The sequence below is a fragment of the Phocoena sinus genome, chromosome 6 (genome assembly GCF_008692025.1).
Source record: "Phocoena sinus isolate mPhoSin1 chromosome 6, mPhoSin1.pri, whole genome shotgun sequence".
NCBI classification, from domain to species: Eukaryota; Metazoa; Chordata; class Mammalia; order Artiodactyla; family Phocoenidae; genus Phocoena; species Phocoena sinus.
Window position 1 is genome coordinate 3,710,974 of NC_045768.1, and position 243,227 is coordinate 3,954,200.

At 50.3% G+C, this 243,227-nt stretch overlaps 4 protein-coding genes and 1 long non-coding RNA gene across 15 annotated transcripts; 2 read left to right on the plus strand and 3 right to left on the minus strand.

Annotated features, from left to right (window-relative positions):
* Positions 1-15,100: 15,100 nt before the first annotated feature.
* On the minus strand, positions 15,101-27,098 carry GFI1B (growth factor independent 1B transcriptional repressor). Of its 2 annotated transcripts, none has more exons than XM_032635085.1 (7): positions 26,925-27,098; positions 20,116-20,235; positions 19,140-19,280; positions 18,445-18,716; positions 17,718-17,855; positions 16,608-16,872; positions 15,101-15,897 (listed from the first exon to the last, which is right to left on the minus strand). In XM_032635085.1, the coding sequence occupies exons 2-7, from the start codon at positions 20,213-20,215 to the stop codon at positions 15,719-15,721; spliced, it is 1,095 nt and encodes a 364-aa protein (XP_032490976.1). In that variant the 5' UTR covers positions 20,216-20,235; positions 26,925-27,098; the 3' UTR covers positions 15,101-15,718. The 2 variants fall into 2 exon arrangements, with proteins under 2 accessions (XP_032490976.1, XP_032490977.1); XM_032635086.1 differs by having other exon boundaries at positions 16,608-16,773; positions 26,925-27,093.
* Positions 27,099-37,291: 10,193 nt separating this feature from the next.
* On the minus strand, positions 37,292-41,960 carry LOC116755512. Its single transcript, XR_004350390.1, has 2 exons — positions 41,299-41,960; positions 37,292-38,323 (listed from the first exon to the last, which is right to left on the minus strand). It is a non-coding gene; the product is annotated as an uncharacterized LOC116755512 (long non-coding RNA).
* Positions 41,961-42,346: 386 nt separating this feature from the next.
* TSC1 (TSC complex subunit 1) lies at positions 42,347-91,164 on the plus strand. Of its 5 annotated transcripts, none has more exons than XM_032635057.1 (23): positions 42,347-42,410; positions 51,545-51,607; positions 58,891-59,076; positions 60,524-60,627; positions 61,686-61,838; positions 63,779-63,923; positions 65,462-65,616; positions 66,005-66,078; positions 71,771-71,946; positions 72,563-72,678; positions 73,014-73,125; positions 73,464-73,582; positions 75,366-75,435; positions 75,847-75,951; positions 76,236-76,794; positions 77,869-77,912; positions 78,554-78,720; positions 79,519-79,701; positions 80,594-80,704; positions 81,821-81,943; positions 84,834-85,021; positions 85,104-85,265; positions 85,674-91,164. In XM_032635057.1, exons 3-23 carry the CDS (start codon positions 58,971-58,973, stop codon positions 86,212-86,214), a joined length of 3,513 nt encoding a protein of 1,170 aa, XP_032490948.1. In that variant the 5' UTR covers positions 42,347-42,410; positions 51,545-51,607; positions 58,891-58,970; the 3' UTR covers positions 86,215-91,164. The 5 variants fall into 5 exon arrangements, with proteins under 5 accessions (XP_032490948.1, XP_032490951.1, XP_032490952.1 ...); XM_032635060.1 differs by having other exon boundaries at positions 42,355-42,410; positions 75,850-75,951; positions 85,674-86,214; XM_032635058.1 differs by having other exon boundaries at positions 42,366-42,439; positions 85,674-86,214.
* A 445-nt stretch (positions 91,165-91,609) lies between these two features.
* On the minus strand, positions 91,610-94,327 carry SPACA9 (sperm acrosome associated 9). The gene is made up of 3 exons (XM_032635246.1): positions 94,184-94,327; positions 93,058-93,351; positions 91,610-92,188 (listed from the first exon to the last, which is right to left on the minus strand). The coding sequence occupies exons 1-3, from the start codon at positions 94,325-94,327 to the stop codon at positions 92,069-92,071; spliced, it is 558 nt and encodes a 185-aa protein (XP_032491137.1). The 3' UTR covers positions 91,610-92,068.
* Positions 94,328-99,648: 5,321 nt separating this feature from the next.
* Positions 99,649-226,100, plus strand: AK8 (adenylate kinase 8). Of its 6 annotated transcripts, none has more exons than XM_032635077.1 (13): positions 99,656-99,797; positions 102,464-102,548; positions 109,124-109,173; positions 111,394-111,507; positions 121,319-121,387; positions 141,768-141,849; positions 142,359-142,430; positions 142,923-143,123; positions 146,575-146,706; positions 153,810-153,899; positions 172,317-172,458; positions 224,048-224,128; positions 225,263-225,612. In XM_032635077.1, the coding sequence occupies exons 1-13, from the start codon at positions 99,657-99,659 to the stop codon at positions 225,537-225,539; spliced, it is 1,536 nt and encodes a 511-aa protein (XP_032490968.1). In that variant the 5' UTR covers position 99,656; the 3' UTR covers positions 225,540-225,612. The 6 variants fall into 6 exon arrangements, with proteins under 6 accessions (XP_032490974.1, XP_032490968.1, XP_032490971.1 ...); XM_032635080.1 differs by lacking the exon at positions 172,317-172,458 and adding an exon at positions 223,598-223,691 and having other exon boundaries at positions 99,669-99,797; positions 225,263-226,100; XM_032635083.1 differs by lacking the exon at positions 102,464-102,548 and having other exon boundaries at positions 99,649-99,797; positions 225,263-225,588.
* The last annotated feature ends 17,127 nt before the right edge of the window (positions 226,101-243,227 follow it).

Below are 243,227 nucleotides of genomic sequence, written 5' to 3' on the forward strand. Positions count from 1 at the left end.
GAGCACAGACTCTAGGCGCGCTGGCTTCAGTAGTTGTGGCGTGTGAGCTCAGTAGCTGTGGCTCGCGGGCTCTAGAGCGCAGGCTCAGTAGTTGTGGCGCACGGGCTTCGTTGCTCCGTGGCATGTGGGATCTTCCCGGACCAGGGATCGAACCCATGTCCCCTGCGTTGACAGGCAGATTCTTAACCACTGCATCACCAGGGAAGCCCCCAAGGGTTATTTAGAAGTGTATTGCTTGATATCCCCAAACTGGGGAATTTAAAAATTGTCTTTTCTGTTATTGACTTCTAGCTTAATTCCACCGTAGTCAGAGAACATATTTTGTATGATTTCAACCCTTTTGAAATGTTGGGGGACTTGCTTTATGTTAGGATTCTGTGCTTCCACTACAGGGGGCACGGGTTCGATCCCTGGGTCGGGAAACTAAGATCCCGCAAGCCATACAGTGTGGCCAAGAAAAAAAAAAAGTCAACTCTAAATGAATTGACGACAAATGATCGCTTACTATACACTCCTTCCATACCCGCCTTTTTCACGTGACGATACGTCATGGAAATTAGTCCGTATCAATTCACATGGCACTTCCTCATTTCTTTGAACAGATGCGCTGTGTTCCACTATATGGTTGGACCATGATTTATTTAACCAGCCCTCTTTGAGGGATACTTAGGTTGTTTCCAACCTTTTGCAAATACAAGGTAGCAATGAATCACTGTTGTGTGTCACTTAACACATGGGCAGATATCGGTAAGATACTGTTGGCTCAAAGGGCATGTACATCTGTGATTTTGTCAGAAGGCACCAAAGGTCCTCCCATTGGGGCCACAACCCTATAGGATCTCTCCTTCCCCACCCCCCACGAGGCCAGGCTGTGTGAGGGTCACAGGGACCTGTGGGGCCTCAGGCCATCCTCCAGCCCTGACCGCCTTGGGCACCTCCACCTCCCCATTTCCCCGGCTTCACCGCCTTTGCAGGGCTTGGTGCCTGCCTTGCCGCACCGCAGAAGCCAGGGGGCGCTCCTCGCTCAGTGAGTCTTGGTGCTCATTGCTGGGGTTGAGGGAGGCGGGGACCCCAAAACCTTTAACAGAGATTCTTGGGGTCCTGCTCCCCCAGACTCTCCAAACCACATCCATTTTGCCCCCTACCCCCCCCGCCCCCAATTCCTAACCCTGCGGCTCCAGGGGCCCCCCAGAGCCTCCGTGATTTTGCCCCCGCCCTCCCCTTCTTCTCAGGGCGACCTCTGAGAACAGGTGTCCGTCTCCCACTTTGGAGAGGCCCCTGTACACGGCACACGTGGTGCCCACTACCCCGAACCCCCCACCCCCGCCCGATTGCTTGTGGTTGGTGGGGTCTCTTTGGCCCGTTTCCCGGCGCCTTTCACAGACAGGCAGAGGGCGACTAATGAATGAGATCGTCAGGGAGCGAAAGCGGAACCACGCCGCGAGTCCCGCGCGCTCCCGCCCTGCGCCGCCCCCTGCGGGCGCGGCCACCAGGGGGCGCCGTGCCCTCCCGACTCCGCAAGGACCCCGCCCGGGTCCCCGCGGGAAAGGGATGAACGACCCTAATAATTCAGCATTTCCGGCCTCAGGACTAGCCAGGGCTACGGCCCCACCTGACGCTTGGAAGAGGGGGAGGGAGATGGGGAGGGAGAGGAGGTGGGCGAGAAAGGGGGGAAGGGGGGAGTGGGGAGGAGGAGGGGGAGAAGAGGGAGGGGAAGAGGGAGGGAAGGGGCGCTGCGGTCCTGGATGCTACCGCCAGCGTTCCGGGCTCGACCCCTCGCGGTCTGCCCAGCACAGGGATGCCACCTCGGTACCCAGGACTGGGGGTGTGGGTGTCGGGAGGAGAGCGGGCCACGGAGCCGGGACTGAATCCCCGATCCTTGGGGCAGGGCTTACTTTCGGATTAAAAAGCCTCTGGGCAGAGGTCCCTTAAAATTCAGCCAAGCTATGGACAAGCCTACGCCTTGGTTTCCACGGCTGTAAAACAGGGATACATAGCAGCAGCTATTTACACGGGAAGTCCTCCGTGCGCATGCAGGGTCCGCTTTGGGATGGGTCTTCCAAGACGATCGGATCACATTGAGGGCTGGTCCTCCCGATGGGTAGTGGGGCTCTCTCCCTGCGGCAGGGTCTCACATCCGTTCGCTAATGGCCGGGAAGTCCATGCAGCTCAGGTAGGACTGACCGGGGCTTCCTGACCCCAAGTCACAGCCCCCCACCCCAGTCCTGGGACCTCACCATGCACCAGCCCCTTGGGGTGTGTGGGGGGGGGACAGGCCCGTTATTTTGTTTGCCCATCCATCCACCCATCCATCCATTGAAAAATATTTACTTGCTAGATGCAGGGGAAGCAGGGGAGACCTTCACGGGTTGTGTTCAGACAATGGCACAAATGGTTATTTGATGACAATTATGATCAATGTCAGAGAGGAGAATCACTGAGGGCTGTGAGAGTCTGTCCCGCACGAAGCCAGGCCTTCTTGGAAGGTGCATGTGGGTTGAAACTAGAATGAAGAAGGAACGAGCCTGGTGAAGAATTGAGGGAACCACCTTTCAGGCAGAGGGAACAGCTTTCTGGGAGACCCTGAGGCCAGCAAATCCCCTCTGGGAGGAAGAGGAGGACACTGGGATTCTGGCGCAGCTGCATCGTGGGTGCTCACTTGCTTGGTCCTGGAGGGAAGCGGCCTCTCCCTGAGCTCTCCCGCAGCCCCCAGGTCCCTTCCTGCTCCATTCAGAGCGTGCCTGGCCTGGCTGGCCTCGGTGGTGGAGGACGTTGCTGCCCGTCTCGTCACCTGCACCACGAGCTGTTTGCTGCTGGGCTCTGGTTCCAAAGCCTTTGTTCAACAAACACTAAGACTACACTCTACCCACCGGCTTTTAAAAAAAATTTTTTTTATGGTGCTAAAATATACATGACATACCATTTTCCATTTTCACCATTTTTAGGTGCCCAGTTCAGTGTATTAATTCCATTTGCATTGTTGTGTAACCGTCACCACCATCGATCCCCACAGCTCTTTTCATCTTGTAAAACTGCAACTCTGTCCTCATTAAACCCTAACTCGCCCCCAGCCCCTGGCACCCACGATTCTACTTCCATTTCTATGAATTTGACCATTCTAGGTCCCTCATAGAAATGAGATTTGTCCCTTTGTGTCTGTCTTGTTTCACGTAGCATAAGGTCCGCACGGTTCATCCATGCTGCAGCGTGTGTCAGAACTTCCTTCCTTTTTAAGGCTGAAAGATACTCCATTGTATGGACAGATCACACTTTGTTTATCCACCGTCTCTCGATGGACACGGGCTGCTTGCGTTTTGGCTGCTGTGACCCCGCTGGCTTTCCTCGCTTCTTGTTCAGCACCTTGGGCCAAGCACACACCCCGTGAGCAGTTGATATTTTGCAAACTTGTGGCACGTAGGGATGGTAGACCCCTCGTGAACAGCTCTCTCCCTTTTGCATCTTGGGAAACTGAGGCCCAGAGGAAGAAGAGGACTCCCTCAAAGGCACAGCGAAGGCTTGAGGAGCTCCAAGTCGGCTCGGAGGACTTAAAGGGGCGTAAGGCCTTTGGACCCAAGCCTGTGCCTGGAGGTCCCCTCCAGTACCTGTTTCACTCCAGCCATCTCACCCTTTCCTGAGAAATGACCTCAGAAAGCTGCCAGGTAGTCGGACCCTTGGCCCTGTGTGGCTGCCGAGCACGGTGTGGGCATTTGTCCCCAAGCCAGATGCTGACCTCTACCCCCAGCCTCGGAGGCGGAGGTCAGAGCTGGGGGTTGCTCCTGTCTGGCATGTGCACCTTCACTCCCCAGGACAGCCCTGCCACGGGTTTTGTGATCGCTTTTACAGACGGGCAGTCGGGCCCGAAGTAGAGAAATGACTTGCCTAGGATGGCAGAGCCCCACACAAGCCCTAACTTCAAACCCGTCATCGGTCCATCTGTCCGACCTCACTGGTAGAGGAAGCCAGTGGCCTCGGTCCCCCGCCCCCTCCCATGTCCAGAGGCCTCCTGAGAGGGAGTCAGAGACCCAGGGTGGGGCTCCAGGTCTGGCCCGACTTTGGCCTGGAAGCCTGGACTCCCGCTGGAGAGGTCTCCGGGGCTGACGTGGCTGAGGTGACCTCGGCCTCCCCCCGCCCTCCTCGGAGGATGCTCCCAGCCCTGCAGTGGCCCGCCGCTCCCTCCACCGGGCCTGCAGAAGACGGGCACCCTCACCTCCTCACGTGGCTGGGCGTGCACGGAGCAGGGTCTGCAGGCCGAGCTGCAGAGGGCCCGCCGGGGTGGAGGGCGTCCGTGGGTATCCTCCAACTGAACTTTCTGTGAAGGTCCCCACCCTTCTCTTTCTCCCTCCCCGGTGTGGTGGGACGGCAGCACCAAGTCCAGCTGCTGCTGTGGCGGGGTGCTTCCTCTTTGCCTGGCTCGCTCTGCGGTGGCCCTGGGCCCTCTGGCCACCCGATGGCATGCCTCCGTGACTTCCTCGAGACCAGGCCTCCACATCCCACACCTGCAGCAGCCTTTGCTGCTTTAGAAGCTTTATCTGCCAGAGGGGCTTTGAGGGCGAGCGGGACCCTTATCTCCCCACCACGGGCCTGTCCTACAGTTGGGGCTTTGTAATCTGACATTGTGATTTTTTTTTACCCTTGTTTTTCCCCCCAGGGAGGGAAGATTTGCTGAGTCATCCAGGGGAGGTGGTTGGAGGGGGCCGTGGGGTGAAGCAGCTGGAGGGCAGTGATAACGGGCTGAGGGGCGGGAGCCGGACAGGGAGGAAACCCCGAGCTGCAACCGTTTCCAGCTAAGATTCTTAGCTTCTGCAGAGATGCCCTGGGGGCGCTCGCTCAGCTCAGGGGCCTGAACCTTCCTCCCAGAGGAGGGCCGGCCACAGGTGGGCATCCTTGAGCCAGCAGGGACTGGCTGGCTGGGACAGCGAGAGCCGACAGCAAGCTGTGGTGAATGTGACTGGGCGCCGAGAGTCCCAGGATGGCTCCTGTGACCCCTCTAGGTCACCCTCGCTCTACACTTTGGCCTCTGTGGCCCCAACAGGGCACTGGCTGGCACAATAGCCCCCAGCAGGTTGGGAATGGAGCTGGGAGCAGATGGAGGCCTTACGTTTCCCTAGGGCCTTTGCACCTGCCATTCCTTGGCTTGGGGCAACCCTCTCCACTTTTGACAGATCAAATTCTTTTCATCATGGGACTTCCCTGGCAGTCCAGTGGTTAAGACTCCTTGCTCCCAGTGCAGGGGGCAGGGGTTCGACCTCTGGCTGGGAAACTAAGATCCCACACGCCTTGTGGCCTAAAAAAAAAAAAAAAAATTCTTTTCATCTTTCAGATGTCTGCTTCCTCCAGGAAGACTTCCCCGACCCAGGGTTGGGCTTGGTGACCTCTCAGCCTCCTAGAGTCCCCTAGATGTCCCCTTTTTGGGTCTCGCTTCATCAGGGCCCAGCCCTGAGCGGATGCCCAGGTTGTTGTACAGAACCTTGAGGTTATCTCCTCGGAAACACTGAGAGGAGTTGCCTTCTCTTGGGACTAAAATCCTGGGGCCTGCAAGGTGGGAAGGAATCACCAGAGTGGGTGGGCTGGCCCCTGGGCCGCTCTCTGCTGCAGAGGGGGAGGTGGGCCCCACCTGGGCCCTGGATGCCACAGCCTCTGCCTCCTCGGCCCTCACTCTCCCTGCAGGCTGGCCTGACCTCTAGGAGCGGGTCTCCCAGCCTCTGCTAGAGTTGGTGATCTAGTGGAGACTGACGTCCCATCAGCTTTGCAGGGCAGGGCGTGGGCCACATACAGAGACAGGGTCGTGCTGGGTGCAGTGGGAGGCCCAGGGCAGAGGCTGGGCTGGACGAGCTGAAGGCTTCCCCAGAACGCTCTCTGCCCCCCTGATTTCTGATTCCCCCCGGAGTCCGGTGGGCAACCGCAGCCCCGGGGAAGAGGGGTGATTGACGCCCCTGAGTCAGTGGCCACATCCCCTGCTGCTCCCAAAAGGGGCTTCTGGGGCAGGAAGAGCTGGCCACGGTTGTCGCTTCTCTCCCTTCCTGCTGCCCGACTGAGCCCAGAGATAAGTCCTCGCTGGGCTGAGGGAGGCTCGGGGGGTGCAGTTCTTCCCCAGAAATCATGTCAGGGTTCCTCACGTGGAGGAAAGAGCCTGAGGACCACGATAACCCCTTTATTTTTAAGAGATCCGAGAGGAAGTCCCAAGTCACCCTTTGCAGAAATAGCTCTGAACTTCAGCCTGGCCCCAGCTGTCAGCAGGGACAGCCCACGAGTGTGGCCTGGGTCAGTTCATCACACGGTGGCCGGGAGGGTGCTGGACCCGGGGATCCAGCCCGGGGCCTGTGCTCCAAGGTCAGAGCCACCGGCTAAGACGATGACAACAGCCACGTTTATGTGTGCGTAATGTGGACAAAGGGCAGAGGCTCAGACTCAAGGTGTTACCAGGCGAGAGCAGCAGAGGTCTAAGCTGCAGGAAGGGGTATCAGTCACCCCTTTTCTATCTTCCCGAATTTCAAACCGTGCTCTGTGTCTGGATGCTGGCCTGAAGCCACATGTACTGCCGGCCCATGAATGCGCAAGCTCCAGTGTCTGTCTCCGACCGTTGTCACCTGCGCCCTCCATTCCCTTGTCCAAGAGTCCACGAGGGGAAGGGGGGAAGGGATAAATTAGGAGTATGGGATTAACAGATACACATTACTATGTATAAAATAGATAAACCACACAGACTTACCGCATCGCCCAGGGAACTACATTCAGTATCTTCTAATAACCTATAAAGGAAAAGAATCTGAAAAATCCTATGTATATACAGCCGAATCACTTTGCTGTACATCTTTGCGGCTCGTAGATGTGGAGACCGGGTTTTAACTTACTTTTCTTTCATAAAATACTTTGTTTTCCTAAAAAAAAAAAAAATTGTGTATACCTGAAACTAACACAATATTGTAAATCAACTATGCTTCAATAAGAGAGAGAGAGAGAGGAGATCTTAAAAGTTCTCATCACAAGAAAAAAAATTTTTTACTCTGTGTGGTGATGGATGTTAATTTGACTTATCGGGTCGACCATTTCACCATATATACAAACATCGAATCATTGTGGGCTACACGTACAACTTACAGAATGTTATATGTCAACTCGATCTCAATATTAATTAATCCATTAATTAAAATGCAAAAGACTGCAGAAAAAAGAAAAGAAAGAAAAGTCGACGAAAGGAAATCTTGAGACCTGGAGGGTGAGGGCCAAATCTTGAGATTTCTGAAGACCACGGGTTTCATCGTACAGATGAGAGAAACCGAAGACTAGAAGGAAGTGCCTGAAAGACTCCCGGCCAGGCAGGGACCACAGCGACATCCCAGCCTCCCGACACCCCGTCTGGGATCTCTTCTTCCCCACCTCCCACGAGGCCGGCTCCAGGGTGAGGCCGCCCCAGTACCGTGCGCTGCGATCCCCACGCCGACACCCTGCGCCTGTTCCTCCTGGCTTCGTCTGTTTTCCCTCTGTGTCCCCGCTCGGTGCCATGAGCACGGGCACTGTGAGCTTCTCCCACTGCCCTCTCCTCGGCCACTTAGAAAGGAGCCTCGCTCACGGCAGGTGCTCGGTAAATAGGAGCTGATGAATGAACGCTTTCCGACCCATTAGGGCAGCCTTTGCGCCTCTGGAAGGTCCTGGACCCGGGCTGTCATATGGGACTCTGGGGGACTCGGCTGTCGGCTCTGCGGACAGTGGCAGGCCTGGCCCTATGCCTGTGCCCCAGGATGGGCAGAGGCGTGGTGCTCCTGGGCTGGAAGGCCCAGCATTCCTGGCCCACCAGGGACCCTTGCCCTCTCTCCTTCTCTCCCTCGTAAAGTAAACAAATCACCTTTCTTCCCCCAGGCCCCCAACACTCCCTCATTCTTATGATAGAAATCATGGAAAAGTCAGGAAGAGTCTAGAAAAGGGAATTGTAAAAATCCACCGCGATGCTGCCCCCCAAGATAGCCCTGCAGACCTGGGGATCTGCCCCTCCCTCGGATGGCCATCGCCGAGGGCGGGGGCCTGGGGGCATGGGGCCAGCGCCACGTCTGCAAGCGGCTGCCCCTGCAGAGCACAGGCTCTCAGTGCGGGAGCTCCAGCCCCGGGGGGTGGGGGCAGGGTCCCAGGCCTCAGCCTCTCACCCCTCCTCCTTCTGTCTTCCCGCTCCTGGGTCCTCATCTACACTCACTCTGAGACTCAGTTTCCTCATTCGTAAGGCAGGGATGACCACGACCCGACTCCCTGAGGGGCTGGTCCCTAAGGTGAACGGAGACTGACTTTCACCCCGAGACCACAGGGGCTGCGAGAGGAAAGGCTGGAGTGGGAAAGAATGGTGGAGAGGTACCCTCCTGTTCCCTTGTGCCTTTCGGGGCATGGAACTTTCCAGAAAAGGGGACTTTTTCTTTAAGCCTTGCTGAAGAGCAGGGCCGCATCAGGCCCATTCTGTGGCCTGGAAGGCTATGCCCAGGGAGAAATGGAGGCTCCCACCCGTGCCTCCGTGGTACTGATTCCCAGCTGCCTCTGCCCGTGAGGCTGGGATGCCAAGGCCCCGCCAGGAGCCTCAGAGGCCTCGTTTCCCTGGCTCTTGTCATTTGGGCGAAGTGGTTGGAAGGCTCCCTCCCTCCCTCTCTCTCTCATTCTCTCTCTCTGCTTCTCCCTTTCTCCCGCTCTCTGGGCCACCAGGCCCCTGATAACACTTGGAAAGCACTATCGGCCCGGGAGCGCCCTCCCGCCGAAGCCCGCTGGCCTGCTCCGTGCTGACGGTTGGCAGGAGGCACCCTCTGATAGACTTATCAGGCCAAAAACCTGGGCATGGGCTCCTCAGCACAAGCCTCTGTCTCAGATTTCCCTCCTCCTGCCTTCCTGCGGCCCCCCCCCCCCCGGCCCCCGTCATTGGAACCCCAGGCCCTGCCCAATCCCAGCCGGACCCCAGGGAGGTGGGAGGGGACAGCCCTCCACCGAGACCAGGAGGAGGAGCTGGGGGTCCAGCGTCTGGCCCGCTGCTCCCAGGCCAGGGGCTCCACCTTAGGGGTCCCACCCCACCTGCCACGAAGGAGCCAGGGGCCCTGATGGGCTTACACATCCTTCTCAGAATTACTGGGGACCTCCTAGGTGCTGGGTCCTAAGCTGAGTGCTAGGACTGGACGCAGTGTCTGCCGGGAGATGGCTCTCGGGTTTGGGGGTTGGGTTCAAGAGAGCCAGCACTGATGAAGGAGAAAGGACACCGACCCAAGGAGCTGTGGAGGGCCAGCAGCTTGGAGGGAGGAGTGGGGAGGCAAACCTCAAAGCAGGGAAATAATATTTGAGCCGAAGGAGTCTTTTTGTAACGCCAGTGATAATGTTATCATGCGTGCCCATGACAGAAAAATACAGCATACACGCTGAGAAGGAAGAAGAAAATACACAGCCCCCTTTGTGCAGCCCCTGTTGATATGCTTCTCTTTATCCTTGCAACCTTCCGTGTGTGTAATTAACAAAATGGAATCATATGGTGTATACTGATTTTAAACCACTTTTTCACTTAAGATATCATGAACAGCTTCCTATGTTGATGCATTTATTCTGCAAAATCTATTTTCTGTTCAATTTTTTTTTTAGTAAAAGTACACACACACACACACACACACACACACAAATCCAAGTCTCTTTTTTTTTTTTTTTTTTTAATGCGTTACGCGGGCCTCTCACTGTTGTGGCCTCTCCCGTTGCGGAGGACAGGCTCCGGACGCGCAGGCTCAGCGGCCATGGCTCACGGGCCCAGCCGCTCCGCGGCATGTGGGATCCTCCCAGACCGGGGCACGAACCCGTGTCCCCTGCATCGGCAGGCGGACTCTCAACCACTGCGCCACCAGGGAAGCCCCTCCAAGTCTCTTTTATAGATAGCATTGAGGGTGAGATCAACCCTCTTTCCCAGCCCCCAGAAGCAACGGCTAGCCATGGTTTGATGGACCTTCTTCGGATTTGTTTCTCTAAGCGTCTACAAACGTACGTTGTGCTGTTTTTACAGAACCAGCACGCAATCGTGAAGCAAACGTTTCTCACTCCACACCAGCACCCAGGCTCCTTCTGGGTCAGTCCTTATAAAGCACACTGGATCCAGGGACTTCCCTGGTGGCACAGGGAAGCCGCATAGATGCACAGTGGTTAAGAATCCGCCTGCCAATGTAGGGGACACGGGTTCGAGCCCCGGTCTGGGAAGATCCCACGTGCCACGGAGCAACAAAGCCCATGTGCCACAACTACTGAGCCCGCGTGCTACAGCTACTGAAGCCCACGCGCCCAGAGCCCGTGTTCTGCAACAAGAGAAGCCACCGCAGCGAGAAGCCCACGCACCTCAACAAAGAGTAGCCCCTGCTCACTGCAACTAGAGAAAGCCTGAGCACAGCAACGAAGACCCAATGCAGGCAAAAAAATAAATAAATAAAAAACTAAAGCACACCAGCTCCTTTCAATGGCTGCTTGGATGACCATTGTCTGGGTGCACCATCGGTCACTCAGCCAATCTCCTCTCCTGGGAGGTTAGGACGGTTGCAATTTGTTTTTTCCATTTTCAACAGGCTTCAGAAGATGATCTTGTAGCTAATCTGTGGCCCATTCGTGACTACTTTTCTTTCACACAAATTCCTAGGAGTGGAATGGAGGGTCGGGGATGAGCAAGTGTTGAAAAATCTATGCACTTGTGGGACTTCCCTGGTGGTCCAGGGGTTAAGACTCCTTGCTTCCAATGCAGGGGGCGCGGGTTCAATCCCTGGTCGGGGAACTAAGATCGCGCATGCTTCGCGGCCAAGAAAAAAGAAAAGAAAAATCTGTGCAGTTGAGCTGCGTTTCAAGTGTTCAGGGGAGGGGAGAGGGGATTTTAGAGGAGGGAATACCGTGGGCAAAGGGTGGGAAATGGCATCGGGAATTCCCTAAAGGCCTTTGGGGGAATAACAGGAAAGACTTGGCTTCCTGTCCAGAATCCCAGGGAAGTGGGATGGTGCGGCCGCGACGGTCTCCTGTGCGTCCTCCCTCCATCCCAGGGGGCTCCCCTCTCTGACCAGCCTCAGCAGAGAGCCAGGAGGAGCTCAGGGCAGCTGGTGCCGCTATCATCCCCAATATACTGACTGAGAACCTGACTTGGAACCGCCTCCAGTCACCAGTGTTCCCGCTGGGCTCCCCAGACCACACCGTGTGTCCACCATGGATTGTCTTTCTGAAGTTCAGCTCCCTTGTCTCCTGGGCTCCTGCCTTGGTCCAAAACAATCAACGGCTCGGGTGCCTTGGGAAGATTCTTCTGGGTCCTGGGAAGATTCTTCTGGGTCTTGGGTCTCTCCTGCTGCCCCTGGCCTGTGCCAGGCTCTGCCCCAAGGTGTGTGGCCCTCCCAGCTTTGGACGCTTCTGGCCAGCCCAGCTTCTTCATCATTCTCTGGTCGTGTCTCTTCTATCCCCTGTCCTCCACCCTCACCCTTTTATTCGTCCTGCTCCTTCCCTCTGGAGTAGCCTGCGCCAGCCTCAGGGGGAGCCCATCCAGGGCTGGGAAGGTTAGGTCATGGCCAGGGGCTGGACTTGATTCTGCAGGTGATGGACGGAGGCACACTTGGTGAACTTTCAGAACAGGTCCTATTCTTCTAGATGATCCAGAACCCTACATCCTTCCACTCCCCCCACTGCCCCAGCGCCCAGGCTCTGCCACCTCCATTCCCGCATCCATCCACGCCTTCCGGGCCAGTGCAGTCAGCTCTGGGCGGTCACGCTTGGGGACAGGCTGGGGTCAGCTCAGCCACCCGTGTGAATGCCTGGGCTGACCCTGGGAGGTGCATTTCCATCCTTACCAGTGATTTCCTTGGAGGGCTGCCGGGCACCTCCCAGAATGTCCCTCAGGGGCTGGCAGGGGCCCAGAGATGTTGCCTGAAGCTGACACCACTGGCGGGACATTTCATCGGAAAATGAATTCCGGTGTTGGTTTCTGCGCCTTAAGGTGACTGCTTTGTTTTAATATTAAAATTCTGGTTTTGTTACTTACCGTGGAGAATATCGATCCTATGGGTTGAGTTTCTGGCGCCATCCTGAAGCCTCACTTGCTCCACCCACGCCCTCCCAGCCCTCAGCAGCGGCAGCCCCTCATCTCCCCGTGCAGCCTCAGAGGCCGCCACTGGCTCCGCGTTCCGTGAAAGCAGAGCCCCTTGGAGTTGTGCAGTCAACCCCACAGTTCTGGTGGAGAGGTCCCTGGGCTGGGCGGTCAGGAAACCTGGATTCTGTGTGACGTCGCTGCCGACCGCCCGTGTGACTGGGGCCACCGCTGCCCCCTCCCTGGGCCCGTGCCCTCATGCAGCAAAGGGAAGCCACGGGCAGTCTTCACGGGGCTGGACGGGGCCTCCCGGTTCACACGCTGTGACTCTGATGCTGGGAATCTCAGACGGGGGGTGGGGAGTGGAAGCGGAGCGAAGGCTGCGGACGGCTGGCGGCACTCCCTCCACTCACAGACGGCAGCCGGGGGCCCTGCCGCACCCACTGAGTTGGGCCCCCAACCCCGGCATGATGAGCGCAGCCCTCGCATCCCGCGGGAGACGGGACTTTGACGGGACCTCTGCTCCCACTGGCGGGAACATTGCCGGTGGCCTGTGGCTGGCACCAGCCAACCTGCAGGCCTTCTCCAGGGCCACAACTCTGCGTGAGCAGGGCAGCCCATCCTTCCTGTGACCGCCCTGCGGTTCCTGCAGCTGGCTGAGGGGTGGGCGTGGGGAAGGGACAGCAGCCTGGCTCTCCCCCTCCACGCGGTGCCGACTCTCCCGGGGAAGCAGGTTTTGCCGGCCCCCCCCATATCTGCCCACCCATTGGCCCCCTTTCTCTGCAATGTGTGTACAAATGGGGGTCCAGACCCCCTGCTCTGAGGTTGCAGGGCCCTCCCACCGTTGTGGGCACTCAGTGGAGGGGTCGATACACTAAATCCCCAGCTCCCGACCTCAGCAGGTGAAGAAAGACACACTGTTCGCCTGCTCTTCCTTGACCCGCCCTGCTGCAGAAGTTAGCAAACAAGGAACATGCAAAGTAGCTCCTCCGTGTGTGCGTGCGTGTGTGTGTGTGTGTGTGTGTGTGTGTGTGTGTCTCCGTCCTCTGGGAAGTTCAGGCTCACTCCGCGTTCAGAAGCCCAGGTGGGCCTGGCCCTGCTGTGTGGCTTTGGGCAAGTCCCTTCCCCTCTCTGGGCTACACGGTCCTCATGGGCAAGAGGAGGAGGGGGGAGCAGGTGTTCTCCAAGGCTCTGGGGGCTCTGGTGGGTTGGCTGCCAGAGGCTGTCTTCCTTTGACCTCAAGAGTGAGGCTTGCAGGACAGGATCTGAAAGCCTGCTGAGGAGACCAGACCACCCTCGTATGCAAATCCCGAACCTCCACCCCACCCTCTGCACACCTGACAGGTCTGTGTAGGGGAATTCTTGCTAAAGTAAACAGGAAGAGCCTTTGCAATGAACTACACCATGGGGTCCTGCCCAGCAATACCCAGAGCCTGGGAGTCAAGGGATTTACCATTCCTTAAGGAGCCTCAGAATCCTCTAGATTCACAGCGGAAGAGAGGAAACATCTGCAGGTGTCATTGGGAGGAAGGGTAGACAGAGACTCGAAGAAGAAGACTTGGATCAGATATCCTGATCCCAGCTCTGCACTTGCTTGCTGGGTGACCTTGGGCAAGAGGGCCAACCTCCCTGAGCCTCAGTTGCCTGCTCTGTAAAATGGGGTAATGACAGCTCCTTTGCTGAGGGCTATGTGGGTTAGAGACGATGTATGGAAACCCTGAGCCCAGCTTGTTACCCGGAAGGGACTCATTCAGAAGTGTTCATTGTGGTGGGCCAGGGACGGGCTTAGTGCTGAAAGCTAGAGCCCAGAGGGAATTCCTTCTAGCAGAGCGGAAACTTACCCACAGATAACAGCCAGTCCAGGTTCAGTGGGTCCTGAGCTGTAAGCAGAGAGCCCGAAGAGCTCAGTTTAGAAGCAAGAGAAGACCTCTGGCTGGAATGACCAAGGGAGGCTTCCTGGAGGAGGCGGCGTTTGAGCAGGCCTGTAGGATGGGCAGGATTTCAAGAGGGCATATTCATGGCCTACCAACACTAATCCTGTGTTAGGCCCTCCTCACTGCCGTATACTCGTGGCCTCAGGGGATCCTCCCAGCAACCCACAGGAAAGGATTGCTACGTTTACCATTTTATAGGGGAGGGGCCTCAGCCTGGAGTCACCCAGCTAGTGAGGGACAGCACCAGGCTTAACTTAATCACACCTGCAAAGTCCCTTCTGCCTTATAACATTCACAGGTTCCAGGGGTCAGGACGTGGATATCATCTTTGGGGGCCATGATTCTGCCTACCATGGTGATTCCATTAAGGACCTTGAGATGGGAAGGTTACCCTGGATGACCCAGATGGGCCTGATGTGATCACCAGGGTCCTTGCAAGAGGGGGGCAGAAGTTCAAAAGCAGAGGAAGGAGGTGGGCTGATGGGAGGTCCAGGTGACGCACTTTGAAGACGGAGGAAGGGGCCACAAGCTGAGGGATGCAGGCGGCCTCTAAAAGCTGGGCAAGATGAGGAAACAGAACCTCCCCTGGGGCCTCCAGAGGGAATCAGCCCTGCCGATACCTTGACTTTTAGCCCCGTGAGACTCATTTTGGATTTCTGACCTCCACAACTGTAAGAGAATACGTGTGTGTGTGTGTGTGTGTGTGTGTGTGTGTGTGTTTAATGTTCTGGCTGTGCCCCTTGGCATGTGGGATCCTAGTGCCCCGACCAGGGATCAAACCCACGCCCCTTGCGTTGGAAGCACGGAGTCTTAATAAGTGGACCACAGGGAAGTCCCCCTTTGTGTTGTTTGAAGCCACCAAGTTTGCGGTGATCTGTTAGAGCAGCCACAGGAAACTGATACAGCCCCAGCTGCGTCCACCTTGCCCCCGCCTGGGGTCTTGTCACACGGGTCTCTCATGCCTCTGTTTCAGCACTTTATCAGTTTGGTCCCCCAATGTGTCTGTGAGCGACTACGGAGATTTCTATGCTTTTCAAGCCTCCCCAGCATCCCTCCCCAGAGCCTCAGGCACTAGCTTGCACCCAGTATGCGTTTAAAAAATGGTGACGATATGTAAGTAAATCTGTGTCTTTTATTTACAGCTGTTGAGAGGAACAGGCTTTTGACAGCAGTAACTGCTGGTTTCCCCGTGGTCTGACCGCAGAACTAGAACCCCCGTGGCCTGAGTGCCGTCAGGAGTGGGGAACAGCCAGCACGTTGGCTGAAGCAGAGGGGTTCTAGGTCTCCCACTGGGGCAGGAGACAGCTCTGACCACCCATGACAGCCAGAAAGGGGCCTGCTGAAAACCGAGCTGACCAGATCCCCGTGAGCAGCAGGCAGGGGGAGGATTTCTCTGTGGGTCCCAGCTCTGGTCTGTTCTTGGCATCGCAGCGCACCTGGGGCTACTCTGGCCTCCTGGGCTCTGCCCAGGGGGCAAGGCACCGAGCCCTTAGACCTGTAGACAACATCAACTCAGAAAAGATCCAGCTGCCACACTTTGCAGCAGGAGAATTGTTGGTCCAGAGAGGGAAAGTGACTTGCCCGAGGTCACACAGCAATTTCGTGAGTCTCAAAACAAGCTTGACGAGTCCCGTCCAGTGCTGCCTCCAGGAGACTGGGGATCTGGGTGTGTGAGGCTGGCCTCCCTCCAGGTGACACGATCTTGGGGCAGGCCGGTCAGGAGCTGGGAGCGGGGACAGCCTCACTTGAGGTTGTGCTGGCTCTCGCGGTGCCGCCGCAGGTCCACTTTACGCTGGAAGCCTTTGGTGCACAGCTCACAGCTGAAGGGCTTGAAGCCCGTGTGCTTCCGGCTGTGAGTGATGAGGTTGGAGCTCTGGCTGAAAGCCTTCCCACACACCTGGCACTTGTGTGGCTTCTCACCTGCGGGGCGGCAAGGACAGGGTCAGGGCCGTTTGGACCAGACCTGCTGCCCCAATGCCCTGCAGTTGTTCCCTGGAACTTTATTATGTTTTATCGCACGTTCACTTTAGAAAATAATTAGAAAAGGGAGACAGGAAAAATACAACTCTGACCACCCAGCCCCTCGGCCAATTGTACCCCGGTTTTAAGGCAGGGACTGGGTCCACCTTGTTTATCAATGAAGCCCAGCACCTGGTACAGGACCCTGCACAAAAGAGGCACTGGCTAACAGCTGAGGAATGAATGAGCGAATGGAGGACCGAATGGGGAAAGAATGAATGTGGGCATGAAGGAATGAATGGCTGGAGGATCGAGTGAATGAAGGAATGATGAACGAAGGAGAAATTCACCTGCTGGTCTCACTTCTACACACAGATTATCAGTGTCGACATTCTGCTATTTCCTTCCAGTACTTTTTCTACGCAGTAAGTAACACAGCGTACCCCGCCCTCCTGTTGGAGCGGGGTGGCCTCCCCTGTGTAACCTGACAGCCCCATCCCTCCCCACCCGGGGCCTAAAGCCCGCACCTTTCAACAGTGAAAGGTTGGGTGCCCGCAGGCTCTGTCTGGGCCCTGGGGTGGGGGGCTTGGTGGGGGCGGGGTGGGGGGAGGGTCGGCGGACCCAGGCCGGGGAGGAGCTCTGCCGGGGCAGAGCGCGGGCCGCGGCCTCACCGGTGTGGATGTAGGTGTGCTTCTTCATGTCCGACTTCTGGTGGAAGCGTTTGCCGCAGAACTGGCAGGGGTAGGGCCGCGTGTCCGAGTGGATGAGCAGGTGGGTGGACAGGGTGGACGAGCGCTTGAAGGCCTTGCCACACATCCGGCACTCGAAGCTGCGCCCCTGCCGGAGGAAACGAGGCCCCGGGGGGTCAGGCACAGGTGGGGCCTCGCGACCCGGGACTGCCAGGCTGGTCGCGGGACTGGACCCGGCTGGGATCCCCTGAGGAACAGGACACTCCATTGGGGTGGCCTCGAGGATGGGGCCTGGAGGAGCAGGAACCAGGGACCCCCATTCCTGCCTCCTAGGAGGGGCCGAGGCCTGGCCCCTGAGTGGCCTCCTATTAGGGGATTTTCCCTTGTGGTTTGTTTAAGCGGCTGAATTATTGGGGCCCAATTCTGGCTTCTGCCTCTTACTCGCCACGTGACCTTTGGCAAGTCATTTAACCTCCCTGGGACTCAGTTTCCCCATCTGTACATTGGGTCATCATGGGTAGTGACCTCAAAGGAACGTTGGGAGGACTGGAGGTCGGGAACTGAGCTGGCAACTGGCACGTGGCACATTCTAACCATCTTTTCCTGCGTTTCCCACCTGAGCTTTTATATCTACCCAGGTGTTAGCAACTCAGGTCAGTGTCAGGTGCTTTCCCTGGAATGGGATTCTGAGGAAGGGATTTTGGCATCAGGTAGGGCTAAGTGGGATGAGATGAACATTTAAGCCCGATTTCAAGATTCTAAGAGTCGAGGGTCTCAGAGGTGAGAAACCTGTCCTGACCACCCAGGAGGTGGGGTCATTCCTCAGCATCACAGACATCTCGCTGCCCCCGAAATCCCACCTGAGCTCCTAGCCTCTTCCAACTGTACATGAAGCCAGCTTGGTCCATCAGGGACTCAAATATGTTAAGGGCGGGTGATGGAGACCCAGAGCAGGGCGGCAGATAACGAGGGCCCCCCGATCTGTCACCTTCGGGGGCACAGTGAGAGACCCACCGAAGCCCCCTAGGCTTCCTGGGGGGAGCACAGAGCAGGAGTGGGAAGTGAGGGTGCCGTGCTCAGCCGGCTGCCCACCTGGGAGTGGACGTGCGTGTGCTGCTCCAGGCTCACTGCATGGCCGAAGGTTTTGCCGCAGACGTTGCAGGCGAAGGGCCGGGTCCCACTGTGGGAGCGGCGGACGTGCACCTCGAGCCCATGTGGGGTGGAGAACACCTGCAGGAGGGGCAGAGCATGAGGCCCCGGGGGTGCAGAGAGGGAGAGGGCCGGGGTCCCACCTCTGCACCCAGCTAAGCCACAGGTGGGTGTACAGGAAAAGGAACACTGGATTGCCAATTCTGCTGCCATGTGCTGTGTGTCCTGGGAAGGTCCCTTTCCCTCTCTGCGGCTGGCTTTCCTGTCTACAGAATGGAGTCTGGGAGGGGGGATCTGGAAGGCCCCTCCTGGCCCTATCTGGAGGCTGAACGGCGGTTAAAAAGTGGGAGTTGGGCAGAGCCAGGTTTGAATGCTGGGTGTGATATCTACTTGCTGCGTGCTATCGGGCAAGTGGCTCAACGTCTCTGAACCTTAGCCCTTCGTCCACCTCCCGGGGCTCATGCGTGTCAAGTGCTTAGCACAGGGATGAGCACATGGTCAGGGCTCAATGAGTGGCGATGAGGGCGAATGCTGTGAGTCCTTGATCCCACCAGAGGACCCAAGAGTCACATCACAGGGGGCACCCAGCTCTGAACACTTGCAGCTGCCAGGGTGCTGGAGAGGCGATGCAAGCAGGACCCGAGAGCCCACCCGCATCCCGGCCACCCACCTTGCTGCACTTGATGCAGTGGTATGCGTCCAAGCCCGGGGAGTAGTGGAGGCTAAAGTCCAAGGGCGGCTCAGTGCTGGGCACCAGAGGGCTGCCATACAGGCTGACGGAGCGCTCCAGGAAGGCAGACTGCATGGTGGAGGGGGCCTGCTGGTAGCTGTGCCCGTAGGATGAAGCCAGGGCATCCCAGGAGAATCTGGGCTTGTAGAACGGGGGTGAGTCGGAGGATGGCGAGCCCTCATCCTGGGGTCGGGACGTCACAGCAGGCCCCTCTGTGGAGAGTGGGACATATACCTAGTGGTGACGTTAAATGCAGGGCACCCACTCCCCGCCACCCTCCACTGTGACCTCATTCTGAGGCTTTGGTGTGTAGCCCCAATTATTTACTGGGGGGTGGTCAGGGTCCTCACTGTGGCTCCTTGGCTTTTCAGTCCAGAAATGTCCCCCAACCCCTGCAGAGTGCCCACCTCACCCACTACGTGGGCCTGTCCAGCTGCTTCCTCTGCCCCACCACACAGAAGCTCTCATGTGGGAATGAACTCCCCGTCCTGGAGGGATTCAAGCAGAAGCCTGAGAGCCCGGACTGTCGATCCTCCCTGGCTCCACAACTCCGAGGGGCCCCACTTCCACAGGCCCATCCATCCTCCATTCCCCTTGCACCCGCTGGGGAGTGGCGGGGGTCCCCTGCTGGGTACCTGGGGCGGAGGCCATCCTGGTCATCAAGCTGTGGTCCAGCTCCAGCTCTGGCTCCCGTTTGAGGTCAGTCCAGTCCAGGCACTGGTTTGGGAACAGGGTGCTGAGGACAGGGTTGGTGCTCAGGACCTGGTCCCTGGCCACTGTGGGGAGACAAGACCGTCAGACTTCAGCTCTGGGAAGTCCGGAGGGACTGGGGGAAGGAGGGGCACCAGAGAGAGACCACTGCTGCCACCCCTGGCTCTTCCCAGGATGGTGGGAGCAGCGTGGAGGCCAGGAGGAGACCCCCCTCCCCTCCCCTCCCCTCCCTCCCCTCCCCTTCCTCCCCTCCCCTTCCTCCCCTCCCCTTCCTCCCCTCCCCTTCCCCTCCCCTCCCCTCCCCTTCACCTCCCCTCCCCTCCCCTTCACCTCCCCTCCCCTCCCCTCCCCTCCCCTCCCCTCCCTTCCCCCTCCCCTCCCCTCCCCTCCCCTCCCCTCCCTTCCCCCTCCCCTCCCCTCCCTTCCCCTCCCCTCCCCCTCCCCTCCCCTCCCCCTCCCCCTCCCCTCCCCCTCCCCTCCCCCTTCCCTCCCCTCCCCTCCCCTCCCTCCCCTCCCTTCCCCTCCCCTTCCCTCCCCTCCCTCCCCTTCCCTCCCCCTTCCCTTCCCTCCCCCCTCCCCCCTCCCCCCCTCCCCCCCACCGAGGAGAGCTCTCGGACCAGTCTCCTTTCTGAGCACCCACCCTCAGCCCTAGATCAGCCCTCTGATTACGAGTCACACGTCAGCTGCTGAGGACAGCACCAGTCAGGATGCTCTCATCACCCCCATGGGGTGAGAAGAGATAGGTGCATCTATTCATTCTTTCAACCCACATTTACTGAACTCCTCCTGTTTCCAGACTTGGAAGAGCGGCTACTTCCGGTGGGATGCTGCTGCACCCCCATCACACGGGCAGGGAGTCCTGGCGGGTACAGCAGAAGGCCAGCCCGGGCTATGACTCACCAGGACCAAGGGCAGGAGGCCAGAGGAGCCCATCCTCCTGGGCACGAGGCTGGTGGTAGGTGTGAGCCTTCTTACTCTTCACCAGGAAGGAGCGTGGCATCGTCACCGGGTGCCCCACACCTATAGGGGGAGAAGACGAGAAAGTTTAGGAAGGACGAGAGGACGATACTCCTCTATATTTTAGGACCTCCTCCTAAAATCAAAATCCACTGTCCTGGTTCGAATACTGTCCCCCAAAGTTCACGTCCACCCAGAATCTGTGAATGTGACCTTATTTGAAAATAGGGTCTTTGTAGATGTAATCAAGTTAAGGTGATGTCACACTAGGTGCAGAGAAACCCTAAATCCAATGTGACAAGTGTCTTTATAAGAAGAAGGAAACTTGGACACACAGACACAGACACGCGCAAGAAGAAGGGCCACGTGGAGATGGGGGCAGAGATTTGGAGGGATGCAGCTTCAAGACAAGGATTGCTGGCAAACCAGAAGCTAGGAGACAAGCCTGAAACAGATGCTCCCTCAGAAACTCCAGAGGAGCTGACTTTGCTGACACCTTGATTTTGGATTTCTAGACTCCAGAACCCTGAATGAATACATTCCTGTTGTGTTAAGCCACCCAGTTTATGGTATTTTGTTACAGCGGCTACAAAGCCTAGTGTCCCTCACTCTTCTCTTGCTGGAAAACCAACACACCCACTTCTAGAAAACCCCAGGTCAGCCTGCCCCTGCTGCATGCCCTGAGTTACACTGGGAGCAGAGAAGGAAGGGCAAGGGTACCTCCATTTGTGAAACACTCTGCACCCTGCACCCAGAAAACTGCATCCGCATCCCGGTGGGGTCTGCATTCAGAGGCCGTGGAAAGTTGTGGTCTGAGCACAGGTTTTGGAGTCAGATGCTCATGGGCTAGAATCCCAGCTCACCCGCTGTGCAATTTGGGGTAGACGCTTAACCTCTCTGGGCCTATTACCTTTTCTGTAAGATGGTAATCCAGGTTGATGGTGCTGGTGAGTGCATAGTACGTGCTCAGCGCCTATCAGAGAGGAACCTGGCAGGTGGGCTGCAACGAGGGGGGCCACCTCAATCGCAAATCCACGTCATTGTGCAAGTTGGGTGCTGACGTAGCCAGAGCGGGGCTGCACCTTGTCCACAGCTCCAGCCCAGAATCTGGCCCACAGAGAGGGAGGGGCTTTTCCTCTCTCCTCGTGGGTGGAGGGGATGGTTGAGGTTCTATGTGGAGCTCGAGGCCTGAGAGGACCCCACTGGAGGCCTGAGGTCAATTTGTGCACAGGCAGGAAGAGGCCAATGTCCACCAACTCTAGGGACTGAGCACGGGGCAGCCCAGCCCAGGCCCATCACTGAACCCACGGGTCAGCGGGTTGGGGAGTGCGGAGCTAGACCAGGCTGACCACCCGGTGCTCTTGGCTTCTGGTGCAGAGCCCTCTGGGGCAGAGAGTATCTCCTGCCCGCCGCCCCGACCCCCCAAATGTTTCACATCCCTGCGCCCAGCCATGAGGCTCTCCTGAGGGCTCCCAGGAGACAGAGCATCTCCTGGTGGTCCTCTGTCCCCGCCACCCCCAGGCCACCCCCAGGCAGAAGCTCAGAGGAAATATTCAGCCGACGCCGGTGCTGATGGCAGCTCAGCTGGGCCCACTCCCCAGGCCTCAGAGGAGGAGCCCCCCACTCCTGGGCCAGCCCAGGCACCAGGCACGGCTGCAGGCGTGATAGGGCTAAGCGCGGGGAAACAGATCGCGGGAAAAAGCTCTGAACAGCAGCGAGGGCCTGGCTGATAAGGCCGTGGCCAAGGAGCCGGCTGGGAGCAGGCAGATTAGAGAGGGAGCTTGGAGCTCTGCCTTGGGAGCGGCCCTGGGAGCCACCCCTTCCCCAAGGGGATGACCCAGAGCAGGCAGAAGAGGTACCCACACCCGTGCCCAGACCTGCCCGCTCCTCTGGGGGCAGCAGGAGTTTGGGCCATGCCGCTCTGCCAGGAGCCATTCCAGGCCCAGCCTTCCTGAATGGAGGCCTCAGTGTCCAGATCTGCTAAATGGCGATCTCAAACCAACTTCCTGGGACTGCTGGGGAGAGAAAGGAACTTTATTTATTACAAACAATTGTGTAAAGGGCCCAGTGTGGTGCCTGGGCTGCTGGGGGGATGGAGGTACTCAGCCCACAGAGGAGAGGCTTTGGGAGGGCAGGCACTGCTTGGGTCCTGTCTGGTCTGGTGGCATCCCCAGTGCCTGACCCAAAGCCGGCACGCTCTATGGATGGGGTCAAGCCCTGACCAGGAGCCGAGACACGCTCCAGGCCCCTCCCCCTGGGCCCTGAAATGAAGGCGTGGGACCTGATGGCCTCTGGGGTCCGGTCCAGCTGTCAGATTTTGACCACATGAGGCTTAGCCAGCCTGCTGTCCTCCCCAGGCTTGTGGGGCAGCTGTTATCTCCCAGGGACAGTGTTCTTCCTCATGCCTCCCCCTCTCCCCCCACCCAGGGCTCCACACACTGCCCCTTCCTGCCCCCTTCTAACTCTTGGCTTCAGGAGCCCCCTGAAGAGGCCGGAGCCTGGGCAGAGCGAGAGGAGACCCTCACGTTCTGGGGGAGGGCCGGGTGGCTGGGTTCCCCTCGCCTTTTATTCTGGGGGGACCGCCGTAGCCATGATTTTTTAAAAACATAGTATTTTATTAGTCAATCAACTAGAACCAAAAGTAGGTATTAAAGCGGCTGAGCTAGAACACCAGGAAATACTTCTTGCAGCCTGGATCTACAGAGCCTCAGCTCTGATAATCCTGGCTTGTGAGCTGAGTGGCTATTACTCCACTTTACAGAGGAGGAACTGAGGCTTAGAGACTGGCTCACAATCCCAGGGCAGAGTGAGGCGGAGCTGGACTTGGTCATCTGCCTCCCAGGCCTCCGTGCTCTTGGCTGTCAGACCACGGGGTGGGCTTTTGTTCAGGGCGGTGGCAACTGAGCTGACAAGCTAAGGAGGAAACCAGGACAGCGCGTGAAGCTCCCCAGCGTGCACTGCGTCACTGAATCTGACACCCACTGGGGCAAGGGAAACAGTGATTGTCTTCCCGGGTCACGGGGGGAACCTGAGGCTGAGAGAGGCAAGTGGCTTGTCCAGGGCCTCACAGCAGAGCCAGACCCAGAGCCCCTGCTTGCTAGGACTTGACTCCTGGCCCCAAGCTGCTCTGCCCATCTGCACCTGTGGTCCTTTCAACACCGGATGAAGACAGCCTGCCTGGAGCAGGGAGGAGAAGTCTCATTGGTGGGGCGAGATGGGGGACAAATCAAATTCCCCTGATCTTTGGACTCTTCCAGGATCCAGCAGGCCCCACCTAGGCTCGTGAGGAGTTTGGTGTGGAGAGGCAGGCGAGAGAACAGGCTTCTTTTAGGAAGCTTCAGTGATCCCTTGGGCTCAGAACCCAAGGAGACCCTAGAGGTCAGCTCATTGGAACCTGGCATGACAACACAATGGCTCTCTGGGGTTCAGAAGCAGGTACACAGGGGAGCAAGGGGGTCCCAGGAAGGTGATTCTCAGGGCCCACTCTAGTGATCCCCCCGGGGCCCCCAATCTCTTCCCCTTCCCTCCCTAGAACATTCTCTCCGCTAAGCCTGGCAAAGTGACGGTGGCGAAGCCATCAAGCTCACCGTGGAGGCCAAATGCACCCAGAGAACTTCCTTTTGACCCCTGTGAGCTGAGTTAAAAAAAGGAACCAATCACCTATACTGTAGTTAATTAACAACCACACGGCTTGATTCACACTAACCTGTCCTGAGAAAGAGCTACAAGCAGAGATTGTGTAAGAAGCCCAAGATTTCTTCATAACAGAGGCCTTGATGGTATCGGGCCTCCGGAAAGAGCCTCGCTGTTAACATCTCTTCAAAAACCCCCAATCCCAAGAGAGGGTTCCCCGACCCTGAGTCAGAATCTCGGCCAGTACTTCTGAAGAGGGGCAGCCCCGCACCCTGACTTCCAGACGGAGCCAGAGCAGCAGGCCTGTGATTTCCATGCAACGAGGCTCCTCCCGTGGGGCTGAATCGGATTCTGTGACCTTGAGCCTAACCGCGTCAGCCGCCAACCTGGGGCTTGGTTTTCCTATCTCTCAGAAGGGACAGTTGGACTAAGAGATTTCTAAACTTCCCTTTTGCTCTAAAATCCCATGCTGGGGTTCGTTGACTTTTAGCACGGGACTGACCTACCTTGACTAAGAAACTCATCACTCGGGTTCCCTTTTTGGGAGGATTGAGTAAGACACTCCGCTGTTTCTCAGAGTCTGCTACAGAGGACCCTTTGGACTTCCTTTATGCTTAAAGACGCGACTCAAGGGGAAACACAAACAAACAAACAAAAAAAGCACCCTTTCCATGTAGGAGTCAGGGGACGTGAGCCCAGGTCCTTTTTGGGGCCCCAGCAGAGGGTAGTCATTACTTTTATTCAAAATTCGGAAGGAGTTCTCAAATGTCTCTTCCTAAGTTCAGAGGATGCGACGTCAAAAAGAGGTGAATCCACCTCTGGGTATATAAAAGTATCGAAAGCAGGGACTTGAACAGATATTTGTACACCCAGTGTTATTCACAATAGCCAAAAGGTGGAAACAACCGATATGTCCATTAATGGAAGAGTGCATAAACAAAATATAGTATAGACATAACGATGGAATATCATTCACTCTTCAAAAGGAAAGTGATCCCGACACATGCTACAACATGGATGAACAATGAGGTCATTATGCCACTTGAAATTAAGCCAGACACCAAAGGATGAATACTGTAGGAGTCTACCTATGTGAGTTACCTAGAGTAGTCCAATTCAGAGACAGAAAGTAGGATGGTGGGGGCCAGGGGCTGGGGGGATGGGAGGACTGGGGAGTTATTGTTTACGGGGGACAGAGTTTCAGTTTTTTGCAAGATGAAAGAAGTTCTATAAATGGACGGTGGTGACGGTAGCAGAGCAATGTGGATGTGCTTAATGCCACTGAACTGGCCACTTAAAAAATGATTAAAATGGTCCATTTCATGTTATGTGTATTTTCCCTCAATAAAAACAAAAAGAAGTGTAGAGCAACTATACTCCGATAAAAATTAATCGAAAAAACAAGAAGGAGTTAACAAAACGTTTCCTGAGCATCTCTGAATTAGAGGTCAAAGCAGTTCCCATCGGTTTGAATTCCTGGAAACAAAGAAACAAAAACCACCCTCTAGACTGAGGAAGGGTAAAGCTTTCTGTTGTTTCTGAAAAGGGTTGAGAGGTTGTGTCACACTGAAGCATCACGTGTGATCAGGTTAGTTTTCCTGGGGGCGGGGCAGATTGGCCCCAAAGGCTTCGGGAGCCATTGTACTCTCCAGTAGGATACCACCACCCAGTCTCCTGAAAGCCTTGAGAAAATGCTCTGCACTGGTTTTGAGTGACTCCATCAATCAAACCTAACCCAAGTATAACTCCCTGGTGGTCCCCAAGAACTTTCCGCTGGGAAACTGACATACCAACCCACAAATCTTTTTTTTTTTTTTTTTTTTGGCCGAGTGGCTTGCAGAATCTTAGCTCCCCGACCAGGGATCGAACCCGTGCCCCCTGCGATGGAAGCATATAGCCCTAACCACTGGACCGCCAGGGGAGTCCCTCCGATCCCCAAATCTGAGTTGGAAGAAACCTCACACATCTTCTTATCCAAAAAATCCCTTCCGCACCACCTCTGAGGACAAGAAACTTGCCCCTTCTCTAAGACTGAAGTCTTCTACCCGTTGCCCACTAAGAAATGTGCAGAGGAGTGAGCCCGTGTGGGCAGGTGCAGCTCAGCTGGCTCCCACCAGATCCACGTCCAGAGACCAAAAATTACTTTGCACCTCCCACCATAGTATCTCATGAAAGCTGCGGACTTTCTTCCCAGCAAAACGTACACAGGCACATACTCACGGTGATTCAGTGGACTGCCCCCCTTAACAAGCCCTACGTTAGAGCAAGCACCTCTCCCCAGACGCCCAGACTCTAACTTGGCTTTTTCTTCAAAATTAGGTAGAAGAGGCTGAGGCACCACCTCCCCATCTCTTGTTCCTGGAGGCTGGGTGGGAGGGTGCTGTGGAGATGTCAGTCCCCTGCTCCCCTTAGGAGGCTCTGAATGTGAAGTGCCTCCCTCTCAAAGTGTCCCAGGAACTTTGGGGAAGGTCGCCTGGGACTGTGGGTGCTGAAGCTAAGACTTCCTTCAGAGTCCTCAATCCCACTCTCTTATTTCACAGCCAAAGAAAGGCTCAGAGTGCCCTGGGGACAGGGCCAGTCTGTCTCCGAAGACGGACACCAACTCAGGCACTTCCACCTGTGTCCTGCCTCGCCTGCCCAGGTCCCTGGGAGAGCTGGGGTGTGGGTATGACATCATGCAGGTAGGTGATCTCCGTCAGACTAAAATCAAATCTTCAAGGGGCATTCATGGGACCTCCCTGGCGGTCCAGTGGTTAAGACTCCGCGCTTCCACTGCAGGGGGCACGGGTTCCATCCCTGGTCAGGAAACTAAGATCCCGCATGCCATACGGCCAAAAAACAAAAGCAAAAATAACAACAATAACGGGTATACATGCACAATTGGCGGAAGGTAATTCCTCCACAGGTACACGGGGGGCTCGCAGCATCTCAGAGGAGACTGTCTCCTTGCCACCTCTTCTCTGGGTTCAAGGACTAAAAGCCACCTCTCATAAAAGAGATTTTCCAGCCCACCTTAGTCTTCCTAGGACTGCCAAAGGGACTAGGTAAACTGCTTGGAAACGATCTAAGTCGGATATGCAAATTTCAAAAGAAGAGGCAGGGGCGTTCTACTCACTCACCTGTCCCGGAGCTCCTCGTCCACGGTGGGAAGCTCGCTGCTCCCTCTGGGGATGGTGCCACCCAGTCAATTTGTGACTCTCTGCTCAAGTAGATACTTCTCCTTTTCCACCCCCTTCTCTGTGTGTGTGTGTGTGTGTGTGTGTGTGTGTGTGTGCGTGTGTGTGTGTGTGTGCGTGTGTTTCCTCTTCTGTTTCCCTACCTGATTTTCAATCTGATTATTTGTGTCAAAATCTGGCGGTGAAGGAACAGCCAATAGAGAGCGCGCCAGAGCTCTGGGCTGTATTTGCTTATCAAAGCTTTCCAGGAGCCAAGACTCTCCATTCTCTTCTCTAACCCGCCACTCCTGGAGCAGCACGCACTCTCCGGAAATTTTTAATAACATGTGGATTTAAAAAGTAATGGCTAAATTATTAAATTTTAAAAATTGAAGTTAAAATAAAACATTTACTTATAAACCTGATTTTGTGTAGAGAACTCATAAGTTAGTCTCTTTCTTCCTTCCTCCCTTCCTTCTTTTTCTTTCTTTCTTCTGTCTTCCTTATTTCTTTCTTCTTTCTTTCTTCCTTCTTTCTTCCTTCTTTCTTCCTTCTTTCTTTCTTTCTTTCTTCTTTCTTTCTTTCTTTCTTTCTTTTTTTCTTTCTCTCTTTCTTTCCCTCTTTCCTCTCTCCCTCCCTCCTTCCTTTCTCCCTTTCCTTCTTCTCCTTCCTTCCCTCCCTCACTCCACGAGCTCAGCACTCAGCATCCCCAGCCTGGAGCACTCCCCTACAAAGCCCTTGGCTTGCGCTGCTGCAAACTGCTTTTAGAGGGGCCCCTCTTGTCCTTGCAGAGGTCGCCGTTGAGAAAAAAGTCAAATCCACGCTTCCCCAGACTTGACCCTAGAGCGAGTGGGGAGCAGCAGGTGTGATATTGAACGTGGGTGATTCCCGCATGTGCGGGACCCTCAGCCGCTCAGGCCGGGCAGGCTGCTCTCGGGTCCCAAGGCCCGCGTGTGCTGCCATCTGGTGGCCGCTGTGGAGTACTGGGAGGGCCGGGCGATGGGGGCTGCCTCCAGATGTCCGTCACCAGCGGGAAGGCTGGGATGGCCAGTCTCGGACATTTCAGCCCACTGGGCACAGAAGCCACCTCCTTCTTCCTCCTCTGCCCCTCAAGCCTCCCCCAGCTTACGGGATGGCTGATTTATTTCAGGAGGTTTTGCATATGAGAACTCACAAAATAGAGCAGTGTTAGGCTGATTTGCATACGCACTGCAAGCCCAGAGCTGGAGAGATTATGTTTCCCTCCTAAAGAAAACAAGTTTGGCGACAGGAAGCCCCGACATAACTGAAGTCCAAGGTCCGACATGGAGAGAAAGGCGGGGTTTCGGGCAGGGTATCACTGCTGCTGGGCCAGGCCATCGAGGGAGCGCCAGCCTGGGGGTCACCCTGGTCTGTGCGGTGCTGGTACTCTCTGGACCACAGGCCAAACACAGGAGACGACTGGTTTCTCTTCTTGGTGGACAGAGAGATTAGTGGAAACTCCTGGAATATTCTTTGGATGCCGCAGTTTGCCCATAGTCAACTGGAACTCTTTGTCATTATGCAAAGAATTCAAGGACGTTCAGAAAAATAAAAAATAATTAGAAAAATGATTACAGTAGAAAGAAAAAGAAAAAGAAAAATTAATTCAAGGACTTGTCCCTTAATTCACTTTGGTATACACACATGTCCACAGTTTGCTATTGTCAACCAGCAGGTCTTTTTCTCTTTTCACTGAATGTTATTTTGTTTCTGGACCTCCTAAATTCTCTTGTGGCTTTCATTAACATGTTTAACGATTTCACGGTTTTTCATGGCTTACCTTTCGGGCATTTAGTTTGTGGGGTATTTTCTAGTGTAAAGCTGCTGTAACAGGCATGTACAGTTCAGCTGTTGTTCCAAGATGTAGTCCCACTTACGGTCCTTCTCTGCCCCCTTGAGTAACCAACTCAGGGACTCCTTTCCTAGACCAGGATCCCAGCCTGCAAGTAAAGGCAGGCCTTCCCTGGAGCCACCTGGGAGCCCCTCTATGGGAGAGCACTGGCCAGGCCCCAAGAGCACATCAGTTGAAGCCAGGAGGCCCCAGGCAGCCTCTCATAGGCTCTTGCAGACTGAGACCTCCCAGCCTCAGGATCCCTTCCAGGGCTGCCTGCAGAGCCAACACCACTCCTCTTGGTAGGCAGCCCTGGAAATGAAATGCCTTCATTTAGACTCTTCCAAGGGCTAGGTCACATCAGCCTCCTTGTGCCCATTCATTCATTCATTCGAGTTCTGTTGGTACCTTTCACGTGCCAGGTCTCTCCTTCTTCCCCCTTCCCTCCTCCCAGCTCGGGCTGCCAGAACAAGACACCACATACTGGGTGACTTAAACAGCATTTATTTCTCACAGAGGCTGGGAAGTCCAAGGTCAAGTTGCCAGTAGATTGAGTCTCTGGTGAGGACAAGCTTCCAGGCTTGTAGACAGCCGCCATCTTGCTGAGGCCTCACATGGCAGAGAGAGGACAAGCTCTGGTCTCTCTTCCCCCTCTTAAGAGGACACTAATCCCATCATGGGGGTCCCAACCTCATGACCTCATCTAAACCCATCTCCCATCCAAAGGCCCCACCTCCAAATACCATCACATTCATTCATCAACATATGAATTTTGGGGAGACACAGACATTTGGTCCATTACATTCCCTTAGCTAATACATGTCTACTGAGTACCTACTAGGTACCAGATGCTAGGGTTTCAAACAAGAACCAGACAGGAGCCCTAGTGAGCTTCTTCTTTGTCTAGCAGGTGGGACAGAATACCCAGACATTTACAATTTGGGCTAATAAGTGCTGTGATGTGAACATGGTTTGCATGTAAACAAGGAGCTTGGGGCATCGGGAAATGGACCCAGGAGAGTTAGTGAAGGAAGTGGCATCTAAGTTGATGCCAGGCTGAGTTGGTTGGGAGAAGGAAAGTAGGGAAGGATGTGCAAAGGACTGGAGGCCAGGACCTTCAGGGAAGTGATAGCAGCCAAGTTCAGTCTGAGTGGAGGGTGGCAACTGAAGGAAGGGGAGGGAAGGATAGGACACTCGAGAGATGAGCCTAGAGAGGAAAGAAGGAGCACAATCAGGAAGATTCCTCCCTGGCTTAGAACCTTTAATGAGGGGCTTCCTTGGTGGTGCAGTGGTTGGGAGTCCGCCTGCCGATGCAGGGCACGCGGGTTCGTGCCCCGGTCCGGGAAGATCCCACATGCTGCGGAGCGGCTGGGCCCGTGAGCCATGGCCGCTGAGCCTGCGCATCCAGAGCCTGTGCTCCACAACGAGAGAGGCCACAACAGTGAGAAGCCCGCGTACTGCAAAAAAAAAAAAAAAAAAAACCTTTAAGGAGTTCCCTTTGCCTACAGGACAGAAATCTCAGCTTCAGAGAATAGCGCTCAGTGTTTTCATGGTGTCAGAATTCTTTCAAATGATGGAACTTTTTCAGATGCAAGTTGCAGAAACCCGATTTAAACTTGTTTAAGAACAACAAGGGACTTCCCTGGTGGTCCAGTGGTTAAGAATCCGCCTTCCAGTGCAGGGGACGATCCCTGGTCAGGGAATTAAGATCCCACATGCCACGGGGCAATTAAGCCCACATGCCGCAACTACTGAGCCTGCGTGCTCTGGAGCCTGTGGGCCACAACTAGAGAGAAGTCCGTGTGCCGCAATGAAGAGCCTGTGTGCCTCGATGAAAGATCCCGCATGCCACAACTAAGACCCAATGCAGCCAAAAAATAAATAATAAATAAATATTTAAAAAGAAAATGGTTCCCTGTGGTCAGGGGCCACACAGTTGTCAAAAAAAAAGAACAACAACAAAACAATTACTTCATGTCACTGAAAAGAGTCTACTTCAGGTATGGCTGGATCCAGATGCTCACATGATATTGCCTGGATCTCATTCATTCCAGCCTCAGGACATTTGCATTCGTTGTCCCCTCTGCTGGATGGCCCAACCCCAGATCTTTCCATGGCTGACCCCTTGTCATCCAGGTCTCAGCTGAAATGTCACCGCTGTAGCAAGACCTCCTTTGCCATCAACTAAAGCCTGACTTTCCCACCCCAGACACTTTCTGTTTCATCAGCCTTACTCTTCTTAGCATTCATAATTAACTGAAAATATCTTGTGGATTTATTTCCTCTTTATTTATTTATTTTTGGGGCCTCACTGCCCACAAGGAATGTGGGCACTACAAGAGCAGGGGTCTCATTTCCCTGGCTCACAGCTGAATCTCAGTGTATGGTAGATACTGATGATGTGGTTACAGAATGAATGGATCAATCAATCAATGCATGAATATCTCACTTTCCATCTCTCAGCTTTGCTTTATCCTGCGGCTGAGATCCTCAGCATTACCAGTTTGAGTCCATAAGCTTAGAAACTCCAGTTTCTAAGCTGCTCTCTCAATAGTTTCAGTTAGAGGCCAGGGAGTGACTCTGATTGGCTCATCTCTGCACCATTCACCGTAGCGGGGAGAGGGATATGGGCTTCTCATTGGCCCGGGCTGGCCGACCTGCTAAAACCACGGGAGAGTGGGAAAAGGGTTTGGGCAAGGACACAGAATAAAGCCAGAAAAGTGTTCAGGGTTGTAGCTGCCACCTTCTAACCATCTTCTCATTGTCACCTGAATATGCTGTGTCCTTCCTGCTGGAGACTGTCGATTAAAAAAAAAAGCACAACCTGAAAGCTGAGAATTATATTTTATTTGAGGCATTACTGAGGACTTAAGCCCAGGAGACAGCCTCGCAGGTAGCTCTGAGGGACTGTTCTAAAGAGGTAAGGGGGGAGCCAGGATATACCAGGATATATGTTTTTGCAAAAACAAAACAGAACAAAAAAGCAGGTAGTCGAACATCAAAAGATTATTGCAAACTAAAGAAAAACCGGGGAACTTCCCTGGCGATCCAGTGGTTAAGACTCCGCGCTTCCACGGCAGAGGGCGTGGGTTTGACCCCTGGTCGGGGAAATAAGATCCCACATGCCGCACAGCACAGCCAAAAAACCCAGCACCTCCAGTTAATGAATTTAGGTCTTTTCTATGAATGGGAAAATGCAAGAGTCTGGGCTGAATGAAAGTATTCCTTTGATATGTGTCTTAGCTATCTAGGGTCAGTATCCTGTTTTTCTCCATCCTGAATCCCCTGGGGTGCACCCTTGTGTGTGGTTGCAGTGGCTAAGGGCTTGGTGGCCACAACATCCTTTGTTTACTGATATGGCAGGTGAGTTCTTTATCCACCAGACCAAATTCCAACTCCTGCCTTTGCCCTTCCTGTTCCCCCTGCCTGGAATGTCCTTTTTCTTCAGTCTACTCCTCCAGGAAGCCTTCCAGACTTCCCACAATCTCTGGGTCACCTGTAGTATAAAGGATTTGGCCCACCACGACAACCCTTGGATTCTTGTCTCTGTCCATTGTCATGGGCACTCAGCTGCTTCTTAATAAAACCAGCAGCTATCTGAGGGGAAGGATCCTGTGGAATCCTGTCTCAGCAGACGACAGGCACAGACTGACCCCAGTAAGGCTGGCCTGTGCTGTGCTGGGTGTGCTGCAGGGTTCAGCCTCTGGTCCCAGCATCAGCTGGCATCAGCTCTGTGACCTTGGGCACATTTATGGCCTTGGCTTAGAAGGGCCACAGAATGCAGCAAGCGGGAGCTGAGCTGAGCCCACCCGTCCTGGGGACGAGAGGACGGACCAGGTGGTCTTTGCCCTGGGGGTGAGGGCTCCCAGATGCTGCCCAACGGTGACCCTCCTACCACCACCACCAATCCTCCTCTGTCTCCTGGCGCCGGAAAGGCACCCATCGCGGTCCTGCTGCGACTCAGTCATTCAGGGAGACTGGGGAGCTCTGTCCAAGCCCAGGAGCTGCAGGCAGCTGAGGTGGAGGGAGCCCCGCCCTGCCTGCCCCTCGCGGACGGCACTCCGTGCGGGCCGACCCCACCTCCCAGGCGCCCGGGCTCCGCGGAAGGCAGCAATTCGCCACACGGTGGCGCTCCTGCCTACTTTTCCTTTAGCAAAAACCAGCCCGAAAACTCTATCCATCTATCTATCTATCTATACATCCATCCCATCCATCCATCATCCATCTATCTAATTACTGCTTAAATTACAAGAATGAAATATGATCAGAGCAGAAAGAAGAAAATAAAGTATGCACCTCCATCCTGACGTGTATCCTTTTAATTTCCCTCCCTCTCTCCCTGCCTCTTCCCCACTCCCTTTCTCTCCCTCTCCTTCCTCTCCCCCTCTCTTCAGTCTCCCTCTCCCCACACATACATATGTGTGTATAATGTTTTCGATTCAAACAAATCTTTATTGGCCCTTTGCTCTTGGGTACCACACAGGCATCATCTCCCTCGGTCTGTAAGCTCAACCCTCCCATCCTCTTGCCTCCAGGAATCTCGAGATGGGGACGGGCAGCTTCCTGGTGGAAGACCACGGCGTGAGGTTCTGGGGTGCCTTCACTTCACAAGATGGTTGGTTCGCCTAGAGGAGCACGACAGGAAAGAGGGGCTTCGAGAAATCAGGCAGGGAAGCAGGAGGTACAAGAGAGGACCCTTCAAGGGCCAGCGTTCCTGCTTGATGCCTCCCAGCATCCCCGGGAGGGGCGTCAGACAGAGCGCTGGGATCCTGTCAAGTAGCTCATCTGCTCCTTCTACCCCACAGCGACTTCATGAAACCCTCTGGCAGGAGGCTCGTGAGGACTGGAGAGGCTAACTCTTCTTGACAGCCCTTCATAATGGAGACTGGTGATTTATCGCCTCCCATCTAGGTGATTCATATATGTTTTGTTTTTTTGTTGTTGTTGCTGTTTTTGCGGTACGTGGGCCTCTCACTGTTGTGGCCTCTCACTGTTGTGGCCTCTCCGGTTACGGAGCACAGGCTCCGGACGCGCAGGCTCAGCGGCCATGGCTCACGGGCCCAGCCGCTCCGCGGCATGTGGGATCTTCCCGGACCGGGTCACGAACCCGTGTCCCCTGCATCGGCAGGCGGACTCTCAACCACTGCGCCACCAGGGAATCCCTCATATATGTTTTATAAAACATAAATCCCTGGTGGCAATTAACAGAGCGGATAACGTCGGATTCTCCAGAGTCACTTGGGGGCAATGGGTGCATCGTGCCTGTACTCAGACCTGGGCTTGCTCCTGGCCTTGACACACACCCGCTGCAGACCACAGGCAGACATTAGCCTCCCCGAGCCTCAGACTTGCCGTCTCTAAAACAGGGCTAAGATAAAGCTTCCCTTGGAGCTGTAGGTAGCAAATGAGATAATACATGCAAAACATTTTACAAATGCTAAAATGCTTTAAATGTGTAAGTTATCACATCTCATCAGGAATATTCAGCTGTGGAACTCTGCCCTCTCTTTCATGGGCTAGTCCAGAAGCCTTAGCTGCTGAGGGCAAACAAGCAAACAGGGCGTGTCAGCCTGATTCCTACCAGGTGGGTTGTGCTAATTTACATGGCAGGCTGGTTATTAATGAAACACACGGCATCTGGTTACTGCGCCATAAACTCCCGGTGACTTCCGCGCTTGTGTTCTCTGGATACTCCCAGGAAGCCCTCGCGAGGCTGCAGGCACAGAGGAAGGAATGGGAGTCTCGTGAACATTCACCCATGCCGGAGAGGGTGCAGGGCCTTCACAAGCCTCGCCTCTTTTAGTCCCAGGTAGCATTTTGTCACTTGGAAGTATTGACCAAATGACGGGGAACCAAGCACCAACCCCCAGGTGCAGCTGGCACCGCAGCCAAGTCCACACAGTGATAAGTGGGGGCGTCTGCCTGAGCAACCAGGGCAAGGACCCCACTTCCTATCCCCAGGGTTTCTCCAGCACCACGCCTGGCACATCCCAGGATCAGTAAGCTTGTGATGCATGGATGCTAGTTTGTATTCTTCCCAACAAGCACTGTGCGTGTGTGTGTGGGGGGGGGGGGGCGGTTCATTAGCCAGCCTGAGGAGGGTGAAAATCCCCCAGTGGGTCCTCACCTCCTCGGTCAAGCCCCATCAAGTAGCCCCAGGGAGTGGTGGCCTTGGTGCCTGCGTAGTTTCAGCCATCAGAGGAGTTTTCTGTGGCTGTTGAGCGGGGAGAGGCCCTCTCTCCCCCGACATCCTACGTGGGTCAGGGGGCTTTGGGCCTTGGGCATGGCTTCAGTCTCCAGACCGAGGAAGCAAAGCCTCAAAGGAACCCATAAAGAAGTGAGAGCCGAGGAAAGACATTCAGGACGACATACACCTCTCTGCAGAGAACTCGAAATACAAACCCATCGGGGAAAGAGCAGTCTATCTCAGGGCTGATCAGCATTAGAAGTGACCTGCAGGGGGCGCTGCCTTCCAGCTTCTAGGATTTGCACTCAATTTACATTTATTTTGCCTGTACCTTTAGAGGTTTTCAAATTACCATTTTATCATTGTCCCCTGAAGGGTGAGCATTTTTCTCTTCCGGTCGTTTCTTATCTACCCAAGAGCATGTAGGGAGGTCTCCTTCTCTGAAGAAAAGAATGTAGAAGCTGGGGAGAGGGTGAGGCCATAGCAGTCTTGTTGACTACAGTTTGGTACGTCCTTGAAAGGTGGTGTGGCCACGCATTTCTGCAAGACGAGTGGTTTGCAGTTTAAAAGGACACGTGTAATAAGCTCATTTGGAAAGCAGGAAAGGATCCTTTACGAATCACCCCGCCCAGATCCAGCCATTCCTCTCCTGGGTATGCACCTAAAGCATCAAAGTGGGGACTCAAAGCGATGCCCGTATGCCCGTCTTCCCGGCAGCGGTATTCACAACAGCCAAGCGGGGGAGGCTGCCCAGTGTCTATCGACAAATGATAAGTAAACAAAATAGAGTATATCTGTGCAACGGAATAGTCAGCCTTAAAAAGGAAGCGAATTCTGACACGTGCTACAACACAGATGAACCTTGAAGACATTCTGTTAAGTCCAATAAACCAATCACAGAAAGATAAATACTTTATTCCACTTACACGGGGTATCTGGAGAAGTCAACATCACAGAGACAGAAAGTAGAACAGTGGTCGCTAGAAGCTGTGGGTGAGGGATGAGTTATTTAATAGGTACGGCGTTTCTGTTTTGCAAGATGGAAACGTCCTGGAGATGGATGGGGGTGATGGCCGCACGGCGATGTGAACGTGCTCAATGCCCCTGAACTATGCACTTAAACATGGTTAAGATGGCAAATTTTATGTGATGCGTAGTTTACCAAAGTTAAAAACAAACGTCTGCCCAATCCTTCATTTTCACAGACACAGAGGATGAGAGTGAAGCCCGGAGTATCTCACCATCTCGAGATGAGGATCTCAGATTTCCCTTCGCTGTGCAGTCCAATTATTATTTTCTGATCTTCACGTATTTTTGCAAGCTTTTATTATGAAAAATTTCCAAAAAGAAAGCAAGTGAAACATGTCTAATGAACACCTATATATCCCTCACTGTTATTCAGCAAGTTATCATTTGCCAACTGTGCTTTATGTCTCTATATGCATATATATGTACATATAAATGTGTTTCGTTTTGATAAAACATTTTGAAGATGTATTGCAGACATCATGACACTTCACCCATAAATACTTGAGCATGTATCTCCTAAAAACAGATATTCTTATATCATCATGTAACTGTCATTATCACACCTAAGAAAACTGTCAATAATTTCCTAGTATCATTGCATATTCATTTCAGACTCACTTTTTTTTTTTTTTTTTTTTTGCAATCTCCCCCCATTTTCTTGTAGAGTGGCTCTTTTAGAATCAGGATCATGCCAACTTTCAAGCATTGCGTTTGCCTGTTTCTTTAGCCTCCTTTATGATAGAACAGCGCCCCCTACCCCTTTCTTTTGACATTGATCCCTCCCCCCCCCAACCCCCACCCCCTCAGAAGAGCTCAGGCCAGCCTGGTAGAAGGGTCTGCTTTCCGGATTTGTCTGATTGTTTCCTTGAGGTGCCGTCTAACCTGTTCCTCCATCCCATGTATACTGGACGTTAGGGCCAAGGCTTGATGCAGTTCAGCTGAGATGTCTCAGGCAAGGATATTTCTCAGGTGATGCTGTGTGCGCCACAGCACTGGCGGTACCTAATGTCAGGTTGTCCCACCTTAGTGATGCTAAGTTTGGTCACTGGGTTAAAGAGGTGACAGCCAGCTCTCTCCATCATAAAGGTGAGGTGAGAAGCAGTCTGTAGAGTAGGACTTTGTCGTCATGCAAGCATCCTGTTCCCCACAGCTTCTCCTAATGGGTTCAGCTTCCACCGCTGAGTCAACTGTTTCATTGACGGTTGCAAAATGGTGATCCTTCTAATTCCTTCACTCCTTCCACATTTATTAACTGTTTTTTGTTTTTTTTTTTCTGTAAAGATGAGCTTTCCCTCATTAACCGTGGATGAGCCAGAGTTCTTCCAAATATCAGGGTGTAAATGATTCATCTTTTCTTTTTAATTGCTGATTTCCATAATAAGGTGTTGGCATAATTGGATTTTTAAAATTTTCTCTCTCCTTTTCCCCTCTTAATTCTGAGTATCACTATGAACTCATGGATTTGTATTTTTTCAATGATTTACATTACATTCCAAAGATTCCTTTTTATGGTCAGTGTAAGCCAAGGACGCAGCTGCAAGCCAAGAACGCAGTTGCAAGCCAAGAACATCAAAGATGGCTGGCAACCCCCAGAAGGTAGGAGAGGGCACGGGACATTCCCCATCACAGACTCCAGAAGGGACCAGCCCGGCTGACCCTTTGATTGCAGATTTTTGGCGTCCAGAACTTAGAGAGAATGCACTTCTGTGGTTTAAAGCCACGCGGTTTGTGTACTTTGTCACAGCAGCCCGAGGACACTCATGCATCAGGGAACAGTAATGACGATATTCATAGGTGCCCACACTTTGGCATGCGCTCTGATAGGCATTTACATGAGTCTCTCACTGGACTGTCCCAGTGACCCTCTGAGTTGGGTATTTAAGGTATTGGTGGCATCCCCACGTCCAGGTATAGAAACTGAAGTTTGGTTACTCACCCAGGGCACACTGCCAAGTTGTAGAGCCAGGATCCCAACTCAGCCTTACTCCCTCTGTCCTCCCCAGATGGCCTGGTTCGCGCACTGCACACCTGTGGCCGCCATGCCAACTGTCCTTTAGGAGTAAGGGCTGGAAAAGGCATTCTTGAACAAAACCACAGAAACCCAAATTATAAGTCAAAAAAGGAGGAGTTGATTACTTCAAAATTCATGTGTCTTTTCCAGCAAAAGTTGGTTACTTCAAAATTAATGTCTCTTTTCCAGCAAAGTACAATATAGTTAATAGGAAGATAACAGGTGGGGGAAGACACTTGAAATATCTATAGTCAGCGAAGGACACGTTTCCGTGTGTTGCGATCCTGCAAAGCAACAAGGAAAAGATAGTAACTGAGAGAAAAATGGTCAAAAGATAAGAACTGACCATTTATGGAGGATGAAACCCACAAGACTGACAAGAATATTAAAAAATGCTCCATCTCATTAAGAGAGAGGGAAGTTAAAACAAGAATGGGTCACTGTAGCCCTATTATACTTTACAATTAAGAGTGTTGGCAGGGATGTGGGCATTTTTGTAGACTTCTAGTGAGACTGTAGCCTGGGGCAGCTGTCCTGGAGAACAGTTGGGTGGTGTTTCTTAAAAGTAAGTCTGTGTAAAAATTTTGGAGGTGATGGATATGTTTAGTCCCTTGGCTGCGGTGATGGTACCACAGGTGCATGCCATGTCCAAAGTCATCAAGATATAACATTAATCTTTTGTGTATCAATTATACCCCTGCAAAGCTAATTTTTTTTCTCTAAAAACAACAGAGTAAGTCCACGCATACTCTATGATCCACCAGTTTTAGTCCTAGTTACGTATCCCAAAGAAATTCTCAGCTGGACGCATACGGGAACAAGTAGTGAAGTTTATCACAGTGTTGTTTCTGGTGGCACTATGGGTGTCGTTCCCTGGGAGAATGGAGAGTAGATCAGGGTAGATCCACATCATTGAATAATCGTCAGCAGTTAGAAGCTACTGGCTGCACGTATACAGGGCAAGGTACATGAAGCTTCAAGACATAAAGTTGAGTGGGGAGAAAAGAAAGAAGCAGATCGCCATTTATGACATAATTCATTCAACTAAGTTAAAAATATATGCATATATTTATATACATATGTGTCCATTCGGACACAGTGCTGGACAGCAAGGGGACAATGACAGGACTGGAGAGGCCAGGGCTGCTGAGAGTCTCAGGGGCTACTGCCAGGAGCTTGGAGTCCACCCTCCAGTAAATGTGTGACCCCTGAAAGCAGGGGGCTGCCACACAGAAAGCTGAAGCAAGAGAACCACTCAAATGGATGAACTTACGACACTGAAAAGGACATATTTTTGACTAGTGGTGTCCTTCCAAAGGCCTTCGAATCTCATTGCATCTGGAAGGTCTTTTGTTTGTGAGGGACAGAAACCCAACTGAAACCAACATCAGTGGAAATAGTTTTTGCCTCATGGAACTCGGAGGACCAGGGTGAAGCTGGCATCAGGGACTCCGGAGTTTGAGGGGGTAGCAACCTACGTTTCTCTTTCCATCTCTGTCTCTGTCTCTGTTTCTCTGTGTCTTTTCCATCTTTTGGCTGGACTCCTCACAGCGTCTGGTATAGGTGAGGGAGAGGGGGAGGGTCACAGCTTTCTCATCCCAGTGTAGTGACCCCAGAGGAAAGACAACATCTCTTTCAGCCTCCACGTATAACGACTCAGGGAAGCACCCTGATTGGCCCAACTTGGGTCACATGTCCAACTGTACCAACCCCTTTGGCTGGAGGCCCAGGATCTTGGATTGGCTAGACCTGGTCCAGGTGCCTGTGGCCTGAGGGTGATGCTGTGGTTGTCCCCAGGAAGGGGAGGGGGAGATGCTGCACAGATGAATGCCTCACACCCATCAAGTGGGTGCCACCTGCCTCCAAGGGCTCACCCCTTCTGTTTTCTGTCACACTCAGACAGGCTGGACATGACGGTTGGAGAAAGCCCGGTCAGGAAGCCCCTGCCATGGGGAGGCTCCAGGGTGGTACGTGGAAGGTAGTGGTCTGATCAACGTCTATTTAGCCAGTGACAAAAATCAACCCCAGGAAAGCAGAAAATAGCAAGGCAGCCCCTGGGGAGTGGACGGAGACAGCGGCAGGGCTGCCTTTGCCTTTCTTCCCAGCTTCTTCTCACAGCCCCTGGGGGTCCATATTGAGAGAACAATTACCATTCTTCTTCCAGACACTGTATAAACAGGAACAGCGTGGTTATGGCCCCCTTGAGGTCCAGGAGCTGATGAGGATCCTGTGTCATTGCTCCCTTCCATGGAGGAGAGCATTCCAGCAGGATGAGATCACGGAGCCCAGGAAGACTGTGGGTAGGGAAGGGGGGGTTCCTGGGTTGGAGCTCTGGAGCAGTGCCCATCCCCCGACTCCATCCCTTAACCTAACTCTCCCAATCACTGGTGGTCTCAGAGTGTGCCTGAGTCCCTGCCATGGTGCTAACGCAAAGGCAGGGATCTGTTCCTGAACCCAGACCGCCCCGCCCCTTCTCCCCCAAACTTTCCATCTCGGGGCCCCGAGCCGACAATGTTGGGTAACTTACACGGAAGTCAGCACCGGGTGGCCTGACTCCAGGCAGCGACTGGATGCTGACTGTGGGTGCAGTTAATAAATTAACAAAACTAACATTTATCGACATAGGTTCTATGCTGGTTACATCTTAACCTCTCGTTGAATCCACCCCAAATCCCCATTAGGTGGGCGTTATTATTACCCCTACGCTCTAGATGAGGAAACTAAGGCTCACCCAGTCAGCCCGATGGCAGAAACCTGCCTTCACGCTCTCGTCTGTTTGAATCACGACCTCTTGGCTTCCCCCAGCTGCCTCCATGGTGTGTTAGGCTGGTGGAATTTCCAGGTCAACGCTCACCTCCCCCAGAAGCCAGTATGATTATAAAGGATGCGCACGGCTCAAGGGTCCCCAGGAGGAGTGTGGGTGCGGGTAGGTGGGTAGAGGCCAAAATACAGCCCGGGCTCTGCTCACGTGGGCTATGGGCCCAGAAGGAGTGCCTTTTTTTTTTAATTCTCACAAAGGCAACCCACGGGCAAACAGTAGCCGACCCCCCTGGGCCTCTTGGAATTCTGACAGCACCCACCGTGCCAGCCACTCACACAGCAGGCCCCTTAAGCCATATGCCGCCTTGCCTCGTGACCCAACTAGTTCCCATGCCCAAAGTTGTTATTTCCATAACTCCCCCAGCCCGATAGGCGCTTGCTTCTTCTTTAGTTCTTTTCTTCCCAAACGCCTCTCCCGTTCCTATTTCATGAAACCTACCTTTCTTTTAAAACCCGGCGGGATGCTCACTCTTTCAGAAAGCCTTTCAGACACCACGGCTGAACTGCGGCCTCTCTCAGGCTGCTTTGTATCAGTCACAGCGTCTACTATACCCTGCCTCTGATAAGGGCCATCAGCCTTCAAGCATTCACTCGGCGCGGGTCGCTGTGCTAAACACTCTGCACACTTTTTCTCCCTGAATCCTCACTTCACTCCTGTTATTATGCCCATTTCACAGAGGAAGAAACTGAGGCTCAAGGGACTTCAAGGCTTGCCCAGGTTTACACTGCTGGGAAGCAGCGGAGCAGGAACTGAACTGAGGGGTTCTGCTTTTAAAGCTGCCTGCTCTGATCAGGGTGGTTTTCCATACACGTCGCGACCAGGTCTGAAACGCCAGCAATCTGAGGCTGGAAGCCACTGTGGGTCTCCGTAGGCCCAGAGGTGGGCTTCTGTAAATACTCCGCGAAGGAAAGAAGGCTGCCCTGGTGCAGCTTTTCTCTTTCCGCAGATGAGCTGCCACTCCTCCGAGGCTCCACAGCAGACCCTTCGCCCACAGGGGCCCTACGGGCTCTTCGGGAAACATGGACGCAGCTCTGCGGCCGGGCACACGGAGACCCTGGAAGGGGCACCCGGGTCTGCGAGCGGAGGAGGAACCTCTGGAAGGCGTGAGGCACTCCAACCACACCCAGCCGGGCCAACTTGTTTACGCCTCTTGCCCGGCCCGGCCCGGCCCGCCGCCCCGCCCCTCGCTCTCTCGCGTAGCTCCTCCCGCCGCGCCGGCCCTTCTTTTTGCCTCCTTCGCAGTCACAAGACCTCTCCGCGGCTCCCTTTCGGAATCCTTCCGCCCGTCCCCGCCCCCCTACCTTACAAACTCTCCTTGTTTCTTTCTCGACTGGTTAGCATCATCAGTAATGAGCAGAACTTCCCCTTCCTTCCAAAGGTGCTGCCGACCGCGGTCATCTGTCGTCGGGTTCGACGGGGTGGGGGGGGGTGAGACCCCGCTGGGACTCTTTTTCGTGGCGGAGGCTGCACCGGCTGCGCACATTTCACGACGGGGGGGAGGTGCTGTACGTCCAAGATGGCGGCGCCCTGTAGGCTGGAGGAGCTGTGAGGTAAACAGCTGAGGGGGAGGAGACGGTGTGTGAGTATGAGGGTGTCGCCCCCTCCCTTTCATGGGGGCTTCTCAGGGCAGTCCTGGCACCATGGCCTCAGTCTGGGAGGCCCTGTGGGGCTGGGGCAAGGGGCTCTCTTGCCGGAGAAGGGGCTCCGGGAAGGGGGGTTCGGAGAGCTTTCCCCTCCCTCTTATTACGCTCTATCTCCGGCGGGGCCCGGCCAGGCTGGCGGGTCTCTGGGGAGGACAGGCGGCCCCGGCCGGCACGTCGCCCCTCTTCGGCGACGGAGGGGACGGCTGCACCCCCGCACCGCGGAGCCGAGGGCAGGGGTGAGGTGGGCCTGGTCGCCAGCCCCTCGCTGGGTGGGGTGACAGGTTCCCGCGGGGTGCGGAGAGCGGGGGAGAGACCCTCGGCTGGAGGGCGGGGCCGGGCGGTGGGGCTGGTCCCCGGGCTTGTTGAGAGGGGTCAGGGGTTGGGGGGGCGGGGGATGAATGGAGGCTGCCTGTGGGCATCAAGGACCCGCCTGGACTCGGTGTCTTCGCTGAAATTTGCATGACCGAGCGCGTCGCTCCGGGTGTGCTCGTGGGTATTTAATCGACGGTGAAAGACAGTTGCTTTCGAGTCAGCAGAGATGATTCTTAAGAGACAGCTATTTGCAGAGCCACTCCTAGACGCTCATTCATTCATTTGAGGAACTGGAGGGTGAAGAGCCCGCAGTCAGAGAGCCCTTTGAGAATGAATGCTGTTTCTTTGTGTTTCCTTTTCAAGAGTTTTGCTTCGTGTGCTTTGGATTTGGGGGTGTGGGGGGAGGCTTTGGAGGGGGCGCGGTCCTCTCGACAACAGCAGCTTGTTTATGGGGCACTCGCTGTGCAAGTGCTTTGCACTCATCCTCTCCTGTAGCCCTCGAGACAAAGGGGAAAGGCAGCCACTCTTAACGCCTCCATTTCTCAGATGAAGAAACTGAGGCCCCGAGAGATGAGGGTCCGTTGCCCAAGGTCACCCCTCTAGGATTATGTGAGCCAGGACTGGAACTGGGGTCTGACTGCCTCCCAGACTGTGCTCCTGTCTCTATTTGTACACCCATGACTCTCTCATTTATCTCTTATTTGATCAAAGCTGGCCCGTCATTCTAAGTAGGTGATTAGAATTAATCAGTTGGCTGAGGTCTGTGCATAAGTGCCTGTGTGTGTGTGTGTGTGTGTGTGTCTTTAATTTTGAGGAGGGACACCCTTGCTTATATACCTTAGCTTTTGTTGGGGGTGGCAGGGTTGTGCCTGTAAACATGTTAGTCTAAATCACGCCGGAAAGTATTTGATGTTTTCATAAAACTAACGTGTTTACTGCAGAAAGAAGTCGTGCTAAAATCCTTGCTGGTTTTTTTTATAGAAAGCATGGAAATAGCCCTTCATTTTACATAGCGTAAGCTGTAAAAGTACTAAAATAGAATAATACTCTTCTGAGATTCATCGGTTTATAATTTGGGGATCAACTTGGAGTCGTCTGAATTCACACGTGCCGGCAAAGTGGAGCTGTAAATTTCGAGAAGCGTCATAAAACCAACCCTTGTGGGAACCCTTGATTTACAGAGCAACCACCTGTGATTCTTAAGTTGCCCATTCCTGAGTAAACCTGGAACATGCACGTGTGAAATCTGATGTAGGGTCGAGTGGGGAAGTGCACCTTTAACAGTCACGCATCAGGCCAATGAGGTGCCTCAGAAACACTGACATATTCTTTGCTATTTCTCTGGGGAGTCACAGGTTCTCCCTCTAACCACCTGGTGTAAACTTAAGGGGTATTTATAGAGGGTGGCAATGGAAACTATCCTCTTACCAAACTATATATCTTACCCAGACGCTCTTACGTCACGTGCATGGAAGGGCGAACGACGTAAGCTTTCTTTGCTTCACGCATTTCCTGGTGTCATAAAGACTTTGGGATGTTCCTAATTGCCTAGCTAGACAGATTCCTAGGCAGCTACACGCATTCTTACTTGTTTTCATGAAATTGGAGTGTCTCAAATCCTGTGACTCAGTTGTACTCTTCCTCACTGGTTTCTTGAGAGCAAAGATGTCCCATGCTGCTGCTGTCCGGGTGTAATAAGATGCCTTCTGTGCATACCTGTTTTCATTTGTGAGGTGAAACTGAACAGTCTTACTAGGACAAATCAAATACATGCCTGTCTATGGGATGTTTATAGAGTAATGAAATTACCGGAAACGAGAGATCTCTAACAGCATCCATCAGAACCTTCATGCACAGGTATCTGGCCCCATAGTAGGTAGATTTGCATGTTTGGTCTTTAAGTGTATTTTGGAAGAAGTCATAGGTGATTCTGATGTGCACCAGGGGTTGCGGACCAGTGGCTAAAGTAGCCACTTTGGCTATTTTTCTTTTAATTTATAACTTATTGCAGAGGCATTTCTTAAAACAGCTTCTAACCTCTGGTGTATATAGTGGTGGGTAAGTTCGGGGCGCTGAATTACAGCTGACTTGATCTTACAGATCTGTCTTCTTTCAGAGTTTGTTAAGGTACAGGTATGGTTTTTTTCCGGGTTCTAGGGCCATGGTAGACTAAAGTTAACTTTTTCTGGAATTAACTGGATATTCTTGGCTGCCGATGAGCCAAATACAGCAATACATCAACCATTTCAAGCTTTTCTAAAAGTCAGATAGCTTTCGACTTCTAACAAGCCACTAAGTTCCCTGAGCTTCAGTTTATTCATTTGTGACATAAGAGAGTTGGATTGTAAATGAGTATTTCAAAGTCTAAATTTCTGAGATTTCAAGTCCTTCTGGGGCTTCAGTTAAAGATTCTACATTGATTGAATCAAAGTGTTAATGGCTTTATAATAACTGAGCAAATGGATGACCTTTAGTGCGACCTGTTTTTATCCTTTCCTTTATATCACATTTTTAGGAAGGTATTCCTTAAAAGTTCCTCATATTATAAATCTCTCTTCGAGAGATTAGTTTTATTTGTATTAGTTTTGTTTGTCATTTAAGTAGCTGCAAGCATGAAAGAAGAGTATACTCGATAGCATTTAAATCTCGAGCTTTTTGCTTTAAAAATACATATATATTTATAATTAGCATATGCTCAGAAACTGAATTTTCCCCCCTCAGTGTTTAGTTTGCATGAAATACTGATTTTTTCTATTGGTCTGAAAAAGGTTTTAGACCAATTAAATTGGTTTAAAATTACCATCAGCAATTTTAGAGTATCCTTTTTCTGATTTACTTATTAAGCGTGTAGTTCCTAGACATTAGTAATTTAATGTCTAGTGTCTATTATTGGGAGGGGGAGAATTAAAAAAAATATGTATATGTGAAACATATGTAATCCCAGGACCTTGCTAATTTCTTCTTGTCCATTCTCTTGTGCAGTACTAACTTTTGTTCTATACAGGGAAGTAGCAAAAGGTTATAGAACACTTTTTAAGGTTGAATGGATTCAGATTGTCATCTAGTGAGTAAAGTGCCCTAAAAACCTAGCTTTGATACAGAGCAAGACATGGTAGTTACTGGCCTAGAATTCACAGGTCACTTTCTAAAGTAAAGATAATGGCAATAGAAGCCAAGAAGTGTTTGAGTATCACCTTTGGTCGGTGATAGAGGACACAATGGGCCGTAGTAAGAAAAAACAGATGTGGTGACCGTAATGTCTGCAGTTGTTAAGACCTGTGCTGCTCTGAGTAGTTCCACAGAGCACACAAGTACAGCAACAAACATGAAGTGTATCCGTTTTAAGCTACAGAATGACTGTATCAATGTTTCAAGTATAAGTTATTAAATGTAGACTTCTAAGGCTTATGTACCCATTTTGTTTAGTAGTAATATTGTTATAATAAAGTTTATATTTATTGGCACAGTGCCAAACAATGTGCTATGTTTTTTACATGCGTGATCCTGTTAGCTCTTCCCGCAGCCTTAAGGGGCGGGAGAGAGAGAGGAGCACGCCGAGGCTTAAGGTCACTTATTTGGTGGCTGAGCTGGGATTTGAGCCCTGTTGGTTGACTCCAGAACACACACATTTAATCTTGCACTGTGATAAATTGTCTGAACTGCTGATCTCATAAACTAACTCAAAGATCAATTGTTCTTAAGTTTTGGGGGGGCCTCCGTTACCCTCTGAGGATCTGTGGGAAGCTGTGGACCAAATATCGTTTTCTGTCCCATCAGCACCAAGAACAAAATTCATACAGATATGAAATTCTGGATATGGCTTCAGGAACTTTACAGACCCAGCCTGAAGCCCAGCTGATCATTCTAGATAGACTACTGCTCTTAAAAATGGACTTGGGCTTTAAAAAAGAAACAAAACAGTAGATAGGAAAGGCCCACGTCTTTTAAAGATGGACTATGTACTGTTTGTATTATAAATCATTTTCTTAAACTTTTATATTGAAAGGTTCTTTACACTTCATTGGGAGATCAACCTTAGGTGCCACATTAAAAAAAAAATTATAAGTGGAGAACTCAAGTGTGTAACTTGCTAAATGCTTGTCAAGCTTGGCATTTGGTCTGTGTGTACCTTTAGCACCTGGCAGAATTCCATTCGGCTTTTTTCCCCAGGGTTTATGCACTGTTTTTTTCCTTTAGAACCTCAAAAGTGTATATAAAATATATATAAAATATATATTTTTAATATTTCTTGCCTTCATCCGTCTTCCTAGACTAGTGGTTCTCAACCTTTTGTGGGCATCAGAATCGCCAGGAAGACCCCACTCCCAGATTCAGAGGGTCTCTGACCACCAAGGCTCAAGGCCCAAGAATTTTCATTTCTAGCAAATCCCCAGGTGATGCTGATGTTGCTGGTGTGAGGACCACATTTGAGAACCACATGTGTTAGTCCTAGACTATCAAACCCTGTGCCTTTATTCCCTAGGATATTTCTGTTTTAGTCTTGTGAACTTGAAACCTAAAGAAATCTTAACAGTTTTCCTCAGATTTCTTTTTTTTTTTTTTTTTCGGTACGTGGGCCTCTCACTGTTGTGGCCTCTCCCGTTGCGGAGCACAGGCTCTGGACGTGCAGGCTCAGCGGCCGTGGCTCACGGGCCCAGCCACTCCGCGGCACATGAGATCTTCCCAGACCGGGGCACAAACCCGCGTCCCCTGCATTGGCAGGCGGACTCTCAACCACTGCGCCACCAGGGAAGCCCCTCTCAGATTTCTTTTAAGGGAAGCTCTGTTTTTGAAACATACATGATATTTGGTTTATTTTCTTGGTAAGTAATTTTGTTCATGCTAATAGAAAGTTAAAACATAAGAAACATTATTTATAGAAGAGCTACACCTTACCAAAATCAAGCTCTGTCCCTGCAGGCAAGTTACTAGAGGATTTACCTCTGAAATAGGGTAGGTTTCCGCTTCAGCAAATTGTCCTTCCAGGTCCCTCATGGCAAAAGTTCTGAGTGGAGAATCTGGAGCTCCCCTGCCCCTGTTTATATAACCTTGGGAGAGACCACAACTGCTGAGACCATGTAAATCACACGTGACTACACATTTTGGCAGGTTTTGCTACCAGCTGTTTTACTTTCACACACTGAGTGGTATTTCCTACCCCTTTCTTTCCTTCTGTGCATTGGTAGGAAGAGTGAATTGGAGCTTGTATCTTACCTTTTTTGGATGCATTTGTGCTGAAGGCAACTTTATCACTTGATAGAATATTACTCTTAAGAAATCACCTGAGCGTTGCTGAGCCAAACATAATTGTGTAGTAGTGTATTATTAATTTTAATAAATTTATTTATTTTTGGCTGTGTTGGGTCTTCGTTACTGTGCGTGGGCTTTCTCTAGTTGCTGTGAGCGGGGCTACTCTCCGTTGTGGTGCGTGGGCTTCTCATTGTGGTGGCTTCTCTTGTTGCAGAGCACGGGCTCTAGGTGTGTAGGCTTCAGTAGTTGTGGCACATCGGCTCAGCAGTTGTGGCACACAGGCTTAGTTGCTCCACGGCATGTGGGATCTTCCCAGACCAGGACTCGGACCCATGTCCCCTGCGTTGGAAGGTGGATTCTTAACCACTGTGCCACCAGGGAAGCCCAGTAGTGTGTTATTGACATATTATTATTATCTGTATTATCTGTGTAATGTTTCTGTTCTACTTATATTGTACTTGATAATGAAATAGTCTATCTATGCCTGAACCTGTATCTGAATTGTCTTTGAACTTTTTTAGATAAAAACCTCAGTACAGAAAACAAGTTACAGTGAAGAGACATCTGCTTTCGTTTATACCTGTAGTTGTGTTTTTACGTCATAGAAAAGTTGCACAAAATTATCTAGGCGATGTGATATGCAGTTACATATTTTATGTGATTTGGGGTTCTGAGGAGTCCTAGGGGATAGAAGGCCACACACAGCACTGATTTTCCAAAAGTCTGAATATTCAGCTGATATTTTCAGATAAAATACTTTGTGAAGGCATTTAGGTACCTGCCAGTAGTATTTCATGAAGGTATATTACGGCTCTCAGGTCTCTCATGCCTCGTAATGCATCTTGCCTAGGGCAGAGAGGTGTGAAAAAATGTGTACAAGTCCTGCTAATGACATCTCTACATGGCTGTTGAGCTGGAGTTTGTGTGTACCCCACATATACACACCATCGCTCTGTAAACACCTACAGAATGAAATGAAGGTGAAATGTGAAAACAAGTTGACCTATATTCCTTCTGCTTAATCTCAAAACACTAAAGCACAGAGCTGTCATCTTCCCCAAACCTACCCTTTATTTCTATTCAGAAGGACTCGTAGAAGTGCAATTACAGTGTTGCTTTCTGATGAGAATACAACTTTTGGGTCCAAGAGGAAGAGTCCAGATCTGAGGGCATGTTTCTTTTTTAATTTGGCTTTTGAAGATAAGAACGTGGATTGGCCCTGTTATGCTCTGACAGGTGTTTCCATCCATACCCCTCAAGGGTACACGTTTTTGAAGAGGGTCTTCTCCGCTCCTCACTTCTGATCAGGAAGTTCACAGGTAGCATGATTTTACCTAGGAGTACCTCCACAGGGCAGGATTTAAATATAAATGCGTAAGTAAACACTTAAAATAGAAATAATGCCAGGTAGCCCCTGACTGGCCAACATTTATCACCATAACCATTTTTTAGCATAGCAATAAAGAAGGTAAGAAGTCTTAATGTCGAGCATTGGACAAAAAACATTCTGATTTCCTATGCCAGTTCCTTTATATAGGACAGTGATCCTGGCTAGGCAGGCTATAAGATCTCATCTTGTATACATCCTAATTTTACCCTTGCCTTAGATATTCCTTTTCAGGTAAAAGATCCAACTGGGATTAATTGCAAGAGGAAGTCTACATGACTCAGTGGAGTAACAGCTGAAGCTAAGATTCTAAAGATTAGAGGCTCCAGTGTTTTAATTCTAGCTCTTTTGGTTGCGTGACTGTGGCTGGGCAAGCACCCGCTGTGTGAATGGTTTCGTTGGCCTTTTTGGAAAGCCAGCCCGCCTTCCAGCTCTGCACACACACTTGCAGTATGCCACTGAGGACCACAGTTAACGGCGTTAGTGCCTAGAATGTGTTCTACAGGGAAGTATAATTACCGCGTCATCTGGAGCAAGAGATTTTAATTGTTAGAGAGCTGCTCAAACCGCTAGTTCAGCTTTGACCAGGACCGTATGTGGAACATCTCGTTTCCCAGCTCTTCCGTGTTCAGTGTAATTAGGCATATATAGTGTATGAGGTTCAGCTTTTCATATCTGTATTCAACCCTGGAATGGCTACCAAAGAAGCTGATGAAATCTTTGTTGACTTGAACAGGGTATATTTGCCCCTTGTGTGCCAGATGCTGCAATAGGCCCTGGGTCCCTGTCCCCATGGAGCTTACAATCTAGTGATCAGGCTGTACCTAAACGTAGTTTGAAGGGCCCACATTTTAAAAGCAAAGTGGAATGTATTTACATATACTCATATTTAACAAGGATATTTAATATGAGGTAATTTAGGTAGAAAGCAGGGCAAAAAGGGAAAGAAAATAGGGAGAAGTGATAGCTGTTCTCAAATATTTTATGCTTGTCATGTAGAAGGATTAGATTAAGGTTGTGTGGTTTCAAAGGCAGAATTCAACTTTGTACATTTATTTAAGAAATATTTTAACTCCTAATCATTCAGTGAACAAGTCCCAGGCACTGTGGCAGCTGCAAGAGGCACAGTACTGGAGAGACCCCTGTCTCTCCCTGGCTGGAACTGCTGTTCTGGTGAGGGGGACATATTCAGTGACTAATTACACTTGCTTAGTCGGTTGTGGTCCGTGACCCCAAGAAATACAGGCTGCTGAGAGTATGTGATGGGGCCTGACCTGGTCTGGTCCTGAGTGGAGGGAAGTGAAAGCTTCTCTGATGAAGCGCATGTTTAAGCTGAGGTTTTCCAGGGTGAAGACTGAGCTTGGGAGGGGGCAGAGGTAGAGTCTCTCGGGCACAGGGACAACATGTATCTGGTCCTGAAGTGGGGACATGTGTGGCTTGGCTGAGAGACTGTGCGGCTAGTGGGGCAGGGCCGTGGGGAGGGAGAGGGCGTGGTGGGTTTGAAGTGATGCGGACCCACCAAGCGCTTCGTGTCTGGCGCTGCTCTTCCTCTCGGGCTCCTCGGGTGGTTTCTCTGTGCCACGTACTGTGCCGAGGGCTATGGGTGTTCCTCTCCTGGATTAGTGAGGCAGCCTTAGGAGGTAGATGCCACCGTTCTTCTCACTGTACAGTGACGTAATTTAAGGTTGGACATTAGAGACATAAGATAAATCACCCAAAGTTACACAGCTACTCAGTGGCAGAGCTTGGATTTCAACTCGGAGCTCTAATTCTGGAGCCCATCCTGCCCATGCATTTCCTGCCCATTCGTTTATAGCTCTAATAAAGACAGTTAACAAAAGGCAGAGTTTACAAGTTCAGCACAATATAAAGAATTTTCCAGCAACCAACTGTTCAGAAATGTAGACGGGGAGAGACATGTGCACCCAGTGATTATAAGTGTTCATTCCAGCGGAAACCAGATGGCCACCTGTCAGGGATGTGCAGTAGGAAAGAGGTGGAAGCCAGTGAATCCTGAACTTCCTCTGATTGCTTCTGAGATCTCACTTCATTGTGAGATTGATATTGACAGATGCGTGTTTCTTCTCTTCAGTGACCATGAAAGACACCAGGTTGACAGCACTGGAAACTGAAGTACCAGTTGTCCCCAGAACAGGTAAGGGGCAAACTCAATCCAGTGGTTGGGGGAAGGTGGAAGAGAATCATTTATCCTGTCTGTGGTTGTACTGGGGCAAAGATATTTCTTTGCATTCAGGATTAACTTTGATGGTTTTAGCTACTTGCCAGGAACTAGACCTTCTGTGTCGTGAAGTAATTAGTCAAATTACCGGTAATTTCTTGACTGCTTATTCAGTGCCAGGCATGGTGTTAAGTGCATTCTTTGGTTATTTATTTTGTTCTTCACAGCCACACTTTTGGTGTATCTCCGTTTTACAGATGAGGAGTTGGGCTCTGAAATGTTACGTAATTTTCCTAAGGTTGTATAGTTAGTACCTGGTGTACCTGCGACTCAAATCAGTTCAATCTAGCAGCAGAATTTGGTTCTAACGCCTAGATAAAATTGAAGCCTGTGTGTGTGAGCAAGTCATTTAACTAGCACAGAGGTTCTCAACCCTGGCTGTGCCTTAACAATCCGCACAGGCCTGTAAAACAAGCCAGAGGTCCTGTCTGGACCCCACCCCTTAACCTGCTCAGGATCGTGTGGGCTCTCCAGGTGATTCTAATGTACGTCCTGGGCTGAGGACCCCTGAGCTAAGGAATTAGCATTTACATTGTAACGTGGCTTTATTTATTAATTGTCTTAATTAGTTATTTGGGGATGAGTTGCATTCTATCGTGGTTTCTGGGAATTGGAGGATTCTCAGAGCCCTGGAATGTATCCTTCCTAAATATTGAGGCTTTGGCATTTCTGTGGATGCTAGTGTAGTCTGAGTGACCTGACTGATCCCTGAGCTCTAATTTTGAGTTTACTGGCAGGAGTGTGCAGTGCAACAGCTTTCCGTGTCTGCAGGAAGGGTGTAGGGGAGATAGGGAAGTGTTTGGTCTGCTGTCTTTATACACAGATGGCTAATGGGATTCATTTAATGCCTCGCTGGTTGCTATTTGCTGTGTTCTGTCACTGTCTTCCTCACCTTACCTCCTAGGAATTGTGAAATAAGGTGGAGATTTTTGCCTTAAAGATTGGTGTCTGTTCACAAACAGGGACTTAATACAGATTGTAGACTGTCTAACAAGAAGGTGGAAGTATTGTTCCCTCACGAGTAGGGGAAGCTTTCTAAGTTTAACTTTTTACTTTAAAATATTTTATGTGTACTTCACCCTGTCCTTTGTCGGAAATCCACTGCATATGAATTTGAACCCAATGTCAGATGGTCATGATCAAATCATTGAGACCCAAGCTGAACATCACACATCACAAATCTCAGATTTTTTTTTTTAATTTTTATTCATTTATTTATTTATTTTTTGGCTGCATTAGCTCTTCGTTGCTGCGCACAGGCTCTCTCTAGTTGCGGCAAGCGGAGGCTTCTTCATTGCGGCGTGCAGGCTTCTCACTGCGGTGGCCTCTCTTGTTGCAGAGCATGGGCTCTAGGCGCATGGGCTTCAGTAGTTGTGGCGCACGGGCTTAGTTGCTCCATGGCATGTGGGATCGTCCTGGACCAGGGATTGAACCCATGTCCCCTGCATTGGCAGGCGGATTCTTAACCACTGCACCACCAGGGAAGTCCCACAAATCTCAGATTTTATTAAACATTTTTCAGTATTGCATTTGTATTCCGTTTTAGTAGTCAGATTGTTAAAATTTGAAATTTTAGCAAATTGGTCAGCTGTGTCAGCCGCTAGATTGCTCCTGGGTTAACACGTGTTTGATACCGGAGGGACATTTGTCTTCAGCTGCCACGTTTAGTCCCATCACTAACCTTTTTAGACAAAGCAGAATGTAATTCGGGAGAGTTTCTGGTAAATTGTTTTCTGGAAGGAACCTGTACCTGGGATTCATAGCTTGGGCAAGCCTCAAGGATCCTTCATCTTCAGCTACTAAAAATTGTTGACAATCTATACCAATCTTTTTTTTGGCAGTGCACGGGACTCTCACTGTTGTGGCCTCTCCTGTTGCGGAGCACAGGCTCCGGACGCGCAGGCCCAGCGGCCATGGCTCACGGACCCAGCCGCTCTGCGGCATGTGGGATCTTCCCGGACCGGGCCACGAACCCATGTCCCCTGCATCGGCAGGCGGACACTTAACCACTGCGCCACCAGGGAAGCCCTATACCAATCATTTTGAAAAGCTTTTTGATTAAATTTTTAGCCTCCATATACACACAACTACAAGAAATTGTCTTCTTAAAACAGTTTTGTAAAGTCTGTTTTGAAATTTTATTAGTAGGTACAGAATGTGTTTGAGTATTTCATTTTTTCTTAACATTGTTTTCTTCATACTCTATATATTCTTTTGTTTTGTTTTTTTTTTTTTTGCGGTACGCGGGCCTCTCCCGTTGCGGAGCACAGGCTCCGGACGTGCAGGCTCAGCGGCCATGGCTCACGGGCCCAGCTGCTCCACGGCATGTGGGACCTTCCCGGACCGGGGCACGAACCCGTGTCCCCTGCATCGGCAGGCAGACTCTCAACCACTGCGCCACCTGGGAAGCCCCTCTGTATATTCTTTATGTTTGGCTTGAAGATGATTTATCATGGATATTGTTGACTGTGATTTTGGGTTTTTTTCATGTCATAAAATTGAGGTGACAGGTTGGCATTTTATTTTTAATTCACCCTCACAAGATGTGAGGTATTCCCAAATATGACTTTTTCTTGAAAGACTACAAATCAGGACTACAAATTAGGTGAAGTTCTTAAAGATTATTCTGTTTGTAATAAATGTTATAAAACAATTCTATAAAAGTTAGAATTAAAATATAGTTTAATTTCTGTTATTTAGCCATGTGTTACTAAAATTTTTATAAACATTTGGCTCAAAGAATAATTACTGTTATTTGTAAAGCTATCTAGCGAACCTACCTGCTTAATACTCATAATATTAGTTAATATATTTAACTGTTTGAAAGTTCTTAATTGTTTTTGAACATAAAAATCACATCGTTAACTGAAGCTTTTATTTTTGTAATAATAAATGTATAAATAAGTATTGTAGTGACAGAATTTCAACTTAATAAAACACAAAACTTAGATGTTACATCTAGAATGTTTTTACCTTTATTCAGATATTAATAGTACTTCTGTACGCATGCCTTGTCCGCATTACTGACATCATGTGGATTCGGTATGATGGTAACATTAACATATAGTTGTTGGTCACACATACGCAGTCAGAGATGCCAGAAATGCTGCAGAAGTGGGCGATTGTTCAGCTTTCAGTCCTAAAGACCAAGGCTGCAGCCAGATTTTGGCCAAGTATAGAGACTAAAATCGAACTTTGGTAAATCTCTATTTTCCAACCATAAATCTCAAATCTGGTTACCAGTGTAGAGTTTCAGTTTGGTTTATTCAAAGGTAGTGACTAAGAACCCCGCCGTTGCTTTAGATTGGGTGGTCGGGGAGGCCTCTCAGAGATGGTGTGACATTTTGAGCAGAGACTTGAAACAGCCACACGAGGATCTGGGAGAAGAGCAACAGCAAGTGCAGAGGCCTGAGCAAGAAGCTGTTTTCCTGAGTTTCAGGAGCCTGAGACTAGAGCAGAGAGACGAGGGGGTGGAGTGCTGTGAAACGGGGGCAGAGGGAGTGGGGACTTCACAACTGGCCCAGTCTGGGGGAGCCTTGCAGGCCCCTTGGGAGCTGGCGCTTATTAGCTCTGTGGGAAGCCACTGGATGATTTTAAACAGGGGAGTGAAAGATTCGGATTTCCCTATTTCAGAGTCTTTTGTGGTTGTTTGGTGGCAGATAAGTTGTAGGCGAGGGTAGTGAGGGAGCCTGCTGCTCCCTTGTCTCCAAGAGGGGATGCTGGGGGCTTGGGCTGGGGTGACAACAAAAGGGATAAGTCAGTGGGTTTGCCAGCGGATTAGATGTGAGGGTACGAGTGGTGGAAGAGCACGGATGTCACCTAGACATTTGCTAGAGACTGACGACCACGCCTTTTACTGAGGTCCAGGAGACTATCAGAGTGACAGGTCTTGGGGTGGGGGTGGGGCGGGCGTTGGAAGTCATGGCTCCCTAATGTAACTAGCATCATCGATAGCGCGGTACTGTGGCTTGTGGGCGCCAAAGATAATTTTTTTTTTTTTTTTTGCGGTACGCGGGCCTCTCACTGTTGTGGCCTCTCCCGTTGCGGAGCACAGGCTCCGGACGCACAGGCTCAGCGACCATGGCTCACGGGCCCAGCCGCGCCGCGGCTCGTGGGATCTTCCCGGACCGGGGCATGAACCCGTGTCCCCTGCATCGGCAGGCGGACTCCCAACCACTGCGCCACCAGGGAAGCTCCAAAGATAATATTAAACTAAATGGAATGTTGCTTTGGTGTGTAGGGTACAGAAATGTATTAACTAAATATTGACTTCTGGCTTCTCCTGTCTATTTTCTATACTTGGTTACCTCCAAGATGGAAGAGAGACTTTCATGGCTGAAGTGGATGCTTCATGTGCCTGTGGTGCTACCCTCTCAGGGACTTTCCCCTTATCTTCTCTAGGCTGTAAAGTGTGTTTAACATGTGTACAACTCACCCATTCCCACCCCATCCAGGTGAAGCTGGTCCCTTCCCTCCTTTGTGTACTCACTAAATCATGTCCATTTCCTGCTCGTGTACATATAGTTCTTCATTGCACTTGCTAAGTCTGTCTTCCCTACTTAGCATCCTGCACTCAGTCCCTCAAGAAATATTTGAATAAGTTTAAAAGGGGAGATATTCCAATCATGGAGCTAATTCCAAAAGCTTATGATTGAACTCCCGTGAGGGCTTTTTAGAATGTCAAAAATCCTTGAACTTGAGGCACTTAAATGAAGAATCCCACACAACGCCCATGATTTATATTTTTTCTGAGGTTTAAAAAATACGGTTAAAAGGTAGAATTTTAGAACTGGAGAGAAGAGCAATAAAAGCTTGTTGCCAAAAATAGATACTAATGTATGTTAGAATAAAACCTTATTTTTGCTTTCTATAAAGCATTTGGAAAGAGTAGGCTCCATAAATCAGACTTTTATACCTAAATTGCATTTACAATCTGAAAAACAAGCTAGGTGACCCATGACGGTCAGCCCTGAGTATCGCCAAGGTGACTGGATGGGCGCCATCTTTGTTTAGATTTGAGCTCATGGCACTCTGCTCTGGGCTGCCTGCATTTGGAGGAACAGCTCTGACATTACTGTCTTCTGAATATACAAAAGACAAACGCGGAGTCTCACTAGCCTGAGACTGGGTAAGTAGCAGTTTTATTGGAACAAAACGAAACTTAGGGACAAATTACTTTTAAGCCTGAGAATCATTTGTGATTTACCTGAAGTAAAAATGAATGCGGAGGCCAGCTAGATAAATGTGCTATTCCAGTCATCTTGAAAGTGGTGGCCCAAAGATTTTTACCAGTATTCTTTCTGATAATATGTGAGTACTACTCAGTGAGTGTCTATCTGTGCCGGGTGCTGTGCTAACTGTGTGATACACGTTATGTCATTTAATCCTCTTGGTGAACAATAAACCCTGACAGGTTGGTATTATCTTCACTTGTAAATTTAATTTAATCCATCTCACAATAAGGTGAAATTTTATTGTTTTCAGCTTTGAACTTTTACAATAAAATCTTACCAGTTATGGTCTCACATTTCTGAGTCCTTTGAAATTGACTTCCTTTATGATTTACCTGTAAGATTTATATTTATGTAAATATAAATTTGTATTATATTCCTACATCATACTTTCTACATCAGGATTTTCTATCAAAAATACATTTATACATTTTAATTGATTTTTCTGGCTAATGAATTTCTGATTCACCAAGAGCAAAATCAGTGAATATCACCAGGTTGTAATTAAACCAGAGCATAGATGATAGTAAGTTAATACTCGCCAGTTTCAGGGGTCATTGCTAATTTAAATTTGGCATCCTTGTAGGAGCTTAACTCTTTAGCGGAGTTTTTCCTTAGCGTGGTGTTTCTCAAATGCGGCTGATTTATCACCCATATAAGAATTATTCTGGGGTGCTTATTAAAATGCATATTCCTAAGCCCACAGTTCAGTTCTGGAATGGGCCCAGGAAGTTAGATCCGAGGTGGTTTTGATACACACTGAAGCCTGAGAACTGCTACTTTAGCTTACCCAAAGACAAGCAAATAGAAAATAAGAATATATTTTGATGTGACTGCAAGTGATGTATACAATTGTTGGCCTGGGAGCTGAGGCATCTAAGTTCTGCTTTACTGTGTGACCTTGGCAAAATTATTTATCCTTTTTGAGTATCCATATTCTCATTTGTAAAATAAGGATAATATCTGCTTACCTCACAGTTGCTGTGAGGATCAAAACCACAAGTTAGTTTAATGTCACATGTATGGGCTCAGTGCTTTGAGTGAAGCAGATTTCGGCTCAAATTTCAGTTCTCCCTGGCTTTGCCTCCTGCTAGCTTTTTGACCGTAAGCAAATGGGGTTGATCTTTGTTCCTCTCCCTGTAAAATGGGGACAAAAGAGCCAGTCATACTGTAGTTACATAAGGAGTGTATTTGATGATGTTTGTGAAAGGTGTGCAGTGCCTGTCTAATAAATGGTAGCTGTCTTTACTTGGTTTTGAAAATATAGCTTTAGGGACCATAGTGGGGAGAAATGAATAATTGTAAATGTGTATAGTGACACTGGAGAATGAGCTGCTTTTTCTCTATAAAGATAAGGTGACTGCTCCACTGCCATAAAGGACTGAGTTTTTGAAGGTGCAGGCTTCCCCCGTTCATGCCTACTTCCCTGTAACTAGCAGCATTTGAGTGTGTGGTAGATGTCTGGGGTGAGGCGCGTACACTAAAAATAGAGGAACCATCTCTGGTTCAAATGAGGTTTATGCACTTGTGACCTAACTGGCCATACTAACTTCTAGACTCTGATGGGGTTGTCAAGAAGAAGATAGCATGCTTTCAGTTCTTTTTCTGAAAATAGTTCATCTACTCTTTAGATCACTGATTTGAAACATAAACATAGGCTTAGCCAAAACCCAAGGTAGACTTAGAGTAGGAATAAAACTTAGATTTAGTCCCATTATTAAGTTGCTGTGATGATTCCAACTGGTATTGGTTTTTTTTTTTTTAGGTTTCTCTCTGTTGCATTCCCTAGAACTCCTCTTCATAAATTTGTCAAGGACAGAATTATTTACACACCCTAGCTTCTTTTATCAGCAAAGTTCTGGACAAACTTTTCACTGCTTCGAATATATGCTCAGTTTGTCTGGCAGGTAGTTTTTCGTGGGGAAAAATGGGGCCATTTTGTTACACCATTCCTCTTCTTCTTTTCAGTCTGGTAGTGGCACCAATGAAGAGCCTTCAAAGTCTTTAACACACATCCTGGACCCAGCACAGCGCATTCGTGTAAGATAATGGCCCAACAAGCAAATATTGGGGAGCTCCTCTCCATGTTGGATTCCCCCATGCTGAGTGTGCGTGATGATGTAACAGCTGTCTTTAAAGAGAACCTCAATTCTGGTAAGCAGAATCGTACCCTGGTTAGCTTATCTGCTAATCAGACGGGATTGACCTAGAGGTGACTAGAATCCCACTGATAAATTTTGGTTTTCATCTTCTAAAGAGAGTCTTTAAAACCACCAAGGAAAAGCATGCATCGGTGGATTCATTCTGCATTCTACATGTGTTTCAAGCTTTTAGTTGTGCAAATACTCAAATATACACACAAACATAGAAGTAAGAGTCACATAATGAACTCCATATACCCAGCCTCTCCTGTTTCATCTTACCTCCCTGACTTCCCCCCACCCAGGTATTTTAAAGCAAATCCCAGGTATATCATTTCATCTGTAAATCACGTGTAATTTTTAATATGAAACATGCTTAACCTCTCTTTTTATCAGAGAAATATAAATTTAAACAGTATCCTTTCCTCCTTACCGGGTTGGCAGGAATCAAATATTGGTCATAGAAATGGGCACTGTTAGCAGGCGAATACATGGGTGCTCTGCCCTTTTGGAGTATCTGTCATCAACTTAAAAGCATGTGCCATTTGGCTTACAGACTTACAAGAATCTGTATTTCATTATAGCCTTGAATGAAATGTAGTGGAAACTTGGGAAAACCTAAGTATCCTTCAGCAGGTGAATGGTTAAATTAATTACGTAGAGCCATACAGTGGAGAACAAGGAGCTCAGTAAAGAGAATGAAGTAGGTCATAGATGCTGTCATGGAAAGGTGTCTACAACACCTTGCTGAGTGGAAAAAACACACATACACAGACCATGGGTATATGGACATGGGGCCTAGGTGTGTGTGATTGTACAAGTGTGAAAAGTTTTGAAAGGACACGAACCAAACCCAAGGGTGTTTGTCTCTGGAGAGTGGGTTGGGAGGCAGGTGGTGAGGAAGATGTTCACTTGCATGTTATGTACTTTCATATAACTTGAATTGTTAACAATAGACATGACTTATTTTTGTAATTAAAAAAGCAAGAAAAAAAGAAGATAGGGGACTTCCCTGGTGGTCCAGTGGTTAAGGATCCACCTTCCAGTGCAGGGGACGCGGGTTCGATCCCTGGTTGGGGAACTAAGATCCCACATGCCTCGGGGCAACTAAGCCTGTGCTCCGTAACTACTGAGCCTGCGCGCCACAACTAGAGAGCCCGTGCGCCACAATGAAAGGTCCCACATGCCACAACTAAGACCCGATGCAGACAAATACATAAATAAGTTAATATAAAAAAAAGAGAAGATAGTATTTCATGTGCTCTTACGGCTATTTAGGCAAATAAACTTGGTATTATCCTATTGTTAAACCTAAATTCATTTAAGGAAGCAGAAATACAACACTTCATATAACTTTGGGTAGCACACAGACGTTTTCTGGATTTTGTGACAGGCAAGTATTTGAGGTAAGTTTAGAACGTTAAAGGAAATTATTATAAACTGCCCTTTTCCTTCTTTAGACCGTGGTCCGGTGCTTGTGAACACCTTGGTGGATTATTACCTGGAAACCAATTCTCAGCCTGTATTGCACATCCTGACTACCTTGCAAGAGCCACATGATAAGGTAACTGCTGGAACTAATGGTAGAGATTTGATACATTTTCTGTGAGTGGTGTGGCAGTGTCACTCCTTCAGCTTATGCGTGCCATTGATGATACTGCTCCCAGATTATAACTACATATAAAAACAATTGTCAGGACCTATGTTTCCTGAAAAGTTTTCAAAATACAACATATTCAAGAGGCTTTTAAGGCTCTTTCTGCTTAAAGAAATCCTGTAGTCCTAAACTATAATTGTGCAGTGACAGTTTGATCCATAAGGCACCCATCTTTAAACCCATGCTCTGAGTAGGATTTTCAGACTTTTAATCAATATGGCAGAATCTGTAAGTGTGGGCAACTAATGGGGCTAATTGACTGGTGCTGTTTCACAGCACCAGGCACTTGGAAGACTCCTTCATGTTTTGTTTTTATTTTTGTTGATGGTAAATAGCTAACAAAGCATTGCAATTACAGATTTTGGTACGTCTTGAGTTCGTATGTGTTAGTGATTTACTTTGCTGGGATTTGAAGGCCTTGCCATTGTCTGCCTTTTACAGTACATCTTGGGTTTTGTAACCTAAGTAGAACTCTGGGCTGAATTTTAACTTCTACTACGACCTGATTTATATCTGGGGCCAAATCCACGTAGGCTGGGCTATGGGAGCAATAAGTAACTGCTTCCAGCAGGATTCCGTGAAGCTTCAACAACCTACCACAGGCTTATTATAACATTGGTTATTATAAGAAGTGGCCTATATGTATTACAGAAAGAGGGCCTATGAAGGAGTCTCCCCCCGGCTTATAGACCTGTATTGTGGGATCCTCTTTCAGAAGTTGCAAACTGGCTTCCCTCTCTCAGGCCAAATACAACAGTGTGTTGTTTGCTAGCATGGTTTTAAAAAATCTTGAATTTGATCTCTACCTGCATGATCCTTTCTTTACATCAAAGGGAAGACTTGAGAGACTGGGCTGTATCACTGCTGCCTCTCCTTGTGTGAACTTCATACATTCATATGTGCGTTTCCCTTGATTTTTCCCAGCTTTATTGAGATATATTTCTCTTGTTCTTGTGCATTTTCAGCACCTCTTGGACAAAATGAATGAATACGTGGGCAAAGCCGCCTCTCGGTTATCCACCCTCTCGTTACTGGGCCACGTTGTGAGGCTGCAGCCATCTTGGAAGCATAAGCTCTCTCAAGCACCTCTTTTGCCTTCTTTACTAAAATGTCTCAAGGTACAGTGTTTGTAAGGATTTGAATGAAATAGCTTTGTGAATATAATTTCTGAAATTCTGGGTACCTTAAAGCAAGCAAGCTAGATTTTAACTTTGAGAGCTTGAAAACTTCCGGACATTTGGTTTTTCTCGAATGTAACGTAGTCCAAGATTGGTGCTTAGTAAGCTCTCAGTGCATCACTGTGACTATTGCAATATGTTTGGCCCAAGCAAATGTGGTAACATTTCGGTCAGATTGGTTGACATTACGCCGTTCCAGCCCTTTTTGATTTCATCGTTGTCTAGCCTTTCCTCCGTTGAAAACATACTGGTTTGTCTTGGGGGAACCCCCATTTCTAAGTTCTCTCTTGGCTAATAGAAAGATGGCTGAGAGGCTCTTTCAGCTATTGAGGAGCATGTTCTGGTTGCAGCTGAGTTGCATTCTACGTTTTTGCACTAACCGTAGTGTGTTTTTCTACAGAGGGAGTCAAAACCTAAGTAGAACTTTGTGCTTTTAGTTTTGACCGTGGTTTGCTGAAATACTCAGCGTTATTTGCTTAGTCTGTTTTAGTTCCTGGACTGGTTTCCTATCTATAAAATAAGGAAACGTGGTTAATATGAACTACCTGTACCTCACAGAGATATGACATGAAAATATCCAGTAGTGTTTGTGCCAGAATGGCAGTGCCTTTGGAGTCATCTGACACAGCACCGTGCAAATTGATTTTTGTCTCTGCCAACAAGGGTAACTGTTTTAATCTCCCTAGAGGTGGATCTCAAGGAGTCACATTGGTAGGGTATCATAAGAATGTGCATTTAATGTTAAGGAAAAGCAGGAACAATTTTAACAATTTTTTTAAGTGAATGGATCGACGAGAATATAATCCCATTTTGAGGCACGCTGTTTAGTTCAGATTGCAAAATACTTATCTTTTCCAAAAAGATAAGCCTTGAAAATTACTTACGGACTGTTATTCAAACCTTCAGTAAGAATGTTTTGTTAACCAAAATTAGGGTTAGTCCTTTTTACCCAAACTCATTATAGATTCTTGATTCTCCTACGAGTATTGTACGTTCTTCCTACTAGATATCCGCCACAACAAATGGCTTGGTGCTTGCTGTAAAAGCTAAATATATTTAAAACTTTATTTCCAGACTCATAGATTCCTTTTTTAGTAGGAATAATGAATGTCTTAGCCTGCATGGTAGTCTTTTGATTAATATCTTGTTTCTTCAATCTGAATTCCAGTTACTTGGCAAACATTCATAATTTAATTATGGATCATGTGAGCTGCTGTAGCTAGTCTGAGTTGATTCATTATTCATTGGTTATTAAGTGTCTTCAATTAGTCTAAATTTATATGACTTGATATTTAAACTGTAGACATGGTCAGAGGTCACCATATCTTCTTTTATTTGCTGGTCTCTAAATATTGCTGTGAAGGTGAGCCATTAAGTAGACTTGTTAGTGCTATACTAATTTCTTATTAAATTATACTTCTGTTGTAATCCTTTGAAAATAGTGAATGACTTGTCAATGTATAAGGTTCTTTTTAATTGACTTTTAAAAAGTAAGTATCTTATGATTTGGTTGAATGAACAAGAATAGCAGTGTTCTTTTGTTCTGTTAAAAAGCAGCTTCTTGTGCTTCCCTCCAGGGGCTATAAATAGCACATCCTAAGTCTCTGGGTTTGGGTGTCCCCACACGCCCCGCTCAGGCCCCTACCCCAGATGAGTTTGGTGCGTCAGCGTGGTCCCTGCAGACTTAGCATGGCCGGGCTGGTCCCCAGTGGCTTTTGGTGGCGTCTGTTTCAGTGTTGTGCCCCCACCCTTAGGGGTAGGAGGATGAGTCTGTGCTGGGCGTCTAACCTGTGACCCCTTGGTGTTAGAACCTCCAAGCGTGCGGATTCTAATGCTGCACCTGACAGGTGTTTCCTCTTTCTTGACCGTCCCTCCTGCAGGTGGACACGGACGCCATTGTCCTCACAACAGGGGCCTTAGTGTTGGTAACCGTGCTACCGATGATTCCACAGTCGGGGAAGCAGCACCTTCGTGATTTCTTTGATATTTTTGGCCGTCTTTCGTCATGGTGCCTGAAGAAACCAGGTAAAGATCTTCTTCTATACCTGTCATGCCCCACCAAGTGAGTGCTTTCATGATTGATTAACAGGTCATGTGCTGGAAGGGAAGGACTTGTAGCATTCTAGAGCTGAAATGGCTGGTTGTCACCAGCCAGATGAGGAAATACCTCAGGTACGTCCACCAGAGGCACAAATAAGAAGCATGACTGTTGGGACTTGACTGGTGGTCCAGTGGTTAAGACTCCATGCTTCCAGTGCAAGGGGTGCAGGTTCGATCCCTGGTCAGGGAACAAGGAACAAAGATCCCGCATGCCATGTGGCACAGCCAACAAATTAAAAAAAAAAAAAAAGAAGCAGCACGACTGTTGAGATACCTTCCTTATATTGTTGGCTTAGAAGGATTAGTTGTCAGAGAAACTGAGTGGTAGGTACAACTTCCTGATTTTCAATAAACTGAAAAATAACTTCAATCTGTGTCATAGCAGTATAGGACTAAGCTTGTGGTACATCTTTGTCTTCCTCTGCTGGTCTGTAGTGACAGAACACAAGCTGCAGGTTCAGAGAACTTGTCCATCGTGAATGTGGAAGGAGCAGAGAGAATGCAACTCGTCCTAATTAGTGTTCTAGTTTCCAGTACAGTGGGGTTTTGTTTCCATATCGACAGGTAGTACAGCTCTATCAAAATGATTCAGAAGCTATATAAACACGCAAAATTTGGAATCCTTTGGTCATCCCAGCATGAGATATTCATGTTGAGAGAATGAAATGTGTCAGCCCTGGGAAGTGGGATACTCTGGCTTCCTGTGCAGGATTAAGTGGCAAGCCTGAGGCGCATATGCTGCCGGCTTGTCTCGTAGGCTTTTCCTGGGGATGTCCATTAATTTAGAGGAGCTTTATGTACACTGTGGACTTGGGGTTTTCCATAGGGGCTAGGTAACGCTAGGTGAATTAAATTTTCTAATTTTCCCACTCTTAGCTCTTTAAGCTAATTTCTGGGTGGTAGTTTTTCACTCTATAGTTACAAATCTGCAGAGCTAAGACTACAAACTGATTTTAGAACATTCTCACACATTCGTTCCACAAATATATGAACGCCTCTCACGCATCAAGCCCAGTGCGAGGCACTAAGGGTACAGAGGTGAGTGAGTCAGTGCTGTTCTCAAGAGACGTGTACTGAGTAGGGCCGTGGAGAAGTATGATTACAGATTTCAGCGAGTACCGTTGTAAAGGCGGTTCAGTATTATGAGAATGTCTGGGGTCCTATTTTAGGGGTGACTGGAGAGGAGCGCAGAGATTAGATCAGTGTGAGCCTTTATGGGTCACTCTAAGTAGATGGGAGTTTATCCAGAGGCCATGGGGAGCCACTGATGGGTTTCAAACAGGGGTGTCCCGTGTGTTCAGATTTGGATTTTAGAAAACCGCTCTTACTTACTTAACTGTCTTTGGAGCAGGGTAGGAGCACACGTACGCAGAGTCACGCTGGCAGCCCTGTGCTCGTGTCTGTTTCACACACATCAGTCTTGTGTTCAGCTCGGTGACTCCTTTCAATGTTTTCTTTTTCAGGCCACGTAACGGAAATCTATCTCGTCCACCTCCACGCCAGCGTTTACGCTCTCTTCCATCGCCTGTATGGGATGTACCCTTGCAACTTTGTCTCCTTCCTACGTTCTCACTACAGTATGAAGGAGAACCTGGAGACTTTTGAAGAGGTGGTCAAGGTAAGTAGCAAAAACTCATTTATTTGCTACATAGCAACTGTGTAGATAGGCTGCATTTATAACTTTTGTATTAAATGATAGACAGGGAAATTTGAAAAGAAATTCAGCCTTCTCCCTGTGCTGCCCACCGCCCCCAGCCCTGGTAACCACTGATCTGTTTTTTGCCTTTATAGGACTTGCCTGTCCTGAACATTTCATTTATATGGAATGATATAATATGTGGTCTTTTGTTAATGGCTTCTTTCACTTAACATAATGTTTCGGGATTCATCCATGTTGTGGCATGTATCAGTACTTCATTCCTTTTTATTGTCAAATAATATTTCATTGTGTAGAAATACCATAGAAAGTTAAGCCTTTTATAACTTGTCAACCCAAACTCTTCTAGCCAATGATGGAGCATGTGCGAATTCACCCAGAATTAGTGACTGGATCCAAGGACCATGAACTGGACCCTCGAAGGTATAGAAACTGAACTAGTGACACAGAATTTTACAGGCTCACTTAAGAAATTGAAAATGTGACCTCGGAGATGTCCCTTCTGAGGTGTTGTTGGGGAAGCATGTTCTTCTGTTTATGGAATCATTCCATAGAAGTCCATATGGACTTTTACAGTAAAATAACTTTGTATGCGTGAGTCTATAAAGCGTATTCCCCACAGACAGGATGGAGGAGGTTGCAGTGCAGGTGCCCATGCCACAGAACCCCAGAAAGGCTCGCAGCCCAGTGTGATTGTGCAAGGCGGGCGCTGAGGTGTGTGGTTGGAACCAAGTGCACTGTGGAGAGTCTGGACGTCGAGTGGCCGGGCTCCCCGGGTCCCTTTCTCTGTCCTGCTTAGCCAAGCGACTGCCATCCTCCACGGGGCTTGGCAGAAGTGCCCAGGTTCCTTCTCTGGGGAAGTGGAGCCTGCAAGGCTCCTGATTTGAGGACGCCAAGCATGATGGAGGGTGGAGCTGAGTCATGACTGGAAAGGGGGGACCAGGGTGAAATCCTACACACTGAGCTGTGAGAGGCTCAGCCCCTCCCCGCCGCTTCTCTCTGGCTGGCTGCCAGCCTCATGCTCCCCAGGCTGGGGATTGAAGCCTTCTGGGGGACAAGGGGTCCACGGGTATTGACATTGGAGGATCTCCCACTGGGAAAGGTGGCTCACTGCATGATCCCCCTTCAGCAAATTTCACTTCTCTACGAGCCCTCCTTCTGCCACACGAACCTCAGGTTAAAGCAACTTGCTGTGAGATATATGTAGAGAAACATAGCAAATGTGTAAGAAAAGTTTAGTAATAACACATGGATACTTGTGTAGCTACCACTTGGCTGAAAAAAATGGGACATTAACCTCCGCAATTGCAGCCATCTTTCTCCCTGTTCCATGTCTCACCTCAGAGGCACCTACTATTCTTGCTTTTATTTTAATCATTCTCTTTCTTTTCTTTATAGTTTGACCACAGGTATTGTTTCATTTTGAAAAGCTAATTAGGAAGCAAAGTCTGGCCTTGGAAAAGGCCATCTTGTCATCATGAGGTGAAGGTTCCCAGGAGGCGAGAGGAGGAACTGAGTGTCTGAGTCTTGGTTGGGTGTCCCCTTCCTTGAGAGTTTACAGGAGTCCCTTCCAGGGAAGTCGGTGGGCAAAGTCATGAACAAGTCCTGGGAAACATAAGGCTTCCCCAATCAGGGCATCTGGCGAGGCCAGATAGTGAGGGCCAGGGGCTGGACGTGCTGCCGAAATATGGCAGAGGGAGGGGACTGCTCTGTTTGTGCTCCTGAACTCACTGTGGCTGCTTCCAGGAATAGGTCAGAGCAGAATCATTCTGTGGGATGAAATGAATGTCCTCAGCTGATCCTGGCAGAGAAGGGAGAGTAGGAACTTCATTAGTGCATAACAAGACAAGCTCAGTACCAACAAGTTATTGTCACCTAGACACTCTGTCCCTCAGTTACAAAGAGGGTATGGTGGCAGCAGAAACCTTAGAGATGGCCTGCAACACGCTTGTCTCTTGGCATGTCTGTTCTGATCTGACCAGGTTGTCTTCTGTGCCTCGTACACAGCTGTCATCTTGTTCTCCTGGGGCTTCTCTGTGCCTCTCTCCTGTGCAGGTTCTCCCATTTCCTGTATCTCATGCCTTCTTTTTTGGGTCACTCTTACGTTCATGGAATATATCTTCTAGTAGCTTTTAGAGAAAGGATGTCATTTTCTATGTGGGTATAGATTTCTAGATTGGGAGTCATTCTCATTCAGCAATTTGAAGGCATTATTCCATTGCTGCCTTGCCTCCAATGCTGCCATTGAAATCAAAAGACATTTTGATTTCTGATCATCTGTGTTTACTGTCTTCTGGTTGTTCTTGTAATATTCTGAAATTTCCTAGTGATGTCCCTTGATATGAATGTGTTCTCATTGTCCAATCTGGAAGTTCCTATCTTTAAATTCTAGGAAATTTTCTTTAATTATTTGTGCTTGATTTCTTTTCCTTGACTGTCTCTGTCTTTCTTTCTGGAACTCTTAGTATTCTGCTTGGGACTTCTGGAGCAGTTCTCTGCTTTTCTTTGCTCTCCTCTTCTCTTTAGGAAATATTCCTAAAGATTTCCTTGTCTTTAGCTCTTAATCTTTCTATTATAGTTTCATTTCTGCCACGTTTTCAGTACCTAAGAGCTCTTTTTAGTTCTCTGAATGCTCCTTTTTTATAGTAGCCTGTTTTTATTTCATGGATGCAGTCTCTCATGTCTTTGATAAGATTGATAGGTGTTTTTTTAAGGTTTTCTTTTCCCTACATAATCTGTTTCCTTTAAACTGCTCTTTTGTTATTCTTTTTAAAAATTTGAGGCTTTCTGCAGAGATTGGTTTATATCTGGGTGAGGAGACTAAAAAGCTTTGCTCACAGGGATGGGGCTTGTTCACTTGTAGGTCGATCTGAGCATCTGTTGGAGATGCTGATGTCAGTATTGGTTTCCATTTGAGCTGGTCGGACTTTTTCAGGAAAGGGTCTTCTGATGTCTAATCTGGCCAGGATTTGGCTACTCCTAGAGGGAAGAGGCTGCTTGGTGGGGAGAGGTTAGTGGTCTTGGCATTCAGAATGTACATGCTCACTTAATCCTCTTGTTTGAATAGTACTTGTGCCCTCAACCATTTCTGGAGTACCTCAGTCCCGATACTCTCTGTTTAACCTCCTCAGAGAATAATCTGGATTTCTGGTGAGAAAAGTGGGAGTGTAGAGTCAGAGTGTCAGGGCTCTAACTGCTCCTCGGTAGATTTTACCCTGTCTTACTGATTTTAGCTGCCCTCACCTACCTGTCACTCATCTCCAGAAGTACAGGTATACAGAAGTACTCGACGTATACAAATTCTTTAGCTTTTTAAGGGTTCCTCAGTATAAATCAGGTTGACTTTTAGCTTTGAAACATTGGCAGCTTAGGATTCTGCTTTCCTGGATTCACTGAGTCAGTCACCACTTGCCTATCTGCTTTCTAGTTTCAAAAACATGTGGTGCTGTTCTCTGTTTTCTCATTCTTCTCTTTCTTGTGGGTTTATATTTAAAAGGAAACAAAGGAATCTTTACTCTAGGCTTGGTGGGGTTTGGGGAGAGTCTACAATTGGATGTGTATGTCCAATCTGTGTTAACTCGGAAGCCTCCTGGATCAACCTACAGAGCCTCCTTCACCTTGGATAGATGGGTCATCTGGCCTTTGAAGGAAATTCTAACACCAAAGATAAGAGACCAATGTAAAGAGAAGAAAAAGGAGCTAGAAACAATGATAATACAGAGAGCAGAAGAAAACATCTACAGTAGCTACAGAGAGGAAGCATTTGTGCACAGATAAAGGTCACGATGCCACAGAAGGGCACAGTCAGAGACTAAAGAAAGCACTGTTGAAAATGAAAAATGATAGCCAAAATAAACATTGCAGTAAAAGAATTGAAAGGTACAGTTGAGAATATCTCAGAAAGCAGAATCAAAGGCTAGAGATGAGTAAAATGAAAGAAGAAATTTAAAATAATCAGTCCAGGAAGTCTAGTAAAGAAGTCTTTAAAGGGGAGGAGAAAACTTTGGTGGGGGAAGAAATTGTGAAAGAAATAACAGAAGAAAATTTCCAATACAAGTACAAATGATACAAGAAAATACAAGAATTGAAGGACGTGAGTTTCCAGATTGAAGGTGCTTATCTAGCTCCCAGCACAGTCAATGAAAAAGAATCCTACTAAGCCTCAATACTGTGAAATTTCAGTACACCAGGGATAAATCTTTCAGAGAGAAAAAACCAAAACTATAAAGATCAGAAATCAGAATGAGGTTAGCTTCTGAAACACCTTCAAAATTGAGAGAAAAAAGGTTATCAGCTTAGAATTCTATACCCAACCAAACTGCCTATCAAGTATGAGACATTTTTAGACATGCAAGGACTCAAATTTACCTCACATGTACCCTTCCTCAGTGAACCACTGGAGCATGTCTTCCACCAAAACGAGAGTAGAATCGAGGAAGACACAGAGTTCACGAAATGGGGGACCTGACTTAGGGTCTTGGTCAAGGGAAGTCTTGGTATAACACAGCAGTGCTGAGAACAACCAGTGGGAGAGGGAGGGCTCCAGCAGGGAGCTCTTTAGGAGAGGGTGAATAATCCTGGTAGACTATTTGCATTTCATTATGAACAAATTATATTAGGCATTATTTCAGAACTGCTAGAGCCACATTAGGAAGGATTAGTAATAGACACATTAGAAGACTGAGGAAAAGGAGCAACAACATTCAAACTCCAGGAGAAACTAGATTGAGCAGCAGAGGAAATACTGCAGTATATTCTTTGGCTCAGCCATGAGTGGTGCTTATCTAGTCATTATAATGAATTGTTCAAAATCAATTTTGAAACAACAAAACAATGATACACTGTTTTGAGAGCACTGGGGAGAAGGGAAAAGGATATACAGAAGTGACCTAAATCCTCTCCTACCATAAGGACCTTAATAGTTGATGTCTTGGGACATCCCTAGTGGTGCAGTGGTTAAGAATCCACCTCCCAACACTAGGGGACACGGGTTCGAGCCCTGGTCCAGAAAGATCCCACATGCTGCGGAGCAGCTAAGCCTGTGTGCCACAACTACTGAGCCTGCACTCTAGAGCCCGCGAGCCACAGCTGCTGAGCCCGCGTGCCACAACTACTGAAGCCTGCATGCCTAGAGCCCATGCTCCGCAACGAGAAGCCACCGCAACGAGCAGCCCTTGCACCGCAACGAAGAGTAACCCCAGCTCGCCGCAACTAGAGAAAGCCTGCGTGCAGCAAGGAAGACCCAACACAGCCAGAAAATAAATTAATTAATTTTAAAAAATAGTTGATGTCTAAAAATTCAGACATCAGGAAATTTGAAGCATAGAAATATGGAGGTAGGGTAACAATTCAGCTGGAAGCAGCTAAAATTGGAAGCTGCCCAGAAAGTTCCTTCATGCCCTTTGAGGGGTGTTCAGTCTCCTCTCTCACTCCTGGCAACCATTGATCTGCTGAAAGCATGCTTTTTCACGGTGGTGTAATAATTTTTCTTCTGTAGAATCTTCCTCTTTGGCTGGACCTTTCTTCTTTCTATTACAAGCTACGCAGAGTGTTGTCCATCTTGATGTGTGTCTATTTCCATAGGCTAAATTCTTAGAAGTGGAACTCTGGATCACATAACAGGACTCTTTAGACAATTCTTCAGATATCCTCATGGGCTTTCTCTCAGTTTGAGACTGGCTGCATTGTATTTCTGGTCTAGGGATGGATTAGAGTCCTGGGGCTTTGATAGGAGACCTTAAGTCAGCCTCAGCTACCTGGCAGTTTCCAGGTCTCCCTCTTGTTTGATTACCTTTGTGCCAAAGGAGAGTTGCCCCTGGTGGCTGCTCTGCATAGTTTGTGTTCTCTTCTGAGGCTATGCCTGGTCTTTGGTTGATGGAATTTTTGTTCGGACTAGTTTCTGATACCGTGATATAACCATTTTAAATAGGGAGGGTATAGGTTTGTAAAACGAATGGCTAGTTCTTTATATCATAGTGCTGATTAGTACGTGGGCTGGCACGGTTCTGCCTGTTCTTTGCTAGCCATAGTTCAGTGGCTGGCACTGAGTTAGCACTCTTCAGTGTTTGATGGTTTGAATAGATGGATTATAACATGCACTTCTTGACTTTCACAGGTGGAAGAGATTAGAAACACATGATGTTGTCATAGAATGTGCCAAAATCTCTCTGGACCCTACAGAAGCCTCATATGAAGATGGCTATTCTGTGTCTCACCAAATCTCAGCCCGTTTTCCTCATCGTTCAGCCGATGTCACCGCCAGCTCTTATGTTGACACACAGAATAGCTATGGTAAAAAGTGACTTTGGTACTTATCTGCTTTACAACTTCGTCTCTAGAAAGCATTGTTTATTTTTGTTGAGTTTTTTTCCCTTTCCTAGAATAAGATTTAGGTCAGCTCCTAGGAACTGTTTCCCAAATATTTAAAATTTGAATTTGCCTCCATTTTCCCCTAAGTTTAATTTACAGTCCCATGTCCTTGATCTCCTTCTTGATAGTATGTCAACAGACTTGGGGTGTGTCAACACTTAACAAAGAAAATGGATTAAAGGATTTGGCTTCTAGGCTCCAGCTCATAAAGGAATCTTAGATTTTTTCAGACACTTTTAGTGAGGCCCTCTGGGCTGTCACATTGACACAGTTTTGAATGAACCTGGACAGTTCAGAACTGGATTCATGTAAAAGTCTAGGCTTATCTATAGGTAGCACCCAGCGAAGTTGTCATACAGGTTGTGCTTTTTCAAGTTATCCTAAAGCTTAACTAGACATCAAACCGTACTAAACTTTATTTCCAAAGGGTATTTAAAGAGGCTTTTAAATGATCAAATGGTCTCGAGGACCGTAATTCTTTATCAGAATAATCTGAAGCCACACACTGACCCGCTGTGTTCTTTCCCTTCCGTTGTAGGCAATGCTACTTCTACCCCTCACTCCACTTCTCGGCTGATGTTGTTAAACACGCCAGGGCAGCTACCTCAGACTCTGAGTTCCCTGTCGACACGGCTGTTAACTGAGCCGCCACAAGTATGGTGTCAAATAGTGTGCCTGCTTTCTTCTCTGCTTGCTGGTGAAGCTGACCATTTGGGTCAGGATTTAGCCTATGGTTGGGAAAATCTCTCACTGCTCATTTCAGGAGTTAGTTTTTAAGGATGCATGACATTTGCAAGAAAAGTTACTGTTGCCACTTGGGTTTCTCTTGGAGTCTAGACTTACAAAATGTAATGTGTCTCTTGATAAGGCTTTAATAAGATGCCTTATTCCAGTTGAAAGGCTAAGTTTAAGATCATTGATCATGGACTTAAACCTTGGGAAGCATAGCTATTCGTTCCTCATCGCTGACCTGCCTTATTAACTTCTAGGCTACTCTTTGGAGCCCATCTGTGGTTTGTGGGATGACCACTCCTCCAACTTCTCCTGGAAATGTCCCACCTGATTTGTCACACCCTTACAGTAAAGTCTTTGGTACAGCGGGTATGTATGTATGTCTTAGGTTAGATTTGACTGGTTGGTTGGGGCCGGCCTTTTATGATAAGGAACTATCTCTTAGATCTAATAGTGAGTTTGAGAGCCATTTGTAGTAGTAAACCTATTTTTGACAATACAAACCCCTGGAGCTTTCAGAACACATAAAGTGAACCTAAAAAAAAAAAGACTGAAAAAAAATTTAAAAAAAAGACTGATCTAGATCCCCAGAAAGTTAACTCTAGCAGCTTTCTTTGCAGTAATAGTTAAGCGGAAAAAAATTTGGCAATTTTCCTAATTGTTTTACTTCCTCAAAGTGTGTATATTCTGCTCTTGTCTCTGAGCAGGTAGAAAAGGAACTCCTCTGGGAACCCCTGCAACCTCTCCTCCTCCAGCCCCACCCTGCCATTCGGACGACTACGTGCACATTTCACTCCCGCAGGCCATGGCCACAGCCCCCAAGAAGGTTTGCCTGGGCTCCTCTGCTGCCCTCCCCACCCCCCCGCCCAAGCACGGTGACGTGCTTCCAGCCTCACTTTGTGAAGCCTGTTATGCCAGATAGAAGTTTGACCTAAAATGTAATGGGTTTGAATCAGATCAATTCAGAATAGACTAACCCTATATGGCCTTTATTATGTTGAGGTAGAAAAATTAGACTAACCAGCAGCTCTCAGAGTGTGATCTGCGCACTGCAGGGGTCTCAAAACGCTTTAAGGGCATCTGCCAGGTCAGAACTACTTTCTTAGTAATACTAAGTGGTTATTCGCCCTTTTTACCACATTGGCACTTATACTCATGGCACAGAAACAATGGTGGGTAAAAGGGCTGGCCCCTTAGTATAAATCGTACTCTCCTAGTGAGCGTTGCATTCTTCTTCCTCGATGTGTTCTTTCAGTTTAACAGAAGAAAAGAAACAACAACAAAACAAACCTTGAGTATTCCATAGAAAGAACGCATATGTTTAATATTGTTTGTGATGAAGTAGGAAATGGACATCAAGCACCTGAGTGCGTACCAGTGTGTGATGGCCACCACAAGCACTTGTGCCATTATTTGAGTTAAGAGCTGGACTAGTTGCTTTTTTTTCATGGAGCAGCAGTTTTGTTTGAAAGAACAACTGGTGACAAACTATGGTTATTCATACCTGAGTGTCTGGCAGGCAGTTAGCTTCTTAGATGACAAACTGGGTCTGTCACTTCAAGATAAACAACTGACGGTATTTGTTGCCAGTGATAAAAAGGTGAAACTAGAATATTAAAAAACTGATATCTGGCACCAAGAGCTTAATAGTTTCCCCAAGTCTTTTATGATGAGATTGAAAAGTCTTGGGAAGCTTGGTTAATAATTTGAGTTTTTGATATTGTATAATGAAATGTTGCCACACTCAGAAGATCTGCATAACTTGGTGACCCAGTATTCTACACGCCCAGTGTATATGTTACAGAATCACACGTAGGTAAAAGATGCATTTGGGGGACAAGGCAGACCAGTGGATCTTGACACGGTGTGAAGAGTGAATTGCCATGGTTTCAGATTCTGCACTGTAGCTAACCTTGAAGAAACACCCCTTGTCAAGTTTTAGTGTAGTATCAAAGATGGCTATCCACAGTTATCTAAACAGTCTGCTTACTTATTATAACTACTTATCTGTGGGCCCTAGAGTTTTCTTCATACACTTGAGCCAGAATAGCCTAGCAGCAGAGCAGAGGCAGACATAAGAACCCAGCTTTCTTCCCCTAAGCCAGATATGAAAGGGATTGCAAAAATGTGAAACAGCTTGACGCTTCTCACTAAACTTATTTTTATTTATCATAAAAATGTTATTTATGTTTACATGTATTGGGTCGTTTTTTTTTCGGCCGTGCCGCACGTCTTGCGGGATCTTAGTTCCCTGACCAGGGATTGAACCCGCGCCCTCAGCAGTGAAAGCCAGAGTCCTAACCACTGGACCTTCAGGGAATTCCTGGGTTTGTTAATTTTACGTGAATTAATAATTTTAAAATTCTGTTTTAGTTTGTAACATGATAACTATCAATAGGTATAACCACATAAACAAAGTCCTTGAGATTCTCAATAATTACTAAGAATAGGAAGGCATCCTGAGACCGAACAGTTTGAGAACCGTGGGGCTGAACTTTAAACTCCTCTACAATATGCTAAAATTGTAGGTGTTTAGGATGTTTCTCTAACGTTAGAGAACATGTACACAGATTTCTGCCTTGTGATGTAAATGGTACCTGTCTTTTCAGGAAGAGAGAACAGATTCTGCAAGGCCCTGTCTACATAGACAACACCATCTTCCGAATGACAGAGGATTAGGTAAAATCTCTGGGTAACAGTAGACCTTGCTTGATTCTTGATGGGTTATATGTGGAAACAGGGAAATTCTGGAACACCACAAATCACTGAAGCCCAGAGATAATGAAACATATAATTAATTCGAAAAGCCAGCCTCATAACAACAGCCCCCAAAGCTTTTAAGTGCCTGTGTTTTGAGCTGGTCGAACTGTGGTTTTATCTGTTCTCTGAGATGTTAGGAACGGAGAGTTATATTTTCTGTGGGATTATTTTTTGGTACCTTTAGTTAGATTATTGTAATATTTTGGCTTTCTGTGGTAGCTTTCTGTCTTCAGCAGAAGGAACCATAGTACGCCTATTCTGTTACAGTGGAAGCAGTTTTCACAGTGACGGGGGTGGCCAGTGTGTTTCATTGTCTTTGTTTCTCTTCAGAAGAGCTGCCTGGGAGCAAAGGGTCTGTCGCTCTCAGTGACCTGCCAGGGTTTTTAGGTGGCCTGGCTTCTGAAGAAGATAGCATTGAAAAGGATAAAGAAGAAGGTAACACGTGCGGGATTCTGGGCTCGTGTGGGATTGCTGCGAGTTGATAAAGCCCTCGTTCTGCCCTAGTACCGGGACTTAGCATCAACACACGCAGGCTTGCTTGGTTTCTCTTCTCTTGGGGGAGGAGATGGGAGTTGTATTCTGAGTCCTGTGCCCAGTAAAGGGAGGCCACTGTTTATCTGTCCCTCTGCGGGGCCCAGGGCAGCATGCAACCCCACACTGCCTGGCCTTACCCAGGTTGGCCTGTTGACTGTGCTGTCTCTTCTCTCCCTCCCTCGCAGCGGCAATATCTAAAGAACTCTCCGAGATCACAACAGCCGACGCCGAGCCCCTAGCTCCTCGCGGAGGCTTTGACTCTCCCTTCTACCGGGACAGTCTCCCGGGCTGCCCGCGGAAGACCCACTCAGCTGTCTCCAGTGCCCAGGGCACCGGTGCGAACCCTGAGCCTCTGAACTCCGCCCTGGACAGGCTGGGGCCTGACACCCCAAAGCAAGCCTTTACCCCCATAGACCTGCCCTGCGGAGGCGCCGAGGAGAGCCCTGCCGGGGACAGAGAGCACCAGGCCTCTCTGGAGAGCAGCATCCTCACTCCCAGCCCTTTTAAAATCCCACCTCAGAGGGGAGTGGGGTTTGGCGGTGGGCAGCCTCCCCCATACGATCATCTTTTTGAGGTGGCACTGCCAAAGACTGCCCGTCATTTTGTCAGCAAGAAGACGGAGGGACTGCTAAAGAAAGCAAAAGGGAACACGGAGGAGGACTTCATGCCCTCTGCCTCCCCCATGGAAGTGCTGGACAGACTGATACAGCAAGGGGCAGACGCGCACAGCAAGGAGCTCAACAGGTGAGGCGCGGCAGCGCTGTTCTCTTTTCCTTTAAACGTTCCGTTTGATTATAAACTACAAGAAGCTGGTGGTTGGAAACAGGAATTATTCTTGTGCTCACCAGAGGCAGTTGGTTTGCTGTTTTGTCAGGCGTCCTTCTAGCCTGTTGCCTTTGATGTACATGAATGTGTGTATCCTCCACACAGGCGCGTTAAACTCAGGTAATTCCTTAGGTTACAGGCCATTTAAAAATGAATCTTTTATATTTGGGCTGTTCTGTGCCACTGTGCTGTGAAGAAGCTCAAACGCTTTCATCTTTGCTCTCTGAAAATTTGAGGATGAGGTATGGTGTTCAAATAATATAGAAATAGTGGTCACCAAGTCTCCTTCTCCAGCTGCAGATTTGTTGTTTTGGTAACATAGTCCATTAGATGGAAGATAAAAACCGTCAGCATTTCAATGCAAGTTCATGGCGGCCTGCCCCTGCTCACATGGGTTAAGAACCTGCCGGAGAGCACTGTTTTCACCCCTTCTTTATTACACTTTTAAAGGTGATCTAGAGAAAGAATAAGGGAATCACTAGTCCATGGTGATGCCATTTCTAAATAGGCTCTTAGGGAATGCTAGTTTTAATTTTTCTTCTGTAGGATAACCTAAGGTGGAATTTGACAGATAGCTGTAGTGTTTATGGTCCCTTTTTGAATGAAGTTTAGTGTAATAGACTCAGGTAAATTACCTGCTTTTTCCTTAACCTTGGGTGACAGTAGCTTCTCAACAGAGAGGGTTGAAAACAGCTCTCAGTGTGTTTGATCACTCAGTTGCCTTGGAGAGCTGACCAAAATTCAGAGGCTACAGTATGAGCTCCGAGTTAGGGCCTTTCCACTCTGGAAACTTGGTGGTGCTTAATGGGGGCCCGTTCCATCAGCTATAAGGCCCCTCCTCTTACCCCAGGTGGGCTTTGTGTTTGAAACTTTCTCATGCCTGTGCACTTGTGACCACAAGGAAGTGACTTAATGTTGCTGCAATTAAAAGTCCAGTTAAGTTTTTCTAGGTAAGATCTGTAACTTTGTCACTCAAAAACTTTTTTTTCCTAGGTTGTCTTTACCCAGCAAGTCTGTCGACTGGACCCACTTCGGAGGTAAAGTTGTTACTTTAGCTCCAAAGCCAGCCCATAGAGATCCTGCTTTGTTGCCTTTTCTGTCCTTGAAGGAGGTGCCCTATAGGAAACATCTCCCCTTCCCTACTGCTCCAGCTGGGTTATTTGCTTGGGTACAGAGTCTCTCACATGTTGCAAAGTCAGCATTTCCTATTTTTGAAAAGTGGCAAGTACCACGTGCTTGAGAACAGAAGTGCAAAGAGGCAGGCCTCATGCCAGCCTTCCCTAGAAAAGATCCAAGTGAAGTGAGTGGTGCTGGGACAGTTCTTGAGCGATAGCCTACCAAGAAGCAAGAAATGGAGTCATAGATAGATAGATAGATAGATAGATAGATAGATAGATAGATAGATAGCAGATTTGTGGGGAAAAACACTTGGAGCTCTCAAAGAGCCATCCTACATTGTACCCCTGTGCGTTCCTTTAAAAGGAAGACGGGTAGTAGGTACTGCCCCTCCCCCTTCCCCATTGAGTGACTGTGGCTGGAAACCAGGTGGTCATTTGCAAAGTGAGTGACTTTGTTCCTTCAAGAATCGTGTTTCTTAAGCTAACAAACCACTGGCTGGGGCTTGACTGAACGCTATGTAAAAGGCACCTCTGCCACCCTCCCTCTGCTTTACAATCAGGCTCCGCTCCCTCAGATGAGACCCGCGCCCTCCGTAACCAGTTGCTTTTACTGCACGACCAGTTACTCTATGAGCGTTTTAAGAGGCAGCAGCACGCACTTCGGAACAGGCGGCTCCTGCGCAAGGTGACCAGGGCAGCCGCTCTGGAGGAGCACAACGCTGCCATGGTGAGCGCCTCGGGGCCCGGGCGGGGGTCGAGGCCGCAGCTCTCCATCCCGGCTCTGCCCGCTGGTGTGGCTTGGGGCAGGTCACTTAGTCTCTGAGGCTAATACGTGAACGGCCACATCCCTGAATTCCCTTGCAGCTCTTATAACCCGTGGGGACAAGTGATTTTTTGTGTGTCTGTTGGTCTGTAATTGGCTATGATGATAACAGAGGCAAAAGGTGATTTTGTTTCTCCAAGTGTAAAACCAGCTCTCCTGAAGCAGTTTTATGGCAGAAACTTGGAGGGCAGTTAAGCCAGTCAGACCTGGAGAGTGACCTTGGCTCTAACACTCATTACCTTAGGAAAGTCATTTAGCCTCTGGAGGCCTCTGTTACCCATTCTGTAAAATGAGAATAATAATAGCAGCATCTACTTTCTAACTGTGGTGGTTAAAAAAACCGCGTCAGTAAGCATTTGCGCATTGCTGGTGCAAGGTAAGCTTTCAGTCAGTGTTGCTCACTTTAGCGACCTTGGCCGGTACCAGCACGCACTTCATTGCTGGTGCTTAGGACTTCTGAAAGTATCAGGAGCAAGGTGATCGCTGAGAAAAGTCCTTTAAGCAACTTTTGATCCATTGGCTAATGTGGAATTTGGAAACCCTCGCCCAAAAGCCAAGTTAGACAGCAGTGAGCTGTCAGATTCTGGGCCTGTGCTTAGCTCGTGCCTGTTCAGACGAAGTGTCTGCAGCATGCATTGAACTTGAGGGTCGCTGCCCATGCTGGAAGGCAGCTAAGATGATGGCCTCTTTGGTCTCTGCTAGAAAGACCAGTTGAAGTTACAAGAGAAAGACATCCAGATATGGAAGGTTAGTCTGCAGAAGGAACAAGCCAGATACAGTCAGCTTCAGGAGCAGCGAGACACGGTGGTCACCCAGCTCCACAGCCAGATCAGACAGCTTCAGCATGACCGGGAGGAGTTCTACAACCAGAGCCAGGAGTTACAGGTACGCGCTGCGGCGCCCGGCAGAGGCCGCCAGGAAAGGGCGGGAAGGCACCTGCTTCATCTCTGAAATCGTGGCACGTAGATTTCACGTCAGGTACCTTTTATTTAGGGCAGAGGGTCCCCAGCTTTCTGGGTTCACGGTTCTGTCGGCATTTCATTAATTTTTTCCTGGTACTCCACAGCCAAAAGAAACATCTAACAGTTCTGCCTAGTACGTAGATCCAGACAACTTAGGATTTAGGTCCTAACGACTTAGTAGCTGTTAGAAAATAATACACATACTTTTTTTTCAATTTTCAATCTCATTTTTGAGTGACCATGGTCACTTACAAATGCGGTGTGTGTACCTGTTGGGCACTGCCGAGTCTCAGACCTTGGAATCAGATGAGACACTGACGCCCTCAATTCCTGTTTCACATTGGTTTTCTCATGGTGATGTTTATCACAGCAACCACCTACAAGCCCAGCTTTGCAAAGATGATACGTGTTCCACGGGCACGTAGAGCACCTGATAACTGAAACGCTGAGCTCCCTCTAGCTAGTAGTTCACATCATGACCAGTAGATGTCGCTGTGTTTCCCTCGAAATTTAAAACTAGCCCCACAGCGCCTCTGTGAGCCTGCTGTGTAGCCCTAGGGCTCTTTGGTGCACAGTTTGGGAACTGCAGATTTAAGCGCTTTTTTGTTTTTCCTTTTGATAATCAGTCAGAAACTCAGAAATTAACTATAACTTACTTTTTAAAGCTAAGAAGTTAGTTTTAAGCCTGATGGCCCAAGAATAGTAGAGCAACAGAGGCACGAGGCTTTCCCGGTTCTCTGTGGGCCGATGGCCAGGTGCACCCGTGGCCTGGCCTGCTGGCACCCTGTAACTTCCTGGCACGTCTCCTTGGGCAGACGAAGCTGGAGGACTGCAGGAACATGATCGCGGAGCTGCGCATAGAACTGAAGAAGGCCAACAGCAAGGTGTGCCACACCGAGCTGCTGCTCAGCCAGGTGTCTCAGAAGGTAAGAGGCGGGCAAGCTGGGCCATGCTCACACCACTGCTGATGTCCTTCCTCCAGACAGGACACGTGTATTACTCGTGTGTCTGTGTCAGGGCTTCCCAACAGGGAGTGATTCTGCTCCCTTCCCCCCAGGGGACATTGGGCAATATCTGGAGACATTTTTGGCTGACGTTTTTTGTTTTGTTTTGTTTTTTATTTATTTTTAGCTGCATTAGGTCTTCATTGCTGTGCGTGGGCCCCCTTTAGCTGCAGTGAGCTGGGGCTACTCTTCGCTGTGGTGCGCGGGCTTCTCATTGCGGTGGCTTCTCTTGTGGCAGAGCATGGGCTCTAGGCATGCGGGCTTCAGTAGTTGTGGCACGTGGACTCAGTAGTTGTGGCTCACAGGCCCTAGAGCGCAGGCTCAGTAGTTGTGGCGCATGGGCTTAGTTGCTCTGCGGCATGTGGGATCTTCCTGGACCAGGGCTCAAACCCACGTCCCCTTCATTGGCCAGCGGATTCTTAACCACTGCACCACCACTGGTTGACGTTTTTGATGCTACTGACATTGAGTGGGAGGGGCCGAGGTGCTCCTAAACATCAGACAGTGCATGGATGGCCCTGCAGCAGGGAACTACCTAGCCTGAGCCCTGGTCTATGTGTATCCTGGGAACTTGTTCTTAATACTTCGTTTACATAAATGTGAAGAGTTCGTTCAGGCTTTTGAGCTATGATCTTTACCTCTTTGGAAGTCATTGCACTCATATGTAAATCACTTACTCAAGAACCTGTGGGTTTACCCCAGGGCTTTATCCCACTGGACCTAACGTCCCTGCTGTGGTGGTTGTGTACATACCCATCTCCTCGAGGTGCCCTGTGGGTGGCCAGTTTTGACGTGGAGCATTTGCGCCTCTTCCCCTTTGCATAGGGACAATTTTGAAGTACGTTTCTGTCCATTTTTGTTGCCCTTGTATCCCTTCCTCCCCACCAGCCGTTTTGGTGTGGCCTTTGAAACCATGGGGGTTGTTTACACTGACTCAGCCCGAGATAGTGTGCTCCTAGCTGATTCCCTGTTTAATGTCCATTTGCTAGCTTTGTGTCGTCAGATCTTTCACTTTGCTTGTTTCTGTGTTTTTGTTAGCTCTCAAATAGTGAGTCGGTCCAACAGCAGATGGAGTTCTTGAACAGGCAGCTGTTGGTTCTCGGGGAAGTCAACGAGCTGTATTTGGAACAACTGCAGAACAAGCATTCAGACACCACAAAGGTATGTGGGCTTGAGGAGCCAGACCCTACCTGGGACGCTGTTAGGACCCGGGCAATATGTCTGTGGCACAGCACGGAGAATGGCTTATGAACTGTTTCCTGAAAGATGGCGTGGCAGACCTAGTGTCATTTCCACTTCTCCCTGGTCTGGCAACACAGGCACTTTTCAGCTGTCACACAAACTTGTCTCCCTTAGTTGGGTTGCTTTGAAACTAAATCAGTTATATGTGAAAGCACATAATGATAATTGGTACAGACTAGGTGATAAAAGTGTTTTTCTTCTTCTTTTTTTTTTTTTGTCGGCCACACCGCGTGCCATGCGGGATCTTAGTTCCCTGTCCAGGAATCAGACCTGTGCCCCCTGCAGTGGAAGCGTGGAGTCTTAACCACTGGACCACCAGGGAAGTCCCAAAAGTGTTTTCCTTCTCTTACCCATGCCCCCGTCTTTAAAGAGAGAGAGACAGGCTAACAGATAAAGAAAAAGGATGGGGAGCCAATTCTGTTTAGCATATAACTCTCTGGGCTGTGGGTTTATACTGCTAGAAATATTTTTCTTCTTCGTAATGTTGAATTTGATTTCAGCAGTTGGTGGCTCAGTCCTAGCGACAAGGCCAGTGTCGGGATGATCTTACATGAATTAGTGCCTTACCAGTGGTGTCGAGGCAGAAGTTTTATGTCACTTTATAAGTAGCCTTGGATAATGTTGGTGAATGAGTTGGGAATGGAATTTTAAGAAGAAATGCTTAGATGCTTCCTGTCACTAACTTCTTCATCAAACACAGGCTTTCTTTTTAGGATTTCTTGGGCTTTTGCTTTGTAAAGCTTTGTTTTCTTTTCCCTTGGCCAAATGTAGAGAGTAGTCTTAGAATCAGAGAGATTGAATTTTCATAATAGTTATTCTTATTTCTCAGCTTCTCTCAACTCTCAGATTCAGACTCCCTTTAGAAGGATGTTAAATGTGGAACTTTCTCTAGAAACCAGCTCTCGTTCATTTTGGAAGTATAATGGCCTCAGAAAAAGAAAGAAGGGAAAAGAGACCTGAGGGACTAGAGAACCTCTGAAAAAGCTTACTTAAACACACTCCTAACTCTCCCGAGAGAAATGTGGATGCGTGCCACGGTGCCGTCTTTTGGTTAGAACACTTACCCCCTTGGGACCTCAAGCAAGCCACCTGACCTCTTTGGGCCTGGCTTCACCGTTCATAAAATGCGCATGGTGATACTGACTTGCAGCCTTCAGCTGTAGGCAGCAACAGAAAAAGACTTCACCGGCTTAGCCATAAAGAGTTTCATTGTATCTCTTGACAAGAAGTCCCGAGGCAGGTGAATTCCAGGTTGGTCAAGTCAGCAGCTGAGGGACAGCAGCAAGGAGCCTCGTTCTTTCCCCTCTTCTGCACCACTCGACCTATCCTCTCAACCTTGTCTTTGGGCGGTCTGTGCTCCTGGTTGCAAAGTGTGTGCCACAGTTAACACTGTCACAGGTAGATGTCATGATGTCCCCTGGAGGAGGAGAGCATCGCCTCCTGCAGGTCTCTCTCATTAAGGAAACCTTTCCCAGGAACTCTCCACCAGACCTCCCACCCTTGTTATTGGCCACGATTATGTCATGTGTCCATCCCTAGCTAGCCATGGCTTTGAACCTGTGTTTGGACCTGGAGCTGGGCTTCCTCTTGTTCAGTCAAGTAGGGGACGAGAAATGGGTATCTGAGCGTCAGGTGGGGAATGGCTGGTAGGTACTGGGTGTAGCGCCTCTTACATGGCTGTGAAAGTTAGTGATAGTGCATAGATGTTCCTAGTTCAATGCTTTGTTTGATTCTCCATAAGTACTTACTGTCGTTTCCGACAAGAGTTCAGTTTGTTTACCTAACCTATGCCGAAGCCTGGAGCCCTCAGGCATAGCTGGAGCGGCCGCATTATCTGGTCCCAGTCCTGAGCTTAACTCGATCCCGTTCTGACCGAGGAAGCGTTGGGCTTGCTGGTCATCTTCGAGGTGGGGTGCATTCAGGGAAGCTCATCTCCTTGCTCCGTGTGGTTTATTATCTCTTTTAAAAAGACACATGTATGGTAATTTTAAGTTTATGCATATTTTACCACAATAAAAAAGCCACACAACACAAACGTTGCATATACTTGTTAGAAAAGCATCCTTTCCACCTCTCTTCTGAGCATAGCGCACACTTGCTGTTTCCATCGGTCAGCAGGCAGGTTGTCTTCCTGGCGTGATTGACAAACCTTGTCAGGGTACCTGGTCTGCAGATGTTCATTCCTGTTGCGTCTCTAGCTTTTTCTTAGTTGGTATTAGGGGAGGGAGAAGAGTAGAAAAGAAAACAAACGACCCGTACTGCCACTGCGCCAGCCTCCACCGCCACCACTCCGAACTGCACGCCACTGTGCCGGCCCACGCCTCCACCGTGTTGAAATCATAACTGAATATTGGCGTGTTTTCAGAATGTGTGTGTTAACATAGTTGATCACACTATTCACGTGGCTTTATAATCTGCTTTTTTATCCTTTACTGATACACATAATTTTAAAAATCTTATTAAATAGAAGATGTACTTTAATTTACTTACTTTCTTGACGCTAGACTTCATAGTTTCTAGTTTTTTGCTCTTCTGAATATGCTGTGCTGATTATTTTTGTGCCCAAATGTCTATTCATGTTTCAAATGATTTCCTAAGGGATAGATTTCAGGGAAGGATTAGTAGGTACTTACCGCCAGCCTACTTTCCAGAAAGTTGTACTAGTTTCTATTTCCACTAGCAATATACTAGTAAAGTACCTTCTCAGTGTTTGTTACATTGATTTTTCAAAGTGGATACGGCATGTTCATTTTTTAGAAGTACTCCAATTCCTTTTTTGTTTGTTTGTTTTGTTTTGTTTTGTTTTCAGGAAGTAGAAATGATGAAAACTGCATATCGGAAAGAACTAGAAAAAAACAGAAGCCATGTTCTCCAGCAGAATCAGAGGCTGGATACTGCTCAAAAACGGATTTTGGAACTGGAATCTCATCTAGCCAAGAAAGACCACCTTCTTTTGGAACAGAAAAAATATTTAGAGGATGTCAAACTCCAGGCAAGGTAACTTTTCAGGGGGAAAGGTTTTTGCTCTGATGTATTTAAGTAGAACTTCCCACATTCTGGGGTGGTCTGTATCTTTCAGAGGACAGCTGCAGGCCGCAGAGAGCAGGTATGAAGCTCAGAAGAGGATCACCCAAGTGTTTGAATTGGAGATCTTAGATTTATACGGCAGGTTGGAGAAGGATGGCCTCCTGAAAAAACTTGAAGAAGAAAAAACAGAAGCAGCCGAAGCAGCGGAAGAAAGGTAGGAGCAAAGAGTCGGCAGCCATGGCCTCATCGTGAGGCTGCCGCTGACAGAGCAGGGAGGCATCGCGTGGTGTTAGCAGCGGTCCCAGACTGACAGGCGAGCCTGCAGCTCTCAGCTGCATCCCTCAGAGCACCCAGCCATCCTTCTGAGTTCCTTGTCCTGGGGCCCGAGGCACTTGATAATGGTCCTGGGAAGCGTTCCTATTTAAGATCGCCATCTGATATCCCTGGTTGTGGCTTAGGTTTCTCTTCATGAGCTCTCAACACGGGAGTCCTCTCTTCTAGAACATAGAGCGGGCCGGCAGAGTTCAGCGTCGGTGCGAGCGCGCGTCCGGGTAATTCCATGCTTCCCAAACACGGGCACTGCAACCACCGGCTCCCTTTCTCGTCCTCGGATTTCTTACAGGCTCGACTGTTGTCGTGACGGCTGCTCAGATTCTGTGACAGGGCACAACAATGAAGAGGCATCTGGCCCTAACGGGGAGACCAAGCCCCCCAGGCCCGGCGGCGCCCGGGGCGGTAGCGGAAGTAGAGGAGGCGGAGGCGGCAGCAGCAGCAGCAGCAGCGGCGGCGGCAGTGAGCTTTCTACCCCAGAGAAACCCCCAAACCCGAGGGTGGGCCCATGCAGCAGTCGGTGGGAGACTGCCGTGGGAGAGCCCACTGCGGGCATCCCTATGACTGTCGGCTCACTTCCTAGTTCAAAAAGCTTCCTGGGCATGAAGGCTCGAGAGCTATTTCGTAATAAGAGTGAGAGCCAGTGCGATGAGGACAGCCTGACCAGCAGTAGCCTTTCTGAGACCCTAAAGACAGAGCTGGGCAAAGACTCGGGTGTGGAAGCCAAGCCACCCCTGAACCTAGACGGCCCGCAGCCACCTCCCCCAAAGCCAGACAGCGTGGGACAGCTCCGCATCATGGACTACAACGAGGCACAGCACGAGCACAGCTAGGGACGGTGTCGATCAGTGTTAACTTGTGTGTCGCCGGCCTGGAACGGGAGGCGCGAGTGCCCGTCTCAGAGCTTTCCTGTTTCCAGGCGTTGAGGGGCTGTAGCTCCCGCAGAGGAAATGGGATGGGGGTCCTTTGACGGTTGATTGAACGCAGAACGGTTTTTGCATCTGGCATTGAAATGCCTCTTTGGTTTCCCTTCGGCCACCCTCTCTTTCATTTACCTGGCAGCGTGTACTAACCCGAGGGCCAGGGTGCGTTCCTCACTAGCTTTATTTTCTTCCTTTTCCCCCCAAATTGTTGTGTCCTTTGAACCTGTGCAATACGAGGCCAAATTTCATCCTGGAGTCTAACCCACCACACCACCCGCTCCTTTCCTGAAGCCCAGTTAGCTGGGCGGGCTCTCCGTGAGCCCAGGTCATTGCTGGCATCACAGGTAAGTCTGGTTTTGTCCCTTTCCAGGAGGATGTGACATGCAAAGTCGATCATCTTCCCGTGAGAGCTTTTACGTGAGATGTTGTCACTGCTTTTGGTTCTAACATCCATCATCTAAAGCCGCAGATCCAGAAAAACGATGGTTTATTCTCTTGAGTTCTTTTGGCCGTTCTGACAAGCTTCCTAGAAAGTTCCATGTGAACAAAGGTCTGTTGTTGGAAAAGTCTGGAGCTGGCACTGTGGAGACCATGCTCCCCTTCGGGAACGCTCTGTCCCCCCGCCCCACTACCTCTTGCCTATGTGGCGTTTGCTTGAAAGCTGGTACTGCTCTGATTACGGGCTGGGGTGTGGGTGGTCAGGCGTGCTCTCTGCAGGAGGGAGGATGGTGGCTGGAGCAGCCTCCTGAAAAGGACAGTGCTGGGGATGAGGACCTGCCCCTGCAGGCGGGGCGGTGCTAGCTGTTTGCCTCTCTTCCCTGTCCCGTGTGCCTCCTGTTTACGTCAGCTTCTCTGGGATGCTGCAGCAGAAAGGCTCTGGAGGTCCAAAGAGTTTCTTCAAAGTTTTACGACCATCGTGTCTCAGGCTGTGAGCGTTGCCTCGCTATAGTAGATTCTAGGCCACGAAAAAGGTAACAGCTTTTTCACCCCAATGCTGACTTTCAGGGGCCGACCCTGCAGGGGGCTTGATGCTGCTCCCCTTGCACGTGTTGGTCATGGCAGAGCATTAAAGCAGAGTCCTGGAGAGGGTTGACAGAGCTGACTGCCTGGACCCAGTGGGCTGCCTGCACGTGCTCGGGAGAGGTGACGCAAGTCAGAACATGGGTCGTGGCAGAGAATCTGAACTCAGCAGGTGCTCCTGAAATGAATGCTAGAAGCCTAAGAATTGTTGCCTGGTGATCCAGCCGAGGCTGAGGCAGGGGGAGACTGGTAGGAAAGAGCCAGTGAACTTGGCTTTTTTCTTTCTCATCTTTCAGTTAAAAGTGTAGAAGGGTTCATCCATGAAGAGGGAAACGGCAAACTGAAATGGTACGAAACTTTAGTGCGTATGGAAGCTTCCAGCACATGAGGGTTAAAGTCTGTTTTTCAAAGTGTGGCAATAAATATTCTAGCCTCCTAAATAACCAAAGGGAGCTAGAGAATGAGACTCGACGTCACCATGGCTGTACTGGCAGGCCACCTCCTTGGGACGGGATTTCTGGGTGTGACTGATGGATCCCAGCTTGAGGAAGGGTGTGTGCCCGACTGCTCCAGCCCAGCGTGGGGCCAGCAGTTGCCCCTGGATGCCTGATGTGGAGTATTAATGACACCATGGATGTTTAATTCAGCTTTTTCCAAAGGAAAGCTTAAAATCCAGTACGTTCTGGTTTCTTATTAAGTTTTATTTAGAAAAGGAAAACGTGAACAAATCCAGGAAAAGAAAAGTTACAAGGTAACTATTAAAACTGTTTCTAAATGCTTATCCCCTCCCCAAGCCCAGGAGATCTGTGCCACAGAACAAAGATACCAGGCGCTTAAATCAAAGCCTTTACCCTAACTGCAAAAGCAAGGAGGCCAATGTAAAGAAAGGAAAAAAATTTTTTAATGGACAGGTTGTAAAAATACAGGGAAGGAGGAGGCAGCGTGGTAAAGTGGACCGGGGCCCCGGGCCGGAGGCCCTTGGCATACTCCTCCAGCCGGGGCATCCGTTTGCTCAGCTTTATAACCATGGCTGACCCCAGCAGCTGCACTCGGCTTCCTTTGGGCTCTAGGAGGCCATGGATTTTACTCAGCCAAGGCTCGGGGATGGAGGCCTGGAGTCATGCTGAAGTTACCCGGCCTGAAAATTTAGGCTTTTATATTGCAGAGGACTTGAGTCGATAGTAAAGTTTGGTTTGGTTTTGAAAATGGTAGACTTGCCAAGAGTCAGCGGGTCACTCGATTGTGCGGCAGTGAGTATTTTTAAGGATGGAAAGGTGACGGTGGTAGAGGAGCTCCCGAGAGAGAATTCAGGCCTGGGAACAGGCGGGGCAAAGGCAGTAGAACCGTCACATTCGAGGCAGAGCCTGTATTCACAGACGTTAGGGTTAACCTCCACCGGAGTCGCTTGGAGCAGGCTTGCCTCTGCTTCAGAGCTGTTTGGCCAAAAGTGTCCATGACCTGTTCCACTCAGCACCTGACACTAGCCAGGGTCAGCGTAGACCCCGAGAGAAGATTGGAGTCTGCTTCTTGGGAGTCTCGGGAGCGTGAACCCTTGTTTTAAAAGGGAGCACTGCAGCATCGTTGCGGAGGGCGGGAGGGGAGATGATAGCATGGTCTCCATAGAGAGAATGGGCTCCTGAATCTACTACAGGTAGGTAAGTACACGAATCTCTATCAGACAGAGCTTTCACGGATTTTAAAAGCTTTTGACAAGGTTCTGTCACAAGTCTATGAAATCTGTCACTGTGGAATTGGAAGAAATACCTGGTCATGAATAAGAAAACTAACTGAAATCCAAAGGTAGGGGATGAAGACCATTTCTTGGGTCAGAGGTTTCCTTGGAGATGAGTGCTGGGACCAACCATATAAGGTGGATGGGTAGATGTGACCTCCCTAGGTTTGTCAGCAGGGTTTTTCAGGAGGGAAAACTGCCCAACCTTTGGGAATAAGCTGCTGAAGGTTCCTATTAGGCTCTGTGAGTGGAGAGAGAAGTGACAGATAAGCTGCTTTGTGAGCCAGAATATATGTGATGTGTTTAGGTGGAAATAGTCCAAACTCTTCTTAAAAGGTAAACTGTTACAATCCAGGGAAGTGTCCTGGAAGCCACTGACAGTTGGAAAGATTAGCCCACCGTGCCACCATGGCCACAGAGGCCGGCTTCCCACTGGGCAAAACCGGGACAGTGGGAAACAAAACTCCAGACCTGGGCCGTCCCCGTTTGCAACAGCACATGTAGTTTCCAGTGTTTTTGTTGAGAAAGATAAAACTCTAGTAGTTTTGTAAAGAGGATAAATAAGATGACCGTGATGATGAGAGAGGGTCCGTGGAGACCACAGATGTTCAGACTCACGGTTAAGAGTAAAAAATTGGGTGTTTCTGTGTAGAGAATATAACAAAAGTGCTATGACCAGTCAATGTGAATTTTCACCAAATACCAGAACATACCACTTGAAGCCAGAAAGAAATAACTGAAGAACAAGTGAGAGAGACAGTACTACGTGGAGATGCGGTTTTTCTAACCAAAAGCAGTAAGAGGTGTTAGAAAGTGTGGAGAGGTCTAAGGAGGGTTTGGGCAGAGTGAAGACTCAGTCCGGAGCTGCTCTCGAGGTGGAGTGCCACCCACCTTGTGCGGATGCTCTGAGAGGCCGCCGTCTCCTCAGAGTGGCTCCGGGAGCAGCCCGAGCCCACCCGGAAGTGTGTGTCTCGCGCGGGGAAGAAAGCTGTCTTTCGTGGAATGACCCAAATCGGCACGTCTCACTCTGGGCATTTTCACTGTTCGAGGTACGTGCGTTAAAATTGACCGGCCACGAGTATGCGAAGATGTTTGCGTATCTGTTTACGTCCAGAGTTCTCTGACATGTGCCCTTGCCCTCCCCCAGACCACAACAGAGGAGTTGATTGCACTTGATTAAAATTTTCTTTATAGATGAAAGAACACATTGAGGTTGGGGCCTGGCCCCCGGGCTGCTGCTGTGACCCTTGTCCCCACGTGGCTCATTTCCCCGTCCGTGACTCTGATGTGCCCGGGGGAGCGGTGTTTCCGTCTTCTCCACTCCGTCCTGCAGTCTGTATGTGCCGCCCTGAGAGAAGATGGCTGTAGCTGCAAGGGGAGCCTGCCTGCGATAGTCGAGCACCTGGGCCCACGACGGCTTCTGGCCTTGAAACGAGTTAACGAAGGCAGAGGAGCTTTCTCTCCCCCTTCCCGTCCCGGTGCCACAAAATTGTCCATCCTCGGGGATAAGTAGACTAGTGGAACCATTGGAGTAGACCTTTTAGAGGAGACCCTTCCCCCCCCAGGCCAACCCCTCCTCCCTCTCCCCACCGTGATACAGTGTTTGGACAGGAGGGTACGGCGCTGCCCTTGGCGGCAGATACTTCGGCTTATTGAAGAGGCAGCCAGGCATTTTGCACTAGGAAGAATCAGTGATCACTTTTCAGAAGACGTCTATGGACCATACATATATTATGGAGGAAAAGATTTTGCTAAGACATAATCTAGTTTTGTAACTCAATCATGGATCAACCATATGTGGCTGACTTGCAGTTTAAAGGGGTCCCATCACTGAAAAACAGATTTTTTTTTGGCTGACTGCTTTTAGCTAAATTTAAGGAAGTCATCTCTTGTCAAAAGGTTTACACCTTCCCGTCTTGATCTTAAAAGCATGTCAAACAATCCACATCAGATGCCATAAATGCGAACTGCAAGAGGAAATGGTACAACCTTAGTGAATGGGAGCTGGAATCAAAAGGGTTTGCTGTCCTTCTTAGAATGTTCTAAAATGTCAAGGCAGTTGCTTGTGTTTAACTGTGAACAAATAAAAAATTATTGTTTTGCACTACTTTGCTGTATTGACATGAAGTGACTCATGTTGGCCTCTGAGGGGCTTATAGGCAAAGTAGGAACTTGTCCAAAGATGGAAAGCCTCAGGGTCTGGATTGGTTGGTGACCTTGGGTGGCTGGAGGGGGTGCTGACAAGTGGAATCTGGCTTTAGTCCCTGTAAGATCCTTTTGTTCTGGCAAAGAGCCACAAATCCTACCTGTATCTGCCTCAAATTCACGCTCTTCCCACAAAGTGTCATGGTGGTGTAGGGGGAGGCGACTGGAGCCGTCTCTACCAGAAAGCTCTCAAAACCAGGTGGCGGGCCGGGTCTGCACAGCCATCCAGCCTTGCTTTTGGTGTGTGCTTGCCTTCCTAGGGGTTGGCCGGCACATTGGGTTTAATACAGCCCTTTTGGAGGAGCGCAGGTGGCACCGAAGTTGTCAAACGCTTACAGACCCTGAGCCTTGCCGACTGTGTCTTACGAGTGTGCTGAGGAGGGAGTGCAGCTCGCGTCCACCACCTTCCCTACGCCATCAGGTGTTTGGAGGAAGGAGGGAAACTACCTTTAAACGACTGCAAGATCCACCCTGGCCTTACTGGGAAAGGACCAGTAGTGAAGAAGCTACGTCTGCAGTGTGGTTTTCCACTGCTCGCTTCTGCCCAGCTGCCCTGGAAATTGGTCAGCTCTGCCCATTTAACAGCGGGATCAGCTCCTTCGGGACAGGACATCGAGGTGGCAGTTGTAAGTTTTGTCTGGAAAATTCAGATGTTCTTGTCTGAGTAGGTCTCTAACTGTACAAGGAGTTACTGGGCTGGCCTTCTGTGGGCCTTTGGCAGAAACCTCTTCACAGCAGACCCTGTTTGGAGCGGGGTGTGTTCCCCTCCACAGTGGTAGCGCTTTGCTAGTGGTTTTGCTTGTGAGGCTACTGCCCAGCATCTTCTGGGGTCTTAGGGTGAATGTCGTTTTCTTTAAGGGATAAGTCCCAGGAAACCAGGCCAGGCAAAGAGGTGGCAGAACGCTTTCTATTCTTGACTGTCGCCCCCTAGGAAGCAAGAATACAGAAGCTAAGTCGCCCCCTGTGAAGAGGCAAAAACCAACAGTCAGACAGTACTTCTGGCAAGCTCGGAAGCCAGTGACGCATTTTACAATGTCTGGGCCTCAATTATGTTGTGAAAACCAGGTAACTGTCCTCGGACGGGAACCACAAAATCAATTCTTCCGGCTTCTCTCAGTCTCTCCCAAGTAAAGGAGAGGCAAGGTGGGTGCGTTCCCCTTTGGGCTTTGGTCCAGAGATCTGATCACACCGAGCAGTTCAACATGCTGCCCTCAGCATCCCGAGAGGCGGGAGCAGCCCTGTCTTGCAGAGAGTGGCGTCTCGCCTATGGCTGCCGCTGTGGCGGGAAGGGAGCTGAGGGGCCTCCTCCAGCTGCACGGCTCAGCTGGGAAAGCTGGGCCCGCGCGGGACAGTCAGTGCCCTAGCCCTTTCCCGGCCTCCCCGGGACACCCTCTACAGGCAACACTAAGTGAGGGTCCTCTTCATCAGTACGGAACCTGACGCTCAGAGGCGAGGAAAAGTTAGAAGTTACAGCACGAGAGGAAAAGAGGTTCTCAGTCATACGTGGGGCGGTCCCCTTGGGGGTTAATAAGTGGCAAAGACTGTGGGCACCAGTGAAAACGGATCAACTAGTGGAAACCAAGCTTAGTAGCAAAGTGCCCCACGGGACGGGATGGGACAGGATGGGATTGGGATCGAGCAGGTCACCAGCTGAGTTACAGTTTCCCACCAGCTGGTCTCCAGGGCGGTTTTGAACACTGTTTTGCCCCTATAGGTTTGAGTCTGTCTTGTGTCGGTTGCCCGCACTTGTCTTGTCTTAGCCGAGGCTGGGTGCCTGTGGCCTGGGGCTCACTCACGTGCTGCAGCGCTTTGCAGGGCAGCTTCTCCGAGTGGGCGACCCATTCTTTCATCATGTCTAGGACGATGGGGATGAGGCTGACCACGCCTCCACAGTGGTTCCTGACCTCGTGGCAGCTGAGGCAGTTCGCCATGTCGGGAGGGCACCTGCAGGGCGGCAAGAGGGGCCGGCTGAGCCCTGCCCCGGGGACTCCCGTGCCGCGGCCCAGACCTCGGGCAGGGGTTTCTAAAGCTGCCCCCGCTGCAGAACCCCCCTGGGAGGTTTTAGAGCTGTGCGCCCACCAGGCCAGGCTCTCGTTGCCAGACATGGTGGTTGAGCGGGTTTAGGGCCCGGGAGCCCCCAGGAGATCCTGATGTGAAAGGCATGGGTCACGAGCTGTGGAAGCCTGCTCTGATCACTCCCAAGTACACCGTTTAGCCCCTCTGACTCTTCTTACCCTAGCATCTAAACAGCTTCCTCCAGAATTTGGTACTCTGCGCTGCGGATTCCCCAGGGCTCAGAATTGGGGAGCCTCGCTGGTGGTGCTGACGCCCATGGCACCGGGCTCCAGACATCCCACTTCTTCCCGGGCTTCCGGGAACAGCTGGTCTGTGATCCCCTTCTCCTGGCCTGTCTGCAACGTCTGCAAATGTGACTAGCAATGTGCGTGGCAGGTCGCAGTTTCTAAACCACAGTGGAACCCAGTGTCTGGGACCGTGTGCATCTGTTCCCCATACATCCCTGTCCTGAGCCCAGGCCGACAACACCAGGTGCCGACAGAGTGGGTTCCGCTGATGATCTCATTAAACCTGCGTAAGAGCCCTGGGAGGTGTGTGCTGCCCTTTATCCATTTCCCAGACGAAATGTATGAAGAGATGAATCACTGGCCCGAAGTCACAGAGGTGGCGTGTGGTAGAGCCGGGACCTAAACCCTGGCCGGCTGAGTCTTGAGCCCACGCTTTCCAACCGCTTTGCCATTCACTCACATATTTGGTGAGGGAATGAGTGAACGGCTCGTTCCACCAGTTAGGATCCGAGCCTGATTCTGGCACACATGCACTGGCCCTCTCTGGGCCTTGGGTTTTTTTCAGCGTTCAAGTGAGGGGATGAGGCCCGGCCCCGCCCGTGAGCCCGCGAGCCTCCACCTGCCCGATGCTGGAGATGGGCCGGATCTTGTCGCTGGCATTCTCCCTGCAGTGCTCCAGGGCAGCAATGAAGGTGAACTGCTGCTGCTGGAAGAGCTGGTACTTCTGCTCCACACTTCGAAGGGATTCCTTCACCTCATTCATCATCCTGTCTGCTCATTCACAGGCGAGGAGGGGTCTGTGCAAGGAAGAGGAGAGTCGAGCTCCCAGGGCCAGACCCGCGGATCCAGCTCGGGGGCTGTGAGATGCCCATGGCCCCTCTCAGCGGCGCACAGGGCTCGGCAGCTCCCCACAACGCTGGGGAGCAGGGACTGTTTTCATCCCCATTTTGCAGAGAAGGAAACAAGGCCCTAGGAGGCGGTGCACTTGCTCAAGAACCCGGCAGGCTGTCCGCGACGGAGCCAAGCCCAACCCAAAGCCCTTTTACCCTCCAGGGCCACGTTCTTTGCCGTGAAACAAGACTTCCTTCCCTCAGCCTAGACGTGAGTTTCTCCGGGCCTCAGTTGGCCTCTGGTGCCCCCTCCCTGCCTCCTGTGGAGTTTGCAGGGATAACCCTGGTTGGAAACATTGACGCTGCGGGGAGTACTGTGTTTTGGTGCCTCACAGACTGTCCCAGTGTCATCCAGGGGGTCCACGACGTGTCCAGAATCTCCTCTGAGCAGAGAAAGGCAGTGGGTTCTGCCCTCCATGACATCACAGTTTTGCTGAGCACGTGCAAAATGCTCCAGGTCACGGATTCATGGAATGTTTAGGCTGGAAGGAAGCTCAGTAGATCAACTCCCCTTAACTTCCGGGGGAAACTGAGGCCCAGGGGGTCACAGCAAGCTTGTGCCAGAGACGCGCTAGGTCCTGGGTTTCCTGATGTCTAACCAGCATCCTTGAAGGTGCCACGGCCGGCTGTCCCTGCACCACGAGGCCCTGGCACACATGGAGCCCAGGCTTGCACGTGCCCCGCGTCAGTCAGAGGAGGCTGTGCTGAGGTGGGGCCCCAGTGGGATGCTGCAAGTGGAAGGGGCCGGAACACTGGGGTGGGGGGTGCGGAGAACACAGCCAGGCTTCCTGCCAGCTCCCAGCTGGAGAGGAGGTTTGTTTCTAATGGGTCTCCCTCAGCGTCCTCACACAGCAGGACCGGAATGAGGGAGTCTCTGTGGTAAGAGGAGACGGCATCAGGGGGATGAAAGGCGAACAGACCACCAGGTGGCCTCCACGACACGACAGGAGGGAGGGCTGGGGAGCTGGAGCTGGGAGCCGCAGTCCTGGGCTGGGAGCTAAACGCAGCCCCACTGCCATAAAGGAGCTGCGCCAGGGAATTCCCTGGCGGTCTGAGCTTTCACCACTGAGGGCGCGGGTTCAATCCCTGGTCGGGGAGCTAAGGTCCCGCAAGCTGTGAGGCACGGCCGAAAAAAAAGAAGGAACCATGCCAGGAGGGGGCCTGACAATCGTGCCCCACCAGCCCAGGTGGGTCTACTGCAAACTGAATGGAGCAGCTTTAGCGGCAGCGTCCTGAGGCCACCCCTGGGAGCCGTAGCCTGTGTTTGCCAACAGAGCAGCGCAGCTCCACTGGGGACAGGCCTGGTTCAGGGCCACGCAGGGCAGTGGCCTCCTTCTACTCAACCTCCGCCCCATTCAGCACAAGCTGAGAGGGGAGCCGGGCTGTGGGGACGCTGTGGGACCCGCTGTTCGTTGAACACGTGCCACAGCCAGCCAAGGCCCCCCAACCCCATCCTGGAGGCAGAAATGAGTCGACCTGGGGTGCAGCGGTTTTCTGTTACCTCGCATGGAGGCAGGCTTACCAGGACCTGGCCTAGGGCAAGGAGAGCGAGGCCCACACCTTGCTGCAAAAGGTAAGCGGGTGCCAGAAACACAGCAATCAGGACAGGTAAAAGCAGGCGTGATGTGCACCCTGAAAGAAGCCAAGGCTGCTGAGGGCTCGACCTCCTGGGGGAGGGGAGGTTTGAAAAGAAGGCCGGGGGCTTCCCTGCTGGCGCAGTGGTTAAGAATGCAGGAGACGCGGGTTCGAGCCCTGGTCCCGGAAGATCCCATATGCTGCGGAGCAACTGAGCCCGTGCGCCACAACTACTGAGCCTGTGCTCTAGAGCCCGCGAGCCACAACGACTGAGCCAGTGCGCCACAACTACGGAGCCTACGCTCTAGAGCCCGCGAGCCACAACGACTGAGCCAGTGCGCCACAACTACTGAGCCTGCGCTCTAGAGCCCGCGAGCCACAACGACTGAGCCAGTGCGCCACAACTACGGAGCCTACGCTCTAGAGCCCGCGAACCACAACGACTGAGCCCACGCGCCACAACTACTGAGCCTGCGCGCCTAGAGCCCGTGCTCTGCAACAAGAGAAGCCACTGCGATGAGAAGTCCACGCACCGCAACGAACAGTAGCCCCCGCTCGCCGCAACTAGGGAAAGCCCACGTGCAGCAACGAAGACCCAACGCGGCCAAAAATAAATAAATACATAAATAAATTTATAGAAAAGAAAAGAAGGCCGGCTTTGGAGAGGAGGAGGGCAGGTGGGTGGAGGGGTGGGACCCTGGGCAGAGGGTGGGAAGAGGGAATGTGAGCAGGTGTGGGGGCGGTGGGCAGGGCGAGGCTGAGGGCCCACTGACGGGCAGAGCTGTGAGAGTGAACACGGAAGCTTCTAGCCAAGGAAGTGCAGAGCACTCCAGGCGTTCATTCATTCGTTCATTCATTTATGCCGCAGTGCCTACCAGGTGCCAGACACCTGCAGGGTGCTGGGCTGGATACACAGCGTTGAACAAAATAGACAAGACTCCCTACCCTGGAGGGACTTTAAGAATGGGAGGCAGACAATGAGGATAAGTGAAGTGAACGCTAGTTTAGAGAAGGAGAAAAGCAAGCAGGGAAGCCAGATGGGAATGGCCAGAAGGGCTACACAGTCTGCAAGAGGGGCATTTGCAGGAGGTGGGTGGGTGAACTGGAGCTGAGATCCCAGATGGCTCGGCGCAATCCTCCTAATAACAGCTGGTTCGATGAGGCTCTAGGTAAACCCTGGACAGGCATCACCTCAGATCCTTGCTACAGCCCTTTCAGCGGGGTACCACGGTCACCCCCACATGACAGACGACAGGTGACAGAGCCGAGGTCAGGCAGCTAGGACGGGAGCAAACCAGCTTCCCCACTCAGTTCTGCCCGACTTTATTTAGCCTGGGATCTTGGATACCTCCCTTCCTTCCTCCGCCCCCCAGCCCCCAGTGATGGCCCATTGAGAGAAACACGCCAGATACCAGATTGACTGTGGCTGGGGGTGGGGAGTGGATACCAAGGGCCTGCACTACCTGGACCCTTGGGCCTCGCTTCCGCTCGAGTGAGACTGTCCCCTGTTCCCCATCGCAGAGCAACGAGGACTAGCGTTCAGGGGGCTGCCCTGTGTGCCCAGCTCCCTGCCACCCTCCTGGAACTGCCAAGTTCTCTAGGGATACAGCAGCCCTACCTTGACTGGTGGCCCCAAGAGCCCCTGAGAGCAAAACCGACTTGGTTCTTGATCCTATCGACTTGTGACATGCGCACCAGGAGTATTGTGAGAGGAGCTGTAATAAGCTATCCAAAGTGATCGCCCCTTGAACAAGCGTCACTGCAGCCAGATTAGTCTGGATGAAAGGCGCAGGGTGCAGGCACTTCTTGATCTGGGGGAGGAGGAAGGAAAAAACTGATTATCCGATAGGGTTTAGGCTTTAATTGATTTGTATTTTTTCAGGCTGCTAAAGAAGATTAAATCGTGGTATGAAAAGCACCTAGGGCTTAAAATAAATGAGGAGGAAGGCAAGTCATTTCAGAAATGTCCAGGAAGCAAACTGAACCTCTCCAGTGCAAATGGCAGGCTTGGTGGCTGTGTTCTTTGTTCAGGGTGAGGCAGCTTCCTTTTCTTCCCCAGCTGTCTTTGCAGTTGAATTTGACAAGCCTACCAAAGTGTGTATGTGCTCTGAGAAGGCAGTTCTGAGGGGGAGCGAGCCTCTTCCCCTTGGAGGGCATGTCTCCAGGCTGGTAGCTGCTGGAAAAGGCTTTGGCTAGGAGTCAGGACGTGTAGTTCCAGCCTGGCTCTACCTTTAACAAGTGACCTTGGCCTAGAATTTCCCCCTTTCCAGGCCTCAGTTTATCCATCTGTAAAATGAGGGAGTTTGGATTAGAGGCTTTTCAAGGGCTCTTCTGATTCTAACGCTCCATAATCAACAGCTGATGAGGAAAGAGGTCCAGAAAAGGGAAATGGCTCAGCTAACAAATTTTTACCGTTCTGAGCCTCCGATTTCTCACCCGTAAAATGGGAATGAAGGTACCTATTTCTCACGGTTGGCGCAAAGATTAAATGAGATATATTACTAATAGTAGCCCCTATGCATTGTGCACTTACTACACACCAGTTACTGTCTAATACTTCTGACATATTAGTTCATGGAAACCTTCCATAATCCCCACTTAATAGGGGAGGAAAGTGAGGCACAGAGCAGGCTGGCACAGCTAGTAAGGGCGGAGCCAGGATTTGAACTCCGGGGCAATCTGTATTGACTATGCCATACTCCCGCTCCATAATGCTCACATTACGGTAGCTCCTCCTAAGAATAGCAACGGACAAGAGCTAGAGCGCCCAATTCAGTGCCGCGTCAGATACCAGGCTGCCCACCGGGGATTAACACGATTCGCAGACCTCCTTCCCCCCTCCGCGTCCCACCCCAACTCTCTCTCTCAGGGCAGCGGCAGCAGCGGCGGCGCCCTCCATTCTCCACCCCCCTCACCCTCCAGTTTCCAAATCCAGGGCTTGGGTGGGCCCTCCCCGGGCCTGCTTTAACCTTGCTTGTCCTAGAGCGGCCTTCACTCACAGAGCGCCCTGAAGCTGGAGTGTCTCCGTGTCTGTCTGGGGCCCCGGAGGGGCGGGGAGGCCCTTCCCAGGGCTTGGGAGAAGGGGTGGGTGGGTTGGGGAGATCTGAGGTGAGAAGGGGCGGGGCCATGGGCCAGATTGTTACCGCCGGTGCCATAGCAATCGGGTCACGGGGCAGCCCCGCCCCTCCCCGGGAGCAAGTGGCGGGGTCTCGGGGGCTCAGAAGGTGCAAGCTGGGCTGAGAGTTTCCGACGGGACCCTCGACCCTCCCGCCCCTCCTTTTTCAAGCACCCTGCCCCACATCTACTCAGCGTCTTCATTTTAAAGATGGGGAAACTGAGGCCCTGAGAGCATAGCCGGGGTGGCTCAAGGAGCTCCTAACTGGGGTCTCTCAGCACAGGGGGTCCCTATCAGGGGACACCTCTGACCTCAGAAGGCCACAGCTGGAGGAGACTTGAGGTGCCCCGCTGGGGGCGCGCAGAGGGGCGCGGACGAGGCCAGGGCAGGGAAGCACTTGCCCCAGGCGGCCGAGCGCGCCGGAGGAGGAGCGGGTGCCTGGGCCAGGCTCCAGCCTCGCCGGGGGGCGGGCGCGACGCGTGCTGATGACGCAACGGGAGCGGCGCGCGCTGATGACGCGAGGCCCTAGCGACAGCGGTCACCAGGGAGCGGACGCGTTGTACGGCGATATGGACGCGACCACCGCCCCGCACCGCATACCCCCGGAAATGCCCCAGTATGGGGAGGCGAACCACATCTTCGAGTTGATGCAGGTGACTCGGGCAGCCCTGACCTGTCGCGACACCAGGCGGTGGCCGGGGAACCTCTTGCTGCGGTCCGGCTGCGCGCCGGCGACGCCGCATCAGGGAGGGGGTCACGTTTGTTACCCAAGAGGACGCCCAAATTGGGTTGTTCGACTCCTGTGCCATCGAGTCCCAAGGGACCGCTCGACCAAAAGATGCTCCCTGACCCTCCCTGGAGGGAGGAAAGGGGGCAGGCCATGCTGGCCATGATTTGGTCCTGGCCCCGCCCCAGTCAAGTCCATGATCTGGAAGAGGTCCCTTCCTTTTCTCAGTTCCCCCATCTGTGAGACGCCAGGTTGCAAGAGGTGGTTTCCAAGGGGCTCATCTGGTGCTGACAATTCCCAGGCCGTCTGCAGTTGTTGGTTTCTGAGCTGGGGAGTGTCTGCGTTGAAGGTGGCCCTCTCCGTCCTCTGAGAGGGCCACCTCCTGGGACAGCAGCCCTGTGGTTTGGACAGCAGCATTTCCTACCTGACCCTTCCTCCTCAGGGCCAAGAGTTCAGGGCACCTCCCAAGCCCTCATCCTGAGTTCCTGACCTGACCTACCTACTCGCTGTGTGACCTTAGGCAAAGCCGTGCCCCTGCATGTGCTCCAGGTTTCCCTTCTGCTTCTTGTGGAAGTAAAGGCTTTCAGGAGCCGAACTGGAGGAACTGTCAGCCACTCCGAGGTTCTGAGGGCCAAAGGGAAGCTGGAGCATTTGTCTGCTCCTCCGGGTATACCCCATCCCCAGAGGCACCTCCTTAGCGATGCCAGTGGCCATTTGAGCCTCTGACAGCTCTGAGAGAAGAACTCAGACTAAGAAACCTGAGTCTCCATCTCTCCAGCAAACACAGGCTTCCTTTGGAAAGTGTTAAGTGATAGAGGGCACGCGAGAGATTTCTAAAACTGAGTGGCCAATCTAAGTAAAGAAGATGGCTAGCTGAGTCCTACGTCACCGGGTGGTGGGCAGGATGGGGCAACTCCTGGGAGCACTGTGCTGTGCTCTAGAGAATCTGGTGTATCTCATAGCAGTTGTTGGAAGGAGCAGCCTGAGGAAGCTTTTGGTCCAGTAGTTCCAGTCCTTAGTCATTTGTGTGCTCCCTCCATGATTTTTACCATTTCCATTTTCTGGCTTTTTTTTTTTTTTTTTTTTGCTGTGCAGCGAGGCTGTGGGATCTTAGTTCCCTGACCAGGGATTGAACCTGGGCAACAGCAGTGAAAGCACTGAGTCCTAACCACCGGACTGCCAGGGAATTCCCAATGTTTTTATTTTTAAATAATTTTAGACCCACAGGAAGTTACAAAAATAGTACAGAGTTCTGGTGTACCCTTGATCCAGCTTCCCCTAGTAGTAACATCTAAGGTAGCTGTCGTACATTGTCAAAATCAGGAAATTGACATTTGTACAATACTATTAACTAGACTACAGACCTTATTTGGATTTCATCCATTTTTACCAGCACTCATTTAAGGGTATGAGTCTATGAAATATTATCACAGGTATAGATTCATATAACCAAAACCAGATTTCCATTTTAACTTAATCATTTCTTTAAATCAACCCACTTTAAAACTATTAACTTATTTCACCTCATCCTAAGCAATATCCTTGAAATCATAGGTTTGACATACTGATTTTTCTAATACACGTTAGATATGCAACTGTGTACGAGTGAAATTTATTCATCTGAGAACCATCTAAAATCATCTCACACCGTCTCACCAGTGATACATGACTAGGGATCTCGTCCAACTGTGCCTTTTAACGGGCAGGGAACCTGAGGCCCAGAGAAGGGAAGGGTGTTGATGGTGAGAAGCGGAGTGGGGCTAGGAGTGGGGCTAGGACTTCTCGTGGTTCATGCTGTTTTTTACTGCCCTGCTCTCCCTCTGCCCCCAAAGGGCTACAGCCCCTCCCTGCTTGGCCCTAGGGCATAAGGCTGCTCCTTAGTGCACCAGCCCGGCTGCTGTCAGCCACCTGGTTAATTTCTGAGCCTTTTGTTCTGGAAACGTGGAAGCTGCTTTCCCTTAGAGTTAAATAACCAGACAATCCCAGGACTCTTTTAGATATCTGTTCCACTCTGGAGGGACACAGGTAGCAGCGATGGCCACGTCCCCCAGCAGACGTCCGCGTGGGGCACCTACTGGGATTGTGGCGGGCACTGGGACAAGGGGGAGGCGATAAAGGGGATGCATGGGGGCTGCAGGAACATATGACAGGATTGACCTAGTGAGTATCTTCGGGAAGGTATGTTTCCATTGAGGCCTGAGGAAAAGTGTTCCAAGCTGAAGGAACAGCATTTGCTAGGGCTCTGAGGGGTGAACGGGTGCAGCGCGGGAGAGAAACCGAGAGAAGGCTGGTCTGGGAGTCACCAAGGAAGTGAGGGGCGAGGGCCCCGAGACTGCCTGCTCTGAGTCAGGGGCTCCATCCCTCCAGCTCCGCCTCCGTCCGGGTGCCTCCCCAGCAAAGCCCACACGGCCCCTCCCTCACGCCTCTGCTCACAGGGACCCAAACAGATGCCAGCTAGGGTGGGGGGCAGGGAGGAGATCAGGCCCCGTAACTGGTATCCACTGCGACACCAGGGTGCTGGGCCACCTGAGCCTGGGGCTTTGGGTGCTCACGCAGGTGCTAACCAAGTGGGTGTCTGCCCTGTGCCCACAGAACCTGCTGGAGCAGCTCCTGATCCAGCAGCCCAAGGACCCCATCCCATTCATGATTAAGCATTTGCAGCGAGACAGTGATTACGGTGAGCACTGGAGTGGGCCTCCTCCCCCCTCCCCCACTGTCTCCCTCCCCTCCCCCTCCTGGGAACCTCTGGGAACCGCTCTGTCCTCCCCGTGTCTAAAGGGAGGTCAGAACAGGGTGGGGAAAGGTTTTGCCAACTTGGGGAGGTGGTTAATTGAAAAACGCCTTAATTTCTTTTGGAGCACAACTCATACAAATTCTCCTGCCAAGTGATTAAAATGAAAACCTCAGAATGGCCCGCGGAATTAATTATTAATACCTTGGCACGCCCCAGCTGATGTCGCCTGTTGGGTTTAAGCTCTGTGATCACTCCACTTGTCAGGTGTAAATGTGGTTTCTGGTCTACCCAGACAGGCAACACTCGGGTTTTCCTGATGGTCTTGTTGTCGGCGCCCGTTAATGAGTTCCAGAGCTCCCTAAACCTGGCCCAAGCGAGCGCAGGCCGACCAGACCCAAGGCCGGAGCCCCTGACAGGGAGGTGGGAGAGGAGGCGCTTCGGCCCACGTGGAGGCTCGTTGCCCTCCTGTGTGAGCTGTCAGGGAGGCCAGTGTCTCGGAGCTGTGATGTTTCTTTCACTGGAGCATTAGCTGCTTTGAAGGAGCTACCAGCGCACCAGTGAAGTGAGGGCTTGGTGCAGTCGAGAGGGATGGAGGCCTGAGGTGCCCCGTGGTGGGGTTCAGAGGCCTAAGATGAGAGGGGCTGCTAAGTAGTTTAAAAAAGAAATGGGGAGAGAGGAGACTCCAAGCCTGCAGGTTGCCAGGGACACCTGGCCTCTTCCGCGTGGCCTGGGCAGGGTCAGGGCATCGGAGTGAGGGGCCGTTTCAGAGGCTTAGGCAGGGTGGTTCAGTGTGGTGCAGAGAGCCCCAGGAGTGCCATTTTCTGAGCCTCCAGGGAGGCATGTTCGAGAACGGACTCTGAGTGTGAGCGCGTGTGCCCCAGGCGGAGACCGAGCCGGGGCGGAGGTGACGGAGGTGGGGGGTGCAGTCTGCCCTGCGGAGAGTCTTCTAAGGGGCCTCCGTTCCCTGGTGCTCTGGTCGGGGCGGGAGGGAGGCTCACCTGCTCTGTGGGGCGAGAAGCCCCCTTGCTTCCTGGTGGTCCCTGCTCTGGACCCCAGCTTGCTGCCCTGGCCTCACCAAGTGGCCTCCGTTGGCCAGAGGAAGACGTTCCTGCAGCCCCCTGCCCCCCGGCTGTTCGCAGGGCCCGGTGTTGCTAAGTTCTGTTACTTGAGGGCTGCTGGGAGCACTTCTGCCTGTGTTCCCTTCTCGTACTGCCCCCGCCCAATCAATACAGCAAAGCAAAGTCAAGAGAAGTAAAAGTTGAAGGCCAGGTAAAGGTAAAGTAAAGTGAAGTAAACTCAAAGTGAAGAGCGAAGCAAAAGCAGGGAAGTGCAGGGAAGCGCAGTTCAGGGAGGTGTCCCTTCCCGCCACCCCCCCCCCCCCAGGGAGCCTCCAGCACATCTGTGCTCACATCTCCTAGTTAAGTGCGACAAAATGGCGAGAGATCATTGCTCTCTCTCGGCCTCAGTTTCCTCCTCTGTAAAATGGGCACGTCTGGTAACAGAGATGGAGGCGGCAAAGGTCCGGCCCCATCCATGGCGACTGGTCAGTGACACCGTGGGAAGGGATGACAAGGCCCTGATGCTTCCGCCGGGCTTCAGGTGGTGCCATGCAAGTGTCCACTTGTGAAAAGCTTAATGAGGATTTTCTAAATGAAAACCATACTTGATAATAATACAACCATTTGAACCCTAAGTTGGGTTGGGGTGGCCCTTGCTACTTATGGTTTGAAAAATTCCGTTTAGGGGCGTGTGTGCCACGCTGTGTGTTCTACCACAGACCTGAAGGCTTCGTTAGTCTCCCTGCTAGAAATTCAAGAGCCTGAAATTTGAGGCACAGTCCATCTTTATGCTTTAATCTTGCTCCTCTGTATGCGGAAATGATTTTCAGTGTCAAACTATCCACTTGACTGGAATTTTTAAGTTCAAATGTCATCTGATGCAGTGCAGTCGGCATGGGCGGGACCGTCCTCTCGGGCGCTGGCCTTACAGCCACCTGTAAGAACCTGCTCCTCTGCCCTTTCCCACCTCCCTCCACCCTCCTCAGCACCCCTTTCCATTCGTGCTGGGGCCTCCTTTCCAAGGCTGCCCTCCATGGAGCCCTGCCTCCTTTCTCCACGTCACACCTGCTCTGTTGCTCTCCAGTAGGGGTGGAGAGTTCAGACCCTCCCCGTTCAGCTGGAGCTGGGGGCCAGCCTCCTGGCTGTCCTCCTCCATGGCTGGAGTCCAGGCTTTTGGTCCAGGTGCTCTCTCAGGGAGTCGAGTCACTGGATCCCAGTAACCACTGTTTTGAGGGGTTGATTTGTTCCCTGAGCCCTCCATCCCCACTCCCAGGCCTCGGGCTGGCAGCTCTGAGGGTCGCTGGCACATCTTTGCCTCTTGGCGCAACCACTTAAATGAAGAGAGGGGCATCTCTGAGTTCCCCTCCCGTGCCCAGGCCTCCACCTGCAAGTGAAGAAAAATGTGGGAGAAAGAGGGGGGCCGGAGGAGGAGGGGAGAAGACCATGCTTCCGGAATTTCTCTATGAGAGGGCGAAGGTGAAAAGAGTTTCACCCAACTCTTGTGGTTCTAGAAGAGCACAGGAAGTGCACAGGAGGCCTGGAGATATCCCCTGATGTCCAGCGAGCACTTCTGCAGCCCCGGGCTAGTGGGTCGGTCGGTCCTGCCTTCTCCCGGCCATGCAGTGGCCCGTGTTAACTGCAGCCGGGCGTCGGGTGGGTAGGGGTTCGCTGTGACGCACGGTGGCACGGCCAATGGCGAGTGTAGAGGGACAGAAGACTCTGGACTCTTGGCGGTGAGCGTGCATGTGAGGGAATGGGGAGCCGCCGGCACAGGGGCTGGCAGCCCCTTCGCTGCAAGAAAACCAGATTTAGTACAAAGTGAGCATTTACAGTAGCCCTGGGCAATATGAAAGAAGACGATGGTGTGTATAATGGTATGTTTCGTTTTTTATCAAACGTTTGTCCAAGAAAGCTGTGTATTGGAGCTCCAATACCTAAGGGTTTTCTTGTGAATTTTAAATCATGCTCCTAGTTAAACCTCAAAAGGCTCTGTGGATGGAAAGGGTTTTTGATTTCCTTTGAAGTGGGTTGAAGAAGTTGATTACTCTTGGCAGTCAAGCAGCCTTTTATGACACTGTTTATAAATAATTACTCATGAGCAGGCCTGGAGTTTCAAGGTGTTAGATTTTAAGAAACTGAAATTAATCACATAAATGTGAGCAAGAAATTAGGTGGGGAGAAAGGCCATGGATGTTCCCCTTTTAAAGTATTTTCATAGATGTGTACAATTTGGGTGCCACTTACAGAGCCAGGAAGGGGAGGGCTTCCCCAGCAGCCATGGAGCCTCATAACTTTTGTCAAGATGAACGTGCAACCTGGGAGTCAGCTCGTTCCCAAAATGCTCTTGTCAAGGTGCAGCCAGCCCCTTCTGCCCGGTCCCTCAGGCCCTGGGCCTTGTTGCGTCTGGCCCAAGTTCTAGGGAGCTTCAGCCGAGGCCTGGGGTTGGAGCCCTGCAGAGGCAGCAGGGTGTCGGGCACCTGAGCCAGACCCCCATCCTCCCCCCGCCGCCCCACCACCCTGTCTTCTTCTGGCTTCGGCAAGCAGGCGTTCTCCCCGCGGTCCGAGCGAGCTCTTTGCGTCAGCGCACCAGTCCCCACCGCCCGCCCTCGACCTCCCTCCCTGCTGCCCTGATCCTGCCCCTCCCCGCCAGCCTTCTGTGGCATCCCAGCTCCGATCTCCCCTGACCAAGTGTTCCCCAAGCCACCTGGTTTCCAGGCTTATCCCATAAGCAGTGTTTTCCACCTGCTGTGGCTTCTCCCCTCAGGTTGCAGGGCCCCGGCAGGCCTTGCCCCAGGTTACAAGGCCAGAGCAGAGAATGGGCTGTGAAGCCCCACCCTGGCTCCCACCCCCACAGCCGAAAGTGCCTTGCCTGCCCTGGGCCTGTGCCCTGAGCTGCTCCACTCAGTGGAGCCCCGACTGTGGACACGGTCTGGGAGGTGCTGTCCTTGGCGGCCCTGCAGAGCCCGGCTCCCGGTGGCCGTGGCCGTGCGTGAGCGGCGTTCTGGACGCAGGCTGCAGTGTCAGGGGCCCAGTGTGTGCAGCGGTGTGCGCTGCTCCGCCCACACCCCTTGGTGGCCTCACGTGGGGCATTGTTCCTGGTGGGCGGCCCCGGGCCTGCCTCCCGCCTGGGCAGGATTCTCTGAGCCATGCTGGCCTTTGAATAAACCCCTCTCTACCCGACTCAGCCTCATCTGGTTCCTGCAGCTTGCAACCAAGAATGCCAGTTGGCAGAAGATGCCTTTGTGAGGAGGTAGTGATGGTGGAGACAAGGGTAACCAAACACTCAGTGGCCACAGAGAGGGCGGCAGCCGAGGAGGAGGCCACCAAAGGTCCTGCTGCGTGTGTGGCTCCTCGCAGCCCCGGCTGCGGGAAAGCAGGGTGAGACTTGGTTGCTGCCGCCTGGGGACCCGCTCAGCTGCTCAGCAGGGCGACAGGACTCAGCAAGGCTGCGGCAGCCCCTTAATCAGGAGTGGGGTGAGAACCTCAGAAGAGGAAGCCAGTGGGGCTGGGGGGTCGGGGTGAGGAGGACATTCCTGACGGCGAGGTGACGGGTGACAGCGTAGGGACATGGGAAGAACATCATCAGAAGAGCGAGGAAGTCCAAGGTCAAGGGAGAGGATTGCTCGGGACTCCTGGGCGACCTTCAGGGTCCCCAGCTAGGCGAGGCTGTTCGGGTGCCAGGACACATCCCAGCCTCCTGGTGAGGGTCAGGCCCCTCAACAGGGGTCCAAGGGGACTTAAAGGAACACAGAGCCCCTTGGCCAGAAGGACACTGGCAGCTGAGTCCGTCCTGCTGAGGAGGCCCGGAGGCTCCCTTGCCGAGCATGACCTGGAGAGAAAGGGTATGTGCAGGGGTTTGCGGAGCTGGAGCCTGGCCGCACCTCCTGGCAGCAGGCCAGGTGCTGCCCCGACCGGGGCCTTCCTGTCCCACATCCCTGATTCACATCACCAGCCCCAGGAAAGGCTTTGGGCTTCCGAGAAGCAAGTTGCTGACGTTTCACAGCAGTGGGGCCAGTGGACCAGATTTAGAAACACGGACGGCGACAGTGTTTGCTCTGAGGCCGCCAGCTGGAGGCACACAGACATCAGGCAGCAGCAGGAAGCTGTGACGTGTGTCTGACATCCTCCGTGGGCTTGAGGAGAGGCAGTTCCCTCGCGGAGACGGGGCAGAGGCCGGCCCTCCCTCTCAGGTCCGGTCTAACGCGATCACCTCGCGGCCCCGGTGCGGGCCTCAGGCCACCTTGCTTTCCTCGGCCGCATTCAGCCCAGTGCGAGCTTGGATGAGGCGCTCGATGAGTATTTGTGGAGTGAATCAGTGAATTATCCTGAACTTGCCCTCTGCCTTTCCCCTGAAAATGAGAAGGTGCTGTGAACTGGGGCACAAGTCTGTTTAAACCCAAGCAGCCTGGCCAGGTGTATCATGAACTCGGGGGCCAGACCCTCTAGTTCCTTCTCTGTGTCCACTCCCAAACTAGGAGGTCCTCCACCTGGATGAGGCTCCCTCTCGGAGGCCTGACAGCAACGGGCCCCATGAGTTGCTGTGCGCACCTGTTCATCCTTCCCCGTGGGCTGGGGCCGGGCTGACAGGCAGAGGCAGAGGCCTGGTTCCCCAACCTGGCTGCTGCACCCCTCGCTTCCCACAGCTGGGGGAGGGATGACATCATCAAGGTGGCACTCAGGGAGGAACCAGCGTGGGTTCACCTGTCCAGACACCACATTACGTTTCCTTTGTTTTGACCCAATCACACGCCTTCCAGCACTTTTCTTAAGATGCTGGTTTGTTTTTTTTTTTTTTTTTTTTTTTCCTTTTCCAATGGCCAGTACCTACTCGCTAGTCTGGTAGTGTCTTCGGGAATTCTGCAGGGTCGGGAGCCTTCCAGACCCAGGAGTATCACACCGAAGCCAGTGGTTTCCATCCTCATAGAAATGCCCGTATTTGAAAACAAAGCCTTTTCTATCTGGGGTTTTTATAAATCTGGCCCATACACTCCAGGCTTTTCCCCATTATTTCCCTCTGTAAAATGATGGGGAATACAATTTGCTAAATAAAAAGGCACAGACATTAAAAAAAAAAACCAAACCCGCCTTTGAAGGTCGATTTACATAAAATACAGCTTTATTTGAGAGCATGTCCCTGAGACAAAGTCCCTGTTTAAAATGCTTTATGGTGTTTGAAATCCCAATTGTTCGTGATATTTATTAGTTTGGCAAACAAGTTACCCTGTCCACATCCCCTTGGAGACAGAAAAATAAACCATCTCAGTGATCACTTACCTCTCTAAACACAGAGAGTATGTTCTGTGGTGGGAGCATCTCGGAGCCACTGGGTTACAAACGACCGCGTCACTCCCAGAAAATGAAATCTGGGGAGGAAAGAAATACATACACCCAGAGCTCTGCAGACGCGGGAGGTTGCTTTGTCATATTGAATGGTGACACTCAAATCTCTTTATTCCACAGTGCCGAAGATTGTAATACTAGGTCCACCCGCCTCGGGGAAAACAACTATAGTAAGTGTATCATATTAAGTGGTAATACGGGAGTATCTTATTTGTCCTGCAGAGACGGAATGAGACTGCACCTCTGCGAATTTTCAACATAACTGAGCTTTTCTTCATCTTTTCTCTCTCCTACTTCTTATCTTCTCGTGACAAGAGGCAGTATGTGTTTGTAGTAGAAAACCTAGAAAGTACAAAAAACAAACGTAGAGTTCCCCAACTATCCAGAGATAAGCATTCTTTGAATGTGTGGGATATTCCTTCCAGGGTTTTCTCATGGCTACATGGCCACCATCCTGGCAAACCCTTGGTTCCATCCTTAGGATACATTTCTAGAAGGGGAAGCACTGGGTCAAATGGCACACACATTGCAAAGACTTTTGGTGTGGAATCTTCAGATTCACTCGTAAAGTTTTAATTATGAAATGTTTTAACCAGTCAGAAAAGCAGAGAAACTACACCAGAGATACTCACGTGTCCCACTCCTGGATTTTACAGGTACTTATCATTTTGTCGTATTTGCTTTGACGACTTTCTCTCCATTTCAAAGATAGTAGAACTTTAAAGATACGGCAAATACCTCACCCCACTTCCCTCACTCCGTTTTGTCTCTCCCTCCTTGGAGGCAACCCCTGTCGTGAAGCTGAAGCTTCATTCCATGTATGGTTTTAATCTTTCGGCTCCTTTTTTAAGTGCCAAAGCGTCTTCAGTTATAATCATCCGAGATGGAACTCTGTGTTTGCAAAAGCCTGGTTAGTGAGCATCAGGTAACATAAGTTAATGATAAACAAGAAGGTCCTACTGTAGAGCACAGGGAACTATATTCAATATCCTGTAACAACCTATAATGGAAAAGCATCTGAAAAAGTATATATATATATATATATACCTGAGTCACTCTGCTATACACCAGAACCTAACACAACATTGTAAATCAACTATATACTGTACTTAAAGAAATAAACATTAGCGAACTCTTCCTTGATCACTGTATCATCGCTGTCAGCTCTCCCCCGGGCCCAGGTGATGCGGCAGGTGGTTTCCCCCGACTAGCTGGCGCCTGGCTTTATTCTGAAAAGGAATTAAGATGTCTGGTCCTTACATAAAACCACGTGCATCTGCCCTGCTTTTGGAGTTAGGATAGCCAGCTCTTCTGTTTGTCTGTCACCTATCTGTCTGTCCATCCGTTCATCCATCCATCCGTCTATCTCTCTGTAGTTTTTCTGCCTCGTTCCTCAGGGTCAGGCTGTCAGCTTTCACTCCTGTCCACAGTCCACCCTCCCGATCACCATTTCACTGTTAGAAACCAGGGGCTCCTGGACCTGGGGACCTGGCAGTCGCTGGCGCTAACTGGTGTTTCAGCTACAAGCCTTTGGGCAAGTTCACTGTTCCCACCCCTGTCTGCTGTGTAGGGACACACAAATCTCATTTTACAATAAGATGATACATAGTGAAAGCCTAACGGGCTCTTTCCTGATCTTGTCGCTGACATTGCCCGGCACGAGGAACAGAAAGATGAGGGTTCATACCTGCCCTGGGGGACCTCTAGGGCCTTCTTTTTCTTTTTGGCCATGCCGTGCGGCTTGCGGGAGCTTAGTCCCCCAACAAGGGATTGAACCCCGGCCCCGGCAGTGAAAGCGCCGAGTCGTACCCACTGGACCGCCAGGGAGTTCCCCCTCCGGGGCCTTTTGAATCATCCCGCTGCTGAAATGGTCATCAGCATAATCTTGGCGTTAAGAACATCTTGTTGCACGATTATACCTTCAGACGTGTTCTTCCCTGGTAGAGTATATATAGTGGCCATTGATGAACTAAACATTCACTTGGCGAGAAAATGCCATCCCCCATTCTTTAAGAAAAAATGAACATTGAGTATGGGTCGTGACCCCTATTAGGGCCTGTCCCCGTGTTTCCTGTTCCAAACCTTTCTTGAGTTAAGAACTCATGGTCCACAGATCTTGAAGAGGCGGGCCCAGGGCAGTAAAGCATAGGTTTCCCAGGTCCATTTAGAGTCAATGGCTGGTTGAAGAAGAAATGACAGGCAAGCAGGATTCCACAGCTGGGAGGGATTTTATGGGTTTGTCTCCCTGGTGGCCTCCTTCCAGCCAGCAATAATTATGCTTCCCTGTGACAGCCTTTGCTAGTAGCACATGGAAGGACCCGGGCATTGTAATGGTGTCCTCTTGATTATTCCTTTCACAAAAATTTTCTTTTCCTCTTTCCTTTCTTCAGGCAATGTGGCTTGGCAAACATCTGAATAGCAATCTCCTCAGCGTGGAGAGCTTGATAGCGAAAGAATATTCCTCTCTGGCGGCAGATGCCAGGACACATTATCAGAAGTTCCAGGTAGGATGGGTCCTGGGGAACAGGGTGGGGTGAGAGCTGCCAAGGCTCCCCCATCACCTACCCCACCCTTTCCATTTCCTGGTGGATTAAGTGAGAGAAAATACTGGGGTAAAACGAAATATAGGCAGGATGTGACAGCAGGAAGGAGAGAATTCTTCAGTAGGGCACACAGGTCCCGGTGGGCACGGAGGTGAGGGGTTTGTGGTGGGAAAGGATCAGGAGGCGTGAGGATGCTGTTCTGCACCGATGGAGTGGCCCAGCCCTGCTCTTCTTAGGGTCAGCCCGATCAAGTGGGTGGGGGCAGGGCAGGGGTCTCCATCCCACAGGTGATGCGCCTGCTGGCCTGCACCAGGACCTGCAGGCCTGAGCTGGCGGGGAGTTTAAAGGGCAGTGGTCCAGCTCTCTCCAGAGCGGAAAGACACTGAGTGCTGCAGCTCAGGGGCACTTCTTTCCGCCCCTCAGGGTGGGCACCCTGTGGCATCCCAGGAGGATCAGGGGTCTGTTTCTAAAATCCCACCAACACTATATTTGAAAGACTTTTTAAAAAAATTTATTTTTGGCCGCGTTGGGTCTTTGTTGCTGCACGCGGGCTTTCTCTAGTTGCGGCAAGCAGGGAGGGGCTACTCTTTGTTGTGGTGCGTGGGCTTCTCATTGCGGTGGCTTCTCTTGTTGCGGAGCACGGGCTCTACGTGTGCGGGCTTCAGTAGCAGCATGCGGGCTCAGTAGTTGTGGCTCGTGGGCTCAAGAGTGCAGGCTCAGTAGCTGTGGCTCACAGGCTTAGCTGCTCTGCGGCATGTGGGATCTTCCCAGACCAGGGCTCGAACCCGTGTCCCCTGCATTGGCAGGCGGATTCTTAACCACTGCGCCACCAGGGAAGCCCGAAAGACATTTTTAAAAGGGAAATATAGGGCTTGATCATGTTGGTTCTCTTAAATGCAAATAGAAATTTCCAAGTATCTTTGCAAAATCCCCTTTGGAGCATAAGCAGATGTCCGTTCAGGCTGCTGTCACCGAGGCTGCGTGGCTTGGAAACAGAATGTACCTCACGATCCTGGAGGCTGGGAAGTCCAAGGTCATGGCGCCCACAGACTCAGCATTGGCTGACAGCCGTCTTCTCACGGTAGCCTCGCGTGGCAAGAGGGCAGGGAGCTCTCTGGAGCCTCTTCTTTAGGGCACCCAAAGGCCCCACCTCCCAATACCATCACCTCGAGGATTTCAGCACATGAACTGGCGGGGGCACAGGCGTTCAGCCCAGAGCAGCGGGGCTGCTGCTTCAGGTGTCCTGTGCCGACACGCAGGCTTTCTCTTGTCTGTGAGGGGAGACGGCTGAGAAGCGTAGGGATCCTGGTGTCTGCTGAGCGCTAAGTGTGCGCAGGCCTCCCCTCCTCGCCTCACGGTTTTCCTGCAAGGTGTGCTGGTACCTGGTGAGGTGGAGTAAGTGCCCAGGGCCAGGGCTGCCCAGGGCTCGGGCTGCCAGTCGGGGTGAGAACCCTGGCTCTCCTGCCCGTCTCTGCAGAGGCCGCAGCCGAGAGCTGGTCGCCGCCCCTCTTGTGTTCATCTTCATCCATCAGGCCGGGTCTTGACCGTGTGGCCATGTGCTCAGTGTTCCTCCAAGAACTCGGAAGGAAGCTTCCTGACCTCGTGGGCTGCGCATGAATGATGGCTGGTGGGACAAGTAGCAGAGATCGCCCGGGCTGCCCAGGGCAGAAAAGGGGATCGGAAGGGGGATGCAGTGACTCCTGGGCCCCGGGTGGAGGAAGCACCCACCTCCCTGGCTCTGTGGCCGGGAACTGGGCAGCACCCCGGCCTCCTCTGCCCCGTGCAGCTACTCGTCTCTGTCTCCATTCTCCCTGTGGTTCTTTGCTTTCGTCTTCTGCCTTCCACGGCCACTCATGACCACCACCCTCGTCCAGGTTCCCGTGTCTTCGGTTCACACCACTCACAGAGGCAGCTCCAAGGCCAAATTTCCAGAAAAGGGATTTGTGTGGGCGAGCCGGTCAGGTGGCCCCAGGGCCGGGCCAGCTCTGGTGAGGGGTGTACACAGCAGGTACATCAAGGCCATGGAGCACGGCCACGGCCAGGAGGGCCCAGCAGGGTGCGGGCAGTTCCTGGAGATGAGGGTGTCACTTAGGCAAACTCCCAACCTCAAGCTTGCCGATAGTAACAGTTTGAGGGAAGTGAAGGAAAACCTCCTTCAGCAAGGTCAGCGCCCACCCCCCGCCCCGCTACCCAAATGGTGAACCGGTTCGAGCACCGCTTGACCCAGAGCACTTCCGGACCCCACATCACCTGGCCGGGACTCTGAGGGCAAGCAAGTGACGCCCCTGCACTGCCCTGCCGTCTTGCAGGAGTCAGAGTGTGTGGTCAGAGTTTGGGGGATGCCAGCTTTTGGGGTAAATACAGTTTTAGAAAGAAAGTGGGTCTCTCATTTCCTGCAGAAGATAAGCTTTTCAGGGTGGGAGAGGCAGGCTCATTTCTAGGACAAAGATGCTTTTATTAGGGTTAGAAAATTCAACGGCGAGGAGGGCGTTTAAGGCAATTCCTCCTGGGTTTCATTACTCTAATTATCGGCATATTTCAGACCACATCGAAGCGCTTTCAAGGGTGTCTTGTTGGGGCTCTTTGGTTCGGAAGCCGGGTGGAGGGAAGATGAAAGGCCGAGGCGTCAGGACTGATCAAGGAGGGAAGTGCTCTGAGGAGTGGGGGCGGGTGCGTGGCCTTGCCGCAGACGCAGCCCGCCCAGCGAGGCCACTCATTAAGTGTTGTCTTTAAAGCCTCTGCCGATCTGGAGCCTTCATAGCTCTTTCTGCAAGCAGCAATAATACCTTCAAATACATAATTTTCTCCTGCTAATCTTGGCTCTGCCCTCCTATACAGAATTCTCTTACGTAGCGGGTGTTAACCAAGATGCTTCCATCTTCGGAATTTCCAAATGGTTTCTGAAACACTTCCTCATCACCTCCTGTATGCCAAGCACCCTCCTGCGTGCCGTGCCGTGGGAGACCCAGAGATGAGTTCCTTCTCCTCGCCCCTGGGAACTTCTAGCCAGTGGGGGAGACCGAGGATACCCAACCGAGGATGCAGGGCCAGAAAGCCCTCATGCAGTCAGTCGGTGGCTCGCTTGACTAATTCATTTACTGAGTGTCCTCTGAGCACCTGCTAAGCCCTAGACGTGGCTCTGGGCGGGGAAGAGCGTACAGGTTCCATGGGGAAAGGACATTTCTTTGCAGCAGGAGTTGGATGGAGCTGATTGCTCTAGAGTGTATTAGATTTTTACTGAAAAAAAGAAAAGGAAAGCTTTATTATTGAAATCCCTGCAGGAAGCATATGTATTTGCAAATTTAAAACTGCATAGTCCAGAGGGGCTCAACCTGAACAGCACATTAGACTCACCTGGGCCCCACCAGACTCTTTTAGTCTGAATCCCTGGAAGTGGGGGGCCAGGCATCTGGATTTAAACACGCTCCCTAGGGAGTTCTCGTCTGGTCATCTGGGAGCCCAGCCCAGACACCATTCCCCTTTTCTCATGGCAGTTTTTACTTTTACAGCACAGTTATTGCTAAATCAAGGTTTCTTTGTTGGCGTTAGAGCAGAACTGCCTGTGTTTGTTGAGTGAATAAATGAGCCACACTCGAAAGGCTGCTCAGACCAGAAGGAGCCAAAGCTGGGTTCTTCCCAACTTCAGTCCCGTTTAATTCCCAACTTCAGTCCCATTTAAAAATTAAGAACCTGGTGTAACATGATGTACCCAAGCGCCCAGTTGTCAGTCACCATTCTTTAACGTCCAAATAATAGCGCTTGTGCCCTTATCCTGCCTCTGTCTACACAGAGAGGTGTAGCCCCCTGCAAGTATTTCTGAGGATTTCCGGGATTGCCCCGCAGTCCTGGCTTCCAAGTCCTCTGGGTTGTCTCCTTCCCTTCCGGCCATTCCATCTCCCACCTGGCTGCTCTCTGTCTTGGAGGCTGTGTTCAGACAGAGCCAGCAGGAGCCCGCACACTCTGTCCTTCCCTGTCCGACACCCAAGGCGGTGGTGCGGAATGGTCCTTTTTGGAAGGTTTGGCGGGGGGAGGATGGGGACAGCCCAGGATGGAGACAGAGAAACCCAAAGACCAGTCTCTGTAGCTCCTTTAAAGTTCGCTGGCCTGGGCTTCCCTGGTGGCACAGTGGTTGAGAGTCCGCCTGCCGATGCAGCAGACACGGGTTCGTGCCCCGGTCCAGGAAGATCCCACATGCCGCGGAGTGGCTGGGCCCGTGAGCCACGGCTGCTGAGCCTGCACGCCCGGAGCCTGTGCTCCGCGGCAGGAGAGGCCACAACAGTGAGAGGCCCGCGTACAACAAAAAAAAAAAAAAAAAAAAAGTTCGCTGGCCTTTCCCACTACCGGGTTTCCCTCCCCGGCCACCTCCCTCTGCGGGCCTGTCGGTGCCCCGTGGTGGGGGTCTCTGCTCTCCCTTCAAAGCCTCATCTCCTGTCCTCTCCCTCCTCTCACCTCCTGTCCCCGTTCCAGACTCTGCCTGGGCCCTGCCTCTCAGAACCAGGAGAGTCCATGCCATGTAAAGTTTACTGCTCTGACAGCCCCGAGTAGCAGCAGAAACTTTGAAAGGAGGGTTGTCTTTAAAGGATTCTCGGATCAGTTCTTAAGTGAGCGCAAGTCCAAGTACAGGCCTTCCCTCCCCCACCAGCAGCCCCTCTAGGGAGGCCTCTCCCCTCCTGGCAGACCAGGAGTCTCAACTCCTCCCCTTTCTGCTTTGCTCCAGATGGAAGTTCATACGGTTGATCAACAGCATGCCCACAACTCCTGAGCAAGTGTTACCCGAAGGTGACACAGTGACGTCAGGGGCCCTGAGGCTGGGGCCTGCTGATGGGACCCTGTGGGCTGCTGCCATCCTGTGGAGGAAGCCCAGGCTGGAGAAGCTCAGTGAGGTGCCCCAGGGGCCAGAGCCAGGGCCTGAGCCTCCAGGGGCTGCGTCTTCAGGGCAGGGGCGGCACCTCCGAGGTTCGCAGGCCAGCAGTTCTGCCCCGGGCTTGGGCACTGGGAGCTGGGAGGAGAAGAAAGGTCCAAACCGGGGCCAACGCAGCTGATCCTGCCCTTTACGGCAAGGAGGCAGGCTGGCGGTCGCGTTGCCACTGAGTGGGATGCCGGGGGGCCAGGGGCCTGTACCTGGGCTGGGCCTTCTAGGTGACCAGCAGGGGCGGCACTGGGCTCCATCCGTTTGTCCCTGATTCTCCCCCAGAAGCCAGGCTCTGGGGGCTGGGGTGGGAGAGCACAGCAGAGCTCGGGAAGGAGGGAGCCTGATTCTTGCAAAGACAGTTTGGCAGGACTCCGAGCAGCGGACCCTGGGAAGCCCCCGCTGCTGACGTGACACATCAAAGCTGGCACCGAGACAGCACGGAGGCAGTGAGCGGCGGGGAGAGCACTCGCGAGGGGCCGAGCTCAAAGTCGCCGGCCTGTTCCCCGCCGTGGGGGGCGCTGCGCTCCACCCGGACCCGTCGCCTTTCAACCCGTGTTCTTTTTTTTTTTTTTTTTTTTTTTTTTGCGGTACGTGGGCCTCTCACTGCTGGGGCCCCTCCCGTTGCGGAGCACAGGCTCCGGACGCGCAGGCTCAGCGGCCATGGCTCACGGGCCCAGCCGCTCTGCGGCACGTGGGATCCTCCCGGACCGGGGCGCGAAGCCGCGTCCCCTGCATCGGCAGGCGGACTCTCAACCACTGCGCCACCAGGGAAGCCCTCACCCCGTGTTCTCTGATTAGCTCGCACCCCCTTCGTCTCCCGCGTCCCAGAACCTGTTTGAATGCTGCTTCCCGAATGGCTGATGGCAGGGAAGGGAGAGGAATCTCGGGATGGAAACCAGCTGCGCCTGGGGTCGGCGGGGGACACCAGGGGACAGGAAAGGATTGAAGACATGTGGAGGGGAGGGGCAGGGCTGCTCCCTGTTCCCCTCGGCAGCCTCGGGGGTGGGGCGGTTCCTGGGATGGTTGGGGCATGTGGGCACCAGCAGGACACTCTCCCTCTCCAGCAACTTCTTCCACGTGCAGTAGGGTCTTGGGTGCTGGAATTTGCTTAAGTCGGTGATGCTCCAGGTGTGGTCCCCCGACCAGCATCCTCAGCATCACCCGAAAACCTACTCGAAATGCAGATTCCCAGCCTAACCCGGACCTGCCGAGTCAGAAACCCTGGGGCGAGGCCAGTGATCTGTGAGTTAACAAGCTCTTCTGGGATGCACGCTCAAGTTGAGAGCTACTGGCTTAAGCAGGAAATGGGCAGAGGGCAGATGTAAGGACACAGAGGCGTCTTAGGAGATACTGAAACCAGGGACCAGATGCCGGCTAGCCTCCCTCTTGTCTCTGGCCTACTCACTCATTCATTCTCTCTCCCCCGCTCACTCTTGTTCTTGACTTTTGCTGTTCACTTCTAGAAGCCATAGTGGCCCCATAACTTTCAAGGGCAGACATTACAGGTTCCCATCAGAGGCGCCCCCTCCCTTATCCTCTTGCTGTCTGCTCTTCCTCTTCCAATTCCACATCCTGGAAAAGCCATTCTGGGGCTGAGAGACCTGGTTTCTCTCTCTCCTTTTGTACTCTTTTTATTCCCTTATACTCCCCCCTGTGCCTGCAAAGTGGCTGCTGCAGCTCCAGCTGTTACATCCTCTCAGCTCCAGATCCAGTGGAAAGCAAGGTTCCTGCCCCTGATGATTGCACTCATGTCCTGGGCCTGACTCTCACTCGCTGGGACTGGGCCTTGGGCAGCCTCTGAAACAATCACAGTGGCCAGGAGTGGGATATGCTGATTAGCTTGGACCCATCAGGGCCCTCCTCTGGATCCGATGGTGGGCTTGACCCCACAGAAACTGTAAAGGCTGAAGGACAAGACAGTGTGGCCTCAAAGGAACTTTGGGGGACTGTATATTACTGGAGGTGGAGTGTATGGATGCTGGGCAGAAAATAAAAGCAAACACTGAAGTATTGTTACTCATTTCTACTGGTGTAGTGTGTGAGGTCTGAAGAGGGCAAGTCCCAAGGTCACCCAGCTGGCTGGAGCTGCAGCAGCCATTATGTAGGCAAGAGGTGGGAGTTTGAACCATGAATGGAGCCAGCCTTGGGCAGGGGTTGGGGGGATGAGCCCTAATGCTGAGGGTGAGTCTCTGCTCTACATAAAAACGTCTGTTCCAGGAATCCCCCACCCCCCAGCAATGGGCCTTAGCATTTGGAATTTATGTTGACTTCCTACATCTTTTCTCAGAGGTGTGAGTGGGAGTTGGGAGAGATTTGGGCCCAGGCATCAGTGGCCCACTGGGCAGAGCTGCTTCCTCATCCAGATCCTTGCTGAGGAAGGAGGTGCAGGGCTTATTAAGGGGGCCTGAGGGTAACAATTGCCATAGCACCAAGCCCTTGCTGGGGGCCACGCACGTCCCAGGCGTCACGTGTATTACCTCATTTAATCCTCATGGCAACTCTTTGAAGCACTTGGTCTTCGTCTCATTTACAGACGCGGAAAGTGAGGCTCAGAGCACCGAAGGCACTGTCCAGGGTCACTCAGCAGGTGACCAAGGTCCAAATCATGAGTGTCTGAGTCCCCGGCCAATCCAGTGGTCCCCCAAGGTGCTCCCTGGGAACATTCTTTCCCCACTCGGGCCATCCTTCTCCTGAAGCCGGAGAGAACCTTCTGGATCACAGCTCACAGGCCTTCCACCTCCTCCCCCTCTAGCCCCTGGCCCTCCCCTGTGAGCCGGTTCCCGGGACACCCTTCACTGCCACCTCCACATGCCCAGGCCCAGCCTGCTTTTGTTGGGGAACCCATTCAAACGGCTCAAAGAGAAGACAGGTCAGGGTGCTGCCTGTAGAATCAAGGAGAACTCGAGCCCCCGTGGGGACTGGCCCCTACCTCCCAGCCCTTCTCTGCACATCTGGTTCCCCACTCCCTCTCTCGGAATCGCTGTGTGCGAACTGACCGAAGCCGCTTCACGGCGCGCAGGTGAACACGGAGGGGCCGAGTGCTGTCTATTCCCCTGACTCGCTCCCAGGACGTAACGAGAGTGAGGTGGGGACGGGTTCTGCCACGTGCATGGAGGCTTATTAAAACGCCATTTCTAAGTCAGCAGCCCCGAGCGGAGGCTCCATGATGTCCCAGCTCTCTGCCCCTTTAGGTGCTCCTTCATCACTCCAGGCAGACACGGCAGCATTCCCGAGGCAGGATCTGGTCACTCTGGACGCTGGCTCTAAAATGAGAGGTCCAGACTTTTCTCCAGCATCACTGACATGTTGCCAGGCCCACCGCTTGCCCTAAGGATACTTCAGGAAATTAGGGAAAAGTGCTCGCTCCCCCGGGCCTACGTGTTCCCCCTTCAGGGTCCCCAGCTTGGCAAAAGGAGTGTAAGGTAGATTTCCCCTGCCCCTCACTGCACAGCTGGGTGCCTCTGGGCTCCCCTGCTGGGCCGTGGCCCTGAGGGCCCTCACCCGCACGTGGCAGAGGCCCTGCCCCCTCCTGGAGGCTGCTCAGCCCGGACATAGCTTGGGATGTGTGGCCCGGGGCTGGCCCAGGAGTCTCCCTTGGCCGAGTGTTGGGGGCTTTGGGGAGAAGCACCTGCTTTTAGTGACCAGAGGTCAAGGGGACACCTGGGAGCGGGTTTTCCAGGGGCATGGGCTCTGGGGCGTTTGAGGTTTTGTTAGAAAGAGCAGACCTGGTTGTGAAAAATGGGATGTCACTTCTGGTCCGAGAGAGACAGCTGAGAAGAGAGGAAGCAGAAGGAAGGCCACTCTAGGTGTCACTCCGCGTCCCCCGCGACCGCTGCTTGTTTGTCCTTCCCAAGCCTGGCCTGCCCGGGTTCAGGTCCTGCCTCTGCTCCTCCCTGGCTGTGTAGCCCAGGGAGGTGACCTAACCTCTCTGGCGCCCAGCTTCCCCATCCGTATAAAGGGGATGAAAATAGTACAGACTGCACAGAGCTGTAAACATTGACTGCTGTAGCCTGGCACCCAGCACACGCTCAGCAGAAACCACCAGCATTTTCAGTACTTACTGAGCGAATTAGGGAACATGAAATTTCGTTAAGTCATCAGTCAGCATGGGCTTCCTCCATCCCCGACGCTGTTTTGGTACAGGGGCAGAGGTGTGCTGGTCAATGTTTCACAACCAGCTCTCTGAGGGAAGAAGCCCTCCTTTGTAGCATTTGCCCATTTCCGTGGTACAAATGCCACAGAATACCAGGGCCTGCTTCAGGCTACCACCGTGAGCTCACGGAACGTGGGTTTGGGAAGAGATGTGCACCACCGGCTCCCTCTCGTACACCGTTGTCTGGGGGACAAAGCAAGTAAGACTCAGTCCTTTTCCTCCAGGAACTGTGAAACTTTTTGGGGAGACAGACATGTGAGCCGGCCCCTGGAAGGGTGTCTGGTTAGTGCAGTAACAGAGTTTGCCATCGAGGATTATGGCAGCCGCCAACCCAGCCCGGGAAGGGTCAGGGAGGGCTGCCTGGAGGCAGTGGCACTTGGGGCTGAGGCTCAGCGGGAACCTGGAGTCACCCAGGTGGCGGTGGGGCAGAGCATTGGGGCGGGGGCTCAGGAGAAGCCAGAGCATGGAGGTGGGCGTGCATGCATGTTGGGGGTCATCAAAGAGGAGCCCAGGCTGGACGAGGGCAGGGCCGCAGGCTGGGCCTGGGCTTCACAGAGGCCACAGGGCCCTGGTCCAGGACCTGGAGAAGCTTCGCGTCCACAGGGCCGGGTCCTTGGTTCTTAGCGAGCCCGCTGGCCTGCCAGTTTGTGTCCCTTTGAGCCCCACACGGAAGGTCAGACTCTCATCCTGTGTCATCTTTCCTGTAGACGTTGCCCGACGTGCTGCTCGTCAGACTGCTTCAGGAACGCCTGAGGGAAGAGGACTGCATCAGGCGGGTGAGAAGCCCTACGTGGAGCCAGCGGGGGCTCCGGGGAGAGGGGGCCTCCTTTACCAGATGAAGGAGACTGAGGGCCGTGTGTTTATGTCCCAGAGCAGAGATGACCTGCAGAGAAGGGTAAGAACCTAAACTCGGTGAAGGTCAGGCTGTACACGTGGATTTCACCTTGGATGGAGGAAAAATAACAAGGTGGCATCTGGGGAGCCCATCGGGGTTCCTGTAGGAAAGAGCTGGCCCACCCCACGGGGTCACAGGAGAGCCTTTAATGGAAGGACAGCTGCAGAAGTGGGGAGGGAGGCGCCCCGGACCTGGAGGGGCAGAGGGAGCATTGGGGGGCCCCCGAACTCTCCTTCCATCCTCTGACCTCTCGCCAGCGCTCTCTTCCGCCAGACCCCGTGAAGCCAGAGGGCAGGGGTCCAGGTGAGGCCGTCCGTGGAGGTCAGCCTCCTGGGGCGTGGACGGGGGTTGTGATATTGTGATTTATAAGAAGGAATGTGTATTTGGTCTTCGTCCAATTTATCAGTTGTTTGGGATTCTTTTAGTATTCCATGTTAATTTTTCGCTTGTGTGTTTTACTGTTATCTCTTTGTAGGTGTTTTTGTTTTTCTGTTTTTTAGTGGATGACCTACCAATTACAGTATACAAACTTAGATTTCCACCGTCTACTTAGAGTCGGTATTTTACCATTTCAGGCAGAATGTGCAATATTGGTTTCTCTCCTGTCTTCTCTTTATGTTGTAGTTGTCTTATGTTTTCATCTATATATATCAAAAATCTCATCGGGCAAAAGTTATAATTTTCGGTCTCAATCATCAAACGTATTTTAAAAACTTGAGAGGAGAATAGTTTGTTATATTTATTCAGGTATTTACTATTGCTCTTGTTCCCCCTTCATTCCTGATGTTCCAAGTGTCCCCTTCCGTCTGAAAAACTTTTTAGCAATTCTTCTAGGGTAGGTATGCCGGCAGTTAATTCTCTTGCTTTTCCTTCCTCTGAGAATGTCTTTATTTTGCCTTCATCCCTGAAGGATAGTTTCTTCAGGATTCAGAATTCTAGACCGACAGTTATTTCTTTCAGCACTTTGCAAAATGTTTCACTTTTAACACTGTGGTTTCTGGTGAAAATCCATAGTCATTCAAACTCATAAATAATGTGTCCTTTCTCTCTTGCCCCTTTCAAGATTGTTTTCTTTGTTTGTAATTTTCAGAAGTTCATGATATGTCTGGGCATGAGTCTTTTGGGATTTATTCTTTGTGGGGCTCCTTGAATTTATACGTTTATGTTTTTCTCCAAACTTGGGAAGCTTTCAGCCGTTGTTTCTTCAACTAAATTCCCACACCATTGTCTTTCTTCTCCCCTCCACTGGCATGAAGGTCAGGCCATTCGGTGTTCTCCCATGGGTCGCTGAAGCTCTATTGTTTTGTTTTGTTCCATCTTCTTTTCTCTCTGTTGATAAGATTGATAATTTGTATTGAACTAGCTTCGGGCTCATTAAATCTTTTCTCTCTCATCTCCAGGCTACTCTTGAGCCCGCCCAGTGAGCTCTTAATTTTGATTATTGTATTTTTCAGTTCAACAAATTCCATTTGGTTCTTCTTTCTGTCTTCTGTTTCTTTGCCGAGGATTTCTACGTGTGCCTTTGTTCACAGGGAGCTTTGTCGTTGCCGTTGTTTCAGTAATAGCTGCTTCACTGTCTTGCCTGACAGTTCCAGCCCTTGAGTCACGTTGGTAGTGGTGTCTGATGTCCCATCCCACGTGAGCTGAAATTTCCTGGTCCTCCCTGTGCTAAGTAATTTTGTACCCTGAACATGCAAAACGTTGCCCTGAGACTCTGGGTCTTGCTTGAATCCTATGACGAATGTTGATATTTTCGTCTTAGCAGACAATTGATTCAGTTGGGCTCGGGTCGCAAGTTCTAACCGCCTTCTCTGGGCTGTGGTTTCCACCTCAGTTCTGTTCGCAAGCCTTTGCAGTGCTGTGTGGTTCTCTACAGCTCTGTGCTGTGTGGGTGCCACTCAGGGGGGCCTGGGCAGCGGCTGTGCTGTAGGTCATTTCTCAGGAAGGCTGGAAGGCTGTTCGGGGTCAGCCCCATGCGTGCACACCTCGGGGGTGAGGCGGGAGTCCATAAACGACGTCATTTGGTCGCTTTCCTGTGCTCCCCTCTTTGCCGTCTTCTTGGTGACCTCCAGTTCCCTGGTGTACCCCTATTTGATCTTTTGGCCAGAAAGCTGGGCCTTTATCTACCTGGCTCTGTCACAGGCTTCCTGTGACAATGCTTGTGTCCAGGGCCAAGTGGCGGGAGGACAGTGAGAGGAAAAATTCACGGGACTCGGCTGCATTTTCTAGGGACTGGGGAGGAAGGGTCCCCTGCGCTGTAAGAGTTTCAGGCCCCCGCAGGCCCCCTTTGTCAGGCAGGATGGCCTCAAGGCGGGAGTGCAGAAAAACAGAAAAGAAAAGGAAACACAGGGAGATTTCCCCTGCTCTCTCTGTGTTGGGAGTCCCATTTCTTTTTAAATTTTCTTTCTTTCTTTCTTTCTTTATTTTTGGCTGTGTTGGGTCTTCGTTTCTGTGCGAGGGCTTTCTCTAGTTGCGGCGAGTGGGGGCCACTCTTCATCGCAGTGCGCGGGCCTCTCGCTGTTGCGGCCTCTCTTGTTGGGAGCACAGGCTCCAGACGTGCAGGCTCAGTAGTTGTGGCTCACGGGCCCAGTTGCTCCACGGCATGTGGGATCCTCCCAGACCAGGGCTCGAACCCGTGTCCCCTGCATCAGCAGGCGGATTCTCAACCACTGCGCCACCAGGGAAGCCCGGGAGTCCCCTTTCTTACTTCTCGAGCCAGAAATAGGGGCTCCTGGCCCCGTCCCTGTCCCTCCCTATTGCCCATCTCAGGTCTCAGGCCGCCTGGAGAGACCAGCTCGGGGACGCCGGCTTGCAGGGATCTTGAACTTTGATCTTCTTCCCCAGTTCACCTACTACTGTATTGATACTCTCTGAGTCCTCAGATGCCCGCCCTTTGCGTTCTGTCCGTGCATCGTAGCTGCTTTCAGTGGGGCCGACAGGTTACAGCGGGCGTACTCTGTCTTGCCCAGAACCGGAACTCGTGGGCGCACACACACAGACACATACATACGCTCTCTTGCTCAAAAATTGATTGAGAGGCCCACGTCTGGAAAGATGCCTGGGCACCTTCCCAGGGCACTGGTGAAGGAGGAGCGGTTCTCACAGGCTTGCTCTGCGTGGTCCTCAGCCGCGTGGGTCTAAATCACGAGAGAGCCTCAAGTAAGCTGCAGTCTGAGTTTCAAAGTCTGGTCTGAACAGCCTGTTTTCCTCTGACTTCAAATTGTTCCCAGCGAGCTGATCGTCTCTTACTGCCCAGGCCTAGGCAAGCGCCCAGAGCTCAGAGGCCAGTCTACATCGGGGGTAGACACATTCTTTTCTGTCCAGGCTAGAGAGTAAATATTTTAGGCTTTGCAGACCGTACAGTCTTTGTTGCAATTTCTCAATTCTGATGTAATGTGAAAGCAGCCATACATGATAGATAAATGAAAGGGCATGGTTTGTTCCAGTAAAACTTTATTTATAAAAACTGGCGGCAGGCAGTAGTTTGCTAACCCTTGTCCTAAATGATACTTTCACACGATGATAAAAACACTTCTACCCTTTCTCTTCAGTTCTAAATAAAAAACAGACCTCCACCTTCCAGCAATGTTAGGAGAAAGGCCACTTAACCACAGACTTTGGTTGTAACCAAGCTCCCTCCTAGTGACCCGGCTCCCAAGCCCCCCGGCTCGATTCCACCCACTCCAGTCAAGTGCCCGCTGTAGGCACGGCATTGTCCATCCTGCTGGGACCCTGCCCCCTGCCCCCACTCACCCTTCTCAATTCCCCATGAGCAGGGTGGTACCCTGGGCCCCAGGCTCACCACATGCAGTTGGAGACAGAGCCTCACGTGCCCAAAGCAAAGCCGACCGGGAAGGCTTGTGATGGGGCCACAAACACAGTGTGAAGGGAAACCAGGCCCAGGGGAGTCGAGTTGTCACCGAAGCCTCTCGAGATGGGGGCGGGGCAGTCTGCGGAGAGGCTGTCTCGGGCAGAGGGGCCGGCAGGCAGACAAGGCAGGACTGGGAATATAGCTCCCCCGACCCCTACCGCCGCCTTAGTTCAGCCACCCTCAGACCAACTCTTCCTAAAACTGACCCACCCATCGGTCACCCTCTTATCTGGGAAATGGTGAGAGAATCGTTTGTCAGGAGTGAAGGGGAGGGCAGAGCACCCTAAGTGACTGGAAACGGGACGGGACTTTCTCGTACAAAACGCTCTTTGCCTTAATCCGTAATTGGTTATGAGTTGCCAAGTCTAATTCAACCCTGGCCTTGCGGATCCCCAGGCAGGAAGCGTTTGGGTCTGCCTTTCGTCTCTTTGCTCTTCAGAGCTGAGCTGTTTCTCCTCTTCACCAGCACTGCTTGTCACATGGTGGGTGTCACTCCTTTGGTATGAGTGCACCCAAGTCACCCAGACCGGAACCCCTCAGCGGGATGTATTTTTTTTTAAATTAATTAATTAATTAATTTTTGGCTGCACTGGGTCTTCGTTGCTGCACGCAGGCCTTCTTTAGTTGGGTTGAGCGGGGGCTACTCTTCGTTGCGGTGCGTGGGCTTCTCACTGCGGTGGCTTCTCTTGTGTGGAGCGTGGGCTCTAGGCGTGCGGGTTTCACTAGTTGTGGCACGCGGGCTCAGTAGTTGTGGCTCGCGGGCTCTAGAGCGCAGGCTCAGTCGTTGTGGCACACAGGCTTAGTTGCTCCGCGGCATGTGGGATCTTCCCGGACCGGGGCACGAACCCGCGTCCCCTGCATCGGCAGGCGGACTCTCAACCACTGCGCCACCAGGGAAGCCCTGATTGTCTATTTAAAAATTTTTTTAACCTCTGTAAGTCACTGAGTCACGGTTTCTGGGGAAAATAGGATGACTTTCTCTGTGATTTCAACTGGACATCCCAGATTTGCCCTCAGTAATCTAGAATAGTCTCTCAAACACACATTTAACTTCCATAAGGCTTTCTTGAGCTTCTCTGAAAGCCCAGGCTGCACAGCTCACCTGCAGCACGGACACAGCCTGAGCCCAGGCACCCCAAGTCCTTGCCGACAGCTACCACCATCCTCAAAATGGCCATAACGTTTATGAGCATTATTAATTAGTTATAAGTGATGTTACTGTTAGTTATATCGTACTCTATGACTGTATTGTGCGTTACACTCAACACTGTTGGTGGAATTAATACGATTTGTATTAATATTTATCATATTCATTATCATTCCTATTCTGATGATGGTGGCAGATGTTGTCTGGACGCCAAACAGAGGCTTGGGAGCCCCGGTCTGGCACTTCGTCCCCTACACCACACTGAGAGTACACCATGCCGAGAGGCTGTAATTATTATACTGTTGATGGTGACCACTGATTGGCGGTTTAGGGCTGAGTGCCGCATCAGCGATCTCACTTCATTTGTATCACAGCGCAGTGGAGCCTCGCGGCTGCCATCACCCCTGTTTTAGGGATGTAGCATCTTAAGACTCGCAGAGTCTTGCACAAAGGCCCACAGCCAGTCCCAGAACCGGGATACAAACATGGAGTCATGCTTTGGGCCACTCTGTTCTTGTCTGACCATCACACGCTGTGTGTCTACAGCGAGTACTTCACTTCCCGGGGCCTCTGTTTCTCTATCTGTAAAACACTGGACTCGGGCTCGAGCACTGGAGCTCCTTCTGGCCTGACATCCTGATTCTGATCGTGTCCAAGCCATTGTTACCTGCAGAGGAAAGAAATACCTTCTTGAATTTGTTTTAAAATTTCTCTGAGCTTCCAGGGACACCCAGTACCTTTTTCATCTCTTCCCGGTGGAGACAGGATTTCAAGAGTAAGAGATGAGGCTCCTAATTATGTGCCCTGGTTGTTCAGAAACAAAACGAACCTTCGTCCAAAATAAACAGGCTTTCTTGCTTTTAGGGAGAAAAATGACACATATGCATATTCATTTATATGGTAATTATTTTTATTTAACTTCGCAGGGACTAGAATTGGTAATTTAGAGCACAAAAAGGAGGCAGGGAATAGTGTTCAGGGAAAAAGAACGCAATCATAAGCCATCAGGATTCTTTTTTCCTTTTCTTTCTTTTTTTTTTTTTTGGTCTCATGCAATCTCTTTGAAGAATGTCTTTGAAGTGACCATCAAATACATTAGAGAAAGAGAAATTAGCACTTTGTATTGCAATTATCGAAAGCAGGTGGGCACTACGTTCAGGGACCAATTGGCTTCTCTTTAGGGGCAGCCGAGTTCTTGGAGTCCGGGAGCGCCCAGTTCTTGAGACCACATCTGTAGGGCAAAGGGAAGCTAAGAAGTAAAGCAGGGAGTTCAGGAAATGTGAGGGGAGAGGCTCAGTACCAAAGAGAATCTAAATCTCACCTTCACCATAGTCACCGTTTGCTCTCCGTTTTTTTTTGGATTACCAAGAATCCCTTTCCCTTCTTTGGCACCTAATCCATCTCCCTGCAGCTACTGTGGTCTCTTTCTTCCTAATCCTGCCTTCATATCGCTGCCAGAGAGATTGCTTTAAGAAATGAACAAATTTATTTCTCGACTGCAGGACATTCATATGGTTCAAAATTCAAAAGGTACCCAGGTCCCCCTCAAACTCTTGTCCCCCAGCCACTTGGTTCCCTTCCCTGGAACCAAGCTGACCTGGAGTCAGCTGCTGTTAACACGCCCTTGAAAGAACATCCTTCTGAAGAGTATTTGTTACACAGAGAAGCATCTGTCTTTTTTTTTTTTTTTTTTTTCGGTACCCGGGCCTCTCACTGTTGTGGCCTCTCGCGTTGAGGAGCACAGGCTCCGGACGCGCAGGCTCAGCGGCCATGGCTCACGGGCCCAGCCGCTCCGCGGCATGTGGGATCTTCCCGGACCAGGGCACGAACCCGTGTCCCCTGCATCCGCAGGCGGACTCTCAACCATGGCGCCACCAGGGAAGCCCTGCCTTCTGTTTTAATATAGATGATCTGTAACATTCACTCTTCAGATAACACCATATATATGAAAAAGTAAACTTATTCCCAGTGAACACTTTTTTTTCATGTCACAAGCAATTCTTTATTGGAATGTTTGAGAGAATCCCATAGGGAAAACTAAATTCTTTATTTTATTGATTTTTTTTTTTTTACAAAGAAGTTTTTTTATTTTATTTATTCATTTTCTTTAAAGATTTATTATTTTTTTTTTTTTTTATTTTTTCAGTACGCGGGCTTCTCACTGCTGTGGCCTCTCCCGTTGTGGAGCACAGGCTCCGGACGCACAGGCTCAGCGGCCATGGCTCACGGGCCCAGCCGCTCCGCGGCATGTGGGATCTTCCCGGACCGGGGCACGAACCCATGTCCCCTGCATCGGCAGGCGGACTCTCAACCACTGCGCCACCAGGGAAGCCCTCATCAACTTTTTTTTTAAACATTGTCTTGAGAACTATTCCTACCTGAAACCTTTTATGAAAGGGGAAACTGAGGTCCGAATGGAGGAAGGGACTTAGCCTAGGTCAGGGGACCAGCGGGCCAGGACAGGTGTGGACCTGCCACCACACCTGGCTGCCAGGCCTGGCTTCAGCCCGGGACCCCGGGACCCTGTGCCATCCCTTTGACAAAGGTATTTCTGCATCACCAGGACCAGGCCGATTGGAATGGGACCATCACAGACAGGGACCATCAGGCTAAGAGAGACAGAAGAGATGTTTCCGTGTATGGCCAGCCACCTCGCCCAGCTGTGGGGAGGAAGCAGCTGTGCCCAACGATGATGGCTTGTCAGGCGCTGGGAGTTTCATCACCCGTGAAAAGTCAGAGGCCTCCACGGATGGCTCGTGTCTGCCCCTGCTGGCCTGTGCCGTCTCTCGCACATCTGGGCTGGTGGGCGGCAGCAGGACCTGGTGGGGGAGCTGGGCGGGCCTCGGTGTGGCTCCGTGTGGGCGCCCGGGGATTGCAGGCAGGCCTCGAGGGCTCTGGGGTGCGCAGCGCGTCATACAAGCACCGTGCCTGGCCCTGAGGCCCACTGGGCAGGGTTACCCCGCTTTCCCATGCGAAGTGAGCCGAGTGAGAGCAAACCAGGATCACTAACGGGTGGGGGAAGCCTGCTGCCCCCATGGGCCTCCCTGTGTGTTAGGCAGGGGTCCTGTACCCTCCGGGGTTGGCTCCTGACCCGCCAGCGAGCCCACAACATGCTTCTGGAATCATTGCTCCAGTGAGCTCTGGAACATCCCGTACCTGCATGCATGAGAGCTGGCAGTCTTTTTTTTTTTTTTTTTTTTTTTTTTTTTTTTAATTTATCTGTTTGGCTGTGCCGGTCTTAGTTGCAGCGTGTGGGATCTTTAGTTGTTGCGGCATGTGGGATCTTAGTTCCCTGATCAGGGATCGCACCTCTGCATTGGGAGCGTGGAGTCTTAACCACTGCGCCACCAGGGAAGTCCCAGCAGTCTTTTAATTGTAGTGCCTGGAGGGAAAAACAATGACATTTCAAAACTACCTGGAGCCTCCCCGGCCCTGGCTTCTGTCCATTGGCCTTGGCTTTTCTTTCCTTCTGTGAGCGTCCACTTGGGCTGGAGTTCACTCCTCCGGAGGTTAGGGCTGGTTCTCGCCAGGTGTAAGGCAAGAAGCCCCTGCAGGCTGAGCGGGGCCGTCGGCAGCGACCTTCAGTGTGACCTGGGCAGGGATCAGCATGCTCGGCGCTCACGTGGTAGTCGGCACCCCCCTCGGTCGCGCTCTGTGTTGCAGCACCTCTCCTTTCTGTTTCCCAAACCAGGGTGCTTGGAGTCCCACCCACCCGAGCGGATAACACACCCTGATAACACAGGTTCACCTGCTGCGTCCGTGTCCCCCGGGGCGGCCCGGCAGAGGCCTGCGGAGGGACGCTGCCCCGCCTGCGCGCAGGGTGCTGAGTTCTAACCACCCCCCCATCCCCAGCCGCTGGTCAGGAAGTCTTCCCAATGCCTCCACAAAAAGCAGAGGCGTGAACAACGGAGCATTTCCCCGGGGACCTGTGGTTACTTAAATGGGATGCAAGCAGGCCCCTCCTTCAGCGAGCTCAGGAAATATCAACCCACCCCATGACTCGTCAGGCCTGAGACTGTGGTGAAGATCAGAAGAATAAAAATCGTATGATATCGTTTACGTGTGGAATCTAATAAAAAGTGATACAGAGGAACTTATTTACAAAACAGAACCCGACTCACAGACTTCGAAATCAAACTTATGGCTACCGCAGGGGAAACGTGGGGTGGGGGAGGGATAAGTTAGGAGACTGGGATTAACATATACACACTACTATATATAAAATACATAACTAATAAGGATCTAGTGTACAGCACAGGGAACTCCACTCAATGTTCTGTAATAACCTATATGGGAAAAGAATCTGAAAAAGAATGGGTATATGTATAACTGATTCACCTTGCTTACACCTGAAACTAACACGACATTGTAAGTCAACTCTACTCCAATAAAAATTTAAAAAACAAAACACCGAAGAGGCCAACGCTAAGCCCAGCACAGGTGCTGGGCAGCAGTGCGGGTCCATTGAGGTAAAGGTACCAATAGTCGTTAACCAGCCTTGACTAGCACATGGTGCAAGTCACTGCCACGCTCGGAGGCACTTTCTGGTGAGATCCGCACAGCTGTCCTGCGAGGTTTTCAACAACCAAGACTTACAGGCACCTACTGTGTGACAGGGACCATTCTAGGTTGTGTGAGGGACAAAACAGAACAAAGGAAACAGAGTGCCCGCTTTCACGGGCCCGTGGCTAGTGGTGCAGGTAGGCGTTTAGCACTGTGATTCTCCCACTTTACAGAAAAGGAGGCTGCAGTGCCGGATCCCCGCTGCTGACCCAAAGGAAGGATACGTGTGTTGCCTGAAAAAAGAACTGCTCTTCCAGAAATCCAGCAAGTTCCGGTGTCTGGCACCACGTCATCTCCCTCCTTGGAGCTGCAGAACGACGTCATCAAAGGCAAAACTTTGACCACGCCCCCAGCTTGCTAAGTCAGGGAGAAGAAGGTCTCCGAGGCACCCTGGAAGGGGGTTGCTTCCCCCCCACCGCCCCCCCCCCGTGATCAGTGCATGTGTTTCCTTTACAGAAAATGCAAAGTGAGACTTTGCATTCACAGGTTAACTTCTTTTTGATCTCATTTCATATCGTGGAGATGCTCCGTTACTTTATGATAAAGGAGATGTTGCTGGAGCACGCTTCGACTGTAAAACCGAGAGTCTAACATTTACTTGGCAGATTTCTAGACTCTTGTTTACTTTTTCCCGTCTGGTCACAGATTGACGCGTCCCTGCCCGTAACGGGAGTGAGTGTTTTATAGTGGAAACGCTAACGGAACGCAGAAGCCCGATTCTGGTCTACAGAACCCCCCGCTGTTTGTTTTACTTCTCCTGGCGGCGTCACTGGGCTGGCATGAATTACCCAGCTCTCATCCTCTGACGGTGGGAACGCGGGATTTTCTTGCCGTTGTTCTGACACTCGCGGGTTTGTAGATGTCACTCGCGTCCTCTGAGGAGTGCGGGTTTATTGATCAACAGCTCTGCTGAGGCCCGGGGCTGTGTGTTCCTCTAACACAAATGCAGTCAGGATGGCTGGGCATCTGGAGGGGAGGTCTGAACTCCACTTGGAAAACTGAACGGCATGCGTCACAGCGAGGCAGGGCTCTGCGGGCCGGGCTGGACGCCGTGAGTACCCCCTTGTGGGTCCCTCGTTTGTGGGTGTTTCTGGACCCTGCGGTGTGGTCTTGGGCTTGTTCATGGCGTGTGTGGCCCACCTATCTGCTGGCTAAGCAGCAGGCACCCCGGGTGCTCTGCGGGCAGCTGATGCCTGGGATGCCCTTAGGATCCTTCTAACTGCTGTCGGGGAGGGAAAAGAGACAGCTGGAATGCAGGACAGAGCCCGATGTTCGAGCCACTGTAAGTGGGCTTCGGAGCAGCAGAGAGCGTTGGAGAGGCCCGGTGATGTTGGAGACCGCATTGGACTCAGAACCACCGACCACGTCACCCTTGGCAGGTTGAGGTCGGATCCAGGGGCCGGATCAGAGACCTGCCTCCCGAGAGCTGGAAACGCCCACCAGGAGGACGGAACAGAGGGGCACCCTCAATCGCCCATTCCCAGGCTCTTGGTGTGGCTTAGTTTTGCAGCTAGCTGTCAACTGTGAAAACATGGCGTGTGCCAGAGACCGGAGACGGTTGCAGCTGCCGTTCTCCAGCACCTGCAATTGGCCAGACCTTGAGCTGGCCCTGTACGCTCATCACTGCACCTAACCTTGAACACCAGGAAGTGTGGGCCCGTCAGCATTATCCCTACTTTGCAGATAAGGAGATTGTTAAACAGTTGGTATGTGGGGGTCTGGGGATCCGCTTGTAGCTTAATACCGTCAGTCAGTGGGATTTGGAAGAACTGTGGAAACTAAAGTGAATGATTTTTAGCTATAATCTGTAACATATTAAGTACCCCCAATTTTAATTATAAACGTACTACCTATAATATTAATTATAAATGAGAGTATTGGTTAGAATACCAGAGCACGCATATATGTATATTTTGGCGTACCTTTTATTTGTTGAGACTGTGTGGAATTCACTAGTCTTTAGACTGATGAGTTCTCGTTCTCTGAACACGCCATCGATCCTCTCACGTTGAGCTTTCCACAGCTGGTCATGTCGGGTTTTCCTGGAGCAGCACTGTGGTGTCTGGTCTCCGGCAGCAGGAGAACACAGGCCTGAGCTGAAATGAGCTCAGGAAGATGTGGAAAGTGGTCCAGGCCTCCGGGTGGGTTGAGAGTGAACGTCCCCAAGGAACTGAGCCCGCAGGGGAAGGCTGTTTTGACTGGGAGAGAGGGACTGAAAATGGGATGTGTTTCCGAAGGAAATGACCCGGACATGCCAGGGGCAGCTGGACAGAGGGAAAGTGACCAGTGGTGACCAGCACCCACCGACGGAGGGGATGGAGGGACAGCTGTTCCTGGTGAAGGGGAGGCCCAGAGCGTCCCCCAGACTACTGCCCACCTTTTGGGGCCTGAAGCGGCAGCCTTGTAAAGTCAGCCACTTGGAGATTCAGCCTCCTTCAGTCCTGCGGAAATGCGAGTGCCCTTGCGCCGCAGACGGTTCTTAGGAGAGAGAAAGGCACCGTGTCTGTGAGGCGCCTGCTTTGGGTCAGGAACTTTGTCATGACACGTGTCGTCAGTAATCCTGTGCCGTCATTGCAGGGATTTTCCCTTAGGTGGGTCTGACCGCCCCCATCTTCCAGGCTAAGACTCAAGGCTCAGGTAATTCATGGTCACAAGGCTCCAGGGTTGGAGCCCAGTTGTGGACCCAGCCACAACTCTGCCCACGGCCAGTGCTTTCCCCGCACCAGGGCCCGGATGGACAGGTGTGGCGGTCCCAGGTTAAAGGGGGAGAGGGCACCAGCTTGAGGAGGAGGCGTGAATCTACAGGCTGGCTGCTTGGCTGCGAGCCCTGCCAGGATCAGTGGATTTGGAATGGAGAGAGAGGAATGAGGCCTGAGAAACCATCGGGTCAGTGAACTCGGGCCACTGCAACCTCTGAGAATGAGGCCAGGAGCTCTGGGCTGACGTGTGCACCCAGCTCAGACCCAGCACTTGACCTTCAGTGTGTACTTCAGAATTCCCTGGGAGAAGAGTCATTACAGGTGTTGATCAGACCCAGGTAACTTGTCAGCGGCCCCCGAGGTCTGCCCCCACTGCCTACGGGGTTTTCCCCTTTCTTTTCATGATTTCGAGGGCTGGCAGAATTTCACAGGAGAATCAGGCTGCATGATTGCAAGTAAATTATCATGTTTTAATGTGCAAAGACCCTTAGAGGCAGGGCAGTCCCTCGTCCTGGTCGATGCCTATTTTCCCTGCATAATTATGAGTAGCTATTCACTCTTAAAATGTCTTTGTTAGACCATAAATGTCTTTGCTAGAAGTTGCCTGGTCCAATCCTCTCGTTTTACAGATGAAGTTCAGTGCCTTGCACAAATCGAATGGCCAATTAGGAAAGAGTCCTAAGTAACAGAGTTGGGTCAGCCAGGCTTGGGGAGGGGGTAGTTAGTTTCATGAACCAGTGACTGATCACCCCCAGGTGCTATCTACTGGACAAGCCCCCAGACCCAGGGCTTCTGAACTTTTCAATATGAAAGCACAGTGTACCACACACAGTGGTGGAGAAATACGGCAATGAGTTGATGAATGGATGGGTGAATGAATGAATGAATGCGCCCCAGGTCTTCCTGTGGAGATGCCCACCCCACTGTAAAAGCATGGTTGTCGTTTCCCATCTGCTGGACCCAGGCTGGCGTCCCAGGTGGCTCCTGGGCAGGCACTGGAAAACGGATGAGCGCGCTGGAGTGGGTGTGCGCTAGCCCACGACTCGCTAGACTCCCTCACTTTTACCGAAATGTGTTCTTCCCAAGTCCTCGTTGATTAGAAAGCTTTCCTCAGTTCACATCTGGGATGCCAGTTACTGCTCTTTCCAAGAGATTGCCTTTTTTTTAAATCTTTTGGCCGTACCGCGCAGCATGTTGGATCTTAGTTCCCCGTCCAGGGATCGAACCCGTGCCCCCCGCGTCGGCAGTGCAGAGTCTTAACCACTGGACCACCGGGGAAGTCCTGAGATTGCCTTTTGAAATGAATTCTTTATATTAAATTCTACAGTCTTTTTTTTTTTTTTTTAAGATTTTTGGGATGTAGACCATTTTTAAAGTCTTTATTGAATTTGTTGCAATATTGCTTCTGCTTTATGTTTTGGTTTTCTGGCCCTGAGGCGTGTGGGATCTTAGCTCCCTGACCAGGGATTGAACCTGCAATCCTGGAAAACCTGGAAGGTGAAGTCTTAACCACTGGACCGCCAGGGAAGTCCCTTAAGTTCTACAGTCTTAAGTGGGGTTCCTTCCTGACAGGAGGTAGAGGAAAAGAACAGAGTTCACCTTGCTCAAAAGTATAATAATGATAAAACCAGTTAACATGGACTGGGCCATTTCCCCATCGCCAGGCACTGTGCTTGTTTTGTTGTTGTTTATGTGTTTGTTTGTTTACGGTCCTCATTTAATCGTCCCAGCGGCTGTGGGGTAGATTGCTGTTAGTGTCCCCGTTTTGCAGAGAAGGAGAACGAGGCCCTGAGGGACTGAGTCCCTGGTTGAAAGTCCCACGGCTGGCAGTGGCACAGGCTGGTTCCCAAGCCCCTGCTCTTCACCAGCATATGATAAACTGACACCTTAACAGACTAATCGTCTTTCTGAAGAGATGGGTCCACACCACAGACATGCTCTAAAGTGTTTGAAAGGAATGGACGCATTAACTGGACGTTGTTGGATTATCCACTTCTTGTGCTTTCGACCAGAGGCCACTGTGTCTGAACCTGGGAACTAGACGTGACGCCGTGAAGCGCGTTATCTCTGCGGTGGGTCATCTCGGCATCGCCCAGCCTCGGAGCTGGGGTGGGACTGGTCTGCTGGGCACGGAACAGTATGTTTTTCTGACTGTATCTTCCTTTGCAGAGTGGCCCCACAGACATTTTATAGGAAGTTGACTTTAAAACGCTTTCTTAGCTATTTGGAACGAATAAAAAGCCTCTTAGACATTCACATTCGTGCTTTACCAAATTTTAACACCCTGGAGATCAGTGGCTTCTAACCTGCAGACCTAGGAGTACAGATTTTCCCACATTCACCTTTGTATAGAAAAACGTCGGGCCTGTGTCCACCGATTTGCAAGCAAGGGTGGAACTTGGCACTGTCGGTTGTTCAGAAACATCTCTCCTGCCCGTCTCAGCCTGTCTCGGTCTGCCCGTCTCATGCGTCTTGGGGCTGCGCACAGGAAACGGCCAGGCCAAGCCTCGGTGGGGCGGCAGAGCCAGTGTGCTGGCGAGTTACAGGAGAATCTCGTCCTGCTGCAGCGCGGGCTTGAACGAGGTCAGGGATGCCAGCAGCTGTTGCCTATTGTTTGAGATGAAACTTCAAAGTAAAACTTCCCGCTAGTCACCTTTCAGATGAGTTGCATGTGGAAGGCGCCCGAAGATGCCATGGCAGGCTAAGACTGTCATGTTTCTGTATAAACCAAAGGAACCAGTACTGGGGCAATTTGATGTCAACATTTTTTTGTATTCATCAAAATTGTTCTCACCGATTGTCCTGAAACACATCAGTTTCCCAAACTTGATCTTTTAATATGCATTTCTTTTCTGGCTGATAAAAATCTCCCGGTTTTTCCTCTTTTATATGTTGGGAAACCGTATAACGTTTCATCAGAAAAAGGCGAGGGAGGTGGCGGCCCACGATGCATCTTGCGACGTGTCTGCTGGTTCACGCTCTGAGCTGAGTGGGTCTGATCGAATCCAAACCTTCAGCCTCAGTCTGCCTCCTTGGGACGGTGAGGGTTCAGCATTCGGCTCCGGGGAGCGCCTGGGATGGAGGCTCCAGAGGCTGCGGTTGGAGCCGGGAGCTGGATCAGGGCGTCCTAGGGAGAACCCAGGGGGGCACCCCGCTCTGGTCTTTGAGGAGAGGGGAGGAGACAAGGGGCACCGCATCAAACAGGCAGGGGGCCCAGAGGGCAAGAGTCCTGCAGCGTGAAGTTGCTAACTGCGCTTTAATAACAGTCAGAAGGGCAGAAGAGGCCAGTGTTCACACAGAGCGGGCCGCCCACTCGGCATCCGGCAGCGCTCTGCCGGGCCTCGCCACGTTCCCTAGGCTCGCTGGCTGCTTTTCTTCCCCGTTTTTTCATCTGTGACATCTGCTCGGTGCTTGTCCCTCTTGTGATACCGTACCCCTCGCAGCTGTGCAGACCTCCAGCTCTGTGCCGGTGCAGGGAGTGCCCTGAGCATACGGCCTTTTTGATGTGTGATAAAACAGAACCGAGCCACAGGGGTACGGCGAGCGAAGGCATCAGAATATCAATTAACCTGCTCTGAACAAAGCTGCAGCTCCAGAGTGGAACAGACATTTCACTGAAGTGTCAGGAAGATGGATGATGTATTCTAATTAGGGACTGACTGCTCTCTCCGCATCCAGCCGTTCCTGGAAGTCAGAGCCGTGACCCTCGCGAGGCACCTCACCAGCGTCCCATCCCGGCATGGGACGCTACTGACTGGTCGGTGACTCCTTGCTTTGCCAGAATTTGCAGCCATTAGCTTGCTCTCAACCAGAAGCGCTGTTTCCCCTTGAAAGTGTGGTCCATTTTGCCACTGGGCAGTTGCGTATAACCTCCATATAAAGTCAAGAGCTCTGGGAAGGAAGATCTTTGGCAGGCGCTAAGCCTGGGGCTCCCGTCTTGAGGATGCTCCAGGACCCACCCACACTCCGTGACACAGAGGCCGTGGTCACTGTGCCCTTCCTTCCCAAGTGGACTGATGTGGGGATGAAGGGTCTCCACAGCTGCACCAGTGGGGTGGGGTTGCTGCCCTAAGAGGTCCTCCAGGGCCCTCGTTTCTTTGCACCTGGGTGATGGCACCGTCTCCCTGAGTCTGAAAGAGTAACCCAGAGAACAGGTGGCCTGGGATTCGCTTCGAGCGCCCCCCACCCACCTTCTCCTCTCCTTCCTTAAATTTCACATCCAACCCAGAATGATGCACCAATGAGGCCGGTTAATTAGGGAGATGTTCCTCATTTTGCTGCACTTTTCCTGTGTAATTGGAAGGCCCGCTTTCTCCAGTCGGCGAGAGCTGTTCCCCTGAATACTTCTAAAAGCTTTGGACCACATACTGATACCAGCTGCAAATTTATGGGCAAGATTATAATGATTGCTCAGTAATGCAATATTAAAAGCGGAGGCCTCTCTCAGTGCTGAGTGAAGGCGGGGTTCCAACCTTCTTTCAGCTTCAAAAAGGGATTCGAAACAGAATTACCAGCCCTTGTCCTAGAAGAAGCAGTCAGGGGGCTCCGACTCCCTCCCCTGCAAATAAGGAAAAAATAAAGGGGTCTGAATGTCGCCAAAGTTCAGAACATTTGGGTTCGGCTTCCAGAACTGTGAGTGGGGGAGCTCTCAGACCCTGTGCTTCCTGATTCCTGGAGGGGTGCGCACATCTGTAGGTGTCTGCTCTTTGTAAGAGCTGCAGCCAGCGCTTGGCTGCCTATAACAAGGACTTGAGGGAGCAAAAGGCTGTTGAAAATTTTTTTTTGCAGTTTTGCTTCATTAGTTCTAGAATCCAGGGGCTCCGTGGCTGCGCGTTCTCCTGCATAATTTAAAGAATTAATGAAAGCGTGCCTGATTTTTCCAATACTCTTTACTCTGTAAATTTGTTTAGCTTTTTTTTTTAACTGTCAGTTGAGGCTGTTGGAACCTAAATATTTTAATATTGAAGAAATGTGCTCCCCCCGTTTTTTTTTTTTTTAAAGAAAGACATTCCTTGCCCTCAACCACACGGTGTTCTGTACATCAGGTATTATGAGTTATGGGTGACCTTGGGTCTCAGTTCACCCTATCAGTCCATCCTCTGACCTTAACGGCAGACAAGTTCTTATAATGACTGAGAGCAGGGGGCCCCTTCTGGGAGCCCGCATCAGAAACCTGGGCTTCTGCTTGGGGCTGTCTGACCCCGCCTCACCGCAGAATGGAGACCTGAGGGGGACACGTAGTTTTTCGAGGCAGGAGCCCGCTGTGTCCCCCTTTGCCTGGCAAAGTAATAAAGCTATCCTTTTCTACTGCAGCCAAAAAAAAAAAAAAAAAAAGAATGGAGACCTGAGACAATTTGCAGCTTTATTTCACTCTTCCAAAGCTCACTTTATCTACTTTATCTGACCGTCAGGTTGAAGGCGTTAGTGTGTATGTATATAACTCTAGGCTCATAGGCTTTGAAAGGACTTTAGAAATTGTTGAATGTGAATATTGCTGAGGTACATTAAAAAGAAAACAGCGTAAGCAAATGGGAAGATCATGGTTTTTGGGGTTTTTTGTGGTCTTCTATGGCCGCACAGCTTGTGGGATCTTAGCTCCGAGACCAGGGATCAAACCCGGGTCCCCGGCAGGGAGAGCGCCAAGTCCTAACCACTGGACAGCCAGGAGATTCCCAGGAAGGTAATAATGTTGACTTGATATTGTAAAAATGTCCATCCTCCACAAATTACTCTATACATTTAATGTCATTCCCAACCTTGTAGAATTTATATTTTGGAACTTGACAAAATAGTTTTCTGCCTACTTGGAGGAACAAAGTTTTGAAAAAAATAAAAAGAAGGAGGAGCATCTCCTATTAGACAGAACAATAAACTACAAAACAGCGAGAATTCAGATGGTGTGAGGATGGCGCAAGAGTCTACGGGCAGAAAGATGTCAGAGCCAACATCATATCAGCATGTAGCTGTGACTAAAAAAAAGGTGACATTCAGAGGGGAGAGGACAGGCTATTTCATAGATGACCGTGGGACAGTTGGAGATCCACAAAGAAACAGATGAGATCAAGGCTCACATCATTTTCAAAATAAAATGTGGCTCTTTTAAATATTTCAGTGTAAAGAGTAAACCGTTAAGAGAACTCGGCTTAAATGCAAGTGAACGCGTATCAGCTTATGCAGTGGCAAGGGCCTTTTTATACATCCACACAACACCAGAATCCAAAGAGGAAAGCGCTGATTGATTTGGCCAAAAACTTGTGTGTCAGAAACAACAGCATACACAAAAGACAAACTGTGGAAAATGTTGGCAACATCGTTTTTCTCAGAGTCTGTGGTAGCAGTTGCCAAAACGCGTTAAGATTCTTAATATGTAAAGAGCTCCTGTAAACAAATGAGGACCAAACCCCAAGGGCAGAGTGAATAGACGGCATGAATGGACATTTTGGAAAAGAAAAAAATTCAAATAGCCAATACACATATGGAAAAAATATTGAACCTCCTTAGTGATCAGAGAGATGTAAATTAAAGCAGCTACCGTGTACTCTAGTTTGCTGGACAGATTTTCCCCCAGGATAAAGCCTGACATTGACAAAGATGCAGGGAAGCAGGTGATCTGCCATTGGATTCAGAAACCGGTGGGCAATTTTGAAACCGTGATGTGGCAAAATGTGTCGAAAGTTATAAAAGAAGGTATCAACTTTTAGAACTTCATCGGGATATTCTGTGTACCTCAAGATGTACACATAGGGCTTTTTAAACGATAGCTTTTGTTTGTTTGTTTTTCGGCCGCAGGCTGTGCAGCACGTAGGATCTTAGTTCTCCCACCGGGGATCGATCCCGCACCCCCTGCAGTGGAAGCGCGGAGTCTTAACCCCTGGACCACCAGGGAAGTCCCTAAATAATAGTTTTTGTGTTTTTTTTATAATGGAATGAAACTAAATGAGCAGCAGTACGTGATTCATTAGCATTTGGCAGGTCGATTCATGCAATGCCTGGCAGCTATGAAAACGCCCAGGAGAGGAGCATTCTGTGACATGGGAAATATGCATGAAACGTTCTATGTGAAAAGAACAGACTGCAAAACAGTATGTGCAGTGTGACTTTTCTCCACCACCCCCCCCCTGCCGCCCCCTCCCCCCGCCCCTGCCCCCGCCAGCCAGGAGAATAGATAATCTCTATGTGAAGCCTGGAAGGAGATACACCTAAGTGTTAACAGTGGCTAGTTTGGGTCGGTGGTGTTACCAGTGACTAGCATTATTATTTCAGCTCTTTAGTGTTCCCACAGAGTGTACGACAATCATATATGACTCCCACAGTTGGACTTAAAGGGTTAATGAAAATAAATCTTCTAAACCAGCTCCCCAGCTGAGCCAAGAAGATGCCTGAGGGATTTCAGCCCCATAACGAGTTCACTTAGGAACAGAAACTTGAACTCGGGCCTCTTAATGCTCTGTTCGGGACTTGTTCTTAAGAAAAGTGGGTTTTTGTTTTGCCCTTGGTGGTTCCTTTTCTCTCACATCTGAGAAACTCCCTTTAGGAAATAATCCGGAATGTGGAAAGAGCTGTAGCACAGAGATGTTCTCACGGTGTTATCGGTAACGGTGCGAACGCGCGCGGCAGGTGAAGCGTTTGGTCGTGGGGCGTGGCTCAGCGCGTGAGGCAGCTTACTCTGTGGAATGTCATATGGCCAGCGAGGAGGTGGGCCGACAGGAAAAATACGGTGGTGGTTATAACGCGGGATGGAAAAAGTCAGGACAGAAAATACGTATGGTGTGACTATCATTTTAAACGTAAGATTCAGAAGGGGATGTGATATTATGAGAGGAGTTGTTAAGTGAGGTGAGGTGGCTGTCAGGAACGTTTATTTTCTCTGACCTTAAAAGTTCCAGTCTTTCTATAAAGGTATGATGTTCCTTTTATAGTAGTTCCAAAAAAATCTGGAAAAGTAAACATAGGTGAGCACCTTTTCACATTCTCTGCCTAGGGCTGGATTCTGGACGGCATCCCTGAAACTCGGGAGCAGGCCCTGTTGATCCAGACCCTCGGGGTCTCCCCCAGACATGTCAGTGAGTAGCCCCACCCGCGCCTGGACGGCCCTCCCCCCAGACCTGCAGCCCCCGCGAGTGAGCGCTCCACTCTGTCAGCGGCTCCCCGGTGCCCAGGCACCATTCACGAAGGGGGTTTGATGGGCCTGGGGCCCAACAGGAAAAAGGAGGACAGCGCAGTCGAATTTTCCACGGAGCTAAATGCATTCGGGGCTCGTTCTGAGAAACGTGAGGTTTTGCTCTGACCCTGGTGATTCCTTGTTCCAGGAATCTCACATCTGAGAAACTCTCTTTAGGAAATAATCCCCAAATGTGGCAAAAGCATCCTGCACAAATATGTCACTGAAGCCTGTCCTCGGGCGAAGTGTTCGGGCGTGGGCTTCCTCTGTCCTGAGATTACGTGTTTGTGTTCTGACCTCTCTTTTGAGGCATTGCCGGGGATGGGAGATGCTGGTTGCTCTAATGTCTTTATACAGCAGCAGGTCGGCTGCCCACCATGCCTGGTTTTGCTTCTTTCCTTCTCTACCCAGTCGTGCTGAGCGCTCCAGACACGGTCCTGATTGAGAGAAATTTGGGGAAGAGAATCGACCCTCAGACAGGAGGTACGGCTGTCTCCACCTTCCCACAACCGCCCCGTGGGGTCTCACAGGGAATCCTAGTAACAGCCCTGCCCACCCCTCACTGAGCACTTACTCTCAGGCTCGGGCAGCAGAAAGACCCGGGTTTGTGGTGCCTGCCCCTTTCTAGCTGCGTGACATGGGACAAGTCGCCCAGTGTCTCTGAGGCTCAGTTTTCTCACCTGGACTTGAGGATGAAAACGCCGAGCCCTGCCTCGTGATCTGTTCACTGTGAGGATGACATGAGAGCCTGGGGGTGGGAGCCTGGCACAGAAGAAGCGCTCCGAAAGTCACGGCCACCCTTCCCCTCGCCATCGCCGCTTTGTTGTCGTTAATAGCGACGGGGGGGGGGGGGGCGGGCCCGGAGCCAAAGCCGAGCGCGGTGCTGCCGGGGTGCGCGGACGAGCACCGCTGGGACCCGCAGGCTCCGCCCCCAGGTCGGGCGGGCAACTCTAAACGTGCCCCTCTCTCTGGTAGAGATTTATCACACCACCTTCGACTGGCCCCCCGAGTCCGAAATCCAGGACCGACTGATAGCGCCAGCAGGCATCTCGGAAGGGGAGACGGCGCGGAGGCTGCTGGAGTATCACAGGAACATGGTCAGGATCCTCCCCTCGTACCCCAAAATCGTGAAAGTCATCACTGCCGACCAGCCGTGCGTGGACGTCTTCTACCAGGGTAAATCCAGGTGGACCCTCGGCCCCTCTCATCCTGGTGTCACTTCTTCTGGCAGTGATGCCAGTGTCCAGTGTCCAGTGTCCAGGGTGTGCCTGGGAGCCCGGGAGTCAAGTCACGGAAGGCCCAAGGTCCCTGCCCAGAAACGAATCTGGGGTCCCTGGGAGCGTCGTCCTCTGAGACCCTGGGCTAATATTCTATAGCCCGCATGGTCAGCGGACTTGACAGTGACGGGGGGGGGGGGGGGGGGGGGGGGGGGGGGGCGGGGGCGAGGAGAGGTGAGGGCCGGGGTGGGAGGGACATACAGCGAGAAGCCTTGCCCTGAGGATGAAGGAAGAGGAAGAGAAAATTTATAAATATTCAAACAAACAAACGTACAAACCAAACCCACCAGCGTCACAAAACCCAAAAAACCACAACACAACTCAGGTGTCCTGAGCCCATCGAGGGCAGGGATAGGCAGTTGCATGCCAGGCACGGCCCTGCCGTTGGGAACAGTAACAGATGTTCAGAAATGGGCTGAAAGAGGCCTGTTTGGGGGTCAGGGGTGTGACCATTGAGTCCCGAGACTTTGAAGCCAGGTGACCTCAGCCCCACCACACGTCAGCTCTGCAGTCTGCGGCAACTCTCTTAACCCCTCTGAGCCTCAGTTTTGTCATCCCCAAAATGGGAACAAAAATCCTTCCTTCCTCACGGACTTAGGTGAGGGCTCCAGGAGATCCTGCAACGCAGGTATCTGCAGCCCTGAGCCCAGTAGCTGGTGCAGAGAACGGCTCAGTAAACATCGGATGTTGCTATCATCAGGATTCAACATCCAGTCCCGGAAGACAAGGAAAGTTAGAAGAGTTCTCCCCCAAAGCAGCTGCATTTATCATTTTTATTTTTTAAAAATTTATTATTTTCTTTTATTTATTTCATTTTATTTTTAGTTTTGGCCACGCTGTGTGGCTTCTGGGGGTCTTAGTTCCCCCACCAGGGATCGAACCCGGGCCCTTGGCAGTGAAAGCGCGGAGTCCTAGCCACTGGACCGCCAGGGAATTCCTTAATTTTTTAAAAGTCTTGCCGAGCTTCAGTTGTCTCCACACGCAGTTATCCCCTTCCGTGCGATGCTGGTGCCTGACGCAATGAAAATACCTCCGCAGGGACTTTAAGACACTTGATGGTTTACGGTGCCCTTTTTTGGTATATTGTCTCAAATCTCTTCAAGAGAAGTTTACTTTCGGTGGGGAGGTTGTTCTGAGCTCCCCGGAGCGGCCCTCCCACCGGCCCCCACCTGCTGGTGGCCTTGTTGTCTGAGCGGCTTTGCTTTACCGAGAGCGAGAGCCGGAGCCGGCACAGCCTCGCTCTCCGAAGGGGGTCGGTGTACGAGGGGGCATGTCTGGAGAGTGATGCTACTTTGAAAAATGCCAGGCTTATGGATGCCTTATAAATGTCCAGTGATTTCGCATCTCGGAAGAGTCTTTAGTAGCAAACACTGCGCTCCAAAGATAAACAACCACAGCATTTATCTTACGCCATGATTCTGAATTTACACATTAATTACTTCCAGACTACTTAATTAAATTTAAAAGTTCATACGATCGTTCATAAAGAATTCATGCCTGAAATTGTAAATAAAAATGTGAGTGTCTGAATATTAATTATTATTAATTAATAATGCAGAGAGAGAAATTGAAAATTGGAATGCAAGGTTGTCTCTGTGTTGTTTTTTTTAATATCTCTGCTGTGCATCCAGCAACCACATATTTTGAAAAAGAATAATTAGCTGTTGAGACCGTCTGGGGGATCATTACTTCTAATTAACTTGGTTATTTACTGTAAATTAAGCATCATTTGTAAGCAGGCTGCTTTGCCTGTAGTATTTGTGCTCTTCAGACGGGCTGGATCCTGGAAGGTCTGAGGATAAAGACAGCCTTGCTGTCTTTATCTTTACCTCTTCCTCCGGGTTCGTCTCGCTGATGGAAAGTGTTACCCGTGGCAGTGGGCTTGGGAGAGTTGCCCCAGCCCTGCCAACTGTCTGTAAAATCGGGACAAGGAAAGCACATCCCTCGTGGGACCGTGCACGGATCAGATGAGGTAAGGCTGGTAGAGTTTGGCTTAGCAGCAAATGCATCCCTGCCGTGAAGATGCTGCTTATCATCTTGACCTTGAAGACAGGTAACTTACCTGCACCTTTAGTTCTAAAACAGAGGGGAATCGTAGCATCTCTAATGACCCTTCCAATCAAAAAATCCTACGAAGATTTGAGAGTTCAAAATTTGCCCAGTGAATATATGTCATTGGTTCTCAATTTTGCCCTCTCGCCACAGCGGGACACGTGGCAATGTCTGGAGACATTTGTGGCTGTCACAGCTAGGGAGCGTGACAGCACCTGGTGGGCAGAGGCCGGGGAGGTGCCCTGACGTCAGGCACAAGGTTGGAAGACCCTGCACACCTGTCGCGGATTTCAGGGTGGTGCCTGGGGACACCTTCCTGTCTTCGGATGGATTCCATCCTGGGCGAGGGGCAGCCCGGCACCTGCGCGGGATGGTCCGGGGACCCGGGCAGGAGGCGGGGCTGGGGAGGGAGACCCCCTTTGGATGCAAGGGGGACTGAGGAGGAGGTACCCCCACCCTCTGCCTCAGTGGGCGGGCCGCTCCCCTCACCCAGGTGCCGAGTGGCTGCCCTTCAACAGCCTCCTCAGCCCACTCGTGGCCCCTCCTCTGCCCTCCACTCTCAAGGGAGGTGACCTGGTTTGATGTTCAGTAGCTTTGGGCATCCAGTGCCCCCCACGGTGCATGCGCCTCAGCCCTGTCTCCCTACTTCTTTGTTCCTCAGATGCCAGGGGCACCCTGGGCCAGGGCTACATCTGCCCACTCCCGGGACCCATTTGATCACTGCCTCTTTGGAGACTTGCAATAAAGTTGGTGTCACTGGAGCGCGGCTGCAAATTATTCTCCACCAATTCCGAAGGCCTTTAGAAGTCCCCGAGTACGAGGCCCCCGCGTGGCCTGTCGTGTTTATCAAAGCCCGCGTCTGACTCTAGGAGGTCGGCCTGGTCCCGGGGCTTCAGGGTGAGGCTCAGCCCGGATTCAATTTGGAGACACTCTAACCCAGTATTCAGTGTGTGTTCTGTGTCCTGGGACCAGCCCCCAACCACACGGCCAGCCGTCCTTTGACCGGGAGGGCAGCACGGCCCCTGCGCTGTGTCAGAGGGATCCAGGGCAGTGCTCTGCTCGGAGGGTGGCTTCTGTGCCTCTCCTTGTCCCCTCCCGCCTCGGTGCCCAGGCCTGAAGGGTAATTCCTTCCCCGCAGCTTCACCCTGTGGTTACCCGGCAGGTTCACAGAGGGTTTCCACGGAGCTGTAAAAGAGAGAAATAATTACTGCCGTTAAAAGAGCCCAGGCAGAGGTGTCGTAAGCTGGTTCCCTTTCTTTAGGACCCTGGTTTATTATCCTCACATCCTCTCGTTCCAGCTCTGACCTATGTCCAAACCGTCCATCGATCTAACGCCCCGTTCACCCCGAGGGTGCTGCTTTGCGGGCCCGTGGGCAGCGGGAAAAGTCTGCAGGCCGCCCTCCTGGCCCAGAAATATGGCCTCGTCAACGGTGAGTGCCCCGGCGGCCACCCGGCTTCTAGAGCCTCCCCTGCTTCCTGCCCTCCCAGACCTCCCCGTGTTACGGGGGCGGCGAGGAGATCGGCATCACTTCTCTTTCTTGCTCTCTGCTGTGAACAATTTTCATTTAATCCGTCTTTGCAGGGATAAGGTTTTTGCCTCCCAAAGAATATGGCCATAAAAACATTAACCAATAAAAACACGCCCGCAGCCCAAAGAGCTGGAACGTTTTCTGGTCATCATTTTTTACGTCCTTTGGCGCAGTGGTTTTTCTGTGCTCTGCCCCTGCAGTCTCCCCAGAAGCCGGAGTTCTTGCATAATGTGGACCTGCTGTTTGTTTATTTTCTCCGGTCTTGTTTGGTTCCCCAAACCCAGGTCAGTGTGTTTACAGGCAAACAGTTTCTGAACCGGAGGAGGACTTCTAGCTTAACACAGTTTCAATAAATATTTTACCAGGAAGAGAGAAAATATTGAAATTAGTCCTCCAGGTCTTTCCTGGGGTGGTCCCAGATGGTCTTGGATGCCAGTGTGGTTTCAGGAGGATAAAGGGCTGGAAGGGAGGCTGTAGCAGACACACAGCACTGGAGGGAGTTAAAGGCACGGACCCCCTCCCACTTCGGTGCTCCAGAAGCCTCAAAAACCTCTATTTAAGCAGGAGACATGAGACCTGCACCCCCAAATATAGAAATATGCATGTATATGCCCGCAAATGATACATATACACCATACAGATATACATGTATACTGACTTGCACAAATATATACATACCACCCCAGAAAGATCAAGTTTTGAATAAAAATGCTTTTCAATTAGGTCTCGTCCAGCTTAAAATTCCAAAGCCACTGAGATTCCCAGCCAGGAATCAATGACAAATATCATACCCATAGGTTGAAGGTGGAGAACTGAGCAATTATTCTGACTAGTATGGAAAAAACCCACTAATAGTTGTATTAGTATTTTAGTGAAAATGCTAAATAGTAGTATTCTGATTTAATTAGTATGGAAAACTCACTTGGATACTTTATGATAAAAAATGCTTTGCTTGTATCAACAGTTTTTTTTTTTAAATGGAATTATTCAAATAATTCCCTCTCCTTCCGAGTTTTCCTCTTAAGAGTATTATAAGAATAAAATCCCAGCTGTGGTTAGGGATGACTTTGTAAAGAATGAGCCACAGTCTACTTGTGGCCACACCCACATTTATTTAAGTGCCTGCACTTACTGTTATGTGAAGACATATGAAGAGTTACAGTGAGAAGAGCCTTAATGGCAGAGGGAGGGTCTGAAAAACACAACAGCGATACCTTAATATAGTGCACAGCTTAATTTAAATAATTGTCACTGTGCCGAAGTTCGTTTATGCAGACACTCCCATTCAAGAAAAGTATTTTTAAACTGTTTTCAGCACACCAATCATAAAGAAATGAAATTACCTGCCGAGATTTTTCCAAAAATGAAAATAGAAAAGCTCACCATCGTTTTTGCTTTTGTAGCAGAAGAGCCATTTTGGGCCTCTTTTCAATAACTGAGCATTTGGAGACTGGCTCAGAAAGTTGACATTTCTCAAAGGTGTTCTTGAGAAATACAAGACATCATGAGATTTCCGTAAACCTGTTTAGGGGACCTGTGGTCTGCAGAGGCAAGCACTGAGCTGTCCTTTGGGGTCTCTCTGCAGAGGCCTGTCTGCACCCAAAGCTCCAGGAGCTGCCCGCCCAGCCCCCCTACAGCCCGGCCCCCCTGGCCATCCCCTGCCTTGGGTCTTATCTCCACATTTATGAACCTCTCGGTCGTGGGAATACATCTCCAAACAAATAACCAGCATTCGCTCCAACAAGGTTTATTGAAAGGCTCCTGTCTATAATTGGCGAGTATATAAACAGGCACAACCTTTTGAAAGAAAAGGCCAGTACTGATTACCAGGCTAACTGTGCAAATCCTTTGGTCCAGTGATTTCACGCCCAGGACTTTATTCTGCTGAAACACTCCCCACAGTATTCAACAAGAGTTGTGAAGGATGCATAATGAAAAATAAAGGTAACCCCAAACTCTGTTCGCGAGGGGATTAGTTAAAGTAAGCTCTGGGCGGCTATTAAAAAGAAACCTGTAAAGTGACTCGATGTCCGTGAGGTATTGTTATGTCCGGGCGGGGTGGAAAGCAAGTCACTCAACGGTGTTCAGGGGATGGTCTCTTTTTTTTTTTGTAATTTATTTTTGGCTGCGTTGGGTCTTCGTTGCTGCACACGGGCTTTCTCTAGTTGCGGCGAGCGGGAGCTACTCTTTGTTGCGGTGCGCGGGCTTCTCATTGCGGTGGCTTCTCTTGCTGCGGAGCACGGGCTCTAGGCGCACGGGCTTCAGTAGTTGTGGCTCGCGGGCTCAGAAGCTGTGGCTCGCGGGCTCTAGAGCGCAGGCTCAGTGGTTGTGGCGCACGGGTTTAGTTGCTGCACGGCCCGTGGGATCTTCCCAGACCAGGGATCGAACCCGTGTCCCCTGCATCGGCAGGCAGATTCTAATCCACCGTGCCACCAGGGAAGCCCGAATGATCTCATTTTTGTTCAAAAAAATGTGTTAATCTATGTTCAAGGAAACAGCTGAAGGACCAAACTGGTTATCTCTGTAGAATCACGTATTACACAGTTCTGACTTTTTTTTTTCCCCCTGCACCGAGCATGAATTTTCTGACAAGGAGCAACCATGGAGCATTTTATTAAAATACTATTAATTTTACTCACTGAGTGCTTGCTATATGCAGTGCATGTTATTTGGTACACAGAGAGGGAACATGTAGAAAGAAGAAGAGAGGCCCTTCAGGATGGAGGTGGGCCCTGCTGGGGGAAGGAATGAGGTGAGGCGGGGCTCCTCCCAACGCTGTCCCAGGTCATGTGTGTCTAAAGCCTTAGTACTTGGAACCTCTAGGAAGAGCAGACTGTTAACAGTACTGTCTTCATAGGATCTTGCAGAATGAAGTGGCTGTAGACAGGAGTTTTAAACCATTCTTTCCTAATATAAACATTACTGTTACACGCTTTTCTCCAAACACTTCTTTAGCTGCATCTCCCCAAATTTTAATGTGTTGTGTTTTATCATTCAGTTCAAAATATTTTCTGATCTCCTTTGTGGTTTCTTTTTTGACCCATGTATTATTTAGAAGTGTATTGCTTACTTCCCAAATATCTGGGAATTTTCCAGATTTTTTTTTTCTTTGTTTCTTTAATTCTATTTTGGTCAAAGAACATACCCTATATGATTTCAATCCTTTGAAATGTATTGATACTTTTTATGGACCAGCATATGCTCTCTATTGGTGAATTCCACGTGCACTTGAAAAGAATATGTATCCTGCTTTTGTTGAATATTATGCTCTAAGAATGTCAATGAGGATAAGATGTTTGATGGTGTTGTTCACTTCTTCTGCGTCCTTAATGATTTCTCTCTACTTGTTATTTCAGTAACTGAGAGGTGCGTTAAAATCTCCAACTCTTTAAGCGTGGATTTCTCTATTTCTCTGCCAGTCTTTGCTTCGTGTAATTTGAAGCTATGTTAAGTGGGTATACACTAAGGATCGTTATCTCTTCCTGATGAAATCATCCTTTTATCATTAGGAAATGCTCCTCTACCTCTCCAGTAAATTCTCAAAGTCTACTTTGTCTGATAAGTATATACTCTATTCTTTTTTTTTTTAACTATGTGTCTTATATTCTAAATATGTGTCTTGAATACAACATATAATTGCTTTAAAAAAAAAATTCAGCCTGACGTTTTCTGCCTTTTAATTGTTTAGTCCATTTCCATTTAAAGTAATTTTTTATATGGTTGGTTTCAAGTCTACCATTCTGGGTTTTTTGTCTTCTACCTGTGTTATCTGTTCTTTGTTCCTCCTTTCCTGCCAACTTTTGGATTGATCAAGTATTTTTTCAGTAATCCATTTTATTTCCTCTGTTGCCTTTTTTGGCTATATCTCTTTGCTTTATTTTCTTTGTGGTTGCTCTAGGGGTTAACTGTTATCCATTACTTATCACAGTCTATCTTGAATTAATATTATACCTCTTCATGTATAACACAAGAACCTGACAGCAGTGTATTTCCCTTCACCTTGCTCTAGTTCTTTGTGTAATTGTAGTCATACATTTCACTTCTACATGTGTTATGAACCCTACAGTACATTGTAATTATTTTTGCTTTAAACAGTCTTTTTTTTAAGTCAACATATGGGGAGAAAGAGCTTTTATATATACTCAATATCAACACTTTTCACTCCTTTGTTTAGATCTAAGATCCATCTGATATCATTTTCTTTCAACCTAAAGAACTTCCTTTAACATTTCTTGTAGTGCAAGTCTGCTGGTGAAATTCAGCTTTCATCTGTCTGAAAATGTCTTTATTTCACCTTCATTATTGAAGGATGTTTTTGCTGCTTATAGAAATCTGTGTTGACAGGGTCCCCCCCCACCTTAACACTTTCAAGATGTCATTTCGTTGTTGCATTGATGCATTCCGTTGCATTGCTTCTGATGAGAACTCAGAGATTATTTTTATTTTTTTCTCCTATATATAAAGCATCTTACTCCCACCCATAGCTGCTTCTAATATTTTCTGTTTAGTTTTCAGAAATTTTAACGATGATGTACCAAAGTGTGATTTACTTTGTGTTTATTTTGCTTGGGCATCGGAATTTTGGATCTGTGGGTTGATATTTTTATCAAATTTTGAAATTCTCCTCCCATTATTTTCTCAGATATTCTTTCTCTCTCTCTCTCTCTCTCTCTCTCTCTCTCTCTCTCTCCCCCTCCCTCCCCCACCCCCTTTCTGGAACTCCAGGTACATGTATGTCAAACTGTTTGCTATTATCCTCCAACTCCCTGAGGTTTTATTCCTTTTCTTTATTTCCGGTCCCCTCCCCACCTTCTCTTTGCTTCAGTTTGAATGCTTTCTAGTGCCTGTTTTCATGTCTTCAGATTCACTGATGGCAGCCCATCCAGTGATGTTTTCCATTTAAGATATTGTATTTTCCAGTTCTGGAAATTCCATCTGGTTCTTTTTTATAGTTTCCATTTCTCTGCTGAGATTCTCCATCTTTTCGTTCTTTTTAATTATCTTTTAAAGTTTAAACGTTTTCATAATAGACATTTTATAGTTCTTATGTGCAGATTCTGATATCTGTGTGATCTCTGGATCTGATTCTATGGGCTGTTTTCTCTCCTTGTAGGAGGTCACACTTTCCTGGTGGTATTTTTGTTTGTTTGCGTCTCCAGTAGTTTTTTATTATAAGCTGGACATTATGGTTCTCACATTCCTGAGAGTCTGGATTGTGTGATCCTGCTTTGAGAATATCGCATGAAAAAGAATTGAGTTCTAACAGGCGGATAAATAACTGGAGGACCAACCTGACCCCACTGAGGCTTATTTTTAGTCTTTGTTACTATGGGATTAGGGTGGGATTCCCCTAGGGCTCGTGTATCCCTACACCTGAAGCGTGGCCTTCCTGGAGTCTCAGCTGCATGTCTGGGGTGTTGAGCGAGATCTCTCACTCTGACTGGCAGATGCCACTCAGTTCCCAGCTTCCCCATAGCTTTTGTCTCCCAGGCCCTGTGGAGTCTCCCCTGCACACGTGTGGTTTTGCATTGACTAGTGACTCAAGTAAACCCTCATGCAGATTCCGGAACCCCTCCTGCCCCATTCCCCCCTCCATTATTCTGTCCCACGTGGTCCAGCTGCCTCAGGGTCCCAAACTCCAATCCTTGTTTCCTGCTGCTGTGTTTGGGTTCCACTCCTCCCGAGCCATGGTTTGGAAAGTGCCCATAGGTCGAAATCCAGGGCGAGCGAGGGTCTCACTTTGTGTGTATCCCATCTCTCAAGGATCACAGCCTATGCCTGTCTTGTCCAGTGCCTGAAAAGAGTTGCCTCTTATATTTTGTTAAGCTTTATGGCTTTTTATGACAGAAGGTGAATCCCTCCTGTCCTGAACTGGAAGCTAAGCCTAGGTTTGATGTCACACGCACCTGGGTGTGAATCCCAGCTCCGCCACTTACTGGCTCCGTGACCTAGAACGGTACGTACAGCGTCTTCAGTTCTCAGTTTCCTTATCTACAAAGCAACCGTTTGTTGTGAGGACTGGACAATACAAAGCAAGCCCAGCATCGTGCTCGGCGTAGCTAGAGGTCCCAGTAGCTGACAGCCTTTATTAGTCCATACATTTCCCTTAGTGAGCGAAGCTGCCAGCCACTCTGGATACGATCACTGCCATCACACAGTGAATTAACACGTCATTACGGAAGAATACGTCTTTGGTGGTGGTCACTGTCTTAAACATTCACTTTATGCAGTTAATTTTAGGATGGGTTTCGGTTTCTTTAAGGCAGGAAGTAAAGTCCTTAGCTTTAAAGTTAAGAAAAGTAAGACTGTGCAATTACCAACTCATGAAAACATGGCCGGAACCTTCTGGCTTTGGCTGTTGCGGTTCTCATAGCCAAGGAGAGGGCAGCTGTGTTAATTCCTTCCACACTAGTTAACTGACACGCCCTGTGTGTTGGCCCCGCCTGGGGTCTAGAGACACAGTGGTGCTTGTGACAGGAAGGCACCTGTGTGTCCCTCTGTGATACAAACTGATGACGTCTTTGGAGCCGTCATCCCAGGGGGCTATGGAAACAAGAAGCGTCCCCACCCTCCCCTGCGTGATAACAGCGTGAACATGGATGTCACGCAGGTCCACGCGGTTCTCCGCCAGAACGTTCGCTCTCAACACCCTCCGGGGCTGGGGCCAGCAATCCTGGGTGTCGCCGAGGCCCCGCGGGGCCTTCTCTGGTGGTGACATTCCTTGTTACGTCTTCTCCACACCGTCCATTTTTAATATGTTCTTTGCCAAATGCATTCTTTTTCATTCCGCATCTTCCTCCTTGGCTTCTTTTTTATTCCTTTTTGATACTTACTTTCACTTGGACACAGACCCACACTCAGAAGAACCCTTTTATATTTTTTTCAATGACGTTTTTTTTTCCCCCCGCAGCAGGCAGCACTGGGGGTGGGGGTGGTTCTTTTTTTTCTCATTCTTCCTTCTATTTAAAATTTAACGGGCGTTTTTCTGTTCCTCTCTCCTCTAGTCTGCTGTGGGCAACTGCTCAAAGAGGCTGTGGCAGACAAGTCCAAGTACGGCGAGATGATCCGGCCCTTTTTCGAAAAGGAGACCGCAGGTAGGCCACAATTGCCGTGACTGCCACGACCTTCTAGGCTCTGAAGAGAGATTCCTCTGTGTGAGGCTTGCTGGGCACGTGGGGGCCCAAACTGGGGAAAAGAACCAGGGAATGGAAATTGGGCTTTCCGGCAGGCAAAGGCTCTGGTTTTGTTCCCTGGTTGGTCCCCTTGGCTTCCAAGTGAGGGGGAGGGGTCTGTGGACGTGATGCATTTCACTGGTGGTGTGGAATGTTCCTGTTCCTCAAGAATGCTTGCTTTCCATAACTGATAACGCTTAAAACTGGGAGCAGGGGGGACTTCCCTGGTGGCGCAGTGGTTAAGAATCCACCTGCCAACTAAGGGGACACGGGTTCGAGCCCTGGTCCGGGAAGATCCCACATACCACGGAGCGACTAAGCCTGTGCGCCACAACTACTGAGCCTGCGCTCTAGAGCCCGCGAGCCACAACTACTGAGCCCGCGTGCCTAGAGCCCGTGCTCCACAACGAAGAGTAGCCCCCAGCTGCCGCCACTAGAGAAAGTCCGCATGCAGCAACGAAGCCCCAACGCAGCCAAAAATAAATAAATAAAATAAATTTATAAAACAAAACAAAACAAAAACCTGGGAGCCGGGAGAGGCCATAGTGCCGCCCACCTCATTAATTGGTGTACAGAAAAATACCATCGGGCAAGATTCCAGTTTAATCAGTAGTCAGAAGCTAGAAGGTTCAGAGAGCTTTGCAGATAGGGAGGACTGACCAGCCATTGGTCCTCAGGGGAGGCTGGACCAGATCATCTTTCCAGACCCCTCTGTGACCTATGCTCTGAAAGCATCCCCCAGATCTGACCCCCAGGAAGGGCACCACTGAGACCACTCTCTCCAGTCTCCTGAGTCCACAGAGGAGCCGCAGAGAAGGGACCGAGGTACTGAGGACCTCAGAGCCGGTTCACGTCTGGGCTCGTCCCCGGGCAGTGCGTTTCCCACACCCACCTCTTCCACTCTTATGTAAAGGGCTGTAGCTCCTCTGTGCAGTCAGTACAGGCTCGTTGTCGAGTCTGATGTGGACAGGTACTTGCTGTGAAGAAAACCGACCCGGAGAGGAGGGGCCGTTGCGATGGGCAGCGCGCGTGTCGTGAGGGTGCCCTCCCCTTCTCCTACCGTTTTCCGGATGGAGTAAGCTGTGACTAGGAGGCGGTGGACAGGCCGCTTGCTCCTGACCTCAGCCCAGAGAGCTCCCCAGGAAGGATGTCCCGCCCTGGCCCTCCCAAGGCCCTCCTTGAGGTGTTCTGGTCTCCAGGGTGAAGTTCGGGCGAGGCAGCGTGGGATCCCTCAGGCACAGTGATCTGCGTGGTGAGACACCATGATCTGGGCAGGCGAGTCTGTTCATTCCTGAGTCACCGGGGTGGTGAATAGGATGACGTGTGAACAGGAGCCCTGGGCGCCAGTGAAAGCCAGTGCCAGCTTTGGTGCTTCCCTGTCCGCTTCAGATCCCGCTGCCCTCCACCCCGGCCACGCAGCCCAGGCCTCCCAGTGGCGAGATGGAGACAGAAACCCCGGGTTGCAGGGTTGCCGTGAGGACAGGCTGGGGTGTGTGCGCCCAGGGGTGGGAGCAGCAAGCAGGGACGGGGGCCTGGCACCCCCTCAAGCACACTTGCCCTCCAGCGAGGCCAGCTTCCCCTTTACTGGGGCGGGGGGCGGGGGGAGGTGATGAACACCCCGAAGAACATCTGTTGCATAAATGAGTGAATAGGATAACAAGTTAATAGATTTATGTCATTGTCAACGTTGATGCGTGGTATTCCGTTGCACAGACTGGAGGGTAATCTGTTTAATTCTCCACGAGAAAGCATTCTGTGGTTCAGAAAGAGACGATGACCAAGCAGATGAGGCACTGTTGACAGTGGGTAAATCTCTGACGAGGGGATGCAGAAATTCCTTGACAACTTGCAACTTTCCCGTACTTTTGAATTTTTTTTCGACATAAAAAGTTACGGGAAGTGCATATTCAGGTGGTTTCCAAATTTGCACTCCTTCGACAGTGCTATGATGCGTCCTCTTGTACCAGCACAGGTTTGCAGACGCCCCTAATCATCTTAGGATGAGTTGACGCCTGGGACCCATGAGCGGGTGTGACTCGTGGCACCGAAGTAAGGTATCCCCCTCCCAGCCGTGCACGGAACGCTCGAGCCCTCCACGGCTTTGCCGTCTCTGGGTATTGCCAAGTTATTTGTTTTCTGTCGTGGCTGAAACAAACTTAGTGGTTTAAAACAACACAGATTTATTATCTTACAGTCCTGGAGGTCAGGAGTCCTAAAATCACGTGTTGGCAGGACTGCACTCCTTCCCGAGGAATCCCTTGGGGAGAATCTGTTTCCTTTGCTTTTTCCAGCATCTAGAGGCCCCTTTCTCCGTCTTCCAAGTCAGTAGTGCAGCATCTTCCAATCTCTCTCTCTCTCTGACCCCTGAAAATAAACCCAAGGAGCCTTTTCACTGGTGGGCAAGAGGCAGAGTTGTTTAGGGGTCTTGTTTTGTTTTTTTCTCTTTTTTTTTGGTGTATACCTAGGAGACGGTGCAAAATTCCCAACTTCCTATAAAGTGAGCGAGACCCTGGTAGCTTCGATCTTCAGCGCTTTGTGCTAAATTTTTCCCTCTGCGACCTTCTCTTTACTTAGACAATGTAGCTCTATACTTTTGCACTTCCTACAGAATGCAAGACACAACAACCACCAATATCATATCTTCCTAACAGAAGCAATAAATTCTGTCATTTCACTAATCCTGATCTCACAGGGATAACAAAGAATGCATTTACATTCATCACCACTGACAGGGTCTCATTAGTGGGCTGTGGAAACGCTGCCGGGGGAACCAAAGTGCTCGGCTGGTAGGACGAGCTCGGGAACCACCCGGGTCTGGCCGCCCGCATCACCACCAGCGGAAACAGGACCAAAATTTAAATGATTCTCCACTGAAGTCGGGTCTGAAAACGAGGTCAGACTGAACCTGGAAGCTCTGCGTGGCCACCTCTCATGACAGCGGCTGACAGCTTCTGGAAGCCAGCATCGCTGGTATCTGGCATTGGGGTCTCAGGTGCAGGTGCAGATCTGGGGGTGGGAATCAACCACATCACACCTGAGTTCTGAAGCCAGTAGGAGACAGACCCAGGGTCTGCTGGGAGCGTCGGATGGAGAACGTGGCCGGGATCTGAGGGCACAGCTGGGCTTCCTAACATGACCCCCGCCCCCCAAGTCCAGGCCTGGGGACAAGCCAGTTGGGATGCAAGGGTGACACCTTACAATAAACGGCCACACCCCGACAGTGAGGATGGGGAGAACAGCCCAGGCTCCCCAGGAAGAGCCCCAAGTAGGGGCTTAAGTGGGAAGGGAATCTCTCTACACCAGGGGCAAGGGCCCGCCAGCTGGAGGGACAAGGCCCATCGGACGAGTGGTTCTCCTTTCCAGGCAAGAGTGAGGCGGGGTGGAGGCAGCACATCCTCCCAGCACTGCCCTGGATCAGAAGGTTCCTCCCGAATCCTCATGAGCAGCGAGGCATGGCCCCGAACGCTTTCAGCCCGTTGACAGAATTTTCTGGGAGAAGGAGACACGGCTGCCTCTCCGCCTTGTGGGACCATCGAGGCAACGCAGAGTTCCCTTCTCAGAACCCTGGGCGTGTGTCGGACATCTCTGCTGGGTGTCAGCAGCATTCCTGGGAAGCCCCTGCCAGTGGTTTGCACGTGAAATCCAGAAGGTTCCAGAAATCCTACAAGGTTCAGGGAGCTCATCTAAAGGGGCAGAGATTCTTATAAGGACATAGCGGCCTCATCCCCCGGGGGCAGAGCCCCAGTACCTCGGAGCTGGCGGATGTCACTGCCGGAACATCCTGCCCTGCAGCCAACCTAGTGTAGAAGCTGCCCCCCTCGTCCCCCCCCCCCCCCCCCCCCCCCCACCGCTGAAGGCAGGCAGTGCCTTTCCAGGGGCTGGACCTCCTCCACGGGGGACTCTGCCCTGAGCTCCTGGCCGCCGGCTGACTCGGCCTCATCCGCTGCCCATCTCTCTCCGGGATCCCTGCCCTCTCTCTCCACGTGCCTCGGAGCTGCAAGCCCCAGCGACGGGCAGCATGGTCATCACAGTGCATCCCGGCCACCCTCAAGGTCCCTGCCGCCGCCAGCAGCTCAGAGAAGAGATCCAGATGCCATCTTTCCCCCAGGGAGCCACTTCCTCTCATTTCCCCCCTGCGGGGCCTCACGATGTGATGTCCCAGCCGTGACCTCTGCAGGCTCCGTTACGTTCTTTTTTGTCCTCACAGGTGCTGCCAACACCTCCTCCTTTCAAATCAGCAGCAAAATTAATAACTGTTGCTTTCCCATCTTTCCACATGTACCGGGCAGAGGACTCCAGGGCCCCGGCTTAGCTCGTCCTAAGTCTCTTGATCCTGGGCTTTTGGCGGCCTCTCTGGATGCTGTGGGGAGATGCTTATTCCGAGCTCCGGAGTTTGAGATACATAGGTCTGACCTCCTAAACTCGTTCCAACTTGAGCTGCGCTCCGTGCGGCGCTCCCCGCGTGGCCACCTCCCCGGCAGCCACGGAGCGGGGCCCGCCCACGACCCGCAGGGCCAGGCCGCACGTCATGCAGGCTTGACGGCCCGGGAGCTCCCGTCGCTTTTATGTGGGTGCAGAACACGTAAAAACTCTTCTGGGCCTTTGGAAAAATAACTTCTCAGCTGCTCGTATGCCATTTAAAGTCCCACGGTCGGTGCTGGTGAGCGCTATGGCCAGTGAGCACCAGGGCCACGCGTGCAGTCGTTCTTGTTTTCTCCCCCAAATCGGGCAAAGGCGCAGCTAGAGCTCAGTTCTGTGCTTCGATCACCGGTGGGTCACAGTGGCCACCACCTCCGAATGATGTGCCCTGAGCCTTCTCTGGGCTTCATTCCTACCAAAGGGCCTTCTGGAAGGTGACATTCCTTAACCCTCAGCCTGCGGAGCTTCCCGAGGAAGGCGGCCCCCGTCTCTGCCCATCGGCATTTCTCATTTCCCAAGTTTCACTTAGTACAAAAACCAACCCTTCTCATGGGCCTTAACTCACCCCATCAGAAAGAAGTCCGCGTTGCTTTATTTTCAGTCCTTCTCCTGGGAATTTCGGCCATAACTTACGGTCCCGTGGCTGTTGGCAGTAGGTGTAACCTCGTTCCAGATTGCTGGGTCTAATTAGTGGTGCACCACCGTCTCTTTGGTTCAGCAGGGCTGCCTTCTACCCGGGCTCTGGGCATTGTTTTCATTCTCGAACATTGCTTGTGCTTTCTCTGGAGCCCGGTGACCCAGGGGAGATATTAAAACAGCCAAAGGCATATTTTGTCCTCGTTGGTTTAAGTCTTTGCTCTAAGTGTGTGAGGTGCTTGTCTAGATCCGTCCCCACTGCGCTCCGAACGTGCTGGGATTGTCAGGTTGGGGGACCGCCGGCGAGGGCGTGTCCCCGGGGTGGGGTTTTCAGGTTAGACCCTAGCTTCTCCCATCTCCTGTCTCTCCAGGAGCGGAAGGGAGAACTGTGCACCCCAGCACCTGCCAACCTGGCTCACTGGCCAAGTTACAGGGAGCTCCTAAGTCACTTTACCTCTGTGGCCAGCCCCTGCCAGCACTCCAACAGCTAGAGTGATCCAATTTAAAAAGGCCCAAACTCCTTGGTGCACATGCCACACATATACTGACTTTCAGCTGAGAAAACAGCTATTTAATTGGCGTAATAACTTTCCCCTGAAAGCGCAAGTCCTGGTGTGTAGAAAAGGTAATGCGGAAGACAGATCATTACCAAGTGTTACCTGTGCCCCCTCCCGTATACCCCGTGTCTCTGAAATATTTCTATCTGGAGAAGGTCCCTCATGGCCTAATAGAACCTGAGAGGAGGTGGGAGATTTGAGGGAGATTCCAGACTCTAATTTGCACCCTTTCTGGTAATGAGACCTCACCACAGCCAACGCAGCCATCGGAGCACAGACAAGCCAAACCAGCCCCAAATTGGCATGATTATGAGCGTTTTCGAGAGCCTTCCACGAGTCCACATCCCAGGAGGCACGGATCAGAGCTCAGCCGAAGTGCTGCCTTTTTTTTTTTTTTTTAGGGGGAATTAATATTCTCATCACTAAATGCACACCAAAGATTCGACAATACATCAGCTTTTCTCCTTTGTTAAAACCTTGCAAAGAGTGGCTGAGTTGAAAGACAAAGTAAATCTTCCCATCCGAGGAGGTACGCGGAACGCTATTTCTTGTTTTTTGACAGTGCGGCCTTGGTGAGCTGCAAGCTGTCTTACTGCAGAGGGGAGACCCCGAGGGACCCCAGCCCGTTTCCAGCAAGTCTTTGCATGTGGTGTGTTTGTACCAGCTGAAGACAGCGCATGACTCTCTAAATAATTTACCAGTTGATTAATAGACTCACAGGGGTATAATTAGAAGAGGGAGAGACAGTGGGTACAGTAACCGGTACAGTGCTTGGGGGAACAGGAGCCTTTATTTTTTTAAAGAAACTTTCTAGGGTGCTGGGCGTTTGAAGATAACTTGGGAAGAGCTCAGTGCCTCTTCTCTTTTGAAGTGGAAATAGGACAGTTTGAATCCATCGAGTTTAATTTTTCACAAGCTTTAGGGGCCCCGCAGCGCAACTCCCTTTTTATTATTGAAAAAACTCTACATTTTTCTTTCATTTTTCCGCACACACGCGCGCGCACACGCACACACTCCAAGCAGTAATAAACACATTAATTTACTCTTTTATCCAGCGTGTATTTTACGCACTGCACCTCCCGCGGATGTGTCCCCACACGTCCCCTTGGTGCCCCCATCCAGAGCCCCACTGTCGGGCTGCCTATCGGTTGATGAATGGACACCCCTGTAATTGATGCATTTTGAAGGCACCCTCACCTCGCGGTCTGACAATGCTTTTGAAGTAGCTCCTTTTTTCCAGTCAAACTTTTGAGTTTTCCGCTGGGACTACTACAAAGGTTTCCTTCTGGAAACTAGGTAGGAGTCTTCCTGCTGAGACGGCCCAGCAGAAGCAGTGGGTCTCAAAGTCGGGGTGCGTTGTGAGGGCCAGAGGCCTGTGATGAGGACGGCCGTAGAAAGCTTTATCAACAGGTTTGCGCCCCTAGGGGGACCAGCTCTTAGTCTGTAAAAACTAGACTTTGATTTGCAAAAGCGTCATTATTAAAATGATGCTTTGCTGGGGCATCAGCCCAAAGTCTGTGGCCAAAAGGTTGCAAAGCTGTTTGTTCAGTGGCCAGAGCGGCGGGGAAACTGAGGCAGCGAGGGGCTCTCAGTTCACTCGTGCGTCTGGTCAATGAAACGTCTCTCTCCCCTCAAGAGTGGGGCCTGTCTACTGTTGCCGTGTCACCAAAGAGGGGCACCTCAGCTGTTTTTGTTGGGCTGAATGTTCATCGGGGGCTTGCTGTGTGTCAGACGTGCAGATCACAAAACAGAAGGGGAGCCCAGAGGTGCAGGGTGTCCTTCTCACTCCGACCAAAGCTTCTGGAAGCATTTCCCCTCCACGGGCAGCCCTGGTGGTTTCCAAGCCACTCAGCTGTGAAATCGTCTTCGACAGGCCAGGCCCCAAGGCCCAGCCTTCTCCTCCAGCTAGGAGGTCTCCCCGCGCAACCGTCTGGCCAGCCCCTCACGACCCCCCCCAGGCAGGTGCAGCTCGAAGCCCCTTCCCCTCTCAGAATGCCCCGGAGGGGGAGCTGACACCGGCTTTCTCCTCGGGCTGTGAGTGAGGCCTGAGGTGTGGAGGGGAGGCTGCCCTCGGTGACCTTCTGCGGCCCCTACACGTCGGATGGTCGCCACGTCCCTGGAGACCTGCTGGGGTTTGTCAGCTAGAAGGCAGCGCTGCAGCTTCCCCATGGGGAACGTGGCACAGCTGTGATCGGCCGGGGAGGGGAGTGCGGGGGCCCATGCCCTCCAGCTTTGCCCTGAGCGAGAAGTAGAATGAAGGGAGGGGGGGTTGGGGCAGAGAGACGCAGGAAGCGAGAGGTGAGGGAGAGTACAGAGCGTATAGGGAAGTGCCTGTGCCCTTCCCTCCCACGCCTCCTCCCTGGGGCCTGCTCTGGGACCCAGGGGAGGGGGCGAGGAGAGACACCTCCCTCTTCCTCACCTCTCACCTCAGACCTCCATTTACCGGAGCTGTGACCTTGGCTGCTAGAACTCTGATCTCACCACCCTCTCTCCACTGGGTCACGGTTAGGTTACCGGGAGGTAAGAAAGACCTCATCTGGGACCCCTCCCAGCACCTCCCGCTGCATGCTTCTGCTTCTGCTCTGCTCTGTCTGCCCCCAAGTCCCCATGGCCAGCGTGGCTCATACCAGGAGCTCAGCTACTGTTCGTGGGTGAACCAACGATTTCACAGCTGAGCGCCCAGCACGTGCCCTGGGGCAGTGTGGGGCGGCAAGAGCAGGCAGGCACGCCCTGTGGCGTTGGGGGCCCAGAAGCTCCCCTCTGCTGCCTGCATTTCTGTGTAGGTGAGACCCCGTTTGTCTCAAAGGAACAAAGGGAGAACAGGCGATAGAAGGCAGCAGGCAGCCTGACGGGTTTCTAGACAGGCGGCCAGCGACGCTCACTCCTCGACAGTCAGGGGAGCGGCTGCAGGTTTGGGCTGTGCAATCACCACTTGATTCCAGCCCAGTTTCTGCCACTGCCCAGCTGCGTGACCTTGGGCAAGTCACCCGACCGCTCACAACTACGGTTTCCTCATCTGCAAGGGTGAGCTTTTCACAGTATCAAAGTCATGGCTTGTTAGGTATCTAAATGAAAATGTGTCTGTAAAGTGTTTAGCACTGGGCATGGCACGCGATAGGCCACTTACTGGATACTTACTAGTATTACTATTAGTAGTTACGGTATTTTCATTGTCGTAATTGTAGGAGAACTCACGGTAGCAGCAGCAAGATTGTTCGGTAGACGGTTGTTTCAAATGTGGATTTTCTGGGTAGCGTATTCTCTTCCTGTGACTAATGTCAGCTTTGGGTGCCTGGTCCCTATATGGTCACCAGGAACTGGCAGAAGCCCAGTCTGCTCCACGTCTGGGGCTCAGTTATCTGTTGCAGCCACCCTGCAATGTGACAGCATAAAAGGACATCCGTTTCCTTATGCTCCTCATTTCGTGCACTAGGATTTCAGGCAGGGTGTGGCAGGGACGGCTCCACCCCGCACTGCCTTGGGCCTTACTTGGCATGGCTTGAACAGCTAGAGGCAACTGGGCTGGCTCCTCTGGGGCCCTACATGTTGTTCTCGGTTCTGGTGTCAACCTGGTTCCTTGGTTCTTCACCCTATTGCATCTGCTGGGGCAGGATTCTTCATCCCCATCTCCCTGTTGCATCTGCTGGGGCCTGGAGTGAGATGCTTGGACCATATGGCGCTGGTCAGACCTCTCTCCGTACAGCCTCTCCACACGGCTAGCTTGGGCTTCCTCCCAGCATGGCGGCCTTGGGTTGATCAGCCCCCCTTATGTGGTCCTAGCTTCCCCCAGAACAAGCATCCCAAGGAGGCCCAGGGCGGCAGTGGTGGATGGGGTGGTGGATGCGGTAAGCTATGTCTTCTGCTGAGCCAGCCTCAGAAGTTCCGGAATGAACTTCCATCAAGCTAGTCAATAAGACTAGCCCAGATTCAAGGCGGGGGTGGGGGTGGGGGTGGGGGGGCTAGAGTCCCCTCTCAGTGGTAGGAATGGCCACCTCTAATCTGCCACCCTAGGGAAAGCTTGCATTGAACGTTCTGGTTTGGTTCAGGATTGGCTGCATCCCATGACTCGGTGAGGCTGAACCCAGATGGCCTCATGGGTCCTCAGAGCTGGGGGTGGCCTGACTTCAGACGTGCCACGTAGGGGCTTTCAGGGAGCTCAGAGAACTGAGAGTCCAGTTCTCTTTTAAAGAGGAAGAAACCCCAGCTGGGAGGTAAAGTCACTCACCCAAGGGCACGCTGCAAACGAAATGCAGAATGGAGGGCAGAATTCATGCCGTTTCTTCCCCTGAAAGGCAGGCAGAGGGCAGAGGTGGAGCAGGTGGCCTCAGAGCCTGATGGCCTGGGTTTAATTCTGGGCTCCACGACCTATTAGTGTGTGGCCCTGGGCAAGTTACTTCCCCTCTCTCTGCCTCAGTTTCCTAATCCGTAAAATGGGGTTGTTATGAAGATTACATGAATCAATACTTGTATCAGAGAAAATACATGCTCAGAACAGAGCTGAGCTAATAGTAAGCACTATGGCACACATGCTTGTTAAGTAAATATGCCATCGCATCTTTTTGACCCCAGAATACGGGGCTTGTGGTTGTTTCCTGGTTTCCCAGTAGTCGCTGATTTTCTCCTCGCAGGTCATGTGGGCAACGGCATTCTCGCTGCCCTTGAGATGTGGGCGGAAGTAACTGGTTCTGAGCCCCGACTTCGTTAAAATGGAAGGAAAACCGTGCCCCTTAAACCCTTTGATCCGCAGTGTACCGTTAATGTTAATACTCTGCGCTTTACAACAGTCCGGTCCCCATCTGGACTGCTGGCCTCTTCTCACTTTCCACTGAAAGATGTAAAGCTGCGTTTTAAGATTAACTAATTACCAAATCATTATACACAGTGTGTCTAAGTGAGCATTTTTATTAAAAGTCTTATTAATTTGCTAAGTGAAGCCCATTTATTTACAGAAGAATGGTTTTGTTTTTGAATTTCATTTTATCTTTTATACAGCAGGTTCTTATTAGTTCTCTGTTTCATACATATGAGTGTATATATGTCAATTCCAATCTCCCAGTTCATCCCACCACCACCACCCCACCCCAGAAGAATGTTTTTAAATGGTCTTTTTTTTTTCTCATCTAAAACCTCATTAGCAAGAGAAGCCCAAGGGCCCACTGCTGGAGAGCCGCCTCTCCGCTGTGAATGGGTCAGCAGTGTCGGCACCTCAATCTTAACTTTGCTTTTGGCCCCGGTAGACGTGGCAGAGAGGGGAGTGATAGAAAGCGGGCAGCCGCTCACCGAGGGATGAGGAGCACAGACCAGCCTCCTGGTTGGTCAGAGTCCCAGGCCTAATGTACTGTTCTGGACTTGGAAAAAAAGCCAATATTAAAAAATTGTCGGCAACTCTAAGAAGAAAACTTCCTGTTGAAACCCATTTGCTAATTGTGGCGGGAAATAAAACTTTTATTTTATTTATTTATTTTTTAAAAATCTGTTGGGCTTCCCTGGTGGTGCAGTGGTTGGGGGTCCGCCTGCCGATGCAGGGGACACGGGTTCGTGCCCCGGTCCGGGAAGATCCCACATGCCGCGGAGCGGCTGGGCCCGTGAGCCATGGCCGCTGAGCCTGCGCGTCCGGAGCCTGTGCTCCACAATGGGAGAGGCCACAACAGTGAGAGGCCCGCGTACCGCCAAAAGAAATAAAAAAAAAATCTGTTTATTTATTTATTTGGCCGCACCGAGCCTTAGTTGCAGCATTTGGGATCTAGTTCCCTGACCAGGGATCAAACCTAGGCCCCCTGCATTGAGAGTGTGGAGTCTTAACCACTGGACCACCAGGGAAGTCCCCAAAACTTTTAAATTATTTTTTCAAAATCGTTATTTCCTGGCACCATTGTCTGCCAAGCAGATTTGAATGTTGTTGTTAAGTAATAGAGATATTAGGATACAGACTTTTGGAACCTAAAGAAGTCTTAAAAGACATCTTGTGCCTGGGAAACACTGGCTGGTCAAGGCAGGCACTTGGCCGGGGGAAGTGACTTGAGTTTTCGAAGGAGGCAAGCTCTCCCAGGGGCTTGCTCCCCCCAAAGAATTGTGGGGTACAACCAATTCGAACAAGCTGGTTTCTCCTTGTCATCTGCTGTACGGGTTTTAGAAATGTTCTGCTTATCATTTTAAGTGCTCACTTGGGGCGCAGGATCCATGGTTGACCAGCAGGTGGCAGTAAATAATAAACAAAGAGCGTCGCTAATGGAAAGCCTGGCCCGAGGTCCCGGCACTGTGGCGCTGCAGGTCCTTCTAAGACACTCCCGATTCCTGGTTACAGCAGAAAGGAGGGCTTGCAGGCCTCAGCTGCCAGGAATCAGTGTCATCCGAAGGCTAACGGTCTCCCCGAAATGGTGGAGTTTAGCTTTCACTGAATTACGGTGATAGTAAGTCGGGGCCCGGAAGAGCCCAACCCAGGTCCTGGGTCAAGCCCCCAGCAATGTGGGGAAGAGACAGATGTGTGGGGGGAATGGGAGCCCCATTTCCTTGGAGCATCAGTATGCATGAGATGGAAATGAAAAACAGAAACGAAAGCAACCCTTCTTTCTCCTCCGCAGCTGGGTTCCTTTCCAAGACTCTCCCACTGGGCCTGATCAGGAGGGGGCGGGGTCCGGGGCTGCGCCGGGATGTTGGGAAGGGGGGGGGAGGGGAAAATGCTGAGTATCCCACAGCCCCCGACAGATGCCAAGTGTCCCCTTTGCTTGGTTTCAAATGGGGCCTTGAAGAGGGAAAGACGTTGCAGGGGCAGTTACAGGCTGCGTGTGTGTGTATGTGTGTGTGTGCGTCCACGTGTGTGTGTGTGTGTGTGTGTGTGTGTAGGGGAGGGGGTAAGCGCGTATTGTGTGGAGAAGGGTGTGGGGTGTGGAGCGTGTGTGTTGCGCAAGGGGGGATAGCGTGTGTAGGGTGCAGGTACGCGTGTAGCAGGTGTGTAACGTGCGTGTCCTGTAGGGGTGTGTAGGGGTATTATAGGTGAGTGCCTGGGTGTGTGTAGTGTGTCGGTGGGTTTCTGAGTGTGTGTGTCGGGAGTGTGTAGGGTGTGTGGTGAGGTCCTCAGCGTTTTCTGATCTGCCCGGGTGTGGTGGGAGGGTTAAATGGCTTGTTCTGGGTGCGTCAGTCAACCTTGGGTCTTTTTACCTTGAAGCACCGGCTGAGGGAGCTCTTTCCTTTTCTCCACTTTCCGTCTTAGCCGTTCAGGGCCAGCGCCAGCAACCTCGGTGCCCCTCGGGCCCCTCCCCCAGCAGCCGAGCCCCGGGTCAGGGAGGCAGAGGCTCGGACCACAGGCGGCAGGAAGGGGTCGGGGGAAGGGCTCCGAGAGAGTCCCTTCTGCCCTCGGCTCTGGTTTCCACTGGACAGATCATGAGCTGGCTTAGCTGTCCTCTCGGGGCCCTCGCTAACCAGTGCCGCTGGCCTTCTGAGCTGGACTTGACCGAGGATGTTACGCCTGCAGCCTGGGAAGAAGAGTCCTGTCCAGTCACCTCATGGTGGCCTGACTCAGGGGGGTACTTTCTTCCGTCTGAGCCGTAGGATTGATATGCAGGCGGGGGCTTTGACCTGGGGCCCAGGCCTTTGAACAGGAACGCCTCCCCTTCAAGACCAAGGGTGGGCCAGGTGTCCTGGGTGGGGTTGGTGGGGGACCTGGGAACCTCTCGCCTGTGACCGAGGCTCCCCGTCCACCCCTCGAGCACAGCTGGCCGGCAGGGAATACGTGGATTGAGATTTTAATAACCTCGAGGTCAATGTGAGGACTGCCATCTTTTATGGAAGATTTTCAGAAAAAAAAAAAAAAAAAAAAAAAACACCCGAAACCACGTGACATGGCCTTTATGAAATAATGGGATATTCATATCTTGCACTTTGCTAAATTTAGGGTTGACAGGACATTCCGGAGAGGTAGCCCTTGGCAGTAGCTTCTACGCAGGGTAAGATGTTAACTGTCAAGCCCAGAAATCAAGCCTGAGGCACCTGACTCAGTGGAGAAAGACTTGAGACTACGCTGCAAACCTCTCTCTCCGAGAGGGGGATGAAGGACGATGGACAGCGTTATCAAGGGGACTTTCAACTTCCAGCAGAACAGGGCGGCGAGATCTGCTCTGAAAAGGCTGCATTTTTGCTGAGCCGGCTGGTCAGACGATGTGGGGTTGGGAAAGTGAGCGGATGGCCTACAGGGGGAAAAAAGGCGGCAGCCAAACGAAGGCACAGAGCGGAAAACCTGATACAGGAGTTGCAGGGGTTCGGCCGGGAAATGCACTTAAGGCAGGGTCTTCCCGCCTTACCCTTCACCCCTGGGCCCGCGTGCCGTGTCTGTGTCCGGGAGGGCCCCCGAGGCGGTATCCAGAGGGGTCTGTCATTTGTTTTCGCCGCCAGCAGTGTCTCCCAGCCTCCAATGGGGTAGCACAGCCCGTCCCTGCGAGGGGACCCCTGGTGTTGCCCAGAGCTGTCCGTGCTGGAGGGGGAGGGGACCAGCGAACCTCCGTGGCCTCGCAGCCTCTGTCTCCCAGGCCCCAGGAGCCCCAGTTACCAACGTTCAACCTTGATTGAGACGCAGAGAGGGTAACGGCCTGGTGTGCGGGTCTGAGCAGCTTCCCCGGGATTGCCCAGGAAGGCAGATCCGTGCAGATGCCAGGCTCCTGGGCAGTGCTTCCAGGGCCCAGAGCGGAGTGACAGAAGGGCTAGGGCTCCGTCCAGCCCTCAGGTCCCCCCAAAGTGGAGCCGCTTCTGGGGTGCAAGGACAGACCTCCAGGGAGATTTCATCCTTTGTCGTTTTGCAGTGGTCTCTCACAGTGGTCATTTCAACCTCCTTTGGGCCTTTCAATTGTTTCCTTTAAACAAAAAACCCACTTTGTTAATGGAGGCCTTTAAATGTATGCAAAAAGCAGAGAGAATAGAATAAGGAACATGAAGGGTCTCATAACCAGTATGAGGAGCCCACGTGAGCTCATGGTCACCCCCGGTGCATGTGGAATCCGCCAGGAAGATCCCCCCTCTCCATCAGGAGTATTTTGAAACAAATCCCAGACGTCAACACGTCTTCTGTTGACTGCATATTTAATTCATGGGTGGGCTGTGGCGTGGATGAAGGGAACCCTGGGGGAAGGGCTGTTTCCCATTGCCACAGGACTTGACTCAGAGCTCGGGAGAACAGTCCAGGTTTGGGGGAATTGGTACTATGCATTCATTCATTCATTCTAAGTGTGTTTATTACGCCATGTGCGGGACGCAATGCCGAATGCGCGGGTGTAGCAACGAGCCACCTTGACAGGGGTCCCTGCTTTCTCCAGAGGGGGGTGAGGGTGGGAATGTAGGCATTAAACAAATACTGCACCAGTAATGATTGATTCACAATTGTGGTACGGCCCTCTGAGGAGAAGGGCTAATTTGAGAGCCTGAAGAGAGGGGCTTGTTTTGGTTTTGGCTCGAAGCTGGAGTCCGTGTGAGTATCCATCTTCTTCCCCGGTCCTCCGGAAATGTGACCTTGCCCTCCTCCAAAGCGCTCAGCACTGCCACGCCTCCCACGTCCTTAGGCCTTTCCAGCCAGGATGTGTTGACTTGTGTTATTGTCTCTTTCAACTCCAGGACCCTGAGCCCCCAAAGGACCGTCTGTCACTCGTGGGGCATCAGTGGGGCCCTCCTCTCTCCCCCGTGCGTGTGTAGATATGTGCATGTGTGTATATGTATGTCAATATACATTTAAATTAGACCGTATTATACAAACCGTTTACTTGCTTTTTTCCCATTTGATATTCTGTTCTAGGCCTCTTTCCGAGTCAACGTAAATATAAATGAGTTTTTAAAGCTTACCTAATATCACATTGCATAGATGTGCATCCTTTATTTAAGCTGTCCTCTACTGACGGACATTTAAAATCGTTTCCGATTGTCACTATTATAAACAGCGCTGAAATGGACATCTTTATGTGCACATCTTTGGTCGCATGTGCTGTTGGATCTTAGGTGTAAATTCTTAGGAACATGGTTGCTGAGCTAAAAGGCATGTGTATTTTAACTTTTGATGCCAGTTGGGAAGTTCCCTCTAGAAATCTTTGCCAACTTAATAGGGGGGAAAAAAAAAACACCCCCAAACCAAAAAGTCTCTTTGTGTTTCTATCTGGTCAGATTTCTTGACCTTAAGTCAGATTTCTTCCAGGCTGAGAAACTGGCTTGGGTGGGTCACTTGAGGCACAATCTTTTTGGGACTTGGTTTCTCAACTTTGAAATGAGCGGGGTGGTCAAAGGGATGAACTATCAGGTCTTTCCCTCTCCGAATCGCCAAGGCTCGAGCTGCACGAGCAGACCACTGTTGCCCCTAGAAGCTCAGTGGCTCAGACGACATCCCTCCTGGAAGCTCAGTGGCTCAGACGACATCCCTCCTGGAAGCTCAGTGGCTCAGACATCCCTCCTGGAGTGCAGCTCGGTTTCCAAATAGCACTGACTTTTTTTTTTTTTTTTTTTTTTTTTTGCGGTACGCGGGCCTCTCACTGCTGTGGCCTCTCCCGTCGCGGAGCACAGGCTCCGGACGCGCAGGCTCAGCGGCCATGGCTCACGGGCCCAGCCGCTCCACGGCACGTGGGATCTTCCCGGACCGGGGCACGAACCCGCGTCCCCTGCATCGGCAGGCGGACTCTCAACCACTGCGCCACCAGGGAAGCCCTAAGTCTCTCCATCTTTAACTGCCCAGGCTTGTTTGAAGTCAACCATCCTTTATCCCGGGCGCCAACTCAGCACACCATGACCTTGACCTTGGGGAAAGCATGAGCATATTCATGAAACATTGTTTCCTGACATACATCTCCCAAACTGGAAAGTACCAGCCCCCATCTCTGAGTGCCATCTCCCACATGCCTGGAGCTGTGCGTCGTGTTGATCCTGTGGTGAGAGGTCCCGGCATCCTCTTTGGTGGTTGAGGAAACAGACTGGGAGAGCCTGCCTGACCGAGGGGAGGTCGGTTGGCACCTAAGGGCAGGGCTGAGACCAGCCCCCGCATTCGTGTGTGCCTCCAGCCCAGCTCCTTCCCTTCCTCTCTTCTTCTGAGCTCCCCAAAGCCTGGTCGAGTTGGTTTTAACATCTTTGTTTAGTTGCAGTGCAGCTTTGAAAAGGGAGGGCTCCTGTCTATTTACTCCATGCCTCCTATCTGACAGGCACTGTGTTAGTCATGGAAGAGTGAGGTGGGCATGGTCCTTTGTCCTCGTGAGAGGCAGCGTTACACAAAGAATTAGCCGGAGAGTTAATAACAGGGGTGGCAAGTGAAGGTGAAGAAGCACAGGTGCTAACCCAGCGACGGGCCGTCCAGGGAGCGGACTTTCCTCTGGGGCCTGGCCCCGGGCAAGGCATGAGGGAAGGATGCTCTGGATGGAGGGACCGGCACATTAAAGGGGAGGCGAAGAGCTGGGGGAGAGTCACAGGGAGGGGAGGCAGGACTTGGGTCCTGCAGGGCCCTGTTGACCACGGGGAAGGGTACTGCTCTTATCCCCAGAGCATTGGGGAGCCATGGCAGGTTTAAGCAGGGAAGGGATGGGATTAGCTGTATCAACTTCTCACTGATCTGTCTCAGCCAAATCTTCTCATTAGAGCAAAATCCCTTTCCTGCTCTTTCCTAGGGACTGGGGAAGAAAGGCTGAAAGATGTAAGAAAGAACAAAATCAGGGAAATGCAAATGACTTAGATGAGGTTTATAGTTCTTTGGCCGCAGGGCAGTAACCAGGCATGTCACAGCCGTGGAGGAAAGCAGTAATTTTTCTGAATCTCTCACCGCCACGTTCACCTGGCTGTCAGCCGGGGGCCTTTGGCATGCGCGTTAGGGCCACTTGGCTGACTCACGGAGGGAACGGGGCATCTCCAGAAAGGCTGCTGAGCCGCCCTGTCACTGCAGCTCCAGGAAACCAGCTCGTTGTGGCGGGGGGCCCCACATTCATAGCAAACAATGGTAATATTTACCAAGTATCTCTGGGAAAATGAATGCAAAGTGCAGGAAATGCAGTGCAAATTGCTAGAACGCAGTACATTAGCAACATAGGTGTTTTAATGAATCTGAGAAGAGAGGTATAAATTTCAGGAAAATGTCAATTGCAGTAATGTAAACAAGAGGCTTCTCAACATCTCCTTGAGACTTGATTTCAGTCTCTGGTTATAACTAAAGCTGTGATTCTTGAGAGAGATTTGATTCTGAACATCAAGGAGGTGAGAACTGGGGCAAGGGGAGAAGAAGGGGGTCGCTTGTGTATCCCGAATTAGCAGAGAGCCTCGGGGGCACCATTGCCATCCCACTGGAGGAAAACCAGACCTTCCACTGGGGATTGGTATGCTTCTGTGAAAAGTCTTTTTGCTGCAAAAACTGGATCCCTGCGGTTGCAGGGGGATCGGGGAGGGATGCCCACATATCACTGGAGGGCTGGGAGCTACCCTGGCGGCCGATGGGCATATATCCTGTCAAAGTCAGGGAAAACTCAAGCTCAAGGGCAAGGTCACCCAGTGCTTTTTTCCCTTCTTGGGTGGCCATGTTCCTCCCATTGCTAGGACCTCGGAGGGTCATGGGAAACGGGCACCCACAGCCCTGTCCACCTAAAACGGCCTCTTCACCTGTTCAAATCAGGGTCAAATAAAGTTAGGAAGGCCGTGGGCCATGGCCGCGGAGGCTCCCTCACCTTCCTGTTGGGTCAGAGAGGTGGCCAGGGCGGCAGAGTGACCAGCTGTCTTCCTTTCTCTGCAGTCCCCAGCTACATCATCATGAAGGTGCTGGGACAGCGCCTGGACCAGCAGGACTGCGTTGAGAGAGGGTGGGTGCTGCACGGCTTCCCGCGAGACAGGGACCAGGCGTGCTTGATGGATAGCATGGGCTACAAGCCCAACAGGTGAGCAGTCCGCTTCCGGCGGGGCCTCGGCCCTGGCCACGCCGCCTCCCAGGAAGGTCCCCACCACTAGGCACTGTCTGTCCAGATCCGGCTGACTGCTGGCAGCTTGCCGGAGCCTTACCGCGTTCTGGAAGGGGAGTGTCTCTTAGTCATTCCCATTCCCACCCACTCGTCCCTTTTACGCTGGGAGCTGGGAGTCACGCTTGGGTTCAGATCCTGGCTCTGCCGCTCGCCTTGCTGGACCTGAGCGTCTCACCTGTGAATGATACACGCATCAACCAGTCTGGCCTTCCTCATGGGATTGTGGTGCCGAGCAATCCATGTTTCCTTCTACTGTTTTCACAACTTCCTTTTTTACATTTGGTTCTTTGATGCGTCTGATATTTATTTTGATGTGGGTATGCAGTACAAATCTCTTTTTTTTTCCCTCTCAAGTGTTGAATATTGTTGAATACTCTGTCCTTCTCCCACTCACTTGAACTTGAGGGCACCCGGCCACAGTAGATATTGTGGAAATAAACAAAGACCTCCTAAATGAAAAAAGCAAAGGCTGTTTAGCCACAGCTTGCTGTATATAGCAAAGGGAGTTGGCCGGATCTCAAAGGCAGGCAGAGGGGAGGGAGAGCCTTCTGCTGGGAAAGGTGAGGCTTCAGGGCTTCCCTGAGCAAGGCTGTGGGCCTGGGGAAGCTGGGGGCGGCCAGCTGGAAGCAGGGTGTCCTATGTGCTTGGTTAGGGGAACATATTCAGCTTTCTCTAATTTGGTTCTAAATTGGAAATGGTGGCAAAATTAGGGAAACTGTTAGTTACTGATCAAGTCCTGGCTGTTGGGGGCTGATTGCTGCAGAGATGGCGACTGGGTCCTGGGCTGGTGGCTGCAGGGGATAGGTATTTATATATGGTCTGAACACCGTCTGCTCGTAAATACAGTCTCTCAGTACACTTGGTTGTACTTCTAAACTTTCTATTGTTTCCCACAAGTCTATTTCTGCAGTCGTACCACACTGTTTAACTACTGTAGTTTTATCATGTATTTCAAGTCAGTGCAGGACAAAGCCCTTTCATTACTCTTCTTTATTGTCTATTTTATACGTTTGTTATTCCAAATGAGTACTATGATAATTTGATCCTGAACCGCCATTGACTTTTAAAAAATATTTTATTTATTTATTTTAGCTGCGCCGGGTCTTAGTTGCGGCACGTGGGATCTTCGTTTCAGCATGTAAACTCGTAGTTGCGGCATGCACGCGGGATCTAGCTCCCCGAGCAGGGATCGAACCCGGGCCCCCTGCATGGGGAGCGAGAAGTCTTACCCACTGGACCACCAGGGAAGTCCCTGCCATTGACATTTTAACTAGAATTGCATTAGGTTTATCACTTGGTCTGTTGCAGTCTATGGCCCTGTCCTCTCTTTGGCCCTTCGTGGAACGACCGACACTTTACGGGGCCCACGCTTTTCATCTTAAGTGCATCTCTAGGTATTATATTACCTGTTGTTCTTCTTGTTGGTGTCGTGATAAGAGGGTATTTTCACCCATTTTATTTTCTAACTGGATTTCTCAGGAGTATAAGAAAGATATTGATTTTTCTTATTTGCTTTTTACTCCAGCTTCCTTACTAGAACTTTCTTACTGCTTCTGATAGTTTTTCAGTTGGTTCCCTTAGGCTTTTCAGGGTGGTGATCATGTCACATCTACAAATATTTATCCTTTTGCCTCTTCCTTTCCAATATTTATATTTATCATTTTACTCTTTGGTCTAACTACATTGGGCAGTACTTCCGGAACTGAGGCATGATGGACAGGTGTTGTTTTTTTTTTCCCTGACCTGAAGGACTGTCCTGCATTCTACCACTAAACACTAACTGTTCCTTGGAGCTGGCCCTTTGGGGGAGAGGTAGCTTATTAATGATTTGATTTTGTGTTTCCTGTAGTTTTTGCTTTATATGTTTTGGTGCCAGGTTATTTAGTTCATAAAGGTTTTTGTCAGCTGTGTGTTAACTGTGCAGTGCCATCTTGATGAAAGCAACTGTCTGTGACAGGACCGTTACTTGTCTCCTCCAACATGAATTTTCCCTTTCCTCCTCAGTAACAAAACATCAGTTTTCAGTAGAGCGCGTTGGTGGCTGAAATGAAAGACCCCATTTTCCAGCCTCCTTAACAGCTCTGTAGAACCAAACGACTAAGTTCTGGCCAATCAGATATAAGCACAAAGTTGTGAGTGTAAAATTTCCAGAAAACCTGCTCTCGGAGAGCTAACTCAGCTGGAAGGAGGTCTTTTACGTCCTTTTTGTCTGTTTTGCCTTTCTCTTCTCGTTTTGTTTTTCCTGATGTTAATAATCACCTTGTTTCTTCACTTGCCTAGTTTTCTTTGTATCTATTTGCTACTTATTCCTAAAGCTTATAATAGCCCTTAAGAACAATAGTCCACAAAGTCCATCATATTACGTAAACTGTGAGTTCCAGGTTTTTCTTATTTACTCCTGTTCCTTTCTTATTTGGACTGCTTTTTCTGTAGGCTTACTGCAGGGCTGTTCCGGGACTTTTCTGCGCTGTGATTAGAGGGCTTCCCTTGGCCTGTCTTATGAGTTGGAGTCTCTGTTTCCTGAATCACACATCTTCCTCTTTCTCACATGCTCTCTTGTTTTAGTGTAGCATACCTTCCAGTTGCTTCTCAAGTTAAAAAGATGGTTTGACGACAGTAGGCTGTTACACCCTCATCACGTGTGCTCCAGACTGAAGAAGTTCACACTGAAATTTCATTTATTTCTTTTGTCTGGGTCTCATTTACTCCATTGGGCCAAAAATTAATGTGAAAACCCATGTCCTTCAGTTCTGGGAAATTCTCTTGAATTATTTTGTTGATTTTTCTCTATTTTTTTTTCTGTTTTCCCTGGAACTCGCTATTTGGGTGTTAGATCTCCTGGACTGGCCTTGTAAATTTAAAAAAAAACAACAACTTTTCTCTCTTTATTCTGTATCTTTTGTTGGTTTTGTGTTTGTATATGTGTGTGGTTTGCCTTTGTTTTGTTTTGCTCTACTTTCTAGGAGGTTTCCTCAACTTTCTCTTTCAGCCCTTTTACTGAATTTCTAACTTCTGCTGCAGTTTTTACTTTTATAACATTCAAGAGGTCTTTTTTTGTCATCTGAATATTACTTTTATAGCTTCTTGATCTTATTTCATGGATTTTTTTTTTTAATCTCTTGAAGATGTTAATGGCAAGCTTGTTTTTGCAGGAGGGTAATGAGGAGAGGTTTTTTTTCCCCTCCTGCATAGTCTGTTCCTACTGAGTTTTTGTTTGTCTTGGTCTCATTGTTTCTCAGTAGAAAGATATTGTGTTACCCTTGGTTGTTTGCTCACATGTAGGAACGGGAAACTAAAAAGCTATTTGGGAGCTCTGAGGGCATAGATGGAGCTCATAGAATTTGACTTCAGTGTAGGATGAACTATTGGGGCCTTTTGTGCAGAATCCTCCCGCCAACTCAACATCTTTAAGTCTTTTCCTCTGGAAATGTCAGATTCCTCGGAGAGGACCCACCCAATCTCCTGCTGGAGGGTAAAGGTCTGGGGTCCGAGGGAGAAGCAGGACAGTGGAGACTGGGAGAAGGTGGGCAGAGGTCTCACACACTGCACGCCATATGCATATTTTTTTTAAACCTAATTCCCCTAATTTTGGTACAGACTCAGACTGTCAACTGTGCTTAGCATCCTTCAAGTCCAAGGAGCCTGTATTATATCCTCTCTAGAGAATAAACCTCCCATTTCTACCGAAGTGGAGGAGGATTGATTCACTCAGCTGGGTGGAGTGAGGAGGGCATCTGGGGCTTAGTCTCTCCTTAAGCAAGTTTAACCAATCGTCCTTATTTTAGCCAGCCAGTTTCCGAGTGGACTGTTACGGGTGCTGCTTGCTGCTCAAAAGCCAATAAAGAGGCGAGTTCGGTGGAAAGGAAAGTTTGCTTTATTTCCAATGCTGGCAACCCAAGGGGGGAGGTGGGGGGACTCCTGTCCAAAGGCTGACTTCCCCCTACTGACAGTCAGGGGACGAGAGCTTTTGTAGACGGAGGGAGGGCGCTACATGTAGAAACAGCACAGTCAGCTCTGACACTCACCTTGAAACTGGTCCTGTGGTGTCTGACCAGCGTCATCTTGACTGCTTTAGGTACAGTCAGTCTTCAGTTCCATGGTCAGTTTGTTCCCATTTCCTCGAGGCCAGTTCTCCGAATTGCGGCAGCTTATGTCATGGCTACAGCCTGGTCATCATGTAGTTAGCTTCTTCCACCTGGTGGGGTTTCAGTATCTAGGAGACAGCTCACAGGATACGGCTCAGAATATTATCCGTAGCCCCTGAGGAGGAGCTAAAGGTCCTTAACTCTGCGTAACGACTAAACTATGATTATTTGTTTGACTGTTTTCTTTGCCTCTGCGTTTTCTCTGATTAAACATATTCATTGGCTAAAGTTTTTCCACAGACAAAAGGCAGGCGGAGGACATGGGAGGGAAGGACCACAGGGCCCTGCTCCGTTTCAGTACCTCTGCCTGAGTCTTTTGAGGATTTGCCGGTGAGGACTCTGGGTTTGTTCTCAGCTTTTCCTGCTGCTGACTCGGGATTTGGCTTGCTGACGTCTCTGTTGCTTGTTGTCACAGGTCCAGCTGCCTTCCAGCCTCAAAAACACTTGTTTAGTTGCCTTCTCTTCCGCTGTTCTCCCTGTCGTTGCTGTAGGTTTTCAGAATCCCTTTCCCGTCAATCTTCTGTCGGGTTTGGGGAGGAAACATAATGTGATGCGTGTTTCAATGCGCCATTTCTACCCGGAACTCAACCCTTGATTGCTTTGTTGCATTTGCGTGTCTCTTACCTTCAGTTACTTTGCTTCCTTTATTTTGAGCTGTCACGTAAGGCAGGATGAAATTGGGTTTAACATTTTTTTATTCACCTGCTTGTCTTTTCCTTTGAACAGTTGAATTTATCCCACTTATTTTTTACTTTCATCACTTTATTTTATGCTTCATCATAGTTTCCTTTGTTTCCCATCTTTTTTTAATGGTCTGTGTTTTCCTTTTTTTTTTTATTTTATAAATTTATTTATTTATTTTTGTTTTTGGCTGCGTTGGGTCTTCGTTGCTGAGCGCAGGCTTTCTCTAGTTGTGGCGAGCGGGGGCTACTCTTCATTGTGGTGCGCGCATTTCTCATTGCGGTGGCTTCTCTTGCTGCAGAGCACGGGCTCCAGGCGCACGGGCTTCAGTAGTTGTGGCTCGTGGGCTCGGTAGTTGTGGCGCATGGGCTTAGTCACTCCGCGGCATGTGGGATCTTCCCGGACCAGGGCTCGAACCCATGTCCCCTGCGTTGGCGGGTGGATTCTTAACCACTGCGCCACCGGGGAAGCCCTTTCTTTTTGTTTTATTATTGCTATTGCTGGCTTCTCTCCTCTCCCCCCAAGTTGGTTTCGAAGATAAGCTGTTTCTAGTTCTACTACTCTTGTCGAGATGGTTTGATTAAACTTGTATTTCTCAATTTGTCAGTTCTGAAATGAAACAGAATATTTTGACTCTGTCAGTGAAAGATGAAAGAAAAAATACTCCCATATGTACTACCTCCTCATTCCCCTCCCCCATCCACTCTCCATTTCTGGCAGGCTGGGGCTGGGGGTGGGGAGGGACAGACACATTCTGAAATTTTTTGGCCTCAGTCTGTTATACACAGATTATTATTTTTAAGATAGCTAAGCTTTTCTTTCTAGAAATATAACAATTACTTTCTGTTTTTAGCTGTATTCCTGTACTTGTGAAGTTTTCATTCTCTCTTCAACTGGATTCAGATTTCAACGCCAGCTGTTTACATGATTCAACCTCTCCACTTAGCAGTTCTGACTCATTGTTCGTTTGAATGGATTATGTCCTTGAGTCGTTGTCAGCAAGGGTACAGACATGCTAAACTTCCTAAATCCTTGCACATGTGGGAATGTCCTTCTGTTAGCTGCATCTGTAGACAGCATCTAGCAAGGTAAAAAATTCTCCCATCACATTTCTTACCCCTGAGCATCCTGTACCGTTTCTATACTGTGCTCTGACACCTGTGGGCTTGCGGTAATGTCTGAGGCCAGTGAGATTTTTTTCCATTATAGGTAATGTACTTCTCATGTCTGGATGCTCTGTCTCTCAGTTCATTTACATTCACTAGGCCATGCCTCAGTCTTGGTTCTCTTTATTACTTTTCTCTGGAATACTATGAATCCTTTCCATTTCCATTATTTCAGGAGAATTTTCTTCCAGTACATATATTAATATTTTTCTGGTTCGTTCACTTGTTCTTATTCAGGAAGACCAATTACGTCCATGCTGGATATTTATTATCTGTTTCCATAATTACAGTTTCTTTCTAGCAGCTTTTATCTTTTCCTTTTCTTTTCTGTTTTTTTTTTTTTTTTTTGCACTACACGGGCCTCTCACTGTTGTGGCCTCTCCCGTTGCGGAGCACAGGCTCCAGACACGCAGGCTCAGCGGCCATGGCTCACGGGCCCAGCCGCTCCACGGCATGTGGGATCTTCCCGGACCGGGGCACGAACCCGCGTCCCCTGCATCGGCAGGCGGACTCCCGACCACTGCGCCACCAGGGAAGCCCTTTTCTGTATTATTTTTCACATCTGTCCTTCATGATAACTTTATTTTTTATCATATTTATTTCTTGTTGCTTCTAATTTATTTTTCATTTCTATAATACTTTTATGTTTCCCTTAGTTTTTTCCCTTAACGTTGTGAGTTTTCTTTCATCTCCTTTTAAATTTTATCTCATCCTCTTTTCTTTGATTTCTTGTATTACAGAGTCTGTTCTCTCTAAATTATTTTGAGCACATTGATAAGGTTTTATCTAAAATGTTCTGCTGTTTCCTAGAGTACTTCTTCTTCCAAAGGGTATTCATTGTCTATGTCTCTCTCCCTCTCTCTCTCTTTTAACTTTTAGGACCCTTATTTAGCAATGTCTATACCTGAGTCCCAAGGTGGGTATATTTTGCAAATCACGTGTCTTTGAATAGCTCTGTGGTTTGTCTAAGAATAGCATGAGTTGGTTTTAGAAAATAGACAGAAAATTCGTTTCCTCTGACTGTTGTAACAAATTACCACAAACTCAGTGGCTTAAACAGTACACGTTTATTGTCTTACAATTCTGTAAGGCTAACGTCAATACGTCAGACAGGTTCCTTTCTGGAGGCTCTAGGAAGAGTACATTTCCTCACCTTTTCAGCTTCTAGAGATTGCCCCCAGTCCTTGGATCACTGCCCCCTTCCTCTGTGTTCAAAGACAGCAGTGTTGCAACACTTGGTCTTCTTCTGTGGCCACATCTCCCTCTGACCAGAGCTGGGAACAGTTCTCAGATTTTAAGGACTCGTGTGATTGGATTGGGTCCACCCAGATAATCTTACCTATCAACGTCCTTAATGTAATCTCATGTGCAGATCCCCTTTTCCATGTGAAGTAACATGCTCACAGATACTGGGGGTTAGGAGGTGGACCTCTTGGTGGGGGGCATTATTCTGTCCCTCACGGTTGGATTCTCCTCAATTCTGTCTTAATTATATCCTTGGAGTTGGGTCCGGACAGCTTCCTCCTAGAAGACTGAAAGGTCTGTTTAGTTCTAGGGCAGCAGGCAGCCTGAGCAGCCTGTCTTTCCATCTGTGTTGACCGGGAATTTCCAGGGGACCACAGTGCTATGAGGCGAACTTTCCACCCTCTGTTTGCTGGGGATGGAACAGACTTTGGTGTCAATAATTAGCTTCTGAGTAAACTCATCTACCTGAAGATGAAAGGCATCAGGGAAAATGCAAAAACAGTCACTTAAAAGAAGACTGGGGGCGGGTCATTGACAAGACATAGGGAGGGAACCTAGTGCTCATTTTTCTGAACCCCGAGGGGAAGAATGCCCATTTTATTTACCAACCCTGTGCACCATGCCAGGACTGCACGACCAACAAGGGGAGGACACGGTGTTTATTAAAAGCATCGCAGGGAAGATTATTCAAGAACCTCTTTGATTTAGGGCAGGCTTGCAAGGAAATACTTCCCCGTTCACCACGAAGTAAAAAGCAGTTTCTAAAGACTTAGTAAATAATGCCAATTTAATTTATTTGACCCTAAGGCAGAGGACAAGCAGAGAAATAAAAAAGATATTTGTTTACAACGTAGATTTAATCATATGCCACTGTTCAGTCATCCTTCTGTATTTCTCTCCCATCACTGAGGGTGTATTTTCTCCTCCTCTTTGTCATCTCTGACCAATCCATTTCCTCCACCTTAGCTTGCCATTAAGCATTTTTTTATGATTAATTCAGAAAGTAATTTTAGCCATGAACCTTCAAGTCCAGATATAGGCTAAGGAAGAGAGAAACATTCTAAAATGAACCCACCTAGCACTGGGATGAGTATCAGGGCTGTAATTCTGGTTCGGTTGTGATGCCAATTATAAAGCACTCTAGCTGTGGTGCTGCAGTTTTTGACACCAGGAGGAAATCTTGACAGAATTATAGCCTAGAAATCAATCTGGGAATACGATACAGAAATCTATAATTCAGATATGAAAACAGTCTACAAAGGCTCTTTTTGTTTTTAGGAGGATTCAATGAAATTAGATTAAAATAAATTTACATATCTATCAATTTTACTATTAAAATATATTCATACTAGTAAATAGAGTTATTGGGGAAGGGTAAGCTACTCTGCACTGGACACAGAAAGAGACCCCTCTGGCTTATCAGGGAACAAAGTTATTGTCTCCTTGTCAAATACGAGTCTCTTCTTAGAGCTAATAAACGGATAGTGTTCAAATGCCATGTTTTGTTTCACTTCTGCCTCATAAACCCATGGCACATAATACTAAATTATGTTCCACTGAGCAGTATCCAACTCCTGGTTCCAACATCCCACAGTGAGGGAAGCAAACCAAGTAATTGATGTGTCACAAAGAAGGAGAAAAAGTTATTTGAGAACAAATAAAATGGGCTATAAAGTTTGTTAAAATGTAATAATAATAGTAAAAAAAAAAAAAATAGAAGAAGAAGAAGAAAGAAACAAAGAAAGAAGTATCCAAGACTCCATCCAGAAATCTGCCCTCCGCCTGGCTATAAAATAATTCATTTCATGCTGCAAGTTTGTAGCACGGTATTTCCTTTTAAAATTAATGTTTACTATGGAGAGGGAGTATAGGATTCCGATTGATGTCGGGAAGTTTGCAGTGTATCAGACAGACTGGTGGTTTTCTGTTTGTTTTTTTTTTTTCCTTTGCATCCTGCCTCACCTTGATGCTGTGAGGAGGAAGCGGGGCGGGCCATGCCTTGAACCTCTTCCCCCGGCCCCCGGGCTGTACCGCTGTAGGCCCAGCGGGCAAGGTCCGGGTCACGTCCAACTGCAAGGTCCCAGGTCAGAGCTGCTGCTGCGTCTCTCGGAAATCCCTGGAAAGAGGGTAAAAGAGGGGACCCTCGCTGAGTCAGTGGCAATAGAATTCAGCAGAATGGTAGCAGAGATTTTATTATTGCTGTTTTCTTTAGTATTTCTCTCTTTCTCTTCTCCATTGGACTAAATTTGGGGCTATGAAGAAATTGCCCAAGGAAGGTATTTTCAATTAGCTTGTTGTGTCCCAGGTTGTTTTGTGCAAACTGGCAACTGCTGTATAGGTTCCTTTTCGAGTGTGGTGGGTTTTAATTTTTTACTATTTCTTTTTTTTTTTTTTTTTTTTTTTTGCGGTACGTGGGCCTGTCACTGTTGTGGCCTCTCCCGTTGCGGAGCACAGGCTCCGGACGCGCAGGCTCGGTGGCCATGGCTTACGGGCCCAGCCGCTCCGCGGCATGTGGGATCTTCCCGGACCGGGGCACGAACCCGTGTCCCCTGCATCGGCAGGCGGACTCTCAACCACTGCGCCACCAGGGAAGCCCCTGTTTATTGTTATTTCTTAAACTAGACAGTTGTGTGTCCCACATAACTGTGGGAGCCCAGAGGGGTTCGGTTGTCCCTGGGAAAGCAGTGACAGGTCTCCTCTCATTGCACTTGGATCCCAGTTGGTGCTGGGTGTCTTGTTGGCTCTTGCTAAAAGCATAGCCCTTTCCCCCAGAGAACCGGAGAGCAGAGCTGCCGAAGGGACCCAGGCTGGTTGATGTGAACTCCCAGCCTGGAGGAGCTGGGACTCCCACACCCAAGCGGAGCCTGCCCGGTGCAGGCCTGGCCCCTCAGACACGTGGGTCTGAAAGCTTTCATATTTCCTGGGCCAGACCCTTGAAACAAGCCTCCGCTTAGTGGTCGGAGGTGGCCCAGAATGTTCAGACCAGGCGGCTGCTGCTGGATCCCTTGCTCTCCTCCTCTCCCCTCTGCATGTTCGCATCCAGTTTCTGACTCTGCTCTGCAGGGGTCCTGCCTTGTTCGTCCCTGACGACACTTCTCCCCTTCCCGGTCCTGCCCCCTCATCTTGGACCCTCATCATCACCCTGACAACAAGAATGATGATAGTGATATCTGGTGTCTACTGAGTGCCAATTGTGTGCCTGCTTTGCATCTCCTTTAATCCATTCAGTAGCCCCATAAAGTAGGTTGGTTCGGTAAAAGGCATGTGGGCTCAGAGGAGCCGTGTCCCTTGCCCCAGGCCACGTGGAGGAAACCAACCGGGACCCCAGCTCTTTGCTCTGAACGGCTCCACTGTGCCCTTTCTGCAATGCGATGAGCGTCTATCCCTGCCCCCTGGCTTGCTGGCTTGAAAAAAACTACAATTAGCCTCAGTTTTCCTGTCTGTCAAATGGAGCAATAACCTCTACCCTTTTAACCCGACAGCACCAGTGGTCTGGAGAGTGAGTGGAATATGTGTGCGTGTGATTTATAATTGGCAAGTGCCGTGGATGCAGGGGGCTCTATGAGCTGGCTCCGAATATCCCTCCCACAGCTTTCTGGGAGGACAGACTCTCATTCAAAATGTAGGATATAGTTTTCTCTCCTGTTCTCACAAAATAAATTACACACTCCATGCCCTAAATAGGTGAGCTACTGATTTGCCTACACTTTAAGAAGCATGGAAACATTTATTATGATCGTTACCCATGTGCTTTTCAATTCCTATTACACAAAAAGAGGCTAAAATGGGGCTTCCCTGGTGGCGCAGTGGTTGAGAGTCCGCCTGCCGATGCAGGGGACACGGGTTCGTGCCCCGGTCCGGGAAGATCCCACATGCCGTGGAGCGGCTGGGCCCGTGAGCCATGGCCGCTGAGCCTGCGCGTCTGGAGCCTGTGCTCCGCGATGGGAGAGGCCACAACAGTGAGAGGCCCGCGTACCGCAAAAGAAAAAAAAAAGAGGCTAAAATGGCAAATATTATTATACTCTGATAGACGACCATCAGAGAGTGATTGCTGTATCTACTCACTGTGGGCTGGTACAAATAACTCATTTCTACTCAAAATATTTTCCCTCTAGTCACAATCTGCTTGCTTTTCTTACCTACAGAAGACATTTTAAAGACTCCCGTTGGTTGGAATTGGGGAAGGTAGCTCCTCATTCACCAGGCGGCGTGTGGGATGAGAGAGTGGCCCTGAAACAGACAAAGACAAAAATCACCCTTTTGTCTGGAAGGGCCCCGTGGTTCCAGGCAAGCTGGAAAATTGTGATCAGAGCGTTTCACAACGTTGATAAATTATTCTGCTGAATGCTGGTTTGATTTCTTGGGTTCAGCTATGTTAAATGTAAACAATGGAGAATCATGGTATGTTATGAAAGTGAAAACTGAACTGGTATGTAGTTAATATGCCAGAGCTCTCTAATTTAATTTAAAAGCTTATTATTTTTTAGCTGCACGTGACACTGTGTTCTGGAGGACAACACAGCGAAACCCGCAGAGAATGGCTTCACCATTTCTGATGTGTGCCAAAGTGAAAAGGATGTTATAATCTCTTAAGAGAGCAGCAGTTGGACCAGAGAAAATTTAAAATGCGCAACGAGAGGGTTTCTCGCCTCTCCTCTCTCTCTTTCTCTCTCTCTCTTTTTTATTATCACTTGGTCCTTCCAGGAAGCTCTCATATTTCTGCAGCTGATCCTTATGTGGATTAGGGATAATAAACAGCCCATTAATGGAGGCCTGAACTAGGAAATGGAGCTGGAATCAGCAGCAAGATTCAGTGGCTGACTGAGGTTAATAACTCCATTACTCCAGCCCTGTGCCGAGCCGCCCAACGAGTGGGATGTTAGCCTCATCTTACTCCTCATTAATTGAGCTAATAGAACCCGGCTGACCCTGCCTTGCTGCCACCATGCGAGAGTTTACCAGACATGGGCTGGAATACATATCATGGACTGTGTGCTCCACGGCGCCTTTTATTTTTGGGAGAAAGATCTTTCCTAAACATCGGTGAGCCGGAAGGCCCCTCCTAACGGCAGAGTCGCTGTGCACCTATCCACAGCAGGGTCCCCAACCACTCGGATTCTGTCACACAAGCGATGGTGTCCATTGGCCCCTCTAGGCAGATGTCCACTTGGGTTCGAGGGCTTTGGAGGAAGTAGCCATGGTCTCAACAAAATGGGGTCAAGGGTAAAAAAGAAAGTGTGCATGTGATGGAGGTGGGAGTGGGGGCAGCTCCAGGCCTTGTCTCTTCTGGTTCTTTCTTTCTTTCATCATTCAGCAGCTATCTCTTTTTCATCCGTCTTTCCCCTTCTTGATAGTTAGACACGCGTTTCTGACAATCTTGCTTTGCGGCTCGCTGGTAAGCGGTCTGGGGGCTCTGCGTAACCTTTCTAAGCCTCGGTTTCCTTATCCGTCAAATGGGGTGATAACCCAGCCCTTCTTACCTCATCTTTGCTGGATTCATGTACGTATTTGCTGGGAAAATGCATATGGGTGGGACTAGGAATTAGAAAATGCTCCGTACAGCGAAGATGGTGATGTCAACAGATAAATATCACAACCTGCATTTCCTGCAGCCAGTTATTATCCTCTCTGCGCTCCAGTTTCCTCAGCTGAGGACCAGGGACCATGGCACTGGGGACGTCAGGTCGGGGGTAGGAGGCGGTGGTGCGGAAGCACTCTGCACAGAGCCTGGCGTATGGACGAGGGCCTCCGGGTGTGGGAGCCGCATTTATTCCTAAAACATTGGGAGCTCTGGGCCTGTGCGTGGAGACCAGAGCTTCTGCAAAGCAAGGTCAGACCAGTTCCTCACCAAGGAACCGTGGCCCGGGCTGGCCTCTCGGCTGCTCAGAGCACGCTGCTCCCCTCTGGGTGGAGGAAGGTACTTCCTTGTTCACCTGCGACTGGCGGGGCAGAAGGTGATCCTGCCAGATACACGAAGACAAAATTGCACTTTTGTCAGAGAAGCCAAGGAGCCAGACAAACGGGGAAATCTGAATGCTAGAACAGTCTCGCAGATCGTGTGGCGGCCGTGAAAAAGCCTGCATCACCTGTCCCCTGTTGTTCTGTAAGATTTAAAGATTCCTTTTTTTTTTTTTTTTTTTTTTTCTTTTTTTTGGCCGTGCCACATGGCTTGTAGGATCTTAGTTCCCCGACCAGGGATCGAACTCGGGCCCCAGCAGTGAAAGCACCGAATCCTAACCACTGGACCACCGGGGAATTCCCTAAAGATTCTTTTGATGGCAGGACACAACCAAATGACGCTCAGAGAGGTGAAAGGCAGAGCTCTGTTACTTATAGTTCCAAACGAGCGGTGGCTGCCACATGGGGCCGTGCGGGGGCTTCACCCCGGGGACAGGGTGACCGCAGCTGAGCCGTGGAAGGCATCTTCTGTCTGGCAGGAGGGCAGTTAGCTAGGTTTTGCAGGCTTTTGCTGGATTGGCTAATTTAAATAATTTCAGGGGCTCCGGGGCCTGGGGGTTGTCCCCGGCTGGAGTGTAGGAGTCCCGGAAGGGGAGTGCTTGGAGTGGGGCTTGGCAAACTGCCCAAGAAGGGAACTTGAAGGTTGTGAGCCGTGACTTGAAAACTGGGTCGATACAGCACTTGTGAAATGCCGTATCACACCTGTCCTTCTTAGGATGGACTTTGCCCACCTGTCCTCATTCTGTATGCTTCACCTTTCCACGGTCGAGGCATACTTTCGGAGACAGCCTTGAAGAGATTAAAACTCAGCCCAAGGGTCTTCCATCCCGGCAACACTTGCATCTCTTCAGTATCTCTGAAATCTCTGCCATCACCTGCTCCGGCGTCCCGTTCGGGTAAACTGCCTTGGCCTCGCTTTCGCATCTCCACTCCCCCCAAGACGTAGGCCATCTTCCCAGGCCACCAGCTTAGTTTCCACTACCCTCGTTACACAGCCACGTAGCACATTGCGACAGCGCGCAGCAGCTGTCCCGGCTCTGAGGGTGCGTGTTGCGCTTCCTTGTAGCAAAAATATAAATACTAGCTGGTGATGGGAATTTGGCAGCCACCCGGGAGGTCGGAGGGGATGCAGGCGGTGGTTCTCAGAGCTGGTGGCTGGGTCACCGGGCCTGGAGTTAGGAAAGGAGGTGCACCCTGGGCCTCCAGCTCAAGACTGTGGCCAGTGGTGGAGTCGGGGCCCCTGGGGCTGGAGCATTTTAATCCTTCGGTAAATAAGGACTGAAGTAGAAAATGGGAAGTTCTCCCCTTATTTTCCCGCCTAGGGACTGTTGACATTTTACCACTTTATTTCCAATGTTTGTGTAAGACAAAGTCTGGTGAGGATGATTCTGAGCAAATGTGGAAGGTCGGCGCCGCTTTTTTTCGAGGGTTAAAACTTAGTTTATGACAGTCTGTTACTAAGGTTTGTCGTCTGTCTGGAAGAGCATAAGAGCAATTACTTTTGAAGCAGGGACATCAAAATGTACATTACCTTTGAACTCTGCCTGCAGCCTCCAGGATCTTGCAGAGTATAAAATATAAAAGTACAGTGAATTCTCAGAAAGAGAGCGAGCGCAGACGCCCACAGGCTTAGCTCTGCCGTCCCCAGCAGGCAGTGTGCGTGGTGTGCTGGTGGCAGGAAACTTCAGGGCAGCTGGCAGTCCGGGGGCGTAAGAGGCAGCCTGTGCTAGGTGATGGAGAGCCTGGGAGTTCAGTCTTTAGGAAGAAACAGGGCACACGTGTAACAAGGGATTTGCGTGGTATTTTCTTGGTTAGTAACTTTGTTAGTTAAAGATTGACACTAACCGTCTTGCTGTAGTATATTGAAACTCAGTGCATTTGTTTATTTATTTATTTTGGTTGTGTTGGGTCTTCGTTGCTGCGCGCAGGGGCCACCCCTCGCTGTGGTGCACAGGCCTCTGCAGTGGCCTCTCCTGTTGCGGAGCACAGGCTCTAGGTGCGTGAGCTTCAGTAGTTGCGGCGCACGGGCTTAGTTGCTCTGCGGCATGTGGGACCTTCCCGGACCAGGGCTCGAACCCGTGTCCCCTGCATTGGCAGGTGGATTCTTAACCACTGCGCCACCAAGGGAGCCCCTAACTCAGTGTATTTATTAACCATTAAATTTTTTTTTTTCCTAAGAACTTTCTGAGAGCCCAGTTCTGCCTGGCCGGCTCTCCTGCTGTCTCTAAGAGGTCTAGGAAGGGGTCCAGAGTGAGTTTGCCACACTCTACTTGAGCACGCTTTCTCCCCAAATGACACCGTGTAAATGTGTCATTTGGGGAGGAAGTGACAACTTTTCTCAGTTTCCTATTTTAGTGTCTGATTACCTTCACAGTCAGAAAATTTCTCTCCTGCCCAGCTCTCCCTTTTCCCCCCATCAAGGTTGACTACTCTTCATTGACAAAGCACATCTCAATTTCTGTTTCCCCTGTGGATTCTAAGCTCTTATTAGGGGTGCAACGGGTTTTATCCAACCAGTAACAGTTGGGCCTAAGTCGGTGGTGACTGAGACATCAGGGGAGATAAACACACCGTCCCTGCTATCAGGCATCTAAAGCAATCTCCAGGCCTCGGTGGAGAGTGACAGGTGACCGTTCGCAGAATGGAGCCCCGGGTAGTTGGCATTTGAGTCCAGCTCTGATGAAGATGCCCCCATTTTTGGCAGGCGCAACTCTAGATCATTGACTTAAATTCATTTCCCAGAGAAAGACAAGAGGACGGAAGCCGAGATGACCTGGAGGAATCATATTTGTTTCCTTTACCCATAGGAGACTTTGGGAGGCGTCAGACTGTACTTCAATTTTCCATCTTCCTTGGAGGCATAAATAAAGTGCTGAACTGTTGAACCCCGCTCGTGCTTTAAAAGCTTGGGCCTCTGCCAGATTCATGTGGCAGATGTCTAAAAGCTTGAAGCTCTCCTCCCTAAATGTCACAGAAATTATTTAATAATAATTTTTAAAAAACTTCTAAGAAGGTCTCCCACAAATTGAAGTTCAGCCTTACTTCTTCTGAGACTATAGAACCCTGGGCCTTGCCTCCTTGTTGGCTTTGAGGTGTCTGCAGATTCCAGACCCCACCCAACACCCGCCCCCGCCCCCAGGGGCAAGTGGGTCGGAACCCCCATGTGGTTCTTGGGGCCCTTCCTTTCTCTCTGGGCCTCTGTCTCATGAAGCGTAGGTTCTAGATCCTAGGAAAGGACTCCATGCATTGGGAAGAAACCCACCCGGCCTGGAACTCCCACTCTCAGAGTAGGAAGTGGGGTGGGCATCAGGAGAGGAGGGCTTCCCTCTTTCCCACCCATCCCTCCCCTTCCTGCCCCCGCACCTGAGCACACCTGCCTACTTCCTGCTTGCTAAACACCGAGTGTTTGCTCCTAATGTGTCTTCCTTCAGAGCACCTTGGGTTTTTGTCCAAATCTTATCTTTCCTACAAGGCTTAGCTCAAACTCCACCACCTCCAGGAAGCCTTCCCTGATGCTTCTCCTTGCTCTGCACCTTCACGGCACTTTACACGTTGTCCTGCGGATGGGAAGCAGCTTAACAGGACAGTGGTTAAGCAAGAGGCCCCAGAAACCTGGCTTTGCCTCATATAGGCTGTGTGAGGCTGGGCAGGGTTTTTTTTTTTTATCATCTCTGAACTTCAGTCTCCTCCTGTACAAGACAGGGATGATTTTGTTCAGATAAGCACCAAATATTTACAGAGCATCTGTTACATGCAGGTACTGCTCGACTTCTGGGAAAACAAAAGGAAACAAAGCCAAAAATACTTGCTGTCACATGGCTTACATTCCTGCTGGCGTGAGAAAGGCTATATATAACCAACAGATGCATACTATGTTGGGTCCCATGGAGAGCAGTAAAACAGGGTAAAGGGGAGAAGGGAAGGTGGGCAGGAAGGTGGAGAGGGATGGGTGGGGTAGCACATTGCTTGAAAGGTGGTCAGGGATGGCCTTTCTGTTAAGAGCACATTTGAGCAGAGGTTTAAACAAATCCTGGGATGATCTGTGGTAGAGCAGTTCGGGCCAGGGGAACAGCAAGTGCAAACGCCCTGGGGTGAGAATGTGCTTGGCAAGTTCAGGGGGCAGCGTGGAGGCTGTTGTCAATGGAGCGGCGACGGGGGGCGGGGGGAGGTGGTGAGTCAGAGGTAGACGGGCCTCCTGGAGGACTTGGGCTTTTCCTCTGAGTCCGGTGGGAGCCACTGGGGGTAGGGAGTGATGAGCAGTTGAGGGGTGATACTTATGTTTTAAAAGGATTACTCGGAGTCCTGGGTGGAGAATGGACTGTAGGCATGAGGACAAGGGCAGAAGCAAGGAGGCCAGGAAGGGGGCAGTTGGCATCACCCAGGTGAGAGATCCTGGTGGCCTGGCCCAGGGTAGTAGCCATACAAGTGGCAAGATGTACTTGGGCTCTGACTACATTTTGAAGGCAGTACAGACACGGTCGATATGGACAACTCCAGTTTTTGCTGGAGCAAACGGGAAGAATGGGCTGGCCATCTACTGACCAGGGATGTGGAAGGAGCAGGTTTGGAGGAAGGGACCACCAGTTCCATTTTGGACATGGTAAGAGTGAGATACCTATTAGGAAATCTGAGCAGGTTTCCCAGGGCTACTATACTGCAGACTTTGTGGCTTAAAACATGGAAATTCATTTCCTCCCAGTTCTGGAGGCTGGAAGTCCAAGATCAAGGTGCTGGCAAGACTGGTTTCTTCTGAGGCGTCTCTCCCTGGCTTTCAGACAGCCACCCTCTTCCTGCCTCTTCATGTGTTCTCTTCTCTGTGTACAAGTGTCTCTTTGTGTGTCCAGATTTCCCCCTCTTCCAGGACACCATTCAGATTGGGTTAGGGCCCACCCTGACAACTTCATTTAACTTAATCACCTCTTTATTTTTATTTATTTATTTATATTTATTTTTGGCTGCCTTGGGTCTTCGCTGCTGCGTGCGGGCTTTCTCTAGTTGCGGCGAGCGGGGGCTACTCTTCGTTGCGGTGCGCGGGCTTCTCACTGCGGTGTCTTCCCTAGTTGCGGAGCACGGGCTCTAGGCACGCGGGCTTCAGTAGTTGTGGCACGTGGGCTTCAGTAGCTGTGGCTCGCGGGCTCTAGAGCGCAGGCTCAGTAGTTGTGGCGCACGGGCTTAGTTGCTCCGCGGCATGTGGCATCTTCCCGGACCAGGGCTGGAACCCATGTCCCCTGCATTGGCAGGCGGATTCTTAACCACTGCGCCACCAGGGAAGCCCGCGCTCTCTTGTTTTGCTTTTAAGTGCCGTGCGTATTCTTTTTCTCCACGCGCACACCTGCTGTCCTTCCCCGTGTCCCCCTTCCCTCGCCTGACCCCCGGCGGATTAGGATGCGGGGTTGGGACGGCCTGGAATGTGGCCGCCCTTGTACCTGGTGGAGGTTCCACAAGAGCTTCCACCTTGTGTTTGCTTAAACCAGAGGCCCCTCTTCGTGTGGAGCTCTGGGAGCATCCCCCGTTCTCCTCTCAACAATAATTAGCCTTGTAAGACTAATGGACGAAATCGTGTCTAATTACCCTGTTGAAGGCCCAATTACGCGATTAACATTCGAGGGCCATAAGCTAATGATGAGAAGAGCCTCTCATTTGCATAGCATTAAGTTAATTGAGCTGCAAGCCGAGGGGTGGATGGGGTAGCGATAGCAGGATCCTCTTTCTGGAAGGACACTAATGACCAGAGAGGGTGATTCACCTGACAGCTTTATTAATTAACGACGGTCTGATTACCTAGCAGGAGTGGCAAGTGGCAGTGGGCAGAAGGCCTCGGCTTTGTGAGAAATGAGAGATGGGAGCCCTGTCTGCTGATTTTTCTTCCCAGCACTTGGCTGTGTTAGGGACGAGCTCACCGTCACCTTGAAGAACCATTTTAGAAAATTTTCCCTTTAAAATCGTGCTCGAACCCTTCTGTTACGCACTTCCTTGCACGCTGACTTCACTCATTCCGTCATTCATTCATTCCACTCACATTTACTGAGTGCCTCTGGCCTGCGAGGCTGGAGTCCCTGCCCTTGGGGGTGTCCCCGTAGAGGGTTCCCTTGGGCTAAAGACCCCCAGCTTCCCCCAGAGGTTTGGGATTCCGCCCTGAGTCAACCTTGCATTTGACGAATGTCAGCAGAGAATTTCAGACTTAGAAGAATCCTTGAGGATCGTCAGTTCAAATCTCTTACCCCCTAAAACTGGGGGCTCAGGGAGGCTGGAGCTCAAGGTCACTTGTCAGGGAGTGGTGGCAGTGGGTTGGGGTCTGGTGCTCCTGGCTCTGCCCTACACCCCCTGCCCACAGGACTGTCCTGCCTTTTCAGCACCTCCGTCAGCCCCTCTGCACTGTGTTTTGAGTATTTAGTGTTGTCTCCTGGGAAACTTGCTGAAGCCCCTCCCTCTCCACTCACAGCCTTGTCTGCTTCTCCTCGATGAGGGCAGAGACTGTATCATGCTCACCTTTGATAAATAGATGAACCAAGTAGGGAGCTGTTCAAGTGGCGTGGCTGGGACTAAAACCCACATTGCTTTCCAATGAATTTGTTTAAAAATCAAATCAAATCAAATCATGTGGATGTCCCTTTGTAACTTGCTTTTGTGCTTAATAAAATACTTTGGACATTTTTCTCTATCCTTACGTAAAGTTATAACTCATTAACTGCTCGCATAGTATTACACTGCAAACTATTACATAGTAATAGTTTATGAACAGGATCACATGGTCCAGATGTATTATAGTGTCTTTAAATGCCCCCTGTTGGCAGGCATTTAAGTTATTTACAGTTGTTTTTTTCCCATTACAAGCAATGCAGCAACAATGGTGTATACACACACACACATATTTATGCATTTGTTATGGTCAGTAGAAAGACAAGTTGTAAAAGAACATATACAGCATGATTCCAAAAACAAGCAAAACTAAGCAATGTGATATACCACGACCAAGTTGGATTCATCCCAGGGTCACAAGGATGGTTCAACATACGCAAATCAATCAACGTGATACGCCACATCAACAAAAGAAAAGCCAAAAACCACATGAACATCTCAACTGATGCAGAAAAAGCATTTGATAAAATTCAACATCCAATCACGATAAAAACTCTTACCAAAGTGGGTAAAAGCTATTTATGACAAACCCACCACTAATATAATACTCAACATGAAAGCCTTCCTGCTAAAATCTGGAACAAGACAAGGATGCCCACTCTCACCACTTCTGTTCAACAGAGTATTGGAAGTCTTAGCCATAGCAATCTGACAAGAAAAAGAAATAAAAACGTATCCAAATTGGAAGGAAAGAGATACAATTGTCGTTATATGCAAATGACATGATACTATATATAAGTAATGTGTTGTTTAAGTGTTCATACACATTTTTCAAAATTCATGATGGTGGTTCTCCTGGGGCGTGTGTGGAGACAGAGGGATGGAATTGGTTAGGAGCATCCAGAGTGTGTCCATATTGGAGGGATGCATTTCTTAAGTGACTATATCCACCAGAATAGAAATTATTCTAGTAAAGGATTCTTTGTCTTATTCACCAATTTATCTCAAGCTCCTAAAATAATAATACCTGGCACATAGTAGGTGCTCCATAAAGAGTTGTGGCCTGGGGCTTCCCTGGTGGCGCAGCGGTTGAGAGTCCGCCTGCCGATGCAGGGGACACGGGTTCGTGCCCCGGTCCGGGAAGATCCCACATGCCGCGGAGCGGCTGGGCCCGTGAGCCACGGCTGCTGAGTCTGTGCGTCCGGAGCCTGTGCTCCGCAACGGGAGAGGCCACAACAGTGAGAGGCCCGCGTACCCCAAAAAAAAAAAAAAAAAAAAAAAAAAGAGTTGTGGCCTGAATGATTATATGTTACATAACTTATTTTTATGTATCAAAATATGTCATAATAAGAAATGGGGGAAATATTTTCTTCTCATCCTTCCCCATAAGCAACAACTCTTCGTAGTTTCTAGGGTATTCTTCCAGGAAATTTCTCTGCATCAATAAGGAGATTATAAATACATGCATTTATTTTATATAGATGGAGACACACTGCACACACTGCTTACTTTCTCTTTTCTCTTGGCAGCGTATCTGGACATATTTCCATGTAGCGCATTAGCTCTGCCTCATCCTTTTTTATAGCCACATAGTGTTCCAGCCTTAGACTAGGCAGTAAGCAATTTGACCACGTCCCTGCTGAAGAGCATTTAGACTGTGTTCCTTCTTTCATTTTGCAAACACTGCTACAGTTGATGTCCTGTAGTATGGCTCTGCATATTCATGGGACTATCTCTACAGATTAAAATCCTAAGAAGTGGAGTTGCTGGACTGTAATTTTTATTTTCAGTGCCCGAGAGCTCCTAACTCTACCGGTGGAGATAAAGCACTGTGTGACCAAAGGAGGTGTGTGTATGGAAACCGCTAGACCATCCAAGGAACAAAGGCTTCATGTAGGTTTGGGGATACCACGCTGCAGGACTCCAGAGGACACCTAGGCAGCAAAGTGGGTCCCTGGAACCACCCAGGTTTGTGACACAGTTCGGTTGAATCACCACACAAATGCTCAAGCCGTGGAAATGTTTGACCGCAGGAAACTTAAGTTTTAGGGAGAATATCTTTTTCTTAGGCTCCACGATGGGTTTAAAAGATGCCTAAATGTTTTCTTTCAAGAATGGTTGTATTGCCCACGGCAGTTCCTCTTTGATTTACTTAGAGTATTTAAGTAATGACAATTATTCCAATTTTTAATGCTTTGAGCCTCTAGCCACAGCTAAAACATGACAGGCTTATGAACGTAAAGGCCAATCGTGAAAGAAAGCGGTTCTCGTGAGAGCCGTGCTGCCTCTCCAAGAAACCTCAGTGCCTCTGCCAGATGCAGAGCATGGGCGCCGACTCGCCATTGGGGTGGGACCCAGGCATCCAGCCTTCAGGAAGACAAGGCCCTGGAAACTCTGCTCTTCGTTCAGGCTGCCTGTCTTGGTGCCGGTGGCAGAAACATGCCAGGCTCGTCCGTCCTTTGTGAGAACAGCTGTGCACCTCAGAAGAGCATGGACGCAGAGCTCCACCTGCAAGCAGGTGCGCTCGGCTCCCCTGGGGGCGGACCCCTGGCTGGCGTTGCCATGACATCTTCTAGAAGCTGTAGGTTTAGTGTTAAAGACATGAGCTTTGGACTCAAAGACCCGAGGGTTTTTTTGGCTTGTTTTTAAATTTTATTTATTTGTTTGTTTTTGGCTGTGTTGGGTCTTCGTTTCTGTGCGAGGGCTTTCTCTAGTTGTGACGAGCGGGGGCCACTCTTCATCGCGGTGCGCGGGCCTCTCACTGTCACGGCCTCTTTTGTTGTGGAGCACAAGCTCCAGACGCGCAGGCTCAGTAGTTGTGGCTCAAGGGCCTAGTTGCTCCACGGCATGTGGGATCTTCCCAGACCAGGGCTCGAACCCATGTCCCCTGCATTGGCAGGCAGATTATCAACCACTGCGCCACCAGGGAAGCCCTCTTTTTTTTTTAGTTGAAGTGTAGTTGATTTACAAAGTTGTGTTAATTTCTTCTGTACAGCATAGCGACTCAGTTATACATATATATATTCTTTTTTATATTCCTTTCCATTATGGTTTATCCCAGGATATTGAATATAGTTCCCTGTGTTATACAGCACGACCTTGTTGTTCATCCATTCTACATGTACTAGTTTGCATCTATTAACCCCAAACTCTCAGTCCATCCCTCCCCTGTGCCCCCGTCCTTGGCAGCCACAAGTCTGTTCTCTATGTCTGTGAGTCTGTTTCGTAAATAGGTTCATTTGGGCCATATTTTAGATTCCACGTGTGTTATATCATATGGTATTTGTCTTTCTCTTTCTGACTTACTTCACTTAGTATGATCATCTCTAGTTCCATCCATGTTGCTGCAAATGGCATTATTTCATTCTTTTTTATGGCTGAGTAGTATTCCATTGTATATACGTACCACATCTCCTTTATCCATTCATCTGTTGATGGACATTTAGACTGTTTTCGTGTCTTGGTTATTGTGAATAGTGCTGCTATGAACACTGGGGTGCATGTATCTTTTCAAATTAGAGTTTTGTCCAGATATATGCCCAGGAATAGGATTGCTGGATCATATGGTAATTCTATTTTTAGTTTTCTGAGGAACCTCCGTACTGTTTCCCATAGTGGCTGCACCAATTTACATTCCCACCAACAGTGTAGGCGGGTTCCCTTTTCTCCACACCCTCTCCAGCATTTGTTATTTGTAGGCTTTTTGATGATGGCCATTCTGACTGGTGTCAGGTGGTACCTCATTGTAGTTTTGATTTGCATTTCTCTAATGATTAGTGACGTTCAGCATCTTTTCATGTGCCTCTTGGCCATCTGTATGTCTTCTTTGGAGAAATGTGTATTCAGGTCCTCTGACCATTTTTCAGTTGAGTTGTTTGTTTTTTTGTCATTGAGTTGTATGAGCTGTTTGTACATTTTGGAAACTAAGCCCTTGTCGGTCTCATCGTTTGCAAATATTTTCTCCCATTCCGTCGGCTGAAAGACTTGAGTTTGAATTGGTGGTAGCGGACAAACAAGTAGTGAGCACGTGCTGTGTGCTGGGACAGTGAACAGATCAGACGGACCAGCTTACCCTCTAGGTGGGAGTGGAATTTTCAAAGTGGAATTAATAGCCTGTATGGTGTAAAGGCGCTGTTAGGTTCAACGAGGTGGCTTCTACTAAATGTAAATAATAAACTGTAGCGGTTAGCACTTCTGTGCCAGCTTGGTGAGCTGTTGTTCCTTCCATGTTTCAGAAAGAGGATTGGGGGCTTCCCTGGTGGCGCAGTGGTTGAGAGTCCGCCTGCCGATGCAGGGGACACGGGTTCGTGCCCCGGTCCGGGGGCCCGTGAGCCATGGCCGCTGAGCCTCCGCGTCCGGAGCCTGTGCTCCGCAACAGGAGAGGCCACAAGAGTGAGAGGCCCTCGTATCGCAAAAAAAAAAAAAAAAAGAGGATTGGATTAACCAACAGACCCCCAGGCAGGTGGGTGCTGCTCTTCAGAGGAAGGTACAGCCTTTTTTTCTGTCTCATCTGTCTTTTTCATTTGCTGTGAGACGCCAGCCCTCCTGTCCCAGAGATGAGTGGGTTGGGGGCGGCCTTGTTGGTGGAACGAGGGTGGGAGAGTGTCCTCCGGAGATTTGCCTTTTGCTCTCAAATCCTCCACGTGTCAGTGAGCCGTGGAAACTTCTCTGCCGCTGCTGATGGTAGGCACCAAGTCCCCCAGCTGCTTCCGGATGGAAACATCAGTCACTTTGGCTGCCCCTGGACAGATGCCTTCAGCTGTCATCTGCCGGGCGCGCCCATGACGACCGCTGCAGCGTAATAGAGACAAATGTAGCGCCAAACTGGAATTTGATGGATTCGAAATTATGTCTTTAATTCACAAATTAGAGTGCTCATAAAATCTTGATCATGATAGAGAGGCTAATAAACATTTGAGAACATAAATATTTGGGGAGGAAATGGCTTTGTGAAACATTTAGTTGTGGAGTACTTAGAAGAACAGAGAAAATCAGCCGGCAGAACTCTCTAGATACCAATCCGGTGAGTTGTATACGTAGGGTTGGTAACGATCGTGAGTGCGCCGTTTTATGGGCGTGCAGACATTAATTTGGCGAGCACAGCCACGAGGGCGGCACTGCCTCACACCAAGCCTCGAGCTGTATGCCCTTCAGCTACCTGAATCGAGGGGCAGAGGTACAGCTGGCTGGAGGTACCAGCCGGTACACAGCGCTGCGTTAGCCAGAAGGTCAGCCAGGTGTGCACCTGTGCAGGGCAAGACCTGCCTTGAAGCCCTGACCTGCTGTGGTCCCTGAGGCTGGGTAGAGCAGCCGTGTGGCAGTCACGTCCTCACTGCCCAGGTTCAAATCCTGCTTTGCCCTTTACTGGCCATGGACCTCGGGCAGGTCACTCCGCTCCTCTATAAAGTGGGCGTGATATAATGGCACCTGCCCCCCGGGCTGGTGAGAAATCAATTAGGTGATGCATGTCCATCGCATAGGAGAGCACATTTTCAGCTCCAAAGAGTGAGATAATTGGGAATTCCCTGGCGGTCCAGTGGTTAGGGCTCCAAGCTCTCGCTGCCAAGGGCCCAGGATGGATTGATTCCTGGTCAGGGAACTAAGATCCCACAAGCCGTGAGGCGCGGCAGAAAAAAAAGAGTGAGATAATCCAGTGAACTCGGACTTGGCTGGAAAGATGCCAGCAGGGGTGCCAGCGGTTCTGGCGGGAGTGTGGTTCAAGTTTGATTTGTGTTTTGGAGCGTGGCCCCCGGGGTGCCCTCCCCTTGCCAGGGCACCCTTGCCCTGTGGGGTGAGACGTGGGTCTGTGTTTGGTGGGCAGGTGGGTCAGAAGGAATTTGTTACCAAGAACAGTGAAAGTTTAAAAATACGCGAATGGGGCTTCCCTGGTGGCGCAGTGGTTGACAGTCCGCCTGCCGATGCAGGGGACACGGGTTCGTGCCCCGGTCCGGGAAGATCCCACATGCCGCGGAGCGGCTGGGCCCGTGAGCCATGGCCGCTGGGCCTGCGCGTCCGGAGCCTGTGCTCCGCAACGGGAGAGGCCACAACAGTGAGAGGTCCGCGTACCGCAAAAAAAAAATAATAATAAATAATAAAAATACGCCAATGATTTACTTAATGTTCTTACAGGTTTCGGGCCCCGCCCCCCACGCCCCGCCCTGCTTCCCCTCCGCGCCCAGCATCCCTGTGCCCGAGCGAGCGTCGTCCTTCCTCTGGACGCTGCAGAAGGCAGGAGGGTTTGAACTGAAGCTTTTTCTCTGTAGAACCTGGGGCTCCTTTTGGGAGGGTAATTCTCTCTACCTATAAAGAGTGAGCTGCTGCTTTGGGATTTCCTATGAGAGGAAAACAAAGGGAAACAGAATTGAAATGGACAAGAGTCTGGACAAAAAGAACTCCTGTTGTGTCTGTAAAGGTGATGATAAGAGAAGAAAAGCAAAGCAGGCTGAGGGCTAAGTCTCTTCCCTTGGAAGTCTGAGAATTAGCGATGGTCACTGGTCCGAGGCAATTCTGCCTGCAGAACTGGAGGGCTTCTGGGGTTCTCTTTGATTCTGGGGTGCTGTACTGTACCGCTACTGGGGCTGCGCTCCTGGAGCTCGTGGGCATGGGTCTCAGCAAACAGGAAGGTCATTTATTCATTCTGCAAACTTAGAATTAGCCCTATGATGTGTTGCGCGCACACAGTGCGGGCTCTGGGGATGCAAAATGGGTGAGACGCGGTCCCCTCCCCCCAGAAGTCTGCCTTTCAGAAGGGGATTCGAGGGTGCTCAACCCATAGCAGCCTCTCCTGGGCGTGTTTCCTGGGGTGTAGGGTAGGGCACTGGACCCTGGGAAGACACCCTCAACAGGAAAACAGTTGAGGCGGTGCCAAGGACGCGTGACCTTCCAGGTCTCCGACACACGGAAAATACGAAACCCTGTTAAGTATTTCAGACGAGCAAGTTATCCAAATATCCCAGCCCGACAGTGAGCGCTCCCTGCTGTCAGCTGGCAGAAGGGGAGATGCTGATAAAGATATCAGCAAAGCACGGCTAATCGGGTCAGCGGTCATGTTTGGGCCGCAAGGCCTTCTTCTGTAAGTGGTTGGCGAAAAGTGGAATCAGAAGGGAAGAAGTCAGCTGGCTTTGCGAGGCAGGCACGGCTGGGCAGGAAGAGTCAGGGCAGCTGCCTTTGGCTGAGGTGTCCCTTCGTGGAACGGCCGGCCGCAGGACGAGCCAGCAGCCACAGAGAGTGCGGTGGCGGGAGTGATGGGAGCCCCAAACACCACCTTGCCGGATGGAGACGTGCTGTTAAAAGGCGGAGGGGCTCCTGACACCCCCCACGTCCACTCAGGTAGGCCCGGGAGCTTGGGGCTGTTCCCTCACTTGCGTGCTCAGCCACCTTCTAGGAAAACGTAATCGTCCGGAGTGATGGGTGACGCAGCGACAGTGTTACAGGCTGGGGTCACCTTGGGCTCCCCCCGCCCAACAGTAAGCTGCTTTACTCCATCATCACCCCGTTCGTCTCTGCAGTCCTGCTCAAAGATAATGCAACGCAAGTAGCCATTTCTGTCCTGAACCAGGATGCACCTGTGTGCGTGCCTGTGGCCGAGGCACTTCAGAAACATCAGAGAGCAATCTGCTCGGCGTCTCCCCTCCCCTGACCTCGCACGTCCCCGTCTTCTGGGAGCCGTTGCGCAGAGATTCTGGGCATCGGCATCCTCGTCTCTTCCTTCCCCGGAGTTTGTGCTGCGCTGAGTGGATTCTCAAGGTCGGCCTGCAGCTGGTCCTTGAGGGAGACGCCCCGTGGAGTGACAGCGAAGGGCCGGCCCCTGCTGAGCTGCACTGAGGCCAGTTACTGCTCCTCCAGGCCCCTTTTCTGCATCGAAGAATGGAGGTGATAGTAGCTCTTAATTCAGAGCTGGCAGGACATCTTTGTGCTTGCCACCTGCCGACCCACTGTCGCCGTAGTGCCACCCCAGGAGGCTGTAGGGATGGGCCGTGAGAGCATTTATCTCCTGTGGTCGCCAGGGCCCCGCCACGTGAAGGTGCCTGTTCCATCCCCGCAGGCGGGGGGAGGGGGGCCACCTCAGGGGGATGACCTCCAGTCCTCCGCAAGCAATCTAGTATGTCCTGGAGCTAGAGCGGGCCCTTCCCTACCAGGGATAGGGAAGGCCTCTCACCTGGGGGAGAGTCCAGGACGGCTTCGGCCCCCTCCCCCCATGAGCTCCCACCCATCGTCTAAGCAGCATGGGACTCTGCAGACGCGTCCCATGCATCGCTTCTAACCAGGCCACTGCCCTAAGCCCTTCCCCGATAGATATTCCAGGGCCCCGCCCTTGGGGCCAGGCCTACCCCCTCCGGTGGGCGTCTTGGCAATGGAGGGGCAAGATGAAGAGGCCCAGGATGTGAACGCTCGTTGAAGGGTGACTTTGGTGGTGACCTTGCCTCTCTGAACGTTTGACTCGTCGTCACGGAAAGAGGCCAAGAGTAAGACTGGCTCCTCTCTCGTGGGAATGCCGTGTGATTCCCTGGGCAGAGCGCTCGACTCAGAGCCCGGTTGGGTAGCAGCCGTTCCTACTAATAAGGAAAGCACTCCCGCGTCCATCTGTCCGCTCCATGTGTGTTTATTACGGGCTGATCTTTGCCAGGCCCTGTCCCAGACCCTGGGGCTACAGCAGTGAACAAAACATTCCCACGGGCAGAGACACACACCACACAAACAAGCAAAGGGGAAGCGTGTGCCAGGACAGAGTGCCCCGGGGGGAGGTGAACTGCCGAGTGTGGTGGAGAAGGGCGAAGTGGCAGGTTCTAAGGGGAAGGCGCCTCCGAGAAGGGGTTGTTTAAGCCAAGACTTGAATGAAAAGGAGCCAGCGGTGGGGAGAAGGAAGGAAGAGCCATGCAGGCAGGTTCCGGGGCAGCTCATCTCCGGGCGGGGGTAGGGGGTAGCGGGGAGGCTGCAAAGCCTAAGGGTGAGCCTGAGACCCAGCCCTTCATAGGCCAGGGCAAGGCCAGGGGAGGCCCCTGGGAGCTATGGGTCGCCTGGGGGTATTGTCTGTATATTTCAAACATTTTATTACACAGGGGATCCATTTGTTTGTAGAACAGCTAGAAAATGTAGCTAAGTAAGAATATTTCCAACACCCAGAGACAATCATTGTTACCATTTTGATATAGTATGCATATTCTGACATTTTCAGGGATATGCTACAAAAACAGGGTTTCAACTACATACATTGTATCCCATCCTTTTCTTGCACTTAATGTGTCGTGAATCCCTGTTCACAAACACTCTCCCGGCCCCTGTGTGTGGCCGCACAGCTCTCCTTTGAGAGCGGCTGTGCCCCAACACGGACACGGGATTATTGCAGGGAGATGCCCTTGGGGTAGATTACTCCAGAGCCGTAGGCTTCTGGGCTCGAATAATAGGTATAATTCCTAGGCAACTATCGAAACCCAGAAGTTTTAAGTTGCAGACCTGTGTCCGCAGCCAAGGATGTGGAAAAGCTTTAACTGGAGACTCAGGTTTCACCTCATAGGTAGGTTCACTTAAGAAGTTTAACCCAGGAGTGTAACCAGATAAACAGTTTAACCCTGGGTTTCTCCTCAGTAGGCGATCAGGGGCGTCTTCTCCTGGCACTGCCACTGCCAAACCTCGGGGCTGTGCTTTGAGCGAGGCCTCCCAGGACAGGCGTCCTTCATCCCCCAAATCGAAGTTTCCTCCGGTTTTGATCAATGAAGTTCAGGGTTCAGCTTCTACCCAACTTCCATTAGTCACTGTCTCTGGATGCACCCTGAAGTTGGGTGCAGATTCAGGAGGGGACGGGGCCCAAGGGAGCCCCGGAGGCTGCCCACGGGGGAAGGTCTGAGTTGTGCTGGGATTCTCCAGGTGGAGTCTATTTGGCTTTGTGGAATCTGAGCCTGTGTCTTTCTAGCCCACAAGTATGAGCTTCCTATCATATTTTAGACATTTGAGAAGAAAGAGAAAGTACCTTTCCTGGAATGGAAGCTCAGAGGGGATCTCCTAGAGTTGGAACATTCTGGGAAGTCCTTTGAATTGTGTCGGGAATGCCATGGAGGTGTGTCTCCCGTAGGGTCTCTGCAGCCTCTGCTTTGGAAAAATGCGTGGACGAAGTGAAGCTGGTGGAGGCCCGACAGAGGAGAGGCTAGTTCAGGGGGACACGGGGGGTGGGTGAGGCCTGGCCCACCCCCAGAGGCTTGTGCACGGCGGAAACTCAGTAAAGGTGAGCTGAGTGTGAATCCAGCATGCAGAGGAAGGTAGGGGAAGTAGATGGTGGAAGAGATAAGAGGAGACACATGCAGGCGCCGAGCCCTATCCACCCTGCGTGGTGGCCTTTGTAGCCATGTCCCCATGGCTTGTGGCTGTGGCCACCCTCCCCCTGACTCTTCCAGCCGCCCTCAGCTCCAGCCCACCCTTCAAAGGACGAGATTCTATTTTTGTTTTTTAATAAATTTATTTATTTATTTATTTTTGGCTGCCTTGGGCCTTCGTTGCTGTGCACGGACTTTCTCTAGTTGCGGCGAGCGGGGGCTACTCTTTGTTGCGGTGCAAAGGCTTCTCATCACGGTGGCTTCTCTTATTGCAGAGCACAGGCTCTAGGCTCACAGGCTTCAGTAGTTGTGGCTCGCAGTCTCAGTAGTTGTGGCGCACGGGCTTAGTTGCTCAGCGGCATGTGGGATCTTCCCGGACCAGGGCTCGAACCCGTGTCCCCTGCATTGGCAGGCGGATTCTTAACCACTGCGCTACCAGGGAAGTCCCAGGGCGAGATTCTTGAGGACAACATAGTTGAGTCAACAAACGTTTATTGAGCACCTACTGTGTGCTGCGCACAGTTCTAGGAGCTGACAGTAGGGCAGAGAACAACCCAGACACATCTGTGCCTACAGAGAGTAAACACAAACAGATGCATCTGTGATGTCTCCCAGGGAGGGGGGCTTTAAGGGGAACAAAGCAGGAGGCGTGAGACGTCGGGACCCTGCTCACCACTGGGGCCGGGGGGGAGACGTCTCAGCGGAGCTCTGGATCAATGAAAGGGGTGGCCCCGTGGCCACTGGGAGTCCGAGGGCCAGGGGCCACCTGTGCGGAGGGTGTGCTCCTGGCAGCAAGGAGGCCGTGTGTCCGGGGAGTCAGGAGCCGGGGCAGTGGAGGGGCTGGGGGTCTGTGAGCTGCCAACACCCAGGAGATGAGCTGAGCATGTGCACACATTCAGTTCGTTCCTCCTGAAACAAATCATCTAAAGGAAACTGAGAGCCTAGACACGGAGCTGGTACCGCTATGGGCTCTTGAGTCAGATGGACCTGGTCAGAGCCTGGCTCTGCCCTTGACTGGCTTCATGGCCTTGGCAAGTTCCCTTCTGTGGAGCCTCCATTTTCTCATCTGTAAAATGGGGCTGGTTTCAGAACGACTTCGACCTCAAAAGCACGATGCTGAGTGGCAGGAGCCAGTCACAGAAGGTCACGTCCTATGTGAGATCACTTATACCAAATGTCCAGAACAGGTAAACCCACAGAGACAGAAAGCAGAATACAGGTCTCCTTTGAATACAGGTAGTGAAAATGCTCTGGAGGGTGATGGAGCGTGTTGCCTCATCTGTGAAATGGGGGGGTGGTGTCTGCACATCCTCGGCGTGATGCCAGGCACGGGACATCTGAGGAGCCAGAGCTGGTTACGAGGTGCTCTGCTCAAGAGCATCCGGAGGGGCACTGTGGCCCAATGGTTACAGCTCAGCCTGGGGTGTCCGACTAAGCTGAACTCAAAAAGTCTGCTGTTGGGACTTCCCTGGTGGCGCAGTGGTTAAGAATCCGCCTGCCAATGCAGGGGATGCGGGTTCGAGCCCTGATCCGGGAAGATCCCACACGCCGCGGAGCAACTAGGCCCGTGCGCCACAACTACTGAGCCTGCGCTCTAGAGCCCGTGAGCCACAACTACTGAGCCCGCGTGCCACAACTACTGAGCCCGTGCACCTGGAGCCCGTGCTCTGCAGCAAGAGAAGCCACTGCAGTGAGAAGCCCGCACATGACAACGAAGAGTAGCCCCTGCTCGCTGCAACTAGAGAAAGCCCACGTGCGGCAGCAAAGACCCAACACAGCCAAAAATAAATAAATAAAATAAATAAATTTATTTAAAAAAAAAAAAGTCTGCTGTTAATGAGGATGTGACCTTGGGAGTTTCACTCACTGCCTGGAGCCCCAGTTCCCACACCCATCAAATGGGGCATAATAGCTGTACCTCCCTGGTGCAGGGAGAGATTCCATGACATGACATTATACAGTCAGTCCCCTACATACGAACCTTCAAGTTGCGAACTTTCAAAGATGCGAACGTCAGGCGTGAGTGACATTGCAGCTTGCCCTTCGTCTCCTTTTGCTGATGATCCTTCAGCTCCGCCATCTCCCACCTCTTCTCCCTCCTCTGGTCAGTAGGGACCCCCTCCTCTTTGCCTGTTCACTCGGTGCCACTCCTGTATCCCAGCTGTTGTACTGTAGTGCTGTACTTTTCAAGGGACTGTACGATTAAAAATGTCTTTATTTTTTGTGTTTCCCTTTTATGTATTATTTGTGTGACCAGTATTATAAACCTGTTACAGTACAGTACTATCTAGCCGATTGTGTTAGTTAGTTGGGTGCCTAGGCTAACTTTGTTGGACTTACAAACAAATTGGACATAACGAACCCGCTCTCGGAACGGAACTGGTTCATGTGTAGGGGACTTGCTGGATCTGTAGCATGCTTAGCCCGTAACAAACACTGTCAATATTAGCTGATTAACAACAGCCATTTCATTGGAAAATTATTCACTTAAGACATTAGGGTGTGCTTCGCCCGCCTTGCCTGAACCATATTTGCCAAATACCTTGTGCATCTCATCTCTGTGTTGGTTGCCAACTGGTCTTTTCATACTACGTATTTTAGTCTTTTAATAGCAGGACCAAACCCAAGTGCCAAGAGCAGGAAATCTTTGTTCGTGTGTATACGAGAACACCTTGGAAGCTCTGTGAGGACAGGACCGTGTCTGGCTCGTTCACCGCTAGGTCCGTGGTACCTGGGACAGTGGGTGACTAGCACACAGGAGGGACTGGGTCAATATTTGTTTAACGAATGAACATAAGTTGATTCTCCTAAAGCAGAGGCATTGGTTTGCACTGAGCTATTTTCTCACCTGGCCCCTCTTACACCTGGGCACGTGGGAGATTAGGTGAGCAGTGTGGTCTACACACAGATTCATCTCACTGTGGCTCCCGGTGGCCACCATCTGTGGTGTCCTGTCTCCAGTCTGCCCGCTCTTGTGAAATGAAGTGCTGACTCCATGATGATGTCGGGGTGTCAGGCTGGTGCCTGGACCCATTAAACTATAACTCTGTACATTGTGTACACAAGAAAACCTGGTCCACTCATATGCGTTCACACCATCATGCTGGTCCTTAGCTTAAAATCGATAATTTCCCTTTTTAAAAATTAGCTTTTTCTTGTTATTGTATAATTAGCGTTTTTCCTAATTGTAGAAATAATACATTCTCATTGTAAAAAAAAAAAGCAGATATATATAAAGCAAAAAGTCCCCTTTTGCCCCACTCCCTCCCCCCAAAATAAACATTATGGCTAGCTTGGTGTACATCCTTCTAGATTTACTTCTCTTGTTAAACAGGCTCATATAATATATGTTATTATATAACTTTTTGTTTTAAATTTAAGAGTGTGTCTTGGCCTCTTCACCAATGTCAACACAAGTATTTGCTTGGAAGAAATTCCTGAACCAAGATGGTCGGTTGCCCTGAGCCCCAGCTTCCCTGTTTGTGCGCTGAGAATGCTACTGTTTGCCTCGCAAGATGATATAAGGTCACGTTTGTAAAATATGTAGGGCAGTTGGTTGCCCATGGTAAGCACTTGATGAATGATACTTTGGTTTTCTTTTAAACCAGAATGCATTAAATCCACCTGGACTACCCATTGCTCTTTAAGTGTAGGTTGCAAGGAGATAATTTAGGCCGAGTTAACTTACTTTCCGTTAGCTTGCCATTGGCCCTTCCTCCATCCTTGAAGTGGCAACCGTTTGGGTGCTCTTCTTACCTGTGGTCCCTCGCTTCCTGCAGCCCTTCCACCTGGATCTAGTCAGAGAGACACCCCGTGCTTGTAAGAGGAGGGTCTGCTGGCTCCTTGGGCCTTCTGATAGACCAGCAGTCACTTCACTGGACAGCAGAGCATTCATGAGCAACTGGGGGGTGGAGGCCGACCCTGACCACGATGTGCATTGCGGAGGAGAAAAGTGGTGAGATTGGCCTCCCTACTTGCATAAGTTAGAATCTCTAATATCACACGATAATAATATTGGCTGAAATAACGTGGGCTGTTATTACTTGCCGGACCCAACCCTAAGCGTGTGGCCGAGTCTCTTCAACCCCATTCCCGTCATGGAGCCAGAGAGCCTGAGGCTTGCCCAGGCTTGCCACAAAGCTCTTGAGTGCGGATGTGGAGAAAGCATGTGAGCATTGATCTGAGAGTGTAGCTCTGGCCGCTGGCCAGTCTCTCCTCCCAGCTCTGGGTGCCAAAAGTGGAAGCAAAAGAAATTCTTTCTCAGGCATCCACCGGGGGATTGAAGATATGAACCCCGGGGTTTTTAAATCATTTATTTTAGGGGTGTGTGTGTCATGTGCGCACGTGTGTTTAGCGCCCGTGAAACCCAGACTTAGAAGCCAGGGGAGAGAGCGGAGCCATTTCAGAGGCCGGCCAGTTGGCCAGGCTACTGAGAGCAGCAGACCCTTGAGGCAGAGCTCTGATGGTCTGGGGTGCATTGGGGGGCGCTCGCCCAGGCCTCGGAGTGAACCAGGATGGTGGGCATGAAGGTGGCGTCTCTCAGAACCAGGCACCCGCTGGGCCGCGTTCTCGCTGCCCTTCAGGCCCAGAACCGTGGACTTGAGTTCTCTCTTCCGGAGCATCAGGAAAGTCTTCCTCTTCTCTGCGATTTCCTTCCAAGCACACGGCAGTGTGCTGATGGCACAGCTTCTCGATGGGTCCAAGTTTGCCCCTAACTGCGAATAATGAAACCCTGGGCAGCTACCTTGTGCCGACGGACAGAGTCGGGCCCGGAGGAAACCCTTAGCTCTGGATGCGTCCCTGGTGAACTGCCCTGGGGGACACTGGGCCCTCTGGGTGACCCAAGGGACCCCTGAACTCTAGATGGGGGCGTGCTGGGAACACTGCAGCGGCTGTGGACTTCCCCTCCCCCCTCCCCCACAGAAAAGGGGGTCAGGGCCCTGGTGTGGCCACTGTCCTGAAGCCAGCATCGGAATTGTCAGTAAAACCAAAGGCGAACCTACGCTGAGCCCTTTTAATCACCTAATGGCAGGAGACACCCGATGCCCCAGCTCGGGTTTCCAGCCTCGGCCGCAGCCCGGCCGCTGTAACTACAGCCAAGTTTGGCCGGGCTTCTCCATATTACAGCCGCGACACGAACGCACACAATTGAAGTATTTGAGAACGATGAAATATGCATGGCTATCAGTGACAGCCCCATAAAGCGCGGCAATTAGCCGCGTAATCCGAGAGAGAGAGAGAGAGAGAGAGAGAGAGAGAGGGAGCCGGCCCTCGCAGCCCGTGGCTCCCCATTAGTTAAATGCATTTTGTACGTCCTCATCCCATCAAATCAACTAACACTTCCTTTAATTGGTTCATGAATTATACAGCCGCCCCGCATTATAATTTAATCGCCTGTAAACATTCATAGGGCCCCGCTGTAAAGCGGGTCGCGCTCATTAATTCGTTAATTTCAGCAGATGGAAGGGGAGCTCGGAGGCGCGGTGGCAGAACAGAGCGCCTTGGGCAATGGAAGAAGGAAAAAAAGGTGGGGGGCCGTTTAGGTTTTTTAAGGGCTGTCAGAAACTCAATCTGTGAGCTGTCAGCAGCCCGGACCCGTCCCCACCCCCTCCACTCCACTGGCTGCTTCGGGAAGTGACTGGCGGATTCATCCGAAGGCTTGTCAACCGTCTTTAAACATCAAGCCAGCGGGTAAACCGAGCCCAATGTAAATTAATTCTTGTCTTACGGCCCCCCCTTTCTCTGTCCCCATGAATATTTCATGGCGGGCAGCATAAATATTAATTCTAATAGCTCTGCACAGTGGTTATTATTTCTGTTTTATGACAAATATTCATAAAATATTCAGGACCCTTTTTTAGAACATTTACACACTTGATTGTGAATTTCCCCAGTTTCCTGGGGACACTGTAAACATATTGGGGTTCTCTTGATGGACTTTTCCCCCTTAATTAATACCACTGGTTATTAATATTTAATCAGATTTAGGTTTTTCGAGAAGTAAAACCTACTAGGTGGGAGGGCCGAAGGGCATTTTCCCCCTTCAGTCTGTGAAATGGGAGAGTCTGTTTCTCTTTGACACCTGGGTGATCTGACAAAGGATGACCTCCCTGCCTTTTTATCTTGAAAACAGTATCTTTTCTGCATGTGTCTGTTCTCCTCTTACTTTTTAACCGAAGCTCTGGCAGCAGCCCAACTTGCTGTAATGAAATTCTTTGGAAGATGTCACTGCAATATTTATGCAAGGTTTTAACATAATTTTGGAGTAATTAAAGTGTGGGTTTAACAAACACAGTGGTGGAATCCTTAGGCAAGACAGCTGCGACTGGGGATGAAGGATCTTTTGGAATCCACATTATTTATCTTTAACCCTGAGAGGCAGCTGTGCTCGGCGTCCCCAGGGAGACAAACTGAGGAGGGCGTCCCAGCGGCTGGGGAGCCGTCGGTCAGGTGATGGAGGACACAGATGAGGTGGTGACTTTGGCCCGAAGGAGTCTGAGGTGGGGTTCAGTGACCCTTGAGGTTGGGGTGAATGGACAGTGTGGACCTCACCCCACTTGCTCCCCTCCTAAATTGCTTCAGGGTCGGTCCCTTTCCCACTTTCTGATTCTCACCAGAGACTTCGGGGATGTTCCAACAGCTGCAGGGAACAAGTGATGTTATTTTACACGTAGGAAAGTAGTGAAAGAGCGATCTAAAGGCAGCTGGACCTGGAGCCCAGCCTGGAGGCACCACTTAACCTCTTGGGAGCTTGAGTTTTTTCACCCTTGAGATGGGCAGGATCACAGGACCTTACTTGGATTAAATGGCACAACACACATGTGTAATATGCTTATTAGTGCAGGTGCCTGGCACGTAGTAAGTATAGAAAGGTTTGCAATGACGGTGATGATGGTGATGGAGGAGATTAATGAGCGGCAAAGGGTTAAAAATTGAAGCCAAGAAGTAAAATGCTTTTCGCTAGAGAGGTTCATGGAGGAAATCTCCAGCTGTGGAAAGGGTTAAAGCAAAAGCTTCTCTGCAGCACCTTATTAAAAAAAATAGAGAGTGGAAAAGTCAAGAGTGGAGATTCGGATGGTGGCCGGGACATGCTTATGTAACTCTTCACCAGGACAGGTCTTCATGTGCCATCTGTCACTGAGGGAGACTGGCTCTGGGAAAGGAAACCTCGAAATTAATTCCCCTCCCCCTCCCTGGCTTCCCTTTTCCGGGGAACGGCAACGAGGTGAGTGCACTTGTTTCCCAGGCGGTCCAAGGGTCCAGGTTTTGCTCACCCTACTCTCTGGTCCCTGAAGCGAATTCCTGCTCCTGGAGCAGTGCCTGGGATGTGCGCCCGGTAGCAGGGTGGCTGAGAGGAAAGCACATGGTGGAGGCCCCCTTGGCAGAGCATCTGCCCACCTCCTGCCCCCAGCCCTTCCAGTTGATCTGCTTAAAGTAGAGGAAGGTGGCTCTGACTCCAGAGAGCTAAAGCTGAGCCACACATTTGGGATTTGAGGTTTGGGGTTTGCGCTGAGCAGTGGACGCCAAGACCTCCCTCCCTCTCCCCTTCCTCCCTCCCTCCCCCCTCCCTCCCTCTCCCCTTCCTTCTTGCCTCCCTGCCTCCCTCCCTCCCTCTTTCCTTCCTCCATCTTTCAGCAGATTCATGATGGTGTGCTGTGCTCAGCTGCACGGACACTGGAGCTGGCTGCCTGCGTTTGCATCCTGGCTCCACCACTGTGTTAGGCAAAGTTCTCCAGAGAAATAGAACCAATGGATGTGTATTATATAGAGAGAAAGATTCATCGTAAGGAATTGGCTCATGTGGTTATGGAGACTGACAAGCTGCAAGATCTGTGGGGTGAGTCCGAAAGCAGGAGCCCCAGGAAGGGCCAAAAGGCAGGAAGGCTGAAGTGGGGTCCAGTGAGCCTTGAGGATGGGGTACATGAGCTTGTCGATCCCACCTCCACCCCACTAGATCTGAAGGTAGGAGAAAGCCAATGTCCCAATTCAAAAGCAAGCAGACAGGAGGAATTCTCTCTTACTCGGGAAAGGGTCAGCCTTTTTGTTCTATTTAGACCTTCAACTGATTGGGTGAGGCCCACCCACATTAGGGAGGGCAATCTGCTTCATTCATTCCACTAATTACTTTTGTTAATTTATTTGATTGAAGTATAGTTGATTTAAAATATTGTATTAATTTCTTCTGTATTCCACTAATTTAAATGTTAATCTCATCCAAAAATACTCTCACAGGTACACCCAGAATAATGTTTGTCCAAATATCTGGGTACCCTATGGCCTATTCAAGTTGACATACAAAATTAACCATCATGGCCACTTTCTAGCCGGGGCACTATGGCAGGTTGAATCTCTCTGTCCCTCAGTTTTCTCACATGCTATAATGGACATAATAATAATCCCCTTGTAAGGTCACAATGAGGAGTTATGACCTAAGGTAGGTCAAGTCTTAGAAGACTGCCTGCCATGTAGGCCCCATAGATATTCTGTCCTATCATCACACACTAAGCAATTTGTATGGATTTTCATATTTAATCCTTAAAATAACTTTGCAAGGTACTTTTTTTTTTAATCCTCACATATGGAGACTTGGAGGGTAAAAATGGCTGGTCCCACAGTGGGTCAGAAGGTGGCGCTGGAATTTGAACCCAGGTCTTTCTGACCTCAGAACCCATGTCCAAGCCAGTCCCCTCTTCTCCACTGCCACACGAATGCGCTGGTCCCTGCCTCACAGCTGAGGGAGGTGGAGGATGGGCATGCAAACAGGAAGCTGTGTTCACATAAATGGGACCGAATACTTTAAGGCTCCTGGTGCCTTTCAGGGCACATGTCACACTTTGGGTTCTCCTGGAAGCAGAGGCTGAGACAGTCATGGGGTAGAAAAGGCTTTGTGAGCAGGTAAGAGCTGAGCCAGGAAAAGGGATGAAGCAGGATGGGGCAGGGGGGGCCATGGGATCAGGAGGCAGGCTGACCCAGACTCCACCAGCCCAGCAGGGACCTCCTGAGGGAGGGCTGTGTGGGGCAGAAGTGGCCAGGCCCCGGTACCTGTCCGTGCTCATTCACTGGCCAAGGGCCACCCCAGAAGAATGTGCCCTTGCTCAAAAGCTTGGGTTAAAAGGTCTATCAGTCGGTGCATGAAAAAACAAAATCTGGTCTGTCGGGCTCCCCTGGTGGCGCAGTGGCTGGGAGTCCGCCTGCCGACGCAGGGGACACGGGTTCGTGCCCCGGTCCGGGAGGATCCCACATGCCGCGGAGCGGCTGGACCCGTGAGCCATGGCCGCTGAGCCTGCGCGTCCGGAGCCTGTGCTCCGCAGCGGGAGAGGCCACAACGGTGAGAGGCCCGCGTACCGAAAAAAAAAAAAAAAAAATCTGGTCTGTCCACACCCTGGGACACCATTTGGCCGTAAAAGGGAATGAAGTTCTGATACATGCTACAATGGGGATGACCCTTCAGAACATTAGGCTAAATGAAGGATGCCCGGCACGTAGGGCCACATGGATATTCTATGTTGTTATTCTGCAGGAAGCACTTTATATGCATTATTATGTTTAACTTTTCAAATGACCTTGTGAGGTCCTCTTTTTTCTTTTTTTTCTTAATTTTCCTAAACGGAGACTTGGAGGGCCATGCGTTGTATGATTCCATTTGTATGAAGTGTCCAGATGAGGCAAACCACAGAGACAGAAAGCAGACTAGCAGTTGCCAGCGGCTGGGAGCTGGGGGGTGGGGACAGCCTTCTCACGGGTACAGGGTTTCCTTTGGGGGTGATGAGAATCTCCCAAACTTATATCGCGTTGACGGTTGCACACGCTGTAAATACGCTAGAAAGAACTGCATTGTATACTTTTAGGGGGGTGAATTATATCTCAGTAGCTATGTTTAAAAACAAAAAAAAAGAACATAGGGTTCAAGTCCCTGGAAGATATTTACAGCTGGAGGCTGTCAGCTGACCCTGCCCCTTACAGCTGAGACACAAATTTTTTCTTGAAGCGGCGGATCCGACGGAGCGTCCACGTGTCGGCCAGACCACGGCCGCACTGACAGAATGTTCACCAGCCCAGTCGTCCTTTCGGGACTGAACTGGTGTCCACACCGGCGTGCTTCACGGTTGACCAGCGTTGATCTGTGTTCCCACTGTCAGGAGGGACCCCAAGGCAGCCAGGTGCTGGTGTGGCTGCAGGTGCTCTGAGCGCAAGATAGAAGGCGCAGTGTGGCTTCTGGCCACTGCACAGGGAAGACAGGTTTCCAGGAACACACAGGAACTTCTCACACAGAAGAAGACCAGCTGGGTGGTGAGCCAGGCCCCCTCAAACACAGACACGGAGCTGAAGGACGACCGAGGGAAAGGCAGTGATGAGTGTAGGTGCCCAGTGGCCCCTGAGGGCCGTTTTGGCCCCGCCCAGGTGATTGCCCTGCCCTGATGGCTGACTTGCTGACCTTGTGTGGGCACGAGAGATGCGGGGAGAGGGCAGTGTTGCCAGAGTTTGGACACCGGGCCTGCCTGGACCCGGGGGAAAGCCAGAATTTTTAGAGTCCTCCTGTGTCCAGTCTGAGAGCCACTGGTATAGCTGGCGCCCCGAGTTGGCAGAGACTGGCTAGTCCTGGAGTGTAGCTCTAGCTTGCTTTCCACTTGTCCACTGTCATTTTTTTTGCCTTAAGCTCATCTGCCTTTCTCTTTGGGAAAAGTTTGCAGAACTTTCTGACTTCCAATGATGTGCATTTCATGATCATCTAGGAAGTGTCTGGGTGGCCGTGTGCAGAGGAATTATTCTCTTTCTTCCCAGTGGTGATGGAGGCAGAAATGTTTCAAGGACTCTCAGATGGAGACGGATTATGCAGGAATTTGAACCTGGGGTCACTCTCCTTACACCGGACTGGGGCACTTTGCACAGTGCATGCTGAACCGCCAGGCGTGCTGGTTAATTTCCCAGTTAATGACAGTCGTGGAGACTGTTCTTCCTGCCCCTGGAGAGGTTTTAGAGGTGGGCCGTGTAGATTTGCCACTATCAATTATGCACAGTTTTAAACAGGAACTGGCCAGTGGGAGCCTTGTTTTCTGAAGGAGTGGGGAGCCGGCGGGGAGGGGACCCTGCAGCGGCTACCTGAGGGCAGGAGGCATGCTGCACAGGGGTTTAAATGAGGTTGAGACGTTCGGCCTTTTGTTTCAAATTGTACTCTTGTCAGAGTAAAAAGGATACATAGTAAAAAATTTTAAACTGTGGCCGGGGACTTTTCCGGTCTCCAGGGAAGCCTTGCATCCAAACCCTGTCCAGCATCGCATTCTGTGACGGGAATCAGCCTGCACCTGTGGCTGGGTGGACCCGGGGGCCGATCCCAGAGAGCTGACTGGGCCGTCCCTGTGAGATGGAATAGGGCCTTGCACGGCATCACAGCTGGTTCCCTCACGTGCTAATCCACTCATTCGCTGCACGTTTATTCAGCCCTCCCCACATCCCCTCACGAGGTTGCAGCACAGACAAGGCAGCCCAGCCCCTGTCCTCAGACAGCTCCTCCCACAGGGTACTCAGAGGTGTGGATCCTTCTGCAGCTGACCCAGTTCTTATTTTTTGTTTTTTTGATAGTCTGTGCATAATTCACTTGTTTCCTCTAACCACTCTCTCCCAAGTCCTACCATCCTCAGCTCCATTCATCTTCATTCCCATTAGAGTCCTCTAACAGCTTGCCCATCCCTCACTGCCATCCCCACATGCAGCCACCTCTAGACACGATGCGGCCTCGTCCCTGCCCTTGGACTAGGCGGAGGCCTTGTCCTGACGCGTCCATAACAATGGTTACTCCTGCTTTGTTGCTATCCAATGGCCCACTTGTTGCAGTCATATGAGGACTATTTGCAATAGCTTTGATGTTGCCTCACCTCTCTGATGTGTCAGGGGCACACGTTTTAAAGGTGAGCAGACCATTCTACTGTACAGTGTCACCTTGCCTTCTTTCTTGGTGGCTCTCCTTTCTCTCTGTTTCCTTGCTTCAGTGGCAGTCATTGAAAGTTCTCCTTTGAGAGAAGACCCCTTGATTATATCAAAGCTTGAGAGCCACTGCTGCCTACGCTCCAGCCCCGAAAAGGGCTCCGCGTTGGCAGAGGCTGAGTCTTGGTTTAAGTGTGGATAATGTCGCTGCATTCCTTCCGGGTTTTGAAGGAACTGGGGAAGGAGGAGTCGTTGAGCCTTTTTCAGGAAACTGTTTTCCTGGACCAGACTTTCCCAATTTGAATATCAAATTTGGAAACACAAGGTACGAAGGGATCTATTTGTGCGTCCTCCTTTATGTCATTAGTTGTGCCTGTAATTCACATTTGTATGTAGTCTGGATGCAAATCCTTTATCAGACATAGATTTCTAGTTATTTTCTCCCAGTCTATGGCATCTCTTTCATTTTCTTAGGTCTTCTGAAGAGCAGAAGTCTTCAATTTTTAGATTTCTAATGAAATCTAATTTATCAATTAAAAAAATCTATGTGTCATGATTTTGTGTCAAATGTAGGAATTCTTTAACCCAAAGTCACAGAGATTTTCTTCCAGAAGTTTAATTGTTTCAGGTTTATATTTAGGTTCGTGATCCAGTTTGATTTAAATTTTGTGTATGGTGTGAGGTATGGGTCAAGATTATTATTATTATTATCATTATTTGCATATGGACATCTAATTATTCCAGCAACACTGGGTGAAAAACCATCTTTCTCCATTGAATTGTGTTGGTACCTTTGTTGAAAAGCGATTGGTCGTATTTGTATGAGTTCAACTTCCAGACTCTTTAATCCATTGTGTCTAGCCTTTTCACTAACACTCATACTGTCTTGACTGCTGTGGCTTTGTAGTAAGTCTTGAAATCAATTTGTTCTGCTTTTTCAACGTGTTTTAGTGATTCTAATTCTTTTCCAGAAAAACGGTCCATATAATTTGAGAATTAACTTGTGTGGAATCTTCAGAACACCTTCTTATAATTTGATTAGAATTGCATTGAATCTGCAGATCTAGTAGGACTGACATTTAACACTATTGAGGCTCTGAGTCCATGAACATGGTATAGCTCCCCATATGTATTTAAGTCTTCGGTTTCTTTCACCAGTGTTTTGTAATTTTCATCAGACAGATCTTATACATATTTGTTAGCTTTATACCTAAGTATTTCGTTTTTATATTATAGTAAATGGTACTTTAAAATTTCCGTTTCCAGTTGTTTATTGTTAGTGTCTTGAAAAGTTGGTTTGTATTTTGTAGTCTGTGAATTCACTAAACCTACTTATTAGCTCTATAGTGACCTTTTTGATGATTCTTTGGGGCTTTGAATTAGATGATTGTGTCATCTGCAAATAACACAATTTTATTTCTTCCCTTTCCATTTGTATGCTTGCTATGTCCTTTTCTTGATATATTGCACTATCAGGACTTCCAGTAAGATGTTGAATAGGAGTTGTGAAAATGGACGTCCTTGCTGTGTTTCCCAATCTTAAGGGGAAAGCATTCAGTCTTTTTTTTAATTATTTATTTATTAATTATTTTTCAATTTATTTATTTATTTATTTTGGCTGTGTTGGGTCTTCGTTTCTGTGCGTGGGTTTTCTCTAGTTGCAGCAAGTGGGGGCCACTCTTCATCGCGGTGCGCAGGCCTCTCACTGTCGCGGCCTCTTCTTGTTGCCGGAGCACGAGCTCCAGACGCGCAGGCTCAGTAGTTGTGGCTCATGGGCCTAGTTGCTCCGCGGCATGTGGATCTTTCCAGACCAGGGCTCGAGCCCCTGTCGATCCCGTGGATTCTCAACCACTGCGCCACCAGGGAAGCCTAGCATTCAGTCTTGATGTTAGCTGTAGTTTTTTGGTAAATACCCTTTTATTAGACTGAGGAGGAAGTTACCTTCTATTTCTAGTTTGCTTAGAATATTTATCAGGAATTGATATAAATTGTGTTAAATGCTTTCCTACATCTATTGAGATGATTATATAGTTTTCTTCTTTAGTCTAATAATATGGTTATATTGATTGATTTTCAAATATCGAACCAGATTTTCATTACTAGGCTAAACCCCGTTTATTGTAATGTATTATTCTTTTCATGTATTGCTGGGTTCAATTTGCTAATATTTTGTTGAGTATTTTTGCATCTGTATTCATGAGGGATATTGGTCGATAGTTTTCTTGTAGTGTCTTTGTCTGGTTTTTGGTATCAGGGAGAGGCAGCCTAATTAATTAAGTTCTATTCTTTCCTTTTCTATTTTCTGAGTATGTATAGCATTGGCCTTATAATTAGTATAGAATTAGTACTATTATAGGTTCATATTTTTTGGTCCATCCAGTTATTTGTATACATATGTATATTAAGAACCTCATTAAATTGTAAACTTATTCAAGGCTAGAAATCCACCCCCCTCCTACCTTCATCATAATGTCTATTAACCACACCGTTGTGCTTATTTTTTATTGTGATAAAATATGCATAACATAAAATTTAATATTTTAACCTTTTGTTTTTGGCCATGCATACAGCATGTGAACTCTTAGTTCCCCGACCAGGGATCGAACCCATGCACCCCTGCAGTGGAAGCCTGGAGTCTTAACCACTGAACCATCAGGGGAGTCCCCTATTTTAACTATCTTTAAGTGTACAGTTCAGTGGTACTAAGTACATTCTCCTTGTGCAACCATCACCTCCATCCGTCTCCAGCACTTTTCCATCTTCCCAAACTGAAACTCCATCTCCACTAAACAACAACTCCAAATTTCCCCTTCCCCCCAGCCCCTGGCTCCCACCATTCTTTTTTTTTTTTTTTGGCCGAGCTGCTTGGCTTTGTGGGATCTTAGTTTCCTCACCAGGGATCGTACCTGGGTCCCCTGCAGTGAAAGCGCTGAGTCCTAACCACTGGACCATCAGAAAATTCCCCCACCATTCTGCTTTCTGTCTTTATGAATTTGACTAATCTAGATACCTCATATAAGTGCCATCATATAATACTTACCCTTTTGTGTCTGATTATTTCACTTAGTGTAATGTCTTCAAGGTTCATCCATGTTGTAGCAGGTGTCAGGATTTCATTCCTTTCTAAGGCTGAATGATATTCCATTGTGAGTGTATGTCACGTTTTGTTTATCCAGTCGTCCACTGATGGACGTTTGGGTTATTTCTGCCTTTTGGCTGTTGTGAATAATGCTGCCGTGAACTTGGGTGTGCAAATATCTATTCCAATTTCGCTTTCCCTTATTTTGGGTATATATCAGAGGTGGAATAGCTGGATCACTTGTTGCACCATTTTACATTCCCACTAGCAATGCACAAGTGTTCCACTTTCTCCACAATCTCACCAGCCAACACTTGTCATTTGCTGTTTTTTAAAATACTTATTTATTTGGCTGCGCCGGGTCTTAGTTTGCGGCACGCGGGAACTTCGTTGGCGCGTGCGGGATCTAGTTCCCTGACCAGGGATTGAGCCCAGGCCCCCTGCCTCGGGAGCACGGTATCTTAACCACTGGACCACCCGGGGAAGCCCCTTTGCTGTTTTTTTGATAATAACCATCCTGATGTGTGTGAAGTGGCATCTCACTGTAGTTACATCATGGTGCTTTGTATGGAGTTTTGCACAGAGTAGAGACTTACTGGTTGAGATCAAGAGGCTAATAAGGGCAGACCCCTGCCTCTGGACAGAACTGGACATCATATTTATTTAAAGCCAGTTATTATATGTCATATCTCTCAATTTATCAAATCTATCCATGGGTCCAGAGAAAATTCTAGCCCTCTGTCCCCAGTGAGTTTAGCTCTGGAGCAGGGGGTAAGCTTCAAGGCCTTTGAGGAAGAGGCTTCCTTTGCTCCCCAGACACAGCCCCAGGCAGTATGATCAGAGGGGTCATAATGGGGGTGGGTCAGGAGATCCCCGCTGTCATTCACTGTCTGCCATCAGTGCCCTGGGTGACGGAGTGTGAGCCCTCTCCTCTCTGGGACTCAGTTTCCCCATCTTGTACACTGAGCGATTGAATCAGAGCAGTGGTTCTCAAAGTTGGCTGCATACAACAGTCACTTGGGGAGCTTTTAAAAATCTCCACTCCCAGGCCTCCCCTTGGGCCAATTATAGCAGAATCCCTAGGTGTGGGGCCCAGGCCTCAGTATTCTCAAAGCTCCCCTTCCAGTTCCAAGGTTTGGCCAAGGTGAGACCTGGGGTAACAGCTGTGCTTCCATACCTGCCTGAGCGTGAGGGTCACCTGAGCTGCTGACTTACAGCTCTCGCAGCTCCTCCCGTGGAGGTTTTGGCTTGGTAGCTCTGGGAAGGCTGCCTGGAATGCTTGGTTTTGTTTTTTAATAATTATTTTTTGAAGAATAGATGATTTACAACACTGTGTTAGTTTCAGGTCGGAATCTGTGTTTTAGACAAGCCCTCCAGATGATCCCCAACGTCAGGCAGATCTGGGAGACACGGGATCAGAGCGGCACGTCTCCAGCCTCGGTGTGCACACACCTCCCTCTAGGTCTTGTGAAAATGCAGACTCTGATTCAGTGGGTGGGTGGTGGGGCTGGTACTTTTGCTGCTGGTCCAGGGGCCCCACTTTGAGGGGCGAGGGATTAGAGGTACCTTCCACCTCCCTCCTGAGGCAGCCACCAGCCTGAAATTCTGCAAACCCCAAGGCAGGCGTAGCTCCCTGCCCTGGTGAACCCAAGCACATATGCCAGGGGTGTCTCTGCCCGGTTTGCCCTGCTTTGAATATTCTTTGCTTTCACATTCTGTCTTTCTAGCTGTTATTGTAAATGATACCCAAAACCGGCAGGGGGGCACGCACAGGGCAGCAGAGCTGAGTGGGCTCCCCACTCTCCCCGCCACCCTGGCTGTGGCACAGGTCGCCGTGAGCCTGGCTAAACAGAAGCTTCCAGCGTGGAAGCATGGCTCCTCCCCAGCGAGGCTTTCCCAGCGACGTGTTTCAAGTACCAATTTGGTGTCCTTGCGCTTCTGATCTCACCAGCCTTTCACAAGCCATTCCCTTGAATGACGACAAGCGATCTTGATATGCTGGGTTAAAAATCTTTCAATGGGGGCTCCTTTGTTTATGAAGCAGCATCCATTATCACGGATTTCCAAACTGGCTCCCTTTCTACTGGCGTCGGCATCCGGAGCGGCACCGTCAGCCGCCAGCTGCGGTGACAGCCACGTTTTGGTGTTGCTGTTGGGCCTCTCAAGTTCTGGGGGTGCGGGGGGGGCAGGCATGTTTGGAGTGTAAGAGATGAAAGCACATTGAAACATCTGTGCTCCCGTGTTCAGACGCTCCTGATCTCGCATGTTTTATTTGGAGGCTGTTATTTTGAGGCACGTGGGGAATGGAGATCATTGTCGAGAATGCGTGCGGGGGAAGAGGTGGGTTTTCATGGCTCCCGCCCACACCCCAGGCTGTGCTCACTTCGTGGAGGGGAGGCTGCAGCTTTCCTCAGCTACCAGCGAGGGGCTTCTTGGCAACTGGGCAGAAGTGAACCTCAGCAAACGGTGTGGGCAAAAAGAGAGAACGAGAAGAAAGTCAGTGGGAGACGCTAGTCTTTTTTAAGATTTTTGGCTGCGTTGGTCTTCGTTGCCGCGCAACGGCTTTCTCTAGTTGCGGCCAGCGGGGGCTTCTCACTGCAGTGGCCTCTCTTGTTGCGGAGCACGGGCTGTAGGCGCGCGGGCTTCAGTAGTTGTGGCTCGCAGGCTTAGTTGCTCCACGGCATGTGGGATCTTCCTGGCCCAGGGCTTGAACCATGTCCCCTGCATTGGCAGGCGGATTCTTAACCACTGCGCACCAGGGGAGCCCGGGAGATGCTGGTCTTGAAGGAGAGCATTTGACTCACATTTGACTCTTTTTTTTTTTTAATTTACACATTTTCCAGAAGCAGGTGTGGAGAGACTAGATGTAGTAGATGGCCTTTGGATAACAATTGCAGGAAACCCAGCTCAAACTGGTTTATGCAAAAGAGATTTATGTATTCAAGTCGGGGAAACATGGAGGGGCGTTTGGCTTCAGGTACAGCTTGATCCAGGGTGCCAAACAGTGTCTCTCACCATCTCTCTGCTCTCTCGGGGTGGGCTTTATTCTCAGGTGGGCTGTCTCTGGGTGCAGGCCCCAGGCAACCCCAGGCTCCCGTGCCAACAGCTTAGCAGCCCCAGAAAAAGTGAAGCTCCTTTCTCTCTGGCAAGCCTTGGGGCAGCCTCTCATTGGCCTGGCTTCCATCAGTCTGCACCCTGACCCAACTTCTGTGACCAGGAGGAGCTGGCACTCAAATTGGCCACACCTGGGCCTCCCTCATGCCCAGCCCCACAGCCCGGGGATGAGATAACTCCAAACAAGTCATAGGGATAAGTGGGCATCGGGGTGGCTCCCCAGAGGGGCTCAGGAAAATCGCCAGGAAGCAGTGTGAAGACAGAGCGCGGCATCTGGGGCGGCCCAGCTCTGCCACCTCCTCACGTCAGCTGTGGCCACATCCTTCATTGCCCTGTGAAACTCAGACCGGTGACTCCTAACTCTTTTTAAGAACCAGGACCCTTTTGAGAATCTGTTGTGAAACATGGATCTATCCCTTCCCCCAAATCACACGTACTCCATAGTTTGTGTGTAATTTCCAGGGGTCACAGGACCTTCAAGAGTGCCTGGCCCAGGTGTTCTCCAAGGCAGCGGATTCCAGGCACTGGGTGTGGGGAGGGGGGAATACTGGGCGCCCTCCAATGTCTGCTGAATCAGCATTTCTGGGCCAGGGTGTTGGCATACAGCAGAGTCACAGTCTCCCAAGGGGATTCTGATGCCCCTGGTCCCCGGGAATTAGGGAACGCTGATCCCTTCCAGCCCCGGGATTTAGCAGCATTCTCAACTCTACCAGTTGGTTGAGTTTTTTGGCTGGGATGGAGGAAAGTCAGTCAGGAGGCAGAGAGAGCATATAAATAGAGCACTAGAATGGTGTGCCACCTGTTCACTTATTCCTTCCTTTCCTGAGTGCTTCCCGGGTGTCGGGACACTGGCTGGGGGCAGGTCATGGCTCTGGCCCTAGGGGTGGCACCTGGGTCCAAGAGGCTGGTCCAGGGTCCATGGGGACCAATGTGCCACTGGACCCATTAAAGCTTGGCCTCTTGGCGGCCTGATCAACACACCTGGTGAATTCCTGGGATGCCGGTGAAGGCTTCTTGTTCACTAACTTAGGAGGAGACAGAGGATCCACCCTAAAAAGACTCCCACCCAGTTGTGAAGGCGGGAAATCGCTGAGTACGTTTTTCCTTACACTTAGAGGTGCTTTTTCGCCCTGAATTTACTTACTCGGAAGTGACATGGACAAGGTGTTGGGTGCACAGTGAGGCTGTCACCGCTCCCGCTGTCACGGATGTCGTCCCCAGTGGAAGTTGCATCAGTCATGGGACGCTGATGTCCGAGATGACAGCTCTGTTAAATGTCCTGTCTCAGTCCCATACGATGGGCTGGTAAACACAGGGCCTCACTGCAGAGCCTGGCACACAACAGGCACTCAATAAGCATAGGCATGAATTAATTAGAGTAATGAATAAACAGTAAGTGAGCCATAGAATATTCCAGAACTTATTTTTTAAAAACAAACTGAGGGCTTCCCTGGTGGCGCAGTGGTTGAGAGTCCGCCTGCTGATGCAGGGGACACGGGTTCGTGCCCCAGTCCGGGAAGATCCCCACGTGCCGCAGAGCGGCTGGGCCCGTGAGCCATGGCCGCTGAGCCTGCGCGTGCCGGACCCTGTACTCCGCAACGGGAGAGGCCACAACCAGTGACAGGCCCGCGTACCAAAAACAAAAAAAAAACGAACTGAGATGGCTTGATGCCAGAAGACAGGCCCTGGATTAGATCTGTGGGGAAGAGCTAGAACACTTGGTTCCTTCACCCAGACCCACTTCCCCCAGCCGGACCCCAGCCAGAGCGGTGGCACCTCCCACCGGTTCCATTTGCCTCCCGACTGACACGGGGCGGTAATGCTTTGCGGTAGGGCCTGTCCCACACAGAGTGAGAGGCTGAGCAGTACCCCTGGCGTCCACCCACTAGATGCCAGTAGCACTCCCCCCGCCCCCCAGTTGTGACAGCCACAAACATGTTGCCAGATAGCTTCTCAGGGCAAAATCAGCCCTGATTGAGAACCTCTCCTCTCAGGTTTTATATAAAGAAAGGCTTCCCAAGGACAGATAACGTATTGTATCTCTTGTATGTGGAATCTAAAAAAAATGGTACAAATGACTTATTTACAAAACAGAAATAGAGTCACAGATGTAGGAAACAAACTTATGGTTACCAAGGGGGGAAGGAGAGGTGGGATGAATTGGGAGATTGGGATTGACATGTACACACTCCTCTATATAAAATAAATAACTAATAAGGACCTACTGCACAGCACAGGGAACCCTTCTCAATACTCTGTAATGACCTATATGGGAAAAGAAGCTAAAAAAGAATTGATATATGTATAACTGATTGACTTTGCTGCATAGCAGAAAGTAACACAACACTGTAAATCAACTATACTCCAATAAAAATTTTAAAAGGAGGGCTCCCCTGGTGGCGCAGTGGTTGAGAGTCCGCCTGCCGATGCAGGGGACGCGGGTTCGTGCCCCGGTCCGGGAAGATCCCACATGCCGCGGAGCGGCTGGGCCCGTGAGCCACGGCCGCTGAGCCTGCGCGTCCGGAGCCTGTGCTCCGCAACGGGAGAGGCCGCAACAGTGAGAGGCCCGCGTACCGCAAAAAAGAAAAAAATTAAAAAAGGAAAAAGAAAGAAAGAAAGACTTCTACCGCCAAAGAGGGAGGGGATTAAACCATTTGAACTAGGGGTTCAGGAGATGGATTCTCAGGCAGGCCCAGTCGGAGTCCTGAGTTATCAGAAGTGAGAGCTGTGTCTTTTCTGCTGGGACTGTTGATTTTGAGGGTCCTGCTCCCTTGGGTCCAGGACTCCTCTGTGAAAGAGAAAGTGAGAAAGCCCTGCACTAAGCTTGTCACACGCTTCTTTTCCTTACATCTTCAACACCAGCAACGATCACTGGACCCATTTTGCTGGTGAGGAAACTGAGTCTGACAGAGGTTGCGTTAGTGGCCCAAGGTCGCCCAGCAGGTCCACGGTGGAGGTGAGATTCTAACCCAAGTCTGTGTGACTCCAGAGAACACGCTGTCCTGCCACAAGGATGGCGCATCTGCTCCCCGAAGCTCACCTGAGTGATGCCCGCCCCCCACAGAGTCTCCCCTACCCCCGGGAGTGATGGGCGCTGGGCACCGTCCCTGAATCAGGGCGCGGAGAGCTTCCACGGCAGGGAGGCCGCGCCTGCATCTTTCCCGGGTGACCGTCCAGAGTCTGATACCCTGAGCCACGAGTGATGGCTACCGAGACTCCACCCACTCTCGGGGGCTGATGCCCACCCTGGTCTCGGACGAGTCCAGCCTGCGGTTCCCTCCAGCTGACCATGGTGCTTGTTCTTCCTCGTAGGGTGTTTTTCCTGAATGTGCCATTCGATTCCATCATTGAGCGGCTGACCCTGAGAAGAACCGACCCTGTCACAGGAGAAAGGTTTGTGCCAGGCTCCACGCCCCACCAGGGACCCCCTCTCCCCATGTAGCTGACCGATGTTTCCAGGGATGACGCCAGTGACGGCTGACAGAAGACTCTAGAAAGGGGGTTCCCCCAGCTATAGCTCCTCTGCGCTTCCTGTCGGCCCCTCTTTTCCTGGAAGAGCAGCAAGAAAATTAATGTCCGGGGCTCTACAGCAGTTGTTGAAATGTTCGCCGGCTCTGTCCTGGGCTCGGCGGGTGAAATGGCGCTCCAGGCCTCTGCTGTGACCACAGTACATCCCAGATGTGGTTGCTGTTCAGACGCGTCCCCTCAGGAACCAGTTCACCTTCGAGCCCTCCCACAGCTACGGGGGTAAATCCTGAGTTTTATTCTGCATCTGACCAAGTACAATCACTGTGTTGGTGTTGAAATCCAACTTATAGTCTCTGCGATTGCAAAGAGGTAGAAGCTTCCATCTTCCCAGTAATCAAGGCCCTGTTTCTTGGTCACCAGACCACGTTTCTCAGTAGGGAGTGAGGAGGGGCTCGAAGGAAATACCAGGATTTTCCTGAACTATAGGTCTGATCTGTCGCCTTGCTGCTGGGGGACATCTTTTCACTGACCTGTGTCAAGTACCATGACCTTCACGCTGCCATGCCCCTGGGGTCTCTCCAGCAGTGACGGTGGCACTTCCCGTCATCTCTGCTCACACTTGGTGTTATAATGTCCCATCCCCCATTGGACTGTGAACTCCATAAAGCCAGAGGCAACTGCCTTGCCTGCCGCTGTGTCGTCAATAGCAAATGCGTACCAGGTGTCCATGGCAGCTGATAAATATCGTTTGGAATGAGGAAGAGAAGAAAGGAGAAAGGAAGGGAATGAAAGGAAGAAAGGCATTCGGCCCTCGGTATATTACTATATTCTGTCCTATTACTGATCTGCATTTTTCTCTCCTGGGCAGGGCCTAGGCTTTGGGTCTCTCTTTGGGTCGGCTCCCGGACCCAACTGAGGGTGTGCACACAGCTGGTGCAGAGTAAATGTTTGGTAGCGGTGGTGAGGGTGACCAGCTTGCTCGGCAGTAGGACAGAGGGCCCCTTTCTGCCCTGTCCTCTGAGCTGGACCAGGGATCACCTGCTTCCCCTCCTCTTGCAGGTCCCACCTCATGTACAAGCCACCTCCGACCATGGAAATCCAGGCCCGTCTCCTGCAGAGCCCAAAGGATTCTGAAGAGCAGATCAGGCTCAGAATGGAGCTGTTCTACAGGAATTCCGCTGAGCTGCAGGAGTTCTACAGGCAGGCCATCACCCTCAACGGGGACCAGGACCCGTACACGGTCTTTGAATACATAGAGAGTGGGGTCATTAATCCCCTGCCCAAGAAAGTTCCCGGCTTAAGAGCAAAGGAGTATCCCCCAGGGGAACAAAGTTAATCCTTCTCCCCCGACCTTCTGGAAACTCAGCCAAGCCAATAAAGAGTGCGGAGCGCAGTCTCGTGTGTCCTGAAGGTGAGGTGGCCAGAAGGTTGCCTCGTTTGGGGGTCTGGGAGCACAGGACAGGCAAAGTCCCGGAGAGCAGTCAAAGCAGAGCGCTGCGGACCAGGTCAGACCTGGGATGCACTGTGGCTCCAGCACCAACGTGCTGTGCACCCTGGGATTGTCACCCGATCCTCGGAGCCCCTCGTTTCTCACAACTAAAACGGGGTAATAACAGTCCCTGCCTCACGGGCTTGCTTTGGGACTAAAGGGGATGATGCTGGTGAAGCGCTCAGCACAGAGCCTGGCCCATGCTGTGCTCTCAGGAAATGCAGTTTTACCGAAGCCGCTGTCTCTAGAGCAGCCTGTCCAGTAGAACTCTCTGGAACGAGGGGCATGCTCTCTGACCGTCCAACATGGCACGAGCTGCAGGTGACCGCTGAGCACGGGGGGAACGTGGCCACTGCAACTGAGAAGATGTTTTTAAAATCGTCCTTAATGTTCGCTAATTTAAATGTAAATGGGGACTTCCCTGGTGGTCCAGTGGTTAAGACTCCGCGCTTCCAATGCAGGGGGCCTGGGTTCGAGCCCTACCTGGGGAACTAAGTTCCCACATGCCAAGCAGTGCGGCCAAAAAAAAAAAAAATTAATTAAATATTTCCTTGGTAATTGAAATTGATCTGTGGGAAAAGCAAATTTGCTTAAAAAAAAAAAAAAAGTAGGGACTTCCCTGGTGGCGCAGTGGTTAAGAATCCGCCTGCCAATGCAGGGGACACAGGTTCGAACCCCGTCTGGGAAGATCCCACATGCCGCGGAGCAACTAAGCCCGTGCGCCACAACTACTGAGCCTGTGCTCTAGAGCCCACGAGCCACAACGACTGAGCCCGCACGCCTAGAGCCCGTGCTCCGCAACAAGAGAAGCCACTGCAATGAGAAGCCCCGCTCACTGCAACGAAGACCCAACACAGCCAAAAATAAATAAATAAAATAAATAAGTTTATATAAAAGAAAAAAATGTAAATGTCCACATGTGGTGAGTGGTTGCCATGTCAGGGCAGCTCTAGACACACTTAGCTGTTTCCTGAGACCTGCTGGAGCCCCTCGGAAGGCCTGCCTTCACCTCCCACCGAAATAGCCCCTCCGGGCCCCCCAGAGCCCACAGGACCAGGAGAGCCCCTGGAGGGACAGGACAGTGACATCTTAGGCTGACAGAGCTCTTGATCCTCTTTCATGAGCCCCTCCCCCCACCCAGTTATTTTTTTTTACCTCATTAGAAAGATACATGGGTGATTCCCTCCATCGACAGAAGAGGACACTAAAGCCGCAGAGGGTAAGTGACTTGCCTGAGGTCACCCGGATCCATGGCACACCTGAACGCAGCGTTCTGGTGCTCTCTGCCTGCGGGCCTCAGCAGGCCAGGCCAGCCGCGGCCCGGGACTCCAGCCTCCGGGCTCTGGGCAGCTCGGGGACTCTACACCTAATGGCTAAAGCCCCTTCCAGCCTGGAGCAGCCCAGAGTCCCTCCAGCAAAGATCTGACCCTGGCGCTGGCCACAGTAGCCAGTGACGTGCCAGCCAGCAGCTGGGGTCCTTGGAGCCAGGCCTCCGGGCCTGCCCTCCTGCCTCTGCCCCGTCACCTCAGACTGAGCCCTGGGCCTGCCCTAGCACCTCCCAGGGCTGGGCCCTCTCTCCAGAGGCAGCATCCTGGCCTCTGCACCTCCCCCTGCCTCGTGGCTCAGCCTCCCGACTCTCTCTCTCTCCTCACACTGCGCAGGCACCGGGTGCCACCTCCTGAAACTCCATCAGGGCCTCCCCTGCCCAGGCCCCACTTCCCCCCAACCCCTACAGGGAAAACAGCAACTACCCTGAAAGTCCCCTGACAGCGGGCTCCTGCGTATTAGGCTCCTCAGGCCCTGGGAGGCCCCGGGCGAAGTCCCAGGTACAGATCACAGGGCCAGGTTGCTGTGATGAAACTCTGCCCACTTGTATCCGGCACCCCCTGACTGCAGGAGACAAAAGCAGGGAGGTGGCCAACACAGGCCTGCCTACCCCTCTGCGTGTCATTCCGGGTACCAGAGAATGTGGTCTCACTCAGTGAAATACCATTTGGATGTAGATCTTTAGCCAAGGACATCATCAAACGCTCATTTACTTAGTTCACATAGCAAGGCTTACTTTGTGGACGACCTCCTCTCTGGACTGCCCACACCTTTACCCCTCCTCTCCCTCCACCTGCCCCACCCCGTTAGAGCAGCTGTGCCAGCTCTGCGCCCCCTCTGTGAGGCAGGTGATGTCCTCGCCAAGAGTGTAGGTCCCCATGCTGCTGTGTGACCTTGGGCAAGTTGCTTCACCCCTCCGGATCCTTGTAAAATGAGAACAAGTAGTCACTGCCTCCTAGGCAATACTAAGCTTATATTGTGGGATGAAGTGATGAATACATACACCAAGGCTGAAAATAGGGCACATAGTACGTGCTCAATAAATGCAGCCCTTCTCGATTACATTCTCACAGCTCCCCTTGAGGTCAGTGCTGTTTTTAATCCCTAGATGAGGAAACTGGGGCTCAGAGGAGTCAAATAACTTGTGAAAGGCTGTGCGTGGTAAGTGGCAACAGGGGTCGGGACCTGAGTCACTCGCTGGTCCCAGAACTCCACGTGATGACCGGCGCGGCACCTGCTTCTCCCTCCGTCGCCGTCGAGGTTGCCAAGGGCCCTGCCTTTACCCCGGGGGAGCTCGTCCCCGCCGCGTCCCGGCGTCCCGAAGCCCCTGGCATCCTGGATGCCCCGCGGCGGGGCCTTGGTTGGGCTCCGCGCCACCCTGGACGCGGGGACGGGGCTTCATTGAGATGTGCTGCGGCGCGCGGTTCCGGGCGCGCCCTTCGGGAGTGCGGTGGCCCTGCCGCGCCGCCGGGTTGGCCCAACACGCTCCCGCTCGTGTAGATAGCTCCCCCGGAAACGACGAGCAAATAGTATTCATCTCACCCCCGCGACGCACAGTCCCTCCCGCTGCTTTGCATAGCAAAGCTTCCCCGCTCCAGGGTCGCAGGCTGCCGGGACAAATTAGGCTCTTCTAATTAGAGCCCTCAGCTCCAGGTCGCGGCCTAATTGGGAGGCCTGGCTGGAGTGTATTAGCATCCGGTTCCAGCCGCAGTGATACTGGCTGGGGGCTTCCTGGCCCAGGAGAGGCGGAGTCCGTGGCTGGAGGGCAAATGTGTTAATTTCCAGGTCAGCCGCTGCGCTTGAAGTTAACCACTGAGGTCTGATTAAGGTAACTTGCAGAACAATCGCTGATGCTGTCATCATTAAAGCAGCTCCCTCGTTCATTTCCAGCCCCTTTCATCATGTTGTCACCACAAACTCTTTTCCCACCCGACACCCTGGCTCACATCTGTGTTTGTTCGGCCCCGTCCCTTCCCTACTCCCCACCAGTGGGAAATCCCGATGGTACAGAGGCTCCTTTGGGGTGTCTGCCTGTCCCCGCCCTGCAGCCTCCACAGGTGTTCCTCCTGTGGGGCCTGCACCTGACTGCTGCTGCTGAGACCAGGGTTACACCTGTACTCTGAGCTGGCCAATCAGCTCCTCTCTCCCAGGAATTTGGAAAGAACTCAGGGCAGCTGGTCACTCTCTCTTCTTGCGGCTTGGAGGAAGGAGAGGGTGTCGGGGTCTGTCTGGCCTGTGCGTAGGAGAGCAGTGCAAGTTTGCGTGGAGGAACCGAGAGAGAAGCAGACACGGTCCGCCCCATTCACCCAACAGGTATTTACTGACCGTCTACTGTGCCGGGCACTGGGGATGTAACAGAGGAAAAAAGGACAAAATCTCTGCCCTTACGAGGCTTACATTTTACAAAGAAGATGACAGAAACGAGAGAGAAAAAGAGGCCACCTAATTTCTGACGGTTCCTGAGACCCATCTCTGACCCTGGGTCCCATGAAACAGCCCTGCACCCTCCCAGCCAGCTCCGCTTTTTTGTCTAGAGGGTCAGACAAGGTTCCTGGGCACGGGGGCATTGTTAGGACTCGTCTGGAGGTGTGCCCAGGGCCAGGGGAGCAGGTGACAGGGAATTTAAATGTGGACCAGGGCTCGTGAGCAGGTGACAGGGAATTTAAATGTGGCCGGGACTCACAGGAGACCCCCTAGGGCAGGTGAAGGTGGCCTGGGGAATGACTTCTGAGCTACAGGAGAGTTCAGAGGCATGAGAAAAAGTGACCTATTAGTTGATCATGGAATATGCTTCCATTAAAAAATTGAAATATAATTTTTTATTTTTAGTTTTTTGCGGTACGCGGGCCTCTCACTGTTGTGGCCTCTCCCGTTGCGGAGCACAGGCTCCAGACGCGCAGGCGCAGCGGCCACGGCTCACGGGCCCAGCCGCTCCGCGGCACGTGGGATCCTCCCGGACCGGGGCACGAACCCGTGTCCCCTGCATCGGCAGGCAGACTCTCAACCACTGCGCCACCAGGGAAGCCCTATAAATATTTTTTATTATTAAAATGTTACTTATAAAAAACTCAATACCTCTGAAGCCCATCGCTTAGGAAGTGAAACTCCCATCCTCGCCACGATAAAACCCTCCCTTATTTGTCATTCACTAGAGATAACCAAATTTAAAAGTTTGAAGGGATGAATGGATGGATGCATGGACAGATGGATGAACGGACGGGTGGATAGATAGGTGGGTATGAGTACACCAATGGGACTGTATTGTATATGCTACCCTGTTACCTACTTTCGTAAAGAATTGTGGTAAGAACACCTAACACGAGGTCTACCCTCTTACATTTTTCAGTGGACCGTATAGTGTTAACTGCAGGCTCATTGCTGTAAGCAGCTCTCCGGGATTTATTCATGTCACATAACTAAAGCTCTATACCTAGGGAAGAGCAGCCCTGCAGTCACCCCACCTCCACCAGCCCCTGGCAACCACCAGGCTTCTCTCTGCTTCTATGAGTTTTGACTATTTCACTTTTTTTTTGGCCACGCTGAGCATCTTGCAGGATCTCAGTTCCCCGACCAGGGATTGAACCCCGGCCACGGCAATGAAGGCCCAGAATCCTAACCACCAGACCACCATGGAACACCCGAGCTGGACTATTTCAGACCCTGCATATAAGTGAGATCATGCAGTATTTGTCCTCTGTAACTGGTTGATGTCACTGAGTATAATGTCCTCGAAGTACATCCACGTTGTCACATAAGGCACCTTTCCTTAGCAAAACAGTTTCCTGATTTTTTTTTTTTTTTCACCAGCAATCCAGGGCCATCAAATAAGCTACTGACCTACCAATCTGGTCATTCCTTCCCCAAGGCAAGAGGGCTGAGCTCTGCTCACAGCCGTCACTTCTGGTCAACTGTAGGCTGGTTTTTAGTGATACCCATGTGGTGAAGTCCAGTTTTTCCTGTCAAGCTCTTGTTGCCTTTGCAAATCTTTTCCACCTGATCCCTGGTGGAGGTTGGAATGACAACACTGGCACGTAATTTACATGTAACTGAGCTACTCTCGGAAACAGCCGGCCCTCCACTGATCTCCAGGCGGAGAGGAAGGACAAACAGGGACCTGCTCACAGGCCCAGGTATGAGGTGCTGTGCGTCGAACCTGCTGCCTGGGATTTATGGGGAGGTTGAAGTGCACGTGTGCCAGCATTAGGGTGTCCTTCACAGTGATAACTTTCCGTGCTCTTTACAAAACCACGAAGGCTTGGAGATCATCGTGTTGATGGAGGAAGAGGCACGAATGTAAACTTTCTAGCCACATGAACTTTACTGAGCTATAATTCCCGTGTTGTAGAATTCATCCATTTAAAGTATGCGACTTAACTGGTTTTTAGTGTATTCACACAGTCGTGCAACCATTCTTACTAATTTTAGAACATTTTGTTACCCGCTAAAGAACCCCCGTACCCATTAGCCATCACTCCCCATCCCCCCGACGTCTAGCTGTTAGCAACCGGTAAGCTACTGTCTGTCTCTCTGGGTTTGCTTACTCTGGTCATTGCGTATAATTGGAATCGTACGATGTGTGGCCTTCTGTGACTGTCTTCTTGCACTTAGCGTAAGATTTTCAGGTCCATCCATGTTGTAGGATATCAGTGCTTCCTTCCTTTTTAATGAGGAATAATAATATTCCGTTGTAGGGATGTCCCATGTTTTATTTATCCATTCATCAGCTGATGGGCATTTGTGAGCTGTTTTCACTCTTCAGCTGTTATGGAAAACACGGCTATGAACATTTGTGAACAAGTTTTTGTGTGGACACATGTTTTAATTTCTCGAGGTGGATATCCAGGAGTGGAATTGCTGGGTCCTATGGTAGCTCTGTGTTTATTTAACCTTTTGAAGAACTGCTGGATTGTTTTCTGGATTGACCTTTTTACATCTCCATCCGCAGTGTCTGAAGACTCCAATTGCTCTCTGTTCTTGCCAACACTTGCTCTTATCTGTCTTTATAGCCATCCCGGTGTGTGTGAAGTGGTATCTCATGGTGGTTTTAATTTGCATTTCCCTGATGGCTGATGAAGTTGAGCATCTTTTCATGTGCTTGTTGGCCATTTGTATGTCTTCATTTGACAAGTGTCTATTCAGGCCTTCTGCCCATTTGAAAATTGAGTTTTTCATCTTTTTATTATTGAGCTATGAGTTCTTATATAGCCTAGATGCAAGTCCCTTATCAGGCATATGATTTGCAAATATTGTCTCCCATTCTGTGGGTTGTCTTTTCCCTCTCTTGATGGTATTGTTTGTAGTGCAAAAGTTTTAAATTTTGACGGAGTCCAATTTATCTATTTTTTTCTTTTGTCACTTGTGGTTTTGGTGTCACACCTAAGAAGACTTTGCCTAATCCAAAGTACATACATTTACTCCTATATTTTCTCTAAGAGTTTCTTAGTTTTAGCTCTCACATTTAAGTGTATATAGTCCAGCGTGAGTTCATTTTTCTGTATGGTGCGAGGATGGGGTCCAACTTCATTCTTCTACATGTAGATATTTTAGCCACTTTGAAGAATGTAATTTTGTATCCAAGCAGCCTTCTGGGAGAGGCACTCTCTCAGTACGTGAAAAGCATCTGGAACACTTGCTAAAATGAAAATCCTGGGCTCCATCCCTGGAGATTCTGATTCAGCAAGTTCAGGGTAGGCCCTGGGGGGCTGTTTTTCTAGCAAACATCCTATTATTGACCTGTGTCTGTGGACCTGAACTCTGGGGATCACTGCATGGTTTTTGTGGAGGATCCTTGTGGTCAGAACATGGAAATTCAAAAGTAACTGGAGACATCCATCCCTGGCAACGTGGCAGATTAGATATCCTGGTGACCCTTCTTAAAACAAACCCCTACAGATTCTGAATGAAGTATGAAAAAAACCTCTAAAATTATAACTGAGCTGGCAAGAAAAAATAAAAAATATACAGAGACCAAAAATGATAAGAACGTACAAATCCAGATAGACAGGGGAGAGCTGACCCCCGAGCAGCCCGGGAAGTATCTGCTGACCCCTAGTGGCCCAAGGCTTCAGGTGAAATGGTCTCTGCATGGAGACTGGAGGAAAAACGCAGTCCCTACAGGTAGAAATAGAGCGGCGGAAGAAACATTAGCAATACGTTTAATTAAACGGGATTGCTGTCCAGAATATGCAAAGAACACCTCAATATTACCAAAATACAAGCAACCAACTAGAAAAGTGAAAACAGACATGACCAGATATTTCGCAGAAGGAAACATGAATAATCAGTTAACTACAGTAGATGGAAAATGCTTAACCTCGTTAGTAATCAGAGAAATGAAGATTAGGGTCACGGTGATAGCTGCCTGCTAGACATCACCAAGTGTTGGACAGAAGTTGGAGAAACCGGAATTCTCCTGCAGTGCTGGTGGGAGGGAGCATTGGGTTTTAACCATTTGGAAAACCGTGAAGCAATGATCTACTAATGCTACACGTGTCTGCCCCTCGACCTGGCAATTCCTCTCCTGGTATTGCCAAGAGAAATGCGTGCATATGTATACAAACGTGTTAATAGCAGTTGTGTTTGTATTAGCCCTGAACTGGAAACAACGTGTTCATCAATCGTGGCACATTCATATCATTAAATGTTCCACGACAATGAGACAAACTCCTGACAAATACCCCAATATGGGTGAGTCTCACAGCCAGACCCAGAAGACTCTATGTATGATTCGATTTAGATGAAGTACAAGAACAGATGAAACGAATCACTGTTAATAGAAATCAGAAGTAATTGTCACCTCTGAGCAGACCATTGCATAGGAGGGGCACAAGGAACCTTTTGGGGGCTGTAAACGTTCTCTATCAGTCTGGGTAGTAGTTACGCTCAAATCTTAAGCCATACACTTAATCGGGTATGTTATGTGTTCGTTTAAAAGCTGAATGCATTTGAGAGAGGCTTAAGTAGCACACACACGTGACTGAAGAGAAAACTATGAAGTGGGCATTTTACAGAAGGAAACATGAATAGCCAGCTACATACACGAAAAAAGCTCGAACTTTTTAGTAACCAGGGATATGCATACCGTACTGGGATAGTGTTACATGCCCCCAGACTGGCAGTAATTTAACTGGCAGCTCCTAATGTTGAAAGAATGTGAAGCAGTGGAAGCTCATACAGACTGCCGGCGGGGGTGGGCAGGTTACCGGCTTTGGAAAGATCAGGGTCACCCGGTAGAGCAAAGCTGTGGTGCGTGTGGACCGGCGGCAATGAGAGGCTGCAGGTGAGTTAACAAGTGCGTTAGCATCACCTGAGGAGCTCGTGCAGCCTGCAGGTTCTAAGAGCCTCCCTCCTGCTGCCCGACAGATGCTTGCCTTCTTGGGTGCGGCCAGGCGTGGGCACACTCTGAGAACAGTTTCGCATCACCGGGCACACATATCCTGCTACCAGCCTGAGTATGAAGCTGAAATGCAAAGAAGGGCAGAGCTGAGAGAATCAGAGAATTGGGGACTCAGACCTGGGGCTGGATGGAGTCACCCCTGACACCTGGCCTCCCCTGGGTGTCCCGGGAGACTCTTGGGGGCACCTGTCTTGAAAGATCACCCCACTCTTCCAACACTGGTACGTGTCCCCCGTGAGAATGCTGAGCAGTGGCCCCGGGTGGCAGATGGTATGGTCTCTTGTCAAACAGTCAGCTGGAGGACAGTTCCCGTGACATTGTCGAAGCTTCTGTGATCTTCCTTTGCTTGTTTTAAGGAGAAAGTAGGGAAAGGGAGAGAAAGAACCTGAAAATGGAAGTACAGCCAAGTATGGCATTAGCCATGGTGGTGTCCTGGCAAGGACAGGCTCCTTCCCATTAACTGCAGAGAGAGGACCTAGGACTTCTGTGCTTCTCCCTTCCTTTCAAAAGCTATTTAATCGTGTCTGGGGAGCATGGTTTATAGGGTAAATCACTGTCCCAGTTTCCATGGGACTGAAGGAACTGCGGGGCTTTCAGTTTTAAAACCAGGCCAGTCTTGGGCAAACTGGGACGAGTTGGTTGCCCGATCAGGCTGATCAAAGCTGGGACCCACAGGCCAGCTGCCCTCAGGGTTGGAGACACTTAGCAAAGCCTGGGGCAGAACGCCAATGGCCCATCCTCTACAGCTGTGATCATAGCTGCAGAGTAAGAGGCGAAGTAGGGCAAGAAAGGAGGGAAGGAGGGACGAAGGCCACCAGGTCCGGGAAGCCCTTTCCTTCTGCAGAGTCCCTCCAGTGCCCTCTATTGACAAAGCTTAGCACCGTGCAAAGGAGAAGTGCTGAAGGAGTCCTGCCCATTATAGCAGAGCAGGCGCTAAAGGGTGAGTCTGGAGCTGAGCATTAAAAATTCAGTAAGTGGCACATGTGTATCACTGATTTGTTCCTTTTTATTGATGAGTAATATCCCTTTGTGTGGATGGTCTAAATTTTGCTTATATATTTACCTATTGATGGGCATTTGAGTTGTTTCCTGGCAACAAAACTGCCATACATATTTCTACAGTTTCTTTCTGAGGATTCACTCTGACTCCAGAAACCTTGCTGATCTCACTTAACTCTGATAAGTTATCAATGGATTCTTTTATACTTTTTTCACACCTAATCGTGTTGACTGAGAACATGATTTCTATTTTTTCCAGTCTTTATACCTTTCTCTCTCTTGCCCTGTTGCAGGGGTCTGAGACCTTTAGTACAATGTTGAATAGCTAATAGCAGGTCGCCTTTTTATCATTCCTGATCTCAGTAGAGAAGTTTTCGATATTTTACCATTAAGTATAAGATTTGCTATCAGGGTTTTTTAAGATATACTTTATAAAATTAGGGAGTTAATTGCTCCTATTCCAAGATTGCTAGAAGTTGGTCATCTTAAAAAATCATTATTGTTGAATTTTTAAAAACTTCTTATTTTATATCGGAGTATAGTTGATTAAAGATATTGTGATGGTTTCAGGTATGCAGCAAAATGATTTAGTTATACATATATATGTATCTATTCTTTCCACAAGGCCAAAACTGGTATGTATTATTGCCCACTTGTACCATGCATTATGTCAGAAACCCCAGCTTCCTGTGAGATCAGGGTCACTTAGCCCCACTAGCATAATAATTTACTCCTTTGCCTGCTGGTCTACCAGTGTGAGGGGCCCCAAATTACCAGGCAATGATTACAGTCTCAGTTCAGTGGGACACTTACTGTGTCCCTTGGTGGAAGCATTCCACATCCTAGGGATGCAGAACCTCTAATTCCACCAAGCCTGACCTTGTGGTGATGGGAAGCAGAAATTCTTCAAATGGATCACAGGGAATGATGGTGGGGGGACAAATCCTGCCACTGCTTGGGATCCCAACTCATCAATTCTAGCTCTTGGGCACACGGTATCATAGGATGGCTGTTGTTGATAATGGCTGTCTCGTCCTGGATCTGATGGTACCCCACGTGTGATGCATGACTCTGGTCACGTGGTCACTGGATGTCCCACAGGTCAGGCACTCAGTCTTCCCCAGAGCCCCGCAGACTGTGGTGGAGGTACGGCCCTGCCTAGGACCCCGGTGTCTGCACTGCAGCTCGTCAGGGCTTTTGGGAAACTCCACGTGGCTCCATAATCTACACAGGTGTGTCTAGTTTGACCGGCTCTTCCAGGTCACCTGGCCAAGTGACAGGGCAGCTTGCACCGCAGCCTGGACCTGCCGTGGACCCCGCTCCGCAGCCTCCTGAATTTCTTAGTAAATGAGCCAGAGCCGTCTGCCAGTCCTAGGAGGCCCAGCAGGCACCTTTGTCTCTCGGTGGGAGGAGGTGAAGGCGCAGCGACTTCCTCTTTACCTCGAAGGGAACGTCACGCCCCAGCCCACTGGACGCGCACAACTTCCCTCATGTGGCAGGACCCGCAGGCAGGATGCTCAACTCCCTCTAGGCACAGAGATGCCCACATACCAAGAGCTGCCACTGCTTGTTTACCAAGTCGTTAGGATGCTGCCATCCGTGTCACAGACCAGCGCTAAGTTTTGTGGAGTCAAAGTCAAATGTCTTCGGATTATACTGTGAAGAGCCGATGAGTGTCAGGGGAGAAGGGAAGAAATTAAGACTCAGGGGAAGACACCAATTTATTTTATTTATTTTTTTAACTTATTATTTATTTATTTATTTATTTTTGGCCGCGTTGGGTCTTTGTTGCTGTGCGCGGGCTTTCTCTAGTTGGGGTGAGCGGGAGCCACTCTTCATCGTGGTGCGCGGGCTTCTCATTGCAGAAGACACCGGTTTATAAACATATAACTAGCTGATTTAGTTATTGACCATCAGAATGCCCTAATGCATGTAGGTAACCAGCAAGTGGGTACTAAGTTGTAGTGTTTAACTCTATTTATGGAACTAGAGCTACAGTAGTTGCCCATCATCCTAGTTTCAGTAAACAGCAGGTGTTTGTGTCAGTGGTCTCACTGAGCTTACTCTGACGTACTGTTTTTCAGTGTCAGGTTCGTGCTGACACTCTGTTCTTTTCTAATCCTTGGTTAGACTTGCTCTGACATTCTGTTGTTCATTTTTTATCAGTACCTCCTACGGCTGCCCCCTACCGAGTATCTAGTATTGATTAGTCGCACCTTTTAGCTTTCCTCTGTGACGTGACATTAAGTTCTCCCAAATATGAACTCCAGCTTTGGGGAAATGACCACAGCTTGGGTTTTCAAGCCCAGTTTTGGTTAAAATCCAACAACACCCTTACTGTCTGCCCGTCTCTCACCCATAGGAACCGCCTGGTCCAGGGTCCTGCACACCAAGGCTCTGATGGCCGCTCTAGCCGGCCCGTGGTGGTCATTCCATTTCCTGTTCTTTACCAGCCCAGGGCAACCGCTAGGGGACGGGATCCCAGTATCGTTGACCCTAGGAAGGCCGATTCCTGCGCAGCAGCTCTCACTGTCAACCTGGCCTAGGGGCAGCCGCCACCAGGCTTCTCACTGACTCAGTGCCCACACCTCGGCTTTAGCCAGAGGGCGCCCCTGGTCTCTCCTGGGAAATGTGGTCGGCCGGGGGGCTCTCTGGCCTCACACAGCCTGTCTCATGTACCCCTCTCATCCTCACGCTGCAGGTCTCGTCCTCAGTCCCCTGAGGGCGGCTTCAGGGTCCAAGCTTCGATGAGCCGTCCATCACCACACAGGACTGTTTCCAGGGGTCCTCGTCTGAGCCACACAGAGTTTTCCCCACCAATGAGCTCCCCTCTCCAGCCTCTGTTCTCCCTCCTGGCCCCAAACGCCCTGGTTCCTGCCCACAGGTCCTGCAGCTCCTTGGTGAGTACGCAGTGTCCTCCCCACGTGGGTGAGGCTGAAATTCACCCTAGTCATTGACCTGGAGGGAATGCAGGGAGTGAGGGTGGGTCTTGAGGAGGGAAGATGTCATCCGGTGAGGCTCCAGGTCTTGGCTGGTCCCCAGGCAATCAGAGCTACTCTCCTTTATCAAGTGGGCGAGAATGAATCTGCTGGCCGACGGGATTCCAGGGAATCTGGGGATTCGGTATCTTCAAGACCCCATCCCAGATCTCAGCGTCCTGATTGGGAACTTCATTTTAGTCCAGATCTTCTTGGCTTTGCATTCAGGGCCCTTTGAGCTCCCAGGACGTTCCAGCAGCACTGAGGTGCCCATTGCTACAGTTAGCTACAGTTGGCATGTGAACTGATTCCAGGATCCCATCTTGAGGGGTTGCTTCCTGGGCTGCTTTCAGGAAAAAGTACCAATTCGCCTTTAAGTCCCCCAGCAAAGCAGACCATGATTTAAGGACCTTGGTGCAAGTAGTTTATTTAGGAGGTGATCCAAAGAAGCACAGGTGAAGAAGTGAGGAAAGTGAGGCAGAGAAGGGGGCAGCCTTAAAGTGGTGGGTTAACAGCGGGTTACTGTTACGGGAAACTGGCTCAATCACACGAGGGAGGCCTGGGAAACTGTAGAACGCTGGTCAGAGAACTGCGACGCTGACCCCCAGTTCCCTGTGGCTCCACTGAGGGTGGGCTCTGGGGTGTTAGCTTCCCCACACCTGTGGGTCATGGCTGAGGCAGCCACCTTGTGCTGGAGGAAGGCCTCGGGCAGAGATACAGGTCTCAAGGCAGGAGGCTAAGCTGCCAGTCCACAGATTGCTGGAGAATGGTTACTGCAGTGGCTGATGATAAACTCAGGAAAGCGAAGAGAATGAGAGGATAAATACTAATCTTAAAGGCAGCCAGAGGAAAAACAAGACAGTACACATGAGGGAAAATAAAACAATGCAGACCAGAAATCAATGGAACTAGATTTTTAATGTGCTGGGGTGGGGGCAAGGGGGCAGAATATGTATATATATTTCTACTATATCCCTGTGAAAACATTCTCCAGAGATAAGAGCAGAACAAATAAAAATGAATCAATGCAGATAAGCCATTTTCTAAAAAACAGTTGAATACATTTATTAGATAAACAAAAGCTAAGAACCTTTGTCCCCAGCAGAGCTGTACTATCGTAAATGCTAAGGGAAGTCTTAGCATCATTAGAATGAAACCAAATGGGAACGTGGATCTACAGGAAGGAATAGGAACACCAATGCTATGAACTGAAGGCTTGTGTCCCTCAAAATTCCTGTGTTGAAGCCCTAACCCCCAGTGTGATGGTATTTGAAGATGGGGCGTTCAGAAGGCGAATAAGATTAGATGCGGCCATGAAGGTGGGGCCCTCAAGAGATTAGTGCCCTTATCAGAAAAGACCCCAGGAATCTTGCTCTCTCTCCCTGCTCATCCATAAGGGAGAGGTCACGTGAACTGTGTGTGAGATGGTGGCCACCTACAAGCCACGAGACGAGGTCTCAAAATGAGGCCTTGCTGGCACCTTGATCGTGGGCTTCCCAGCCTCTAGAACTACGAGAAATAAATTTGTTGTTTAAGCCACTCAATCTGTGGTATTTTGTTATGGCTGCCTGAGCTAAGACAAGTGACTGTTTAAAACAAAATATGTTGGGCTTATAATGTATGTAAAAGGAAAGAAAATATATGACAATGACAGCATGAAGGCTAGGGACATAAATGGAATAGCAACTACTTTTTTCTTTTTAATTGAAGTATAGTTGATTTACAATGTTGTATTAGTTTCAGGTGTACAGCAAAGTGATTCAGTTATACATACATATTTATCGATTTTTTTCAGATTCTTTTCCCTTATAGGTTATTACAAAATATTGAGTATATTTCCCTGTGCTGTATGGTAGGTCCTTGTTGGTTATCTAGTTTATATATAGTAGCGTGTATATGTTAATTCTAAACTCCGAATTTATCCCTCCCCATTTCCCCTTTAGTAACCATAAATTTGTTTTCTGTGTCTATGGGTCTATTTCTGTTTTGTATATAAGTTCATTTGTGCTTTTTTCTTAGACTGCACATATAGGTGATATATTTGTCTTTCTCTAGCTTACTTCACTTAGTAGGATAATCTCTAGGTCCATTCATGTTGCTGCAAATGGCATTATTTCATTCTTTTTTATGGCCGAGTGGTATTCCATTGTATAGATATACCACATCTTCTTTACCCATTCATTTGTTGATGGACATTTAGGTTGCTTCCATGTCTTGGTTATTGTAAATAGTGCTGCAATGAACATTGGGGTGCATGTATCTTTTCAAATTATGGTTTTCTCCAGGTATATGCCCAGGAGTGGGATTGCTGGATCATATGGTAGCTCTGTGTTTAGTCTTTAAAAGAATCTCCATATTGTTCTCCATAGAGCCCGCACCAATTTACATTCCCACCAATAGTGTAGGAGGGTTCCCTTTTCTCCACACCCTCTTCAGCATTTATTATTTGTAGACTTTTTGATGATGGCCATTCTATCGGTGTGAGGTGATAGATACAAATCATTGTAGTTCTGATTTGCATTTTCTAATAGCGATATTGAGCATCTTTTCGCATGGCCTTTGGGCATCTGTATGTCTTCTTTGGAGAAATGTCTATTTAGATCTTTGGCCTATTTTTTGTTTTTTTGGTATTGAGCTGTATGAACCATTTGTATATTTTGGAGATTAATCCCTTGTCAGTTGCATCATTGCAAATATTTTCTCCCATTCTGTAGGTTGTTTTGTTTATGGTTTCCTTTGCTGTGCGGAAGGTTTTAATTAGGCCCCATTTATTTATTTATTTATTTATTTATTTATTTATTTATTATATTTTTAAATGTATTTATTTATTTACGGCTGTGTTGGGTCTTCGTTTCTGTGCGAGGGCTTTCTCTAGTTGCGGTGAGCGGGGCCACTCTTCATCGCGGTGCACAGGCCTCTCGTTGCGGAGCATAGGCTCTAGACGCACAGGCTCAGTAGTTGTGGCTCACGGGCCCAGTTGCTCCGTGGCATGTGGGATCTTTCCAGACCAGGGCTTGAACCCATGTCCCCTGCACTGGCAGGCAGATTCTCAACCACTGCACCACCAGGGAAGCCCAGGCCCCATTTATTTTTGTTTTTATTTCCATTACTCTCAGAGACAGATCCAAAAGGATATTGCTGCGATTTATGTCAGAGTGTTCTGCCTATGTTTTCCTCTAGGAGTCTTATAGTATCTGGTCTTACATTTAGGTCTTTAATCATTTTGAGCTTATTTTTGTGTGTGGTTTCAGAGAATGTTCTAATTTCATTCTTTTACATGTAGCTGTCCAGTTTTCCCAGCACCACTTATTGAAAAGACTGTCTTTTCTCCATTATATATTCTTGCCTCCTTTGTCATAGATTATTGACCATAGGTGTGTGGGTTTATTTCTGGATTTTCTATCCTGTTCCACTGATCTGTATTTGTTTTTGTGTCATTACCATACTTTTTTGATTACTGTGGCTTTGCAGTATAGTGTTAAGTCAGGGAGCCTGGTTCCTCCAGCTGTTTTTCTTTCTCAAGATTGCTTTGGCTATTCGGAATCTTTTGCGTTTCCATGCAAATTAAAAATTTTTTTTTGTTCCAGTTCTGTGAAAAATGCCATTGGTAATTTGATAGGGATTGCACTGAATCTGTAGATTGGCTTGGGTAGTACAGTCATTTTGACAATATTGATTCTTCCAATCCAATGGAATGTCAACTACTTTTTGATTAGTGCTTGCATGGTATACTCTTCCATTCTTTAAAACTTTCTGTATCCTTATATTTTATATTTATCACTTTTAACATAAAAAAATAATCAGTCTGACAGATATTGAAAAACAAACTTGTGGTTACCAAAGGGGAAATGTGGGGCAGGGAAGGGATAAATCAGGAGCTTGGGATTAACACACACCACTACATATAAGAAGGATAACCAACAAGGACCTACCGTATAGCACAGGGAACTCTATTCAATATTCTGATAACCTTTGAGAAAAGAATCTGAAAAAGAATCAATATAGTACATGTATAACTGACTCACTTTGCTGTACACCTGAAACTAATACAACATTGTAAATCAACTATAACCCAATAAAATTAAAAAATCAGTCTGACAATCTTTGCTTTAATTGGATATTTATTTGCATTTAATATAATTACTGCTCTATTTCAGTGTAAGTCCATTATCCTATTATTTGCTTTTCATTTTCCCAGCCTATTCTATGTTTATTTTTTTTCTAGAACATTTTTTAAATGTTCTAGTTTTCCCCCTCAGCTTAATTAAAAGACCCTTTGCTCTTCAAGCATTTACTTACCAGTGTCTAGTATGGATTAGTTTTACTTGGTCCTAAATAGGACCAGGACTTACGGAACTGAGCACTCCTGACTTGCAGGCATGTGTTTTAAGAACCTCAGGATGTTCTGTTTCACAGTCACAGCTTTGCCCTCCTGCCTCCCCTTCTTAGTGCTCTTCTCTGAGTTCCACCTGACACTACCCTTTAGAATTTCCCTTAGTGTGGGTCTGTCGTGACGCATTATTTTCCATTCTTATTCGTCTGAAAATGTCTTTCATTCTTAAAGGACTTTTTTTGCCAAGCTCAAAATCTGAGGTTGGAAATTATTCTCTTGGCCCCCTGAAGGCACCTTTTCACTGCCTTCTCATTTTCACCATTTCCACTGAGAAGTCGTCTTTAAGTCTTATTACTGCTTTTTGTTTTTTTAAGTAACTTGTCTTTTTTCTTTGCTTAGATTTTTCTCTTTGATTTTCCAGCAGTTTCATTACTGTACGTTGAGGCGTGTTATTCATTTTCTTTATCCTGTTTGGTGTTTGTCTAGCTTTTCTGGTTGCTCTC

Excerpts from the sequence above, each read along its gene's own strand:
- GFI1B (XM_032635085.1), bottom strand. The coding sequence starts at position 20,215 with ATGCCACGCTCCTTCCTGGTGAAGAGTAAGAAGGCTCACACCTACCAC. Across the intron at positions 18,717-19,139 it reads CAGGATGGCCTCCGCCCCAG|AGGGGCCTGCTGTGACGTCC; the intron begins GTACCCAGCAGG and ends CACTCTCCACAG. Across the intron at positions 17,856-18,444 it reads ACTGCATCAAGTGCAGCAAG|GTGTTCTCCACCCCACATGG; the intron begins GTGGGTGGCCGG and ends CCCCTCCTGCAG.
- TSC1 (XM_032635057.1), top strand. The coding sequence starts at position 58,971 with ATGGCCCAACAAGCAAATATTGGGGAGCTCCTCTCCATGTTGGATTCC. Across the intron at positions 66,079-71,770 it reads CATGAACTGGACCCTCGAAG|GTGGAAGAGATTAGAAACAC; the intron begins GTATAGAAACTG and ends TGACTTTCACAG. Across the intron at positions 73,583-75,365 it reads TGGCCACAGCCCCCAAGAAG|GAAGAGAGAACAGATTCTGC; the intron begins GTTTGCCTGGGC and ends CTGTCTTTTCAG.
- SPACA9 (XM_032635246.1), bottom strand. The coding sequence starts at position 94,327 with ATGAATGAGGTGAAGGAATCCCTTCGAAGTGTGGAGCAGAAGTACCAG. Across the intron at positions 93,352-94,183 it reads CCATCTCCAGCATCGGGCAG|AGCCTGGCCTGGTGGGCGCA; the intron begins GTGGAGGCTCGC and ends TCTGGCAACGAG. Across the intron at positions 92,189-93,057 it reads CCTGCAAAGCGCTGCAGCAC|GGGGCGACAGTCAAGAATAG; the intron begins GTGAGTGAGCCC and ends CTTGCTTCCTAG.
- AK8 (XM_032635077.1), top strand. The coding sequence starts at position 99,657 with ATGACGCGAGGCCCTAGCGACAGCGGTCACCAGGGAGCGGACGCGTTG. Across the intron at positions 99,798-102,463 it reads ACATCTTCGAGTTGATGCAG|AACCTGCTGGAGCAGCTCCT; the intron begins GTGACTCGGGCA and ends CTGTGCCCACAG. Across the intron at positions 102,549-109,123 it reads GCAGCGAGACAGTGATTACG|TGCCGAAGATTGTAATACTA; the intron begins GTGAGCACTGGA and ends TTTATTCCACAG.